The sequence below is a fragment of the Delphinus delphis genome, chromosome 19, assembly GCF_949987515.2.
Source record: "Delphinus delphis chromosome 19, mDelDel1.2, whole genome shotgun sequence".
In the NCBI taxonomy this organism is placed as follows: Eukaryota; Metazoa; Chordata; class Mammalia; order Artiodactyla; family Delphinidae; genus Delphinus; species Delphinus delphis.
This window is the reverse complement of record NC_082701.1, coordinates 9,329,416-9,612,406: the sequence shown is the minus strand read 5'-3', so window position 1 is coordinate 9,612,406 and position 282,991 is coordinate 9,329,416. Positions and strand designations below refer to the sequence as shown.

General features: G+C 49.3%; 9 protein-coding genes across 14 annotated transcripts in view; 2 read left to right on the top strand and 7 right to left on the bottom strand.

Moving 5' to 3' along the window:
• TMEM235 (transmembrane protein 235) overlaps positions 1-3,804 on the bottom strand; it is an 8,234-nt gene extending 4,430 nt beyond the window's left edge. Inside the window, 5 exon segments of the mRNA XM_059997904.1 lie at positions 1,370-1,399; positions 1,402-1,467; positions 1,470-1,594; positions 1,801-1,943; positions 3,748-3,804. Of these exon segments, the coding sequence (XP_059853887.1) occupies positions 1,370-1,399; positions 1,402-1,467; positions 1,470-1,594; positions 1,801-1,943; positions 3,748-3,804 (421 nt within the window).
• A 2,091-nt stretch (positions 3,805-5,895) lies between these two features.
• BIRC5 (baculoviral IAP repeat containing 5) lies at positions 5,896-14,265 on the bottom strand. Its single transcript, XM_059996976.2, has 4 exons — positions 14,131-14,265; positions 13,764-13,873; positions 11,484-11,601; positions 5,896-8,412 (listed from the first exon to the last, which is right to left on the bottom strand). Exons 1-4 carry the CDS (start codon positions 14,239-14,241, stop codon positions 8,323-8,325), a joined length of 429 nt encoding a protein of 142 aa, XP_059852959.1. The 5' UTR covers positions 14,242-14,265; the 3' UTR covers positions 5,896-8,322.
• Positions 14,266-14,399: 134 nt separating this feature from the next.
• Positions 14,400-38,440, bottom strand: AFMID (arylformamidase). 5 transcript variants are annotated; one of them, XM_059996970.2, is made up of 11 exons: positions 38,364-38,440; positions 36,407-36,497; positions 25,488-25,592; positions 25,358-25,406; positions 24,181-24,266; positions 24,013-24,085; positions 23,732-23,829; positions 23,402-23,480; positions 23,152-23,293; positions 22,838-22,942; positions 14,400-14,522 (listed from the first exon to the last, which is right to left on the bottom strand). In XM_059996970.2, the coding sequence occupies exons 1-11, from the start codon at positions 38,430-38,432 to the stop codon at positions 14,400-14,402; spliced, it is 1,020 nt and encodes a 339-aa protein (XP_059852953.1). In that variant the 5' UTR covers positions 38,433-38,440. The 5 variants fall into 5 exon arrangements, with proteins under 5 accessions (XP_059852953.1, XP_059852956.1, XP_059852955.1 ...); XM_059996972.2 differs by lacking the exon at positions 14,400-14,522 and adding an exon at positions 16,452-17,199; XM_059996971.2 differs by lacking the exon at positions 14,400-14,522 and adding an exon at positions 17,883-18,504.
• A 342-nt stretch (positions 38,441-38,782) lies between these two features.
• Positions 38,783-48,950, top strand: TK1 (thymidine kinase 1). The gene is made up of 7 exons (XM_059998176.1): positions 38,783-38,903; positions 38,992-39,023; positions 40,072-40,182; positions 42,357-42,450; positions 47,434-47,523; positions 47,818-47,937; positions 48,027-48,950. The coding sequence occupies exons 1-7, from the start codon at positions 38,838-38,840 to the stop codon at positions 48,225-48,227; spliced, it is 714 nt and encodes a 237-aa protein (XP_059854159.1). The 5' UTR covers positions 38,783-38,837; the 3' UTR covers positions 48,228-48,950.
• Positions 48,951-50,005: 1,055 nt separating this feature from the next.
• On the bottom strand, positions 50,006-53,939 carry SYNGR2 (synaptogyrin 2). Of its 2 annotated transcripts, XM_059996696.1 has the most exons (4): positions 53,771-53,926; positions 51,704-51,941; positions 51,176-51,315; positions 50,006-51,086 (listed from the first exon to the last, which is right to left on the bottom strand). In XM_059996696.1, exons 1-4 carry the CDS (start codon positions 53,867-53,869, stop codon positions 50,889-50,891), a joined length of 675 nt encoding a protein of 224 aa, XP_059852679.1. In that variant the 5' UTR covers positions 53,870-53,926; the 3' UTR covers positions 50,006-50,888. The 2 variants fall into 2 exon arrangements, with proteins under 2 accessions (XP_059852679.1, XP_059852680.1); XM_059996697.2 differs by lacking the exon at positions 51,176-51,315 and having other exon boundaries at positions 53,771-53,939.
• Positions 53,940-56,726: 2,787 nt separating this feature from the next.
• Positions 56,727-64,280, bottom strand: C19H17orf99 (chromosome 19 C17orf99 homolog). Its single transcript, XM_059996717.1, has 7 exons — positions 64,257-64,280; positions 63,570-63,677; positions 63,183-63,320; positions 62,797-62,826; positions 57,499-57,768; positions 57,246-57,342; positions 56,727-57,001 (listed from the first exon to the last, which is right to left on the bottom strand). Exons 1-7 carry the CDS (start codon positions 64,264-64,266, stop codon positions 56,995-56,997), a joined length of 660 nt encoding a protein of 219 aa, XP_059852700.1. The 5' UTR covers positions 64,267-64,280; the 3' UTR covers positions 56,727-56,994.
• Positions 64,281-66,824: 2,544 nt separating this feature from the next.
• Positions 66,825-75,339, bottom strand: TMC8 (transmembrane channel like 8). The gene is made up of 16 exons (XM_059996716.1): positions 75,304-75,339; positions 74,513-74,666; positions 74,173-74,321; positions 73,677-73,826; positions 73,303-73,385; positions 72,636-72,772; positions 72,222-72,369; positions 71,684-71,854; positions 71,244-71,383; positions 69,645-69,768; positions 69,204-69,301; positions 68,838-69,021; positions 68,552-68,682; positions 68,304-68,462; positions 67,801-67,879; positions 66,825-67,313 (listed from the first exon to the last, which is right to left on the bottom strand). The coding sequence occupies exons 2-16, from the start codon at positions 74,662-74,664 to the stop codon at positions 67,056-67,058; spliced, it is 2,163 nt and encodes a 720-aa protein (XP_059852699.1). The 5' UTR covers positions 74,665-74,666; positions 75,304-75,339; the 3' UTR covers positions 66,825-67,055.
• A 2,646-nt stretch (positions 75,340-77,985) lies between these two features.
• On the top strand, positions 77,986-92,706 carry TMC6 (transmembrane channel like 6). The gene is made up of 21 exons (XM_059997845.1): positions 77,986-78,103; positions 79,378-79,511; positions 79,666-79,808; positions 79,981-80,076; positions 80,397-80,555; positions 81,859-81,964; positions 82,109-82,202; positions 82,442-82,699; positions 82,990-83,180; positions 84,032-84,176; positions 84,843-84,998; positions 85,424-85,578; positions 85,685-85,766; positions 85,996-86,093; positions 87,190-87,285; positions 87,453-87,528; positions 88,216-88,349; positions 88,491-88,667; positions 88,760-88,838; positions 91,130-91,197; positions 92,433-92,706. The coding sequence occupies exons 2-21, from the start codon at positions 79,453-79,455 to the stop codon at positions 92,497-92,499; spliced, it is 2,439 nt and encodes an 812-aa protein (XP_059853828.1). The 5' UTR covers positions 77,986-78,103; positions 79,378-79,452; the 3' UTR covers positions 92,500-92,706.
• Positions 92,707-99,257: 6,551 nt separating this feature from the next.
• On the bottom strand, positions 99,258-226,674 carry TNRC6C (trinucleotide repeat containing adaptor 6C). The gene is made up of 23 exons (XM_059996999.1): positions 226,065-226,674; positions 180,364-180,463; positions 179,597-179,618; positions 155,632-155,958; positions 140,528-143,131; positions 133,578-133,793; positions 131,559-131,725; positions 128,529-128,609; positions 127,192-127,249; positions 125,148-125,290; positions 123,389-123,538; positions 121,882-122,028; positions 119,773-119,892; positions 117,322-117,405; positions 116,910-117,141; positions 113,542-113,709; positions 112,004-112,195; positions 111,383-111,526; positions 107,534-107,650; positions 105,522-105,716; positions 104,692-104,762; positions 104,038-104,177; positions 99,258-99,799 (listed from the first exon to the last, which is right to left on the bottom strand). Exons 2-23 carry the CDS (start codon positions 180,424-180,426, stop codon positions 99,439-99,441), a joined length of 5,802 nt encoding a protein of 1,933 aa, XP_059852982.1. The 5' UTR covers positions 180,427-180,463; positions 226,065-226,674; the 3' UTR covers positions 99,258-99,438.
• Positions 226,675-282,991: the final 56,317 nt, after the last annotated feature.

Genomic DNA, 282,991 nt, shown 5'->3' with positions numbered 1-282,991 from the left:
CCCGACCAGAGCCGAGGGCCCCGAGAGGTGGCCACAGGGCCCCATCAGGTTCTCTCCTGCCACTTGGAGTTGAGGCCCCAAACGGGTTTGGACGGCTCAAGACCTTTTGTTTATTTAATGTACAAATAAGACCTACGTGGATGCCTGTCGAAAAGTTTCAAACACTGCAGAGAGGCTGCCCTCAGGCCTCCCTTGGGCCGGCTCACACGTGGAAGCCAGGCTTTGCCTGCACAAGAAAGGGGCTCTCCGACTCTCGCACACACGGGCACACACGGGCACACGTGCGTGCACACACATGCAAGTCGGGAGAGCCTTGGAGCCTTGGGCTGCCTGTGGGGTGGCTGAATAAACTGCACTGTCCTTCCTCCCCGGCAGCTCCGAGGAGGCACTGTGTCACACACACGCACAAACGGACCTTGCTCACATACACGTGCACACTCGTTTACTCATGCTCACGCACATCCCTGCCACCCTGTGCACGTCCTGTGCAGTGGAAGGCCCCCAGGCTGGCCCCAGCTTGGCGAGGCCCGCAGCTGGGGTGCGTGTGGAAGCCCGCTGCCTCTCCCCACCCCTCGCCGAAGCAAGCCCTCCCCGCCCCTGCCCGGGTCTGAAGCCACGCGGTGCTCTGGTTTTCCGCCTATGTGTCAGGCCATTGGGGGTATGGGAACAGGGGCCCTGCGCCACAGCCCTGGCTGTGCCTCACAGGGACCGGTGCTAATGGGGTGACCAGACCGAGCCCTGGACGGTAATAAAGAAACAACTCCCAGTCACTGGGATGAGGAACCCTGGCCTTGCCAGGGCCCCAGCTCCCCACACTGGGCCTCCCTCCTGCACACTGGCTCCCAGCTCAACCCCAGGGCCCCTGCAGACAAGTGACAAGAACAGCAGCTGAGCACCCCTGGGTGCTGGGCCTGCCCGTGTCTCCCCTCCCTAATTCCTCCCACCCCGAGCCCTGCATCCAGAGAGGCATCATTCTCTCCCCATCTGACAGATCAGAGCTTGGAGGTTGAGGGACAAGGTCCCAGATCACCCAGCAGTGTCCTGTCATCACTTCTAACGCAAGACAGGCCCCCAAGGGCGAGGCCAGGGGACCGCCAAGGGCTCCTGCTCTGGAAGGCTCTTGGGTCCTTATGGCGCCACCCAGTGCCCCCCTTTTCATTTCCCACCCTTGGCTAGGCCCTGAGCCAGAGTCCCTTCCTCCTCCGGCCAGACTGTCACCAAGACGGTTGGGGGAAAGGGGTGCCCGAGAGACCCCCTTGTGGGCAGACAGGCAGGGGATGAGGCAGCCTCTCAGAGCTGCTCTGGGAGGAGGGGGTGTGGCCCCTGGGTCTCAGGGGAAGGGGTCACACGGGGGAGGGGCAGCCGGTACCTTCGCAGATGCGCCAGAGCCGCGAGTGGGAGGGTGGCCGCTGTGGTTGCCTGCGTCCGCCACCTGCAGGAGGTACCGGTCGCTGGCCACGGCGGCACCAGCAGTGCAAAGCTGAGCAGTGCACCCAGCTGGGCCTTGCGGGTCGAGGGTGCAGGGACCGGAGCGGAGCCGGGTATGGGGGAGAAGAGGGAGCCAGAGGGTGAGGGGGAGCACAGGAAGCTGGCACTTAGGGGGTGGAGAGAGCCGCAAGTGGGGGGAGAGGGCGTTCTGGAACCTGGGGGAGTAGGGCCAGGGAGAAGGGCTGGGGGGCACTTGGTGAGCAGGGCCGGGGAGGGGGCGCGGGGAGCGGGGAGTGGGGAGCCGAGCGGCAGGCGGGCACTCCCGGGGCTCTTCTGGGTGCAGTGCCCCTCCAGTTCGTCGGGAACTCCCACCTGTTGGTGATCGAGTGATAGCCCGCCCAGCTCGCCCCTGAGCTGTGTTCAAATGCCAGCATCCCCAGCGAGCTGGCTGCGGGTCCCTGGGCAAATTTCTTAATTTCTCTGACCCTCCGGTTCTTCAGCGCCAGATGGCCAGGCTGAGGAGGGAGGGTGGGGCCTGAAATGGCCCGCGCGGGGGCTCAGCACGCAGCCCGCCACCACCCCGCGCACACACTGGGGCACTCGGCTGCTGGTTGCCCCTGCGTCCTGGTCTTCATCAGTCCCCAGGACCAAGCACCACAGGGATCTGGTGAACTGGGTGGGCTGGTGAGGGGCTACAGAAGGAAGGAGTCTTGCTTCCTTTTAGCTCCAATTACAAATGCCGAGTGAGGCAAGGCCAGCCTCTGCCTGTCGGTCACTCACGCACAAACATAAACGAAGCTTCTCCTAGGACAGGTGTCAGGTGCTAGTGGGGTGGCAGGCAGAGGGGCCCCCACCAGAAGCAGGCCTGTGACATGTGTGGGACGGACAGGCTGGGGCCGTCACAGTGAGGCTCTCTGGGGTTCAATCTTGGGAGACGGGAGGGCCTCCTCTCCAGGTCCCTGGACTGTGCGTTGCTGTCCCCCTCCCCTGATGCAGGGCAGAGACGGGGGTCAGAGGCCTCACTGAGGGTGAAACTTCTCAGACGAGCAGCTTCTCGACTTAGGGTCATCCCAGGGCTCTCATTTCCAAGTGCTTGGTTTTCTCAGCCCCCTTTTCTCTACCAGGCTCTTCTAGGTTTGAGGAATATAATCAGGAAGTGAAAGCGGTGCTAGCAAACTTACTGAAACCATACTTCCATTCAGACAGAGAGGCATGGAACAGTGTAGTATCATGCAGGCCACGCGTCGTCCTCACGCCACACCCAGAGGCACGCGGCGGGGTTGGGGTGGGAGTGACCCTAGCTGTGGCGGTCTCAGTACCCTCTTTCCTGACAGCCCTCCCCTAGCCCCTGCTCCGGAAGCTGGGTGCCAGCCAGGGGCCCTCCTCTCTCAGGGGGTAGTGGGCCTGGAACGTGAAAGAATCCAGGAGGCAGACAGAGAAAAGCAGGTGCTCAGGGAGTAGCAGCCATCTACAAAGGCAGGGCGGCAGGTGGTGTTGGGAGTGGGGAGGAGGGGAGAGTGGGGTGGAGCTGGAAAAGCAGGTAATGACCCTAACACACACCTCACAATATGACAGAGATGGACACTGCTTCTGTGTGTGTTTAAGCTACGATCGTGACTGTGTTCAGGGAGAACTAGAGGAACCCTGTGGCTGCACGCTCCACACGCTTCCTCCCAGTGCCCCTGCCTCTCCGCCTGAGCTTGTTTGAAAGGGTCTCCTTTGCACCCCATAAAACTTAAACAGAGCAGGATTCAGCTGTCAGGGCCAGCGACAAGTGCTGTTTGAGGCCACTGTGCCTCCAGAGCCCCACGTCTCTGTAGAGGAACAGACATGTATCCTGCTCATGCTGCAGTGTAGATGGCCAGGTGAGCAGTCTACTCCCTACTGCTTTAAAGCCCTGGTGCAGGGTTTTAAACCCTAGATGTGTAAGTCAGAGCCACTGACTGCATTGTCCCCAGACAGTGGGTACTGGTCCTTGAGAGGCCACTTGGATGAATTCCGCCAATCTACTTCTCTTGAGATGGATCCAAATTATACCGTAGCCCAGTGAAAAGGTACCGCTTAGAATGACCCATTATTTCTCATTATTCATCCTCCTTTCATCAATTTGCAATCCAGAACTTGTGAGCACCAAGCCTGTCACCAGGCTGTCGGGACCTCTTCAAAGTCAGCATCAGACCACTACCACCAAAATCAGGGGCAGGCGTCATCTTTGATAGAAGAAATCCCAATTACATGTGACAAAACAGGGCTGCAGCCAAGCCTCTTTCCTTTAAACTTACACTGAACTAACTCACAGAAGCTGAAAGAACAGGATGCCTGAGTCCAGTGACAGGCTTCCTGCTCCAGGCCGACGACGCCATAAATGGCCTCCATCGCAGGACTGGGAAACAGCTGAAACCACTGGCGAAATTACTGTGAGAGCAGCTCAGCACCAGCTATACTACAACTAATCTCACCACATTTGGCAAACATCCTCCAACAGAAAATGAACTTTCCTAAATCACCCTTCCCAACAGGTCAGCTCCTTCACTCAGGGTGCATTATGAAGCGAATTCATCCTGGTAGACTCTTCTGGTCAAAACCAACCCTTCTAAAGGGTTCTCAAATGATTGGGGTCACAGGTGGGAAGCACTGATGTGCAGGGCGGCAGCCGCATGGCTGGTCGCACTCATCCCCCAGGACTCACAGGCCTATGAAGGGCTCATCGTGGCCGCCTTGACAGGCTTTGCTAAGAGGGAAACGGGAGCAAGCCACCCCTCCCCCTCATCACAGAATGCACCTGCTGTCCCCAGAATGGACCCTCCCGTCCCCTCTGCCCGGCACATCTTTCCCTTCCTCATCCATCTGGCAGCCTCCTCCTCGTTCCTGATAGGCAGGATGCTCTGAGAGTTCCTTGTCATCTTGGTGCTCCCACGGACACACTCATATGGCTACTAGGTGGCCTGTACCCTCCCACCATTCAGAGAACAAGGAACACGTGAGCTCACTGCAGGAGGCTTCAAGCCCTGGACATAGCACCTGGCGAACAACAGGTGCTCAAGTGTCTGAGCGAACAGATGGACAAACGTCACCACCTTGGAGATCAGGTGGAAAACTGCCACAGAAACCTAGGCCCCAGTTTGGTCCCAGCCAGCTGAAATCCGGCTCAAATGCTGTAGCTGGGCCAGTGGAGAGAAAACCTACAGCTCAGTTGGCTCTTTGCTTCAAGAGCTGGATTCACCCAGGGCGAGACAGGAACTCCCCGGCGATGGTAAGCCTGGCTCAGAGCTCGCTGGGCTGTAGACCAGCGAGGAGAGGAGGCTGAGACCTCCTCTCAGCTTAGGGCTTAGATGCTGGAAGCGACTCCAGACGCTGTACTGTAGTTATGACAGGAGAGGTTGGGCGAAGAGTACACAGAAATCCTGTTCTAGCTTTACGACTTCCTGTGAACCTTAGTTCAAAATAAAAAGTTAAAACTTGTACAGCGAGGATCCATGGAAGCTCAGCAGGCAGGTGTCAGTTTACATGAGGGCCTTTGTGACAAAGCTGTCTGAAAAACGGAATGGGGACGGTTTACAGCACTAGCCCCCTGGGGTCAGGCTGTTGCCAAAAGCCATCCCCCGCTGCACCCCCTCAAGGCTGGGCACTGTCATTAGACAGTGAGGGCCCAGCTTTGGGGATAGACAGCCTGGATTCAAATTCCAACCTGAATGCTTACAGTTGTATGATCTTGGACAAGCTATTTCACCTCTTTACGAATCTCCATTTCTGCATTTAAAAAATGCGGGTAAGATCACATTAGACTTTACTGGCAATTGTTATTTCTTTTTAAGTGAGTACAACCTGCAAAGAATGGTCAGCATCCCAAGGGAGTGCCAACCTGCAGGCAATGGCTGGCTGGCTGGCTGGCGCTCCATCTTTCCCAGCGCTGAGAATGGAAGATCCCCATTCCCCAGGCTGTCCGCAGGCTCTGACCATGTCACACCTGACACCATTAACCACCAGTTACAACCCTTCCAGACTCCCTCCGACCTGGAGAACCTGAGAGGCAGACACATATTCGAGAGAAGGTTGAGGCTGTTGCCCTTAGCAAGGGTCTTAGACTTCATTAATAGATGTCTAGGAAACTTCCCAACGCTGGCGGCCATTAAGGTCCAGCAATAAATATGGTTTTTAGAACAAAAGTTTCTAGAAGAGGAAACGTGTAAGATGGTCTGAGGGGTCGGCCCCAGCTTTGCCTTGCTCCACAGCACAGCCCGACAAAGCCGAGAACTGCAGCAATACCCACTGTGCAAAGGAAACTGAGCGCAAAAACATTTTCTCCGCTTCTCTACAAAGCCAGTTTGGAAGGACCAGTTATTAAAGTGAAGTATCCATTTACAGATTGGCACAAATATCAAAAATAAGCAGCTGAGATGAATATAAAGGCGGGAGTGCTTTTTTCCCCATAACAAAAACCTCTGCAATATTCTCCAAACTTGGAGGGAAAAATTCATTTTACTCTCTGAGATGTGGCAGAAATACCTAAGTTTGAGGTGCATTTTTCATAGCCGGTTTATACACGGAATGAGTCCAGATGACACAAACAAATGGTTCTGGGTTCAAGTGGCTCTTGCAGAGGAGCCCAAGGCTGGCTCTGTCTCTCTGCGAGGACTCATCCCTCCCCTGCAACCGCTGGGGCGGGAAGGATCAGTTGGCAGGCTAAGAAGGGACCACCACCAAAAGCCAACAATATTTTAAAAGCCCAGTAGGGTCTGCAGTGTTTGAAATGAAATAGTTTTTATTCTTGGCAACTACCAAGATGACCCCCAGAGGTTTCCAGTAGGACAGTGACAATCCACCCTGCAGCTTAACTCTGTGAAGGAGGATGAAATCAAATCTATCATCTTAACATCAGGCCTCAGCCCTGCGTGAGCCGGCCTCGGGGAGGAGAGCAGGGTACCCGTGCGGAGGTGGTGATGTGGAGAATGTGGCACAGATGTGGAGCAATGGAGACACAGCCATTCAGGGCTGACAGATCGCCTGCAGCAGCCCACCAAGTCTCCACAGCTCTGAGCCAAGTCATTTAGAAGGGATTCAGGCCACTGTACTGTTCCGGGGAGCAGCAGCCAGTGTGCGCCCTCCACCTCACCAGGGCGGCTAACTGTGCAGCAATTTCGTAAATGACAGTTGCTGCTAGATATTTCCTGCTGCTTTACTTTGTCTCCAAATCCATCTAAAATTCACATTGGTGCCCCCAGTGACTAAGAAAGGCTTTGTGCTTACTTTTAATTGTAGTTTGTCCTGTTCTGTGAAATAATAATTCAAACAAACAAACAAAAGAAAACAACATTGCAGAATGTTGTGCAGAGGGGCCGAGGGCTTTGTCTCAATTCCTCTCCTCCTCAAATGAAAACCATGTTGCTACAATAAAAAAAGCCAGCTGAGGCAACAAGGTTCTAGGATCCCCACATCACTGGTGAGGAAACTGCAGCTCCAATTCAACAGGCGCCAGTCCCAAGCCCACAAGGCAAGCACACCGTTAGAGGGCACAGTCAGGGCCCGGAGTGGGTGTCCCACATGCCTTTTTTACAACTGCTCCAACTCTCTGCTCAGTCCGTGCTGGTGCTGAAACTCAAATATCACTGAATTTGTGATCTTGCAAGACTGCAAACAACATAAACGACTCATCTATGTTTTTAAGAAGTTTCCCCCAAAGAGGTTTTCCAATCCACTTTTTAAATTAATTTATTCCTTTAGGAAGATTCACATTAGAAAGACAGTGGAATTACCAGCTGCCTAAGCCACATCATTAATGGGAAGCAGCTATTCGAAGAGTATTAGAAATATTAAGAACAGGAACTCCTTCCTTGGATTTTTCGTCCCACCCCTGCCTGCTGTGTCCATGGATGACAGCTGGTCCAGAGCAAAACTTCCCAGGAAGAAGCCCCTCTGTGTGCCCTGCTAACTAAAGAGGAAGAAGCAGTGAGCCAGGCTTCTGGAAAGTTCCTTGTCTGGCACAAAGGACAACCTTCTCCTCGTCCACTATAGAGAAATGTTGCAAACTTTCCATGTGCCACTGGAGGTGAAGAAGTATCTTCAGCTGACCTCAAAAGCAAGAGGGCAGCTCTACTCTCAAGACATCAGTCCTTCTGCATCCCCTCCACCCCCCAGCCGCTCACGCTACAGTCATGGAAAGGGCTCTTACACAGATCAAGTCCAGAGGCAGAGTCTAGGGTCTAATCCCATAGCTCCCCCTTGTAAACCTGCAAATCACAAGATGGGATGGCGAGGAACACCTCACACACAGGGCACCTTCAGAGGCGTGGCAGGGATGGGTTTGTACAATCCACCTGGGAGGAAGGGAGCTACTGAGACACCACAGACCTGATGCGGTAAAAAGGTATAGTCACAGGACCTGCAGCCGTCAACGTGAGATAATACAGAGCACCTGGAACATGAGAAGTGCACACAATAAATGGAGATTATTACGCAAATGAAATTTAAAATGGCATTCTTAATCCTGTTTGTCCAGTCACAATGGACCAATGATCACATTCACACATCGCATCTCAGCTGGACAGCCAGTCGTCAGTGTGAAGCCCAGACAGGTCACTGTAAAAGGGCTCTACCCACGTGGACAAACTTCTCCCCTCACCCTAAGTCCAGGAATCAATAAAGCAAAAACTACCAAAGAGAAAAAAGAGAATCCGTCACTGTACTTAGCACCAGCTGTACAACAGAAATAGCCCCTGGCACCGCCTTCAAGGAAAAACCCAAAAATACAGGTAAATATTCTAATTTCAAAGTGTTGATGTTCTCCTTTCCTAAGGCACAGTTAAGAGGCCCCAGAGGAAAGCTGGTAATGCTGAGGGCTGTGCCTTGGAAAGGATGTGTCTGTGTCCCTGTGGGACAGTGACGGTGGGGATGGCGTCACTCCGAGGCAGCTAGCTGCTCAATGGCACAGCGGACTTTCTTTGCAGTTTCTTCAAATTCTTTCTGTTTATTGTTGGTTTCCTTTGCCTGGAAATAAAGAATAGACACATGAAACTGAAGCTCTAGGCATGCTCGAATAGAGATGCCCAGCTATATGGGGTAAATGTCCTCATTCACCTCATCTGCCTCTCTCTCTCTCTCTCTCTTTTTTATCGGCCATGCCGCTCAGCTTGTGGGATCTCAGTTCTCCGATCAGGGATCAAACCGAGGCCCCAACAGTGAAAGCGCCGAGTCCTGACCACTGAACCGCTGGGGAATTCCCCTCAACTAGCTCTAATTTGAGCTGTCCCACAATAATTATAACAGAAAACACTGATGGACCGCTTTGCTTGTACCAAGCACCATTCTACCTGCTCCACACACCCTAACTCACTCACTGCTCCATGTCCCCATGAGGTAGGTGCCACCTTTATCCCCATTACACAGATGAGGACACCGAGGGGCACAGCAGCAGCCAGCTCAGGGGTACCAGCTAGTCTGTGGCAGAGCCCTGCTCTTCCCCACTACCCTACATTGCTTCTGAAGCTCCCACAGAAAGTCCGGAGCCCTCTTCTTGTTCACTTAAACAGACGCCGTCAAGCATCAGCGTGCTCCTCAAACAGAGAAACCTTCCACCTGCAGCAGCTCTCTAAATCTGGCTTCCGACCTTTCATTCTGCTAAGTGCTCTCTCCAGGAGGACAAATTGACAATCACATCAACAAATCCAGAAACCTCCTCCCTAATTTTCACTCTCCTGATTTCTCTGCCACATTAAAAAACAAACAATAGATTTTTATTGGGTTAAATGTTTTCTAATAAGAAAAACAACAGAGGTAACTTCTTTTCAAAAGGAGGTGGCAGCGATGCAGGAGCAGGAGCAGAGAGCACGTGGTGCACTCCAGGGTCAGACCCTGAGCCCCGGCTCTACCTCAGCCGCACACGTGCCCAGCGTCAGGCCCAGGTGGCTGCCTGACCAGTGGTCCTGTCAAACTGACCAGCAGCATCTCAATTAAATGCAGGGTCTCAGAAATTCACAGCATCACGACAAACAACACTTGTTCCTCGTTTTCAGTATTTGTAAACTGCAACGCATAATTATCTCACCTGGATAAACGTTTGCCTTACAGCTGTGTGCTGCAATCCCATAACTGACTTAATAAATGGTTTAAAAGTTCAGCTCCCAACTTATTTCCACCCCACGGTACAGTCGAGGTCCGCACGCCATCCCACCTCCAGGAGCGATGTACCCTAGAGGGGCCATCCAGGAGCTCTAGCAGGAAGCAGACAGGCCTCTGGTTATGCCCATTCCCTGCACTCTGACCCCAAACCTTACTGTCCACATCCATTCACATGCAAATGTGCCTAGGGACACAAGGGGACCTGAATTTTTATATCAGTGATAAATTATTTGCAACAAACCTCAAAATTGGGTGTCACTCTAGAGCAGCCCTGTCCAACAGAATTTTTTGCAATGATGAAAATGTTCAATTGTCTGCACCGTCCAGTAGTCACTGGCCACATGTCGCTAATGAGCAGATAAAATGCTGCTAGTGCCACTGAAGGACTGAATTCTAAATTTTCTTTGATCTCCTTTTCTTTCTTTTTTCCGGCTGCGCCGCATGGCTTGCAGGATCTTAGTTCCCCGACCCGGGATCGAACCTGTGCCCTCGGCAGTGAAAGCACGGAGTCCTAACCACTGGACTGTCAGGGAATTTCCCCCAAATATATACATTTTAAAATGATCTGGGGGACTTCTCACAGCTTTCTCACAACTGTTCCTGAAGTACACAAAGCTCGTCTTTTACCTAGAACAGGAGTGGCAAACTACGCCCTGTGGGACACATCCATCCAGCCCATGGCCCGTTCTTAACCCAATGGCTAAGAATGCTTTTTACATTTTTAAACACTTGTGGAAAAAAACAAAGAAAGAATAATCTCTAACAGAAACTCTGTGGCCCAGGAAGGCTACACACTTACCATCTGCGGCACTTCACAGAAAGTGAGCTGACCCCTAATCTCGAAGGCCCTCCCTAGCCCCCTTCCCAATTCCAGCACTGCAGTTCCCAAGACCTCCATCGAATACACCGCTTTACTGACCACTGATTTCTTCTCACTTCCTGAAAAAATTTTCAATTTTGTCCTTAGCATTTAAAAGGTACCATATTACACAGAATTATTTCTATTGATCTCTAAAAAGGAATACGATTTTCAAGCTGAAAAGGACCTGAGAAACCACAGAAGTCTATCCTCCATTTTACAGCAAGGAAACTACGACCAAGACTGGCCTAAACTCACAAAGTCTGTGAGTGGCAGAGACAACCGGTACATCTGGACTCCCTGCCCAGGGCTTTGCTAAAAATAGATTAAATACCTGAATAGTTACTCTCTGTAGAGCTGCCAGATTTAGCACATAAAGATAGAGCCTGCTCAGTTAAATTTGAACATCATATAAACGAGTAATTTTTTAGTAAACAGCCATACAAAATGTGAGATATACTAAAAAAATTACTCCTTGTGTACCTGAAATTCAGACTTAACTGGGAGTCCTGGTTTTCTCTGGCAACCTTAATTCTCTACAGCCCGGGCTGCTTGGGAGCTGCCTCTTTGTGGACTCACTGTTTCACTCTTCCAATAACCCAGTGCAAGAGCCTAAGTTCGCCTGCAGAAATCCCTTCAAGGCCCAGTAGGACTGGTGCTTCTTTCTCCCAACACACATAATGCCCCTTTCCCAATATGCTGTCTACTCTGTGTCCCCAAACCCTCTGTTTCCACCACTGCTAACACATGAACACACCCCGTATAAATGACCTACCATCTCAGTTGTCACTAAAGGCAGAAATGCCAGCCTAGCCATCACATGTCCCACCACCAGAGGTAACCGCACACTGAGGACACCTCTACTCAGGGGATCCGTTTTTCTCTCTGCACAACCCCAAGGCCACACTCCAGGACAGATGCGTTTCTACCCTTTTATATCCACACGCACACACATCAGAGGGGCTCAGAAAGTGCTTACTGAGGAAAGGCGTCTATGCGGTGCTTGTGGCGGGCTAGGGAGTTTAGCACTAAAGATGCCGAACAGGATTTGTGCTTGCTTCTTATTCCCAGTAATACATACAATTTTGTTCTTGGCTCTTTCTTTATCCAGTTTTAAAAATTCGCTGAGGGTTAATTCTTCAAACTGCTTCTTGACAGAAAGGAAAGCACAACCAGATGAATGCTTTTTATGTTCTTCTCTAGAAAAAGCAACACATGAGCACGTCAACAGAGAAAATTCAGGTAAAGGGAGAAAGGCAACAGTTTGTTACCACCAGCCCCCTCCCCACCTCACAGACACACACTGCTCTGCTTCAGGAGCAGAGTGTGAAGTCTGAAGTGGACAGAACCAGGGGCAGGACCCACATTCCCACACAACTTGTCTCAGCACCTTCTTGCTCTGTGGACTCCCCCCAGCCCCACCCATATCCTGTGGCTGATGTAGTCTACCTGGAGTCCTTTAGCAATTAGTAGGAAAAGTGTTAGAGTATAAATCCAAAGGTATCACATGTCAAAGCCCTTAAAATCCTCCAGGAACCATTTGCAGTTGTCTCATTTCACTCGAATTATTACATAATCTGTTGGTTTGGAAAAAGGGCACCACTGACCCAGTTTCTCCAGTGAATTCCTCTGCTTCATACCATCATTCTGTGCATTCGGAATTATCCCTGCTAGCGGATAGCACTATAACGAGAACAGTCTGGGGAGTTCCCTGGTGCTCCAGTGGTTAGGACTCCACACTTTCACTGCTGAGGGCCCAGGTTCAACCCCTGGTTGGGGAACTAAGATCCCGCAAGCCGCGCGGCATGGCAAAAAAAAACCAAAACAAAAACCAGAACAGGCTGGAAGGAACACTCAGCCACGCAAATTCCAAAAGGACAGCCAATAGTAACTATAATCTGAAAATATTATAGCACTTGGAAATTCACTCCCAAGAATACAACCAGTATTTCCCCAGTGATACCTGGTATGATCACCATATCATCCCAGTCAATACTGGGTCATGAGAGCAAACACATTAGGGAAAACAGCAACACTCTTCTTGCCAAGAAGAGAAACAACTCCAGTGATTCTCTACGGGGGAAAAAAAGTTCAAGCCGTGGAAGCAATTGATTCTGACAGGAGAAAAAACGGTGCGGGGAAAATGTGGCATTACATTACGGGAATATTGTTGTCTGTATGAATATATGCACACAATAAAAAAAAAACTAGATGCCCTAAAGAACGAAATCTAAACCAAAACTGAGTGTACTATTTTAAGGGGTGGTTTTTGTGCTGTATGAATTATAGTTCAATAAAGCTTCAGGGATTCCCTGGTGGCGCAGTGGTTAAGAATCCGCCTGCCAGTGCAGAGGACATGGATTTGAGCCCTGGTCCCGGAAGATCCCACATACCGCGGAACAACTAAGCCCGTGTCGCACAACTACTGAGCCTGCGTGCTAGAGCCCGTGAGCCACAACTACTGAGGCCCACGTGCCACAACTACTGAGGCCCACGTGCCACAACTACTGAGCCCGCATGCCACAACTACTGAGCCCGTGTGCCACAACTACAGAAGCCCGTGCGCCTAAAGCCCGTGCTCTGCAACAAGAGAAGCCACCGCAATGAGAAGCCCTCACCGCAACAGAGTAGCCACCGCTTGACGAAACTAGAGAAAGCCCGCGTGCAGCAACGAAGACCCAACGCAGCCAAAAACAAATAAATTTATTTAAAAAAAAGCTTCAGATTTAAAACCTCTGAAACAAGAAAGGCACCTGGACATCCCTAGGTCACAACAGGATCTGCTCCAGTATTCTGTCTACCCGGAAAAGTATCAAGCACCTACAAGAATGAGCCTTTCTTCAACACTCCACCCAGGAGGACATTCGGCCAAATCAGATTTGATTAGGTTGAAAGCATCACCAAGGTGCCAGCAGAGACTCATCCTTTACAGCAGCTATTTAGGGCACAAACGAGGCTGGAAAGCCGCAGGTCCTTCAATAATACTTCGAAATTCAGATGTTTTGGGGGGAGCCCAACTCAAAACAAACGGTCCTATGGACATATATACGGTACCAAACGTAAGGTAGATAGCTAGTGGGAAGCAGCCGCATAGCACAGGGAGATCAGCTCGGTGCTTTGTGACCGCCTGGAGGGGTGGGATAGGGAGGGTGGGAGGAAGGGAGACGCAAGAGGGAAGAGATATGGGAACATATGTATATGTATAACTGATTCACTTTGTTATAAAGCAGAAACTAACACACCATTGTAAAGCAATTATACTCCAATAAAGATGTAAGAAAACAAAACAAAAAAACCCCAAACGGTCCTGAAGTAACTGGGGAACCCCGGAAGCCCAGCGAGGCTGGCCTGAGGGACTTACATAGGGTCGTCATCTGGCTCCCAGCCTTCCAACTCCTTGAAGCAGAAGAAACACTGAGCCAAGTCGGGCTCGTTCTCAGTTGGACAGTGGATGAAGCCGGCCGCGGCCATCTGCAAAGCAGAGCTCGGCTCAGGCCCCAGAGTGGAGGGGTTCCCCCGAGATCCGGGAGGCCACAGAGGGGCTAGAGCCCGCAGAAGCGGTCGCCCCAGGGGCCCGGGAACCCACAGAGGGACCAGAGCGCGCGGGAGGGGTCGCCCCGGGGGCCCACAGAGGGGCCGGGGCCCGCGGGAGGGGTCGTCTCAAGGCCTGGGGCGGGGCTCTGGGGGCGGGGCGGGCCTGGGGGCTCCGGGAGGCCGCGCGGACTCACTCGCTCCGGGGTGCAGGCGCAGCCCTCCAAGAAGGGCCAGTTCTTAAATGTGGAGACACGATGGTCCTTGAGGTAGAGCTGCCAGGCCGGGGGCAACGACGGGGTATCCATCCCGCCGCCGCCGAGCGGTGCCGCGATTCAAATCCGGCGGTTGTCGGCCGCCGCGGGGCATGTCGGGAACGCGCCGCCCGCGGCCTTCTGGGAAATGGGAAGCTGGGCGGCGCGGGGTACGCTGGGAGTTGTAGTCCTCCCGCCACATGTCTCTGCTTCTACTCACCAGGCACCGACCCAACCACGCCCAGCGTACTCCCATCCCAGCTACTTGCAAACAGTGGTAGGAAGAGGAGTGGAGAATGGGCCGAAGTCCCCGTGATAGTTTCTTGGAGTGGCACCTGCCGAGCACAAATGGATTAAGCCCTTTAAGCGTGCAAACTGTTATTGTTTTTGTGGGTACCCCACTCCTGGAACCTCCTAGTGCCAGCTTCCTCAGCCAGCCCTTGTGCCGTCCGGGTTGGAACATGTGCTGAGGCAAGTCTTTGCACTGAAGCTTCCTGGAAGGCCAGAAATTGACCCTTGGAGCTTTGTTCTTCCTTTTCCACCAGAATTCCTCAGGAGTTAGATATCCCTTCTAAGTCCCTGCCCCAAACAGACGTGCGGGTGGGGGTCAACAGAGGTGAAGAAATGTGTGGAAACAATGCCCACTGCCCTCCAGCCAGGAGACCTGGGTGTCCTATCAGGGAGGTGGGACTGTTATGTGACTCCAGGAAGTGAACAGCCTAGGACAATCCGCCTGGATAATAGAAATGAGAGCCCAGGGAGCAGGCACCTGCCTGTAGGCACAGCCAGACTGGGTTCAGAGCAGGCCTGTGTAGCTGGTGCCTAGCCTCATGCAGACGCCCCAGCCTTCCAGCTCTATGAACCTGACTTTAAGTGGTTTTTATAGAGGTTTCACAGGCTTGGTTGATCAAATCATTGGCCTTTGGTGATTAATTGAATCACCAGCTCCTCTCCACTCTCTGAAGATTGGGAGGGTGGGGCTGAAAGCTCCAAGCTTCTAATGAAGGCTTGGTCTTTATGGCCACCAGCCCCAGCCAGAAGCATCTAGGGGTTGCTCATTAGAACAAAAGATGCTCCTATCACTCTGGAGATTCCAAAGGTTTTTTAGGAGCTGTGTGCCAGGAATCGGGGACAAAGACCAAAAATATATTTATCACAAAGGCAAATTTGCATTTTTATGTGAACTTTCTGGATTTTCAAGTAGTTGGCAACAAATCCTGATGGATACTGTGATGATCAGACAAAACTGTTTTGAGATCATAAAACATCAATGCTAGATATTACCTTATGGCCATCTAGTTTCACCAAAACTTTTGTGAACACATTTTTCCTCTACTGTAAGAGTGACACATCAATGCTGTAAAAGCAAAAATCATGCAATGGGAAGGAAGTCTTCCTCTCCCCAAAGACCTCTAGCAGAAAGAAACTTTTCAGCAGTTTCTATGTATACTTCCAGGTGTGTGTGTGTGTGTGTGTGTGTGTGTGTGTGTGTGTGTTCATACAACAGTTGGCATCCTGTCTTTTCAGGTAACAGCACATCTCAGCTTTATCGGCACCTAGAGATCTCAACATGTTTTATAAAATCTGCATGGTGTTTATTGGATGGTCTACCCTAATTCCAATTAACAAATTTCCCATTGGGTATCTCCAATTTTTTTTTTTTGCTATTATGAATTGTACTACAGCAAACAGACACACAAACATGTGCAACTATGCCTGTAGCATAAACATCTGCAAGCAGGATTGCTGGGAAAGTGTGTGTGTGTCTTTCAACATTTTTTAATATTGCCAACCTGTCCTCACAATCATCAGACCAGGACACGGTTTGCTCCGCCATCTTGTCTGGGTGGATGTTGACCCTGCCTTTTTCATCCTAGGATATTTTAATCAGAGTTCTATCAATACTGATAGCATCTGTATAAAAATATATATCTTCCAGGGAACTCCCTCGCAGTTAAGTGGTTAGGACTCTGTGCTTTCACTGCCGAGGGCACAGGTTCAATCCCTGGTGACGTGGCCAATAAATAAATAAAACTATATATCTTCTGGATCAAACACCATCAAGTCAACGTATTTCTGTGATTCATTTTCTATTTGGCACCAACATATTCCAACTTTTACCATTTAAATTTTTATTTTACTGAAAACTTCAGCTGCTTAGGTCTTTTCCATAAGGTTTTTTTTTCCCAATTATCTGTTTTTGTCTGCGTTGGGTCTTTGTTTTTTTGTTTGTTTTTTTTTTTGCGGTACGTGGGCCTCTCACTGTTGTGGCCTCTCCTGTTGTGGAGCACAGGCTCCAGATGCGCAGGCTCAGCGGCCATGGCTCACGGGCCCAGCCGCTCCGCGGCATGTGGGATCTTCCCGGACCGGGGCATGAACCCGTGTCCCCTGCATCGGCAGGCGGACTCTCAACCAGTCATCTTATCCAGTCATCTGTTTTTGGACACTTAGGTTGCTTCCATATCTTGGAAATTGTAAATAATGCTGTTGTGAACATTGGGGTGCATGTATCTTTTCGAATTAATGTTTTCATTTGCTTCAGGTATATATCCAGGAGTGGAATTGCTGGGTCATATGGTAGTTCTATTTTCAGTTTTTTGAGGAACCTCCATACTGTTTTCCACAGTCGCTGTACCAATTCACATTTCCACCAACAGTGTAGGAGGATTCCCTTTTCTCCACAGCCTTGCCAACATTTGTTTGTGGTCTTCTTGATGATGGCCATCCTGACAGGTGTGAGGTGGTACCTCGCTGTGGTTTTGATTTGCATTTCCCTGATGATTAGTGATGTTGAGCATCTTTTCATGTGCCTGTTGGCCCTCTGTATATCTTCTTTGGAAAAATGTCTATTCAGTCCTGTGTATTTTTTAATAGGCTTGTTTGTCTTTATGATGTTGAGTTGTATGAGCTGTTTATATATTTTGGATATTAACCCCTTACCCATCGTATCATTTACAAATATTTTCTCCCATTCAGTAGGTCGTCTTTTCATTTTGTTGATGGTTTTCTTTGCTGTGCAAAAGTTTTAAATGTAATTAGGTCCCATTAGGGTTTTTTTGCCTCATTACATTCTTATCCTAAAAGATCCAAATAATTCAGATGAAGCCAAAACACCCCCTCCTCGTGTTCCCGACGCCACTTCCCTCCCCAGAGGGGAGCAGAGGTGTTAGGTGTGCAGCCTCCCCAAACTTTTTCTCTGCATACACACACTCGCGTGCACACACAGAAACATGTCATTTTGTGAGTATTAGGTAATGCTGTTGAGATGGTACTGTATTGTATCGTTGAGCATCTTGCTCTTTGTCAGGTAATAGTATGTCTTGGAGATGTCCCCCGTTATAAACACAGACCTCGGACTTCCCTGGTGGCGCAGCGGTTGAGAGTCCGCCTGCCGATGCAGGGGACGCGGGTTCGTGCCCCGGTCCAGGAAGATCCCACATGCCGCGGAGCGGCTGGGCCCGTGAGCCATGGCCGCTGAGCCTGCGCATCTGGAGCCTGTGCTGCGCAACGGGAGAGGCCATAACAGTGAGAGGCCCGCGTACCGCAAAAGAAACAAAAAACACACCAAAAAACCCACAGACCTCTTTCTAATGATGGTCGGCTGCTCAGATGTACTTACTCCCTACTGATGAATATTCAGGCTATTACCTATTTTCGCTATCATCAATCATTCTTGAACTGCTAGCTATTCAGAGTGGGCGAGGGAGGGGTGTGGTGGATGGTGGGTGGACCCAGCTGGCTCCTTGGGAACTGAATGCACACACACCCCTGTGTGTGGGGGGGAGTGGCAGAGGAAGTGTGTTCTACCTGTGGATGTCACTGTCCCGTCAGTCAAGGTGTTAACCCCAAGGATAAAATCCCAGGGCTTTCCGGGACGAATCCAGACGTCAGGTGGAGCCCAGGACAGAGTAGACAAAGGAGTGAAACAAAAACACAGAACAAAAACTGGTTTGGGGAGCTCTTACTCTTCATTTTGGTTGGGAGTTGTCACTTTTGTTTCACCCTCTCAGCAGACTGTGGGCCAGACTCTGGGTATCACACATGGCGTGGACCTGGGCCAGACCTTCCCTGGAACCCGCTCGATCCAGGCCAGGGGCAGGCCATGGAGATTTGTACTCGTGTTCAGAGCAGTGAGGGGAATGGACCCTGGCCGGGGTGGGTGGACAAACAGAGGCGCTGCTGGGCACAGGGAAAACTGAGGCCGGCAAGAATGGGGAGCAGTCGGGCTCTTGGGAGAAGTTTCACAAGTCGGGGTGCATGCTGGCGGCGGGGCTTCAGGTGTCATCAGGACTCCTGGAAGATTGTTTTCAAAATAATCTGCAGCAGGAGGGAAAAATACAAAAGCTCCAGAGTTGGAGAGGCTCTTGTGAGGATCTCTTGGGAGGAATTTGATTAAAGAAACAGGCTACGTTTTCGATCACAGAAACGTAATTTAAATGAGTCCTTTCCCACCTCTCATTTGAAATGTCACCCACTCATTGCCCGTTTTTGTACGACCCATGAGCTAAGAATGGCTTTACATTTTTAAACAGTTGGAAAAAAAATCAAAAAAAGAATACTTTTGTGACATGTAAAAATTCCACAAAATCCAAATTTCTGCATCCATAAGCACAGTTTCATTGGAGCAAAGCCATATTTATTCACCTGGGAATTGTTTCTGGCGGCTTTTGAGCAACAGTGGCAGAGTTGGGGAGTTCTGTCACAGACCATATGGCCCTCCAAATCTAAAATATTTATTAGGTTTCTTTAAGAGATGTCATTTATTGGGGGCTTGTTTTTCCCCAGTTAAAAAAAAAGTAATACATGTTCATGGTAGAAAATGTGGAAATTGATTTTTTAAATCCATTGTAACACCACCGGTAAACGTTTTTTGCGGATGCATATATATGCCTCTAAGGGCCTAGCTATCTATGTATCATAAAACTAGGAAGATACTAGGCCAGTTAATTTTTGTGTTTTTGCTCTTACCTCTGAAGCAATTTGACATGTCCTAACTAATTTTCACAAACTTCACTCTGTTACCTGATTATATCATAATTTAACCTCATTAGACATTTAGGTTATTTCCAAGTTTAGAACATTAATAAAGCTACAGAGACTATGTTTCTGTGTTTCTCTGATTATGCTGAAGACAGATTCCAAGCAGCAGAATTACTGGGTGAGTGGGTTTGGGTCCATATTGCCAGGCTGTACTCCCGAAACATCAGGCCAACGTGTGCTCCACAGGATGGGGGAGGCCCGCTTCACTGTGTCTTCACCAGCATTAGGCACTATTATAACTAGAATATTTCCCGTGAGAGGTGGGAAAGGACTCATTTCCAGTTACATTTCTTTCTTTCTTTTTTTTTTTTAAAGATTTTTTGGATGTGGACCACTTTTAAAGTCTTTATTGAATCTGTTACAATATTGCTTCTGTTTTATGTTTTGGTTTTTTGGCTGTGAGACATGTGGGATCTTAGCTCCCCGACCAGGAATTGAACCTGCACCCCCTACATTGGAAGGCGAAGTCTTAACCACTGGACCACCAGGGAAGTCCCATTTCAGTTACATTTCTATGATCACTAATGCAGCTTACTTTTCCCCCATGTTTACTGGCCATTTATATTTCTTTTTGAATTATCACTTATTTTTTGTCCATTTTTTCTATTTATTTCTGTTCTTAAAGAGAAATAAGACCTGCTCTTATTAAGTGGTACAAACTATTGATACTATGTATAAAATAAATAAGCTACAAGGTTATATTGTACAGCACAGGGAATATAGCCAATATTTTATAATAACTTTAAATGGAGTATAGGCTATATAAAAATATTAAATCACTATGTTACACACCTGAAACTAATATAATATTGTAAATCAACTAAATTTCAATTTAAAAAAAGAACTGTTCTTATTGATTTGAAAGTGCTCTTTGTGTGGTAAGGATATTAACTATGTGAATTAAAACTGAACGCTATAAAAGCCTAATGGAGGGACTTCATTGGTGGCACAGTGGTGAAGAATCCACCTGCCAATGCGGGGACACGCCTTCAAGCCCCACATGCCACGGAGCAACTAAGCCCGTACACCACAACTACTGAGCCTGCGTTCTAGAGCCTGTGAGACACAACTAATGAGCCTGCATGCCACAACTACTGAAGCCAGCGTGCTACAACTACTGACCAGCGCGCTTAGAGCCCATGCTCCACAACAAGAGAAGCTGCTGCAATTAGAAGCCCGTGCACTGCAACGAAGACCCAATGCAGCCAAAAGTAAATAAATAAATATAAAAAATAATTTTAAAAAACGTCCTATTGAGGTGGCAGCTAATTGGGAGTGGGGGGGAGGGGGAATTGGAGGAAGGTGGTAAAAGGTACAAACTTCCAGTTGTAAGATAAATAAGCACCAGGGATGCAATGTACAACATGATAAATTTAATTAACACTGCTCTATGTTACATATGAAAGTTGTTAAGAGTAAATCCTAAGAGTTCTCATCACAAGGGAAAAATATTTTTTTCTTTTTCTTTTCTTTTGTATCTGTGAGATGATGGATGTTCACTAAACCTATTGTGGTTCATTTCATGACGTTTGTAAGTCAGATCATTGTGCTGCACACCTTAAACTTATACAGTGCTGGATGTCAATTATATCTCAATAAAAGTGGAGGAAAAAGAAATATTAAAAAAAAAAAAAGTAAAGTTAATCAGGTACCCACTTTCCCAGGAAAAAAAAGTAGTGACTGTATATTTTCCGGGTCCATTGCAAATATTTTCCCCAATCTAGCCTTTGACTTTTTTAAAATATTTTTTTCAGTTGAAGTATAGTCAGGACTTCCCTGGTGGTCCAGTGGTTAAGACTCCATGCTCCCAATGCAGGGGGCCCAGGTTTGATCCCTGGTCAGGAAACTAGATCCCACGTGCCACAACTAAGAGCATGCATGCTGCAAGTAAGACCTGGTGCAGTCAATAAATAAGTAAAATTTTTTTAAATAAATAAATAAATTGAAATATAGTTGATTTACAATGTTTCAAGTATACAGTAAAGTGATTAAGTTATATATATATAATATATATATTCTTTTTCAAATTCTTTTCCAATATAGGTTATTACAAGATATTGAATATAGTTCCCTATGCTATACAGTAGGTCTTTGTTGGTCTTCTATTTCATTTATAATAGTGTGTATAGGTTAAACCCAAATTCCTAATTTATGCCCCCCGCTTCCCCTTTGGTAACCATAAGTTTGTTTTCTATGTCTGTGAGTCTATTTCTGTTTTGTAAATAAGTTCATTTGTATCATTTTTTCCTTTAATTTGTTTTTTTAATATAGTTTTTGGCTGCATTGGGTCTTCATTGCTGTGCACAGGCTTCCTCTAGTTGCAGCGAGCGGGGGCTACTCTTTGTTGTGGTGCGCGGGCTTCTCATTGTGGTGGCTTCTCTTGTTTTGGATCATGGGCTCTAGGTGCGCGAGCTTCAGTAGCTGTGGCACAGGGGCTCAGTAGTGTGGCACACGGGCTTAGTTGCTCTGCATGGGCTTAGCTGCTCCGCAACATGTGGGATCTTCCTGGACTAGGGATCAAACTCCTGTCCCCTTCATTGGCAGGCAGATTCTTAACCACTGCACCACCAGGGAAGTCCCTGTATCATTTGTTAAGATTCCCCATAATAAGTGATATCATGAGATATTTGTCTTTCTCTGTCTGATTTACTTCAGTTAGTATGATAATCTCTAGATCCATCCATGTTGCTGCAAATGGCATTATTTCATTCTTTTTTATGGCTGACTAATATATATACCACATCTTTATCCATTCATCTGTTTATGGACATTTAGGTTGCTTCTTGGCTATTATAAATAGTGCTGTTATGAACACTGGGGTGCATATATCTTTTTGAATTATAGTTTTCTCCAGGTATATGCCCAGAAGTAGGATTGCTGGATCATATGGAAACTCTATTTTTAGTTTTTTAAGGAACCTCCATGCTGTTCTACATAGTGGCTGTATCAATTTACATTCGCACCAACAGTGTAGGAAGGTTCCTTTTCATCCTTAGACTTTTTTTGTGTGTGTGTGGTACGCGGGCCTCTCGCTGTTGTGGCCTCTCCCGTTGTGGAGCACAGGCTCCGGACACGCAGGCTCAGCGGCCATGGCTCATGGGCGCAGCCGCTCCGCGGCATGTGGGATGTTCCCGGACCGGGGCACGAACCCCTGTCCCCTGCATCGGCAGGCGGACTCTCAACCACTGCGCCACCAGGGAAGCCCCATCCTTAGACGTTTAAAAGGATTCTCCACATTAAAATTGTAATGAACATTGATGTGGCCAACTCCAGCCCTCCTTTCCCAACGGAGTTGGTGTTGCTTTTTTGCTTACACACAAACAGGCTAATACTTTCTTGTACCTGCCTGTCCCCATCCACACCACAGCCCCATGCAGATCCCACCTGTGTGCCCAGGACCAGCCTCTGCAGATCACCTGGGGCTGTTTCAGAGGGAGGTGAAGTACAGGAAGCAAGCGTGGCACTCAATCCCTATCGTCAAGTCCCCCAACCTCCTGGATGCCAAAGAGCCAGCGAGGTGACTCCCCACGCCCCCTGCCTGGCCACCTCGCCTTATGTGTAGGGGCTACAGCAGGACGCATTCTGTCCACGGTGAAGGGATGCACCCTACCTGGGTGAGCATGTAGTCCTTCTGGGTTAGGTTCCAAAGGATTTCAAAGTGATCCACATCATGGAGCTCTTCAAAGGAGACTTTCCACCCTCCTCGGCGCAGAGTCTGAGTAGGAGAAACGAGGGAAGAGGAAGCATGAGGCTGCGGGGGGCTGGGGGGAGAGGGGCTCTCGCAGCTGCCTGGCACATACCGGGTGCTAAGTATTTATTGAAGAAATGACTGGTATCGTGGGGTCCGTTTGGGTGAAATAAACAGGAAGATAATAAGACTGCATGACCCTCAACCTCGAGCCAAAAGCGGGGTGCTGGGGGTACCTGATAAAGTTCCCTGGACTGTCGGTGGAATTCGGGGCTGTCGTGTTGGCCCACAGTCACCAGGATGCGGCAGGCTGGATCCACAGGCTGTGTCGGGGCTGTCTTCAGGTGCCACTGTGGGCTGTTCCTCTGAGCATCCTCCCTGGTGCAGGGAGTAAGTGTGGTCAGGACAGACAGCAGCCTTTGCTGCACCCCTGGCCCTCCTCGCAGGCTGCCGGCCAGCTGGGGGACGAGCGGACAAGTGACTCACAGGGTTGTGAGGAGAGAGGCGTTCTCAGAGGTGTGCATGACAGGCTCCAGGTCATAGATCCCACTCACCAGGAAGAAGCCTGTGAAGGTAAGGAACAGTCACAGAGCCAGGCTGCAGGTGGGGCAAGATGGGGCCAGCCCGCCTCCAGGGCCAGTGGGGCAAGGTCAGGGTAGGGGGCAGAGAAGCAGCAAAGCAGGCCCTGCTCCCCAGGCTCAAAGTCCCGAGGTCAAGCTACTCACAGCTGTTGAAATTTCAAGCAGCTGTTACAGACCCTCAGGCCCATCAGGGGAGGGTGAATGCTGCCCAGCCAGGCTCAGTCCCCGTGGAAACCTTTGAGGTTGGGCGTGACTCCATGCTTGGTCCAGTTGGCCAGGAGCATCATGGCGGCGAGGTGAGCCCCAGCTGAGTGTCCGCACAGGTAAATTCCCCTTGGGTGGGTCAGAGCAGAGAGCTGGGTTTGCATCCAGTATAACCAAAGCAACAGGCCAGTATCAAGGAGTCCCAATTTGCCTTTTGCTCCAAAGCCAGAGGGGGCAGTTGGGCTGCATCCAAGATTAGTCCACTGTCCTCCCACTCAGTCTGACAAAAGGAAAATCTACAGCGATACCCACTGGTTGCCTGGATACTGTTTCTGGACAAACACGATGCTCTGGGTCACCTGGGCTACCATCTGGTCCAGGGTGCCTGTGCAGAGGGTAGGCGCTATGTCAGGCTCCGCCGGGGGCCCTCTCCCCTCCAAAGCCCACCAGCCCTTGCACCTGCAAGACTACCCTCATTACCTTTGGGGGCAACGTCATAGGCCGCTATCACCACAGCCACTCCCTGTGCTGTCAGTGGGCCGACCATGAAGGCTGACGAGTCTTTACTGCAGAAGGAGACAAAGACGTGACAACTGGAGGCCGCTTGGCCACTAGGCTGCTTCTGTGTCCTGTCCACCCAGGGCACTGTCGCTCTCTGACCTGGTGCAGTAAGGGAAGAAGGGAGGCTTTGTCCTTGCGACATCACATGCTAGCTATGGGACCCTAGAGACTATATTTAACCTCTGAGCCTAATTTCCTTCTCTGTAAAATAGGAACAATTATGTTTTTTCTCTTAGGGGGCTGTTTTTGAGAATTGAAGGAGGTGAGACATGTAGAGAGCTTCACAAAGCAAAGGGTAAAACTGCAATAAATGTAGCATTGAGATGATATGCTTGAAGAGCAGTAGGTCCTATAACAGGCAACGCCTTAGTAAGATCCTAGGGAACAACAGTGTCCCTGAAGATCCCAAATTCCCCTGTGCTTATCTTAGGATGCCCCGTGGTCCCAGTTTGCCTGGGACTCTCTCTTTTTTTACCACTGAAAACCCCAGGTCCTGGGAAACCACTCACTTCTGAGCAAACAGGGATGGTGAGTCACTGTGGTTTTCCATTTGATTAGAGTAGACTGAACAGGCTTTTCACCGGGTATAGTGGATCCAATAGTGTCCCCCCAAAAAACATGTCCAAATCCTAAACCCCCATACCTGCAAATGTGACCTTATTTGGAATAGGGGCTATGCAGATATAATTCAGAATCTTGAGACGGCATCATCCCAGATTCAGGATGGGCCTTAAATCAAATGCCTGGTGACATTGTAAAAGAAAGGAGAGGGAGGATTGAAATACAGACACACGAAGACCCTGTGAAGATGAAAGTTGAGGTTGAAGTGATGCGGTCACAAGGCGAGAAAGACCCGGACACCCCAGAAGCTGCAAGACGTAAGAACGGGTCCTCCCCAGAGCCTTCAGAGGGAGCGTGGCCCTGCCCACACCTTGAAGAATTTCAGATTTCTGGCCTCCAGAACTGTGAGGTAAGACATTTCTGTTGTCGGAGCCCCCAAGTTTGTGGTAAGTTGTTGCAGCAGCCCTAGGAAATGAAGAGTCCAGGCAAAGATGAATCTCCCTTTTTCTCCATTCATCCAAATCCCCCGACTCACCTTCCGCTCTGCCAGTATCCTCCATGAAAAAACACGAGGAACGGCAAGGCTGTAGGACAAGACAAAGGGCGTGTGGGCCAAGGCAGAGCTCCCAGCTGAGATCCATGGGGGACCACTAGCCCCCGCTTACCTTCAGACACTGCCTCAGGAAAGTAGATGTCCAGTTTCTCCCCTTCGCCGTCTCCATAGGGGACATCGAGCAGGTTCCTCCCGGTGGCCTGGGCCCTCTTGGTAGCTGTCTCCAGAAATGGACAAGTCGCTGTCAGCACAACCTCAGGCAGAACCTTTTTGCCGAAAGCCCCTTTGGGTTGGCCAGTTAGCTCCAGCTATCAGTGCTTCCCCAAGTCCTCATGGTAATCGGGGCTGGGGGTCTGAAGCATCCCACAGGTGCATAGTTACAAAGAAATCAGACTGGCCCATCCAAGTGGGGGCCAGAACTATCTGTGACGTCTGTCTCTGGTGAGCTGGCAGTTCTGATGGGCACCATTTCGACCACTACTTTATTACATGCTTATTATGTGTGTTACACTTGGCTATGTGCTCTGGGAAGTATAAACTTTTCCAAGTATTTGGAAAAATAACCTTCTAGGAACTAAGATATAAAATCACTTGAAATAAATAGATAATAAAGCAATATGAATATATAATTGAGCACCATGATGGGAGAGGTCAGAGGCGTGTGAAAATTGGCTAGGACTGGGGTCAGGAGAAAGGAGGAAGTACATTTACGTAATTTACCGTAAGTAAATTAAATACCAAAGGCAAAGGCCTGGAGGTGGGATGGGACTCCGTATGTTCATGTTGCAGTAAACAATGTCCCCTCAAGGCCCCACTTCAATCACTGAAACCCAGGAAGCTCAGCTCCCTCCACCACTGGGTGCCAGAGAGTGTAAACTGGTAAGTTCTTCCTGGGGGGCAACTTGGAAATATGTATCAAAGCCCAAGAAGATCATATTCCTTGATGCATAAGTCCTTATCCATACATTTATTATAAGGAAATAATCAGAAGTATTCTTAAGGACTTGTTTTAAAGATGCCCACACTAATGCTATTCATGACAGCAAAACATTGGACACAGCCCCAGTGATCTACAATAGAAAACAGGTAAAATACATTATGGTATATCCCCTTTCTCTCCTTTATTTAAAATTTTTTATTTTATTTTTTAAAATTTATTTATTTATTTTTGGCTGCATTGGGTCATCATTGCTGCGCGTGGGCTTTCTCTAGTTGTGGCGAGTGGGGGCTACTCTTTGTGGCCATGCGTGGGCTTCTCATTACAGTGGCTTCTCTTGTTGCGGAGCACGGGCTCCAGGCGCGCAGGCTTCAGTAGTTGTGGCTCGCAGGCTCAGTGGTTGTGGCTCACGGGCTCTAGAGCACAGGCTCAGTAGTTGTGGTGCATGGGCTTAGTTGCTCCGAGGCATGTGGGATCCTCCTGGAGCAGGGCTCGAACCCATGTCCCCTGCATTAGCAGGTGGATTCTCAACCACTGCGCCACCAGGGAAGCCCCACTCCTTTATTTTTTATCCCAGCATTCATTAATCCTTCATATATTTTTTACTTTTTTATTCTCTGTCTGTCACCCTAACTAGAACATGAGCTCTGAGAAGACAAGGGCTTTGCTTTGCCCACCTCTGTACACCCAGGACCTGGTACATCATAACCACTTAAAAGAAAATTGTGTAGGGAATTCCCTGGTGGTCCAGTGGTTAGAACTCGCACTTTCACTGCCGAGGGCCTGCGTTCAATCCCTGGTCAGGGAACTAAGATCCCACAAGCCGTGTGGTGCAGCCAAAAAAAAAAAAGAAAACTGTGCTGCTCTGTGGTGACCTAAATGGGAAGGAAATCCAAAAAAGAGGGGATACGTGTATATGTATAGCTGATTCATTTTGCTGTACGGCAGAAACTAACACAACATTGTAAAGCAACTATACTCCAATAAAAATTAATTTTTAAAAAGAAAAGTGTGTAAAAAAAAGAAAGAAAAAGAAAATTATGTAATGAATAAATATTTCAGTAAGTCGTGTTGGGTCTATTGAATATCTGAAGGAAGAAAAAAAGTTTCTTGATCCCTACCTCACACCACACCAAACCAATTCCAGATGGACCACAGCTTTAAATGTGAAAGCAAAAACAATAAAGCTTTTAGAAAAGGAAATAGGAAATCCTAATGACCTTGGACTAGGCAAAGATTACACAAACAGGACCCAAAATGCATTAATCAAAAAGGAAACACTGGACGGAGAGTATTTTGCCATGTAAAGAGCGAAAGCAGGTTACGCAAATACCATACAGCACGAACACTGCAATCTTTCTGATACTGAAGATTGGTGGCAAGAGACCTTCAACTTGGGATCCCTGTCCCTGGAAGCCTCCAGATCTCCAACCTTGGTGGCCACGGTCCCCCCGCCCACCAGCCCCTTCCCAAAAATACTCACCAGGGCTCCCTTGGGTTGGGTGATTCTGCAATTCCAGAAAGGGCAAACTAGGTAGATGAAGATAGTTTGCATAGATCGTGTTTATGCAAGTGTGAATAAACTGTTAAAATGGGCCGCCTTCATTTCTGCTGGACTCTGCTCAAGGCCAAGAGAAATAAAAATGATGGCAGGTGCCAAGTTTCCCACCTGCCTAAAGCAGGGACCAGGCTGCCTCTGCAGGACAGGTGAGGCGGCTGAAAAACCGATTTTGCCATCACCAACACCCCACCCTCGAGTGAGGGAACAAGGCCAGGGGGAGGCTTCTTAGGAAAGGGATGAGGCTGGCTGTGTTCTGTGGGTTCCCACTCCCTCTCCCATGGAGGGGTGGAAGGGGGCTTCCCATCTCCTAAAGCTTCAAGCGACCAACTGCGCAGAGCCTGATGTGTGACTTCTACAAGGATCAGACCCAAACAGGCTTCACCTGCCCCCAGGTGCCACGCTGGGTGCAGACCACACTGCAGGACACACTTAACTGAATCAATCCATTATAAATAGGTACGTTTTACTTGATTAGAACCATGCGATTCTGTTAAGCAGATCAAATGCATTGCATTTGCGATTATAATTTGAAGTGCTTTTTTCAGAATTCCATCACATCTTGTAAGTTGCGTTGAAAAGTTGACGGGAATTTAATCTGTGAAAGTTATGAGCTATCTGAGCATTAACTTAAAAAAATAAATGAAATGCCATTCATTTTTCTTTTGAAGAAATAATATATTTATATGGTTAAAAAATATACAACAGGCATTTGCATGAAATATCCCTGCCAAGGTGACTGTTATTATTAATACGAATATGGACTCTCTCTCCCTTTAATCCAAAGGGCAGCGTATGAAATACATTTCTGCCCTGCCTGTTTCAATTCATCTTTCTTGGAGAGCTTTCCCAATCAGTACATAGACAGCTTCCTCGTTCTTTTCTTTTTTTCATAAAGTTAACTTGCTATTCCATCTTATGGCTGCACCTTAATTTATTTAACCAGTAGTGACACTTTTTTTTTTTTTTTTTTTTTGCAGTACGCGGGCCTCTCGCTGTTGTGGCCTCTCCCGTTGCGGAGCACAGGCTCCGGACGCACAGGCTCAGCGGCCATGACTCACGGGCCCAGCCGCTCCGTGGCATGTGGGATCTTCCTGGACCGGGGCACGAACCCACGTCCCCTGCATCGGCAGGCGGACTCTCAACCACTGCGCCACCAGGGAAGCCCAGTAGTGACACTTTTTAGGGCAAGCAAACCACATCTGATCATCAGTAAATTCTCCTGGCTCCCTCTCTGCTTATCCTGAATCCTGAGTCTTCTCCCCACCCCTACTGAGACCACCCTGGAACCCCTTCACTACTCCCTTGGAAGCAGGGACAGTCCCTCTCCACTCCCTTGCTTTCACCAGGGCGCCATCCAGCCACACGTGTGCGCCGGGTATAACTAGCATCACATCCTGTTGATCTGAGGCGCAAATTCACTCGGAGCCTCCCGTCTTAGTTGCTGAGGCTGCCTTAACGAAATGCCATACAGTGGGGGGGCTTCGACGACAGACATTTTTTTCGCCCAGTTCTGGACACTGGAAGGCAGGGTCAAGGTGCCAGGTGGGGTGATGTCTGGTGAGGGCCCTCCCCAGGGGTGGCAGATGACCTTCTCGCTGTGCGTTCCCGTGGCCTCTTTGTGCTTGGGAGGAGCTCTCCCTCTCTAGGGGGAGGAACCCTCTGTGTCTCTTCTAATAATCCTACTGGATCAGGACCCCATCCTTACGACCTCATTTAACCTTCATTACTTCCTTAGAGGCCCCATCTCTAAACACAGCTACAGTAGGGGTTAGGGCTTCTACACGTGAATTTTGGGGAGACACAAAATTCGGTCCATAACAGCCCCCACACTCCCCCCAAAGGCCCTGGAGCTCCCCTGCTCGCCTTCTCTGAGGGGTTTGCCAACCACCCTCCCACCAGCACTGTGTGAAGGTGTTTGTTCCCGACAAGCTCGTCAACACAGCAGGCTCAGCAAAGGGGAGCAACTTAATTAACGCAAGGGTTCTGGAAGTGTACGTGGACCAACAAGATTTATGCTGTGCCAAAACTAAGAAAAAGATGATGCAATTTATGCCCTAAGCTGAAGAGCAATTAAAACCAAGCAGCTATCGATATTCGTTATCATGCATAAAAAAGTCTTCCTCCAGTATTAAAAAACCCAACCGACCCTGAGCCAGAGAAATTGCCTCTCTCCAGGAGGTGGTATGACGGTGATGGCGGGCAGCTGGCTGCAAGGACAGAGAATGGGGGGACCCACTGCCTCCTCCAGAGCGTGAATCCTGCCAGCCCTCCAGGCGCTGCACTTACAGGCAGCACAGGAGGGCTTCAACAAGACACCCCAGCATAAACCCTATTACAAACTTCCTCTTTTGAAAAAGCAAAACTTCGGTTTCTATTAATCACAGTCCAAAGTGTCACAGCTCTTACAGAGAGAAACTCCAGGTCCCTGGACCCAACTGAGCATCGTGTTGGAGCAATTAGGGGGAGCAGGGGCCTAGAGACTAATGCAGGCGTGGGGCGGGGAGACCCATCAGACAGTCACGGAGAGCTGAAGACCAAGGGTTCATCACGTCTGGGGCAGCAATTTAAGAGGAGGCTGGGGCCCATCAGCCTCCATCTAGTTTCAGAACTATTCTCCCCCAGTCTTTTAATTCATTTAGCAAACAAATACTTATATAAGCAGCAACCTTGTGCCCATTTTGGAATATCGTAGTGACAAAATAATAAAAAAAATCCAAATCACATGTGCCTTACCCCTTAGTGAGGGGGACAAGCAGTTACAGAAAGATGTCAGGTGGTAACATGTGCTACAAAAATGAGCCAGAATCTGAAAAGGCTACATAGTGTATGATTCCAACTATAGGACATTCTGGAAAAGGTGAAACCACGGAAACAGTGAAAAGATCAGTGGCTTCTAGGGAGTGGGCGGGGAGGGGGGAGAGGGATGAGTATGTAGAATACGGGATTTTTAGAGCAGTGAACACACATTGGGAGCCATTGTCTGCCAGAACCAGTGGACAAGCTGGAGAAGTTGGGGGAGGTCAGTGGGGTGGGGTTCTGGGGCTCAGTCACAGTGAGTTCGTAGCCAAATCTGTGATAACCAAAGTCAGAGAAAAACCAAGTTTCCCAGGAGGAGGGAGTGGAAACCAGCAGAGCGGCACAGGCTGAAGAAGTGGAGAGGGGGGTGGTCAGGAGAGAAGACAAAGGCCCCCCCTTCTTCCCAGCACCTAGCACAGTGCCCCCGGGGCATGAGGACTTGCAGATGGACAGAGAGAAGTGGTAGTGCTGCAAAAGATTAAAAATAATTTATTGAGGTGAAACTCACATAACAAAATTAGCTACTTTAGGGACTTCCCTGGTAGCGCAGTGGTTAAGAATCTCCCTGCCAATGCAGGGGACACAGGTTCGATCCCTGGTCCGGGAAGATCCCACATGCCATGGAGCAACTAAGCCCGTGAGCCACAACTACTGAGCTTGTGCTCTAGAGCCCGCGAGCCACAACTACTGAGCCTGCGTGCCACAACTGCTGAAGCCCGCGCTCCGCAACAAGAGAAGCCACCGCAATGAGAAGCCCGTGCACCGCCACGAGGAGTAGCTCCCCCACTCGCTGCAACTAGAGAAAGCCCGCATGCAGCAACAAAGACCCGACGCAGCCAAAAATAAATAAATAAACCAATTTTTAAAAAATTAACCATTTTAAAGTGAACAATTCAGTGGCACTTAGCACATTCACAATGTCATGCAACCATCACCTCTATCTAGTTCCAAAACATTTTCATCACCCCAGAAGAACACCCCCTACCCGTTAAGCAGTGTCTCCCCAAACCCCCCTTACCCCAGACACTGTAACCACTAACTGCTTTCTGTTCCTACGGATTTCCCTATTCTGGACATTTCACCTAAATGTGACCTTTTGTTCCTGGCTTCCTTCACTGAGCATTGTGTTTTCAGGGTCCATCCATGTTCTAGTAGGTATCAGTACCTCATTACTTTTTAGGGCCAAAAACTATTCCATTGTATGGGCATATCACATTTTGTATATCCATTCATCTGTGGATGAACATTTGGGCTGCTTCCACCTTTTGGCAACCGTGAGTAATGCTATGAACATGTGTGTACAAGTACTTGTTTGAGAACTTATTTTCAATTCTTTTGGGTTAGAAAGATTGTTTTTTTTTTCCGTCGGTACGCGGGCCTCTCACTGTTGTGGCCTCTCCCGTTGCGGAGCACAGGCTCCGGACGCGCAGGCTCAGCGGCCATAGCTCACGGGCCCAGCCGCTCCACGGCATGTGGGATCTTCCCGGACTGGGGCACGAACCTGTGTCCCCTGCATCGGCAGGCGGACTCTCAACCACTGCGCCACCAGGGAAGCCCTGGGTTAGAAAGAATTTTTAAAATTGAAGTGTAGTTGACTTACAATATTATATTAGTTTCAGGTGTACAACTCAGTGAGTCAACGTTTTATAGATTACTCTCCATTTAAAGTTATTACAAAACAATGGCTATATTTCCCTGTGCTATACAATATATCCTGTTGTTTCTCCATTTTATACATAGTATCTCTTCTAGAAATAATTTTTAAGGCTGTTTATGCTATTACAAACAAGATTGCACATTATAAGTACAGAACACTTTCTCCTAGGAGAAAAAAAGACTGTAAGAAATGATCTCACAGTGTTAACAATGGGTGACAATTATTGACGGTTTTATTTTCTAAAATCCTTTTCAATCAGCAAATGCTCCTTTTGTAATCAGAAAACAATTGTTGCCTAAAAATAGCCAACCTCAGAGAGTGCAGAGCAGGGCTATTATAAGGCGGTCTGTGGACAATGGGTGTCCCACACGGCTTGCTACTGGTCCATGATGAACTAAGTAAAAAGGTGGAGGTAAACATTTGGAATACATGCAGTTTGGTAGAATGGCTGTGTCTATCGAACTTAACAAGAAATTAGGGCTTTCAAACAAAAACTTGTACATGAATGTTCACAACAGCACTTTTCACAATCGCCAAAAGGTGGAAACAGCCCAAATGTCCATCAGCGGACGAATGGATAAACAAAACGTGGTCCATCCATACAATGGAAAATTATTCATCCATAAAAAGGAAGGAAGCACTGACTTGCTACAACGTGGTTGGACCTTGGAAACATTATGCGAAGGGAAAGCCACCAGACACAAAAGACCACATCTTGTAGGATTCCATTTATACGAAACGTCCAGAATAGGAAAATCCACAGAGACAGAAAGCAGTCAGTGGCTGCCAGGGGGCTGCTTAACGGGTAGGGGCTTTCCTTCTGGGGTGATGAAAATGTGTTGGAACCAGGTAGAGGAGATGGTTGTACAACATCGTTAAGGTACTAAATGATGCTGAATTGTACACTTTACAGTGGTTAAAGTGGTACATTTTATGTGTATTTTATCACAGTAAAACAAAATTGGGGCCTGTATTTTGCGTGCCTTTGTTTTCTTCCTTTGGTTTTTCTGATGGAGAGGAAAAAGCACAATCTCAGCCTTGAAAGGCAGGAGGGGTCCTCAGAGAGGCTCTCAGTCGCAGGGGCTGTCAATCACGAGGCCCCACCCACCTCACTGGTGATTGGTGCTCCTTGGGCGAGGCGTGGTTTGGGGGAATGGGAGTTTGGAACTGTGCCCCAAGCCGGGTTATACATATACCTCCTTTAGTTTCTCGTACAATGTGTTTTTACTGAGTCTTGTTAATCAAATTTAATAGCTACTGGTAGAGGAAACAGTTCTTCAAACCTTCCTCTGCCGGTGCTCACCCAGCTGTCCCCAGGTGCCCAGCCTGAGAGAGGCCAGGCCTTGGTGGAGGATAAAAATAACCTACTCATTGGAAGAGGGCAGTCCCCACTGCAAGTTCCAGGTCGACGCTGTTAGAATGAATATAGATCAAAAGAAAAACAATTTCATTCTCCGTAGTGCAAAAAAGGAAAAGAGAGTTTACCTTCCTCCCTTTTCTTAGAGCATTTATTTTTAGGAGACTTCATCAAATATCCTTTCTCGACCCCTTTGGGAATGTGTGTAAATATTTTATCTATCTATCTATCTATCGCTGCGCGGCTTGTGGGATCTTAGTTCGCATACCGGGGACTGAACCCCGGCCCTCCGCGTGGAGTCCTAACCACTGGACTGCCAGGGAATTCCCCATATGTAAATATTTTTTAAAGCTAAAAGAGTCTCTTGCCAGTTTTACAACCTAGGAATGTTCTTCTCAAAGACCTGGGAGCTCTCCCTTTGAAATATAATTATCGAGCAAGATACCCCATGGGAGAGAAGGACCCTAACTTCTGCAGGCACCTGGCTCCAAGTTGCAAAACCACCTCTTGCCTTAAGGATATGGGAATTTCTCGTCTTCCTCTGGATAAAGGCAATTTGCAAACACAGATGGCCACCCTTATGGAATTAGGATGGACTAGGGCAGTAGATAGTGCCCTCAGGTCCTCTTGCTTGAACACAGGTATGCTGATTTTGAGAACAGGTATGCCCTAGGGATATAAGCCTGGCTGTATAAAAGGGTGAGGTTTCTTTCTGGTTTTGCAATCTCCTTACTCAATTAAAAATCATGTTTTCTTTCTCTTCTACCTCTGTGGAGAGGTTTTCTGGGTTGGCGGGGGATTCCACTGTTCATTTTTTCCGCTTTACATTCCTTCACCATCTCCTGGGAGTTTGACTCCAAGGAGGCAATCTGCAAGTCCAGAGGTCTGGGGAACTCCACCAAGAGAGGCAGCTGGTGGGCACTCACCAACGCCACCTGCCTGTCATCACCCCTTGTCAGCCTGCTCCCCTCTTACCTGGAAGCTCAGCTCTGGGAAGTGGTGGCTGTCCCTAGCCACGTGAGCTTGGGTGAGTTGTTTAACCTCATCATGCAGGACTAGGATGGGGTGAGTGAGACACCTCAGGCACAGCATGGGGCAGGGCACCAAAGACTCAGTAACGAGGATCGCTATGGGCTGAAGGCCTGTGTCTCCCAAAAATTCATACGCTATTTTGATGGTGACTTTGGGAGGTAATTAGGTTTAGTTGAGGTCATGAGGGTGGAGCCCTTGTGATGAGATTAGTGGCCTTATAAGAAGAGGAAGAGCAAGTGTTTCTTTCTCTCTCTTTCTGCCATGTGAGGATGCAGGGGCAAGGGGTCTATCTGCAAGCCAGGAAGAGTACCCTCACCAAGGAACCAAATCATTTGGCACCTTTTTTTTTTTTTTTTTCAGTTGGCACGTTGATCTTGGACTTCTCAGCCTCCAGAACTGGGAGAAAGAGATTCCTATTGTTTAAACCACCCAGCCTATGGCATTTTGTTATGGCAGCCTGAGCTGACCAATACAAAGATAACATTTAAGTGCAATATTTTTAAAAATCAGAATTAATGCCAAAAAGTCCACGATGAAAGAAATATCAACATTTCCAATAGAGACAGCCTCCAACCCTGCGCATGCATGGCTCCGCCCACTCGTCTGGCCCTGATGCCCCCCTGTTGTCGCACTCACCTTCTTCACCAATGAAATAGGGCAGATGCACCTGCGGCACCTCTGGGCCAGCTGGAGCATCGAAAATAGGAAGGGAGGTAGGATGTGAATGTAAAGCTGTCCATAGGGCTTCTCAGGAGGGATTGCTAAAGACAGTCTCTGAGGGCAACAGCCTCAGAGTCTCTTCTAAGCCCTTGCTTCTTATGAGAGACTCCCTTTCTCTACAGGGTCAGCTCTTTTCTCCCTCAAGACAATTACAATAGACAAACAGGTTTTCTACCAGCTCATGTAGGTTTCTCTGCACACTCAAATATATATTGAGTATATAGAGACATATTTGGTGCAGAGCTAGGCACAGTAGGGGACTCTGAAGAGCCCAGGACACAGCTCCACCCCCTATCAGGACAGGGAGGGCGCTGAAATGTGCTGGAACCAACCCCCACTAGCCTGTCCCTCCAGCTGGCTTATCTCAGTGTAGAGAACCACCAACCCTGGGAGCTCCAGTCAGCCTGCTGACACAAAGCTCATTTGCCAACATCCAGTTTTCCGACCTGGAGGAGAGGCTGGCTGCTCCCTCACCCACACATCCCCCATGGAGCCCACCTGCCCAACCCACTCAAAAGGTGGCAGCACAACACTCTAGAGACCCAGGGCTGGGATGGGAATTAACCTTGAGACTTCACTAGCTTACAGATTCCCAAGCCCTGATTTCTCTAAAGAAAAAAAAAAAAGACCTCTTTGCTTTTTGTAGATAGCAACAACATCCCGCATTCAGCAGCCACATTCCTTTTCTCACTCCACTTCCCTGGGCCACTGTGGCCTTAGGGCCTGGGCATAGTTGGCAGGTTGGCTGAGCAGGAGGGGAGGTGGGGCATGGTCACTGCCCCTGCCCTGCCTCCAGCAGTCCTGCAGCGAAGGCTCCGGGGCGCCTGGCCCCGAGCAGATGAGGTGCCTGGACTTTGGGAACTGTCCCGAGAGGCTGGGGCTGGGAGGCCCCTCCTCCCCGCCCTGGCATCCTGAAACACTGCCACATGCTAAAGTCCACCTGAAGCGGCCACAGAGAGAGCCCCCGGTACCTTCGTTTCCTATCTGTGAGTAGGTCCTCAAGGCCTCCTCTGCTCCCAGTCGGACGACCCATCTGCTGGGGGAGTACTGATTCTCCAGCTCCTACGGGACAAAGACACGAAGTTCCATAAGACCTTTGACCTCCACGCAGACTGTGCTCCCGCCCCTCCGCGTGCCTGGAGAAGCCCCTTCCCTGATATCTCAGGCTCTCATTAGATGCCCTTAGCTTCCTTCAAGCCCCCCGGTCTCCAGCCTGGCAAGCCACTCCCCACTCTCCCCCCACTAACTAATTAGGCGTTTCAGATACAGCATTGCAGATGCTGCCAGATCCACGGTCTAGAGCAATGGCCATGCCTTTTACCAGCAGGACAGCTTTACAGGGAAATGAGGTCCCATAGATCTGTCCCAGTCAATGCCATCATGGGTACCACTTCCACAGCGGCTAAGGCCACAGGAAGCCAGGGAGCTGGGGTGGCCACTGCAGAGAAAGTGAGGTAGAGCTGATATTCCCTGAAAAGGTATGATTCTGACTGCAGGTGGACACAGCACAATCGGTGAAACAGAGGTGAAGAGGAAGGAATCAAAGGTCAGTTTGGAAATGTTGACCAGCCAGATTGCTGAAACACAGAGGTGAGGCTGGGAAGCGGGGGCTGGGGGGTGGAGGGTCTTGAATGTCAAGCTAAGATGTTCAGACTTAACACAGAAAGTAATAAGGAACCAGGTTTTGGAGAAAGGGCTCAGAGGCAAAACAACAACAACAAAAAAACAGGTGAAGGCTGGACTGGAGAATTTGAAGACAGGTGGCCTCATGGAAAGGTCTTGGGCTCTGGAATCAGATGGGCTGAGTGCCATCCAAGCTCCATCACTTGCAGGCTCTTTTACCCTGGGCAACTTACTGACAGTCAGTTCCCTCATCTGTATAATGGGCAAAACAATAGTACTTTACTTCATTCACATGACTTATAGCTTTCAGCCTTGTGAGGCTGTATACCTTGTGAGGCTGAAAGCTATAAGGCATGTAAATGAAGTCAAGCTAGCCACTCAAATGTGGGTTTCCCCCTCTTCCCATTGAACGGGGTTCTTGGCCAGGGGTCTTTGGATCTGTACAATCTATGCCCGTCGGATGTTTGCAGTCATACCTCGCACACTCTGTGATTGCTATCATCATCATCTTTTATTATTGCTATTATTTATAATAATGAAAATGCAATGGGTTTCTGAAAGTGCTGATATTATAGGGGGGTGTGTGTGTGTGTGTCTATGTGTGAGACAGAGAGAGACAGAGACAGAGAGAGACCGAAAAAGAGAGGTTAGAATTTCTTGGGGGCAGTATCTGTAACTGTCACCACATTCTTAGAGGCGTCCGTGACCAGAGAAAGAACCACTACCTGAAATGTAGGAAAACTAGTTAGGAAATTATAACAGAATGATAAGCATAACAAATGCTTTGCATATGTGGTTTCTAACCCCCATAACCTTCCCTCAGTAAATACCAGCCCTCCGGTATTTACTCCTTCAGGTCTGACACATCCTCCAAACATTGCACAACCTCAGATTAAGGTCCAGAACTTCGGCCCCAACCTCATCCCGGTTTATGGGTATTGACATAGCCAGGGCTGGACTTCCCTGGCGGTCCAGTGGTTAGGAATCCGCGCTTCCACTGCAGGGGCACGGGTTCAATCCATGATCAGGGGACTAAGATCCTGCATGCCGCACAGTGAGGCCAAAAAAAAGTAGAAAAACATAGCCAGGGCTTCCATTTCCTCTACCCTTAAAATCAGGCTAGCAAAAGCCTACCTGTGGCGAGAAGTAAAATATCAATAAATCACAGTGCTAAAGCTTTCAGGAGCTGGCACACAGTAGGCTATCAACGGCGCCCACAGGAGTGGTTCTAAACTTTCCTCTCAACCCCCATCTCACCTCTGAAACACACTCCTCAGCCCTAGCCTCTCCCAGTGATCCGCCTACCTCTTTAGACATCCTCTTCCAGGGAGCCCCGCCCTCAGGACCTCCGTCCAAGTCGTCCATCCCGTCCATCCCGCTGTGTACGAGCCGACAGGCGGCCGGGCCGCCTTTTTATGCCAGGGGGGCGGGGCTCTGGTCAGGCCCCGTCCCTGGGAGCCGCGCCCACCGCCCTGGTGAGCTGAGCCTGGTGCGCGCGTTCCCGGTCCCTCCCACGAGGGGGCGGGCTGAGGCCAAATCTCCCGCCGGTCCCACAGCCGCACGCTGATTGGCTCCGGGCCGGCGGCGCCGGCTCCCGATTGGCCCGCGCGCCGGGGATAAAGAAGCAAGGCGCGGGAACCGACGAGAGCCTGCAGGGCGGCGGCGGCGGCGGCGGCGGCGGCGGCGGCGGCGGCGGCGGCGGCGGCGGCGGCGGCGGCGGCGGCGGCGGCGGCGGCGGCGGCGGCCGGGCCCTCGATTTGTGATCTCCCTGAAGGCACCATGAGCTGCATCAACTTGCCCACCGTGCTGCCCGGCTCCCCCAGCAAGACCCGGGGGCAGATCCAGGTGCGGGCCGCGGGGCGGGGTCGGAGTCGTGATCGAGGCCCGGGTGTCCGTGCGCACCGGGGCCCAGCGACCTCTCCTTCTCTCCTAGGTGATTCTCGGACCCATGTTCTCAGGAAAAAGGTAATGGCCTCGCGGGACAGGGGTAGGCCGGGATCTCTTCCTCTACTTCCCTGCTTCTCCTCCAACCCCCAGGACCCCGTCCTCCTCCCATGACGCCCCACGACCCCGAGCCTGCCGCCCCTCTCAGAGCCCTGCTTCTAGAGCAGCCCCCACTGCCCGACCCCGCGTTCGCGCCCAGGATGCCTCTCCTCCGTGGGATCCTACCGGAGGAGAAGCTCCTCCCCTTCCCGTCCGGGTCGGGACCTCTTCCCCTTGGGGTCATTCAACCACCGCTCCTTCCGGGAGCTGGTCACAGCTGCTCACCGTTTAGCCCCTCACTAAAGCCCTCTCTGAAGGGTGCATCTACGGTGGCCAGGCTCTGTGCGCCGTGCAGTATCTGTGGCTTCCTTGCAGTGTATGATTGTTTCCTTAGATGGCCCAGGAGCGTAGTTACTCTCCACACTGAAGAGTCAAGCGCTGGTGCCTTTGCTTCCCTGAAGTGATAGAACCAATCCCAGTGAGCCCCCAGTAACTCCCCTGGCCCCCCTTCCTATATGGCGCTGGGGAATCACTCCAGCTCAAATCCCTTGCCCACGACGGTGAGGCTCAGGGTGGGCTCAGGGTGGGCTCAGGGTGGGCTCTTGGACTCAGAGACAAAGCACTTCCCTTGTTGCACCAAAAGGTTCTGTGAAGTTAGTTCAGGCTATGTGAAGAACTGTGGGGTGAGATTACTTTGGAATGGAATCTGAACCCCTCTCCTGTGCATGTGGTCTTTGCTTTGCCCCCAACAAAATCACTCCTCCAGCCCTTCCCCGAATCACCTGAGGGCCCTTCTTTGCCACCCTCCCCATAGAGAATGACTATCAGCCCAGGCATGCTCCTCCCTCCTGGGTCGAGACTGAACTCTCTGTGTGGGCCTTTTCTGTCCTCACTGGTCCACGCCCTGCCCTGCAGCCTTCCCATCCATTGGTGGGGCTCAGGCTGTATACCCCTAGAAGGCGGTAAGGAGCCCGACTTGTGCTGATGGGGTCTTCCTCGCCCACACTTATGCATGGGCCTTACCTTGCAGTACTGAGCTGATGAGACGGGTCCGTCGCTTCCAGATTGCCCAGTACAAGTGCCTGGTGATCAAATATGCCAAGGATACGCGTTACAGCAGCAACTTCTCCACGCATGACCGGTCAGTCCCTGCCCCTTCTGTCCTGTCCCCACACCTTTTGTGAGAAGGCCAGTGACTGTCAGAACTCTTTAGAGAAGATGGTTAATAATGCTGATGCCAGGCAGTGAACCATTCAAATCTGCAAACTTTCCAGGTTGCTTGGCAAGGTACCCTAGAACTTGGCCTTTCTTGGGGCTCTAGCCCAGTGGTTCCTAGTGGGACGTGATTCTGCCCGCCAGCGTCTATTTGCAATGTCTGGAGACGTTTTTTAGTTTTCACAACAGGAAGAGGTAAGGGCATGATGGCAACTAGTGGGTAAAGGGCAGGGATGCCACTACATCCTACAATGCACAGACAGCCCCATAACAAAGAATGATCCAGCCCCAAATGTCAGTAATGTCTGGCCAAGGTTGAGAAACCCTGCTCTTGACCTATGTGGAGGTTGCAGACTGGTTTTGCTGGCCTGCAGGCTGAATTTTATTTAAGTTTTTAGTTGGCTTGTCCTTGCTGACTCCCTGTCTCGTGACCTTTGTGCATCCCCCTTTTATGTTTATCTGCCTGTGTCCTGTGGACATTTCAGCCTGCAGCCTGAGGTTGGGAGGTTAAATTTAATACCACTCCTGCCGTTCCGTACAGCATTTAGGGCCTGATGGTTTGGAGGCTGAGACACTTTTCTCGTCTTCCAGATTCATCCACCTGAGCCCCCAGCATCAAGGCTGTGCTGTGTGTGGCTTCAGGGTGGGAGTGCGGGGGGCTCTGAAGCTGGGCAGGTGGGTGAGGCGGAGAGGGCCCAGGACTTGGAGTTAAGTTAAACGTTGAGTGACGTTTCCTGGACATGTTGCCTGATGCAGGTCATTTACGTCTCCACGTTTGCTTTCTCATCCCTAAAACATAGGTGTCCGCTGCTCAGGACGTGAGAAGTGTCAGGGGAGGACAGTGAAAGCAGTGGAGAAGATTAGAAGTGCAGCTTCTGGGTCTGTCAGATGGGGGTGGAATCCAGGCTCTGCCCCAGTGTCACAAATCCTCTCTAATCTGGGCTGTAGAGGCCCAGACGAGCTGCAGCAGAGGCCTAGCGCTTGGCAGGGGTGACGGTGCTCCAGAGACGCTGCTCTTGCTGAAGCTGGAACCGGCTTGCGTTGCCTGCAGGATCAAAGCAAGATCATCACTAAGTAGTTGTAAAGTTTTACATAAATATATAGCTGCAAAACTGCAGAGCCGTCAGGAAACTCCTAGCTCCTTGGAAGGGTAGTTCAGAGGAGCAGGCAAAAATGGAAACAGAAGAAAATAACATTGCAGAAAAACAGAAACTAGAAGACAAAGAACAGCATTCCTCTTCCAAAAGGCCTGGCTGTGGGGCAGGGTGGGGTCCACCGCGTCATTGAATGCACTGGAACACTCCCACACATGGCCTTTCACTTTCAGACTCTGCTGGGTAGGAACCTCCCCTCAGGACACACGAGGCAGCGGTATGAATGCGGATCTGAATCCTGACTCTGCCCGTTAATAGCTCTATGATCTCTGAGAAATCCTTTAATCAACCAGAGGAGTCAAAGGGAGGGAATCCTAGGTCACTGCACTGCTGGTCGGTGTTCGTGGCTTATCTCTGCTGGTGCGCCTAGTCTTAGATTCTGGCGCTAATGGTCTGCCCGGGGCCATGGTAGGATTTTCATGGGCCCCTTCCTCTATAAAGAAAAAAATAAAAATATATATAATTTATGACTGCATTGATATAAAGACAAAGATAATCCAGACTGAGTTACATTTATTCTGATTTTTAGAAGAAATTAAAATGTTTCATTCGTCCCCAAAGCATCATGGGCCCCAGGCACTGTACCTGATGAAGTAACCCTGTCTGCACCCCACCCCACCACACACACACACACACACACACACACACACACAGCAGAGAAGAGCTTTGCATCTGGGTTGAGCTTTACATTGGGCATTGCTAATTTCCAGTCCAAAGCGTGAAGTGAAATAGCTCTTGTTGAATAACTGGTTTTCCAAACAAAGGCCTTTACTCTTCTCCCCAGATGCCTTCCCACAGGTGCTAATTTCTCAAAGCTCTGGGCAGACATCTCAGCCTGCTCTGCAGGTAGGGGTTGCTCATGAGACCATTTCCCTGGCCCCTCATTCTGGTTCCTGGTCTCCTCTGGCTCCCTTCTCTTGCTCACACTCTGGCTTTCTGTCCCCAGGAACACCATGGAGGCCCTGCCAGCCTGCGTGCTCCGGGATGTGGCCCAGGAGGCCCTGGGCGTGGCTGTTATAGGCATCGACGAAGGGCAGTTTGTAAGTTGACTTGTCCTGATAGCACTCTCCCTGTGAACTCAACTGTCCCCCTTTTTCCTCTGCTGATTTGGAGGTTATTGGTTCAATTTCTGATATTTTTATAAGGTAAACATTGTTAACTTGCTTTAACTAGTGTCTGAATACCCTTTGAATTCCCTTTACTGCTTTCTGTGTTACTGTTATATAGAATTTATTGTACCTTAAAAAAAAAAAATTTACAGGACTTCCCTGGTAGCACAGTGGTTAAGAATCCTCCTGCCAATTCAGGGGGCACGGGTTCAAGCCCTGGTCCAGGAAGATCCCACATGCCATGGAGCAACTAAGCCCACGAGCCACAACTACTGAAGCCCGTGCGCCTAGAGCCCGTGCTCCGCAACAAGAGAAGCCACCACAATGAGAAGCCCACGCACCGCAACGAAGAGTAGCCCCTGCTCGCCGCAACTAGAGAAAGCCCGCGCGCAGCAACGAAGACCCAACGCAGCCAAACATAAATAAATAAATAAATTTTTTTTAAAAAAAGAAGCAACATTGAGCTAAACAGAACCAAACCCTCCCTATACACCAGTGCTGAGAAATCAAATTTTTTGTTTACTGTAAAAATAATTTTTTAATATATATAGTTTATTTATTTACTTATTTATGTTTGGCTGCATTGGGTCTTCGTTGCTGCGCGCGGGCTTTCTCTAGTTGCGGCGAGCAGGGGCTACTCTTCGTTGCGGTGCGTGGGCTTCTCATTGTGGTGGCTTCTCTTGTTGCGGAGCACGGGCTCTAGGCGCACGGGCTTCAGTAGTTGTGGCTCGTGGGCTCAGTAGCTGTGGCTCGCGGGCTCTAGAGCGCAGGCTCAGCAGTTGTGGCACACGGGCTTTGTGGAATCTTCCCGGACCAGGGCTCGAACCCGTGTCCCCTGCACTGGCAGGTGGATTCTTAATCACTGCACCACCAGGGAAGTCCGCTTCTTTTTTTTGATTTATTTTTTGGCGGTGTTAGGTCTTCGTTGTTGCGCAGGCTTTCTCTGGTTGCGGAGAGCAGGGGCTACCCTTCATTGTGGTGTGTGGGCTTCTCAATGCGGTGTCTTCTCTTGTTGTGGCTCGCGGGCTCTAGAGCACAGGCTCAGTAGTTGTGGAGCATGGGCTTAGCTGCTCTGCAGCATGAGGGATCTTCCCGGACCAGGGATCGGACCCGTGTCCCCTGCATTGGCAGGCGGATTCTTAACCACTGCGCCACCAGGGAAGTCCCTGCCCCACAGTTCTGTTCCCTGTTTCTATGGCTACTTCCTCCCTGGCCAGCAAGTCAAACTCGAGTTCCCATAACTAGTGTTTATTAAACCTACTGCAGAAACATCACCAATCTTCTGTTCTGCCCTCACCCCTGTGGGTCTTGCTCTGCAAGAAGTTCTGGGGCCCAGAGGTGGCTGCCTCAGTTGCCTCTCAACATGGGACCTGACAAAAGGACTGCCTCTCCCTCCCTTCATCCTTCCCTTGGAGAGTGGTACATCTGAAGACCCCACGCTATAAGCTGAGGGTGCAGTGGTAGGTGGGCAGCTGGATCCTGGGCATGCCAGCCGCACAGTGTCACTCCAAGTGTTGGTCTTACCTCTGTTTCTTTTTAATTTTTTTTTTTTGTCTGTGCTGGGTCTTAGTTGCAGCACACAGGGTCTTCGTTGCAGCGTGCGGGATCTTTAGTTGCAGCATGTGGGATCCAGTTCCCTGACCAGGGATTGAACCCGGGCCCTCAGCAGTGAGAGCGCGGAGACCACTGGGACCACCAGGGAATTCCCTAGGAGGGGTCTGGTTTTGTCTTGACCATCACAGTCACAGAATGGCCTTGCCGGAAGTTCGTATTTATAGATCGGGCTTATATCACGTGTTGTGACCATTTTTTCCTCATCAGCAAATACCTATCCTTATGAACATCCCATGTCTTCCACGAGCTGGCCCCTTGGGTGTGGCACTTACAGGCTGTGACGGACGTGTGTGCGGACATCCTGGCTATCGTCCGGTGTATTGGGGTTTATCTACTAAGTAGAATCACTGGTCAAGGGACCGATCTCATTCATTCAGTAAGTGTTTTCTGAGCTTGTGCTGTGTGGCAGCGATGTTCTAGGTGTTGGGGATACAGCCAGGGTCTCACCCTTGCACTTACATTCTAGTTGGGGGAGAGAAATATGTAAAAGGTGGTGGCAACCGGGGAAGAAAGGCACTGTGAGGGGGTAGAGCTAAGGTGGGGATGATGCTTTATGAGGACGGTCAGAAAGGGGCCAAAAGGAAAGTGGGGTGAAGGTTCCCAGTCAGGAGTGTGCTTTTGGGCATGTCTCAGGAGCAGCCAGGAGGCCAGGGGCTTTGGCCAGGTCAGCGGGAAAGACTTTGGCGGTAACCCTGGGAGAGCCTGGAAGCCGCCCAGGGCGTCTCCTCTGCTGGAGGAGCAAGGACAGCATGGGGGGTGGGGGGAGAGTCATCTGGGTGTTTGCGGAAATCCCCGGCGGTGGAGGGCAGGGTGTTGGCGGCTGCATACACACATCCTGTTCCAACTGCCCTTCTCTTTTGTTGCTCCGGTGGCTGACATCATTTTCCCTGTGTTTCTACTTTTGTAAATTGCCTCCTTCTCTTGGTTGATCTTTCCTCTACAGGACATGATGTAATCGGTGCCAGTTTGTCACATGCTGTAAATATTTCTTCCCTGTTTATTTGCCTCTGGATTTGGTCTGTGCATCTCATTTAGTCTCTACCATTCATGGTGGAACGGTTGAATGTTTCAGTGTAACGTCCTTCGTTCCTGTCCTCTGTGGCCTTTGCGCCTTCAACACCAGCCTGGCTGCCGGGAAGCCGGGCCTCCACCGGGGCAGGGCTGGGGTGCTTCCCTCGTGCATCATAAGGGCGCCACCTCTCGGCAAGATAAGGACGAGGGTGAAACTACTTCTTGGCTTCCTGATCTCCCCTTTCGGTCCTCTCCCCTCATCAAACCTTGTTCAGGAAGTGGCTCACGGCAGGTCAGCCCAGGTGCTGGATCTGCAGGTGAACCAAATGGGTAGACTTGTCACCATCAAGAAACCCCCCGTTACTTTTCTACCTGGATCCCGTGTGGCAATCATTTTTGTCTACCAAGAAAACCCTACGTTTACTAGGTCCTCTGAAGTTCCGCTTTGAATGTAACCTGTATTAGAGTCTATGGCTGCTGTGACACGTACCACAGACTGGGCGGTTTAAACCACAGACATTTACTTCCCACAGCTCTGGAGGCTGGGAGCCCAAGGCCAAGGTGTGGGCAGGGTGGGTTCCCCCTGAGGCCGTGAGGAAGAATCTGTTCCAGTCCTGTCCCCTTGGCGTGCCGGTGGCCATCTGCTCCCTGTGTCTGTCCCTCTCTGTGTCCAAATTTCCCCTTTTTACAAGGACACCAGTCATACTGGAGTGTGACCCTGCTGACCTACTTTATGACTGGATACCTCTGCAAAGATCCTCTCTCCAAATAAGGTTCTGAGGTATTGGGGGTGAGGGTTTCTACGTATGGATTTGGGGGGTGGGAAGGGACACAATTCAACCCATAACATAACCTAAAAAATTTAATGGCAATAAGAACAAACGTCAGTAATGTGGTTGGTTACCAGTGGGCATTCTGGGATGTTGCAGACAGCTCTGACCTTACCTTTGATCATTCAGGAACCCCAGCTGGAGGCCTAGGGTTCAGTGTTTGGGTGGGGGCGGGGTGGCATGTGAACAGGGGACAAAGTTTAAGTGGAAGAATTGAAGTCTCTGATGGTGGGCATCGCTGCAGCGGGCAAGGTGGAGGACCCTGAGAGGTCCCCAAACCCGGGTGTGGAAGGACCCACATCTGATGAGGCCTTGACAGGGAGAGTGAGACGCAGGGGGTGCTCATCCCAGGGCAGTTTTGCCCCCAGCCCCTACCCGGGGGATATCTGGCAATGTCTGGAAACCATTTTGTTTGTGACAATGGGGGTAGGGTGGAGGGCACTGGCTGACAGCTCCTTGCAGGCTGGGGGCTGCATTTCTGTGACCTGTGATGAGTCCTTTAGAGAAGAAGAGGGGCCTCACCTGGAGCCAGGCTGGAGCCTCTGGGTGGGAGATGCTGTTTCCGTAGCTCAGGCTTGGCAGCCCTGCAGAGGCCGTCAGATCTGGCTTTGGTGACTCCCGCTGGAACTGATCCAGGTTTTCTAACCCCTCTCCTGGACCTCGTCTTGCTGAGCCCTCAGGTCTTGGTAATTTTGCACCTACATGAACGGCTTGGAGAGAGACCCTTTGCCCAAACACAAGAACTCCCCACTTCACCCAACCCAAAGACCAATCTAGACAGATGATTGACCAGTGAAAGTTCACCAAAGAATTTAAGTAGCAGCCTTGCCCTGGGCCACTTGAAATTTGATTTCCCAAGTAAGTGACCTTTCTGCAGGCCCTGTATTTAGAAGGGTGTGCCGTGCCATCCTGCTCTAAGTGGCCAGTGGAACCCTCACCCCTTCTCAAGGCGTCACACGGGCATATTATGTTTTTAAAGAAAGGCAAGCACACAGAGCCTGCCTCTCGGCCATATAGCATATGTCATAAATTATTCGAGGCTCCTGAATCCCTAAACACCACCAAGGGCCTTCCTTGCCTTTTCTTGGGCTCAGAAACGTGAAGTCATTGCCAAGGTCACAGCTAATGGGTCCAACCAAGACCACGGTTCAAGCCCAAGGCAGCCTCTGGCCTGGGCTTTTGACCACTGCGGTAGCAGACTGCCTCTCCTGGTGACTGTTCCGGGTGCTTGGCCTGGAGTGGGGCCCGGGTCTGCCATGGAAAGCTGGCAGGATGGTGGAGCGACTGGGGCTGCTGCAGATGTGCAGGCAGCGTGCCGGGTGTGGGGGGCTGGGGCCACCCTATTCTCGCGCTCCACGCCGATCCAGGTGGCCAGAGCTGTTGGGTCCAGCCACGTGTTCGTGGTTCCTGGAAGCTGCTGCCCAGGGCAGAAGCTCACTCCTCCTCTCACCCTTTCCAGTTCCCCGACATCGTGGAGTTCAGCGAGACCATGGCCAATGCCGGGAAGACCGTCATTGTGGCTGCACTGGATGGGACCTTCCAGAGGAAGGTAAGGCGTCTGGTCCAGGTCTCGGGATGGGACCCAGGAGGGAGGAAGGGGCCGGGGCTGTGCACAGCTCACCGCGCCCTGGATGACCAGACTGCCAGAGCCCAGGCGCTCAGGCGAGCCAGACCCAGCTCCCTGGTTTGCCCCAGACTAGGCCGCCTGCTGCAGGGGCTGGTGCTCTGGGGGAAAGCAAGGTCAGGGCCTAGTTTCCTGGCTTCAGGGCTGTGAATCAGAGGGTTTCAAGGAAAAGCCCACCCGGTGAGGTAAGTGCACACCAGTCTTTCCATGGGAATACAGGCTTTCGGGACCATCCTGAACCTGGTGCCCCTGGCCGAGAGTGTGGTGAAGCTGACGGCGGTGTGCATGGAGTGCTTCCGAGAGGCCGCCTACACCAAGAGGCTGGGCGTGGAGAAAGAGGTGGCGCCTCCTGCCTTCTCCAAGGGGTGGAGGGGAGGGGGTGGTGCTGTGTCCCCGCTCAGTCCCGGCGCTTCCTGTCCCATGGCCAGGTCGAGGTGATAGGAGGTGCAGACAAGTACCACTCCGTGTGCCGCCTCTGCTACTTCAAGAAGGCCTCGGGTCAGCCTGTCGGGCTGGACAGCAAAGAGAATAAAGAGAACTGCCCAGTGCTGGGAAAGCCCGGGGAGGCCATGGGAGCCAGGAAGCTATTCGCTCCTCATCAGATCCTGCAGTGCAGCCCGGCCAACTGAGGCACAGGCCCCACACCCAGGACGGGCACTGACCAGCCACCTGCTCCCGTGCCTGCTGCTGCCCCCTGGCGGACGCCTGCCCCCTGCGTGCTGCCCGGCCTTCTTGGAGGAGGAAGCGGGGGTGGGGGGGTGAAGTTTCACCAGCGCCCCTTCCCCGGCCAAGGGCCACGGGCCGGTGGTCTGCACATCACACTTCCCTCCTTGCCTGCCCGCCGGCTTCCCTCAGTTCCCTTCCCAGACTACTCACAATCCACCCCAGGCCGGCGCGGGGCCACTGCTGACGTGAGTCCCTCCCTCTCCAAGCGGTGAGGCCGGAGGCGCGAGCTCCTGTGGCATCGGCGCTCCTGGCTTCTTCCCCTTTTGTGGCTTTTGCTGTTGAGTTTCTGTTCTCACTGGGAAGTCGGAGCACCAGCACCTCTGGCTCAGCACCGAGCCTCCTCTAGTGCAAAGACTTTAGTCCCCCTGCCTGGGACGGGCTCCTGGCCCTTCTGAGGATGGCTGGACTTGTTCTCTCTTACTTCCCTTTCGGCCAAAAGCCCTTCCTGCTCTGGCGATCATTTTCTCCAGAATTACAGCTTCTTCCATGTGGGTGACACCCTGCTGGGGCTCAGATCCCAGGGGCTTGTCTTTTAAAGCAGGGGCTGTGATTTTTCTGTTGTAGTGTGTGATATTAATAACTAATATTAAAATTTACTGGTTGATGAAAGCGTATTTCTCTTTAACTGTCTGGGATTCCCCAGGTCTCACTGGAGACAGCTGTGACCTGATTTAGGTATGGGGATTTCTTTTCAAATCATTTTCTAGTACTACTGATCTCTTAGCCACAACGCTTTTTAACTGAGAAATGATCGTGAAGTGTGTCCTGAGAGGAATGTTTGCCTGCTCTTCTGTCGGGGCAGGTTTCAGGTCAAGATGGGTGGATGAAGGAGCCTGAGGCCCAGGTTGGAAAGATGAAGCTTTGGTCTGTGCTGCCAGATGGGGCTGTGAGGTCAGGTTTTGTTTGTGAAACAGACACTTGACAGTTCAGGAGCCAAGAAGACCAGCTCTGCTGTGCCTCAGAAAAGACGCTGTGGGCAGCTTACGCGGAGGCAAGAGTGCGCCAGGTCAGGTGTGGGTGGGGTGAGCCTGGGCTGTAGGTGTGCCCCATGCAGATGGGGGTCCGGGTTCCCCACCCTCGCCCCAGCTTCTCCCTCCCCTTTGCTCGCGGTTGGTCCCAGGTTACAAAGGTGCAGTACAGTGATGAGAACGTAATTCCCAAACCCTATTAGTTTTTACTCAGGATTTTGAAACTCTTGGGGCCCACTTTTGACAGCTCCCTGTCTGGGCTCAAAAGGGGAAGCCCCGAGTTGCCCTGGGGGCCCTGGCCTCCTGCCTGAGCCGGGCTTGTTCCCTGGGGCGGGCTGGGCGGTCAGGCCGGCCCCCTGTGTGTCCGGAACAGGCTGCAGAGGTGCTGAGCCCTGTCTACGGGAAGCAGAGGGCCCCTGCCCCTCCAGGGGCACACCAGGACCCTGGCAGAGCGGCCCAGAAAAGCCATGTTGTTTACAGGCTGAGCACAGTTACTATTTTAAGATGCTGATGGGAGGGCAGCGTGAGCAATGAGACCCTGGGTCGGTGGCGGGGTGGGGGTGGCGGGGAGCTGCTAGGCACGCTGGAGGGCCAGACTGCCACAACTCTGTTCAAATACAGGTTCCATAAGACCTCGGCAAGAGGGTGTACCTCAGGGTGGAATTTCTCTTTCTCCTACCCCTAGACAGAGGCCCTACCCATGACAATGGAGATTATGAATGAGAAAAACATTTATTCCATCTCCAAAGTTAGTCAACAGAATCCAAGGGTGCTGTGCATCTCCCCCGAGGCTCTGCAACACATTCAGAGCAGCCTGGGGGCTGTGGGTGTGCTCCACGCCTCCCAACTAACGGTGCTGGGGTATTTACATAAAGCTGGGTGCTGTCGTCAGGCAAAGCCCCTTCCTGCGGCCAAAGGGTGGGAGCAGAGACAGGGCTGCCCGCCCGAGCCCGCTGGTGGGGGGCGGCACCAGCCCTGCGCCTAGGCTGTCAGGAAGGTGACCCAGAGGCACTGGCACAGAGCCCAGATCCAAGCGAGCAGACACTTCAGCAGTGAGCACGGGCTGCCGCTCGCAGAGCAGGCAGGGGGCAGGGGGCTGGGGGCAGAACGAACCTGAGTGAGGAGGAAAGGAGCCCCAGCCCAGTGCCAGCAGCAGAGCAGGGGGAAGGCCCCACAGCCTCATCTTTGGCAGAGACCCCCAGATGGCGGTGGCCACCGAGGCCTGCACGTGGCCCGGCTCCTTCAGGCTGGGGAGAAGCTAAGGCACTTGTCAAACCAGCACATCGGGCCCTTGGAGCTACTTCAGGTGGGGTTGGGGGTCATTAAAAGCAATGACAAAACCCATCCAAACAAAAACCCTTCCCTAAAAAATGCCCTTGAGGAGTGGTAGGTGAAGCCCCCTGGGGCACAGGCCGAGGCTCTGAGGCCAGAGCCAGGACGAGGAGGCAGGGGCTCTCTCTCCAGGCCGTGCGTCAGGCGCCAGGTGGATCGAGCGGGGCCGGCAGCTCTGGGAGACCAGCCTCGGGGGAGGAGTCCGGGAAGAGGGGAGGCTCCCCAGGCGCCCTCCCTCCTCCCCTTACCATCCCCGGCCGCAGCTCAGTACACGGGGGGCGGCTGGTAGCCCTCTGTGGTCTCGGCGTTCTGGGTGAAGGGCGGCTGTTGGTAGCTGTCCACAGGCGCGCCTGGGTAGGAGGCGTAGGCCGTGCTGGGGTCCAGAGTGGGGTCCACATAGTTCTGGATGAAGTCGTCCACTCCGGCCTTGTAGCGCTGGTAGGCCAAGGAGGCCAGCACGCCCTGCAGAGAGCCCCGAGGTTTGGGTTCCTCAGCCCTCCACCACCCTTCACCAAAGACACCAGGGCCCTGGCCCGTCCTGGTCCACTTACCCAGGAGAAGACAGAAAAGAAGCTGAAGGCGATGGCCGCCCGGGCCGAGTCGGCTCCCACCAGCACGTATTCCGGCTTGGTGGCTGCCCACTGATTGGCAAGGAAGCAGAAGCTGACGAACCACATGAAGGTCCAGAGAGCTGGGGAGAAGGCCAGGAGGGCAGGGTCAGCTCCACGGAGCCGGCAGGAGGGCAGGGTCAGCTCCACGGAGCCGGCAGGAGGGCAGGGTCAGCTCCACGGAGCAGGCAGGAGGGAGAAGCCTCCGGGGGTGCAAAGGGCACTGATGCAGAAGCCAGGGTGGGGACAAGATGCTATCCTGGGAGTCCTTGCTCCAAGTCCCACTCAGCTGCAGAGGGTTTCAGCAGATGGTGAGAAATCCTTCCGTGCCAGCCTGTCTGCTGGGAGGTCTGGGAACCTGGGGCTACTCCCACCCCTCCCAAGCCCTGCGGTCACAGCACCCTAGAGCTCTTGGGACCACTGCCGCTCCTGTTCACCCCAAGATCAAATGGAGGTGCAGCCGGCAGATACCTGAGAAGAGCAGGTCGCTGATGACCAGGTACTTGCGGTCAGTGGCGTTGCTGATCTGGGGGAAATAGACGTCGATCACGAAGAAGAAGGCCGAGGCCAGGAAGGCCAGCACCCCGATGGCGCTGCCGAAGCGGCACGCGTCTTCGTTGCGGTTGAACACGCAGTACTGCTGTCTGGACTCGTGGGTGTTGCTGTAGCCCTCACCGAAGATGCATGAGAACACGATCAAGGCGAAGACCTGAGGGGGAGGCAGGGGAAGGGCTGAGTGACTGCTACCCTGTGACAAACCCCCCAGGTGGCACACAGAGCGGGGCCTCCTCTGCTCCTGCTGTCCCCCATGCTCCAGGTTGGTGTCCCAGCCCCTCCTGAACTTGGGGAGCGAGCCCCTCCCTCTCCCTTCTCCTGGGCTACCTCCAGACACCAGTCACAAGTCACGAGGGGCATGGCCGGGGATTCCTGGACTGGGGATGGTGGGGAGTGAAGGGGATCTCCTGGGAGGGGACTGCCCGCCCAGCTGTCTGCCTGGAGGATGGGTACTGGTGGTTAGGTACTTGAAGATTAAGGGCAATCGCCCAAACTAAAGCACTCCCACTTTCAGTGAGTTTTAAACAGGATGGGTCACAAAGTCATAAAAACCCAAGCTTGGAGTCTCACCCCCATCACCTGTCTGAGTCACCTCTACAGCACCCAGCCTCTGCCTAAACACCCAGTGATGGAGGGCTCCTCCCACCTCAGGAAAGCCATGCCTCTGAGCCGAAATAGCGTCCCCAGACCCCCACCTCCTGGAGCCCCCTCCACCTCTTCCCTGCTGGGCTCCCCAGTTTGGCCAGCTTCTTTCCTACAAGGAATTCTGGGCTCTTTGGCATCCTGGCCCCTGCCCTCCCAGGGAACCCCAGCTGGCCTCCCGCTCACAGTGGGTCCCACCCACACAGAGCACCTCACGCTGGTCTGCCCAGCAGGCCTGTGGACACAGCTCTGCACGCAGACCCCTGGATGTACTGGGGTGGGGGTCGAGGGGGTGTACCAGCCAGAACGCTGGGAGGGGCTCCAGGCCCTTGCGAAAAGCCTCACGTCACCCGTCTCCGCCCCAAACTGAAAGGCCACCGCTCACCCCTGCCTTATGTCAGCAGACCCGGGACAGTCTGGAGGCCTGGCTCTCTCTGGGACCGGCCCAGGCCTCTCCCCAGCCTGCCCTGCCTGCCTGCACAAGGCCCTCTCAATAGGCTCTGGAGCTGGCAGTCACAGGCCCCACCCCCAGCTGGAGATGAAGCCGGAACTCTGGATGCTGGGAGCAGTGTGCCAGCCTGACTCCTGGCACTGCCATCCCGAAACGTGGGCATCTGCTCCTGGAGTCAGACCCCACAGTCAGGCAGAGCGGGGGTGAGAGTGTCACCAGGGCAACGCGTAGGGCTCCAGTCCAGGCAGGGGCAGGTGTGGTGTGGGCGCCGCATGCCCAGCCCTCTGCCTGCGGGCTGGCTAACAGCTTGTTCAGCTTTGGGCTCCGGTTGTCCGAGAGCATGGGACCTCCCACCAACGCCCCACCCCGGTAACCTGGTACTGGAGCGCTCAGCCAGCTCACATGGAGGGGAACATCCTGGGGTCACCTGATCTTGGATGGGGAAGCAGACCCATGGGCTGCTCTTGAGAGACTCTATATCAGGGCGCCAGGCTGCCCCCCAACCCCACGCACCCCACGTGGCTTCGGAAAGCCCCTTCCTGATGAATTCCCCCAGGGTGGGAGTCGCGGCGTGCCGGCCACCTGTCCTGGAGCCGCCTCAAACTCCTCCCACTGCCAGCAGGGCGACGGGCCTGCTCCCCGCGGTGCCGCCCGGCCATTCCGCGCCCGGGCTGGGAGGTGGGGGGTGGCGGGACCCGGGTTCGGGGGGCGGCGGGGCTCGGGGGGTGAGGGGCTGGAGGGTCCCGGGCCCCGCTCGCCCGCCCCACGCGCGCCGCTCCCACCCCCGGGCCTCGGCCGCCACCACCTGTCGCGCTCTCAGGCTCCCAGCGGCCCCACTCCCCCGGCCTGGCGACGAAGTCGGTTCCCCGAGGCCCCGCACCCCGGCTCACCAAGCACACGGCGCGCACCACCACCTGCGGCTGCGTCAGGAAGCGCCTCAGGTCGAAGGAGCCGCCCGCCTTGGCCGCGCCGTAGGCCCCGCTCTCCATGTCGCCGTCGCAGCCGCCGCCGACGCCGCCGCCGCCGCAGCCGCGGACTGCTGAGGAGCCAGCCCGCCGCCCCGCCCCCTGCCCGGCTCCTCCCAAGGGGCGTGGCCAGCACCGCCCCAGGGACCGAGGGCAAAGTCCGCCCAAGACGAGCGGCGGTGCAGGAGCGGCAGGGTTATCCCGACATCCCGGCCTGCGCTTCCAGCGACCGACATCCGTCCAGCGGCAGCGGACTCGTTGTCCAGCCCACCTCTCGGCCGGAGTCTCGTCCCTCTGCTCTACTGGTCCGCAGGGCGACTGGAAAGGGCCAGAGAGTCCCCAGGAAGAGAGGGTCGCAAGGAGGGCCCGCCCGCCTGCTCCATCCACTCTTTGCCCCTGCACTCCCGCCTCCGCCTCCAGGAAGTCCCGCCAGACGCCGTCTGGGCCCCATCTGCCCAAGACCCAGGCTCCTACGCACCTCGTCTCTTCTCCCCCATTCTACTTAAACCCCAGGCCACAGCCTGGACCCCTCCCTGCATGGCCTGTCACTCTTTTCTCCTCTCTGGAGCTAAGCCTGGGATGTGGTCGAGACCACCGCCCCTCCCAGTTTTTCCCGAGCCGGGCCCGGCCCCAGGGCCATGTAGGGCCGTGCGTAGTGCCGACTTCCAGGCTCCAAGATGGTGTGCAGACAGAAACGAAGTTCCCAGGGTGGCCGGCAGGGGGCAGAGTTTAATACAATTCTTTCCGGAAATGGTTCAGAGCGTCCAAACTGGGATGGCTCTAGGTGTGTGTGGGTGGGGAGGGGGGCTGGTTCTCCAGGGGCCTCAGGCTGACTCGGCAGGGAGGAATTCCAGACATCATAGTTGCAGGTAAAGATTAATGAGGGGGTGCTGGCCAGGTGGGGCCCAGAGTCCTCCAGGTGAATGGGACGGTGACAGGTGAGCAGTGGAGCCAGAGGACTGGGCCACCAGGAGATGGGGTGCCACTCCAGGGAAGAGGGGAGCAGGGGTGGGGGAGGAAGCAGTGGCCCTGGGTGGGCTGGTGCCTCTGGGCCTTCACATCTACCCCACCGTCTCCCCAGACCTGGATGGACGGTGACGAGCTGCTGAGCGGTGAGGAGAGGGGCCCTCACAGAGCCCCGTCCTCCTATGGACCTCTCCTTCCCCCTACAGCTCCCCCCATCCTAAATCCCTCAAACTAGCACCATGAGTATTTGATGAAGAACACCAGCGCTCCAAGAATCCAGGCTGGTGGGGCTTTTCTTCATTCTTTTCTTCATTTCATTTCTTCAAATGGTGGGTCCTTCTATAGGGGACAAGGACCAGGGCTCTCCTGGGGACTCTGCCCAGCCTGCATCTTCTGGTCACGACCTTGATGACAAAGGAGTTGAGACTCCAGGTTAAGCCAGCATACCTCCCAGCCACCCCCTCCCAAGGCCTCCAGGAATTTTATTGGTGGCAAGTGCATCAGTGCCCTGGGCAGGAGGAGGGGCGTGAGGCTTAGTCACACCACGAAATAAGGTGGGGGCACTGAATCACCTGGAGGCCAAGTACTGGCCCCTGGTCTGTATACCCCCTGTTATAGAAGGGGAAACTGAGGCTCAGAGAGCTGACATGGCTCGCCCATGAGCCTAGCCCCTGGGACAGACTTGGGAGGGAGGGGCGCAGAGGTAAGACAAGGAGAGTGCCAAGGACTCCTGGACAAAGCCCACCAAAGAGGCTGGCCAGGTGTTAGTGAATTGGTCGACCAAACCCACACTGGGGTCCTAGCTCGGGCTGAGACCCCCTGTCTCAGCCAGGGAGGTTTGATTTGCTCAGTCAATAACAAAACGGATGCTGAGACTGGAAGAGCACCAGCTTTCTTCAATGGCCAAAGAATGGAGAAGCGGGAACCTAGTTTGCAAATCAACTCAACCCAATTCAGTTGGAGACACCAAATAAATAGGAGGGTTGGAGTAAAAGGGAGGGGTTTGGAATGAGTGGGAGGAATATTCATGAGTTATCCAAGAACAGGGGTGTGGTTTGGACCTGGAACTGATGCAACTCTCCTTTTCAGTTCTCATAGGGGCTTTTCTGGTTGTCATCATGGTGATCGCCAGCTGTCCTGGCGCTGGTGGGTGTGTCATTTAGCTAACGTATAGAGCGTGTAGTAAGGCTCTAGATCTATTGGAAGTCGAATCCTCCGCCATCTTGAGCCTAGTTGGTTCTAACTGGTTCTTGTTTTTTTTCTGTTTGCTGCTTCCTCCTGAAACTTAGATAAGAGTAATTGGTTTCTCTTCGAGGGAGGGACAGGGGTGTGATTCTAGGGAGACAGCTTTGGTACCAGAGGGGCGGGGAGGATGACCAGGAGACAGAAGTGTCTTAGGAACGAGGGGAGGTGAGAAGTTCGGAGGCAGAGGTGACCACTGCCAAAGGCCAGGCAGGTGGGGCGCACAGAGGCCTGCGGTGCCCAGGGTTGGACAGCACAAAGGCCCTGGTCACTTTACAAGTCAGTGAAGTAATAGCCTTCGAGAGGGGACCCCAGGAGGTCCGGCCCCTGCCTCCGGTCACCAGCTGGAAAGACTGACGGGGTTTCCATGGAGGGTAGAAGCCCCTGGCCCACCCTGGTGCCCCGGAGGCTCCATCCTCCTCAGACCAATAGGGAGTATTGGAGAGAGCCCCACCCAGAGGCAGTGGACTCCACGACAAGGCGGCTAGAGCATGGTCAGGGTCAGATAAAGCCGCCAACGTGCTCCATGGGCACTTGGCACACAGTAGGCCCTAAGTAAACTTTTGCAAGTCATGCATAAGCCATACGGCCCTTTCGTTGCCCTGGTGGTGTTACCGAACGCAAGTTCATGTGCCCAACACACCGTGAGGCCAAACAGAACAAAATGTTGGAGTTTGGAGCACAGAAAGTTTTACTGCGGGGCCACGCAAGGGGAACGGGGCAGGGGCGCTCTGCCCCCCCAAATTCCGAACTCCTTGAGGGCTTTCAGCAAAGCACTTTTATCGGCCAGGTGAGGGAGGGGAGCCGCAGGGTATGTGATCAATTCTCTGATTGGTTGGTGTCACAGAGGTTAACATTATCGATCCTTAGGCACCAGAAGGCCCCTGGGCTACGAACCCATGATCCTCAAGTAGTTAATTTCTTCCATTGGGTCGTGGGTTTTAGCATCTGAAAAATTCAGGAAAAATTCAGAAAAAATGAGATACTGTTATCTGGGTACTTCAGAGAGGAGCTACAGCAGAAGATATGGAGGAGGGGTCTGTCCTGGGAAAGCCCCATAGGGTCCTGCTTGGTTCCAATGGCAGCCCTGCCCTACCAAACCACCACCGGCTCTGCCAAGCCAGGGCCCCCGTTGGTCCACATAGGCCATCAGCAGTTCACTCCTCCCCCACATCCAGCACCCATTTCCTACCTGATCTGCTTGGTCCAGCTCAGTTTCCAAGAAAAGACGGCTATGATGGAGATGAGGCAGGCAGCCAGCGCGAAGGTGGGTCCCTGGGGCAGCTCTCCTGTGAAGGAGGCGGGGGACAGCTGGGCTGGACTTCCGTTAGGCCAGGCCCGGGTAGGCATGGCTGCGTCAGGGCACCCGTCCCTGCTCTTGGCACCTCCCACTGACCTACTCAGAAGCGCCAGCTGCCCCTCTGGAAACCAAGGGGCCCTCTCACCTGGGGGCACCAGTGTGAAGGGAGTGTGCTGGACGCTGATGTTGTTTTCAGCCTGGCACCGGAACCAGTCCGACGTCTGGTTCAGCGGGAAGGAGAAGTTGGCTGGCTGCCCAGCGTTCCGAGTCTGCTGCACGTGGATGTGCCCGTTCCTCCTGACCAGTCTGTAGGTGATGGGTGGGCTGCCCGAGGATGCCTGGCAGAACACCTCTACCCTGAGGCCTGACCCCCTGTCCAACAGGGTGAAGTCAGCTTGCAGCTGGGACACCGGCTCTGGCAGGGTGGGAGAGGGTGGGAGCACAGGTGTGGCTGGGAGACTTTAATGCCCTCCCCCTAGCCAGTTCCCTCAGTACACATGCCTGATGAGCCTAGTGGCCTAACTGACTGATTGCTCCTCCAGGCAGCCTTCTGGATTGCTCCCTCCGCCTCGCGTCTGAGCTTCTACCCTACTTGCAGTGTATACCATACAATTTCATCCATGTATTTGGTTTTATTTTCATGTGGTATATTCTGGGTTGCCAGACTGAGCAGCTAAAAATACAGGACACCCAGTTAATTTTGAATTCAGATTAACAATGAATAAAATTTAGGCAGTCTCTTAAAGATGAGACAGTCCAAAGAGGAAGAAGGAAACCAACGTTTAACAAGCACCTTAAGAAAATGCTCGTCTGGCAATTCCTCAAAAAGTTAAAGAATTACCACACAACCCAGCAATTCCACTCCTAGCTATATACCAAAAGAATTGAAAACAGGGACGCTAACAGATACTTGTACACACATGTTCACAGCAGCACTATTCACAACAGCCAAAAGGTGGAAACAGCCCAGATGTCCATCAATGGATGACGGATAAACAAAATGTGGTCCATCCACATGACGGAAGAGTATTCATCCATGAAAAGGAATGAAGCACTGACACCTGCTACAACATGGATGAACCTTAAAAACATTATGCTGCGGCTTCCCTGCTGGCGCAGCGGTTGAGAATCTGCCTGCTAATGCAGGGGACACGGGTTCAAGCCCTGGTCTGGGAAGATCCCACATGCCGCGGAGCGGCTGGGCCCGTGAGCCATGGCCGCTGAGCCTGAGCGTCTGGAGCCTGTGCTCCGCAACAAGAGAGGCCGCGATAGTGAGAGGCCCGCGCACCGCGATGAAGAATGGCCCCCACTTGCCACAACTAGAGAAAGCCCTAACGCAGAAACAAAGACCCAACACAGCCAAATAAATAAATAAATTTAAAAAACCAAAAAAACACATTATGCTGAATGAAATACATCAGACACGAAAGGCCACATATTGTATGATTCTATTCATGTGAAATACCCAGAATTTTTTTTTTTTTTTTTTTTTTTTTGCGGTACGCGGGCCTCTCACTGTTGTGGCCTCTCCCGCCGCGGAGCACAGGACCCGGACGCGCAGGCTCAGCGGCCATGGCCCACGGGCTCAGCCGCTCCGCAGCACGTGGGATCCTCCCAGACCGGGGCACGAACCCGCGTCCCCTGCATCGGCAGGCGGACTCTCTGCACCACCAGGGAAGCCCTCATACTATTTTTTTTTCAAACACTCCTTCATGCAAAATCTTTGAAGTTAAGTAAAGCTCTATCTAGAGTTTAATCTACTCTCCAGGGCACCAGTTTGCAAACTGCTACCAACAATTTCGTCAACGTGACTCTGGGGCCCAACAGTCAACGGCTCTTGGGGCCAGAATCTTCCCCCCCCCACACCCCCGGGGAAATGTGGGTTCAGGCTTCAGGGTGATGACACTGTTGCTCCCTTCACTGTGGGGAAATGACCTTGACTTAACAAAAATGGAAAGAAAGTGCTGGCCCACCTTCATTTCCATTACGATGGCCATTAATAGAAGCCTGATTTACATAAGTTCACAGACAGAAGCCACTTTCGGTTTTAGTGCCCTACAGGGTAGAGCACTCACTTTTTATTCTAACAAGACCTGTGTGGGTCTTTCCTTTTGATTATTTAGTTTATGCATCTAGCCCACCCATAACGAGGGGTCTATCATTTAATTACAAATTCATCATCTGTGTCTGAACATTTGAAGATAGGATGGCACACTCAGAATTTGATCAAGCGACAAGGACACCCCGGGGACCGGAAGCTGAGCCAGCCAGGGCTGGGGTGATCGAATGGCTGTGCAGAGCCTCCCGCTGTCACTAAAGAAAGAGCGAGCAGCTTAGGGCTGTGCCCAGGCCGGGCAGTGGATTGCCGTCCAGCTGGGCTTGGAGGCCCTTCAGGATCGCCCCTACCTCTCCCTAGCTTGTTTCTGTGATAACCCAGAAGCTTGGAGATTGGAGTCGCAACCCTGGAGGCCCAATTCATTAGACCTGAGCTCAGGCCCAGGGATCTGATGAGGGTTGAACAAGCAGCCCATCTGTTGAGAGTTGAATTGTGTCCTCCAAAAAGGAAGATGTATTCAAGCCTTAACCCCAGGTACTTGTGAATGGGACCTTATTTGGAAATGGGGTCCGTACAGATGGACTTCAGTAACCCTTGCTGGATTAGGGTGGGCCCTAAAGAGAAGAGACAAAGACACACACACACACACAGGCCATGTAAAGACAGAGGCAGGGTTTGGAGTGATGCTGTCACAAGCCAGGCAACGCCGAGGACTACCACAGCCCGCAGGTGAGCCTTCAGATGAAGCCTCCAGAACCAGGAGAGAATCGATTTCTGTGTGGCACTTCGCTAGAGCAGCCCCAGGAAACTAGCACAGCCCCCTCACAAGTGAAGCGGGTTTCAGGATTGGGGGGAGGGGACAGTTATCAAGACTCCTTTGTACACACTCGCACTCTGAATCTGTCCTTCAACCAGCCGCGCCCCAGCCCCCCACCCCGAACATTGTCTTCTTTCATGGCAGCCCCACGGGAGACCCCAGGCCTCATCTTCCTGCCCCACCTTTTCTAGGGCTCTGAAAGTCCCCCTTTATGTCCCACCTCCCCCTGCGCCCTCTGGAAGGCTGGTAGGCTCAGTTGCACCAAATCCCGGAACCCTCAAGCTCTCCTCTCACATCTCACCTTCTACGCCTAATGGAAACCAGCCTCCCCTCCCCCACACAGTGCCTGCGCCAGTGGTATCTCAGGTGGCGGGGGGTCCTCACAGCCTTCCCAACACTGGCCTGGGATGGCGAGGGCGGGCATCCTCTTGCTATTCCTGGACCACTCTCCCTCCTCCCTCCCTAAACAGCAGCCTTGAACCTCATGTCTTCGGACACTGCACCCTGCCCCTCTGGGTTACAGTTACCTGGAAATGCCCACCATCCCTTGAAGATTCTTGTGCCTGGTTCCTGCTACACTCAATACTGCACTTGCCATGATTCTTGGGGATTTCAAAATACACAGAAACGTTCCAAAATCTTGGCTCTTAACACCCAATATCTCAGGCCCAACCTCTTGTTCCCATTAGTAGTAATCAGTTGTAAGGCTGCCCTTGACTTCGCCAGTTCCCAGCTGCTCAGACCCAAACCCCCCGAGTCATCTTCCACAGCTCTGTCTTTCCCATCCCATCCCATCCATCAGCAAAGGCCTTCAGAATATACCTTGACCACCTTGCCAGGCCTCCTGGCTATCACCCAATCTCTCCTCTGGATCCCGGGAACAGTCTAAAGGCTCTCTGGGATTCTAGCCTTCATCCCCACCCCATCTCTTCTCAACACAGCAGCCAAAATGACCCCAGGAAGAGTAAATCAGGTCAACCCTTCTGCTGTAAACCCTCCCATTGCTATGCCCACAGGGCCCCCCCGACTCAACACTGCCCCCCTACCTCATCCAACACTCCCCTGCCCCTGCTTCCTGTGCTCTGGCCACGCAGGCCCTTGTCCAGGCACATCCTGCTCTACCACCTCCTTCGTGTCCTTGCTGGCGTGTCCCCTTCTCAGTGATGACTTCCCAGTAGATGGTGCCCTCCCTCCCCACCCCCAACCCATGTTCCCTTCCCCTCTTCCCCGCTTGCTGTTCTCTGGGACCTATCACGTTCTAGCACGCTGTAGAATGTGCTTATTTTTATTATCATCTGTCCCTCCGGCCCCACTAGAATGTAAGCTACGTGAGGGTAGGGATCTCTGTTTTGTTTCTGCACCCACCATCCTGGGGCCTCAAGCAGCACCTGGTACCAAACAGATGCTCAACCAGTAATTACTGAATGATTGGATAAATGAATGAATGAATGAATGAATGATTTGTCAGTCGGCTCCTTAGCAGTTTAGTTAGCAGGACTTGCTGGGCAAGAGTCTGAGCAGAAGTCAGGGGCTGGAGGGGGGTGGACCGGCCCTGCCCAGGTACTTCCCGGAGACCCAGAGGCCAGGGCCCTGCACAGTTCTCCTTTTAGCGGAAACACCATGATGTGTTTTTTTTTTTTTTTTTTTGATGTGTTTGTTTTTAAAGCAAATAAGGAAATGATAGTTCAGCCCATGCGGCACTCAAGTGAGGTCCACCCTTAAGTGGAATAGGAGCGGCTGCAGCTGCAGCCCTGAGACCAGGGAAGTTACAGGTCCAGATGAGACCAGAGGAAGGGCAGCCGCCCTCGCAGAGATGTGGAGAGGAGGAGGTGACTGACCACCTTGACTTTAAGGGTCACAGGGCTGGAAATGGGGGCAGGGGAGAGGGCAGGAGAAGGAAGGGGAGTGGAAAGACAGAGGCGGCCAAAGCTGAGGGGAGGAGGGACGGCTACCGGGAGCCTCCCCTCTCACTGGCTCTTACACCAGGCGGCTGGTGGAGAGAGGGGCCCTGACACCTTCCTGTTGCCTCTGAGAGTCAGGCAGTTTCCCCTTTGCTGGACCTCAGGGAGGGGGGAGTTGGGGGAGCCCAGACTTCCTCATTCTCTCACTCACCCTCCTCCTGGGCCAAGGCACCCCACCAGAATGCCCCCAGCCTGCCCTGGGGTCACACCCACCCCAGGGGCTTCTGCTACAGATCAGGCACTCAGAGTGATTGGGGTACACCTGCCCGGGACACGCCCTCTGCCCGCCTCCGCTGGTAATACCTGCCCCCCCACCACACACAGCCCAAGGGGAAGCCAAGCACTTTCCTTGCCCCACGTCACTGTCCCCACCGTCTGTCTGTTGTCCCGCCCACTCCCACCTCCTGCAGAGCTTTCTCTTCTCCAACCCTCCAGGGCCCTGCATGGGTTGAGGCTGGGGTCCAGAACCTTCCAGTGGTCTAGCAGCAGACGCCACTCACCCGCAACACCCTTCCCCCGGCCGGCCAAAGCCTCTACCGTGGGTGGGGCCTCTGACTCCAGGGTCCCCATCTGGGGGTACTCCGCCCTCCAGCATGCGGGGAAACTCACCTTTCTCCTGCTTTGCGGAGCTGCTGGTGGCTGTAAGAGAGGGGAGGGCAGTTAGGAGAGCCCAGGGTGGAGGGGAGGCCAGAGCCCACTCAGAAAGCCTCATCCTCAGCCCAGAAGGAGGCCCAGGACTCCACAAGCACCGTCACTCACAGAAGCTCTTTGGAGCCCGGAGCGTTTCGTATCATCAGCCCATTCTGCAGATGAGTAGAGTGGACCCAGAGTGGTGAAGCAATAACTGGCTGGTCTGAGACTCAAGCCTAAACCTTCCCCTCTCTGTCCTGTGCTTGCAGAGGTGTCTCCTGTGCTCCCTAGACCCCTGGACCCTGAGTCTGCCACCTCAAGGCCCTGGCAGCGGCCCCCTCCCACCACGTCCCTGGGCAGCTCACCTAGCGCAGCCAAGCAGAGCAGCCGCAGGACGCTCATGGCTCTGCCGCGCGGGGCCCTCAGCCAGGAGGGCAAGCGCTTCCTCGAGCGAGGCCACCTCCACTCCAGAGCCTCTGGGTGCTCCCTGGGTGGGTGCGTGCCTGCAGCGGGGAGATAACCGGGATGCCACAGCGCCCCAGGGCTGGGCCCGGGACGGCGACTCTCCCCACACCCCCAGGGAGTTAGGAGAGGCCAGGAGCCAAACCAGGGTTCACAGTCGCCGCCACTGCCGAGCTGTAGGACCCCAGGGTAGAAGACGTCCGTGTCCTCACCCTGGAGTCCTCACCGGGACCCCCCCACCCCAAGGTGGAGGCACTGGTAGCCAGCAAGGGGGAATTAAGCTTGCTAACCCGCTGATTTTGAGACGAGAGGATTATCCCAGATTATCGAGGTGGGCCCGATGTAATCATGAGGGTCCTTCTGAAGAACTGGTGGGTTGGACCCCTCAGGGCTGGGGGCTCAGGGCAGAGAGAAGAGAGGGAGCAGGTAAGGTGGGACTAGGACCCATCCAATCCCACAGAGACTTTTTTTTAAAAAAATGAATGAAGTGACTTTATTGAAACACTCCCTGTTTCTACACTGACACAGCTGCATATGTGTTTTTCTCCTGCTATCACAGAACATGGAGCTTTGATTTGTACACAGGTGCCTTCCTCAGGGAGGATGTCCCGCCCCCAGGGAACAATTTGCTTCCTGTGCGGGCTCTTCTCTCCTACAGAGCCTCACAGGTCAGTGGCACTCACATCCCCAGCACAGCCCGGGAACCGGCACCTGACCCAAGGCAGGCCAGTTACAGCCCTGCCCTGGGGCCCCTAGGCCCGGCTCAGGGGCACCCACTGAGGCCTGGGCGTGTTGGGAAGCTGGTCTGGTGGGATGACCCTGCCCAAGCCTGGGCACAGTGTCCTGGAGCTCCCCTGAGGACTGGCTTTGTCACCTCGGTGGTCCCTTCTCCTCAGTGGGCAAGAATCAGCATCTGTCCCTTGCCACCCAGAGTCCTGACTCGTACTCCTGGGGATGTGCTCTGGGGACCCACCTACCTCTCTGCATTTGGGCAAAAGCTAATCTTCTCTTAGTTTTCCTAGCGAAATTCCCTTCCAGAAAGTCTGTTCTCACTCTGCCGGGAGGGGTGCGTGGAAGGAACTGACGACTGAAGGCAGGCAGAAGGGTCCCCTCAGCTGTGGGCAATCTGTTGCCTGAAGTCCCAGAAGCTCGAGGTTTTTCCTCTACGTTGTGCTCAGGGCTTCTGATTCGAGCTGAGGCAGCTCATGAGAAGCCTCCCCCTTTTATCGGTGTGTCTGGGGAGCCAGAGTCAGAGCAGAGAACGGTGGGTGGACTCGAGGGACAATTCCCCCAGGCCTTGGTGGGACCGGGGGCATCTCTACTGCCTCACCCCGACTACCCCTCTCCAGCCATCACCTGTGTGCCCCACCAAATGACGGCTGTTTCTCTGAGCTGTTCTGCGCCTCTTCTCCACAGGCTGCAGGTGTGACAGCACCGAGTAGGTTGCCCCAGGTGAGCCCAGGTCACCTAGATGGAGCGGAGTCAGGGTGTCCTCAAAGCTCTCCTGTCATCCACTAGGACTGACATTTCGTGATTCCTGCCCACCGAGGGCCAGTTTCCTCTATGATAAATGGCCTTACCAGCACCTCCTTGCGTCACTTTCCTGGGAGGGTCCCCTGGGTGGGAATCTGTGCTGGGCTGCCTTGGCCAGAGTAGCTGGGAGCCCTCTCAGGGCTGGGTGGGGAGAGTCCGGGACCCCCTCCCCCACCCCAAGGTGGAGGCACTGGGGCTCCTGCACCTGGAGAGACCCTGGCTTCACTTACTGCAATAACCCCACGGGCCTCTCCCTGCCCACGTGTGTCTTCTTTGCTGCTGGTAGACGCTCAACGTTACCGGACCCCCGGGCTCTCCAAGCCCAGCCATAGGTGTGCTGGTTCCGCCTTCACTCTGGTTGTCCTCGTGGGGCCCAGAGCCCAGTCTAGAGGACTCAGAGTCCCAGTTTCCACAGCTCAGGCCCGCCCGGCCCGTCTCTACACCGTGGCTCAGGCCGTTCCTCTGCCTTCACCTCCGGTCGAGTCCTCCGTCCCCCAAGGCCCTGCTAGTCGCCCACTCCACGAAACCCTCCTGCTGACTGCGATGGCTCCCCCCTGAGCCCCAGGTTGCCTCGCTGGGCCGGCACGGTCACAGGGCCATCAGGGCCCCTTCCCATCTGTCCCACTTTGCTCCGTTAGGCCAATGACCATGTTGTAATAGGGCCTCAACTGCTCTCCTAGGAAGGACACTATATAAGTAACTGCTCATTCAGTCCTCACAGCCACACAGAGGAGGGTGGTGTCATCCCCAGGCTTTGGTCAAGCAAACTGAGGCCGCGAGTTTGAGTTCCTCAAGGTCCTGAAGCTCGTCCCCCTCACATCCGGTGATGCACTTGGCGGGTTCTCTGAAGGCACGTGAAGGTGATGAGAAGGACCTGGATGCCTCAGTGCTGCAGGTTCTCCCGCTTCGCACCCAACAGCCTCACCCCCGGGGGCTCATTAAACCACATCGCTGGGCTCCACCCTTAGAGGAGGTGCGGTGGGGCCCGAGAACTGGCTTTTCTAACAAGTTCCCAGGTGATGTTGGTGCTGCTGGTCCGGGACCACACATTGACCCTAAGCTGCTAATTAACAACGTGTGTCGCCTTCCTTGGGGCCAGACTGGTTGCCCTCCCCAAGCTGAGCACGTAGCTCCCTGTGTCTCCCGCAGTCTCACCACCAGCCCCAAAACAGGGCCCGGCACTTGTTGACAGGCGGATGGGTCATGGGATGCTGGGTGAGTGAGAGAGAGGGACAGCGACAGGAGGAGCTGAACCAGCCAAGACTGCAACGACCACGTGAAGCCCCTGGACTGAGGGCGCCGGGCCAGAGCTGCCCAGATGCCGTGTCCAGGCTGGGAATCCAGCCAGGCGCTGGCCTCCTGCTGCTGGAAATAGAGCCTCGTCAAGCACGTCCTGGGGTTTCTCCTGACCTTCCCTCCTGACGGCTCTTTAGGCCAGCAATCCTCAACCCTGGCTGCCGGTGAGAGTCACCTGGGAGCTTTAGAAAGTCCAGATGTCTGGCTGCTGGCTGCACCTGGACCAATTGCATCAGAGTCGCTGGCACAGGGCCAGCATCTGACGGGGCTTCTCAGGAGTTCTCCGAGGCTGAGAACCACAGATTGAGAACCTCTGCAGCCTCGGCACCCGAGGCTTGGGAATCTTGGACGCAGCCCTGCCTTCCCGGGCAGCGGGCTCCGCTACCTCCCGGGGCCCACACTCGGAGTGTCTCCTGATGCAGGTCAGATCTGAGCTCTGCACCTTGCTGACTCATAACGTCTGTGGGTCTCAGTGGTCTCACATGTGAAGGAGGAATTACAGGATGTTGTGTAGGGTGCCTGCAGTCAGAGCTCAGTAAGCCCCCACTGTTTGCTCTCACTGCGGCCAGGCCTTCCCCTTCCCGCAGGTGCAGGTCTCTGGACTTTTATAATGGTACTGCCCAGGGTAAACAGTTCCTGAGCACTGCCAATGGATGTGTATTTATAAACTGCATTCATGGGTTACTATACTAACATATTATGCATATTACAAAACATTCAACAAAAATAGAAACTTTTAAGGATTGAGATAAAAATATAAATACAAGTTCCCATATTTTCTTCTTGATGCCCCTAGGTATATGCACCCCACCTTAGGGCACCCTGCTGGAGGGCCCACTGAGAGAGGCGGTGGTCACCTGGGGTCACGAGCATGGGGCGAGGGAGCAGGAAGTGGGGAGCTGCACACGGGGCCCTGGGGAAGCTCCGGGCGGTGGTGGGGGTCGGTGCTACAGCTCCGAACCGCTGGGGAAGCGGCAGCTACGGGCGGGGACCCGGACACCGCGCAACCCGTTAGAATCCTCAAGGGAGGGTTCCGGCCTGGAGGCCCTGGGTCCCGGGGAGCCCGGGCACGGGAATCCGGGGCAGAAGGATCTCGGGCGCGAACCTCGGGAGTGAGGGGACGCAGGCCCCAGAGAGTCGCCGGAGCCCGGCTCCGACATCAGCCGCGACAGGTCATCCACCAGGTGCCACTTCTCCTGCACTTGCTGGGGCGGAAGAGGGGAGCGAGCGGCCGGTTTACGAGCGGCGCCTCCTCTCACCAGCTGCCGCGGGAGAAGCGGCCACCTCGCAGTAGCAGCCCCGAGGCCCCGCCCCACCAGAGTTTCCCCTCCCCGCCCCCGCTACGGCCCCGCCCCACCAATCTCCCGCCCTATCCCTAGACCCGCCCCGCCGGGCCAGAGACCACGCCCCTCCCGATCCCGCCCCAGCCCAAGGCCGCGCCCCATCAGGTCCCGCCCCAGCCTGGCCAGAGACCACGCCCCCACCAGTTTCACCTCCTACTTCAGCCCAAGCCCACACTCCCGTTAAACCGGGTCCCCAAGCCTAAAGCCACATTCCTGTTGACTGGTTCCCGGCCGGAGGCACCGGTTCCCTCCCTCCACCTTCCCCACTTCTATCCGCGGCCTGAGGCCACAATCCCGACAGGGTCTTGCCCGGAGTCCGTGACCCCTCCCCAGTCCGGCGGACACTCACCCACACCAGTTGCTTCCGGAGCCCCCGGATGGCCCTCGCGCTGGCCTGGGACTGGGAGACGCACACGGTCAGGACAAGGCTTTGGATAGACAGGGATGCTAGGTCAGTCAGCCCCCCTACTTCCTCCTTCCCCACCCCAGTCTCTTAAAAACCACCTCCCGGGGTCTTCTCTCTTCCAGGTTCCTAGACACCGCTTTCTCTCTCCTCTCCTTCCTCCCACTGGTCGCTCAGCCCCTCTCCTCTAAATGTAGTAAGAATAACAAGCGCGGCAGGCTCACAGCGTGTCTGCACCAGGCGACGTGCTTCCCCAGTGGTCACTTAAAGTGCCCGCTTTACAGGTGAGGGCCTTCAGGGGCTGCCCAGGGGCACAGGGCAACCCCCAGGCCACCTGCCCTTAGGCCCCTGGCTCCCTGCGACCTTGGGCTCTCCTTGTCTGGCCCCCAGATCCCATGAGACTGGCTGGGGGTGCCCCCTCCCTCGGCCCCTGCTGCCCTGAAAGGCACCTGAGCAGGATGAGGAGGGGGAAGCTGAAGGCGTGGGAGCCCAGGTAGTGGAGGATGCGCTGGCTAGGGGGTGGGAGCCGGAGGGCCACCAGCTCTGGGACCACCTGCCAGGGGGCTGAGTAGTTGGTGAAGAGGCCACAGTCCCAGGAGGAGCGGATGCTGGGGAGAGACCGCCAGAGGAGGGCCGGTGTCAGTGCTCGGGTGACGAGCTGCCGGCCCGGCAGCCTCAGCCCGTCTGCTCCCCTCACCTGCTGACCACATAGCCCAGGGGCACAGCGGCCAGGAGCAGGCCCAGGATGAGCACCAGCTGGAAGAAGAAGATGGAGCTGGAGGCGCGGAACGGCCGAGGGGACGCCCTGGAGTTCCTCAGCAGGGTGTACTAAGGAGCGAGCAAGGACACAGGGGCCTCAGCGCAGTGTGCAGATGGGAGGTGCCCGGCGGGGCAGCAGCAGGAGGTGAGGGCTGCTCTGCTGCTGGCGCTCGGGGTGCCCACACAGGTGCGGCCCTGCTCCCTCCCAGCCTCCGAGCCCTCACCTTCTTGATGTAGAAGGTGAGGAAGACGAAGATGCTGTTAAGCAGGGGCAGCAGGGGGCAGTAGAAGAGGCCCATCCAGGTGACTGTCTGGCCCTCCACGATGTCCAGCACGTTCTTGGGCAGCAGGAACTCCTCCCGGTCCAGCCAGGCCCAGAACCGGCCCGAGAACCGCTCCACCAGCAGCCTGGGGGAGGGGAGTGCCCAGGTACCCACCACCCAGAAGTGTGTGGACCTCGTTGGTCCTGGCTGTGGACCATAACACACTCACACGGTAACAGGCATGTAGAACTGCTCACCCCTGGCTGTGGCCACTGGCCACCCCCAGACACGCCCACTCCACCCCCGTAGTGTCCCCACGTGGCTCACCTCCTAGGCAGGCTGACAAGGAAGGTGAAGGCCACCGTGAGGAGGAAGTTGAAGATGCTGAGTTTGTACAGCTCCTCCCCCACCGAGTTCTCCCAGCACTGGTCAGAGGGGGCATCTGTCACTACCCTCGGTCCCCAACCGCCCCTCACCCACCCGTTGGGGGACTCTGTGGTCTAGGAGCCTTGCCTGGAGTCTGATATGATTGCTAAGTTAAAACCCGGGCCTGGGATAAGATTTGAGCAGACAAAGCCCACAGTCTGGGCTGCCTCTCTGCAGAGCGCAGAATGTGATGTGAATGGCGCCCCCTGGAGGTGACTTCTGGGTGGGCAACTCTGCCCACAGCCTCTCACAAAGGTGAGACCCTGAGAAGGACGAGGAGATCAAAGAGGTGGGGCTTTGCAGAGGACAGGAGGGACAGGCCCTGATGGAGTCACCGGCCACCTGGTAGTCACATGCGTTGTAGCCGTAGGACTCACAGCTGGTCTTGTTTCTGCCAAAGCACAGCAAAGTCTGGCCCAGCGAGAAGGAGAACATTCCCAGGCTGGCCAGCTTCAGCACCACACACCTGGGGGTTAGGGGAGGGGGCGGGGACTGTGTCAGGGGAGGAGCCCAGGTACATGGCACATCTACTCGGGACACAGGTGTGGCTGACATCTGCATAAGCTCAAGTCTCTCCCGGGCCCAGCCCCCTCGAAACCCAGAGCCCAGCCTCCTTCCAAACTGCTCCATGCGTGGCAATATTTCCCAAAGTGCGTTCCCTAGAATCTTGGTCTCCAGATGATTCACAGGAGAATGGTTCTGTTTACATCAGTTTGGGAAACACGGCACAGTCCAGCCACCCTCCCCCCACACCCAGCTTGGAGATTCACAGGCACATACGTGCTTTTATATCATTAATGCAGGTGAGATCTCTCTTCTAAGGCCTATTAATGCCCTAGTCCGTTTACACTGTCCATATATCACAAACACGTGCATGCACACTCCTGAATAATATGTAACTGGATCACACAGGTAGGGTGGCCTAACCCCAAACGATTGCCTGCACGTTATATCAAAGTGTGGACTTGCTTTCTTTCTTTTTTTTTTACTTTTTATCCATACTCCGCAGTACGTGGGATCTTACTGCCCCGACCAGGGATCGAACCCGCGCCCTCTGCATTGGAAGCACGGAGTCTTAACCACCGGACCGCCAGGGAAATCCCATGAAGTGTGGACTTTCAAGGCTGATGCACAGCCGGAGCCTGGCTGGGAACAGTGGTTCTTGTGTTGAGGAAGGCAGGGGTGGTGGGGGCTTATTTTCATCTTCCATCCTTTTGAGCATTTTGAATTTTTTTTTTTACCATGTGCACGTGCTATTACCCATTCCAAGAATAAAATTTCAAAGCAAACACAATCTACCTCGGAATGGGTAGATACGCAGAATGGGCTCCGGACAGCTTCTGTGCCAGGGAAGCCCGAGGAAAAGCAGACCGTGCCAAGTGAGGGGTGGGTGGCAGACGGAAAGAGAACCTGGGCTGGAGCTGTTGTGTGTGTGGGGTCCTGTGGGTGGGTGGGTCCAAGGCAGGACCCGAGTCCTGGGAGAGGAGACAGAGCAGAGCCTGGGGGCGGAGGACGGCTTGAGTTTGAACCTGCACCCGGCAGGCATGGGGAGCCTCCCTTGGCCAAGGCGCTTGACCCTTTCAAACCTCAGTGTCCTCACCTATCCAGTGGCAGTGAGGATGGTCCTAACTTCACAGGTCACGTGAGGGTGTCAAAGTGAGGGGTGTAAACCCTCGGGGCACATGGGAGGGAGCTGTGTTCCTAGGTGGGTGACTGTGGCACCCAACGTGTCCTGGCAAAAACAGTCACTGGCTTGCTTTGGATGGTGGGGACTGGAGAACCTTAGACCGGGGCCCCCCAGACTGTGTGTGGGAGCAGCTGCCTGCCTTCCTTTGCACGGGACCCCTGATGCCAGGTGATAACCAAGACAGGCGGCAGGACACAGCCCTTCCATGCCCTCCACACTCCGTCCCACCTGTCACCCCCCCAGGTGTCACTCACCAGATAAGGGTGAGGTTGACCTCAGTGTTGGGAGGGTAGTTTTCCAGCTGGACCAGGAAAACAAACAGCAGGGGACCCAGAAAGTTGACCAGGGCGATGACCCCAGGGGGCAGGTACTGGAGCAGCAGAAACAGGGACTCCTGTGGGGAGAAGTGGATAAGGGGGTGCCGTGGGCTGGAGGGCCCCCAGCGGCTCCCCTATCCCCTACGGCCCCCTTCAAGTGTAACTCTGGTGCAGGCCCGGAATCTGGAAGCCCACGGATTATTCCCAGTGGCAGCAGGGGGTATCCACAGGTAGAGCCTGTCTGACTTGGTTATGACTTTGGGCAAATTGCTTTAACCTCTGTGAGCCTCGGTTTCCTCTTCTGCAAAGTGGGACCATCCCGTCTCCTCCCCCAGGTCTGGCCAGGATTAAATAAATGCATGTCAGTCGCCTGGCACCTCCTTGTTGTCCTGCGAGTACTTGGTGGCCCAGAAGATAGCACTGATGGCCCCAACCACCAGGAGCCCGATGAGGATGTTGACCCGCAGGTAGGTGAGCAGGTGGCAGGCCCTTTGAGCCCGGGTCTGATGCTGCACCATCAGCAAGTGACGCCCCTCCTCCAGCTCCACCTGTCACGGGGGCAGGGGCAGGGGCACAGGTGGGTTAGGGCTGGCCCAGGTGGAAGCGGAGGGGGCTGGCAAACAGCCCCAGGTCGGTGTGCGTGGGGAGAAAGGCTGCCAGGCTCTAGGCAAGGTTGGGGTGACGCTGAGGCGGGGACAGACGGGCTGGTTTTGTCCAGAGCATCCCCAGAGTACCGTGCAGGTGAGCGCTCACACCCAGACACGGCACAGCCCCCGCCTCCAGCTGGAAAACCGTGTGTGCACACACACACACACAGACACACTCCCACACTCAAGCCACACACTCATACAGTCTCACGTGCTCTCACACTCATTCACTCTCACAACTCACACTCACGCACATCCTCACACACACCTTGAACTCGTTGCTGATCTCATGCTTCTTGATGGTAGCTGCCTCCTGCCCCTGGATGCAGAAGTCCCAGGAAGAGAAGACCTTGGCGCTGAGAGGTGACCTGTAGTCCTGGCCCAGGAACATCTTCTGTGGCAGCCCCTTCACCATCCTGGAGGGGGCAGAGGCCAGGGCTCAGCCTCGGCTCGGCTCTGATCTGGGGTGGGAAGTCCCAGGCAGCCCTAAGTGCAGCCTTTGGACTCGGCCTGGGTGGGGGGGGTGGGGACACAGGAGCGGTGGCCCCGCTCCTGAGGTCTGCAGCTGGGGATGGAACCTCCATTGGCAGGGACTCCCTGCCAGCTTGGGGGTACCACGCCAAGCAGGGGTGATCAGGGAAGACCCCCTGGAAAGGGGTGGAGGCAGGGGCTCTGCTCTCACCGCCGTAGAATCCCACAGAAGCAGAGGAGCAGGCAGGCCAGTGGGCTCAGTAGGTAGGCCAGGCGGATGCTGTATACTGAGCTGCTCTCAGGTCCCGCTCGGTACGCACCGTAAAAGAGATAGGTGTTGTTGAAGGCCTAGGGATGTCAGACAATGACAAGTGAGCCAGGCTGTGTGCTAAGTGTTTTCTTGCTGTTAACACATTAGCCCTCACAGTGACCCCATCAGGTAGAGAATAAGAGTATCCCCATTTCACAGAGGCTCAGAAGGGTTGGGCAACTTGCCTAAGGACACACAGCTTGGAAGAAGAGCCAGGACTGGAACACGGGAGCCTGCACGGTAACCACCCAGTGGCTTCCAGGGATGAGGGTAGGGTGGTGCTTATCCCAGAATCCTGGACACTTTTTCCCTTCTTGTCCTTCAAACCCCGACCCCAGCTGGGCTCTGAGGGCCGTGGGCACATGTCCATGGGCCTGGGCTGTGCACAGTGGCCTCAGCCTCTCTCTGACCCCACTGCTGACCCAGCCAGCCTGTCTGTGGAGGACCGTCTCCCTAGAAGCCAACGTGCCCTTGGAGGGGTGAGGGTCCTCTTAGACTGGGGTTCCCTGAGGCTAGATCACCAGGTTCCCCAGCCTCCCTGGTCCACAGCCAGTACAGACCCACTCACCCTGCCGGTTAAAACATTCCAAAGTAGATTGTTGAACTTGGGAACACCAGTCTGGGGTTGGTGGCCACCAGGACACTGGAGGGCTGTCGAGGAGGGAGAGGGGTCCAATAGGGAAGGGTCCCCAAGGCATAGGTGAGGCTCTGCCCCTCTCACTCCATAGCCTCCCATCTCAGGAGGCCTGAGCAGGGTCATGAGGGCATGTCAGGAGGCCTGTTATGCAAAAGGCGAGATCGAGTAGAGCCTCACGGCTGGACCCAAGCAGGACGATGCCCCGGGTTTGGACACAGAGGGTTGGGGCTGTCCCAGTGGACCAGGCCCCACAGGGTTCAGGTGGGCTCGGGGGGCACTGTTCCCTCCGTGGGCCAGGCACTCACTGAAGTTCAGAGCAGGTCCTCTGTCAGGGGGGCGGAGCCAGGTCAGGGGCAGCAGGACGAAGCTGGTGGTCAGAAGTAGGGTCAGCAGGTTAAGCAGCAGCAGGAAGCGAAGAAAGGTGAAGTAGGACTGGATTCCGGTGCCAAAGAGGCCTGCGGGGAACAGCAGGTGGGTCCGGAGGCGCCGAGCCGTGGGCCCAGCTGATAATCTGAGGGTTGTGGGGGGTGGGTGAGCAGCCTCACAGGGACCTCAGTGTAACAGCCAGTCCTGGAGGCTGGCCTAGCAGTACCTCTAACAGCCACCAGGGGTGCCATCATCCACCAAGGTTTGAAGGGTGGCTCTGGGGGCAGAGGGGGATGTGTGAGGAAGGCGGGGTGGGTTGGTGGGGGTGGAGGGGTACAATGGCCAGGGGGATAATGCCCTCCTCTGGTTTCCAAACTAGACATTGAGACTCCAGAGAGGGGAGGCAGGAGGTGGGGATTGGGGTTCGGGTCCTACCCCCGATCTCGTAGAGAGCCCCCTCCCAGAGCCCACAGCCCCGGGCCAGCGGCCGTGCTGCCTCCCCCAGGCGCCGTCCTGCAGTCTGCTGCCTGTGACGCCACTGCTGCCAGCACGAGGTCTTCACCCCCTCGGGCTCCCGCAGCTGCCTGGGATGGGGTGGTGACGAGAGGGGTCCCTGAGTCACCCAGCATGCCCACCTGGCCAGGTAGAGCAGCACCCTGGGCCAGGGAGTCTTCCCACTGCTGGTGATTTCCACCCCGCCAACCAACAGGTGCATCCTCTCCCCACCCCCACTGCTCCTCCTCCGCTGTGTTCGGCAAGGTGTTCGGGCACCCACCGGATGAAGCGCTTGTCCACCATGGCGTAGGGCAGCAGCCGCACAGGTTCCTGGGAGGAGCACAGCCGCTCCATCTCCTGCTCCCACAGCTCCTCGCCGGCCGGCTCAGGTTCTGGCTCCCCTGAGGCCTGCACCGACCACTGCCTCAGCATCTCTGTGATGGGGTTGAAGTTGGGGTTGTAACGCTCCCCCTCCTGGGAGGGGATGCTGTTGGAGGAGATCTGGCTCAGTCTCCAGCCACATCTCAAAGCAACGTATGGCCTCAGTTTCCCCATCTGTCAGACGGGGAGAAAGGTCCAAAGGGCTCGGAAAGATGGGACGTCACAAACAAAGCCAAGGCCAGGTGTGGCCACAGTTAAGTGCGGTGGAGCCCAAGGCCCGCTCTGCCCCACCGCAACCGGTTACCAGTGGCCGCAGCCCTTCCCCATCGCCCCCTGGCAAGGGACAATTCCACGTGCCGATTCTCCCATTGGGAAGACCTCTCTGCCGCAAACCCCAGCAGTTCCCTGGATTCAGCATACTGCAACACCTCGAATCTGGACGTGTTGGGACCTCCTCTGTCTTCTACCTGGTGGTCCAGATCCCGGGACTGGGTCCACCCCGGCCCCCCATGGAACCCAAATGGGGAAGCGTGGCTACAGCCCCGGCCGTGGGAAAGGAAGGAAGGGACCCCTCTGCCCCTCAGCAGCGGCTCTCACCCCTTCCCCGCCAGCTGCCAGCAGCTCCTCGGCCTCAGTTCTCTCTTCCACCCCCTCACGATCCCCCCTCCCCTCACGCTGCACCCAGCTCACCTGGGGACAAGGGACCTAGAGACCGTCCTCCGACTGGCTCCCGCCACTCCCGGCGGGGCTGCGAGAGAGCCGAGGGGAGGGGTCACATGACAGGAACCCCAGCACCCCTAGCCGTCGCCTCCCCGCACTCCTCTCTCCCCCGCCTCCGGCACTTCCTCCGCGCTCCACTGAGGCCCGCACTTCCTGAGGGGGCGCGGAGCGCCAGCAGGCAGGTGAGAGGCGCTGCGCGTGCGCGCTGGGCGGGGGTCGGGCCCTTCCCCTCCCCACGGGGGACCCGCGGCTTCTGGGCCGAAGGTCTGACCCTGCGGGGCTGCGGTCGGCTGGGCGCAGGCCCCGCCCCTTATCCGCCGGTAGCCCCGGCTCCGCTCGGCTCAGAGGGTGCGATAGTGCAATAACTTAGGGGGTGGGTCCGACCACTCAGGGCTGCTCGATTTTCAGAGGCCCTAGGCGTTATTTCTCAACTTCCCGCCTCAATCTTTGGCACTTAAGCCGAAGCGGCCCAGCGCCTGGCCTATAGGAAGCGCTCAGGAACTCGCTGCACTCATGCCCCGCCCCGGCGAGTTATCTCGGCCCTTTCTCTCTCTTGGGACCCCCTGGGAGGCCCCGCGGTCCTGTCCTTCCTCCTTCTCCCTCTCCGCCTCCTTGAGGGCCCCCCCTCATCCCTAAAGAGCTCCAGTGTTTTTTCTGCCTCCCTGCCTGCTTCCGCTCCTGGTTTTCCAGACTCCCCCGCCCCCCCCCCCCCGCCCCGCGCCCCATGCCAGGCCCCAGGCTGGGTGCTGGTGCTGGGCACACAGTGAGCATAGAGATAGAGACGGAGCGGGAGAGGGGGGACGGACTAGTAAATGTACATGTCACTAGGAAGTGGCACATGCTCCAACAGGGTTCAATCCCGGAAGACTCCTCAGAGGAGGTGACTTTCAAGTTGTGCCTGGGATCATGCAAGTAAAACGTGACTGGAGCATGGGTGTGCAGGGCAGGGAGTAGTGTTGGGGGAGAGGCGGGGGCTGGGCAGAGCTAGTTCTCTAGGCTGAGGTGCCTGTACCAAGATCCATCCTGAGGCAATGACTATTTGGGCATCCTGGCTTGGCTCACCTGTCCTCCCCTCCAGGAGGGCCCTCCCCTTCCTTTCTGCCTTCCAGCTCACTTTTACCCTGCCCGCCTCTCAAGTCTTCTCCCAACCAGAAATGGCTCCCACCACTGTCCAAATCCCACCCTTTTCTCAAACCCAAGGGTGACTCTCCTCTGGCCTGCCGGGCTTTTTCGAGGTCAGGTTTCTAGGTAGAGCTCCCAGGTGGACAAGACTTACACCCTGGCCGATGACACCCTGGAGGCTGACTGACCTCTCGGCCCGTTTCCTCATCTGTGAGCTAGGGTCATCAGTGCCCCCCTCCCTGGCTTGTGGGGAATAACGGAGCAAACAGCAATGGGGACAAGCCCCCAAGTGTGCCTCCCCTCTTCCCCACCTAGCACACAGGAAGAGTGCCAGAACTCTGCTGGAGAAACCACGCCCACATCGGGAGGTCGGAGATAACCCCGGGTTCTACCAGCCAGTTTGGGGCTAGTTGTCGCAGGAGGCTGTGCTGGAGGAAGGGGTTACACAACGTAATCCTGCAACGCCCGCCGTATCCGTGTGGCTTTGCCGCATGGTGTTATTTTGATAATCGCCCTGGGAAGTGGGAGGGTCTGGAATCATTGTCTCCATTTGAAACTTGGGGAAACTGAGTCCCACAGAAATTGGCTTCAACCGGAGATTGGAACACTTCCAGACACTCGCCGCCTTCATCTTGGTCAGACCTCAGGGTGGGGTGAGAGGAGGGGTCGGAAGCTGGTGGGGAGAGGGCACAGTCGCCGAGGGCTCGACGGGGAGGGGAAGCAGGAGGAGCGGGGCGCGCCCCCCCAGCCGGGTCACGTGACTTGTCCGAGCCCCGTCGCCACGTGGGCCGGGCTGGGCGGAGCAGCACCCTGGCCCCGCCAGGCCTGATAAGCTCACAGGTCGCCCCAGGGCCCTTGGCCACTCCCTCCCTCTGACCTCACGACCCCTCCCGCAGCTGGTGGAGCCCAGACACAGTTTCCGGCGGCCCTCGCGGGGGACAGGTGAGCCGCGCGCCGGGCCCCTCCTCCCCAGCGCCTCCTAGGCCAGTGCCGGGATGCGGATGCCGGGTCGTGGGTGGGGGCCGCAGCTCCGGGGCTTGGGGACCTCGCCCTCGTCCTCCTAGCCCCATCCAATTCCCCTGCGGCCACCAGCTCCACCCCCTCCGAATTCCTTTGGGCCTCTGGGGCCACTGGGCACTGAGTTGACTCCTCGGGTTCTCTTGGATCTCCCTGAGTTCACTACCAGAGTTGACTCTCTCAGGGGTGTCCGGGCGGGGGACGTGAAGATCTCAGCTCACCCCAACAGTCAGGTGGCGGGCGTCAGGGGAGAGGGCGGTGGTGTGTGTCTCTCGGGATGGGAAAGGGTGGGGAGGCTGGGTTTGCAGGTGGGTACCACTGGTGAAAAGTGGGCGTGTGGGAGACTGGCAGATGAGGGGTCCAGGGTCTCTCGGAGTTCCTGCCTTCCCTCGGCTCAGAGGCTGGGCCGCGGCGCTGACTGGGCAGTAGCTGCTCCCAGAGGACTGGCTTCCGGCTGGGGTGGGGTTTCTGGAAACGCGCCCCACCCTGCCCCTCCCTACCTGGCTCACGGCTCAGGAATGGTGCACCCTGGGAGCTCCTGCCCGACTTGTCCCTGCCTGGGCGAGGGTGCCAGGGTGCTGGGTACCAGCCGGACAGAAGTCTTGGGCAGTGCCCAGATGCCAGTGCCCAGGTGAGCCCCCATCCCCCAGGCAGCTTCTGAGCGCCTTCCATCTCCCTGCTTCTCCCTCCTGGAGAAGGGGTGTGTGGGAGAGGCCTGTAGATCTGAACCTGGGAAGGAATTCCAGCTCTAGGGACTGGATTGGGGGGCACACCCTCAGCCCCAGCTACTTACCATTTCAAGCGGAGTTAAGAGTCCACCTCTGACCTCTCTCTGCTGGTTTCTCCACCCTGTGCTCCTGTGAGAGAGAAGGGGAGGGGGCTTGGACTCTGTGCGGCCTGGGCTCAGAGACTGAACACCCCTAAGTGAGGGCACTGTCTGGGTACAGCCCTAGCGGAACCTGCTCTGTCTGGACTCCCTGGCCTCGCCCGAGGAAGCCCCTTGAGCTGAGCCAGCTTTCCTCTGTGCTGAGTTCTCTGGGGGTGAGGGTAGCGAGGAGGGGTGGACAGGGCAGACCGAGGGCTGGGCCCCGTTTTGCTGGGGCAGAGCCTGCAGGACTCAGGGGGTGGTTGGGAGCCTGCTGCCCTTGCCCCACTCCCACGGGCTGAAGAGCCTGGACAAGGCCGCCCTGGTTCAGTTGTCTTGGGTGATGGCAGAGCCCGGACAAAGGCTGCCTGTTCAACGCCCAGCACCCCTCCCCCAGCCAGCTGCCCTGGCCTGCGGGAGGTGATGGAATATACGGGAGTCTCCCAGGAGGGCTGTCAACATTGACGCGCCCAGGCTGGCGTGGAGTGACTCCTGTGGGGGGGATGCAGGGTGGGCCGCAGCCGAGGAGGCCATCCTGTCTGCCGTTCTGTCAGGCGCTGGTGGGGGTGAGGGCCCAGGCTGCTAGCTGTCTGTGGGATTTCCGGCCGGGAGGAAGTGCTGTGTGGTCACGGGCGGGCACAGGGAAGGTCTCAACTGCTCTGACCTTTCCCACCCAGAGGGCGGCATCTCTGGGTCAGAACCCTGGGAATGGAGAACCTATCTACAGGCACCCCACCCGCTCCCCATCTCTCAGGGATGGCGTCACTGAGGAAGCCGGTGGGGAGCTGCCCAGACTCCCCTCACTTCCTTCCTCCTTCCCTCCGGAATGAGCTCCCCCTCAATCCGTTCTGGCCTGAGGATTATTTGGGGCCCCTCACTTGGCCACTCGTTTGGTGTTTGTGTGTGGATGGGGGCAGGATGGGGGCTCAGGCAGCCTGGGCTGGGAGTGGCACCCCCCCCATGGTCCCCAGGGAGCGGGCAGTGGAGCTGGGTGCCAGGCTAACTTTGCTGTAACGCTTTCTGTCTCATCACGTGGGCAGCGGGAAGCTCCTGAGGCTGTGTCCAGGCTCTGAACTACCCTAGGTCGGCAGACTGGCTGTGGGTGGGCCGCAGATATGTCCCGGTCGCTGGCTTTTGTCCTCAATGTCCCTGAGACCCCACAGGACCCAGAGGAGTAAGTGCTCTGAGGTGGGGCTGGGGGGCTGGGATGTATCACCCCCAGGGAGAGGTGGTCTGGACCTCAGCCCTTCAGAGGGGGTAGGCTGCTGGGGCGAGGACTGGGTCAGCCGCAGCCTGAACTCCTGCCCCTTCCCCCATTCTCACCACAGCAGCCAGGAGCCCAGCCCCTATGATGAGAGCGAAGTGCACGACTCTTTCCACCAGCTCATCCAGGAGCAGAGCCGCTGGGTGGCCGAGGAGGGGCTGGAGCTGCAGCAGAGGGTGCTGGGGGCTGGAGCCCTGGGGGCCTCAGGTGAGCCCGCCTGCCCTGGCCCAGGCCGGGTGCTGGGATGTGTGGGCCGGACACGGAGCCTCTCAACCTCTCAGGAAGCCCCTCCTAGCAGCCTGGGGCAGCGGGTGGGCAGGGGATATCTCCGGCCAGTGGTGTCTGTAGAACCTCTGGACGAGTCTTTTTTGCTGGGCAGGCAGTGACCGCCAGGCCTTGCTGGGGCCCGAGGGCGCCCCTGTCTACAGCACGGCCACACTCCGCATCTTGGCCAGCATGCCCAGTCGCACCATTGGTGAGTGGGACCCTCTGCCTTTGGACCCTGGGCTGGGCTGCGGTTTCCGGCGGGGATCTGTGTACCTCAGAGCCAGGCCTCTTCGGCTCTTACCCCACCCCGTCTGCTGCTTGGAGGCCCAGCCCAGTCCCATGCAGCCTCGCCGCGGTCTAAAAACGACTCCGGAGTCGTCACGGGGATAAAAATATGCTCTTGGGAACCCGGTGGTGCTTGAGGTCTCTCGTGAAAGAACTTTCATGGGTCCTGGGAAGGAGTGGGGGGGCAGCCCCTGCTTCTACATAAGAGGGGCGCGTCCCCCCCCTGACCAGCGGCCTCCACAGGCCGGAGCCGCGGCGCCATCATCTCCCAGTACTACAGCCGTACAGTGAGGCTGCGCCGCAGGGCCGGCTGGCCTCAGCTCAGAGATGTGGGCCGCTCAGCCCGGCCCAGCCTCCGCCTGTACGACCTGGAGCTGGACCCCGTGGTCCTGGAGGAGGAGGGTGAGTGAGGGAGGGCCGGAGCCTCGGTGGGGAGGAGGTCAGCAGGCTGGGTCGGGGGACTGGGGTGCAGTGGGCTGTCTGAAGGCCCCCAGCGGTGAGGTCTCTTTGCAGGGGTATGGGAGTGTCTCGGTGTTCTGGCCACTGGCGTAGAGAAGTGCGGGCCTTTCCAGCTGCACAGTGTTTGGCTCATGCAGGCACGCGCTCCACAGCGTCTGTTGAGCATTTGTAGTGTCGCAGACGCTGGTGTTGGCTTTGGGATGTGATGGTGGTAAGCAGACCCAGTCAGCTCTCATGCAGCTTATTGTCTGCCTTGTGAAACAGACAGGAACCAAATAAATGGATAAGTGGATGGTTGAAGCTCAGATAAGGGCAGCTGAGGAAAGGCATGCCGCAGGAGAGTGTCACGGAACCTGTCTAGCCTGGAGCGACCCAGGAAGGCTTCCTGGAGGAAGTGACACTAGAGTCAATGGGGCATGGGCAAAGGCCCTGAGGTGGGAGCCTGCCGGCTTGCCTGAGTATCTCGGAGGCCTGTGTGGCGGGGCTGGGGAACAAGGGAGAGTGGTCATAGGAGGGAGCAGGGCCCAGCTCACAGGTTGGTCTTCAGCCAGGTGATCTCTGGCATCAGTGCCCAGGGGCTTGGGTACTTCCTGGGGCCCTGCCTGTGTTTCCTCTCCCTGTTTACCCAAGGCCTGCAGCTGGTGGGTGACGGAGCAGTGCAGGGTGGTGTGGGCTCTGAGGTCAGGATGGACATTCCAGTTTCATTGTGTAAACCATGCCAGGTGTCTGCTTTCTGGTCATTTTTTATGTGTAAAGTGGGGTTAAAATAGCACCCCCTTTCCAGGGTGGTTGTGAAGATGAAAGGAACGAGGACATAGGGGAGGGGCAGATCTCCAGGTCCTGCCCTCCCCTTCTCACCCCACCAGGCCTTGGCATAGTGGGATGTGGTGGGGGGACAGTGGGGACTGCTGAGTGGGGGGTGGACGGGGCTCAGGGGCATTGGGGGGTCAAAGCAAGATGCGAGTGGGGACCCAAGAGGAGAGTTTGGTTCAAGGCAGAGGGGCCACTGGGCTGGGCCTCGGAAGATGCTGGGAGCTTGATCGTGTCCTGGGCTCCAGGGGGTGGAGGTGAGAGAGTGATGGCCAGTGGGGGTGTGGGACAGGTGGGCAGCACAGTGTCCTAGCAGAGAGGAGCCATCGGGCCCGGCAGGGCGGCAGAGGCCTGTGTTGCCGGGGAACAGCCACAGTTGTGGGAGGGAGGGAAGGATGCTGCGGGGAACCTGCAGGGCTCCCTCCTGCTCCTACAGAGAAACGGGGCCTCCTGGTGAAGGAGCTTCAGGGCCTGACGGTGGCCCAGCGGGACCACATGCTCCGGGGGATGCCGCTGAGCCTGGCCGAGAAACGCTGCCTGCGGTCAGTGCCCCTCGGCCTCGTGCGGACCCCAGCCCCACTTCCTCGGCTGGGCGTGGTGGTTGGTGAGAAGGGCCCTGAGCCTGCGGTGGGCGGGTGGTCCCTGGGAGGGAGTGGACCAAGCCCTGACGCTGCCTCTGCCCCCAGAGAGGAGAGCCGGCCCCCGAGGGGCAAGCGGAGGGTCCGGGGGCGCCATGGGCTCCTCTCCTGCTGCAGCCGGCTGCGCGACAGCTGTATCCTGGTAGGCGCCTCTGGGCGGCTGGGGGCGGGGGCGCTGAGGGGGGGCCATGTGTTCTCCCTCCGCGTGCTGCTCGTGGGGTCCTCTAGCCTTCAGCCTGGCTCTGGGCGTGATCGACCCCCCCCTCCCCTAGCGGCTGCCCCTCCACTGCCCCTGCGCTCTAGGCCTGGCCCGGGGTCTGGTTGGGGGCCGGCTCCCCTCTCCAGCCTCGCCTGAGGGCTGTCCTGCTGCTGGCCCCACAGGCGTCGCACAACCTGGGGCTCGCGCTGCTCTCGGGGCTGCAGGCCCTGATGCCCTGGCACTACGCCCTGAAGCGGATCGGGGGCCAGTTCGGCTCCAGCGTTCTCTCCTACTTCCTCTTCCTCAAGACCCTGCTGGCCTTCAACACGCTGCTGCTGCTGCCACTGCTGGCCTTTATCGTGGCTGTGCAGGCCGCCTTCCCGCCTGCGCCCTCGGGCTCCACGCCCGCCTTCAGGGGCCTGGAGCTTCTCACAGGCGGGGTGAGGCTTGGTGGGGGCGGGCAGGCGCCCCCTTGTCACGGCTTCCTCCAGGGATCCCCACCCCACCCCTTGCTGCGACTCCGGGAGGGGGGTGCCCTGGCAGCTCCAGGGTGGCCGCGGCCCTTTGCCCACCTCCGTGTTCTCCTCACTGCCCCTGCCCTGGCCCTTCCCCTTCCGCCTTTCCCCTCGCCCTGCCCCCTGGGTGCCCTCCATCTGCCTTCCAAGCCTGAGGGTGGGTCAGGTGCAGGGAGGGGGAGAGTCCCTGATGTGGCCGGGCGTCCTCTCTACAGGGCTGCTTCACCCACACCGTCATGTACTACGGCTACTATAGTAACGTGACGCTGAACCAGCCATGTGCCTCCCCACTGGATGGCGGCCAGTGCACGCCTGCGGCGGGCGGCCTGCCCTACAACATGCCCCTGGCCTACCTCTTCACCGTGGGGGTAGCTTTCTTTATCACCTGCATCACTCTGGTGTACAGGTAATAGCCCTCCACTCTATGACCCTGGCTCTGAGCGCCATTGATCCACCCATACATCCATCTGTCCATCCATCCATCCATCCAGCTACCCATCCATTCATCCGTCCAGCTACCTATCCATCCACCATCACTTCCTCATCCATTCATCCGTCCATCATCACTCCATCCATCCATCCATCCATGGATCCTGCCTTCCTTCCATTCATCCATCTACACTTTCATCCACGCACCCATCCACTCCACAAACATTTGCTGTGCTCTGCTCAGGACAGGAAGGTAAGTGAGTTTGGTGCATGTCCTTGAGAAGCTTGCTGTCTACAGGAGAAGACGGGCCAATGAAGAGGCTGGGAAACTCCTGGTGTTATGTTGCTCCGGTGTTTTGGAGCATAGGAGAGGAAGTCAGACCAGCTCCCCAGGGCGGTGGCACTCATCCCAGAGAGGGAGGTTAAATAAGGGTGGGCTGGAGAAAGGCCGGGGAAGGTGTTTTGGTTATCGGGAGAGGCAGTGCAAAGGCCCTGAGGTGAGCCAGCACCCTCTGCAGCCACGTCTGGGTGGGAGGCAGCCAGCCATGTTGGTGGGGAGTGGAGCCTGACCCCTCTTCTAGCCACCTGTGGCTGGCGGGCACCCTGTTGGTCAGGGCTGATCTAAGAGTGGCCGGCGGTCCACACCAGGAGGCTGAGAGCTCTGGGCTAGAGGTGGGGCAGGGAGAGTGGCTGGAGGCCCATCCAGCGCCGGGAGGGCCCCCCTGAGTGGGTGGTAGGTCTTGGCTGCAGGGAGCATCCCATCTGTCTTCTCCCAGCCTCTGCGCCTTCCGCCCCATCTCACCCTCTGCCTGCCTCTGCTTCTCCCAGCATGTCCCGCTCTTTTGGGGAGAGCTACCGGGTAGGCAGCACTTCGGGGGTCCATGCCGTCACTGTTTTCTGTTCCTGGGACTACAAAGTGACTCAGAAATGGGCCAGCCGCCTCCAGCACGACAATATCCGAACCCAGCTGAAGGTGAGCTGCCCAGGGGCCCTGGGGCCGCTGTCCCCCACCCCGTATCCAGGGAACACCAGTCAGGGCCTGCTCCAGTGGGAGAGGGTTAGGGCTGCTCTTGGGCCCTCTCCCCGGAGTCCCCGTGTCCTCCAGCCCCCGCGGGCAGAGGCCTGCGGGGCGCCAGCTGGCACGTGTCCCAGTCCCCGGAATAGCCCTGGGGTACACGAAAGGACACTGCCCAAGGCCTCAGGGCTCGAGGGTGGCTGGCTGGGCCTCGCGGAAGGTTCTCTGCCTGTCTGGGGTTTCCCGCTGCGGGATTCGGGTCAGGGCAGCTCACGGCTTTGACCTGGCTGATGGGCCCCCAGGGAGTGCCCTGGGGCTCCGGGTCAGCGAGGGTACGGCTTTCCACAGGCAGGACAGCTCAGGAGGCAGGGCTGGGGAGGGTGCGTGGGAGCGGCTGGGGCAGGCCTCAGCCTGCGGCCCCGTCCTGCGGTCTCCTGGTGCCTGGAGGGGCCCCAGAGCAGGGGGAGCGACGGGCCGTGGCCCCAGGGGTGGGCGGGAGGCGACCCCCGGTGCTCCCCGAGCCTCCCTGTGTGTCTGCTCCACGTGTCTCCTGGGGTGTGGCGCGTGTGTCTGCGTGTCTCCGTGGGTCTGTGCCACGGGTGACAGGCCCGCTGCCGCCCCCAGGAGCTTCTGGCCGAGGGGCAGCTGTGGCAGCGCCCCCGGAGGGCGTGCGAACGGCTGCAACAGGGGGCCGTGCTGGGGCTCGTTTGGCTGCTGTGTTTGGGGACCACGCTGGTGTGCGCCCTGGCCGTCTACACCTTCTCAGAGCTCGTGATCCAGGTGCGGGGAGGGCATGGGGGGGTCCCCGCGGAGGCTCCGGCCGTGGGGTCAAATGCCTGCTTCGTTAGACTGGGCCCCCTGGGGCCCCGCCGCCTCCGCCCGGGCCCTCCCTGGAGGCCACTTCCCTCACGAGCCTTGTTCTCATTCTTGTTCTGTTTCAACACTCTCCCTATTTTTCTGTCCTTTTGTTTTCTCATCTTCTTTTGGTTTCTCTTTTCTTCCGCCACACCTGTGTTCCATCCTCCGTCCTCCCCCTCCCACGCCCCTTCCTGTGCGGTTTGAACACTGGGCCTAGGGTGGAGGGTGGCGTGCCTGCCACTTCCACCCCCTCCTTCCACCCCGGGAACCCCTCCTCCGTCTCGGGCCCATCAGTGGACCTGCCTCTGTCCTTGGGGCGCTGACCTCTGGCCCTCCCACTGCCATAGCAGAGCCGCGTGTCTGCTGAGCGGGACTGGGCGCTGCTGGCCTTGCCCCTGGTGGTCTGCCTTCTCAACTTGGGGGCCCCCTACCTGTTCCGCGTCCTGGCCGTCCTGGAGCGGCACGACTCCCCGGTGCTAGAGGTGTACGTGGCCATCTGCAGGTGCGTGGTCGGATGGGACCGCCAGGTGGGGCTTTCTGGGGCGGGACCTCTGTCTCCCAGGCACCCCTCCCTCAGCCCGTGCACGCCCTCCCCCCTCTTTGCACAGGAACCTCATCCTGAAGGTGGTCATCCTGGGGATTCTTTGCTACCACTGGCTGGGCCGCAGGGTGGGCACCCTGAAGGACCAGGTGAGGGCGGGCTGGGCGGTGCTGGCAGAGGCGTGGGGCTCTCCGGCCCCTCAAGAGGGTCTGCCCTGGTCCCAGGCTGGGGGTGGACGTGGTGGCCCCTCACAGCAGCCAGCCCTCACCTCATCTTACCTGGCCCGGTCTACAAGCGTATTGGAGGCCCCGAGGTGGGCATGGGGAGCGGAGGTGGGGGGCACCAGGGCACTGGGGGCTGAGGCCGCGTCCGTTTCAGTGCTGGGAGGACTTTGTGGGCCAGGAGCTGTACCGGCTCATGGTGATGGACTTCATCTTCACGCTGCTGGACACGCTTCTGGGGGAGCTGGTGTGGAGGTGAGGCCCCAGGGGCAGGTCCCTGCGCTCACCTCCTGGGCACCTGGGCTCCCCCTGTGGAAGGGCTCCTGGCATCCTCACCTGTGTGGTGGAGGTGAGGGTCACTCAGGCGGTTCTCAGGCCTCTGAAAATCAGGACCTGACCCCAGATTGGGGCCATAAATCTCTACCCGTGACGGCTCTTCTGTAAAATATCGATAAACTGAGAAAAACATTTAGGAGACAGGATGTAACCTATTTTGAGGTTGGAAAGGAAAACAGGTTTCAAAATGATGCATATGGTATAATCTGTCTCATACAAAGGAAAAAGGGGTGGGGAGGAAGAACAGAAAGTAGAGGAACGTTTTCAGATGTCCTGGCTATGAGTGCTAGCATTGTAGGTGTCGTTTCCTTCTTTTTGTGTTTTCTTTGAGAACATATGAATTTAATAATAATAAGATTTTAAAAAAGCCGTAAAACAGGGACTTCCCTGGTGGCGCAGTGGTTAAGAATCCGCCTGCCAATGCAGGGGACATGGGATCGAGCCCTGGTCCAGGAAGATCCCACATGCCGCGGAGCAACTAAGCCCGTGCATCACAACTACTGAACCCGTGCTCTAGAGCCCACGAGCCACAACTACTGAGCCTGTGCTCTAGAGCCCACGAGCCACAACTACTGAGTCCACGTGCCAGAACTACTGAGCCTGTGCTCTAGAGCCCGTGCTCTGCAACAAGAGAAGCCACCGCAATGAGAAGCCTGTGCACTGCAATGAAGAGTAGCCCCTGCTCGCCACAACTAGAGAAAAGTCCGCGTGCAGCAACGAAGACACAACGCAGCCAAAAAAAAAAAAAAAAAAAAAAGGCAGTAAAACATTTGATGCTGACGTGCACATTTATACCTGGGTGTATCCATACATGCTTAGAAAAAGGACGGAGATGAAGCTGGCTGCAGTGTGGACCCTTCAGGGTGGGACCCCAGGCCGCCGTCTCCCCTCTGCATCACTGGGCACCCTGGTGGGGCGGGCAGGGTCTTCAGCTTGGCGTGCGGGTCGGGGTGGGGACGAGGGTCTGTCTTGGGGATTGGCCCTCCTGCGTGACCCCAGTGGTTCCTCTGCCCAGGCTCATCTCTGAGAAGAGGTCTCAGAGGAAGGGGAAGCCCGAGTTCGACATTGCGGGGAATGTTCTGGAGCTGATTTACGGGCAGACCCTGACCTGGTGAGCATCTCCCACTTGTGTCCCAGTGCCTGGCCCTTGGGGAGGCTGACTGCTTCCCCCTGGGCCACAGCAAGACGCAGCCCTGGGGATCTGGAGGGACCTGACCCTCACTTCCCCGGGGACCCAGCCTCTGGGATGCAGCCCTCTCCTCTCCTCGCTCTCCTCAGGCTGGGGGTCCTCTTCTCCCCGCTCCTCCCCGCCATGCAGATCATCAAGCTGCTGTTCCTCTTCTACGTCAAGAAGGTAGAGGTGCCGCTGGGTCCCTGGGAGGGCGGCGGGGCCTGGGGAGATCGTGCAGCCAGGGTGGCCGCTGGGCCGGCAGATGCGGAGCCCTGAGCCAAGTGGTGTGGGGCTGGCAGCCCAGGGCCACCCTCTGGGGTCAGTCCCACGGGCCACAGCTGACCCCCGTCCCGCCCCTGCATCACTGCCTTTGTCAGGGTCCGTGGTCACTGCCAGGTGCCCGTGCGCACGGGCCAGGGCTTAGGGCCGGGGGGCTGGGAGTGCTCAGGGCCAGGTCCTTCTCCCTGGTCCTGTGCTTCCTCCTCTGTACAACGTGATGCTGCTCTGGGGGTGCTGCCGGAGATGACGTTTATAAAGCGTCGGGCACGGTGGAGACCTTCAGTCAGTGGAGGTGGCTTTTAGTATCAACCCTTTCACATGCAGGTGACCTGGCCAGCCTGCCCCCCGTGAGCCTCAGTCTCCCCTCCGTAGACCGGGAGGTAGCCCCGCTGGCCCTTTCCAGCCTGTGGGCTGAGATTCTGAGTGTCCGCTTCTCTGCGGGGCTGTCCTGGGGGATCGGCTCGGGCTCCCCCTGCAAGCAGAACACCCCCAGCCCACTGCCGGCCTTGCCCCCTTCCCTCTTGGAGGCCCCACCAGGCCTGGGGGAGGGTGGGTGGCAGGGTGGTGGCAGAGCGCAACCTTTGTCCCCAGACCAGCCTGATGGCCAACTGCCAGGCGCCCCGCAGGCCCTGGAAGGCCTCCCATATGAGCACCGTCTTCATCTCGCTGCTCTGCTTCCCCTCCTTTCTGGGCGCTGCCGTCTTCCTCTGCTACGCCATCTGGCAGTGAGTGGGCCCTCGGCCTCTGGGGGCGCGGGATGGGGAGCTGCCCCCTGGGGCCGCTGTGGCTGGTGGCCGCGGTTTGGGTGGTGTGGAGGTGGCCTTTGTCCGGGCTGAGGGGTCAAGCCGCCCGCCCTCTTCCCCCAGGGTGAAGCCCTCGAGCATCTGCGGCCCCTTCCGGACCCTGGACACCATGTATGAGGCAGGCAAGGTGTGGGTGCGCCAGCTGGAGGAGGCGGGCCCCGGGGTCTCCTGGCTGCCCTGGATCCACCGGTACCTGGTGGAAAGTGCCTTCCCCGTCTACTTGGCGTCGGCTCTGCTGCTGTGAGTGCGGGGCAGGCCCGGGTGGGGGCCCTGGTCTCCCTCCCCCGGGGCTCCTGCGCGGGGGGCCCAGCCTGAGCGGCCATCTCCCGCAGGGCCGTGATCTACCTCAACATCCAGGTGGTGAAGGGCCAGCGGAAAGTCATCTGCCTCCTCAAGGAGCAGCTAAGCAACGTGAGTGCCCCTTGGGCTCCCACCTCGGGGGTGCCTGCTGGCTCACACCCGCGGCCCCTCCACACACCCCACGCCCCCCCGCCCCGCATCCCCACTAGAGGCTGCCCAGCCTTGCCCGCAGGCTGTCCCTCCCTCCTTGCGCAGTTACTGGGCCTCCCATCACCTTGAAAACAAGTCACTGCCCCGCAGGTCAGAGTCACTTGGGCTGGCATTTCCCCAGACAGGAATGGCCTTTCACCTGGTCCTGTCCTCCCGGGGTCTGGGCTGGCTGCTCAGCGGCACCTGTCAGTGACAGCAGGTCTCCCCTGAACACTTGGTGGGCCCTGACCTCATCCCCAGGGCCCCAACCTTGCCCCCAGGGCCCTGACATCACTCTCCCCACTGCTGTTTCTTCTTTTTTCCTTTTCCTTCCCAGTTTCTCACTTGTGTACTTAATGCTTGAGCCCACCTTGGGGCCAGCTGGTGCCTGTGTCCCCTAGGTGGTCACCTCAGGGCTGGTGGCCACCAGCCACTCTCCGTTAGAAATGACTTGGGGGTCAGCTGCTGGGTGTCAGCCGAGGCAGGACAGGGCTGGGGTGCAGCTCGCCTGTGACTCTGCTGCTAGCTAATTGGTGCAAGGACTCTGGGTCAGGTCTTCTTGGGTGGAAGGATGCCCTGGGGACAGCTCCCACTTTTTATAGGTTTATAAGTAAGGCAGTACAAGGTAACCCCTCTCCTCCCCTTTCACAAACCGAGGGCAGGGCTCAGGCTGGGCATTTTGGCTGAGGTACAGCTATTGGAAGTGGGCTTTTCCCAACCGGCTCCTGCCCTACCTTGTAGAGTTTTGGGGCCTGCGGTGTCCCGTGGTGGTGGGACGCACAGCAGCGTCGGGAGGGGAATCCCAGCTCCGCCCGCCGTTCCTCTAGGAGCTGAAGGACGGTTCCCCAGGCAGCCCTTGCTGCAGGTTGTGTCCTCCCAAGGCCGAGGCTGGCCCTGGTTCTGAGTCTTTGGGGCCACACTTCTGATCTCAGCCTGCGCTTGGAACATCTTTTCCCTGGCCTGGGCTTGTGGCTTACTCAGGTGCACAGCCCTCTGTACCCACCAACTCGATGGAGAGAAAACAGGGAGGTCTCTTAAGGAGGTCCCACCTCGTAGTGTCTCAGTGCCTTCGTGGGTGAGCCAGGGTCCCCAGCGCCCAGAACGCATCCTGACCAAATTGCTGTTTTCCCTTTGTGAAGACTCCCTGCGAGGAATCCAGTCTGACCCCGGGGTTCGATGGGCCCTGAAATCCGCCTGATGTTTACTGGGTCCCAGACTTAAAGCTTTATGTGCGTTTTCACAGTCACTTGTCGAAAGAGCCCTGGGTTGGCCAATACCTGCCCCAAAGACGTCTTTGTCCTAATCCCAGAAGCTGTGAATATGCCACGGTTACGTGGCATTGGGGTTGTGGGATTAGGTTCGCAGATGGAATTACAGTTGCTAATCAGCTGACCTGGAGGTGGGAGATTATCCTGGATTATTCGGGTGGGCATGATGTAATCGTAAGGTCCTTAAGAAAGGAAGTGGGTGAGTCATTGTCAGAGAAAGAGGTGTGAGAAAGACTGGACTGGCCATTGCTGGCTCTGAAGGAGGCCATGAGCCCAGGGATGTGGGCAGACTCAGAAGCTGGAACAGGCAAGGATAGATTCTCCCCAGAGGCTCCAGAAGGAACCAGCCCTGCTGACTCTTTGATTTTAGCCCACTGAGACCCATTTTGGACTTCTGACCTCCAGAACTGATGTTGCATTTGTGTTGTTTTAAACCACTAAGTTTCCATAATTGATTAGGTCAACAATAGAAAACTAATAAAAGCCCCATGACACAGACATTTGTATCCCTCTTTTACAGATGGTGACCGAGGTCAGAGGGGAGGTAATTTGCCCAAGACAGACTAAGTGTCAGGGCCGGTTGTACATTGAGTCAGGCTGGGTAGGCAGCCCTCACTGTGCAACTGATCACATTTCCCTTTTCACCTTGGCCACTAGGAAGCTTAGATGCGTGTGTGTGTGTGTGTGTGTGTGTGTGTGTGTGTGTGTGTGTGTGTGTGTGTGTGCGCGCGCGCGCGCGCGCGCGCGCAGCGCGCGCGCGCCCACTACTTGGCTCTTGGTATTTCCTTGTCCTTGTTTGGTGCCTCTGTCCCCCTTCTTTAAACTTTTTGTGCTTGTGATGTCAGACACTCTTTGTGAGCTACCCCAAGTGCAGTCTGGAACAGGGCACTTCTGGACGGACACGCGATGGATGTTTTCTCAGCCTTTGTGTTCTGGCATTTCTAGGAGGGGGAAGACAAAATCTTCTTAATCAACAAGCTTCAGCGTATCTATGAGAGGAAGGAGAGGAGCAGGTGAGGGGCCCTGGAGGGGAGTGTGTGGGGGAGAAGGAACAGGTGCTGCACCAGGAGGCCTCTTCCCGCCGGCGGTGGGGAGGGAAGTGGCTGCCGGCGGCCCGGGGTGGCCTGCAGCCCCTTGGGACTCCCCTACCCTCTTTCCCCACCTTTCCTCCTCAGGTGTGTGGGGTATTTGGGGGAGGAAGAAAACTTAAGTTTGCTGAGAAAGGAAAAAAAAGAAATGAAGGAACTGTGTGCAGGGGGCAAGGTGGAGCTGGGGGTCTCTCATGCCCTTTCCCTCCTCTCTGCCACCCCCGTCTTTCTTTTTTTAAATATTTATTTATTTTATTTATTTTTTGGCTGTGTCGGGTCTTAGTTGCGGCACGCGGGATCTTCGTTGAGGCATGTGGGCTCTTTTGTTGTGGAGCGTGGGTTCCAGAGTGCGTGGGCTCTGTAGTTGTGGCACGCGGGCTCTAGTTGAGGCACGCGAGCTCAGTAGTTGTGGCGCGTGGGCTTAGTTGCCGCACGGCACGTGGGATCTTAGTTCCCCATCCAGGGATCGAACCCGCATCCCCTGCACTGGAAGGCGGATTCTTTACCACTGGACCACCAGGGAAGTCCCTCTGCCACCCGCGTCCTGATGGGTCGGGGGTCAGCCTGGCTGGCCTTCTCAGACCCCTGCCCCCATTCTCCCCGTGAGGTGAACACCCCCCCTGCCCCCCGCCCCCACCCCACCGAGTGCTGCTGCCTCAGCCCCGGCTGCCCTGGCGCAGGGCTGGGGCTGCTCCTGTGGCCGCACATCTCACCCTTCAACTGTTACCTGCGGCTGAGCCCAGGGAAGGGGAGATGAACTCAGACATCGTCCTGCTGCCTGGACACACAGGCCACCCACGGGAATGCACACACACCCCTCCTCGACCCCTGCCCGGCCAGGTGGGCCAGCTGAGGTCTGCAGGTCGAGGCCCCTGGGGCTCCCCCGCCCCGACCCCAGGCAGCAGGAGCCCCCAGAATGAGCCATCTAACAAGATCCCCTGCCCACCCCACTCCCTCCCTTGCCGAGGCCTACCGGTGGTGAGTCTCGGCCTCGTCCGGCTCCTTCCACTTCTGTCCAGAGCCTTTCAGCCCTGGGAGGCCTGGAAACAGCTCCTGAGGAAGGCTGCCGGGGATCCTGTGGCCTCGGCTGGCCAGAGGGATGACCGTGGGGCTTCTCAGCCTCCCGAGCGAGGCCCCTTGCCGACTCCGCTTTCTGGCAGGGTTGGTAGAACCGAGGAGGCCGTGATGCCCCCGGCCGTATTCACAGACGACTGGGATGCCCAGTAGGACAGCGCTGGGCCTGGCAGCCCGGGAACCCTGTCACCCTGTCACCCTCGGTTCCCATGGACCTGCAGGCACAGATGCCGCCTGGAGATGGCCCGCTGGGACACGGGGAAGGTGACGGGAGTCTGCAGCCCGTCTGAGGCTGGAGCACCCCCGGTGGACCCTGCCCAGGACTCTATTTATCCTGATTAAACACATTTTGCGAAGTGGGCTTGTCTCGTGGGAGTCCATGCTTATGTTCAGGCCTGCCCAGGTGCCCAGGGCTGTAGGTACAGCCCGTGGACGACCTCCAGGCCGAGGTCATGGGAACTTCGGCCTCGTGCGTGTGCCGCCCCTTCAGTTTCTCCCTCTGGTTCTTCAAGGCTGCTCTCCTTGTCAGGCCAGGGCCCTGCGGCCTACCAGATGCCCGAGGGGCCTCCCCTGGTGCCGGGCTCCCCATGAAGCAGACTCTGTGCGGCTTCAGTGTTGAGCGCAGGGCGCCCTCTTCTGGCCCCGCCCCCGATGGCAGGGATGGACCACGCTGCAGCTTCAGTCGCTGCCCTGCCAGCCTGTGCTGTGCGGGGACAAGAACGGGGGTGTGTGGAGGGTGACGAAGTGATGCTCTAGTGGTTCCTGGGGTGGGGGTGGAGGGAAAATATAGGGCGGGACCGGGGTGGGTCATTTGCTAGTAAGCCGTGGGGAGAGGAGCCTGCAGGCCGAAGGGCAGCCAGCGCCCAGGCCTGTGGCAGGAGCGGGGTCTGGCTGCCGTGACTGGTGGGGGGTGACCCCGGGTCCTGCCCGGCTGTGCTTGAGGAGCCTGTGGGATGCCGTGGACCAGAGGGTGCGGGGAGGAGGGGACGGAGCTGTCACAGCCCCAGCGCCCGCTGTCCACAGGAGCTGGGGCAGCGGCCGCCGTGGGAAAGGATGGGAGAGCGGCGATGGGCCCACGTTCCTCATCCCAGCGGGGAACCTGGGAGAGCAAACCTGGCCTGGGGGGGCCAGGCCAGCCCCGCAGTGAAGATGCCACTGCCATTAGCAGTGCTCCCAGCTGTGCCCACGCTAACCCCGAATGGTCCCTCTTCTGAGGATGGTCCCACGCAGGGTGCTCCTGCATTTGGCAGACGTCCAGGGGCAGACTGTCACCTGACTTTCTCGGGCACCCGACAGATCAGGCAGGATTCCTGGGCCTGTTGTGGCTGGTCCCAGCCAGGAGGTGCTTAAGGACCTCTACGAGTAGCTGGCCTGGGCTGTGTCTCCGGGCATGAGTGCCGCTGGGTGAGGTCGGGTGAGGACACTCGCCTGGGCTCTAGGGGCCAGCACCCCCGCAGATGTCTGCCTCTGTGTGAAGAGGATGCACTTTTGGATGGATGGACATAAACCGACCACATCCAGTCTGAGTTGGCACTGCCACCAGCTATGACTGGGCCCACTTCGCCTGCCTTGCAACAACTATGAGGTCAGTCAGGACGAGCTGCTGACGACAAATAGGTGAAAGGCCGGCGGGTATTTCTGCAGAAGCCACGTGTGATGGTCATTTGGTGGCCCCGGCTGTCGACTCAAGCGCCACCTGAGGAGTTGCTGTGAAGGCATCTTGTAGGTGCTCGGCACCCAGTCAGCTGGCTTTAAGGGTTTTATCCCCAGTGACGTGTGTGGGCCTCATCCAATCAGTCGGAAGTCCTCAAGAGCAAGGCTGAGGTTTTCCGGAGAAGAAATTCTGCCCAGGGCTGCGGCACCACCCTGCCTGGCCCTGTACAAATTCCAGGCTCGCCAGCCCTGCTACTGCTGCAGCCAGGTCTCCTTACAGGCACACCTGTCGCCCATCGAAGCTGTTTCTGATACACACGTGGCCTCAAGGTCCTCCAGCTGGAATATTCCGTGGTGGATCCTGTGTGGGGCTCACCCAGCGAGCGATGGCTGTGGAGTCAGATGGGCCTGGATTTGACCCTCATCAGCTCATGGCCTCGGGCACATTCTGTAACCTCTCCCAGTCTCAGTCCTCACCTCGTGGGGCTGTTGAAACAACAGACAGTTCTACACAGTGCTTAGCACCCTGCCTGGCACATAGCAGTTTTGCTAAAAAAAAAAAAAAAAAAAAAAAGCAAAAAGCTAGCTATGACTGCCAAATGAGACGCACTGAACTCTTGGAAATGGCTATTCCAGTGGGTAGGCGGCCGACAGTCTCAGCCTGACAGGCTCCCTCTGACACCGCCTCTGCCCTGGCTGCTCAGTGGAACCAACTGGGGAGATGTAAAAACTCTTGAGATGTGCCCTGGCACTGGGATTTATAAAACTTTCTGGATAATTCTAACACGCAGCCAGGGTGGAGAACCAGCGAAATGTCACTTAAGCCTGAGACTTCTGCGCACTTAGGGAGCATTTGGAAATGTGCTTCTGGTTTTCACGATGACTGGGGATCCAGGCTCCGGGGCCAGGCCTGCCACACGGTCTGCCATTCAGGGGACGGTCCCACACAAGCTAAGCTGTGAAAACTGATGTGTAAAGCTAGTAAGTTAACTACATGTTTCCACCACGACTCTTACATGGTTTCTCCGTGATCCACCCCATATGTTCTATTCCTGCAAAGAATCTTCTCGAAATGCCTTCCTGAGTGAACGCGTGCTCAGCAGCTCAGCTCCTCGGATCTTGTCGTTTATGCGGTTAGAATCAGTGCTGGCCAAGATGGCTCTCTCCTGGCCTCTCCTCTCCATTCAACAGTCCCTTCTCACATCAAGCTTCTACCCACTGAGCACCCTGCCTTCTTTCTTTGCCTTCTCCCACGGTATCGCCACAATGATTTTTTTAAAAAGTGCAGCTCTGAGCCTTGATTTTTCTCTTGATCCCAGACACCGAGCCTCCTTTTCACCTGTGGGTACCAGGAGCCACCTCCACTCCAGGCCATGAGGCCGTCGGTTGGCTTACCCTGTGTTCCCCACCTGTTCCCTACTTCCCCTGGGCCTGGGAGGAAAGTGCCACCTCCTCCATGAAGCCCGCCTCAACCTGGAGGCACTGGGCTTGTTCTCCTAGGAGCAGGCATGGGGCCGGCTCGCTCCCTGTAGCGATGCTGGACTCACGGGCACTGAACGAACACTTGCAGAAGGGCTGCTCACAGCTCCGGCAGGGTCGGTGCCTCCAGGTGCGTACAAGGGTAGGGTGTCAAGTACATTCCACTGTCCACATTCTGAGTTCCATGAGTTTCGTTCTAGCCTTTCGCTTCTCCTCCGGATGACGGCTCTTCTGCGCTTTCCTCCTCCGCTTTCTAAAGAGGCCAGTCAGAGCCGGGAGCTCGCCGTCTCGCCTGCGGGGGCCAACCCGGGTCCTATCTTCTCGATAAAACGTGGCCGAGGCACCTAAGAGTGGAGAGAAAAAGACACTCACTCTGCTGGTCTCTGAGCGGGGGTCACAAAGGACACTCTGGCTGGTTTTCAAGAGGCTGTCTTTACAATCCTGACGTGACAGGAGCACTGGTGCTGAACTTACTTAAGGTCATGGCAGGCGACCCAGGGGTGGACCTGAGAGCCAGACCCGAGTGTTCTGACTGCCGCCTGAACCCCGTGGGGAGAAGGCTGCTGCTGCTTTGCCCAGTGCCGTCACTTCAACTGTGCTTGTACAAGACGCTCTGTAAAGTTAGCTAAGGCTACTTTACCGAAACGAATGTCTAGGAAAAACAAAAGACCTTTTTTTTTAAAAAAAATTTTTTTATTTATTTATTTTTGTCTGCGTTGGGTCTTTTTTGCTGCACGCAGGCTTTCTCTAGTTGCAGTGAGCGGGGGCTACTCTTCGTTGTGGTGAGCGGGCTTCTCATTGTTGTGGCTTCTCTTGTACGGGCTCTAGGTGCGCGGGCTTCAGTAGTTGTGGCGCACGGGCTTAGTTGCTCCGTGGCATGTGGGACCTTCCCGGACCAAGGCTCGAACCCGTGTCCCCTGCACTGGCGGGAGGATTCTTAACCACCGTGTCACCATGGAAGCCCCAAAAGACCTTCACTACTCTCCTCTCTCCGAATATTTCTTATGCCCAAACTGGGTCATGGGTGAGAGCGAGCAATGGTCCTCGGCTGGGGCCACGTCCCACGGCTGCCCCAGATGACACCGGTTCCCACACGGAGCCGGTGGGTCCAGGCTCTACTGCACCTCTCGAAGACTAGTAATAAGATTTCAGTGTGGACTGCAAAACCACAAAACAAATGATAAGATCACAAGTCAAGCAACCAAAACTTGGAGGGTATCTGATTATACACGTGAACTCTGAGGACGGCATAAGACGACACAGGGAATTTCTTACACACAGTAGGACAACTCTCTCTCCCAACACATACAAAGTGAATTTGGATGACATCCGCCTCTGAAAAATAAAAAACACATTTATTTGAACAGCCAAGAAAAAAAATTGCAATTTATTAAGATTCAACAAAGCGTTGTACTTTTGAAAGCAACTTTCGGTGCATTTTCTTCAACAATCACATTCTATGAGGAAAAACATTAAAAGCCACAAACTTGTCTTTTAATCTCAGAGTTACAGACATCTTTAATTCAAAATAAAAGGTCCAAAGAAAAAAACCAAACCCACCCCAACAAAAAACAAAAACAGAGAGAATCTTTACTTCCATCCTCAATTTAAAAATATCAGTTTTCTACAACTCGATGCTAAATGCAGCATGGGAAGCTGTATGTCTGGGTGCACACGGGCACGCGCGCACGTATATTTGGTGTACATAACGCAGGGACGTGTACATCAAATATACAGAACGCATGTAATGGCAATGAGATGCACTTACTCTGAGGAAGGTCTGTTTAGCTAAATACACTACTGAACTTGAGAAAAAAGTCTTGAACCAGTTTGTGCATAGTTCATGATCCTCTATAAAACCAGCTTTTGTTGATCTGCAATTTTGCAGGAACTTTTTTTTTCTTTTCTTTTTTTTTGTTTTTTTTTTTGTTTGTTTTGTTTTGATAAAACCATTAAAAAGCTAATTAAAAAAAATGTAATGCACAAGTTTCCTGATCAAGCAGGCAGGGAGCACATGTTCATATATTTTTTTAAACATACTCAAGGGTATGTTACTCCATTGTCTTTCTTTCTTGCAAAACAATCAAAACATTGATCATTTTTAAAACATAAAGCAATTTTTAATATATAAAGCACTCTTCGAACATCTATTTCCTTTGAGTCCATTATTTGGTACATACGTAACTGCTACACGTTAGAGATTAGGTATCTTTCTTCTTTGTGTTTTTTTTTTCCTCTTTTTTCTTTTTTTTCTTTATTTTTTGTTTGTTTTTTAATAACATCTTCAGTGCTAGGAGTTGGGTTACAAAATACATGAAATGGTGTGGAGCTGCCCCTCGGGAACCCTGGCTTTCCTGAGAGCGCATCCGCGTGTGCAAGACAGTGACCACAACTCGTCACCTGGACGAAGGGGACAGTCGACAGAGTCCACGACGGTGGCCGGAGGGGAAAACAACACTGTTCAATCCCAGAGCTCTGAAGTAGCGGATCTGCATTCTGAAAATAGGTTTCTTTACGACGGAAGTCTTTTTTTTTTTTCTTTTCTTTTTTTAAATTCCTTTTTAAAATTTTTTTATTTTAAAGTCTGAAGGAGAAAAAAAGGTCTGTAAACAGGTGGGAGCCCGCGCCTCGGGCTCCTCCGAAAGCAGTCACAACCCACGTCCAAGTGCTTGTCTCCGTTCCTCCCGCGGAACCATCCACCTCTACAAGTATCTATGGCCACAGTTCAACGAGAGTTGTTTTCTCTTTAACTTTATATTCCAAATGGAAAAATGGTGCAATACTCTGGTAATAATTTTCTTGCATTAGTCCACGATAAAAAGCTGCTAAAGGTAGGTATACATATTATTTCTCCAGAGATATACACTGTAATTTTTAAACGCAATAACAGAGTCCTTGAGTAAACATTTACACATGAATTGTCACCGGCCCTGTCCTATGAATTCTCTTTAATGTATAGGATTAGCTAAAGGAAGGGCAGGGACACTCAGTGCAAAGTTAGAAGCTAATAATAACAAACGTTTGACCAATGCGCCAAAAAAAAAAAAAAGCACATACTGAATAAAAGGGAAAACCCACAGTTAAATCCCTCACACACTTAACACACACAGAAAGTGCGCACGCACACGCACGCACACACACACGTGCCTCTGTTTCAACACACACACACACATAGGCTGTGAACTTAGAAATTTTTCCTAGAGCCTGTTTCTGCGTACTGATGCCAACCTGGAAGTGTAGAATTAGACTTAGAAAGTGTTCACATTTCATTATTGGCCTGCTGGATTCAAGTATTTGCATGTTTGATATGTCTATTTTTTTTAACTTTTAAAAAATATTTTTTGGGATTAAAAAAAATGACATGAAAAAGTAATGAAACAAGGGTAATGTGCATAGGCGGCTCCGTGGGAACAGAGAACAGATCGCAGACCGCTCCTTCCGCTCGGCTCGCTGGTCTGGGCCGCCAGGACCGTGTCCCAGTGATGGACGCCAGCTCCCCCTGATTACGGGGTCCGCCTCTGGTAATGTGCATAATCGTCACAGGCTCGTTTTAAATAGGCTTTCTCGTCTCCCTCCCTCCCCTCCCCACCCCCTTGATAAAATAACCCTTTCCAGCCCACAATCTGAAAAGTGCCCTTCATGATAGAACTATTCTAAGCAGCTTTTATACTTAAAAAATCAAAATGACAACACACCATACAAACATAAGACGACACAAAATAAAAAGCTGTGAGAAGCATCCTGTCATTACACATGACACTGACCCAGCGCAGCCCGCACTGTCTTGGGAACAGTTCGCAAGGACTGCGGCCAAGGTTCGTCTTCAGTACTGGACAGAGGTACTTGAAAGGGCTGCCGGGCTGCTCGGGTCAAGCGGGGTCCTCAGCGACGCCCGGACTGGAAAGGGTCAGCGTTTCTTCCTAGTGCTGATGACTGCGGTGCCCACGCAGCCTCTCCGGGCTAGATGGACTCCCCACTGAGAAGGTCGCCAGGAAGCAGAGTGTTCAGCGGGGTGGGGCTTCCGATGACCCTGCCATCGTCGCTACTGGGGGGGCCCCACAGGCTGCTGGAGTACTGGGGGACCCCGCCCCACAGCAGGTCGCTGCTCCCTTTGCCTGCCAGGCACGGGGCGTTCCAGTGGCCAGTGTCGCTGCGCACCAGGCCGTGGGAGCTGCCCGAGGCGCCCAGCCGCGTCTGGCTGGTCCCAGCACTGGGCTGCCAGCTGGAGGTGGGCGGCAGTGCTTGGCCTTGGGCTAAGAAACGGTTCACTTCTTCTTCGCCAGCAAACTCGGCCAAGATGGTAGTGTTTCCCAGAACACACCTAAAAGAGCAGGACAGCAACGAAAATAAGAGCTGGTTTTTTGAAAAGATACACAGAATTGACAAACCTTTAGCTAGACTAACCAAGAAAAAAAGAAGACACAAATAAAATCAGAAATGAAAGGGAGACATTACAACTGATAACACAGAAATACACAGGATGTGCCAACAAACTGGATAATCTAGAAGAAATGTTCAAATTTCTAGAAACATACGATTTACCAAAATTGAATCATCAATAGAAAATCTGAATGGACCAATAATGAGAAAGGAGGTTGAATCAATAATCAGCTGATTACTCCCAATACAGAAAAGCCCAGGACCACAGATGGTTTCAATGATGAATTCTATCAAACACTTAAAGGGGAATTAACATCAAATCTTCTCAAACTTTTCCAAAAAACTCAAGAGGAGGGAACACTCCCAAACTCATTTTATAAGGCCAATATTATCCTGACACTAAAGCCAGATAAGGACACTACAAACAAACAAACAAACAAAACAAAAAACAAGAAACAAAACCCCAAAAAACACACACAAAAAAAACAAACAAAAAACCCACAGACCAATATAAATGAATATAGATGTAAAAATTCTCAAAAAAGTAAAGATTCTCAACAAAGTACACGCCGGTTAAGTGGGACTTATCTCTGGGATTCAGGCAGGGGTGATGGTTCAACATATGTAAACCAATAAATGGGATACACCACATTAACAGAATGGAAGATCAAAATCATGTGATCATCTTAACGGGAGTAGAAATAGCATTTGACAAAATACCATGTCCTTTCAAAAAAAAAAAAACAAAAAAAACCCACCATGTCCTTTCATGATGAAGACTCCTCAACAAATAGGGTACAGAAAGAACAGGCCTCAACATAATAAAAACCATACATATACACAAAGCTAACATCATTTTCAATGGTAAGAGGTTGAAAGCTTTTCTTCTAAGGTCAGGAGCGAGACAAGGGTGCTCACTCTCACCTCTTTTATTTGATATAGTATTGGAAGTCTTAGCCAGAGCAATCAGGCAAGATAAAGAAACAAAAAGTATCCAAGCTGGAAGGGAAGAAGTAAAATTTATTTGCAGATGACATCATCTTACATAGAGATAACCCTAAAGACTCCATCAAACATCTGTTGGAAGTAATCAAAGAATTCGGTAAAATTGCAGAATATAAAATCAACACCCAGAGAGCAGTTGCATTTCTTTCTATACACTAACAATGAAATATCTGAAAAAGAAATAAAGAAAAAATCCAATTCACAATAGCATCAAAAACAATAAAATACTTAGGAATAAATTGAACCAAGGAAGTGAAAGATCTACACCACGGAAACTACCAGACTTTGATGAAAGAAATTGAAGAAGATACAAAAGGAAAGCCATCCTGTATTCATGGATTGAAAGAATTAAAAATACTTTAAAAATATCCATACAACCTAAAGCCATCTATAGATTCAATGCAATCCCTATCATATTCCAATGGCATTCTTCATAGAAATGTATAAACAATCCTAAAATGTGTATGGAACCACAAAAGACCCCAAATAGCCAAAGCAATCCTGAGAAAGAACAAAGCTGGACGCATCAAACTTCCTGATTTCAAACAACACTACACAGCTACAGCAATCAAAACAGTATGGTACTGGCATAAAAACAGATACATAGACCAATGGAACAGAATAGAGAGTCCAGAAATAGATCCCCACATATACAGTCAACTAATATTTGACAAGGGCACCAAGGATACTCAATGGGGAAAGGACAGTCCCTTCGATAAATGGTGCTGGGAAAACTGGACGACCACATGCAAAAAAATGAAACTGGACCCCTACCGTACATCACTCACAAAAATTAACTTGAAATGGACTAAAGACTAAACATAAGACCTGAAACCATAAAACTCCTAGAAGCAAACATAGGGAAAAAACTCCTTGACACTGGTCTTTGCAACAAAATTTTGGATATGACAGCAAAAGCACAAGGAACAAAAGAAAAAAATCAACAAGTGGGACTACATCAAACTAAAAAGCTTCTGCACAGCAAAGGAAACCATCAACAAAACGAAAACACAACCTATAAAATGGGAAAAGTATTTGCAAACCATCTATCTGATATAGAGAATATCCTGTAACTCAAATATATAGAGAACTCATATAACTCAATAACAAAAAAACCCCAAACAATCTGACTAAAAAATGGGCAAAGGAACTGAATAGACATCTTCCCAAAGAAGACACAGAAATGGCCAACAGACACATGGAAAGATGCTCAGCATCACTAATTATCAGGGAAATGCAAGTCAAAACCACAATGAGGCATCACCTCACACTAGTTAGACCGGCTATCATTAAGAAGACAAGAAATAACAAGTGTTGGTGAGGATCTGGAGAAAAGGAAATCCTCCTACACTGTTGGTGGGAACGTAAATTGGTTAGCCACTGTGGAAAAAGTATACAGGTTCCTCAAAAAATTCAGACTAGAACAACCATACGATCCAGCAAGCCCACTTCTGCGTATATATCCAAAGGAAATGAAAATAGGCTACTGAAGAGATAGATATCTGAACTCCCATGTTTACTGCAGCATTACTTAAATAGTCAAGATATGGAAACAACCTAATTGTCAACAAATCAGTGGCTAAAGAAGATGTTTACACACACACACACACACACACACACACACACACACACACAGATACAAACAGACACACTGGAATATTATTCAGCCATGAGAAAGAAGGAAATCCTGCAACAACATGGATTAATCCTGAGGGCCTTATGCTAAGTGAGATAAGTCAAAGATAAATACTGCATGATATCAATCATATACGGAATCTAAAAAAGCCAAACTTGTCGAAACATTCGGGAGTAGAATGGTGGTTACCGGGGGCTGTGGGTGGGAAATGGGGAGAGGTTGGTCTCAGGGTACAAATTTCCAGTTAGAAGATGAGTGAGTTCTGGGGAGCTCATGTACAGCGCGGTGACTACAGTTAGCAATTCTGTATCCTTTACTTCAAAGTTGCTGAGACAGTAGATCTTAAACGTTCTCACCACAAAAAGGAAATAATAATCATGTGCCCTGATGTGGGTGTTAGCTCCCACGGTGGTAACCACATTGCAATATATAAATGTGTCAAATCAACACTACACTCTAAACTGATACGCTGTTGTATGTCAGTTACATCTCAGAACAAAAACTCAAAACAAACAAACAAAAAAAGCAGAACAGGGGTCATGTGAGCAGAGCAGCTGTGTGTCTTCCTGTGTTCGCCTCGTTGGCGTTCCCCCCTTTTTTTTTGCAATGGGAAAAGGGCAGCTGGAGGCTTCATGTCACAGGCCACCCAGAAATGGTCCTGCAGTTTACGTTTTAGTATAGCTATTTCCAAGGCCAGATTATGACCTTTTTTTCTCACCTTAGACTTCTAGCAGCTATGTTGTGTTGGTGTAGAGAGCACATTCTTGAGGAAGTGCATGAATGGACCATTAAACTTGGGCATCATTTAGGGTCAGTGCAATTTTATACCCTGGGCTAAAAATAGGAATGATTAACTTCTAGGGTCCACACTCCAAGTGATGTCGCTGAGTAGGTCTACTCACACATCTTATCAAAAGCATCCTTTAATCAGGGGAGAGGAGTTGGCTGCAGGGACCACTACGAGGCCCAGCAGTGGGTCTGAATGTGTCGTATGCCTGGAGACATCTTCTATGGACAGAGCATCTTCTATCACTGGGCTCTACATGTGCTCTCTTGGGGGACCATTTCCCTACTGGGTGCGGGGGAGGCCGAGCCACGGCACTTCAGCAGCAGAAGAAACCGACACGTCACAAGACACCTATTACGGGGTGAATTGTGTCCCCCCCAAATTCATATGTTGAAGCCCTAAGCCCCAAGACTGCACTGTGCCTGTATTTGGAAAGAGGTCTTTAAAGAGGGAATTAAGGTAATATGAGGTCAGGGGGGTGGCCCTAATTCACTTAGACTGGTGTCCTTAGAAGGAGAGGAAGTCAGGACGCAGACACACTCAGGCTGAGAGACTTGAGGACACAGGACTGGGCAGCTGAGTGCAAGCCGAGGAGAGAGGCCCCGGGGGCAGCCGACCCTGTCCACACCACATCGGACTTCCCGCCCGCCCGCGGTGCTCTGTGGCTGCGGCCCCAGGACCCACCCACAACGCCCAGCCCCCGCACCACCGGGCTGCAGCCAGGGCTGCGCAGGGCAGGGGAGGGACATACATGTGCAGGGACTTCTGGGCCTTGGCGGCTTCCTCCTTGGAGCTGTACCGGACCACGGCGTTGCCTTGGGTTAGGTTCAGGTGGAATGTGATGAGAGGCCCGTGCTGCAAGCACAGCGTCCGCAGGGTGGAGCCATCGATCTGATTAAGGAAGCAGAGGGGCGGGAACACGCGTCCTGGGGATTCTTCACTATACACGTTTATGAAATCCAGGTGCACGGTACCTTGGGAAGATGTCTGTCCTTGAAAGGGCTTACTATATGATTATGATATTAACCTTTTGCACCTTGTAACTTACTGTGTAATTTAAAATCTTGGACATTTCAGTTATAGTTTCTGAGTTGGGCTAACAGAAGAAGGAGAAAACCCTGCTTTGGTTCCGACCCCCTCTCTCCAGAGCACATCACACAGAGCCTCGCGGCCCCCGACCCTGGGAAAAGTGAGCGCAGGCCAAATGGTTCTGGAGCGGGTGCAGGTGAGCAATTCTGTTTATAAGGGGACACTCTTTCAGCCTCGGAAGAGTGAAAGGTGAACAATTCACCAGCAACATGGTTAAATGACCCATGCTGCCGGCGCTGCCTCTGGGCCATGAGTGAGGCCTCGGGTCACCGACAAGGCCCTCAGGCCTGGCGATGCCCCCACCGGGTGCCTGTACCTGGGGCGTGAGGTTGCGGAGAACGAGCCAGCTGCTTGTCCTTCCTGAGGTGTCAGTACTCCAGGCAGAACCTGTGCCCAGGGAAGAACCCGGTCAACAAGGCTGCGGTGAGTCAGACAGCTCTTCCCGATGCCCTCCCGTCTCACCACACGGACGCAGCACGGGCCGAACCTGTGCTCCAAGCCTTTCCCAACCCCCGGAAACCAACCCAGAGTCACAGTCCCTGCAGACCCCTGGGAGGCGGGTGTGGTGGCAGAGACTTGAGAACTGCCTGGAAGTTCTGGTCTCCTCCTCTGCCCCCCTCCCCCACAGCTTTATAATCAATGCTCTAAAATCCCACTTGCTAACAAAAATGAAGCAGACTTGCAGGGCTGGCTTCACTCTCGGCTTCTTAAATGCCCTGTGCACCCGGCTCGTCCCCGCAGTTCAGCAGGGGGCCGGGAGAAGCCTCCAGAACTGCAACTTAGGATGGGGTGGTGCGCTCACACTGGGAAGCGAGACCCTCGTGCTCGTTGATCGGGCCTCTCCAAGGGCCCAGTGCGGCCCCTCAGTGGGTGCCGAGACCGCCCGCCGGGACCTCCTGGCTCCGAACAAAGCTGTGTGTGCGAGCACCCAGGGCTGATGCTGAAACACAGGCAGCAGAGCCTGGGCCCAGATAATCCCCGAGGGTCTAGGGCGACTTGGCCCCTCCTAAGCCCTCCCAGGGTCCAGGAGTCCTTACAAAGGAGCTGCAGGACAAAATGATAGGCATCTTCCCTAAAGGACAAGCGGAGCAGGCACGGACACCCCCGTCCCAGCCACCCCGTTTGGACACGAGAACGGACGCGTACCCGAGGAGTAGGAGCTGGTCCAGCCGAGGGGACTGGCTCCCCAGGTGGAGGAAGGCTTGGGATTGGTTAACCCTGGAGGTGGCCTTGTGGGTGCAGTAGTGTTTCTGGGCACCTTCCACAGTTCATGAGACAGAGAGGCTTGTGTGTGAGAGGCAGGGCCAGAGGACCACGTCGATTTAATGTCTGACAGTTTACCTGGAAAGGCAGAGAAGTGGAGCATAGGCATTCCTGAGACAGAGAAGGAAAGTCACGGCAGCGCCTAGGGAATCACACCAGGCGCTCTGGCTCCAGAGGACTGCGTGACCGGAATGTAGCACCAAGTCAAGCTCCCACACGAGGACCACAGGCATCCTCTCTCTTGAATTTCTGCCCAGAGACACAGTCTGCTGGTGTCCGGTATAGATCTTGCCAGTATTTCTGATACTTAATTTGCTAAATGTGCCAGACACGCGCTTGCCACCCAGAAAAACTGCATTTTTGTAGTTCAGTGTTAAAGCTAAACTTAACAAATTCTGCTGGGACACATCTTATCTCATAACAAACTACTCAAGGTCAAGAGCTTTTGACGCCATTTCTTTAGGTGTCAGTCCCCTGTCAAAGCAACGCCCCCTCTGACATAACCCGCCTGAGCTCACGCTGACCAGCGTCATCTTTGCGGCTTTGAGACTCGCTCCCCATGCCTATAGAAACGGGTGTGGCCCAGGGCTGAGCAGTCTGGCATCTTGGCACCTTGGCCGGGGGAAGCCTGCTTTAAGGCTCTTGGGGAGAAAAACCAAAACCAGTAATGACCACCAGCTCCAGCCCCTCCTGTGCCCGGGGCACCTGCCACGCCTGCTTCAGCAGCCCAGCGCTGCGAGGACAGCAGGCAGAGTGGTCACTGTCACCATGCTCCTTGGGCAGCAGGGCAGCACCCAGGCCGGCACAAGCCCCGTGTGGAGCGCCTCTGCCACCCTGGCGGCCAGGGTCCACTGCAGCTTCACAACAACAAATGCTAATCTGAGCAAAGGCGTCACTGATCAGAAAAAACAAAACGCCATAAAAAACTGCCTGAGATATGGGAAGACGGTTTTGTTTGCCCATCTCTTTAGCCAAATGATTGGGAAGCACTAAAGGCCTAATGCATCCCCTTTGTAAACATCAGAGGGAATAAACATTAGAAGGAATAGACATAATCCAGCAGCTCTTTTTCTCTCTTTAAATAAGACGCTAAAGTACATCAAAACGACTTTCTCCCCTAGGCACTGGTATAAAAGGAATTCCTACAGCATTCTTACATGGATTTAAACAAAGGCTGGTGGAATGCAGAAACATATTTGAAGAAATGTATAAACAATAAACCCTCTTTACTTAAGTTCCACCTCTTTTTATAAACCTGTACTGTACACATTCTGTTTGTGTGTGTGTCCATTATCTCTATCCTTGTCTTAAAACTTCCAGATAACAATTCCTTTGAAGTTACTATGACAAACAATTCTCAATTCTCCTCTCAGCCTAAAAGAAATTTCTAACTTGAAAGACTCGTAAGGTCTACACTGAGAGAGGAACAACCCAGGCCCTGCACTGATCCCAGAGACGGCAGTGAAGCACGGGGCTGCTGTGGCCTCCTAGCCCCTGGTGGCCAATGCAAGTTAACAGCAGGTCCCCAGAGGTGGCCGCCTTCACGTCTTTAAGCCTCCTATACCCCTGGTCTCATGGCTACGGCGGGAAGGGAGGAGAGGGGAAAGCAGCTGTGTCGCGTCCTGCCCTGGGGAGTTCACATAATCCCCGGATCTTCGTGACAGCCCACGGAGGAGGTGTCACCATTCCCACTCCACGGGGGTGGGGGGTGGGTGGGAGCAGTGGTGCCCGAGGCCCCACGGCTGCTCAGCAAAGCTCAGGCCCGCTCTCCATCACACCACATGGCCTCCCAGCTCAGGGAGGAGCAGACAGACCACCAGGAAAAGCCAGGCCATCCGTTTTGTTTGCGGAAAGAGAGAAAAGGCTACCTGCAAGTCGAGAGGCCAGGTGCGTACCTGCAATACTAGGAGCGGGCACAAGGCTGCTGAGAGAGCGACTGTAGCCGGAGGCAGCGAGCGGCCAGGCACTCGAGGAAGGCAGTGTGGCACTCTGAGATGACGGTGGGGAGGACCCTGCAGAACCAAACGCGGCACTAAGAAAGGTGAGCACGGGCCTGCGGGGTGAGCCGCTCAGCTTGGGCCTGAGAGTCCTAACAGCCAAGAACCAATGTCCTCCTAGGCTGCCGTTTGAGCAAATGGTGGAAAATGAGAGCGTGACGCGGCCAAGACCATGGGGAGGAGAGGAAGACACGGGCACACCGCCGCCTCTGGGGGCCCGGGGCCCTGGGAGAGGCCGGGGCGGGGTGCGGGAAACCAGGCAGCAGGAGGGAAGAGAACGACCACCGAGTGTTTACAACAACACGTCCAAGTTCGGAAGGATCCCACGGTTTCCCCTTCCAAGTAAGATAAAAATAAAAACACGGGGCCAGCTCCACCTTTTCACACCTCCAGCAAGATCCATAGAGCTGTAAACAAAACTCCAAGCTTTCTGTTACAGATTTTGCCATAAAAAGACCAGCGCTTTTCCTAACTCGAAAGGTCTCACGTATCCCATCTCCCCCATTCGTATTCTCTTTTGAATACGGGAATAATGAGGAGAAATGTGTGCTAGTAACTGTGTCACTGTGAGCTATCGTGTCCCCAGAACTGCGGTTCCCTCTGTTAAGGACCCTGTTCCTGCTCCTGGGAGGGGGGCTGACGGGGTGTGGCCCCCGGAGCACCCCTGCTGGTGCTGTTTCCATGTCACCCCATCCGTTTTCTGAGGAAAGCAGGAAGCCAGGGAAGAGGGAGGATGAAGCCGTGGTGACTTGTGGGTTACAGCAGGATGGATCAGAGCTCTTCTGACTTGGCAAGTTACTCGGCCAGAGTGTGGAAGCTGGCCGGGGGAGGGGACAGGCGCACACAACAGTCTGGCTGTCAGGTTTACTACCGTGAACGGAATCTCACAAGACACGGGCCCCTGACGCAGGGCCCCAGCCGGGATGGCACTGAACAACGTCGGGAGTACCCTTCACTGGGACTACCAGGCGTGTGGCACCTCCCAGACTTGTGCGGTCTACAACCTGCACAGCTGTTTACAGCTGCTCTGCTGTAACTGACCTCCTTAGAATATGGCATGAGAGCGGATGAACATTAAAATTTATTTGTAATCTGCAGGTCTTCAATTTTGAAAGATGTCAGCTTTACTGACAACCTAATCGTAGTTCCTGAACCCTCTGCTTCCATCTACCAACAAAATGCAATCAACCCAAGATCCCAAATTATAGACTATTTAACCCTACGTGGCATTTCTTTTATAATTAACAGTAGGATACTTAGATTTTAACAGTGTTCTAGTTTTGACATTTTTAGTTTAATAGTGGAAACTGTCCCATAAAATTCTGGTTAATTTTCCTTTTCATATCAATTTGTCAGGAGATGGCACAGCTGCATTTTACCATTCTGGTTGCTATTCACCTCATAAAGGTTAAAACTATAAATAACATCCAAACAAATACTGGGCTAATTTAAATTTTTAATATCAAATCAGAACTTAACACCAATGACAATAAATAAAAACAAAAATGCAAATAAAAACCCAACACCTAGTATACTCAGTAAAAAAAAAAATTCCATTATGAAAGTACGTAAAATAAATAAGCCAACAACAAGAGGCCAGTGGCATTTCTCACTCTTTTCCTTCTAGGGCACATTTTCTCCATTTTTTTTCTCTGTATTTTATTTATTTGTTTATTTGTTTATTTTATTTTTGGCTGCGTTGGGTCTTCGTTGCTGCACGCAGGCTTTCTCTAGCTGTGGCGAGCAGGGGCTACTCTTCATTGTGGTGCGTGGGCTTCTCATTGCGGTGGTTTCTCTCGTTGCGGAGCACGGGCTCCAGGCGCGTGGGCTTCAGTAGTTGCGGCGCGTGGGCTCAGTAGTTGTGGCTTGCGGGCTCTAGAGCGCAGGCTCAGCAGTTGTGGTGCACGGGCTTAGCTGCTCCGCGGCATGTGGGATCTTCCCGGACCAGGGCTCGAACCCGTGTCCCCTGCATTGGCAGGCGGATTCCTAACCACTGTGCCACCAGGGAAGTCCCTTCTCTGTATTTCAGATCAAGCTGGTCACTCAAAAATACGACAGGCTTTTGTGGCTGGGCCCTGAGCAAGGTCAGCCCCTGGGGCGCCTGAAGGCCCTCGAGTGTTGGGTGCGGCACGTGGGCCCTGGAGAGGGGCGGTCAGCGAGGTCTGGCCTTTGCAGTTTACTTCTGGCCCTGCGGCTGTGGTGCCTTTTGTAAATAAGTTCTACATAAAGATCCGTTCATCCCGCCCCTTCTCTCAGATAAACAAACCAGGAGGTGGGGGAGCCAGGGCTTTCCGGGGCGAGGCCTGGTCACGGGGTGGAGGAGGCGCTGTCCCAGGGCTCCAGCCCCAGGAGGTCACACAGGGCCATGTGAGGCTGCAGGGAGCTCTCTCTGTCCTACAGCTGAGGTCCCGTTTCAGCCAACATCTCTGAGGCTGAGCTTCCCTCTGCCCTGACGTTCGTCTCATCTGCTCAGCTCTGCCCTCACAACTCCCCTGCCCCTCCAGGACGCCTGTGTCGCATCACGGCACACGCATGCGAAGGCGGAGGTGGCCCACAAGGCCCCAGGTGCCAGGGACCACGGGCTGACCATCAGGCACCAGTTGGGAAGCTCTGCTCTGTGCCGAGCAGCCTCGACTCTTTCCAAGGTCTTCTACTGCCCTGATCGGCATGGCTCACCCACCCTCCACAACCTCGAACACGCTGACCCACCCGGCTGCCCGGCTCAACCCTGCGGCCACACGCAGGGTGCCGAGGGGCGACGGCCAAGTCTCACCTCTGGCTGTGCCACCCCCCGGTCCCCACCACCTCAAACAGGCTCCACGTCCCACAGCCTCTCGTCCCCCGTGCCACTCATCCGTCCCTGACCTTGGGGTGGCCTGCAATGTCCCTGCTCTGAGATGCAGCCGCCTCGCGACACGAGGAATGCACGGCACTAAATGGGAAGGTGATCTGTGTTTATGGCGCCTTTCTACCCGAACCACAGGCACGCAGAATCCTGTCACTTGAAAGAACCACTGATAAGAACGGCCTCTCCCCCACAGGCCATATTTAGGTAGGAAACCTAAATTAATGTTTTGGGAAATATGCGAGTGGCCTTATTAGTGCTGAGCCTCTCTGGTAAGCTGGCTATTCTCTCCCATTATTAGAATTACGAGGATAAAACTCCATCAGCAACGGCACTTACAGAGCGTCTTCATTTGCAGGCCTTAAGGAAAGGCAAGTTACTGCCCTTCTCGACACTGCATTTGAAATCTCTGTTTATGTTCTGTAACCTTGCAGCTCAGCTCATCACTTGCTCTGACTGGATCCCGAAGTCTGAAGAGGGTGTGCCAGACCTTACAGCATCGGGAGCTTGTGCCAGGAAGCAAGTCCTGGGGAAAGATCTGAGGCTTTTTACCAGACTCTTTGAGGAAAGGAAAAATTGGCTGACATGGATGAGTAAAGGGTCAGTTCACTTCTAGCTCAAAGAATTTCAAGTGGAAACCTTTTTCTTAAAAAGCATGATGGTTAATATTGTTATTTTATAAGACAATGTTTATAAAAAACGATGTGTTAATAAATCCAGCAGAGACACTGAACCCAAATCGATTTCCATTTCCCCGTAAGCACTACGTTGCATCACACGGCAAGAGAAGGCTCCCAGCGGACGGGCCTTGCACGCCCCAGCCTCACCACCCACACCCTCCCGCTGCCCTGGAGCGCCTGCACGGAGACCACTGCATGGACACGGGCGGGGCGCCCCCTCACCTCCACTCTTGAGGAGGTAGCGGTTGACATCCTGTATGGTGGTATTGATGGTAGGCCCGGTGGGGACACTTCCAGGAGTGACGTCGGGGTCATTCTCGGGATCTATATTCTGAAGTCCTTTCCAGGGAACTCCAGGATGGAACTCTGGAAAATTCCAAACAAATGAAAATCAACACATGAGTATTAGAGCACCTTCATGTTGCTTCATGATAGCTTATGGAAATGTTTATAATCTGCTAATTAAGTTAAGAGGCACACTTTAGACTTCCTTTAGTAAATCATCAATCCTTTGGAACAAACTAAGTATTATAGCCACCACGCTGGACACTAAGATGGTGTCCAGACGGGAGGATACAGCCCAGACATACTCTGACCGGACGGGACACAGCGCCCCTTCCCCTCTCTCCTTCCACTGAACCGAGGGCTGCAGAAAACCCTGTGATGCCAACCACACCCACAATTTATCTGATGAATGGATTTCCAATGAAAAAGCCAAAGCTATGGGGTTAAGGCTTCCAGGATTCTCAGCTTGGACCCTGGCTTCTACTGGGCCTAGTCGTTCCCATAGGCTTGGCGTGTTCTGATCGGCTGCCACAGGGAAGCGTGCACACTCTTTCTTACCTGGGGGCCAGTTGATGCTGGAGCCATTTGAGATTTTATCACTGTCAGATTTGGCACGTGACCAGCTATGGGGAACAGCTACAGGAGGACTGGCTGGTGACTCACTGCTCTGGATTAAATCGTACCGGCCATAGGAGTCGTCGATGGAGGACTTAGCTGGAGGCCCAATGCTCAGACCTCCAGGGATAGCACCTGGGGGGACGACAGGGAACAAAGAGCCGAGTGAACAGGGGACCCCGAGTCCCTGTGCTGGGCGCCGGGCCTTGCCCTTTGCACAGGTGCACGAACTGTCAGACTCGGTTTGGCCAGCACCTTCTGGGGGAAGTGACTATTTCCGTTAGCCCAAACTTGGCCTTGAAAGACAAACTCTTTAAGAACTGTTTCAGTTGTTTAAGTTGGAATTCTTGATAAATGCATACCCACACCACGGTGAAGCCCTCTGGGGACAGCCTGTGAGTCCCTGTGGTCAGCTCCTGTCCTTGTTGCTGCCTGTGTCCCTTCCCCAGTCTGCTGCCCTCACTATGGAAGGACAAACAGGCATGTGGACTCGGAGGCCTTAACCCCACCCACCCTGGGCGACTGAGCTCTCTCCTGCCAAGGGAAGTGCCCAAATAGCACGTGACGATTTTCTTCTAGAATTAACCATTAGGAAAAATTTTCTTTTTAGAATGCCTTATATCAAGAGAGAATTATACACCCTATTAATTTCCTTTGCTGTTTATGCTACGAGGAATTTAAGAGCTAAATTTAATGCAAGTGAGATCACCTCCTACGGTTACTAGCTTTTTTTTTTCCCCCCCGGCCGTGCCTCGCAGCTTGCGGGATCTTAGTTCCCCGGCCAGGGATTGAACCCTGGCCCCAGCAGTGAAAGCGCCAAATCCTAACCACCGGACCACCAGGGAATTTCCTGGTTGTTAGCATCTGCTGTTTCTCTTTTCTAGGCATTAGATTTTCTATTGTGTTTTATCATTTTATGGAAAAAATTTTCTCTTAGACAAAGTTTTGGTTGAAGATACAGATACATGAGTGTGCGGCCATGACCTGTACTCTTCGTTGCTCTGGGGCATTTTCAATTACTTCTTGGTTTGTAGCTAAGGTGTGAACGTTGAGGCTTGGAGAGGTTTGATCATTGACTACCTGGGATCTGACACACTCTGTAATGAAGTGGAATATATACGTTTAACTTACTGAGGTAACACTGGTTTCTGACATCTAAGTTTCACGGGTGTGACACTGCATTTCGACTTTTGTCTACACCACAGGGTGCTCACCACCAAGAGCTTAGTTTATACCCGTCTCCACGCAGTTGACCCCCTTTCGCCGTTTCGCTCTCCATCCACCCCTTCCCCTCTGGTTACCACTACTCTAGTTCCCTGTATCCCTGTCTGTTGTGGTTTGGTTTGTTCTCTTGGAATATTTTCTATGCAGCTTTCAGCACTGAACTCTTAGAAGGGAAATGCAGTACGAGTAACGAAACGAGCATAACCAGCGAGTAGGAAAGAAGTGACCAGACTCCAGGCACCTTGGCTCAGACGTACCATGCTTGCTGGGGTTCTGGTCGAGTGGAGAAGCAGCACCGGGTAAGTTATCCATGGGGTTGGGATGTGTCCACTGAGGGAGGCGTGACTGGGACTGCGATGGGTCCTTCACTGATAAACCACCAGTCATGTCCATGCTGCTGACATTCATGTTTGGGTTCAGTCCAGCTAAAAACAAAAACGCTATCAGGATACGTCTGCTCTTCCTCTAAACGTTTACTTTCTAAAGCTCTCCTAGAGAATCAAACTAAGTCTTAATTCACAGCCAAATATTTTAAATGTAACTTTTAATGCTGGAGGAAAAAAAACCCCTTTTTGCCTTTTTAGTAACACACATCTGTAGGAATCTTATTCCTAAATTAGGGGGACGATGGTAACAAATAGTCTTTGATTAAGTAAGACCAATGATTCTCTTCATTTTACTCGCTTTGGTGCCAAACGTGGTCCTGAAGCTTCTCAGTCAGAGCCCACAGAAAAACAGAACAAGTCCAAACAATTAGGAAAGTCTTTTCTGATCTCAGGGCACCTTGTGCAAACTCACCAGATCCAAACCAGTCTCTCAGAGACGTAAACGGTACCCTAAGGTCCCACCGACAGAACAAGCTGGTGGGGAGACCCCAAATCTGCCTTTAGTGAACTCACTTTACAAAAGGCTGCTCTTAAGGAGTTTATGAATTAAACATCAAACTCCCTTAAAGGACTTGAACTATTTCAAAGTGTGGGTGCTGCCGTCTGCCCTGGCTGGAATGTGAGCTGATCCTGGGTTTATTTCTTACAGCTAAAAGCAGGCATGCACTGGGGCACGTGACAAGCGCCCTCACTGTGCCGGGTTAGTGGAGAGAGATGAGGGGGACGATAGCAAAAAGGCTGAAGTAAAGAGTCGCTGATGGGACACCCGTCATGAGCTGAGCAGGCTGCTTGGCCGGACAGAATGACCAGTGCAGGTGTGACCCAGTGTTTCCAGGCCATTTCTAACCTGCGGTTCCCACACCACATGTCCTGGTACAGAGCAAAGGTACTGAACATTTTTGTTCTTAACTTTAAATCAAGAGCTTCAAACTCAAATGCCCGTATGGGCCAAGCAGGCAACACAAATGAAGGTGATGCGGGCCTGGTGGGGACAGCGCCCGCCCTGCTACAGGTGCTACCCATGCAACCAGTGAATGGAACACAGGCCCAAGGCAGCCATTTTCAAGAGAAGCCAGAAGCCACTTTTGGTTGAAAATTTCCAATTTTTAAATGTTGGCAATCTCACACACACACACTGTGCAGACCTAACCGAACGCCCATGGGAGTCCGACACCACTGGGGGCTACCTTCACCTCCACCCACACAGACCCAGTCAGGTGAGGGCACAACCGTTAGGACGGGCTTCAGACTGGCCTCCAGAGCACCCCAAGCCCCATGGCCGGGCCCCACCCTCCCCGTCTCGTTTCTTTCTGTTCCTCCCTCCACTGGCAGCCAGCCTGGCCGGCCCTCGCCGACACCGACGGCCTCTTCTTCCATGCGAGGCTGGCTCTGCTCCACTGAACTCTACTCGTTTGAGGTCCACGCTTAAACCCTGCTCTGATTCTTCTTTCACCGCGCAGGGTGACCAGGCACTCTCCCTTCCCTAAGCTCTGCAGTAACCACGTTGCACTGCCTATGAAGGCTGGTTTTCGTTTTTATACGCCTGGTCTTCCTGGGAAGACGACAAGCTCGGGAGTCAAGACAGCATCCGGAGAAGAGGCTGCACAGGAAGGAAGGCGGACGGGACTTAGAGCTGCTGAGGAAAAGGGGTGAGAACCAGCCAGAGAGGCAATTTTACAAACTAACTTGCTTAAACTTTATTAGCTATCTATTTTAACACATTTATTTTTAAACTTTAATGTGATTATAAAATATTATCCGAAGTATTTTTCATCAATTTTGAAGATTCAAGGCACTAATCTTTTCACTTGTAAGAAAAAGCGTTTAAGGGTAAAGATTTGTGTACTACATCCTCTAAATATAGGTTAAGAGGACAGATGGATACTAGGACACTAGGAAGCTGCAGCTAAACATTTCAGGACAATAGATGGAACTGAATTTTCTTCTAAAACAACTATTGTTAAAAAAGAAGTATTTACATAAGTAGCCAACATTCTACCAAGTGCTTGCTATTACAAAGTACTTTGCCTGTTAGTTCACCAAATCTTTAGAAGAACCCTATGAGGTAAGTATTCCCACTTTACAGATGGGGAAATTGAGGCAAAGAGCTGCCAGGCAGCTTAGTCGTGGGGGCAGTGTGGTGGCCTGATTCCTAAGGCAGGTCTTAACTACTAGACTATTCTGCTTCTTCAGCACAGAGGAAAGTAACGGATGGGACAATCATGAAGGGACAGAAGAACCGTAGTTTAGCATTTGTCAGTTTTGTATTAAAGACACACCACACTGGTTACATGTCAAGGAGACAGTGCTCATGTGATCAGAACATAGCTCTCAGAGGTGTTGGTAGTATTCCACAGAAAGGGACATCATTAGCCGAGATTCGCTGTCACTCACCTGGCCTTTGACCCTCTGGATATGTATTTCTCAGGTAACTAATTCCCTTTGCCCTGTAGCTTCAGACTCTAACAGTCAGCCTGACAAGCCTGAGGCGCTTTCACCCACTTCTGGATCCTTAGAGCAAATTACAGCTGACCCTCGAACAACGCAGGGGTCACAAATCCGGGTATGACTTTACAGCCGGTCCTCTGTGCCTGCAAACTCAACCAACCGCAGGTCACGCAGCGCCGTTATTTACGGGAAAAAACCCATGGGTAAGTGGACCACGCTGTTTCAGCCCGTGTTGTTCATGGGTCAACAGTATTCCCCGTACGATCACTTTCCTGACACAGCCCTTCTGACGGTCTTCAACGTCGTAACCTGTGTCCCTCCTGGTGACCTCGAGGGCGGCACCACATCTGCCACTGGCCTGCGGGTTTCAAGTGCTGGGCGGGCGCCCTACCGGTTGGGGGTGAGGGTGTGCGTGTTGGTCTGGGTGAGTACACAGTCGTGCTCTGCACTACAGGACTTGTGCGGGCAACCATGGCTTTTTAAGAAGTGCCTGGTTCACGGAAATCTGCATACCCTTCCTGTTCCCAGCAGTTCAGGCTGGAGAGAGCCAGGGACGGAACAAAGCGCCGATTCAACAGTGGAGAGGAGATCATTCTGGTGCTACTTTCAAAGATTTTATACTGAAAGCACTTATGGGCGCAGCAAAATTCTTGCTCCGCGAAGACAGCTAGGGTCCCTCCCTTACGAAGGAGACCTGAGACAGCCTCGCTCCGGTTTTGCCTGGAACTGCATTTCTGCCCAGCTATTTCCGCCCCGCCAGGCGCACGCGGTCGGCGTCGACCCGGACTCACCGAGAGGGTAGGGAGCGAAGGTGCTGGGTGAAGACTGCTGCTCTTTGGTCTGCAGGTCGGGGAGGCCGGGGGCCTGGGGGTGGGGGGGGAAGCTGTCCAGGGCCGATTTGCCTGCAGAGGGGTGCAGAGACAGGGGCGGCGGGGGCGGGGGCGGCTTCACGAGCAGGGCCTGGGCCAGCTGGCGCTGGTGCTGCTGGATCTGCTGCTGCAGGTTAGTGATTGTGCGCGCAACCTGCGGGCGGGGACGCGCGGTCAGCGGGTCGGGAGGGCCGCCGGGGCCGCCCTCCTCCCCAGCCCAGGTGACGCCGAGGCTTTCAAAACGGGAGGCTGAGCGAGAGAGAAGCCAGTGACAAGTAACAGGCCAGGGGAGGTGACAGCTAGCGACCCGCTGAGCCACCCGGGGGGCGCCTACTTGCTGCTCCTGTTGTCTCATGGGTCCGGAAACGTTCCGCTGGGCCTGTAGCATCTGCTGCTGGATCTGTAAACGTTGGTACGCCTGTGGACACAGACACAAAGAGAAGCGTCCCACGCCTGTGGACACAGACGCAAAGAGAAGCGTCCCACGCCTGTGGACACAGACGCAAAGAGAAGCGTCCCACGCCTGTGGACACAGACACAAAGAGAAGGTCCCACGCCTGTGGACACAGACGCAAAGAGAAGCGTCCCACGCCTGTGGACACAGACACAAAGAGAAGGTCCTACGCCTGTGGACACAGACACAAAGAGAAGCGTCCTACGCCTGTGGACACAGACACAAAGAGAAGCGTCCAGTGGATTATAAGAAAGCCTCAACAAAGGCTTCCACTTCTGTACATTAGTGTAAAAAAAAAAGGCACAGATTCTCGGTTCCCTTACCATCCTGTGGTTTAAGCATAGCGTGAGGCATGAAGCTTTTTCAAAAGGAGACATGTCTTTCCAAAACCTTTCTCGTGCACAGACTTTACAAAGTAACTCAGTCAGTACCCCTGTTTAGTGCTGGTAATGAGGTTTGTCAGCAAATATTTTTCAGTTAATGAAGAGATCAAAATTCTTCTGCTCAATTCATACAAACTAAAAATAAAAAAGAAATGAGGGGAAAATAAAAATTTTTTTCCCCTTATAAAGATGCAAGTTGTCCAGAATGGCTCAGACCATGTGGCAGGACAGCAGTGATCGGCGGCCACAGAACAATACACGTTAAAGGGCTTGTAGCTACCAGGAGCCACGTGTGGCCTTGGTCCACAGGGAGCCTGAGGTCCAGACGTGGCCACTTCTGCCACACAGACCCCGTCCACGAAGCCAGCGAGAATGATCGTCAGATTCTTCCCACCATGAGGCAGAAGGCCGGATCATTTGTTTCGAAAGTTGGCTGAATACTGTAAATTTTTTCTTTACAACATGGATTTTTTTGGGACGTTTTGGGCAAGAGGATTTATTGAAATAGAATCCAAGTAGAAGTAGAGATTATACTACTAGAAATGCCTCATTAATCTGTAAATTAGAGAGGAATAAAATACTTCACTTAAGTGAATCCTTACAGGCTCTAAAACTTAACCTTAGGATGTACTGAAATATCATTTTACCAAGTTTTCTGGAAAAAAATGTTAAAACAGTGTACATTGTTTTTAAAACAGAGCAGAGTAAACATAATCCAACATTTTCTTGGTATCTTTTACACTACAGAGGTCAATAAAAATTATGTATAAATAAAGGATTCCAGAACATCAGTACGACTGATAACGAGTTCTGTCTCCCGTCAGAATCCAGCCGTCCTCTGTGTTATCAAGGAGTGGAAAGCTGTTTTCCTCTGCAGTGACAGCTCTAAATAGCACGCTTCTCAGCTGCTCCCCGCTGAGGCCGGCGGTCCCTTCCTGGCGCTGGCGGTAGCACACCGCGCAGGGGCCTTGCAGCAGGACTGTGAGGCAGCTTGGCTCCCTTTTCCGAGTGAGGTCCAGTCCCGGTCTGGATCCCGTGCCCAGGGCCCTGGGTACTTAACTGCACTGCGGCTTGTCCTAGGTCACCCCCACCCCACCTGGCCACTACCTGGATCCAGACACCCAGACGGTCAGACGTGTGTCTAACAAACGCTGAAGGGTCAGGACTGAGAGCCCAGGGCTCCCCCGTAAGGAAAGGCTGACAGCATGGTTTTGTCTATTGGAGGCTTTTCTCCCTTCATGACTCCTGGTCATTTTCTAGGAGATGAAGCTGTTGGGCAAGACTTCTAAATAAATCAGGCGTCAACGTATTAAAGAAGGAAATAATATACCGGGCCCTTCAGGGAATACAAATTCAGGATGCACCTAGGGATACAATGCCATGGCATTTCATGGTAAAAACAGTAAGACTGTTGAAAACTAAAAATTCAACATATGTTAAACTGTAACACTTGCGAGAATTATTAGGCTACATCAGCCTTCCTCAAGAGGGATTCTGAGAAAATCAAGTCCTAATCTCTAAGGCATCTCATCTCCTGTATGTAACGAAGTAACTTCTGTCTTTTGTTTCTAGAATGCTATCTGTGTAGACCAACCTTGGAAGAATTTAGAGAACAATCATGAAATGATTTGTTGGGTTCTGTGGTTCAGATGAGAAAGGCTGGCTGAGAGCTAACAGACACCCTAACTGTCAGATCTGGAAGACTGTGATCACGAAAGGGCCACAGAATCCACAAAGCTTAGTGGACACACCCTTAAGGGAAGAACTTCCTAATTCCTTTAACAGTTTACAAACTTCGTGAACGTCTCAATGACATTCCCTGACGTGAAGAAAAGCGTTACGGCGACTGCTTTTCTTCAGTCGGCATGCATGTTGCTGGCACATCCCCGAGCTCACGGGGAGAAGGCTCTTCCTCTGTCCTAGAACCCGAGCAGATCTACCCACTCACCAGCTGCAGCTGATAGAGCTGGTTCAACATCGTCATATGCTGAGGATTAATTGGCGAGGTTAATAGTGCAGGGTTGAGACCAATGTTTTTTGCTGCAAACTGCAAAAGCTGTGCTTGAACCTGTTAACAAAAAATGCACCATTAGACATGGATTCTCTATTCAAACATTTACTTGTCCGGGCAGTTTTCTGAGATTCAAAACTGAGTAAATGACAGTTATATTTGTCTCAGTGAACTTCAAAAGCCATTAAAAAATTTACAGACATTTTAACATTAGTAGTTTACATGCTTTTGTGGATAATATGAAAGGAAGAAAGGAAGGAAGGGAGGGAGGGAGGTAAAGGCAGATGGCAAGAAAGAGATTTCTTCCTCCAAATATTTTAGTTACGAATTAACTTTCTAGGGCTCTGGGTTACTCCCATCGGTAACTGGTTTCACGTTCTGTCGAAATGAAGCTAAGTGGGCATCGTTTAAGGTGGGAGACAGCGAAGGCGTGGTCTCTGGGAGGAAGTTCGAGCCTCCTCAAAGGAGGCCAGTGTCTGCGTCTCACACAGGCGCCCTGGACTAGTCCCCGCAGGAGCTCAGCAGATGGCACCGCGGCCATCTGACCGGGGGGCCTTGTTCCAGGGCAGGCAGGGACCCCTTCTCAAGTTGACACGTTCGGGAAGTGGTCTCCCCCTGCTCGTGGGACCAGCCATTCCTCTCGGGGGGCCCGGCTGCCCAGCCTCCCATGTGGCACGTGCCCTGGTGTGGCCGGCCAGCCCTGACCGCAATGGTCAGCCTGCCTCCCTGCCCAACTGGCATTCACTGCTCTGAACCCTTCAGGGGCTTGGCACTGGCCAGCTCAGTGTTTTCCACGGCGTGCGCTGTACGTTTATCACAGCATTTACACAAGATGGTTTTAGGTAGAGCACAGAAGAGTATCTTTTACAGTCGTCTAACGTGTATTAGAAAAATGTTGCTTTTTCTCTTTACGACAGATATGTTCAGTTTTAAGAATAAATTTATCTAAATTAAGAAGGCAAGTCAACTTAAAGAAAACACATTATGTAACAGTCGTGGGAGGCACACAGATGAGTGACGTTCGGGACACGCTGGCTTGCTGTGTGTGGAAGGCTGCTCTGTCTCCAGGACCTGTCTCTGCTCCTGTGCCTTAGCTGGGGTGGCCATGTCACTAGGCTTGGGCAGTGGGACATGAGTGGAAGTGGTATGTCTCTCGCTTTCCCTCTGTCATTGGGCAACGGCCGAGGCAGAGCTGCTACTTTCTGCTCTGTTGCTTGGGGGCGAGTTACTTGTCTGTCTCGTCCGAGCATCTGTATTTCAGGGTGTCTTTGCTGTAGCAGCTTACAGTGTACCCTGTTTAATGCATTTTACTGTAGCAGCTTACAGTGTATCCTGTTTAATGCATTTCACTATTATTTCACCCAGATTTCAGCCATCTCAACTCAGTGCACAGATCTCTGGTCAAACAACTGTGGAGGAATAATTACTTCCAGCGAATTCTATGATTTACCATTTTAATCTATTACTGAATATTCTTTTAAGCGGTAAGGACTGTAACACTGTAATTAAAAACTCAGTCCAAAGTCAAAAATTATGGAAATGTTCTAAAAGTAAACAATATTAATATGAGAAAAAGCTGACATTATGCTTTAGAGCTATGCAAAACAATATCCTTTTCCTTGATTCTATTTGCTCTTTTGTTTTAAAACGATCTAATACTAAACTTAACTCAAAAGTCTGTGATATGGACACTATTATATATTGTCACATTTAGTTTGTCACTAAAGCATTACTCAGTCCTTCACTGCTTCTAAGAATTTTCTTTTATGTCCCAAGCAATTTCACTTGCCACTTTCCTCTCTCACCAATCTAGAAGAATTCAATGGGTTCATCCGAGTAATCTTCTCAAGACCAGGACGGAAGTCCCATCCCTGGCATGTGTCACCCGGCAACAGCACTCTGCCGGGAGGAGGCCCAGCCCTGGCCTGTGGGGCGGGGGCCCTGGGGGAGCAGCTCCGGAAATGCCTCCCAGGGCAGGAGGGTGGGATGGACAGGTTAACACTGCGGGCTGACTGGCTCTCAGTGTAGCGCGGACGCGGGTCTGACCTGAGGGGATAGAAACTGAGGCACTTGAGCACGGAGACTGGGCTGGGAGGAGCTCAGGGGCTGCACGGGCGGCTGTGGCGGCTGCTGCATGGTCCTCGCTGGGGCTGCTCCGCTGCTGCCAAACATGCCCAGGTTGCCACTCGGTGTCTGCAGGGAGGCGGAGGGCGCGTTACACAGTCGCCCGGGAGCCAGCGGGGGGCAAGGCTGCACCTGCTTCCTGCCGCTCTCAACGTGTACCAAAGGGAATGTTTAAGAAGTGCTGTCTAAACTGGGTACAGATGACAGGAGATCTGCCCGCAGAGCCTGCCTATGTCTTTAAATCACAGAAGCCGCCCACAGAGCCAGTTTTAGGTGCCCCCCAACAAGGCCGTCGTCTTCCAGGAAGCTATAATTACACAGAGCCAGGCACAGGGGCAGCAGGCACGGCTGTGTGGGCACCGTCTGTGCTGGGGTAAAGGGCATCATGTGTGGGGACCACTAACCTGGGAGAACAGGACATTTTCCAAAAGGAAATATAATTATGATTTCAACAAATCTGAAATTGAATACGTGAACAAGTCCAGGCAGTTAACTTTGTGTTAAATATAATAACTATATATTTGAGTGCTTCTTTCTACTCTCCTGACTGGGCATCTGATCCCCGGGGCCCGCCGGCCAGGCTGCTGACTTCCCGACCGCCGAAGAGCTGAAACTGGCACCGCAGCCCGGTGGGCAACAAGAGATGGCCAGGATCACGTGGATGGGGCACCACTGAGAACTGCCGCCGGCCACCCCAAATCTCACAGCATCGCTGGAAGAGAAGGCTCAGAGCTGTGTGATGTGAGCCTCCCCCAGGAGAAAATCAAGAAGAGCAGTTCTGTGGACGGGAAGAGCGTGACGCGCTTCCGTATCATTTCATTCCAGGGGAGAGAAGTGACACGAAGCGGCCGTCGATCAAAACCCCAGGTCCCTCCATTCAGGGACGTCTGAGGGTGACTTTCACCTCCCCCAAGAGTGTCAAAGGCAGGGAACAGTGCCAACATCACTCTCTGAAAACCACTGAGAACCTGCAAGAGATGTCACCTCTGTTCTGGGAAAAAGGGGAGAGTATGGTGTTTTCCTGCAGATCAATGCATTTAAGGTGTCGACTGTCAGGAGAGACAGGACGGCACTGCCTGGACCTGTGAACGCATCGGGCAGGTGAAGACGGCTCTGCGGTCCATGTCATTTAAAGTACTAGCAGTACGTTAGTACCAAGGGTGTTTTAGTTACATGTAAGAATAAATATAATTTTGAAGCATTTCCTATAACATGGTTAAATTTCAAGAACTGGATTCAATTCAGTTGAATTGAATCCAAGCAGTACATCACTTGGAAGGAAATCCTTATAATATTTCAGCTTCCTTTACATATTCAGTTATATTTTCAAATGCAGGCATTAATTAAAAATAAGAAGGTTTGCGTGTCAAACACATTTTCTGAAAGGCAAGTGAGAGAGACCATGGTGGCCATCTACCAACAGCCTTACCTGTCTAGAAGAATTCAAGTTTTGCATGCCCAGCCCTGAGGCAATCCCGCCCAGGGCCTGATTAGGGAGTGCACTGTTGGAAAGGGGGAGCTTCAGGCTTGGTGAAGGCAAAAATGGTGAAGTCGTGGGCTCTTCCACGAGGCCGCCATCCTGATTGGGGAAAGAAAGCGTGAGCTGTGTGCGGTGCCCGTCCGCACACAAAGCACAAGTTTCCCGGGACACAGAAAGGGATGCGGATGAACAAAGAATTAAAAGATCAAAAATGTGTGGACAGGAAAATGGAGAAATGGTCAAAAGGAAGAGGGGAAAAAGAAAAAAGAGAAACAGGATTAAGATGCTGTTTTCATTTTAACAATTATTTTACAAACACATATCAGCTTATAATATTCTCATCACTACTGACCCTGCCTACGGGTAGGAATCAGAAGAGAGACAAACACTGTAAAAAGTCTTACTTGGAAAACACTTTACAACCATTTTCAAATAAACAGGCTCCTTTTGAGAAGTTATTAGCAAGGTTCTAGGTATACATTAGGTTGAAATCTGCTGACATTCAAATGTTTTTGACCTACAAACAGCGATTTCATATGGTTTAACCTAATAATAAGGTAAATTATAAAACAGACAAAAATCTTGTTATTATTATTTTTTTACATTTATTGGGTGCCAGGTCCTTTGTAAATTTATCTCATCTAACTTCACAACAAACCTGCAGTATTTATTGATAGACTGATTGATTGCCATGCCATGTGACGTACAGGATCTTAGTTCCCTGACCAGGGAGCAAACTTGTGCCCCCTGCAGTGGAAGTGCAGAGTTTTAACCACTGGACCACTAGGGAAGTCCCCAAACCTGCAATATTATTTCACATTTTAAAGATACGGAAATAAGTCAGGGTCCCACAGTTAGCAAATAAAAATACAGGGTGTGGAGTTAAACTGGAATTTCAGATAAACTACTAATAATATCTGAGAATAAACATGCTCCAAAAATGATTCATTGTTGTCTGAAATTCCGATTTCTCTGGGCACAGTGGTGCCGGGTAAGGCGAGGACTCCACTGTGTGGAGTGCTGGCAGAGGACACTGCTAATCTGAGAACAGACGAACTCTCAGCTCTTCTCCTATGAGCTTGCTTTTAGTCTGTTTGTTTGCTTTAAACTTGTCCTTTCTTGCTTCCATTTTTTTTTCAAGGATGAACATTCTGATTGAGTTTAACGGGATGCTGTGTCCCCCCTCTGAGGTCACACCAATCTGGAGAGGGAGCATGACGATACTAAGGGGAATGAACTGGCGACTACACTTGTTGAAACATCTAAGGGGATTTTCCCACAGACCCCTGCGTGTTCTCTGAAGTAGAACATCCAAGCAAGGGCCATGAGACATGGGTGCCCATGCCTAACCACTTCTAGACCCTTTTTCCTGAGATTAGACATGTAATACATCATTTCCAGTGGGAAGAACTGTGCATATAAAGTAAGACCGTAAAACAGAAATTTGATGGACCCTCGTCTATTGGACAAATTGAAGCAGCCAAGCTCACCCGCTAACATGAAAATCAGTTTTCAATTTCAGTATTTTTATTCCTAGTCCCATCATATGAAATATAACACAACCTCTTTTGAGTTAAACATTCATATATATTAAAAAAATGGGTAAAAGTCACTTAAATATTATAGCCCAATAACTTTTTAATCCAACACAGTGAAAACGAAAAACACCTCTTGTTAAAAACAAACAAAAAGCCACCTAAACTCATACCTTGTCCAGGAAGGTGGGGCGGTCCGCGGAAGACTCTTTGGAGATCGGTGGGCGGCAGCCAAGGGGCTTGGTGACCATCCCATTGTAGTCGGTCACTCCCAGTCCACGCTTGTCCACGTCCACCTTCTTTTCCAGCAGAGCGCCTGGGGCAAAGCAGACAGAAGCAGCGCTTGAAACGAGACGCCTCAGAGGTCAGCTGCGAGTTCTGAGCACGGACGGGCACCAGCCTACCCCTCAGGGAAGGAGTTAAGACGCTCACCCCCAGAAAACAGGGGCCTCGGGTTGGCTCTGGACCCTGCTCCTCGTCCCTCGCAGCCACGCCGGCCACCTCTGCCACTGTGCGGATAGGCCCTTCCTCTCCCCCGGGACTTGTCGCCTCTTTTTCCAAAGAGGGCCCTTCCCTGGCTGCCCCGCCTCGTGGCCATCGATTTCCACCTGCTGAGTCCCTACTGGCTGTAAGGACCTGTCCGAATGTCCGGGATACAATACAACGCAAACCAGACAGAGTCTGTCCTTGTGCTCTTCCGATTCAGAGACTGGTGTTTGTTCCACTCCCTCTGACTCTGCGCCGCCTCACGGCTCTGAGGAGGCGGGACTAACTCCCTCCAGCTCACACCGATTCCCTGTGTCCCGGCAGCTTATACCACCCATTTGGCATTTGCATGTGATTATAAAGTTGATCCTCATTATTTGTGAATTCCGAGCTTGTGAATCCACCTACTTGCCTACATATACTTGTAGTCCCCAAATCAATAGTATGGCGCTTTTTGGTCATTTGTGGACACGTGGGGCGGTGAAGAATTTGAGCCCCCGACACACACATTCCCAGATCAGGCTCTCACAAAGCGACAGGTGTCCTTTTGTGGTGTACTTAGGGCTATCTCTGTGCTTTTTGTTGGTCATCGCAGTGGTCCCCATGGTCCCCAAGCCAATGTGCTGTCTAGTGTCCTAAGCGCAAGAAGGCTGCATGGTGCCTGCTTTGTTTAGCAGCTGCTGCAGCAGCGCTGCCCAGGCGGCTGAGTTCAGCTGATGAGCAGGGCAGTGCAGCCGGAACAGGGACAGAATGTCACCATCGTGTATAAGGCTGTGTGGGGGGAGCGAAAGTAATGTCTACAGTGTGAGATGAAGCTTCAGAAAAGATGGAAAGTGGCTAAATTTGTGGATTCACAAGATGATAACTTATTTAAAAAAAGCATAGCTCACGGCATTGGTGTGAGTCAAAAAGGGAACAAAATCTATGGTCACATTATCCAGGGTCAGGAGGATGTTCAACCCTTCGTAGCTAATGCTTTATTATAAAGAAATGTGGCACATAATTATTTGTGAGAAATACATATTAAATACGGTGTCTTTAAACAGAAACACACATAAAACGAGGTTACGTGTTGACTGGTTGACAAAAATGCTGTGGCCAGAGGCTCAGATGACCTCAACCCTGCATGTTCCCGAGGAGCAAGGGTTTAGTACTTCCTGATTCAGTGTCTGCAGGGACTTTATAGGACATAAGTACCACGAATGATGAGAATCAGCTGTATTTTACATGTAAACATTTAACGTAATTGATATTATTTTTAAAGCAATTCCAGAACTAGGGTTGCTTGTTCCTTGACAGTAACTCTCGTCTCTCAGCCAGCAGGCGATGCTCCCGTGGGGCCCTGAGCAAGCCCTGCCGGGCGCGGCACAAGAACAGCTCACTCAGCACCCAGTGAGGTGGGCACGTGGTCCCAGTGCCTTTCTCCAAGAGGGTCACTATCTCCCCACTCAAAATAGATGGAGATAGAAAAAATTCATCTATTTGTTGCAAAAATAATAATAATAAAAAAACCCAAAACAGAAAAAGCAAACGTAGTTCAATGTGGTGTTTGGCCATTTGTTCCCAGTGCCCACCAGTCCTGAGGGACCGGCCCCGTGGCAGGTGCACATCCTGTGGGTGGCCTTGTCTCCCCAGTGTGTATTCAACCATTAACCCATGACTCTGAACACCAAAACTCACAAATTGGTACCTTTAAAAAAAAGTGTGCTTTACGTGTGTCATCTTACTTACTCATGGCCTGGTCAAGATTCATATTATTACTCTTCAAGGCCTCTTCAGCTGGCTCTCTCTGTGGAGGGAAACAGAGTTTTCACTAGGACTGCGTGTTAACAAAAGGAAAAGCTTTGTAAAGAGCTCTATCACTATTAACTCAGGGAAGTGATTGATATTAACCTAGTATTGTTAGATTTTGGAACTAGAAATACTTTTCTTCCATGTGGTTAGAGAGAAATGTCTTAAAAATAAAAAATACTTGTAATAAGAAAATGTACTGAATTGATTTTTAGAGGGAAGAACTTGTATTTAACACTTTAAACCCCAAATGTCCAGTGCCAGGAGGGTCTTATTTCTGACTCTGTGGTTTAGCAGGGTGAAACCTCTCCCAGGGCAGCTGCAGGAAGTCACAGTAAGAGTCAGATTCTAGGCTCTGCTGTAAACTGCTTTTCACCAAAAGATGTAAAGACAACATAACACAAAACACGTAGGCCCGTTCTGACAATTCTCTCTCTGGTTGAAACAGACTAGTCTCGGTGGAGGCCAAAACCGAGCTGGGCGTGGTGTTGAAGCACTGCAGGCCAGTGTGGGCCTATCACCTCACCCGTGGGGAGGCTGGGCCCCCGGCCACGCCCGCACAGGGTCAGGGGCCTGCACCCCACGTGAAGTATGTGGTCCCCTGCTCCAGTCTGGGGCCACTCTAGACCCATCCTTTAGGGACATCTGCAGCAATCAAAAGGTAAACACTCATTTGAATAAAGATTTGGAAAGAAGACATTTGAAGGGGCTATGTGGCAGACACAGGAGGCACTGCTCATGGTCTGAACTCCTGCCACTGGCTCTTAGGGACTGAAGAGACCGGGAGGCATTTTCAGGAGAAGACCCTAAGATTTCCAACTCTCCCTACACACGACATGAAACTCAGGAAGCAAATAGGTCTGGTTAGGATTCTTCATCTGGACACGAGGGTTTAGCACTTTATACCAAGTTTTCTCTTGAGATCTTGGTCAACGTACTGCATAAACGAATGAAAACTCACTTTTAATTATAAATGAAAAGAAAATATAAAACTGTATAAACCAATGAAAATTAAAAATCACACATCATTTTTTATTCTAAGAAAAGGTTCTCACACCTTTCTTGATAGAAATGATGTGGATCTTTGCTGTAGTTCAAAGCAATGATCCCTAAGCAGACGCGCCCAGGTGAAAGGGGAATTTACGAGTTAGGATTTGCCAACAATCTCATCCCCCAAGTCTTCCTTCCGTGTTACACATGACAAAGGTGGGCAGGACACAACAGGGCCATGCAGGGCAGGACACATGGCGGGAGGAGTAAAGTAAGACGCCAGTCACCGGGAAGCCCATGTCTGTGAGTTGTTTGATCAGCCGGGTCATGATCCAGGCCTCGTCCTGCTTGCCAGATGTTTTCACGCCCTAGAACCAAGTGTGGGAAGGAGAAAGTCCATGAGCCACGCTTTAATGCACTTCTTCCAGAAGTGGGAGATGCCTAAAATTCACGTTGATTTACATGTCACAGTGTCTCTCTGCTACCGCTGAGCAATGCTGTGCTCCACATCGCCCCGACAGTATTCGGCGGCTCGTGCTATGAAATGCTTCAGGGTGCTTCTGAGGTTGGCACATGTGTGCAATTTATGGACTTAAAAAAGCAAGATAATTATTTCTTTTCTCCAGAGAATGAATTTAGTTCATCACAAATATGTACCGCTTCCATTATCAAATAATCATAATAAGTGCTCCCTTGAACATGACCCTATAATAACCATGTAAAATTTACTGAAAATTACATGGCTTTTGCCCTTTTATAAGCTTTATTCTAAAAGATGACAAAATACAGGGTGTTCATTCCAACAGAAAAGACAAGATGAAAGGGATCAAAAAAACCTATTAATTTTGTTAATTATTCATCGTTTATGGCCTGTAGGGTGGAGAAAAAAAATAAGTAGGGAAATGGCGGTGAGGGAGAGGATGAAGACAAAAGGAGGGAGTCCAGTAGAAAGGAAAGGGCAGCGAGACGGAGAGGGGGCAGCAGGCACCGCGGAAGGGCTGAGCGTCAAGATGTGACCCCTCAAGAATCTCCTGCTCTTCTGCGACGAGGGGGATGTAACAATGCGTCACTACCATACACAGTATTCCTCACAGTGCTTTCAAACCTGAGCCTGCCACAATCACAGGACAGCGCATGCGGGGTGACTGCAAACTAACAGGCTCACTTTCCTCAAGGAAGCGGCTTCTCTAGAGGTGATTTTAATCATTACTCTGTGGCCAGAGCCAGGTTTGCCAAGAATATACGATATTTTAACTTATCAATTTGGTGTTTCTGGTCCCATCATTAACAGGATTATTTGCCAGCCCGATTGTGAAAAGATTTAATTTGGAGTCTGCAATCATTTCTACTCTTTATGAGCAAAAAGCCGTGGTTTTAGTTTCTGGGTTCTGCTTACTGCTAACTGAATGGTTTTCAAATTGAAAAATTTTTGAACAGATAATACATTCACATGATTCAAAAGCAGAAAAAAGGGGCAAATGGAAGCATCTTCTTCCCGCCCCATGACCCGTCCGCTGAGTTCTTCTCTCCTTACTCATCCTTCCAGAGAATTTTAAATTCAACAGAGGCCGTTACGAGTACGTGTGTGCCTCACACTCACACACCCATCTTCTCTTCTCTTCCCCGTGCCCCCCAAAAGCGGGGTTGTGCTATACATATACTCTGTATCTTGCCTTTCACTTAGCAATATATTTCGTTGATCTTTTCATATCAGTGTTTAGTTTCTTTAAAAAAACTTTAGTTTTTCATAATACGGATGTAGCATAATTTAACTAGTTACCCCATCAATGTGCACTTAAGTTACTATTTTTTTGCTGTCCCTTGACAAGTAGAAGGTCTGTGTCAAAGTGCTGACGCATCTGTAATTTTGACAGATGACGCCACGCTGCCCTCCATTTGGGTTACACTAGTTTGCACTTCCACCAGCAACGTACGAGAGTGCTGGCTTTCCTACAGCTTTGCGAAGACAGCGTATTTTGGATTTCTGCTGGGCTGAGAGATGAAAAATGGCATTTCTTCATGTTGTTTAAATTGAATTCTCTTTCTGCAAGTCAGGTTGAATATCCTTTCGCACGTTTAACAGTGACTTGTGTTCCTTTTCCACGGATCGCCTGCTTACATTCTTCGCTATTTGTCTACTGGATTACCGGTGGGTTTTGTTTTTTAAAAAAAACCAGTTTCTAGGATCTTTCTCTATTTATCAGGAAGGTCAGTCTTCTCTATGACTTACAAACATTTTTTTCCAGTTTGTTATTTGTCTTTTGACTTTGATGATGAAATTTTCTATCAGGTATAGTTTTTATGTTTACTGAAGTTATAAGCCTTTCATTCCATGGCTTTTAGATTTTGGTCATAGTTAGAAAGGCCTCTTCCTCGCCAAGATAGTTTTTAAAATTCTTTTACATTTTTCTCTTTCATATTTGAATTTGCGATCTACTTGGAAGCTGTCTTGGTGCGCATCTGTGCTGTGGACCTCACTTGATTTCTTCTGGAGGCTGTGCATCTGGGTGCAGAGAACTGAGTCCCTGGGGAGTGCTCACACTTCCTGCTCCCAGGACCCTATTACCTCTCTTAAAAACCGAGGATCCTGGGCTTCCCTGGTGGCGCAGTGGTTGAGAGTCCGCCTGCCGAGGCAGGGGACACGGGTTCGTGCCCCGGTCCGGGAAGATCCCACATGCCGCGAAGCGGCTGGGCCCGTGAGCCATGGCTGCTGAGCCTGCGCGTCCGGAGCCTGTGCTCCGCAACGGGAGAGGCCACAACAGTGAGAGGCCCGCGTACCGCAAAAACAAAAACAAAAACAAAAACAAAAATAACCCGAGGATCCTAAAGAAGTTTTGTTTATATGGGTTGTATTTATTGATATTTACTGTATTAGAAATTAAAACTGATAAATTAAAAAAACTGTATTAATTTGTTTAAAGATAACCATAACAAAGCCATTATATGTTAATATAACAATGTTTTTTAATGGAAAATAATTATATTTTCTAAAACAAAAATTTTTAGTGAGAAGAGTGGCATTGTCGTACCTGACTGAACATCTCTCTACTGTCCGGCTTCACAGAAGCAGCTGGATTCACCCATCTGTCCTTGCCTTCGCTCTGCTGTGACAGCAATGGCATGTAGTCTCTGGAAAACCCCATTCTACGCTCGGCAGAGACCCGCCGAGAGGGCCTCAGGACCACCAGGGTCCTGAGAGCACTTTGAGAACCTCAGATCTCTCTGTCACTGTTACCTGGAGATACCACCTTGAAACTGAATGTTTTTAAGTACCACCACTGATTTTTAGAGTTTAGTTCCTTTAGTGTCGCACGCACCTTTTGGAGTCCTTTTTTGGGGGCGTTCCCCCAGGAACTGCAGGAGGAGGTGCTTTCTTGGGAAGCGGCGTTGTTCCACATGCCCCCATCCTCGTCTTCCCACTGACCGGCACCGAGGTTCGCATCGTCCCCGCCGCTGCCCCAGCCTTCTTGCATAGATTTTGAAGCTAGAAAGAGAGGGAACACGAACGTATCAGATTCACCATTCCCAAAGCAGACAATGGTGCCCTATAACATCATTTAGGGGGAGGCAGGACAAAAGGGGTGTACATAACCTACCTTTTACTACTTTGTTTCCCTTAGACCTAAGAATTTAATTTTCCCTACTAGAAATGTAATATACATGTATATATGTACCTATTTTTTTCTTCAAACTTCAGCTATTTGTAGGCTGTGCTGTTCCAAACTCCTTTAACCAACTAGAAGTCATTTCAAGGCATGGACATTCTAACAGTAAATCCTGGAGGCTACTGAAGGAGGCAATCTCTGCGTGATATGGAATGGCTGGTAAAATGCAGAGTCCTGCAAAACGTCACTATCCTCCCTGTCATGTGGTATGTCACGTGGACCAGTGCTCCCCCAACGCGACCACACCCGAGTTGCCAGGGGATCAGGAGAAATGCGGCAGGTCTGTGGTTGGCCCAACAGTCTGCGCTTTTGACAAGCTCCCAGGAGATGCTCCCAGAATGACAGGATGGAGACAGCTGAGGCTATAGGCAGAGGGAGTTTTACAAGTTGAATACTGAGTTTTGATTTCAGGATATTATCTTTCTCCTTTCTTAAAATACAAAGCAATTCTTGGTATAAAAGTTACCCCAGGGCTTCCCTGGTGGCGCAGTGGTTGAGAGTCTGCCTGCCGATGCAGGGGACATGGGTTTGTGCCCCGGTCTGGGAAAATCCCACATGCCGCGGAGCGGCCATACCGCAAAAAAAAGTTACCCCGAATTTTCACTTCCTGGGGAATCTGAAGAAGGACAAAGGTCAGGTGACAGTACTGTTACTAGAGTCCGTAAGACGATGAAGACATGAGGCTTACAAGGTGGACAGGCATATAATTAGGCCTCCAAGGACAAATTATTAAAAACAAATATACTATCTCAGTGCCTGAATTTAAATACCCAGGAGCTCCCCATCCTTTAGATGTATAACAAGAAGTAATATAAATGAAATAAATAATCCAGCAGAATGGTTGGTATACGGAGCGTACTATCCAGTGTTAACAACGTAACAAAATACTAAAACAATAAAGTTTCATTTTAAGATCTGAGACATTTAATGATGTCCAAAAAAACCACAAGAAACCTGAGCTTCTGCAGCCATGTGAACAATTAATTTTAATATCAGACTTAAATCAGCAAACATATTCATGCTCTTGTCGTAAGTATCACACTGCAAAACAGCCACACGTTACAGGATGCCACTTGGTAAACATGATCTGCTCATTTGTAAGGATGTACATTTTATACGTATACTTATTATACTTTCAGATAATGGGAGGAAAACACAGCATAGTTTTTCTCTTTAAGAAAAGAAAAAGAGAGAGAAGAAGCATAAACGCGAGAATCTAAAGCAGAATTTTGTTTACTTGAAAGCAAAGCAAGTGTCAGACTGCTGTTAAGTAATGTATGTTTCAAAACCTAATCTCAAAAAGCAAAATGGCCTGGCTTATCCGCCTTGCTCAGTGAAATAGCAAGTTTAAGTAGTTTGAACGGCAGGTAGCAGAACACTGCTGAAGAAGCGTGGAGGCCACTAACCAGCAAGCAGCTATGCTTTACTGCTCTGATCCTTGTATTTATTTTTTTGTAAAAAGGAGAACATGGACTTCTGTTAAAAGCTCCCTTGTGTTCTTGTATCAGACAGGGCAAATATTTCTTCATAGTTTTAGTTTAACGTTAGACTTAAAAATGAGGAAAGCGTCCTAAAACACTAATTCTTAAAATTCAATGAGAAGCATCCCTCTAAACAGACTACCCGGGTCCATCTCGAACCGGCCAACCCAGGGCAGGAAGCACGGCTCACCTGGTTTGCACAGGGTTGGGGCGGCAGCGGGGGCGCCGGCTCTTCCAAACGTCACCGCCGGCTCGGTGGGCTGGTCCCCCCATCCGCTGCCGCTGCTGGGCGGCTTGCCCCATGCTGCTGTGCCGTTATCAACCAGGGTAGAAGGGGAGGATGGCTCTCCCCAAGAGTTTTCAGCCTTTGAATGAACATTAGGCATTTCTCCCCAGCCTGACGAAACTGAAAAGGGCACCAGGGGAGAGAGAAAACAATAAAAATGAAACAGAGAGAGAAAGTAAAAATGGTAATTTCAAGTTCAAAATAATTTTGAGATAATCTATCTTTAGGATGGCTTTTAGTAGAAAGCGAAAAGGAGACAATATTGAATCTAATCAGATTTGTTCAGTTTTTTTTTAAGCTGCATTTTTCTCACTCCTGACCCCTACCCACTTAAAAGTCCATTATATTAAAAACTATTCAATTCACAGTATTTGCAACATGATAGAGTTTAAAAGAATAGTTTAAAAACTAAAGTTTAAGAAGTAGCTCTTTTACTTCTGGTATTATACATAACAACCTAAAAGAAATTTCATGTTACATTAATCTCTTATAAAAAAATTTACAAGTGGCAAATATACACTGAAATTTATTTTTGCTTATCTTTTGACCAACCATCAAGGACATATATCTGGGCAAAGAAATGAGAAGATGGCAGATTAGACATGTACAAATAAAGTAATAATAGAGAACCCAGACAATTCTCAGGTACCAGCAGTGGGCTGAGAAAGAGCTGAGGCATTCATCTTTAAAGACGGGAACAGAGTGGAGGAATTATGGATAAGCGTGGTTCCAACAAACACACTGATTGCAAGTATTTTTTGCAAGAATTTTTCAGAATTCTTCTTTCATTCCTCCACCCAGTCCTGTTGCCATAGCGCCCTGATCTGGGACTGGGATGCAATGAAACTAGATGAGGGTCCCTAATGAATCCAGAAGGCTATGGCATCACTATCTACAGGCACAGAAGCGGCCACGAGACCAGGCAACAGTAAGGATCTCCCCACCTTCTTTATACTTTAGTAAGAAAAACATTTTATGTTATATATGCAAACTTCACTTTTTCCGAATCAATCCAAATTCTGATCTTTTTGCTTTTGCCCATAAGCTCACTTGACACTACTGATAGTCACAATGACAGGTCATATCACTTGTAGTCTTCATACAGATAGAGCTTCTCGGAGACAGAACTGTGAATGTTTTAAATACTAACTGAAGAATAGAAAGCATAAAATACAAGTAGCCAACCACAAATTTTAAGTTATTTGGTTAAAATATGGATAGTACCATCTCCATTATGAAATTTATTAATTTTCTGACCAGAAACAGCATGTGATCAGCTCCCATGATGCTTTACTCTAATAAAATGCAATAATATTGATTCACAATAAAAGTACATGCAACCTATGAATCATTTCAAACTACAAGCTCTATGCTGAGCAATATATTATGTAAACTATTACCAATATCAGGGAAGTTAGCCCTAATTGCTGTTGTCGGCAATTGCTAACTGTAATGTTACCTATAATTACACATAAAACAATAATGCATTTTGGGAGAAGGAGTTTTACAAATCGAAGGGACAAAATTAAATTAGGAAAATTAACACAGATGACAAAAATTATGGAAGTTTGGGGAAGATAAAATAATACAGGTGTTGCTAAAGGCCAATCAGCTATAAAAATATTGATTTACTGTTGGTAATTAAATAACAAACTCACCTAAAATCTGTCTGTCACCCTTATACTGCCATCTCTTTGAAATACAGTACTACAAATTATTTAATTAAGTCAAAACTAAGAATAAGTGTTAAAACCCTGGTAATTATAGTTAAAGAGGTTTTAATTCCTGAGAAAGCAGCAGGAATGTCTACAGAGTATTTTTATATGGAAGGCAAAGGGTCTGCAAGCGGCAGGTTCTAAAACCTTAGAAATAAATGGAAGAAAAGCAAGAAAACAACATTTCCAGTTTACGTTGCTCTCTGGCAAGAAAATAATTTACCTACAAGGCCAAACTAACATACACATCAGAATGAGTGCACCACCTGACAACCGAGAGCCTCTGGAAGAGATGCTAAAAACCCAGGCACACCAGAACGTTTTGATGCAAAGCAAATATTTTCGGTAGCTAGGAGATAATTTTAAATACATACTACTAAAATAAATACGCTCTCCACTTTTAATGTTTATTGCTCAAGTGAATTTGGTATCCCTGTTGTTAATAATTTTATAGAAGTTCTTTTAAAGTTGGGCTTAATGAGGCTGAACAAATTTCTATCTTGCATCAAAACATTGATATTAAAGTTTTAAAAGATGGTCCATGGGATACAGGAGTCATTACCCTCCCAACCTCCCCCTTTTTTTTTTGGCCACACCGCATGCGGGATCTTAGTTCCCTGACCAGGGATCGAACCCATGCCCCCTGCAGTGGAAGCACAGTCTTTAACCAGAGAAGTCCCAATTATCTCCCTTCTTCAACTGAACAAACACAGTGCTGGGAATAAAATAACAACAGCAATGAGATGCTACCAGAATATGTAGTTTTCAGTCCATTTTAAATATACAGTAAGTCCCCTACATACGAACGAGTTACGTTCCGAGAGTGCGTTTGTAAGTCCAATTTGTTCGTAAGTTCAACAAAGTTAGCCTAGGTACCCAATTAACACAATCAGCTATATAGTACTCTACTGTAATAGGTTTATAATACTTTTCACACAAATAATACATAAAAAACACGGAAAAAGAAAACATTTTTAATCTTACAGTTCAGTACCTTGAAAAGTACAGTAGTACCAGTACAACAGCTGGCATACAGTACAAGGGGCTGGCATCGAGTGAACAGGCAAGAAGCGTTACTGACTGGAGGAGGGAGAGGAGGTGGGAGATGGTAGAGCTGAAGGATCGTCAGCAACAGGAGACAGAGGGCAAGCTGCACTTTCACTCACTCATCCTGGGCTTGAAATAAAGATACTGTACCACTGTACTCTATACAGCACTGTACAGTACAGTACACAAAAGCACAACCACTTGTAGAGGATGCGTGCACGTGACAATGTACGCCAGACATGTTGTTACCGAACCCAGGTCCGGCTGCTTGCCACTCAAAAGCCAATAAAGAGGCCAGGTTGGTGCAAATGAAAGTTTGCTTTATTTTGGATGCTGGCGACAAGCGGGGAGGGTGGGGAGGGCGGACGCCTGTCCAAAGGCCGACTCCCCCCTCCCCCGACAATCAGGGGGCAACAGCTTTTAGAGACAGAGGGAGGGGGCTACATGTAGAAACAATACAGTCAGCCTGACAGGCATCTTGAAATTGGTCATCAGTGGTCTGACCAGAGTCATCTGGATTGCTTTAGGTACAGTTAATCTTCAGTTCCAGGGTCTGTTCGTTTCCATTTCCTTGAGGCCAGTTCTTGGAATTGTGGCAGCTTATGTCATGGCTACAGCCTGCTCATCATGTAGATAACTTCTGCCACCTGGTGTGGGTTTCACTATCTATAAGACAGCTCACAGGATACGGCTCAGAATACTATCTACAGCCACTGGGGAGGAAATAAAGGTCCTTGACTATGTTTACTGACTAAACTATTATTATCTGGTCTCCTCTGTTTTCCTTTGTTTCTGCATTTTCTCACTTCTCTGATTAAACTAATTCTTTGGCCGAAGTTTTTGCACAGACAAAAGGCAGGCTGAGGACATGGTGGGAGGGGGCAAGGACCCTAGGGTCCTGTTCCGTTTCAATGTGAACTAACTAATGTGATTGGACGTGTGAACGCACATTCACATCTTTGAAAGTTCGCAACTTGAAGGTTGGTATGTAGGGGACTTACTGTACATTCTTTATCTTTCTATCAGAACGGAGAAAGGTGTGCCCAAGGTGCAGGCCCAGAAGTGCCCAAGTGCTGCAGGCCCAGAAGACTGGCGTGAAAATGAGCACAGAGCAGATAAGAGCCCAGGAAACAGAACCTAGAGAAAGAGAATCTTCACCCGACTCAAAGATTCTCATCCTAAGCACTACAGATAGTTAAGCTGGGAGGTGGCATTCATTCGTTATTCTGTGAAATAAGAAATCAACGCTAGCTTGTTCCACGGATGCTACTTAGAGAGTTCTACAAGTGTGACAGGCACTCCTTTTGGGGAAGAAAGGTTCAGTTAAAAAGTGACCAATTACAATTAAGTGAAGGAAAAATAAAGAACTGAAAATTTAATTGATTAGGCATTTGAGCGCTTGCTATGTGCTTGGTATTTTTAGGTACTAACTTAAGTATTAATGAGATGGGAGTTTGTTCATAATGATGGCACGTAAGCCTAATGTAAATTTATTACAATGCTTGGATGGCTACTGGCTACTGGCAATTTTTCTTATTTACTGCAGCAACAATTAATTTTTCACATTTGAAATCAAGATAGGTACTTAGAGTGAAGCTTTATGTGGAAGAGTTTGCTCAGTCAGATGCAAAGCATCCCATAATTTTTAGAACGCCCTGTTTCTCGGGCATTTATTTGACACTTCTGTTCCAAAAACAGGGGAGTCTATCTGAGGGTTACAGATAAGGGTCCTTTTTAAAGCTGACCACGTGGTCTCAAGTTGCACAACAGCCTCTTAGGAAGAGCTGCCTTTGCCCGTCTTACTGGGTCATCACAGAGGGTAGGTATCAGAAACAGAAAAATAGGTTTTTATTTTAGTGCATTAATACCGATTTTAAATGGGCTAACTCTTTCTTACTGATATGCTGTGTAGCGGGGCAAATGGCATCTTTGTCTCATTTTTCTATTCATTTTGAACTGAAGGTACCTAAAGTGAAAACCTTCACGTGTATCCGCAGGACCTGCACTGACAGGCATCTTCTCCTACTTCTTGAGCAGGACTTCTGATTCCCTGGTCCTCCTTCACGTCCAGCCCGACTTACCAAGTCCCTCAACACACATGAAAGTATAAACAGCCTAACCAAACTGAAACCCAAGAAAAATCTCATACCCACACAAAGCATTGATTGCTCACAGCTCATTCCTCTTTCAGTAACTACTGCGTGGTGCTTAAAATAGAATTCCTCTGGCTGGAGGGGTCGGTGAGATCGATTTCTGAGGTTATGGTGTGAAAATAGTCACGCTCTAACAGCATCTTGCTGATTCACTCCATCTGCAGGTGACTCTACTTTTGAGTATCATTTTTATACCAAAGGATGATGAAAGAGCAACTGAGCTTCTAGGACAGGGCGGCTTGCAGGCAGGACAATGTCCTCCAGCTTCTGCTCTAAGGAGACTTAGAGAAACCGCACATGTGTTTTATCTACCTAGCGAGAGGATTCCCAAATCCAATTTCTTCCAAGTTTTAGTTCATCGAATGGGTGATACGCTTCTTCCATGATTAACTCACACAATCTCTGCCTTTGGTTATGTTTGTGCCAGAAAACTAAACGATAAAGCAAATATAATATCATTAGAATAAGAATACAATGCAAAGGCAAGTCTGCTTCTGGCTGGGGCCTCCTCCAACCTCATGAGACAGCTACAGGGATTACCACCGGCACAGCTGAACGCCTGGCCAAGGGTGATGAGACCCATTTCCGAGGAGCTGAGGAGAATAGGTAGATAGGTACGTAGAATACGGATTACAAAATGTTCTGGAATAGGAGCGACATTAGCAGTATTCTTCTGGTTTTCTGATTGACATGTGGCACTATGTTTCACTTCCATCCACCGTGGGAGGACACAGCCCTAGGCAAGATATCATGACCCCACCATGTCACTGGTTTCACTCAGATCAAGCCTCTAATGGCCTTCATATTTGACTCTAAATTAACTGGGTAGTTATCGCTCTAACCCCTCACCCCCCCGCCTCCCAATCCCTCTCAAATTATCTGTACGTCTTAATGAAACCTGACAAAGTTCAGGGGTGAAAGAAACCGTCTCTGGAGATTCTCCCTTAATCTCATTGCTAGATTCAGAGTTTACTGTGAAGATGTTATTCATCAAATGTTTTATTAATTAATATTCAATGTTCTCCTGTGTCTGCACATAGATTTTTAAGTGTCCCAGAGTGTTTATTTCTAAGTGCACGAGATAATCGGGCTGTACTTCAGGAGCTGCTTTCACTTCCTTAGAAACGTAAGTAAGGGCTACGCTTGCAGGTCTGGCTCAGACTTACCCCAGGCCTCCGGGCAGAGCTGAGGCGGCGGCTCTGCTCCAAGCCAGCTGACACCACTTCACACCCTCCACCGCCAGTGAGACCCCGAGTCTGAGAAGGACTGGGAAGGGCAGCTTACCATCTCTGATCAAAAGGCAGGCATGGGGTATTTCTCTAGATTATTACTGTACTGTGTTCCAGCTCCAGAATGGGTTTGAACCTCCAGACCAATGACACTAGCAATCTCTCAGGTTGGTATCCCCCAGTCCCCAAGCTCCCGGGTAATTCTAACGAAAGTCCTCTGGTGTTGAGAACCAGTGGTTTATCTCATAAGGAAGTGAAGACTTGGGACTTCCCTGGCAGTCCAATGGTTAACACTCTGAGCTTCCACTGCAGGGGGCACACATTCGATCCCTGGTCGGGGAACTAAGATCCCACATGCCGTGCAGCGAGGCCAAAAAAAAACCACAAAAAACAAAAAAGACTTTGTAATAAGTAAACACAAACTAACATAATGGTCCTCAATCTTTCCTAAGAGGACGTATTTCTTCTTTCCTCTCCTTTCTTTTGAAGGTGCTTAATGTTTTTTTTTTTCTTGAATCAAAAGCTATCAGAGAATCCTACTTAACTTTCTTCTCTTTGGGTGACATTCAATACGATATTGTAAGGTGAAGGGCACTAAAATCAGTTTAATGTTATTTGCTACAAAAACACTAGTCGAGTATGTGTGCAAATGTAATGAGAATAAACATTTTTTTCTTTGCCTCTAAAGGAACACACAGCCCCCCACGTACCTGGACCGAGCAGTGGCGATCGGTTCAGCTGGGCGCTGGCCTGGTGCGTCGGGGGCGCCTCGGCCACGTTTGCGTTGGTGCTCGCGGTGGTGGTGCTGGTGCTGGTGGTGGTGCTGACCGAGGCACTGCTCTGGATGCCCGGGTTGTTTCTGTCCCACATGTTTACAGTTTTATTGTTGTAGTTGCTCGGGTCGCCCCAAGCTGAGGTACCGTCATCAATTTCCATTTTGCGTCGAATAGATGGCGGGGAAGGTTCCTCCCAGCCCGTGGCCTCACTGCTGTCCTTCTGTTTGACAGGGACCGGCCCCCCAATCCACCCTGTTCCTGTCTGTTTAACGGAAGTGGCTCCTCCCCAGTTACTCGCGCTGCTGTCTTGGGGTTTGCTCGCCCAGTTCTGTTGCGGGCCAGGCTTTAAAGACTCTCCCCAGCTTGTCCCTGGATTCACCTTTGCATTTGTGCCATTGCCCCAGCCACTGGTCCCAGACCTTGGAGCCTCGTTCCAGCCAGACCCTGATCGATTACCGTCAGCATCCCATCCAGAGCCGTTTTTTTTCCCATCCCCCAAGTGTCCGAGGACAGAAGACGAGTCTGCCCAGTCTCCCCCTCCTGCGCTCCAGGCGGGATTCGCTTTGTGTCCGTCTCCCCAGTTCTGAGCTCTGGGTTTTTGAGGCTCACCCCAGGTGGGCGACTTGTCCTCCTGATTTACGGTCCCACTCCAAGCGTGGCCACTCTTGGCCGCAGCAGCATTACTAACAGCAGTAGAGCTTATCGTGTCCCCCCAAACCCCGGGGCCATTTGGCGCTTTGCTGCTGCTGTCTCCCCAACCTGTGTTTGCTGGCGCAGCAGCAGGTGGTGAGCTGACCCACCCCGTTACTGAAGAGGTATTTGTACTGTTCATGATGGACCCATCGTTCTTCCCCCCTGAGTTTGAAAGCTGAGTAGCTGCGCAACCCCAGGCCTCTGTCCCATTGTCATTCTTTCTCTCAGACCTTGGGGATTCTTCAAATTCCCAGGCAGTGTTTTGCTTTACTGGAGTCTGTCCCCAACCAGTATTAGACAGAACTCTTGGGTCAAGATCGTTCCTTGGCAATTGGATGTGCCCTTGGTCTAGAATCCCTTTGTCTCGCCTGCGGCCTTCTGTTCCTTCCCTCCCAGCGCTTCCTTCGTTGTGGCTGCCAGAACCGTCGCTGCTTCCTTCACTTGCTGTCGTTCCAGAAGATGCAGCTTTGGCCCAAGAGTTCGTGTGTTCGCTGCCAGGCTGCGTGGCAGGATTCTGGCTGCCGACACTAGGACTCTCCCACCCTGTTGATCCTTTCCCATTGATGTCGCTACTGGAATGCTGGTTTGGGGGCTTTCCCCAGTCCCCGTTCACCCCGTTAGAGGGGCTTCGGCTGGGGTGGCCCCAAGCTCCCGAATGGAGGTTACCGACGCCATGGTTGCCACTGCCCCGCCCCCAGGCGAGGATGCCAGGACCGGCAGGAGGTCCCGAATCCCATGCGTTCCCTCCGTTTCCCTCCTTGTGCACAGCACTGCTGGAGCCATTCTGCTTAGCACTTGATGCTGAGTTCACAGTGTCGCCATTCCCCTGATTGAACCCAGAATTGCTATTTCCTGTGGCAGGGTTACCTGGGGACAGTCCCCACACAGAACTGCTGATTCCTTCGCTGCCACCCCCACTGACTTGAGAAACTGATGATCCGTTAGCACCAGGAAGGCCTTGCAAGTGGGGCGGGATGATGGCCCCCATACCAACAGCCATGCCCCAGTTTGGCAGTCCGTTTGTCTGCACTGCATTGATAGGGTTTGGTGAAGAGTTCAGGGGGTTAGTGTTATTTGGTCCATCAGTGTTAAGGTTCTGAGGTTGTACGCTGAAAGACACATTCTGAGAAGTGGACGTTTGTGGTTCTGTGCTCTCTTGCGGCAGCAAGTTTCCCCAAGCACCTAAAGTGCCCGCTGGGTTCCCATTCTGGTTGCCCATGTTTTGACCTATGGCACTGACTGGACTGCAAATACTGGAAGGGTTGCCTGTCGCCACAGTTCCTTCATGTCCAAGTACAGGCCAGGCAGCTGGGTTGGCATTGGGATTAAGGTTAAGATTAATGCCAGCATTGGAGTTGGAAGCACCCCAGCAATTCTGACTTCTCCCATCTCCGATCATGTTGTCCATCTTTCCATCCCCACCACTGAGGGAGCAGTGAGCCAGGCCGGAGCTGGAGCCCGTGGCTACGCCCCACACTCTGGCTGCATTTCCATTACCGTTTGCTCCCCCCGCCCCAAGGGCACTCTGATTAGAAGGGCTTTGGACGAGTGCGCCGTTGGTGCCATTGTTGCCGCTCGTCTTCTTGGTGTGTCCCGTGAAGCTGCCCTGGGCACTCCCTGTAGCCATGCTACTGTTCTCTGAGCCACAGCTGGAGGTACAGTCAGTGTCTGTCGTACATTCTGAGGCAGATTCAGCCTCTGTTCCCGTGATGGAAGGCCACGCCTCCTTATCGGTCCTGTCTATTATCACTTTATCCCAGCTGCCGTTGGCTTCGCTCCTGTAAGTGGGCTGCTGTCCCCAGTGGGAACTTTCATAATGCTCTGCCAGCCCGCTGTGGCCGATTTCTGCAAAAGATGAAACAGGTTCAAAGTTAGATTCTCCTCCCACTTATCGGTGAATCAACTGTTAAAACTAGTCTTTGGGGGAAGCTCTTTATTTCGAGTTTTCAATTCTGAATGACAAATACTAAAAAATGACTTCAAGAAAAAAGTTATTTGTCTTCTAAGTAGCTCCCATTCAAAAAAGAGTTAATGCTTCTAAAATTACTTTAATTCTTACCACTACACCATAGTATTGAGAAGATTCACAATGCACATTAGCACAGGAGCATCTGGGAAAGCGTTTGTAGTAAAGAAAGTGGCTTAACTGGAAGCAGTTTGGAATCTATGCGACTATGCAACACCTGTGAACACTCAGCTTCTGGGAAACGCTGGCTACAACGCTGAAGCTCGCCTGGATGCTGGGTGCAATGTGCAGTTCTTTTCAAGACTTCTAATGAGTCACAGTATTAGATAGAAGTTACACAGCCCATTTGGTAGAAAAGAATTGTAAATCTCCCGCAGAATCATATAACAGAACCAATATTTGGGGGGTGGGGGATGGAGGGAGAGAGAGAGAAGTGGTTTTAGAAAATGATCTCTCATGTTATCAAGGGTACAAGAGTTAGAACGATTTGATTACATTTATACTACTTTATCTGTTATTACCAGTGATTATGGTTTATCCTGGTTTCCTGTGCATTAATAAAAAATATTCTCAGCGCTATATCTGGTATCTTCTCGGATCTCTATGGATTCCTTCTACAGTTGCTTTCTACTTCCTTAATTTAGTCTTTTCTTTGGAGATCCCCAGAATAACTTTATACGATATCTTCTATAGTATTTATATCTTTTCACTCTTATGATCCTTTTAAAGAAGCTAGCATTTGGTATCTGTTATTTACCTCCTTTAATTTCCTAATTTTTGGGGTATTTCTAACATTGCAATCAAACTTATATTCCAACGAATTTTCCAATAGACTTTATTCGAAGTATGCATCACTCAAGACCTCACACAGTTTAGAAATCGTTGACAGTTTCTTTAAATAGTATGATATACAGATAATTGCAATTAAATATTTCTTCTCTTTTAGAACACTTTCATTATTATGTTCTCTGCAAATTAATTTCAACAAGAAATATCTTACTCATGGACAGTAAAACTGGGTTCCCCCCCGCAATCTCTTTTATAGTTTGATGGAGCTAAAAGAGGAAGTATTCAAAGAATTATCACCATCACTAGAAAGAACATACCAAAACTAACTTCAACCTTAAAAAAAAAAACCCAAACAAATGACTTTTGTTGCCTGATTTAAAAGGAATGTAATGAATTTATCAGCTCCACGCTCTAACCAACTGAGCTAACTGGCCGCGACTAAAAGGAATGTAATGAATTTAGAATGATGGTCTAGGTGATTCTAAAGTAGGCAGGTAGGGACTTCCCTGGCAGTCCAGTGATTAAGGTTCCATGTTCCCAGTGCCAGGGGCACGGGTTCAATCCCTGGTAGGGGAACTAAGATCCCATGTGCTGCATGGCGTGGTCAAAAAAAAAAAATCAACTGTGTCGCTTGTAAGAGGTTTTTATTCTTCTTTTAAAAAAATGTTTGGCAGCATTGGGTCTTCGTTGCTGCGCACAGGCTTTCTCTAGTTGCGGCGAGTGTGGGCTTCTCACTGCGGTGGCTTCTCTTGCTGCAGAGCACGGGCTCTAGGCGCGTGGGCTTCAGTAGTTGTGGCGCACGGGCTTAGTTGCTCCGAGGCATGTGGGATCTTCCCAGACCAGGGCTCGAACCTATGTCCCCTGCATTGGTAGGCAGATTCTTAACCACTGCGCAACCTGGGAAATCCGAGGCTTTTGTTCTTAAGAAAATAAAGAAGTAAATATTAAAAAAAAAAAGTAGGCAGGTAATTCCAGGTGAAAACTACAAAGGGAAAATGAAGATAGGCAACAGAAAACTTTAAGTATCTAAATTACCATAAAACAATGAAGTTCTTTATTGCCAAATATTGATATTAGGGGTTGGCTCTGCTACCCTGGTTTATGACAATTTCCTCTGTTGGTTTTGCCTATACTATAAAAACTAGCTTATGTAATAACCAATTTAAAGAGATCAACGAGGGCTTCCCTGGTGGCCCTCAAAATAAAGAGATCAATGAGCCACTCATCATTTAACACTGAAAATAAGACCAAGTTAAAAAACAGAGATTATCCCTAAATGCTCATTGACAGATGAAGGGATAAAGGTGTGGTACATATATACAATGGAATATTACTCAGCCATAAAAAGGAATGAAATTGGGTCACTTGTAGAGACATGGATGGACCTAGAGACTGTCATATAGAGTGAAGTCAGAAAGAGAAAAACAAATATCATATATTAATGCATATATGTGGAATCTAGAAAAATGGTACAGATGAACCAGTTTCCAAGGCAGAAATACAGACACAGACGTAGAGAACAAACGTATGGACATCAAGTGGGGAAAGGTGGGGTGGGATGCATTGGGAGAGTGGGACTGACATATATACACTAATATGTATAAAACAGATAACTAATGAGAACCTGCTGTACAGCACAGGGAACTCCACTTCGCTGTACAGTAGAAACTAACACAACATTGTAAAACAACTATACCCCAATTAAAAACAAACAAACAAAAACCAAAGATTATCACTTTTTGTCAGCAAACCTACCACAGTTCACTCTCCCTCGGTCTTGCCTCTGCAGGGACAAGGTTTACCCAAAGGCGGGCCACCTACCTCTTGACTTGGAGAGCACTCACTGCAACCTGCACCCAGCAGTAGCAGGTTACCAGCCTGGCCTAGCAAGGTTTTACATCCATAATGCTTGCTACATATTAGGCAACCAATAAATGTCTGTTGGACAAACAAAAGAATCAATGTATAGAACCAAATATGAGTTTTAGCTAAAGCCACCAATTAGCTGAACAATCTTAAGTCATTTCTCAACTCTACAAAGATGATGATGAACTACCTACCTAAGCCCTAAAGTTCTCAGCTCTAAAATTTATAATCTAGAGTTTATATATACTACATTAAGAATCACACAAAAAAATACCTAGCAACATATTTGACACTGTCAATCTCAACTACAATATTGGAGAGAAGATTTTTTTTCTGGTAAAATATACAAAATATAATTTTCCATTTTAACCATTTTTGAGTATATAATTCAGCAGTGTTCAGTACACTCATTTTGTGAAACCATCACCACTATCCCTCATCCGAAGATGAAACACTATACCAGCAATACACCAGGGTTCCAATTGCTCCACATCCTTGCCAACACTTGTTATATTCTGATTTTTGAATAACAGCCAGCCTAATGGGTGTGAAGTGGTATCTCATTGTGGTTTTGATCTGCTTCTCCTTAATGATTAGTGATGTTGAGTATCTTTTCACATGTAAAGCATTTTTATAATCAAACTGATTTATTTCGTTTAAAATGAACAATCCAAGAACTACATTGTTTGCATATAAAAAAACCATAAAACCCAATGAGTTTTCAATAAATAATGTAAAACAATTCCAAAATATGCCATCCTCCTACTCAGATGGTTTTGTTTTGGAATTTTCTACAAATATTTATAATCAAAACATAAAACTGTAAATAGTAAATATTATTTAATTTCTGACATTATGAGATGATAAAATGTAGGAGCAATGTTGTTGCTTGTGAGAAAAATAAATCTAGATCATTACATTTTGAGCTATAGAACATCCTACATTTTACAAGATAAAATAATTTATAAACTTCTCTATGAGACAGAGAGAGGGTAAGGCAAGTAATGAATTTAATACAGTAACTAGGGAATTCCCCGGCGGTCCAGTGGTTAGGACTCCACACTCTCAATGCCGAGGGCCCGGGTTCAATCCCTGTTTGGGAAACTAAGATCCCACAAGCTGTGCAGTGCAGCCAAAAAAGAAAAAAAAAAATACAGTAACTAAACCTGAAAAGGGGAGATGGAAAACAAGGAGGAGAAAAATTACATGAAAAACACTGAATCAACATGCTGATAAATACCTGAATTCTCTACTTTCACGGATAGTCCTCTGCCCTTAGAGCTTTACAAGAGCAACAAAGGGCCAAGGACCAAAGGCTAACGTTGGAATTAAGGAGATAATCCTGTGAGAAAAAGGATTTTTTTCATTCACGTAAGTTTTAAAAATCCCAAATTTCATGAAAAATATTAGTCATTAGGTTAAAAAAAAAAACACATCCATAAAGGTGTATCAAGGGTATGTAGCGTCGCCGTGCAGCCTGGGCTCTTTCTAACAAGTGTGTCTGTCTGCTGAAGGGATGGCCCCCACAGTGATCAAGTTCCACCGCTCAGTCCTTCCCTGGGGTGGAGAGGAAGAGCTCAAGGGCAGCAGAGCCAGCTCGGCACCAACGAGGCAGTGCTGGCAGGAGCCCCAGCACCCGAGCCGACAGAGGGCAGGATGAAGTCTCGCCTGTGCGTTTACACACTGGAGTCTCTAGGACACTTTCACTTACTACGACTGGATTCTCCTATGAGAATCTAGGAGAATTTCTAACTGTCTCCCCCAGACCCATTCCTGCTTCTCTCCAGTCTCTTCTCAGTAATGCACCAAACAGTCTTTCCAAACGCACCTCCAGCAGATCATGAATGCCTACTCACACACTTCAGAAGGTTCTTAACATCAAACCCACGAGGTATCGTCTCACACTGGTCAGAATGGCCATCACTGAAAAGTCTACAAATAATAAATGCTGGAGAGAAGAAAACCCTCACACACTGTTGGTGGGAATGTAAATTGGCGCAGCCACTATGGAGAACAGTACGGATGTTCCTTAGAAAACTAAAAACAGAGTTACCATATGATCCAGCAATACCACTCCTGAGCATATACCCAGACAAAACTATAACTGGAAAAGATACACGCACCCCTATGTTCATGGCAGCACTATTAGAATAGCCAAGACATGGAAGCAACCTAAATGCCCACTGACAGAGAAAGAAGATATCATGTGATATCACTTGTATGTGGAATCTAAAAAAGTTATACAAATGAACTTATTTACAAAACAGAAACAGACTCACAGACATAGAAAACAAACTTAAGGTGACCAAAGGGGACGGGGGGAGGGATAAATTAGGAGTTTGGGATTAACAGATACACACTACTATATATAAAATAGATAAACAACAGGGACCTACTGTAGAGCACAGGGAACTATATTAAACTATAATAGGGAACACTGGAGTAAGGGCAGTTCTGGGAAGGAGAGAAGAAAGGGAGATGACGGACTGAGATCCAGACATATTGAGTCTGGGGCGGTTGCAAGACCTCCGAGCGGATCCGCCCTCAGTCCTGGGAGAAGCAAGTCAGAAGCTCAGATGTTAATGTGCAGTTCATCAGCAGTCTCTCCGTGTGGACTCACGCATCCTTGCAGGTGCTTCATCCAGCTCCTTAAAAGACCATTAGCACCACTCTTCTCCCCTCTTCACTCCCCTCCATCACCTGCTTCAGTAGCTGGATCAAGTGGGGGCTCCCTCCAACAAGCACTGCGGAATCTACGTGTTGTCATCCGCTCAACAGGACACTCTTCTCAAAGGCGAGAACGTGTCTGCAAGTGGTGCATGCCAGGAGACCAGTGCTCCTAACTCAAAGGGGAGCTAAGTGTTCTGGAACTCGGTACACATGGTGGGAAAGGAGACGAGAGAGAGAAGGCTAGAGGAGAGGAGATAAAAGAGGGAAGGAGGTGAAAGCATGAGATGAAATGTCCCCCTGGGAATTCCCTGGCAATCCAGTGGTTAGGACTCGGTGCTTTCACTGCTGTGGCCCTGTGTTTAATCCCTGGTCAGGGAGCTAAGATCACTCAAGCTGTGTGGTGTGGCAAAAAAAAAAAAAAGAAGGAAGGAAGGAAGAAAAAAAGAAATGTCCCCCAAACACCAAGGGAGTTTTACTGAACGGGTACTTACACCTGTGTTTTGGCACAGACGGTATAAAGGACAGGGGATCACTGCTACTAAAGGAACCTAAAGGAGAAGCTCAATTCTCACCAGTGCACGGAACAGCTCAAGTCCATTTCCAGGTGAGGACTTCTGTCCTAAGCTTGCAAAGACGGCCACCCTTATATGAGGAACTATTTGGAGGGGCTTAAAGTGAGGCTAACAAGTTAATTTGCTATATACATTTATATGTGTTATTACCATGTAAGCCACTAAAAATATTTTTCTACTTAAAATGTTTTTAGTTGTAATGGAAACAGGGGATAAGGAAACAAAATGAAAGAGACAAATATTACAATGTCTTTCACTGTAATTAAACTTCAGGAACACCAAAATGATATATGGATTTTTCCAAGATAATACCACATTTGGGGGTGTTTATAGGGTCAAAATGAACATTAAATACATTAAAAACCAAAAAGTTAAGGCTAAATGGTAAAAATTCCTCTATGCCGTGGTTCTACAATTTGATTTTCGGCCTTGCTCCTTAGTGTTCCCAGTTCTGGTACATTAAAGAAAGCTCTTAGCCCCAGGATCTTTCTTTACAGGGTCCTCTCTTCCTACAGTTTGGGGCCCCGTACAGAGCCTGTTCCTGTGTGACTCTAGTCACAGTGTCCTCCGATGACAGTTCCCTGAGACACTCACATTCTGCTGAACAAGCATGTTCAACAGCCCTACCGATGAGCTCACAAACACTGCACAGATGAACAAGACCTAGTCTCCCCTCAAAGAACTTTCTGTGCCGAGACGAGCATGAAGCACAAAGGTGCCAGTCTTTGCTCTAGTTTTTTATTTTCCTTCTTTCACTTTATCTTGTTTTCTCATGTTTTTCCTTCTCAAAAAGTTTTAAAATGGGAATCAACTGTGACCTATGTACTTTAATACATATATAAAAAAATAGTTTGGGGACTTCCCTGGCAGTCCAGTGGTTAAGACTTGGAACTCTCAATGCAGAGGGTGCTGGTTTGATCCCTGGTTGGGGAACTACGATACCACATCCTGCGCAGGCAAAAAAAAAAAAAAAAGTTTGAATACATAAATGCATTTAAAAGCTGGAAAGGACTTGAAAACTAGAAAGCAGAAAGTTATGATTTTAATGCAATATTTTTGATTTTCAAATATAGACTTAAGTTGATTTGAAAATACCACTCACCGTCTTCTTAGTGCGGTGGTAAAAACCAGACAACAGAAAACAAAGAGCAGAACCTACTTCCCCAAAACACAAAGGAGTTAAACCTAAAGCCACTTTGGAAAAATTAGGCTTTCCCCACTCCCACCATCCTTTCACCACTCAGACTCCTTTAAAGTCTTCTGTGGGTATCTGAGGAGCACAGTTTGACTAGTTCTGTTCTGGGGAGCCCCTGAAGTCTCTCCTCTCTTGCCGCTCATCGTCATCATCACCAACACCACCATCACATCAATAGCATTATCACTCCCACCGTCACCACCACCACCGTCATCACCAGTAGCACCAGCAATACCCCACCACCGCCACCACATATTCTGACACTAGAATTTATCCCCAAAATGAAAACGTGTTACATTTTTAAGGCTATTACTCTCTTTATGTTTAAAGCACACCATTCTTCTTGGGAGAATTTATGACTTCAAAAATATTTGAATAACATGCCTTTCATAAACCAAAGTCTCTTGACTGTGCTATCAATTCACAAACCCATCTTCTAGTTATAGTCTAAAAGACTCTATGAACGAAATTTGTGAAATGACTGACTTGTGGGAACAGGCATTTTGAAATGAATGAAAGCTCTAAAATAAACCAAGACTGAATTCTCTTGTAAGTTATTCTCAACTCTCCAGGATAAGCCCACAGGAACTGTTAAAGGCTAAACTCCATGCATCTGTTACGCAGCAAGTTTGAGAGAGTTTATAAATAAGTCTTCCTATCCCTAAGACACCACATATTTCATAGCACTTTCAAGTTCTACGTATTTCCACACACATTAAATGAACTGAACCTTACAAATTACATCTGTTTTACAGATGGGGAAACAGAGGCTCAGAGGCCAGATTTGGAAAAGGTGGTATAACCAATAACCAGTAAGGACTGAACAGAAATGCCTATCTTCAGGATAAAATTCCAGTGCTCCTTCCATTACAACATTCTATCACCAAATGTTAAATTCACTTTTTTCCTGCTGTTTGAATGGTTTACACGTTCTAAAAATAGGTGTCTCTATAAAAATGTAAGTAACATAAACAGTCTTAGGTGATTAAAAAGGATCACACGATAGCATGGTTTAAAGAAAAAAGCTTTCTTCTTTTTTTAAATTCCAAAATGTTACCATGTAAAGATAAAATTTTCCAGAAAAAGTGTTTAACGAAGAGCTTCCTGAAGCTACAGTGAGCGAGCTTTTAATTAGGCGTCACATTAATCAGGTAGGGAAGCGCGGGCAAGATTTGCGCAGAAGTGCGCGGGGCGCTTAATTATTGCTAACACTGACAAACAGTACGTAGTCCATTCTTTCTCACCGCAGTCCTTTTAACCGAAATGACAGAATAATAAATCATAAAGTCATTCCAAATGCCTTCCATAGTTGAAAACACATGAGTGCTACGCTTACTGATAACACACAGTCCTCGGTTTCAAGGGGCGGGATCAACGAAACCATCGTTTTCAGCTTTGGAGAACCGAAGCCACCTCCCTCTCCACTGCCTTGAGTGTGCGTAAAAATCTTGTGGAGAAAGTGCTCTGAGTTCAGAATTCCGTCACTGGACAGACTCCGAGACATCTCCTTCGTCAATTTCTATCAACGGAAGGAATTATGAAATGCAGAACCAAGTGAAAGGTTTACTGCAAACAATAATTAAAGTGTCCAAAAGCAAACGCTTATTGCCTTGTTTTTCTTCAAAACGGCAGGAAACGAGGCTGCTTCCTCCGCGGTCAGACCCTGTGAGAGGCACTGCCGAGCGGGGCGGCCGCGGGGGCGGCGGCGCGGGGCCCGGAGCAGCTCCGCGCGCAGCGGCGGGGGCGCCATCTTACGCGTCGTCTGCGCGCCCCTCGCGCCCCGTCCGAGGCCCTGGAGAAGCAGCTGCTGTCTGCTCCGTGTCGGCTCTGTTTCTGCGGCTCTGCGGGCCGCGGGGGCGAAAGTACCTGCGGAGAGGGGCCGCCCACCCCCTGGAGACGCTACCTTGCGCGCCGAACGCCCGGGCGCCCGCATCTAGGGCAGCGCGGGTTCCCAGCTCCACCCTGTCGCCGCGCGCCCCGGGCCGCCGGCTGTCGTCACCGGGAGGCTCCGTGCTGGCTGCGCCCCGCGACCTGCAGGCGCCCGCGGGGCAGGAGCTGGCGTTGCCCTTCCCTTCCCGGGAGGGAGCCGATCACCCCCTCCAGCGGGAGGGGCGGGGGGAGGCATCCGCGGAGAGGACTTGAAAGCTCTGATTATCTAATTGCAGCTGACACTAAACCGATCTTCCTGCCTCTTAAAATTCGTTCAATTGTCACAGCCATTTTCACTACAGGACCCAGTTACAGCAGCACCAGAGCCACTTTTCCTCTGTTTTTTGAAAGTCTGCCAAAAGAGCAAGGGCGCGTTGCCCATTGGCTGCATGCAAATAAACCGCTGCTCCTTCCTACTCCTTTGTGTTCCGTTCCTTCCTCTTTCCCGCTTTTCCTGAACACACACTAAACGTTCGGCATACCAACACTAGCTATAATTTTCTAAATGAGCCCCATATGTAAATTGGCACGTGTCCAACTTCTTTCCTGCTTCTATCTACAAAAGATCTAAGTAGCAAACACTACCGCGTATTAATCAAAGCCTCAGTTTACGAATGTGCAAAGTAGCCACCAAAACAATACATTGTTCTGCCTTAAGCGCAGCGAGAAAGAGTTTTTTCTTTTTTAAAAAAGATAAAAGCTCTCAAGTGTTTCAAGCTGGAGTTATACTGCAGGTTGGCAAAAACATAGTCTGAATAGAAAATAACATTTTTCTGGAAGCTTAATAGGGTGAATCACTACACATATACGACTATATACACTTATCAGTTAAAATTTTTGCCAGTTGGCTAAGTGACAAGGTCACACAGGGGTCGTGGGTCTGGAAAACGAATCGGACCTGTCTCTTGACCACACTGCCACACTGCCTCCATGCCCGGGGACGCCCACCTAGGTCCCTGTGCTGATTCCACTAGGACATGGGATGGCGTCCCAGCAATGCTTTGCATTGACAAAATCAAGCGAGCTCTTTGGAAGCGGGTTTGAGTTGGAGATTCCAGGGAAAGGACCTTAGAAGTCTCATTTTAGGTGAGAAATGGAAGTACTGGCTGTGGCATAACCAGTGCCGGCTGCCAGGACTTCCCCTTCAGTTCAGTTCCTTTCACTTTGCTCAACTAGTCACACAGAGGTTCGGACACTGTCCTTTTAGGATACAATACAGGTTACACAGTATACAGTGCGTGTGAGGCTGCATGTTGCGGATGAATGGAGCATCCTACAGCTTCAAGAGGAGCTTGAGGACAGAAATACTCAAGGGGCTTCACGGAGGGTGGGTGACTGTGATTTGCAGACAGAAAGGGGCAGGGCGATCAGGTGTGTGCATGTGCTGGGAAAGGCAACACTGAGTGTGGCCTATTTGTGAAGCCAGACGGAAACAATCCCAATCAGAACGGAAAGCAGGACCCGGGGACAGAAGGAAACGTGCTGGCTGGACAAGGCTGGGAAGGGCACTGAGCCAGGCAGAGAGACGGAGACTGCATTAGGAACTAGGAAACCAGGACAGGTTTCCGAAGGGACCTCTGAAGCTGCGATACCAGAGACTGCTGGCGAAGAGATGCAATTGGTGTAAAACAAAGACTTTTGCTTGGGAGCCAAAAAAAATCAATCATTTCTTATTTTATTAATATAAATATATAGATTGATTCCATTTCTCAAGATGTTTTTATGTATAAAATGATGATTTAGTCTTCAATGTATATATTTTAAAAAGTACAAACAACTAGGAATAACTTTCTGGAGAAGGGTATTATAATTACAGAGCCAGATACTTTCTTAAAGAATATTACTTTCATATAAAATTTTACTGAATCAGTTTCTTGATTACTTTCTCCTTATCTAAGAAGATACCAGTAACATCTTGCACCTCTCGCATTTGGTGAGAACACTGATGCAAGACTGCCAACTAATCTTATAACAATGAGATAAGCCCAGAAAAAAGCAGGGCTGTTACACTTCTTTTTCAGTTTTTCAGTTTTTTAAGCGTCTTAAATCAACACCCCAAGCTATACAGGTCTGACTATACAATCTTTGTCTCTGTTAAGATTGGTCGGAGAACCATATTTCAGTGTGGAAAGTAACCATACGTTTGACTATAAACTGGTTGCAGTTAAGCAGATGGGATTATATTCAGTGAATATATTTGATCATTTCTTTCCTTCCTAGCTTTTTGCTGAAAATCACTGACCTACATCGCCTCTACCAGGAATTTAGCAGATGAAAGTAAAGACTATTTGAAGAGACATGGCAAAGCTGTCTAAAAATATTTGTTCCAAATAAAACCACAAAGTCATGGTTTTGAGAAATTCTGCTATAAATACTTCTATGTCATGCTGGAATTATTCCCCATATAAAAAGGCAGCACATGAAGGAAAACAAATATTAATATGAATTGTGACATGTTTCTTTTAAATTCTAATCTAATACAAGAAGCCTCCTTGACTCTCTAATTACAGACCTGAATTTCACTACTATCAGCAAATACGCTTTCGATGCCAGAACCATTGCCAATTGTTAGTTAAATTACTTGAAACGTAAAGATTTAAGAAAATCAGAGATTCATGGCAGTCAAACACATGTACTTTGCTCTTCCAAAAATTTCCCTGAAACTCCAGCAAAGAAATTGTTAAAAGTGTAAATCCATGAGGTCAAGAAGATGGGAACAGGAGAGAGAGGAGATGAGAGATGCTGACATTCTGGAAGCTGGAAAGCAAATGAGCAAGTTGCGAGCTCTCCTGGGAGCCCAGAGAAAGTTATCGTTGAACTGCAGGCAAGGACACAACAAGCAGCAGGCGGCGTAGAGCCCCAGACACCGCAGGGGCCGAGCACGGGGAGACAGCAGGCAGGGTTGCCTCAGGATGCTTGAATAAGTTACTTAGAAACACCGCTCCCCATAAAATGCTATTACCTCCCTGCACAGAAAGTATGTGTGCAGTCATGAGATATCCTAGTAACCTGAGGGAAAAGGGTTTTATTTTGAAGTGTTCACTGCAGGGTTCTAAAGCATCTGCCTTGGCAGATTTATATGTACTGACATAGACCTTTAGTTTCTGGTGAGCAACAAACTAGCTGAAGTAGCTAATGCCATCTGAAAGTGTATGAGGAACAATATATTCCCCTAGTAGGGGGAACTAGAAGTAAACCTTAAGATCTAATTGAAATGAATCGAGCTATCATCTAGCTAGCTTTACTAAGTGTACAGTAAACACGGATCAAAACATGTCCATTTCTATTTCTGGGCAGCAATTTCAAAGTAGCAAACCAGTTCTCAGATAGAAAGAACGCCGGGTTCTGTGCGGTTTACCTGGCTGGGGCTTGCTGGGGTGCAGCTGTGCTCCGGCTCCAGGCAGCGGGGGAGGGCTCAGCCCTGCAGGCCCAGCACCCTGGGTGGGGCTCACGCTGGTCAGAGACCCCGTGGGCAGTGGCTGACCTCTCTTTAACAGCTGCTTCTGTTCTTGCTGGCGGAAGCGTGGAGGCACCTCGCGAGGCAGGTAACGGGATGCAGCTGGCTGCTGGCCACCGGCAGACGCACGTTTGCCATTGCTGCTGCTGGAGAGAGTGCTGGTGGAAGTACTGGTACTGGTCCCGGCAGGTTGGAGCTGGCTTGAACAGGTCTTAGTAGGTTCTGGCACTAGAAGGAACAAAAGGAAAAGACCCCAACACTTTAGTTATCACCTCCTTCAACCCAAACCAAAGAAAACAAAACCAAAAACTGAGGAAGAAATGACAGTGGAGAGCTTTGGAATCGAACTCCACGAAAGCCCAGAGTTCCAGGCTTGAGACCCAGTTGTCCTATAAATGAACCTCGATCCTGAGCTGTAGCTCTTGGCCAGTTTCCTCATCTATAAGACAGGTGATCACGCTGGGTTAGAGCAGCAGCTCTTCAGCTTGAGCTGGAGTCAGGTTAAAGGCCTGATTCCTAGGACCCGCCCGGGGAATTCACGTGGTTGGAAGGGAGGGGAGACTACAAATCTGCATTTCTAATAAGTTCCCAGGTGAGGGTGATGCCCTGGGTCCTGGGCCCACACTTCGAGAATCACTGCTCTCAGTCTGTTTCTCAAATTTAAGGGATCATTAGATGTCCATGAATTTATATATATATTTGTTTTAATTCTGAAGACAATCTAAAAAAAAAATATATATATATATGCGCATTCTGGGTTACCTGAATAATTAAGGCATTTGTGGTGATGGTATATCGATAGCACCACTACACTCCTCCCAGATTTATTGGAAAAGAATGCCCGTAGGCTAATTTGCAAATGATGCATTAAGTGAAAGCCAAAACGCTATCAGAGTGTGCTGCATCAACAAAGGTTCCACAGCAATGTAAACAGGAAAAAGGAGCAGGAGAGTTGAGTGACAGCCCTGCTAGTGAGCATGCCAAATGCAAAAGGTGATCTGAGTGGTGGCCCTGAGCGAGGAACGGAGCACAGGCCTGTCAAGTGCCAAAGAATCTGAGCCTCAAGTTCATTTCCATCTTGAATTTGAAACATTAATATCCAGAATATTATGTTACCCTGTTATTTGAAAAAAAATTTTTTCGGCTTAATTTATAAATGTCTTTGATTTCAGAATTGAGTAAAAGCTATGTGCAAAACGAGTTATACCTAGTTCTCTGTATATCTTGTTTGTATAAGCAGCATTATAAAAACCTTTCCAGTCGACGCTGCTTGCCTTTTATTATCCCTTGCGATCAGCCCGCATTTCTCACCTCCCGTAATGGGTTCTGCTGTCCACCCCGCAACCCCATTGTACACAGTCAGTATCCGCGAAGCCTCTGCCCACTGTTTTTCTGTCACCCTGCCTGGCAAACCCTCAATTCTGGATGAAGCCACTGTCACTGTCCACTCTCTCCACCCTGGACTCGGACTGCTATGTCTCTCAAGAAAACAGAGCCGTGCAGTTTGGCATCACTATGAACTCCTGGGCCCTAACCTCAGGACACGCTCAGTGCTTCCTGACCAGCCTATGATTTCCTGGGTCTGCCTGGTTCCACTGCTGTCAATGACTCATTCAAAGACCTTCCACTCTCCAGTGATAATGCCTTTATCTCCCATCCCCAGAAGATAAACTGGACCTTATTCTTCAAAGAAATAAAGACCAGCAGGCAAAAACCAGGTTTCTGCTCCTACAATACACATCACACTGTTCTCTGTCCCACACTTCTGTTATTCCTATCCAAGGCTAGTATTATATTTACCAATTCCAAGACTCACGTTTCTTCACATATGAAAATCACTTGCATCGGCATGTGTCTTACCATCGACGGCACATCCCTTCCTCAGTGGCACATGAAATACTGGGGCATCTCACTGCCTATGGTGTCAGAGAGGCACCACAAGACGGCTCCCTCCACGGCTCTGGATCCCGTCTCAGGGACTTTGTGTGTCCTGGATCTTCAACTCATGACATTCTCCAGAGCAGATATAAAGGCTCAAAGTTGAAGACTGGGTCTTCGATTAATTCTTTGTTTTACAAATATTTATATTTTTTCTTCCAGGGCTTAGTAGATGGACATTGCTGAGTGTAAAAGAGAAGAGAAATCCGGCCACCGAGTTCGTGTGTGGAGTGGAGGAGAGCACATTTCCAACCAGTAACCAGGCCAGGATGTGGCCACCCTGCAACCAGGCCCTCCTGGTCAGCACTTAGACATGCGCACACCTCTGCTCTCTCTAGACAGCGGCTCTCCGGCTCTTCTCGACCCACACCCCCCTCCCGACTGGCCTCCTTCTCCTCTCCTCCATCACACTTCTGGTCCAGCTTCCTCACCTGCTGTGTGCCTCTCAGCCAGGTCCTCTCACCCTCCTCTTCCTCCTTGTGGCTGAAACCCTATGCCCCCCTGAGCTTCCTCTGCTTGCCCTCTCAGTCGTCTGTATTGGCGGTGACTGCTGTGGCTGTCCTGAGCCTCTCTTCCTGGGCCTCCACGACACCGGAAGTCCTTTCTTGGATTTCCTCTGACCTCTCCAGCCACTCTTTTCTGCTCCCCAATGACAGGCTGCTTCTTCTGCCTCTTTAAGGTTCTGCTGCAGACACTAATCCTGGGTCATCTAATCTACGCACAACGCTTCATTTATCAACCCTGTGGTCCTGGTCTGAGACCTGGATGGCTATTAGATATCTACATCGAAGTCTTACGGGCACCTCAAAGTCAACGTGTCCCAAACACTCATCGGCTTTCTCGACTCATTCTTCTTCTGAGTCTTCCCGTTGTTCTTCCGGCAAATGGCTCCAAGTCAGAAACCCAGGTTCCATCCTTGATTACTCCCCCTATCTCCCCAAACCTATATCCAACCAACCACGAAATGCTGACATTTCTAGCTCCCAAATGTCTCCCCTAAGTAGCCCTCAAACTACTCCCTCAATTTCCATTCCTTTTGCCATGACCAGAGCCTGTTTCTAATCCGTCATCCACTGCGGCCGGCATGATCCTTCTGAGATGCAGATCGCCTCCCTGGTTTAGAAGGCTCTGGGGATTCCTACGGCCCTTAGGATAAAGTCCAAGGTCCTAGCAGTTAGCTGTCCTAATGCCCAATTTTCCAGCCCCCTCCAACTTCACGATGCTGAACTTCCTGCTTCTGGGCCATTGTGCCCCCTCTTCTGTCTAACCACCATGTATCATGAGTCCTAAAACAACATATTTCCGCATTTCAACATCTCTCAAACTGAGATGCATCTTATAATTGATGTTGTATGTATCAGTTTAAAAGGCAATGCTTTTTTTCTAAGTGGTGCATAAAATAATGCATAAAACAATTGATCATATCTCAGATTCAATAAAACATGGTAATTCCTAGTCATTCTTTAAATATCAAATTAAATGTCACTTCCCCTCAGAACCTTCCCTGACTCTCCTAGGCCAGTTTGGGTGTTTCCCAATGCATTCAGCATTGTATATTGCTTAGGTGAACATCCATTACATCTTTTTTTTTTTTTTTTAAAGAAAGTGATAAAACCTATTATAGGTTGATTTTTAACACTTCCTTTTTTTTTTTAAATTTTTGGCCGCGTCGTGCAGCACGTGGGATCCTAGTTCCCTGACCAGGGATCTAACCCACACTCCCTGCAGTGGAAGCACAGTGTCTTAACCACTGGACTGCCAGGGAAGTCCCTATAGGTTGATTTTTAAATGTACAGGGGCCTTCAAATATATTTTTTCCTGATATTGGCCTTTAGCTAATTAAAGTAGCAGAAGTTTCTAAGTATTTACCTAAATGAGTGGAAAACTTATGTCCACACACAAAAACCTCTACATGAATGTTCACAGCAGTTTTATTCATAATTGCCCAAAACTGGAAGCAACCAAGATGTCCTTCTATACGTGAGTGGCTAAACAGACCGTGGTACATCCATACAATGGAATGTTAGTGTTAAAAAGAAATGAGTTATCAATCCATAAAAAGAAATGGAGGGACATTAAATGCATTTTATTAGGTAAAAGAAGCCAGTTTGGACAGGCTACATGCTCTATGACTCCTATAATATAACATTCTGGAAAAGGCAGAACTACGGAGACCATAAGGCACTCAGTGGTTGAGAGGGGCTCGGGGGAGAGGGAGGGAGGGAGGGAGGGATAAGCAGGCAGAGTGCAGGAGCCTTTCAGGGTGGTGACACTGTGATACTGTGAGATCGGATACACAACATGAGGCATTTGCCAAAACCCATCAACTGTACAACACAAACAGTGAAGGCACAGGTAAACTCTGGACTTCAGTTAATAATAATGTATCAATACGGGTTCATCCACTGTAACAAATGCACCACACCAAGGCCAGATACTACTAACAGGAGACACTGAGGGTGGGCTGGGGGTGGAGAGATGGAATATATTGGAACTCTTTATTTTCTGCCCAGTCTTTCTGTAAACCTAAAACTGCTCTAAAAAAATAAAGTCTATTAACTAAAAAGACAAAAAACGAAAAGCAGAGAAGCAAATTTGATGTCTCTTTCACTTTCCATTAGGACTTTGCGAACGAAATTGAGAGCAGAGTAGAGGTACACTTGTCTGGGAAACTTAGAACCACTAAATTTATTTAAAAACATGTCATCAGCGCATCAATTCACTTAACTGCACATTTTAATGTATCTGGCCCAAAGGTTTTATTCTAGACCTTGCAGTTGCTTCTTAGGAAGCTCAGTCTGAATGCAACTGGTTCTTTCCTTTTACTACAAAATTCAAAAGAAGCAGAAGAAGAAAAGGAGGAAGAGGAGTAGAGGGAGGAAGGAAGCAAGAGAACCACTAGAGAGCCCTACCTGCCCTTGTTACAAAACCTGTTTCCTTTTGTAGTAACCAACATCGGCTGGCCAGCTACTACCAGGCAAGGCGCTTCCACCCATCATCCTGCCTGTTCAAAGGCTGGAAACGAAGAAAACCTACCTGAACTCAAAACCTGGAGGAAACAACTGGCAAGGACTCAGAAGCAAAGAACCCACACTGAGCCTAAGAAATCACCCCGTCTTACCCTCATCCACACAGACTCCCTCGGCCCAAGTCTGCTAACCAAGATGACAGTTGCTGTCAGGACTGGTCTTCCATGACACTGCTGTTATCTTTTGAAAAGTATCAAAGGACAAATTCAGGGCTATTTTTCTTCAAAACCTTTACAGGAAAAGGAATTCATGATACAGAAATGAAGAAATAAATGAATGTTACCAGTTACTAGTTTATTTATTTATTTATTTATTGCGATACGCGGGCCTCTCACTCTCCCGTTGCGGAGCACAGGCTCCGGACGCGCAGGCTCAGCGGCCATGGCTCACGGGCCCAGCCGCTCCGCGGCACGTGGGATGTTCCCGGACCAGGGCACGAACCCGTGTCCCCTGCATCGGCAGGCGGACTCTCAACCACTGCGCCACCAGGGAAGCCCCAGTTACTAGTTTTGAATCTAAACAACCAGTTCTAAGTTATTTGACATGAAATACTCAATTTTCCTTGTGTTATCTGCCTGATGCATTATGTGTAGTCCTTTTTATATCTAAGATAGCCCCCTTTTTAAAAAAAATTTTTTAATGCAGCAGGTTATCTATTTAAAATAGTTATCTATTTTATACATATTAGTGTATATATGTTAATTCCAATCTCCCAATTCATCCCACCACCACCAGCCCCCCACCCCGCTTTTCCCCCTTGGTTTCCATACGTTTGTTTTCTACATCTGTGTCTCTATAAGACAGCCTCATTCTGAGAGTGAAAGTACTCTAGGCCAGTCTTCCCTTTCCGCGTGAATAACTGCTGATTAAGGCAGGAGCCAGCAGGTGAACTAAATGTTTCTTACATTTTTAAAAGGCAGGGAAAAAAACAATGAACAATATGTCACAGAGACCATATATATATGGCCTACGAAGTCTAAAATACTTACTATCTGGCCCTTCACAGGAAAAGTATGACCAGCTCCTGCTGTAGGGACTAGAAACTTCTTGTGCTATTATATTAAGCATCAGACGTACAAATTTCTTAGGGGAAAAATCCAAGTAATGTATATGCCAAAGTCTTGCGTGAGCGTTGTTTTAATAAATAAATAAGTATAACTAACTAATTAGTTTCATGTCTCCTCTCCAATTGTGAGGCTCACCCTCTTTATGATTACTGAATGAAGGGTAATATGATGCTATTACTCAAGAAAACAAAGGGAACACTTTAAGTTGAAGAGATTTGATCGCTCTCTTAGAAACCCAGGTGCTCTTAATACAGCCTAGCACTGAGCTGCGAGAACAGAATGCACTCTGTTACCCTGTCAACACAGACTGGATGAGCTGCTCACCTCTTCTTCCTATTTGCTCTGCTGGCCCTCTGACCAGAAGCAAGAAGCAGACTTCGAATCTTTGGCCTCATTCCTCTGCCCTGGACTCTGCGGAGAGGCCATCCAGGTTCACGATTAGGACCATCAACTCTAGGCTGACACCCGAATACTGTCTGTTCTATATTGCCCCAGCTCTAGTTCAGCCTTGACCTTCAGTTGTGTACTGGACGGTGATGCTTGGAAGCTGTCACCCTTCAAACTGAAAGTACCCAAAGGCCAAACAGGATTTCCTGGGCTGAGCCCAGGATGGTGCTGACTGTTGTAGGAAGGCACTGAAGCATAAGGTGTTTCTCACCTAAGTGAACCAACAATCAACAGGGGAAATAAAAGTTACAAGACACAGAAGCATGTGGTATAGACTGGAAGTTGGTCACTTAGCGGAAAGATAACCATGTACTGCCCAACATGGTAGCCACTAACCACATATGGCTACCGAGCACTTGATGTCTGAACTGAGATGTGCTCTAAGTACATACACGCTGCATTTCAGAAAGTCAGTACACAAAAATCTCATTAATTTTTATATTGATGTATTGAAGTGATAAAATTTTGAATATATTGAATTAAAAATATTAAAAGTAATCTCACCTGTTTCTTTTTAGTTTTAAAATGTTGCTCCTGGAATATGTGAAGTTCCTTATGTGGCTCACATTTGTGGCCTGAATTCTATTTCTACTGAATAGCGCTGGTCTAGAAACAGCACTGTCTTCTTGAAGGAGTTAAAGTTTGAGTTGGCTTCTCAGAAATGTGTTAAATTTAAATAACTGTCTGTTTTCATAAAGGACCATCAGTCGTGGTAGATCACAAGCCTTTTCGGGTGAGAGATTTTCCCTTACCATTCTGTACCAGCTGAAGTACTAGCGCCTTATCTCACAAACAGAAAAATGTCACTAGATATTTGCAAAGTAGCTAGCGAGACCAAGGGCCCAGAGTACAGAGCAAGCACGGTATTCCCAATTTACCCACACACTCACCCTCATGGTTGTATTTCTAGCTGCCTGAGATACTAGTGTCGTGGCTGGTGGTCTGGGGGGGGGGGGTCACCCTGGATGCTGAGGAAAAGGAAGAGAAGCGTCACTCAGCAGAGGGACGGGGGAGAGGGAACAAGAATTCTGACCCTGCCAAACTGCACCTCTGGCCTCTTTTCCATGAGATAGTGATAAACCTTCTTTAAGGTAGTATTTTGCAGATCTCTGAAACTAGCAGGCAACTAACAATCTCAACTGAGACACAGAGACTCTTAAAATCTGAATCTATTCTTAAAATACAGATAAATCAAATGGTCAGTTTTGACTCTCCACACTCTCTTCTCAATCTATCGCTGCCCAAAGAACTAGGCTAGGGTATCAAAGCAATTCTGACATTCCTCTTCTCAAACAGACCGGGATCTAAGGTGATACCTCAATGACAAAGTCTCAGAAGCCAGTCGACCTGACACATCACTATTTTCACAGTAGAACAAAGTAAGGCAATGGGAATTTTAGCTTGATTCATATGGATCGCCAACAAATGATCTGTTTTATTTAGAAGAAATTAGAATAGCATCCAGTGAATAACTACACAGCTAATAAAGAACTTCCAGCAAGCTGGACACTGGTTCTTTAATAAACCTTTACTTTTTTTATTTTAAATGAGAGCGACACCTGCTGGCGAAAAGGTAAGATATTAAATCCTTATGTAAGAAAGCAAGTCCTTTCAACAATTTTCTTTCCAAGAAACAATTTTCCGCTTTCAGTTAAAAATTTCAGGGGACATTGTCACATCAGGGTCCAAATAGTTTATAAATTCCTACCATTGCTTTTCCAAAACAACAGGCCACAGTATAGGCAGGAAGTTTAGACTGTCCCTTCAGGTGTCTGGGTGACTTCAGGAAGGATCTCCTTTCAAACTTTTGTACGACACCTTGCCATCTCTAGGAGACCAAGACAGAAGGCTCTGCCCTTGCTGACCCAGCCTCCTTACCTTTTATTCTACTCTGGACGACCCCGTTCTCTCTTCTGCTTCTCTAGCCATTTTACATGGCCCAAGCCCCAAAACTGCCATCTGGACGCCCCCCACCCCCCAGCCCCCCTTGGCCTTCCTTCCACTATGCTATCCACACCTCTGTACCATCCCAGCCTTCAGTTGCTTTCCAGACTGCCTGAAACTGCAGGCTCAGGAAGCGACGAGTTCTGTACCCACTTCTGCTATTCCAAGCCCCTACTGCTAACGCTCCTCGTATAATCTAACGTGGTCGGCCCAAAGTCCCTTATAGCAACTGTTCCAAACTCTCCCTACCTCTTCCAAATCCTGATACCCATCCCCTTCTCTCAATCTCTGGCTGGGACTCTAGGTTCCTGAGATCGATGCTACACAAGTAGTCATCAGAAGGTGCTAAGTGCTGTGAAAAACGAGGAAAGCTGGGCAGGGTAACTAAGGGCTCAAGCTGACTTTTCTCATGTTATCTGCCTATCATTTTCACACCCCACATGTGTCAGTATCCTCATTTATCCTCTCTTTATTTACTTATTTAGGAAATACATAATCAGTGCCTATTTTGTGCCAGGCACTGGGTGTGTTGAGGAAAATAAATAGATACGGCTCCCATCCTTGTAGTTTATAGTCTAGTAAGAGATACTATCTTAAAAATGATTCCACAAATATACAATTACAAGTTGCCACAAGCACGATAAAAGCGATAGGATAAAAGAACCCAGCTTAGGTTAGGGACTCAGAGAAAGCTCCTCTGAGGAAGTGACAGCTAAGCTGGGCCTGGAAAACTGTTGGCTGGGTGGAGCGTGTCTGCGAACTCACGCCCACCAGCTGGGACAGGGCATGGGAGGGTCTTGAAATGGGAAAGGGCTTCCGTGCTTTCAAGGTCTGAAACAAGGCTGGTGTGGCTGGAGCTTAGTGCCCAAGGGAAGAGCTGCTGGACACAAGGCTGGAGAGGCAGGCGGGGACTTTGTAAAGATTCTGGGTCCCATCACTTGGCCGACAGCTGGAAGAGCACTCGGGGCAGCCTGTGGAGGGAGGCCCCGTGGTGTTCCTGTCCCGGCTGCAGCACACTGACGAGTCTGGAGCCTCCAGTTTTGGGCAGAAGTTCTCTGGGGACGGGTTCCTCTGATTACAAACTCACAGAGTCCAGGATGTTGTGACCACTGGCTGTTTAAACTCAACAAGCAGGTGACCTTGATCAAGAGCCTGTCTGTCCAGGCTCCAGAGCCAGGGGGTCCTGCCCGACAGCACCTTCCCGGCAGCCATGGCCCAGAGCAGCAGCACCCTCGTTGTCTTGTTCTATAAACTCGGGCGGTTTGGTTCCTGCTATGAGGTACCTTGTGCTGCTTATCAGAAACTGAACAGAGCAGGGGAGGGTGGGGTGCCCAGTGTGTTGAGGTGTTTCCATCTTATTACCCAAGTCATACTACAAGACATTCTTTGTAAAAAAAAAACTTTATTTGGAAATATTTAAGATGTACAAAAAGGCATAAAGACCAAATAGTCAACAAACTCCATGGACCCAATCTCCAGCTTAAGAAAGAAAATGTCCCCAATTCCACCAAAGGCTCTTCTCTCCCCCTCCCTGGCTTCATACTCCACCTCCCCCCAGGAGACTGTGGCCATGCGCACTTTGGGGTTTATCATTCCCACGTGCTTCTTCTCTTCAGATGCGGTGTAGTGGCTATGGGCATAGACTCATCTATTTAAATCTCAGCTCTGCCACTTACTGGCTGGTGACCCTGGGTAAGTCACTTAACTCTCTGTCCCTCAGTGGTGCCACTTGTAAAAATGTAGGTAAGTGGAGGATGAAGTGAGGGTAACAGTACCTCACTGAGAGGGTTCTTTGAGGAGCGAACATTAATATATGTAAAGAGCCGTTTAGAATAGTGTCGGGCACATACTGAGTGCATGGTAAGTGTTTATATTATGTTACAGAAAAAATGCAATGACACTTGTTGAAGATGGTAAAGCAGAGTTGATACAGGACCATCACAACGGGACCACTGTAATGGGATTTTACAGTGTGGGAGAGAGACTGGGCTCAGCTCGGAATATAGCATGGGCACGTGGGAACTGAGAGTTAAGGAGCAGGGGGTGAGGGTGTCAGTGGATGGAAAATACTAAGCGGAAACATCAGGGGTGAGGGGGTGTTCTAGCTAAACCAACCTAACAGGATTCTTGCTGCAGGCAGGCGGGGTGGGGGTGGTCGTCAGACATCACCTGGGCGACGGTGGAGGAGGAGGAAGGAAACTGGTTAAAGCGACCCAGTGGGGCTCTTGCTAAAACTAGATTTTTACAGGGAGGTGCAGAGATGGGCCTAAGAGAAGGTCCAGGAGCCTGAGAAAGGTTTGGTCAAACAAAGAATCTTTGTCAGTCTTAATAATCCTCTTCCTCTCAGGAGCAATGGGAGGTATTTTAGGCTGATTAAAAACAAAAACCATGGGCTTCCCTGGTGGTGCAGTGGTTGAGAGTCCACCTGCCGATGTAGGGGACACGGGTTCGTGCCCCGGTCTGGGAAGATCCCACGTGCCACGAAGCGGCTGGGTCTGTGAGCCATGGCCGCTGAGCCTGCGCGTCCGGAGCCTGTGCTCCGCAACGGGAGAGGCCACAACAGTGAGAGGACCGCGTACCGCAAAAAAACAAAAACAAAAACAAAACCCAACTTACATTAAATGAATTGCAGATGATGAAGTAAACAAGGGAAGAAGAGAGGCAACACTCAAAGAGGTTAGGGCAGGCGACAACTTGGGACAGACAATGACCGTTGTACTCAGGATCATCAGAGCACTAGATCTCCAGTCTGGCCCTAGACCTCTTCCGTTAATTTGGGTCTCTCATTTCCACTGTTTGAAAAGTGTGAAGCACTATACAAATGTTATTAATGGACAGCCATCCCAGCTTTTTAAAAGCCTTACAGAGCAGCAATCAAAGGTGCCTGCTCAGCGACAGGCACACCAGCGGCAGGCCCCACAGGGGTCGGTTCACAGCTGCAAGGAGGCATGTGCGCGAGGGATCCAGCAGTGACTAGGCGCTCTGTCCGTTGCGCCAGCTCCAAGCGTAAGCACGGCCCTGGAGATGGTGGAAGTCTCTGCATGGGGTCCCGGTTCCTATCACTGTCTTGGTCGTGGGGAGAGGCAACACTGGTGGCAGCTTCCTGACAGCTGGGCTGCGGCAGTGACACCGTGCTCCTGAAGCCAGCAGTACCGGCGGGGCCTCCTGACTCTTCCCCAGGGAGCAGCTCTTCTGGAGGACCCTTTGGGGAGTCATATCTGCCTCCCAGCCTAGGGCACGCCCCCCCCCCCCGATTTTATAAGCACCCAATTCCCTGTACTTAAACTCATTTCTGCTTAAAATAGCTAGAGTAGTTTCTATACTTTTCAATTCAGCTCTGGTTAAGAGCACAGATTTTTTTTTAGCAAGTAGGACATTTAAATCTTTCATTCACCTAGACGGTATCACAGTATATGGTATGAGCTAGATATTCAACTAATGACATTTACTGTAACGGGACTTACCTACGTACACCTGGATTAGACTCTCAGAGGCTACCTCCATTAGCCTGAAGTATGCTGACAAGCAGGCATGCAATGGGTTATAGAAGTATATTTTAAAAGTAAGTTTTTATAGGTAAATGTTAACCTAAAGGGACGTTTTAACCTACACATTTCAATACGTCTTATTTCTGAAATTTGGATGCTTCTACAATTGGTGTATAAATTTAACATACTTTCCTCATTCACCCTCCAACTCCATCAATAAGACATTATTAAATCAATGGTATGCCCTATAATTGATGCTATCTTAGAACTTAAGAAACAGATGTTTCTATATGATAAGGCATAGAATTTCTCTTATGCATAAGACACCACACAATGACAAAAAAGGAAAAATATTTTAAAATCATGCATTAATTCTAGCCATTTCAGAATATATACTCCAAGATTCAGAGTTTCTTAAAAATTTAAATTTACTGAAATGTATATGTTAACTGTTTGCAAAATGTGACTATGAAAGAGAACTATTCTCCTGTGCTGAAATAATCAGTGATTCCGAGGAATATTTTCATTATTACAATTACTTCTGCAACCTCTACAGCAACAAACATTTTAGCGAAATGTTCCCTTAGAACAACAGAGATTCAAGGAGAAGACAGCTATGAGCACTGGTCCATCTGCTGTTTATCGCAGTCCCGGTGGGGTACAAAGCGGTGGCCTTCTGTTTGTTCTGTTGATGGCTTCTGGCTGATCTGTCACCATAGCAACTTTTAGAGTCCAACTCAAATGAGCACAAATTCATTAGCTACTAACTACATTAACTTCGTGTCTGCTGCTAATGAGAAATGCTGTTCAGAGTTTTCTATTCTAATGGATTATAGTTACCTCTCTGAAAGGTATTAAATTAAACGCTACTCTTAATGTATCAGACTGGATAATATGTTACAGTAAAATTATTTTAATAAAGGCTACTAACAATAAGAATCATTTCATTAAAAGGTTACCTTAGGGACTTCCCTGGTGGCGCAGTGGTTAAGAATCTGCCTACCAATGCAGGGGACACAGGTTTGAGCCCTGGTCCGGGAGATCCCACATGCCACAGAGCAACTAAGCCCATGTGCCACAACTACTGAGCCTGTGCTCTAGAGCCCGAGAGTCACAGCTACTGAAGCCCATGTGCTTAGAGACCGTGTTCCGCAACAAGAGAAGCCACTACAATGAGAAGCCCGCGCACCGCAACGAAGAGTAGTCCCCACTCACCGCAACCAGAGAAAGCCTGCGCACAGCAACGAAGACCCAACGCAGCCAATAAATAAATAAATAAATTGGGGGGGAAAAAAAGGTTACCTTGTTTTCGTCCTTGGATTCTTCTACTCTAAAAAAATGTATTACTTGTCACACCGGCAAATGTTTCTAGGTTCTTTTAAACGTCGGCTAGCTGATTTAGAAAATAAAAATTGAAAATTTTGATAACAGCATATGTTAAAGCCAAGTAGCCAATACAGCATTAACATATATTGGCTTATCTATAACCTTGTCAATACGGACCATCAACTGAAATACTCCCCAAAGAGGTGACACACCGGACAGACGTGAAGGGTAAAGAAAGTCCAGTGAGTGTACAGCTTCTATGTCTGACCTCTTCTCTCTACACACAGAATCATCCGGAGCTGAATAAGCTCTGGAAGCAAAGAGCAAATCCGAAATCTCATGAAACAGAGGTTTTAAGTGGGATTATGTCTCACCAGTGTTCCAGTGTTCTCCCAGGACATGTATATTGCCTTGTGCAGGAGGGCTGTGTGCGTGTGTCTTAATAAACTAATAAATTGTGGAAATGAACTTATTTACAAAACAAAAACAGATACACATAGACAACAAACTTACGGTTACCAAAGGGGAAAGGGGGTGGGGGAGGGATAAATTAGGAGTTTGGGATTAGCAGATACAAACCACTATATACTGGGCTGGTCAAAAAAGTTGTTTGGGTTTTTCTGTACCGTCTTATGGAAAAACCCAAACGTAAAATAGATAAACAACAAGGTCCTACTGTATAGCATAGGGAACTATATTCAATATCTTGTAGTAACCTACAGTGGAAAATAATCTGAAAAAGAAAAAAAAATATGTATAACTGAATCATTCTGCTGTACACCTGAAACACTGTAAATCAACTACACTTCAATAAAATAAATAAATCACGGAATAGCAATAATCCTGAGATGTTTTTCCTCCCACAAAGTGCAGAATCCTACATCCTGCCAGAAGAGGGAGCCCAAGTTTCTCCAACATTTAGTCAGAGAAGGCGGCGGATGGGGAGGGAAACTGCCCATATTGCTAATTTATTTTGAAAAGCCTCCTTACTGTTCTTAGGAAAAGGAATGTTCCACCTCTATCACGCCCTGGTCTCCATCTACCACTTTCTCCTCATCTCACACCACTCTCTCCCCCTTGCTGATGGCTCCTAGGCCCTGACGGCTTTTTGTTTGTTTAGGGTCCAGCCAGCCAGCCAGCCTTTGCAAGCGCTGCTCACTCCATACGCGGGAGCCCTTCGCCCTCTCTCTACTCTCCCGGGCCTAGGTTCTCGTCATCCTTCAGGTCTCATTTGAAGCAGCACTCAGTTGCCTTCCCTAATCCCAGCCTAGTCCAGGCTCCTGTGTTCTGTGCTCTCATTAATCAATGCTCCTCTCCTTCACGGCAGTTGGTAACGATACCTATAGCATTGTGACTGATGTTTATGTCTGTTCCCCATAAGACTCTAAGTTCCAGGAGAGTGGGAAATATATCTGTTTTTTTAATAAATTTATTTTTTTATTTTATTTTATTTATTTTTGGCTGTGTTGGGTCTTTGTTGCTGCATGCGGGCTTTCTCTAGTTGCGGCAAGCAGGGGCTACTACTCTTCGTTGAGGTGTGCAGGTTTCTCATTGTGGTGGCTTCTCTTGTTGCAGAGCACGGGCTTTAGGCGCGCGGGCTTCGGTAGTTGTGGTTCGCGGGCTCCAGAGCACAGGCTCAGTAGTTGTGGTGCACAGGCTTAGCTGCTCCGCAGCACGTGGGATCTTCCTGGACCAGGGCTCGAACCCGTGTCCCCTGCATCGGCAGGAGGATTCTTAACCACTGTGCCACCAGCGAAGCCCCTGTATTTATTTTTTAAATCTTTTTCTCCCCACAGTGAACAGCAAGCGCAAGGCCAATAGTAGGTGTTTAATAAATATCTGCTGGATCAGATGGTTAGCGCCCGGTTGGCCTCTGGGCTCTGCCCACTCTGTCAACATGAGCCGTCCTCCCTACCCCCACCCATCAGCTTAGCATCTGCAGGCTGAACTGGGCAGCGGTCTCACTGCACCCGCTGCCTCCAGCTCTCTCTCCAACTGTTTAATCCACCTTCAATCTGGTGCTTTCGGTGATCTTTCTAAAACATAAATCTCATGATGTCACTCCCCCACTCAGAACTCTCCAATGACTCTCCTTTTTCATAGGGTAGGCTCACACCTGATGGATGGGTTTGGGATGACTGGCGTAAGGCATCCCTCCTTGTCCTTGTCTCCACAGCTAAGTTAGGGGCCAATGGGAAGAGCAGCCCAGCTCCAGCATGCATTTATCTCACTCTCAATCAGTACTGTCCTTTCCCCCAGTTTTGTCACTTATTTTTAAAAACAGGTTATCTTTTCTCATAGAAATATAAATATAGGATGAAAAGATGATCAAATGAATGTAACTTCAATCCTTTCAGGTAGAAGATGTGGGATAAATAAATCACAACACCCAGAACATTTTATTGCATTCACTTGCTTATATATCCATTTGCTAATACAGCCAACTCTTCCCATTACTATATCTCTTTGAGAACAGAGAACTTACCTCTGCTGTCTGATAGGTATTTATAACCTATTTACTAAATTAATTAGTGAACTAACTTGACAACTCTAGGTGATAAAATGTGACTAATATTTAGCTAATTTATTAATGCAATCTTTAGTATGTTAAAGCTAGATGAAATGTGATCACAATGGAAAGTGCATATCTTCTGATATAACTATCATACAAATAACTGCAGGCACAGAAAGAAAGGGAAATGACTGAGGCATGCAGAAAACTAAGCTGAAGTGATGAGACTTTCCGGCCGAGTCTAGGGGCCAATTTAATATTAGAAACCAATCTGGAGTCAGAAAGCAAATAACTCAGGAAGCAGTGGCAAAATATTTGAATACACATCCACCAAAGAAGATACGCAGATGGCAAAAAAGCACATAAAAGTAATGTTCAGCATCATTAGCCGTTAGGGAAATGCAAATCAAAACCACAAGGAGATTCCACATCTATTAGAAAGGCTAAAATTATGAAGACTGACTTTCCAAGTGTTGATGAGGATGCAAAGAACTGTGAAATGGGACAATCACTGTGGAAAAGTTCTGCAGTTTCTTGAAAACTTAAACGTCCATCTATCATAAGATCTTGCCATTCTACTCCCACAGATTCACCAAAGAACAATGAAAGTGTATGTATATATATCCATGTAGAGATTCGTACATGAATGCTCACAGGCACTTTATTCATCATTGCTAAAAGCTCAAAACAACTCAAATGTCCATGAACAGACGAATGGATAAACATGTTGTGAAAAATCCAAACAATAGAATACTACTCAGAATGGTCTCCTGATACACGCAACAACAGGGATGACTCTCCCAAGTGTTATTAGGCTGAGTGAAAGCAGCCAGGGTGCACACTGTATGATTCCGTTTATGTAGTAGTCTAGAAAAGCTTCTGTAGTGACAGAAAGGAGATCAGTGTTTGCCCAGAGACTGGCGAGGGGACGGAGGGGTAGGAGAGTTGGGTTGGGAAGGGGCACAGGGTACTTTCAGGGGTGATGGATGCTGTCTTGATTTCAGGGATGGCTTCACAGGTGTGCCCATGCCAACATTTATTAAACTGTTCTCTTTAAATACATGCAGTTTATTGTATGTCAACTATAACCCAGTAAAGCGCTTACAAAAAAAAACAAAAAGAAGAAAGCAATCTGGGCAAACAAATGATTTCTCAGAAAGCAGATTGCCAGCTTCCTTTAGAGCTATAAACTATAATTTTATGCCTGGAGATCATGATTATGTTTAACACCTCAGTGAAGTTATGCTAAATAGAGATGTGGACTTCACCTGAGACCTATCCAGAAGATGCAGTTAAAGGGGCTTATAACAGACAACAGATAAATTATCACTGGGTTTACTTCCTTTCCTCTAAATTTGATCAAGAAAGAATATATATATATATATATATATATATATATATATATATATATATATATTTCCTTAGGTTTTTTTTCCAATAAATTTTTATCCTTTTAAATTGTCTACATATTTAGGGGAAAAATACCACATCTTAATATACTATCTTTTGTTCCCATGGAAAAAATATTCATGCATTTATTATATCTTCCTTCCCTAGGGATTTAATAGTAAAATTAAATAATTCCTTTAAACAGAGAGCAATGGGGTTAAAGAATGACATAGATAATATTTAAAATCCTGTAAGATACCATCCCATAACGTTCCCTCATATAACAAATCTCTTAGGAATTTCTTCCAGTCTTATTTGAAAATATCCTAAGTTACTTCTTAAAAGGAACTCACACAGTACTGGTGATACATAAACAATATCTACGTCTCCAGTCCCTTCACATGATAGCGGAAAAAATATATAACTGACAACCAGAAGATGAGGGTTCTAGTTCTAGTTCTGCTATTACCTAGCTGTCAAAACTTGTACAAATCATTTAACCTCTTTGAATCTCATTTCCCATCTAACAGGAATTGGATAATCTCTAAGGATCCTTCAAGCTCTAAGATTTTATTAATCTTGTAGACAGGCAAATAAAATGCCATATTTTGTAGAAAATATTGTGCTAAGTACGCTGACTAGATTTTTAGATGCTGCTTTTAAGAGTAACTCATATACTCGAAATAACATGTGCTTTGGTTATGCGGATGTGAACGTGAATACATGTAAATTCAAGGAAGCTGGCCAATTTTATGACACAGTATAACTCAGGAAAACACAGACCTGCTGCTTTATAAATACTAACTGCTGATTATTGTGTTGAGACCCCTGAAGGACTGAGCAACAGAAATCAACTGCCTCAACTAAAGAAAAGTGCGACCTAATTGGTGAGGTGCAGAAATCTGGGTTCGTTTCTGTTTGTTTTTATCTATATCTGACTATGAAATTGGGAAGGCATGCTTTAAACATCAATTCTCACTTTTTTCACTCATGTTGAGGGAAAGCTTTATAAATATATGTTTAGGGAATTCCCTGGTGGTCCAGTGGTTAAGACTCCATGCTTTCACCTGCCAAGGGTGCAGGTTCAATCCCTGATCAGGGAACTAAGATCCCACAAGCTGCACAGCATGGCCAAAAAAAAAAAAAAAAAAAAAAAAAAAAAAATATATATATATATATATATATATATATATATATTAGAATGAGCCTTAATAGCAGTACAGCACAGTGACCCTCTCCAAGCCCTTATCACTCAACATAAGGCTACTGAAAGAATATGCTTTCAATTGACTTACATTAATAAAAGCATATAAAAGTTTGCTTAAAATTAACAATTAGAAACTGAATGCATGCCAGTCAGAATGGCCATCATCAAAAAATCTAGAAACAATAAATGCTGGAGAGGGTGTGGAGAAAAGGGAACACTCTTGCCCTGCTGGTGGGAATGTGAATTGGTAGAGCCACTATGGAGAACAGTATGGAGGTTCCTTAAAAAACTAAAAATAGAACTACCATATGACCCAGCAATCCCACTACTGGGCATATACCCTGAGAAAACCATAATTCAAAATGAGTCATGTACCAAAATGTTCATTGCAGCTCTATTTACAATAGCCAGGAGATGGAAACAACCTAAGTGTCCATCATCGGATGAATGGATAAAGAAGATGTGGCACATATATACAATGGAATATTACTCAGCCATAAAAAGAAACGAAATTGAGCTATTTGTAATGAGGTGGATGGACCTAGAGTCTGTCATACAGAGTGAAGTAAGTCAGAAAGAGAAAGACAAATACCGTATGCTAATACATATATATGGAATTTAAGGGAAAAAAATGTCATTTAGAACCTAGGGGTAAGACAGGAATAAAGACACAGACCTACTAGAGAATGGACTTGAGGATATGGGAAGAGGGAAAGGTAAGCTGTGACAAAGTGAGAGAGTGGCATGGACATATATACACTACCAAATGTAAAACAGATAGCTAATGGGAAGCAGCCGCATAGCACAGGGAGATCAGCTCGGTGCTTTGTGACCACCTAGAGGGGTGGGATAGGGAGGGTGGGAGGGAGGGAGACGCAAGAGGGAAGAAATATGGGAACATATGTTTATGTATAACTGATTCACTTTGTTATAAAGCAGAAACTAACACACCATTGTAAAGCAATTATACTCCAATAAAGATGTAAAACAAAACAAAACAAAAAACTGAACGCATGGAGAAGCTGAATACCTGATTGCAAAACTTATAGTCCTTTCAAGCAAGATTAGGAAACTAATTAAAACGTACAAATTTTTAAAAGTATATGACTCGAAACCATGAATCATGAATCATATGAAGTTTGAGCCATGTTGGGTCATCAAAATATTCACTTTTATACATGATATAATTAACTTTGAGCTTCTGGTATGAAAAATTATCTTTCTATTTTATGAATTTGAGAAAATCTGGCTAAAACCACTAAATTAAATCCACTTCACCTTTAGGAATATTATAGTTAATCCTAAAAAACCCCTTTAAATCCATGAAAAAACCCAGAAGACAATACGGAAAATTTAGGCTCATAAGGTCATCACATCACATGTAAAGCTATTATTTTCTCTGCCCAAATTAAGGGCAATGCCTCAAAGAATGAACAGAGATTACTGATTACCGAAGCAAAACCCATTATAGTGTCCAACACTTAGACACTGGCTACTCCACAGCAGGGATACAATACACAAGTTAATGGTGTTTCGAAACAGGATTATATCTGATTCCTCTTCCCCCTAACTATGAGAACATCTAGGGTGTCACTAAGGCATTGTGTTCAGCTGGCTCTTTCACTGGTCACCAATGCAAAGACAATGTTTAGAAGAATTTACTAAGGACTGTTTTGTTTCTGAATAGGCTTATACAGAGGTTTTCAAGTTGCTTAGTGCAGCTCCTTGAGAGGCAAGGGATGGGGAAGTGTTTAATTAGGGGAAGCAGCAGAGAGTCCATATAAAATGCATATTTATGTATTCATAAAGAGATGCTTTCAAGGATGGTCAACAAAATGTTAACTGCTAAATATCTCAAGATGGAGGGATTTCACTGAACTTTAACTTCTTTTTAGACAATGAGAATATTATTACTTACATTTTTCATCACAGGAGGAAAAATAAGGAAAGGATGATTGAAACAACCCCACCCAAGACTACAAAGCACTGAAGGAAAAGAGTTCCAGTCACAGAAACACGCTCAGATTCCTACAGTGCAGGATACTCAGGGGTACAGAAGGAGGAGGAAACTGGTGAAAGGTGAGGGTGAATCCACTATTTGCATAAAAGTCTCCAGCGCTTAACTAAGCAGAGAAAATGCAGCTCCCCCCTGACATCAGTGCAGAAATGCTGGGATGCTGGGCACAAATGCTGGCAGCACAGTGTTTCAAACAAACCAACTCGCTTGCCTGAATCTTAAAACAAAAAGAAAATGACCTTAACAAAGAAATCGCAAGGCAGGATTTGAAAAAAGAGGTACTAAATTTAATTTTACTTGTAATTCTGTAAAGCAGAATTTCTAGCACCTGGTTTTCAGATTGCAGTAGGGGAGGAGGAGCATGCTATATATTAGATTAAGCTAATGAAAAAATTTCCAGTGAGATTCAGTTCTTCATTTGTCTCTTAAATGAAGATTCATAGTTCAAGTTCAATGGTTATAGCCAGATATAAAAAACTTTTTAAGCATAATTAATGCTATATGAAGACTCGTCTATCAAGAATGGATTAGGCTAGTTATTCTCTAGGAGAAAGCAGAAAGGTATAATATATGTATGTGTATAACATAAAGAGTTCCCTGAAAATGTTTAAAATAAACCAAAATTTAAAGAAGTTAAGTTTCAGTTATTGAGAAAATTAAGTCAAATATAATGCTAACTAGTGGAGGCACTGCTTTCCTAATACCACTATTTACACCATGTGTAATACTGCAGAGCAAGGAAGTTACTAATTGATATGGTCTAGTTATCTAATTATCGAAATAAAATCAATTCAAACTTCTATGTTGATTCAGTGTATTATATAACCTTAGTTATAACTGTAGCCTCTCTCTTAAGAGTATTCAACTCCTAGACTCACTCAAATTGCTAAACTCCTTCCTACATTCTAACAACTCAGGGCCCTGAGACTTCTGGGTGCTGCCTTGTGGTGAGAGCAGGGTTCTCCGGCTTCTTGTGGTTCTGAAGTGGGTCATCACATCTGGCCAGGAAGTCAGAGACCTGGCTCGGGAATCAGAGGCAGGACTGACCCAGCTCTGCTACTCACTAGCTCTGTGACCTTATCTAAGTTACCATACCTCTCTGAGCATCCCTTTCCCGATACAGGATTGTTTTGAAGCATGGTAGGTACTGAGATACAGTAAATGCTTGATGAATGTCTGTCGTGTGCCCTTCCTGGATGCCGTAAGTTCAGGAAGATTCTGGGCACATCAGCCCTGCTGTTCACTAGCTATACAGTCTTGGGGGCACTGGGCAAACTCTCAGAGCTTCAGTTTACTCGTGTGGACACTGCAGACAGTGGCAACAACTGGAACTAATACATGTACAGGGTCTGTCTGAAAGCAGCTGCTGATGAGGGTGCCGGTCTCAGGCCTCCTGACTGCACACACAAAGCAAGGAGCTGGGCGTGTGAGAGAGAGCAAGGCAAACTTGGCCCTGCCCTTCTGGCTACACACAATAGAGTAGGGGAAAGACTCGAAAATGACAGAAGGTTAGAAAAGCGGACCTATTGCTCCGTGTGAGCACTCATACTATTCCTACAATGTATCTCAACGTTCAGTCAGGCCCAGCTTGTGTTATTTAACACACATGTCCAGTTGGAAATTCAGAACCACCACCTTGCAGGCAGCTAATTTTGACTGTAACCAGTAATAATGGACAGTCTGAGAAAAATTTAGACCTTGGTGCTGCTAATATTTATTAATGAATTACCTAGCAGCACTGTTAGATTACTGATAATTCAAAAAGCATTTTTTTATTGTTTAGAAGGACGTTAACAATCATCATTGTGTTCTGAGGCTAGTTATGGTTAGTACAGTTACTGACAAATTGTATCCAAAGGAGCAGTATTTTAGAGAAGATGAAAGGAAAAGATAAAAACCCAGTAGGGTTTGGAGTCAGCAATGAAAATACTCATCAGAACAGTAATAGAAAATAATAACTCTGTGTGAGGTGGCAGGACAATGTAATTCATGATCGCTATACAATCATAAGCAATTTGTTACTATTTCAAGAGAAAATAATTATTATGACAGTGACAACAGAACACTGCTGGTACTGAATCAGGTTGTAAAAACTTCTCAAAATGTTAAAAAAAAAAGGAAATAGATGATTCAGAGCAATAATTCATTTAATAATTTAAATGACAATTTTAAGAAACCATTATTTCGCATTCATGATCATAATTTCAAAACAACCATGTACCAGGGCCCTTCTGACAAGAGTTTTGTAAATTCACACTACCACTGAGAATGTAAGAGAGAAAAACGTCCTTTTTGAAAACTATGCTGTCTTTAAATATTCTTTTACATGAAATCCATCTCTTAGCGTGGCTCTGCTGCGGAAGCTCTGCAGCCGCCTGCCCTGGGGTCAGATGCCCGGGCTCCCTCGAGGCCTGTCCTTACACTAACTCGAGGCCAAGAGCAAGCCACGTAAGTCACACTATCGGCCTCAGTTTCTTCACTGTCAATTAACACCTGCCCTGCTCAATCATGAAGTTCAAATGAGATGACATAAACTCCACTTTGAAAACTATAAATGTCAAACAAAAGTGGAGCCCTTCGCCGTGTCGCTGCCTGGGACACAAGCCTCTGCAGAGCGTGTGTCTGTCTACATTTACATGTGACAGTCCAAAAGGAATAAAACCTACAATTAATCACAGGCAACCTCTCGTGAGCACCAGCTCTGTGCCAGGCACCAAGCCTTGCCCATGTGGATCTCATATAGTCGTAAGATAGCTCTGTGAGGTGGGAACCATTCACCCCTTACCCTTCCCATTGTAAATATGAGATACCCAAGGCTTAAAGATGTGAAGCGCCTTGCCCCAAATTAAACAGAGCTGGTCTATGCGAGTCCTGAGTGTGTGCTTCCCAGCACTGGACAGGCCCTGAACAAATCAAGTATGAAGTGCGGAGGCTCCGAGCGTGGCTTCCCTTCTGCTTGTCCTCCGGCACATCACACAGAGATGCCCAAGTTCCTGTGAGAACCACATATGTTCCCATCCACACCCATTAAGACAACCATACGCCAATTCTGGACTTGGAAAATAAAAAAGAAACCTTTCACACATTATTAAGCAAAAAGGGAAGAACATAGAAAGAATATACCTCTTTTTATTATAAATAGTCGGCAAAGAGAAATTGGAAGCTTTAAAAAAATTCAATGTCCTTTGGTTGTTCTTACTCAAATTGGACCAACTTTATCAGCTTAATCCTTGACTGGTGGAAATCAAACCAAAGGAAAATTATAAAGCATTGTTTAGAAAGGTAATGTAACGTTCTTTAGGCATTTTAGATTAAGCATATGCCAATTAAATGCAGATGTAAAACCAGTGATAAATGAGGAATTTCACAGGGAATAGTAAACAGCAGATTCAAAGGCACGGTGAGATTCTTTGTTTTTAACCACCAATTTAAAAAAAAAAGTCATCATCGTAAACTTTGGTACTGTCATAAAACGTATCCCCCCAAAATAAAGTAAACTTACCTTTGGTTTTTTGATCAGCAGCCTGAAAAAAAAAATCAGAAACTCTTTAGGAATAATGTGTAGGATGTACACATCCATATGAAAGTTTATAAGCAAACTTTAATATTGGAAACTTTAAAAACAAGTTTTTGCCCAGTTACCTTATTAAAATTTACTACTGGGAAAAATGTATAATTGTCTACATTCTATTAATTATGTGCCAATATTGATCTAAAGGCAAAAAAAATCTATGTGGAAGCTCACTTAAACTCTATATTTTAATACAAACTAAAACGGATACAGTTTTAACTATAAGATGCATTAAACCAGGCAAGAACAATACAAATGGCATAACTTGGTACCTTAAATGCCCTAAAATTCAAGCATGGCCGTAAGATATACAGTAGGACTTTAGATTTTAATATTTACTAGTACAAGCTGTAAAAGAACACTTGCCAAAGCTGCAAAAATTATTTCTAGCTTTTCAAACAAAATCAGTTAAATGGCCCTTAGACATGGCTGCCCCGGACAGTTCAGTTTAAGTAAAATAGCACGGACATTCTTTACTACCAATGACTAAAATCAAAGTCCTTCAAAATACAGCTCTAGTATTTCTGAGTCCTTAAAAAAGACATTCTGTGGCTGTCACCTTTTATCTATATCACTAGCACTCTAGATTGAGCATAGTGAATTTTAAAAGTAATAACCGAACCTCTGTAATGCAATGGCTATAACGCGGTGAGACACGAGTGATGACAGAAACAATGAACTAGGAACTCTAGCCAAACCTTTTTCTGAGCACCTTCCTTCTTTTTCTTTTCTTCCTGCTTTTTCTTTTTCTTTTCTTCCATCAAACGTTCCTCTTTTTGTGTTTCTTGTTCTTTCTCCCTATTAAAAATAAAATGGTATTAGTATAATGTCCATTTTAAAATGAAAAAACATTAGCTGCAGAAAGTTTTAAGTCACACAGTTTCACACGTGGTATAAAGAAGGATATTTTTGAGAAGCAGTGTTAGAAATGGACCTTCACCCGTCCCCCCATCAGCTCCACTTCTCTGTTAAGTACTAGAGCACATGGCCCTGACTTCTTTGGCAGTGTTCATTCACTGGCCCACATCTGTTGAACACCACCAACCTTTTATCAGGCAGTGTACCAGGAATTAAGGGTACAAGATGGAGAAAGACATAGTCCCTAGAATCCAGCCCCAGACCAGTATTTCTAGAAGTGCTGTCTCAGGGACCACCATCGTCAGAATCTACCTATTAAAAGTGTAGATTCCTGGATCCCACACTAGCCCAACCAAATCAGAGCCTTTGGAGGTGATTCTTATGCACACCTTTTATGTTGGCTGGACAAAACAATTGTTTTTTAAACAAAGATCCCTACACAGCATGGTGAGCTACTATAAGGGTACACTGGAACATAGCATAGAACAACACTTGGAAGAGTGAGGTAGCCTATGAGCTACGGCTTAAATGTGGCAAAAGTGTTTGGCTGGCATGGGGTGCTGTGTCAGTTATCCATTTGCTGCCTGTCAGCTCCAGATTCACCCTCCGGCACACGCTTTGCCAATAATGGACCCGTCCCCTCAAGCACCTCTCCTTCCCTGTGAGCGCAATGCAGAGGTTTCCCAGTGAGGTGCGCTGGAGGGGCCTGCAGCAGCAAGGGGCCGTCCCACTGCCTCTGGAACCTGCAGGGTGGGGTCAGCATGTGGCTATGAGGACACCTGGTGAGGACCCCAGCCACGGACCAAGAAAGGGCAGTCTCTTAGCAACCTTGCAGCTCTGGCGTGATCTAGTGTCACCTTCCAGTGACCCTGTCAACACAGACATTGTGCACTGCGGGCCTCCTGTTACTTGCCCCACTCCCACACCAGTCTCTGTGGCCTTCTCCCAATGATGTGGCCGCGGCCCTCCTGACGGGGATGCCACGTGCTCCGTGCCCGTGGCACTGCCACTGCCACGTTGTCTTCACACCTGCACGCCTGGCCATCAACTGCAGCTCGCCACCAGGAGGGCTGCCACCAGGGCTCCCACCTCCTGTGTGCCCCTGTGGCGGGCTACCGGCTTTCCCGGGCTGGAGGAGTGCTTCCTTCCTGCTGCCAGCAACTGCCCACTGGCTGACCTGGGCGAAGCTGGGAGCCACTCTGCCATCCAGCGGGCTGCACCTACAGCTTCTTCAGTGAGTGGGAGCTCCAGCCTTGGGGAGGGGCCCCCTCCAATTGGCCCTTCCTCAGGTTCTCTCCCTCAGCCCTAGCTAGCTCTACAGTTGTTCTCTTACCACAGTTTAATTACTCTTTACAATAAATGTTCCCTGTTTATATCACCATGTAGTTTCTGCGTCCTCACTGGGCCAGACTGACACAAGTGGGAAGGAGGGTTTAATAGACTAAAGCAGAAGGAGCAACGTGCACAAAGGCCTAAGCAAACCTCACTGTCCACACACCACTGCTGTTTAACTTATTAATTTTGGAGTTTGTTTTTAACCTGTAAATGTGTTTACAACTACTACATGCATAGGGAGTCTCAACCTAGTGTCAGTTTGTACGTTATTTGAATACCATCATAATAAAAATAACTTAAATCAACAAGGTGCTGGTGATGGGGGGGCACTCAGAGCTTATTCTTCCTTTAAAACAGTGGTTCTTGGCTGCTCATAAGAATCACCTGGGAAGTTTTAAAAACTCGCAATGCCAAGGCTGTATCCCTTTTCAGTGAAATCAGGGAATTGAACTCAGACATCAGCAGTTTTAAAAGCTTCCAGATGACTCCAATGTCCGACCAAGGCTGAGAAACAACTTTTAAAAGGAAGTCAGTACATTTCCCAAGCTTGGAAACCAGCTATTATTCATTGCCTTAGATGATACCTTCCAGGAATATTTTCATGTTAAAGGATGCAGAGACACTAAGAAATCTGTGTTTAAATATTCTTACAAGGTATAGGCAAGCCCTGTGAGTGATGGGTTGTTGCTGTAATCACCATGCTACTGCCACACATCTAGGGAAAAAGTGAACAAATGTTCACTAGGAATGTAGTGTCTGTCCACCGCTACTGTTATACTTTCTTAATCTACAGCATAATGAAAGCCTTAAGTTATCTTCAGATATTAAACTTAATAAAGAAGGCAAGTAGAGCTACATTTAAAAAAAGGCATTCTATAGGAGATGGAATAAAAAGGATCTTTGCTTGATTGGATTACTCTGAAAGTTAAATTAATTAGAACCAGCTATTCCCCCAGGAGTACAGTTAAGGTTTTACTGTACTGGTAAAATAAAGTGCTGTAAATAAACAGCTCACGTAGCCCTGAGATATCTTACACTTCTCCTGCCTGAGCTCATGTTCCTATGACAAAGCACAATTCAAATGTATGAACTTTAATAAAGTTTTTATCTAATATCCCCCTAACTAGCACTAATTTCTTCTACCTCTACAATTCTTGCAATTTTTCATTAATAACTTAAAAAAATCAACACTGAATCTCTTTTTTTTTTTTTTTTTTGCGGTATGCGGGCCTCTCACTGTTGTGGTCTCTCCCGTTCCGGAGCACAGGCTCTGGACGCGCAGGCTCCGCGGCATGTGGGATCTTCCCGGACCGGGGCACGAACCCGTGTCCCCTGCATCAGCAGGCGGACTCTCAACCACTGCGCCACCAGGGAAGTCCTGAATCTCATTTTTATTTGTAAAGTAATACATGCTCATGAGAAAACATAAACAGTGCAAAAGATACGTTAACAAAAAGACAGATTCTTCCTTCTCCAGTGTCCGCAGGCTCTCTCCTTGGAGGTAAGGAGTTTTTTAAAGAACATTCTCTATGTGAATATACGGTTGTGTATCTTTAAAAATGCTTGGATTCCTATTTCTTATCAATTTGAGATAGTAACAATTTAATTTCTATAATGATGGATACGGATTTGGTTCTTCAGACCCCTATCTTCCACCCCATCACTGCTTTGAGTTCAAACGATGAACGGCATTTGCTTTAAAAACAGTATGTTAATGTTCGCTGCAGAGCTAGGTAGGGTACTGTGAGGACATTTAACTTCTTGTGTAGCTGCTTTTTTTCTAGAGTTCTTAACTGTTCTTCTTGTCCTTTTGCAATATCCTCCTTACAAAAATTGTTTTTGTTTTTTACACAACCACCCTCCTCCAGTTTAAAAACATGAGCCCTCTCCTCAACTGCATTTCCCAAACTCCTTTCCAGAGCCTCAGTCCAGCTCACTCAGTCGGGAGCACTCTGCTAGAGTTTTCTAATACCCTCTAGTTATTTTAATAAAAAGAAAATTTTGGGGCTTCCCTGGTGGCGCAGTGGTTGAGAGTCCGCCTGCCGATGCAGGGGACATGGGTTCGTGCCCCGGTCTGGGAAGATCCCACATGCCGCGGAGCGGCTGGGCCCGTAAGCCATGGCCGCTAAGCCTGCGCGTCCGGAGCCTGTGCTCCGCTGCAACGGGAGAGGCCACAACACTGAGAGGCCCGCGTACAGCAAAAAAAAAAAAAAAAAAATTTAATTGTGGTAAAATATACATAAAATTTGCCATCTTAACCATTTTTATGCGTACAGTTCAGTAATGTTAGTCACATGGTTGTACTACCAATCTCCAGAACTCTTTTCATCTTGCAAATGTGAAACTCTGTGCCCAAGAAACAACTCCCCACTACACGCCCCCTCTCCCCAGGCCATGGCAACCACCATTCTATTTTCTGTTTCTATTAATCTGACTAACCCTAAGTACCACATTGTGGTTTTGATTTGCAGTTCCCTAATGGCAGTGATATCAAGCATCTTTTCATATGCTTCTTGGACATTTGTGTATCTTTTGGGGGCCTACTCTTTTATCATAGTTTACATATTCCTTATTTTTAACTCTGTATCACTGTGTCATTTCTATCAATCCAGATTGATACAGTGGGAAAGGAGGAACTAACAGACTAAGCAGAAGGAACAGTGTGTGCAAACTCCTCATCATTGCCCATCCATGAATGCTGACCTAAACTTACTAATTCGGTCATCTTGTGACTTCCCTTGTTTTCCTCCTTGAATGATGCCCTCAAGTTATGCTGGAACTGGCTACCTTTTTGTTTCACTGATGGCTTGGCTGAGCATAAATTCTAGGTTGAAAATCAAGTTTGAAGGCACAGTGCCCCTGTATTCTAGCATCCATACCTACTCAAGAGAAGTCTGATGTCATTTTGCTTTTTTAGTCCTTTCGAGGTGCTTTCCCCCCCTCCAAAGCTTCTTTTCACCCCTGGGATTCTGAAATTTCATGATGATGTGCACCTTGGTATCTTTCTCCCCCATTATTTGTGCTTAGTATTTGGCTGATGCTTTCAATATAGAGACATTTCTTTCAGTTCTCTATTTTATTGAAAACATCTTCTGTTTTCTAAACAACACATATTAAGTTTCTTGGAGGGATCATCATAATTTATCTTGATGTTTTCTACTCTTTTTTGTTATTGTTCTCAGTTTTCTGAGTGCTTAACTGAACTTGGTGTTCCAGTCCTTCTACTGAGCTTCTTATTCCATGATATTAAAATTTTATATAACTTTCTTATTCTCCAGTTGCTCTTTTCCCACAATACTGGGTTCTTGTTTTATGGACGCAAATCATTTTTATGCTAGCAGAAGATATCAATTAGGGTTTTTCTGAAGTTCTGCTAAATTTTCTGCATTGTTTCCTTTCTGAACAGTTCTTCCCTTAGACTCCCTTTGATGTGAGAGACTTTTCTCAATTGTCTGGTCATCTTTGGTTTGACCGTTCAGGGTCAAAAAAAACAAAACAAAAAACCAATTATTTTTGTGTGCATGGGCTGGACTTGTTTCCTCATTGGCTTTGCTTTAGGGAGACAGGTTGGGGAGCTGGCTATTTTGCTAAAGTAGCCTCAAAGATGAAAACATGCAGCCTTTCCCCTGATTACCAGGGTGCTTTATTCAAAGTATTAGCTACTAGACCTTAACCACCTAGAACTGCTGAAATTTTCGATGTCATTATTCTGAATTATGACCATAACCTCCTCTCCTTACTATTTCCACTGTACCCATTCATTATCTTTACCAAAAACTCCTATTCCTTGTCTTCCATTTTCTTCTAAGCTATTTTCATCAGTTCCTTTACTAGAGAGCCTAAACCTTAAGATCGTCTCATATGTTCACTAATTCAGTCACTCAGGAACTATACAACTAGCATATGTTATTTACTGTGGTAGGCACCAGGGACAAAAAGAGCGATTGATTCATTTAACAAATATTATAGCAGAGATTACAGCAGTGACAAGGCAGAGTTCATACGCTTTTAAGGATATTCATATAAATAATGCATCAAATAAATGATCACTATTACAGCAGTGACATGTACAAAATGCAACGAGAACATAAAAGTCTGCTGGGTGATGCCCTCCTGCTTATGTTATCTTTCTATCATAGTTAAGGGGACCTTATGTCCTGCTTTAATGAACATTGTGTGCTTCCTTCTGTACTCTGGGCTGTAAGAACCTTGGTGGCAGGACTGTCTTCTGTCTCTGTGGCACCAAGAAAAGCCTGTCATCATTCGGGACATTTCTAGTACCAACTTCTGGTCCATAATCTCAGGTGAAATTTATACTGGAAAAAAATCTTCTATATTTTCTTTTCAAGGGAAACTTTATTTTCTGAAATGACCAAGTAATATTTAATAAATTTCTATCTACCTTTTGAGGCTAGTAAGAAGATTATAAACTGTATTTTTTTTCCTATGTGGAGAAGTTGTGAGATTTACAAGTCAAGCTGTAAGGGAAATAAAGAAGAGGGATAGCCAGGTTGGGAGAATTTCACTTTTAAATTTTAATTTCAACTTAAAAAATTAAATTTAAATACATATGACTTTATATACATGTGTACATATAATCTTATATATTTTTTCCCAATATAACCTTTGCTTTTGTTTCTCATTTGCTTGGCATCCCTTACTCATTCTTTCTTCTCCCTCCACATCCATCTCAAAGGTTCACTTCTCCACCTCTCTTCCAGATGACCCATGTAGCCACCTAGTTCATACCCTTCTGTGCCTCTCTCCATGCTCATGTAATTATATGGAAACATACATACCTATATACGTTTACAAAGGATTTTATTTGATTATTGTTCTGTAACACAGGGATCATGTTATGTAAACTTTTTTGCATCTTGCTTTTCTCATTCAATATGTGTCTCTCTCTCCTCATCCCCTCTCCCAACTGACAGATCTAATCCATATCCATTATTTCTAATGGCTACATAATATACCATGGTGTGAAGGTTACCATATTCTATTCAGTTATTCCTCTATTCATACACGTTCACTTCATTTCCAGTTTATCACCATTACAAGTAACTCCAGCTTTAGTCTATCTAGCTTCTGCTAAAGAGAACAACATTGCTTTGATTAGTGATATAGCTAATGCTTCAGTAATAGTGAAAACTAGGTAAGGAGAAATCTCATTCGGGGATCAACTTCAGGACCCAGAGCAAGTCTGAAGGGGCAAAGTGGACACAAATTACCTCTACTCTGTGTGGCAAGGCACATACTGTCATGGGTCCCTAGTATACTGAATTCTACTGGAAAGAAAATATTTTTAATAATCTGGATTTTCCAGATGCATACTTCCTTTACTCTCAAATAGTTTAGCAATCGCTGGATTAGGAGGCTTTGGGTGGAGAAAGAGCCACACTCGTATTTTGGAGGCAGCCAGAAGAAGGAAGGGTCGGGAGGTAGGAGACTGCCCTTAAGTGGAGCCTCTATGGGTATCAATCATCTCAGTATTCCTAGCTAACTACACCTTTTCCCAGGGAAACATGATTTGACAGCTGTAGCCACCCTACGCCGAAGTATTCTAGGTGGGAAGTCTTCCAAATTTCCAGTCTTTTATTAGTTGATTACTCCCTTTTTGCAAATGAACGGGATTCAAAAAAGAGGGTGGGCTTGTTTTTGCCTGTGAGGTTTAGTCACCAGCAACTGTAACCTAGTTTCACCTACAGGACACATCACAGCTTATGCTCTGAAGTTAGACTCCAATGTCATGTCATTAAAATATTCACTAATTCAGTGTGTGTGTGTGTGTGTGTGTGTGTGTGTGTGTGTGTGTGCGCGTGTGCGCGCGCGCGCGCGTGTGTGTGTGTGTTATATGCCGTTATATACAGTTTGGCTAATTCAATTAGAATTTCCTGGCAGGGTTTACGTTAGGAAGAGCTGGTTAAGTGTTATCAGACAAAATTAAAAAGGGAAGGGGAAGGAAGAGGTATCCTGTGCAGTCGTCAAATAAATATTTAAGATTCTTTTCAACATGTGTTTGAATACACGATACAGCCTTGTGGGCAGTACAGAAAGGATAAGACATAAAATAGTCTTAGCCCTTGAGGGGAATAGAATCTAATAGGAGAGTGACAGTAAAGCTTGAATTATCCTTAATACTTGATAGACTATGGAAATAAACAGAATAATGTAGTAGACAGCTTATGCTTGAGATTCAGAGTCACAGAACTAGGTTCGAAAGTAAAGGTCACTAGCATAGGAGGTCCAGAACCTGTAGGCTCAAGTATGGGCTGGACTGGGTAGAAGAACTGGACTGTCATGCAGTCATTCAGCGTGACACCAGGACGTGGGGTGGAAAAGGGTACCACAGCTCTGACAAACAGGAGCAGAGGGTGGAAGGGAGAGTTTTTATTTGAGGATTAAAGGAAAACACAGTTAGAGAGAATCTAAGGTCTCCTGATGTTCACAGCTTTGTGTAATGCCCTCCCCGTGAGTGTGGGAGGGACCCGGGACTTGCTTCTCACCGCTAGACTATGGCAAAGGTGACGGAATGCTGCTGCCTTGACTACATTTAGAAGACTCCATCTGTTTAGCAGACTTGCTTTAGTCTCCCTTTCAGGTGTTGGCTTTGAAGAAACAGCTGCCATGAGTCCTACTGCTGCAAGGAAATGAATTCTCCCAACAGCCTGAGTGAGCTTGGAAGCCCACCTTTCCCCAGTCAACTCCCCCCACACACGCGCCCCGCCCATGAAAACCCAGACCTGGCCTTGACTGCAGCCTGCAGTGGGTCCAGCTAACTAACCCATGCCTAGCCCCCTGACCCACAGAAACCGTGAAATAATGAATATGTATTGCTTTAAGTTTGTGGTAATTTGTCATGAAGCATAGGAAACTAATACAGGTCGTGATTTAAGACTTCCAGGGCAAGCCAAGATGGAGTAGGCCCGCCACAGCCTCTCTGCCACTGATTACCACAAAAGACTGGATGAGGCACAATATAAATTCAAAAATACAAACTATGAAAAGTAAACAAAAGCAGGTGGACTAGGCAGAGGAGTCAAAACTTGGGGAGGTGACTGTATGGGGGCGAGTTTCTCACCTACCCTCCTCTTGAAGCTGGTTTGTTGTAATTTTAACAGAAGGTTGGCCCCAGTCACAGAGCTGTGCTGTGCTGTGGTGGCCCAGGCAGCTGAAACCGAGAGAAGCCCCCCTTTCTGAACAGAGAATTAGGAAACTGAGCTCTTGTGAGCTAGACAGTGTGGGGGACCCAGAGAGCAACTGGCTGGAGGAGACCCCCAAAGTCTGTGCATAAACTTCCACAGTTCTGGGTTCACCTTCGAGTCATGCGTGTGTGGGACAGACCCAAAACAGCGAAGCAGTTGCTTTGAAAACTGAACTACAACTTCAACTACTCTCCCCTCTTCTCCCCCAAGTCTTGGACTAACCCCTGAGTGGCACACGGGTGGGCCAGGCCCAAAGCAGCATAGCAGGGTGAAAGCTACGGAAACTGAATGACATTTGAACCACTGCCCACAGAAGACGAGACAGACTTTGTGGTCTGAACCTAACTGGGTTGATTGCCTGCTAAAACAAAAACAAAATAACAGCAACAGAATCAAATGCTCTAGAGGAGTTTAATAGGACTCAAAGTCTATACAACACATTCAGAATGTCCAGGATAAAATCCAAAATTACTCTTCATACGAAGAACCAGGAATATGTGGGCAAACTGTCAGGACAAAGTACAAGGGCTACCAACTCCCAGATGACCCAGGTGTTGGAATTATCAGACAAAGACTTTAAAGCAGTTATTGTAACTATGCTCCAGGAGGCAAATAAAGGTAAATGCCCTTGAAACAAATGGGAATATAGGTGTTCACAGCAGATAAACAGAAACTGTAAAAACAGAAGTGGAAATTTTATTCATTCATTCACTTATTTTTTACTTTTTGTCTGTGCTACGCAGCTTGCAGGATCCTAGTTCCTTGACCAGGGATCAAACCCCCATCCTTGGCAGTGAAAGCGCAGAGTCCTAACCACTTGCCCGCCAGGGAATTCCCTCAAGTGGAAATTTTAGAACTGAAAAATAAAATATCTGAATTAAAAACTTCACTAGATGAGTGCAATGAAAGAATGAATGAGGGAAAAGTTTGTGAACTTAATTCAAGCAAAAGAAATGATCTGAAGAACAGACAGAAAAAAGATTGAGAAACATGAAGAGTCTCAGGGACCATGGGACAATACCAAAAGGTCCAACATTCATGTCATTAGGGTTCCAGGAGTAGAGGAGAAAGAGATTGGTGAAGAAAAATAAATCTGCAAAAATAATGGTGGAAAACTCCCCAAAGTTGGTGATATAAATAAATTTACAGATTCAAAAAGCTCTGTGAACTCCTAATAGGATAAACTCGAAGAAAACCCCACTCAGACATATCATATATTAAGTACAAGCAGCCAGATTCAAAAGGATACGTGCTGTATAGTTCCATTTATATGACAATCTGGAAAAAGAGAACAATTATAGGAACATAAAACAGACCTGTGATTGCCTGGGCCTGGGGAGGGAGGAAGATATTACTACAAAGGGGCAGAGCAAGGGAACTTTTTTGGAGGATGACAGAACTATCCTGAATCTTGATTATGATGGTGGTTATATACACCTATAAACATTACATATATATATACTGTATGCATTTGTTGAAACTTAGATAACTGTACACTAGAGAGTGAATTGTACTGTACGTAAACTTTTAAAAAAGTGAATAAAAACAACAAAAATCAAAAACAAAAGCAAAAAATGATTTGTAAATGGTCACCGGGCGAGGCAGGGTGGGGGGGAAGGTGGTGGTTCTGGGGAATGTTGAATCCCTCCCTCATGCATCTTCTTCCCCCTCCATTCCTGGCCTAATGAGAGATGGGGTTTCAATTAAATGGAGGGGGGGACATGGAGTGAGTTGCGAGGGTACAGAGTTAAAGATAAAGATCTTCATTTACCACAGGACCAGTGTACCGTAAGACACAGAGGGAAGATGTGGAGGAAAGGACGAGACACTGACTGGGAATGCTGACTGCAGGCACCTTTATTTTAGAAGGATGGAGAAGCATCACAGAGATCTGAAGAGAGGCATGGCAACAGCAGCTGGCCTCGAGGTATTCCAAAAGAACTCTGACATTACTTTCATTTTAGTGCTAATACAGACTTACTACTGTGGCTAAAACACCAAACCAGAACAAAAGCCAGCAGCACCCTTAGTAGGGAGCAGTCTGACTGACCAGACTTCTTAGCAGTTCCTCTCATCGGATAAACACACACTATGGTGCTTGCTGTCTAACCACTGACATATACCCACTTCCCTGTCCCACTAATGCTTCTCTACATCTTATTATCTTCTTCCATTGGCTTTTTGTCACAGAACAAATGATGTCCCTCATTTGGTAGGCTTTTCTCTGAACGATAAAGTTGATTACCTCCGTCTGTTATTTTTGCCGCTCAGCTTCCTTTACTCCTCCCTTTGGAACCTGTGCCCCAATTTCCCCCAGAGTACCAGTCCTTCTCTCACGCTAATGTTAAGGACAGTGGCTCCAGAGATGTGTCTGGCCAATCAAAAAGCACTGCATTTCCTGGGCCATGGTGATTAGATTCAGGATGACTCTGCATGTGAACATCACAGGAAGGACGCTGAACGGAAACTCAAGGCCTTAATCACAGAGGGCCTGGAAATGAAGCTGACGCCAAGGAAAAGAAGCAAAGAAATGGCGTGAGAATTAAGTCTTGGTAATGTATGTCCTTTGAGCCCAGGAACAAGTTGTTCCTGTGGCCTGGTACCTCAGTGCCTTGCCCTTGCCTGGTCCTACTAGGCCAGTCAAGATCCTCCTTGGAATGTGAATCCTGAACTGAGTGGCAACAGCTGGAACAGATCCATCGCAGCGACTGCAGCCTCCAGATCTGTCCATTAGCACTTGCTACCTAGATTTTGCAGGCTGAGGAGCCCGGCTTCTCAGTTTTTCCTTCAATGATGTCAGCCACCTCATATCATTCCAAAGTCCCTCTTCCCCTCCCCCCTTAATTTGTACAGAGTCACCTTCTGTTGCTTGTAACCAAAGAATCCTGATAAATACAGTTTCTCAACAATCTATTTATTTAATTTAGACTTAGTAAAGTATGTGCTGACTGGATCTAGCACTATTTAATTATGATGTCTCAAAACTAATCATGTTCAGTAAACATTTTTAACCACTATAAAAACTGCTTTAGAATTACTACATCACATGTCAGTTACAAGCATAGAAGTTATAAGTACTGTTTTCTTTTTTTTTTGGCCGAGCCACACAGCATACAGGATCTTAGTTCCCCAACCAGGGATTGAACCTGTGCCTTCCACAGTAGAAGCGTGGAGTCTTAACTGCTGGACCATCAGGGAAGTCCCTAAGTACCATTTTGTGAAAACCTTTTCTTTATTTCATTTCTGAGTTTAAAGTAGCCTCAAATTAAGTCAGAAAATGCCACTATACTTTTTTTTGTTGCTCCATTTCCATCGTCAATTTACATAATGATAACTTGAATATGTGTACTTTAAATATGCTTAAAATAACAGAAGCAAATCTCCAACCAATCTCTCAGATACAGTAGTCCTGGCTGGCACATCCTGGTATGTAAGCCACAGAGTGGTTATTAATAATGATCAGGATTTCACTGTTTGCTAGAAAATTTTAAAATAGGTACGGTACTGGGTAACCAATGACAAGCATGCTTTACCCAAAAGTGTCTACTTCCAACTACTAAGGAATGTGGAGGTGGGGAACTGTGCTATTGACTTACTGCCGCTCAGCTCCACGCTCAGCTTTTTGCCCACTCTGTGAAAACTGGGACCTTTAAACATTTTCCTTTGCCAGCTGGCACGATGTTAACCTTTTTCAACAGAGGGTGCTAGAGAGACACAGCAGGAAAAGAGTTTTGCTCTTGGCTGACTCCTAAAGGCCCCTCCCTCCCCCACCCTGAGAACTTCCCAGCGGTCCCCCCACCCTCCACCCTCCCACGCTCAGTGACTTTTCTGCCATCCCTTGTGCCCTATCCAGAGGTCTGGACCTCAGCCAGGGGGGCTCTCACTGGGCACCCCATCTCAGCCCTGCGGGCAGTGGCTACTCCTTACACTGCTATGCCTGCAAAATTTAAAGTTTTCTCTACTGACTGGCAAATCCCTCATTACTCCAATCCCGTTAGAGTTGGCAATTCTTTATATTAAACTTTCCCTGTTCACGTTATCGTTTGGTTTCTCTCTCCTGACAGAAGAATCCTTAAATTAGAGCCTATTTCAATCCTGTCAACAAACCGGAGACTTTTTAATATTGCCACACTAATGAATAAGTAAAATTCACAGATGTGCCTAAATAGCGAATAAATGACATCAAATATAAAACAAGTTAAATTTAATTAATAGCACATAGACCTGAAGTATGCAACCTGATAGGTGTGGAAAAAGACTCGATTTGCCTGGATTTGCCTAATATCACTTGCCCAGTATTTTTTGTTTGACTCAATAATATATCTATGCTCTAAAACTTGTGATACATCTGGGCGAATTTAGAGAAGGTTCTCCTTCATGATTATGAAGAAGAAAGAACAAAGTTCTGGCACCATATAACCGCAGGCCAGTCACTAAAATGATGAAACAGACACCTGGGGCAGTTATCAGTGAGAGAGCTGGACTGCAGATCATTTCCAGGGTAACTTTCTATTTAAAAATGTTGCAATTCTGGGACTTCCCTGGTGGCGCAATGGTTAAGAATCGGCCTGCCAATGCAGGGAACACGGGTTAGAGCCCTGGTCTGGGAAGATCTCACATGCCGCGGGGCAACTAAGCCCGTGTGCCACAACTACTGAGCCTGCGCTCTACAGCCTGCGAGCCACAACTACTGAGCCTGCTTGCCACAACTACTGAAGCCCGCACGCCTAGAGCCCGTGCTCTGCAACGAGAAGCCACCACAATGAGAAGCCCAAGCACCGCAAGGAAGAGTAGCTCCAGCTCGCCGCAACTAGAGAAAGCCCGCGCACAGCAGCAAAGACCCAGTGCAGCCAAAAATAAATAAATAAAATTTAAAAACAAAAACAAACTCTTTAAAAAAAGAAAAGAAAAAAAAAGTTAAAATTCTGTGAACTAAAAGGACTGTTAACTGTGGACTCAATTTCCGGAGCCATTAAACTAACCTGTGCTCAAAGCTGGATTCTAATTTGGGAGAGCAGGCAAGTGCACAAGACCTGGGCAGAAATAGCTTTGTGACAATCTGCACAATGGAAAAGTCAAATATAAAAGGAGATGATACCACCACCATCCACCCAGTCCCCTGATCCAGAAACATCTGTGAAGCCAGGGTTTATATGAAAGGATGGTAGGAAAGAAGGTTTCAAGGGTCTGTGCTGGAGTCATGAGGCGATAAAGGCGTCAGATGCCTGTCTGAACAGTTTCTACAAAGAAACCTAAGGCAGGAGAGAAATCATATGACCAATTTTATTTGTGCAGAAAAAACACAGGTACTGAAAGGGATTGTTAGTATCTCACATTAAAAATGCGAAATACGAAGACTCATTTCAGAAACGATCAGGAAGCAAACCTGCCTGAGAAATACCAGTTATTGAAAGAACTGAATTTTCTGTTTTGTTTTCTAAACATACACCAGGTTCATAGGACCAAAAACAAAGAAACAAAACAACAAAGTCTAGACAGAGATCCTACGGGAACCTAATTAAGAAAAAAAGTGTTCTATAATTTGCCATGCTGCTCTTATATAATCAGGTCTAGTCCTTAGTCATTCATTCAACAAACACAAAGCAGTGAACTGTCCACTGGACCCTGACTTGTTCAGTTCTATACTTTGAATCGTAAGAAGTATTTACTAGTCACAGATTGTTGTGTCAGTACCTTAATTACTGTTTTAAGTCAACAACTCTAATACTCAAAGTATGTAACTTGTATGACCTGGATGTCCAATACTATGTTCACATACCAATTTAAAAGAGCAAATGTTTCCTATTACTCTCACAAAGTCAACTCTCTGCTAGTTCCCACCATTTTGGCTTTCTGATTTCTTAAAAAAAAAAAAATTCAGAGTTCACCTCCTTAAAGGACTCTAATGGAACCACATCTGGTAACGGATTAGTATAAGTGCTCAGAGCTAACCCACAATCTGCCTTATAGTGAAGCAATGAGCAACTTACTAAATTATGCTACTATTAATGATTCAATTCCTCACTCTGTCCTTTATGGCTTATTAAAACCATGAGAACATACACCAGTTCTACAAAGGAAGAAAAAGTTTCCCTAGCACTCAGGTCCAGAAATAAGTTTTCCAGGGGATACCTCTCCCAGGTGACATAGAGTCAGGCTCTGGACAGCTTCTTTCAGGCCCTAGAGCATGCACATAGCCAAAAACATGATGGGAAAACTCAGGGAACTGTCAAAAACTCAGCAATTCTCTGGGGAGCCAAGGTACATGGTCCAGGTATGAAGGTTTCTGATGGTTTTGCTGAATCCAAAGATAAAACCTAGAAAATCGAACAATCCTCCACAGATACCAAGTTCAACTGAAAATAATAGTTTGAGGTTGTAGTCTTTGAAAAAACTAATGATAGCAATAGCTATCATTTAGTAAACACTGGGCTTGCAAGGCCTCTTCAATAGACGACCCCAATGACTCCTAAAAACAACTTTGTTAAAATGGACATCACCTGCATCTTAAAAGAGGTGACTGAAGCTCAGAGGATCTCGGTGAGTCGCCCACTGTGACACAGACAGGAAGTGACTGACTCTCAAGCACATGCTCCTTCATCATGCACAACGCACCCCTAAAGAGCACATACGCTTCGTCGTACGTAGTCCAAGAGCAAGAGCCAAGTGCTTCAGATTTAAGACAAGCTGATAGTAAAGCTGACCCCACTTTTTGGAAATTGAAGAGTCCAATTAAGACAATCTCTTAGATGATACATTAGTTACAGTACAGGCAGAGCCACTGTAACTAAGAGACCCCAAAATGCAATGTCCTCAAGACGTTTCTCCCCCAAGTCCGGAGGCTGGCCAGGTACCTTTGCTCCAGGAAATCATCTAGGGACCCAGTTCTTTTCATTCACTAGGGGAGGGAAAAGAAGAATTGCAGAGCAAATCATTTTCTTTTTGGTTCATGCCCTGCAAGTTCATACATTATTTCTGCTCATATCTGATTAACCAGAACTTTATTCATATGCCCATATCTAGATACAAGTACGGCTGGGGAAATCTAGGTGTGCTCATCTAAAACTTCTTCCAAAAGGAAGGAGAAAATGCATTCCTGGGGGAAAATAAACAGTTTCCAGAACTGATGGAGCGCTTCCCCATCTCTATGTGGAGATAAAAAGTAGGTAATTTTTCCAAAACAAAACAGATATACATACACAGATACAGATTTGAGTTTGTGTGTTACTTGAACAAATGATACATAAATCAAGTCCCCAACATTCAACTCTATAGAATATGAGCAAAATGATTTTGGGCAGAAACTTCTTCAAGGGATCAAGATGTCACCAGTTACTTGCTGTGGCAACAGAAAAATCCTAGTAATGCTTCTACAGAATGATTGAGCATCACAAGGTTGCCAGTAAATCTTCCAGAATGAATTTGTTATAAAAATACCAAATTTTATCTAATCTAAGATGCTTTCAAATATAAGATGCACCATTATTTCTTATGCACTAAGAAAGAAAAATGCTGCCAATTACACCATGAAATACCATTATTGTCTATAAGATGCATGCCAATTTCAGAGATGTTAAAAGTGGGAAAAATGTGTTTCTTAGAACAAATGAAATACAGTATGCCCCTGAAATAACAAATCAAAGTGATCTACCTTATGAAATTACTGGACAAAAACCAATTAAATTTTAGAAAATAAATTGTTGCTACTAGGCCATTCTTTATGATGATAATATAAATAAATATATGGAGGTCAAACATACACTTCATGAATTTTTAAAAAAACAACTCAATTCTATGGGAAAGTCAGACAGCTACTTTCATAACACATGAATTACAATTTGCTAAGAAGCACAGGGCGGGGGCTTCCCTGGTGGCGCAGTGGTTAAGAATCTGCCTGCCAATGCAGGGGACACGGGTTCGAGCCCTGGTCTGGGAAGATCCCACATGCCGCGGAGCAACTAAGCCCGTGCGCCACAACTACTGAGCCTGTGCTCTAGAGCCCGCACACCTAGAGCCAGTGCTCCGCAACAAAAGAAGCCACCACAATGAAGCCTGTGCACTGCAACGAAGAGCAGCCCCTGCTCGCTGCAACTAGAGAAAGCCCGCACACAGCAATGAAGACCCAACACAGCCAAAAATAAATAAAATAAATTAATTTAAAAATATATATATATAAAATAAGCACAGGGCATTGTGAGAGCACGAGGGAGGAGGTAGTCAGGAGAGCATGGGAGGTTTCCTGTGGAGGTGAGCTAAGCTCTGAAGGATAACTAGCTGAACTGGCAGGGGAACAGCATGGATAAAAGCTCTATGGTGGAAAAGAAATACGGCACGTTTTGAGAACAGCAAGATGACTAGTGAGCCTAAAGCATGGGGACAATGAAGAAATGGCTAAAGCAAGTCTGGTGGGATAAACTGAGTTTTTGGTCTTATCCTCAGAGCAGTGAGAAGTTACTGAAGAATATTCAGCAAGAAAATAACAATCATATTTGTCTTTTTACGAGGTCATTCTAGCTACTACATGGAGAATGGAATATATGTGGATAAGAGTGGACAGGTGGAAACCAATGAGTAGGCTCTGCTGTCAGTCTAAGAGTTTAGAATTGGTAGTTTAGATTTGGGGAGCAGCAGAGGATTTGGGGATGGAAAGCAGGGTTTGAAAATTATTTAGGAGATAAAATGAATAGAACGTGGTGATTAATTGCATATGGGCATAAGGGAGAGGGGGGCATCGAGAACAGCCCCTGGGTTTCTCACCAGTGTGACTAAGTGTACGGCATCGTTCAAGATAAACACTGGAGAAGAACACCCTGAATTTGAGATGCTTGAGCATTAAACTGGGAAGGGAGCTGGCAGCTTGATATATAATTCTGGATTCAGAGGAAAGATTTGGGCTGGAGAGAAGTCTACGGAGCTGTCAATGCAGAGATAAATCAAAGCCATGGCCACAGCTGAAATCAGGTAGGGATGGGGTTAGAAAAGAGGGCCGGGGACAAAGACTTAAGGAACATCAGCATTCAGAGGTCAGACTCAGGAGGATGAGACTGTCATTCAAACACCCACCCATTATTTATGCATCAATTCTTTATTAGTAACTGGCTACAATATGCCAGACTCTGTTTTAGGTATAAGGATATCCAGTGAACAAGATGCATTAGCTTCCTATTATTAAGGAGCTTACAGTTTAGTGAGCAACCAAATAAAAAACACAAGAAAATAAGATAATTTCAGTTTGTGATAGTGCTATGAAGAAAATAAAATTGGCATCACAACTCAAATTCCATGATGGCATGACATCAGTGATGAGATTTCCAAAATGATGAGTAATTACTGAGAACGTTCCAGACAAAGTATAATCTTCCCTCAACTTACATGAGAGCTGCTTTCCTGGGAAATTCAGTATATATCACAACAGCACACACACACAGACTGTATATACATGTAAAATAGGTTCTGTGTGAGAATAAACAAAATGTTCACCCACCTAAATATCCAGAGGGCTATCCAAAAGCCACCAAGGATGTGGTACCAGGCTTCACTGTATGGGGCTGGTCCAGGTACTACAGAACATCTAGGATCCTTGGCTCCTAACCCACTAAATGCCACTGTGCCTGAGCCCAATCGTGCCATAGCTCTAAACACATCTCCGTATTCCCAAATGCCCCCCAAGGGAGTTGGCACCTCCCCTGCTGAGAACCGCTGCTTTAAGGCAACGAAGTACACCCTGCTAAATGACACAAATTCCAAGAAATGGAGAGGCACTGAGGTATCCATACTAATGAATTCTAGTTGCAGACATTTCCATGAAGTGGCAATCAATCACTCTTTTTCATTCGATATATACAGTTGACCCCTGAACAACATGGGTTTGAATTGCGCAGGTCCACTTATATGTGGATTTTTTTCGACAAATACATACTACAGTACTACACGATCTGAGGCTGGTTGAATCCAAGGTTGTGGAACCACCTATATAGAGGGCCGAATGTAAAGTTACATGCAGATTTTCGGTTGTGCAGTGGACTGGCACCCCTAACCCCCACATTGTTCAGGGGTCAACTGTACTTACTATGTGCCAGACAATGTTCTGGTCCCTGCCTTCACAGAGCTTACATTTTAGAGTTTCTTGTCTTTTCTGGATATATGCCCAGGAGTGTGACTGCTGGATCATATGGTAACTTATTTATTTATTTATTTTTGGCTGCACTGGGTCTTCGTTGCTGCACACAGCCTTTTCTCTAGTTGCGGCGAGCAGGGGCTACTCTTTGTTGCGGTGTGCGGGCTTCTCGTTGTGGTGGTTTCTCTTGTTGCGGAGCATGGACTCTAGGTGTGCAGGCTTCAGTAGGTGCAGCATGTGGGCTCTAGACCACATGGGCTTTAGTAGTTGTGGCATGTGGGCTCAGTAGTTGCAGCTTGTGGGCTCTACAGCGCAGGCTCAGTAGTTGTGGTGCACGGGCTTACTTGCTCCGTGGCACATGGGCTCTTCCCGGACCAAGGATCGAACCCGTGTCCCCTGTATCAGTTGGCAGATTCTTAACCACCGTGCCACCAGGGAAGTCCGAGCTTACATTTTAGAAAACTGGAATAAACACACAACTACTTGAAATAAAGACGATCCAGAATGTGGTTCTTTTTTTTTTTTTTTTTTTTTTTTTTTTTTTTTTTGCGGTACGCGGGCCTCTCACTGTTGTGGCCTCTCCCGTTGCGGAGCACAGGCTCCGGACGCGCAGGCTCAGCGGCCATGGCTCACGGGCCCAGCCGCTCCGCGGCATGTGGGATCTTCCCAAACCGGGGCACGAACCCGTGTCCCCTGCATCGGCAGGCGGACTCTCAACCACTGTGCCACCAGGGAAGCCCCCAGAATGTGGTTCTTATACTTAAAATCTATACACCCTGGCATCTCTCAGGTAAAAGTACAAAGAGTTTCCTTGAAAATTAATGTTATTTTCTCCATTAACTGTTTGTAGTCATTTGTAGGCACATGTACCATAATAGAGATTTAAACATTCAGCACCCAACAAATGACATCCAACACTGAAAAAGCAATTGTGTACTTTCAAATCGCACTGAAAAAGTTTTTACAGTCTGAAAGACAGTAGCACCTACTGGAAAAGATGCTAATTATAACCAAACCCTTTTGGACTCTAAATACGCTCAGACATAAAAGAAAAGAGGGGGGGAGCTGTGCATTTTTAACCAGGGAATCATTAAAGTACAGAAGTGATCTCCATGGAGAACAGATTCACAGATGGGCAGATGCAGAGAAGAAATTCTGATGTTGGGAAGAAGATGCGATAAAGAGTAAAGAGCTGGTAAATACTGCTAATTAGCACAGTACCACTGGTACACGGTTGACCACAGTGTTAATTTACACTCTCAATAACGCTCAGTTCAGTTCATGGAATTTTCTAAACTTGAAAAAGAAAGATTATGATTGAAATAATTCTATATATAAAATTTTATACTTTTTTTTAATTTATAACAAGGTATTCTCACACTAAGCAAGCTTCACAAATACAATTTTTAATGACAGATAACATAATATTTTCATTGTGTAGACAGACCATAATCTTCTTAACAATTCTCCTGTTATTTACTTAGGTGTTTCCTTTTTATACTGCTTTCATCACTAACCCTCATTTGTGTAGTTTGTTCTGTATTTGTGATTATTCGATTTTGTTCTGTATTTGTGATTGCTGTCTTAAGAGAGGTTTCCAGAAGCAGACTTACTAAAACAAAAGTGTATAATTAAGAGTTTCAATACTTATAGCCAAACTGTTATCCAAAAGCATTTTAATAATCTGTACTTTTTTATTAGCTGAGTATAAGAGTGCTTAATTCAAAATATCCTCACAAGCACTGAGTATTATAATTTTTAATCTCTGCTAATCAGATAGAAAAAGTATCTCACTGGCATTAATTTACAATTCTTTGATTTTTTTTTTTTTTTTTTTTTTTTTTTGCGGTACGCGGGCCTCTCCCGTTGCGGAGCACAGGCTCCAGACGTGCAGGCTCCGCGGCATGTGGGATTTTCCTGGACCGGGGCACGAACCTGTGTCCCCTGCATCGGCAGGCGGACTCTCAACCACTGTGCCACCAGGGAAGCCCTCTTTGACTATTAATTCCCCATATATTGTTAACCTGCATGAATTTTGTTTTCTGTGAATCAACCATTTATATTTTCTGGTCTATCCCTTGGGTTCTTAATTGGTTTTTTCTTTATCAATTTGTAAGAATTTATATATGTTAAATGGATTAAACTTTTATCCTGTTGCTGTAAACATTTTCCCCATTTTTAGTTTGTCTTTTAATTATTTTTAATTTTTAGTTATTATTTTTTTATTGGCGTACAGTTGTTTTACTGTGTTGTTAGTTTCTGCTGTACAGCAAAGTGAATCAGTTATACATATATGCACTCTTTTATATATCTACTCTTTATATCCAATCAGTTATATGTATACATATATCTTCCCATTTAGGTCACCACAGATCACTGAGTAGAGTTCACTGTGCTATACAGTAGGTTCTCATTAGTTATCTATTTTATACATAGTAATGTATATATGTCAATCCCAATCTCCCAATTTGTCCCATCTCCCCTCCCCCCTTGGTAACCATAAGTTTGTTCTCTAGAAGTGACTCTACAGAGTCACATATGTGACTCTATTTCTGCTTTGCAAATAAGTTCATCTGTACCATTTTTCTAGATTTCACATATAAGTGATATTATGCAATGTTTGCTTTTCTCTTTCTGACTTACTTCACTCCGTATGACAGTCTCTAGGTCTATCCACGTTTCTGAAAATGGCAGTATTTCATTCCTTTTTATGGTTGAGTAATATTCCATTGTATATATGTACCACACCTTCTTTATCCATTCCTCTGTTGATGGACATTTAAGTTGCTTCCATGTCCTGGCTATTGAACATCAGGGTGCACGCATCCTTTTGAATTATGGTTTTCTCCGGATATATGCCTAGCAGTGAGATTGCTGGATCATATGGTAGCTCTATTTTCAGTTTTTTAAGGAATCTCCATAGTGTTCTCCATAGTGGCTGTACCAATTTACATTCCCAGCAACATTGCAGGAGGGCTCCCTTTTCTCCAGCATTTATTGTTTGTAGATTTTTTGATGATGGCCCTTCTGACGGGTGTGAGGTGATACCTCATTGTAGTTTTGATTTGCATTTCTCTAATAAGTAGTGATGTTCAGCATCTTTTCATGTGTCTGTTGGCCATATGTATGTCTTCTTCAGTGAAATGTCTATTTAGGTCTTTCCGCCCATTTTTTTATTGGTTTGTATGGGTTTCCTTTGATATTGAGCTGCATGTCATCTCTTAATTATCTTAGAAGTTTTAAGTTTTAAGTTTTAAGTTTTAAGAAGTTAGAAGTTTTAAATTCCCATAAAATCCCACAAGAAACTTTCACGAGATTTTTAGTGCAGAAACATTCCTCAAATTGTTTTTATTTTCTAGATTTCTTAATTGCTTTATACAGATGATGCTTTATTTAATGTTTCTTTAGGTGTAGGGTAGACACTAGGATTTATCTTGCCTCCTTTTAGATCAACTGAGTGCCTAGATGTCATTTAGTGCCCAGGACTGAATGATCCTTCCTCTCCCAACTCATCTGTGACTCTGACTCTTCATATATCAAAACCACATATAACAGATGGGCCTGAAGACCATTCTGCTCCATTAATCACTGTGTGCTTCTGCCAGGACCACACTATTTTAATTATTCCGGTTTCATAAAATCTTGGTTATCTGCTACCACTAGTTTCCCTCATTATTCTGTTTTAAAAATTTACTTAACTATGCTTTTATCCTTCCAGATGAAATTTACAACCATTTTGTCATGTTCGAAAAGAAAAACATGTAGTTTTTTTTTAAATAGAATTGCTTTAAACCTACAAATTAATTGAACCAAAAGCTCTGTAGGATTTAATTTTCCTAATTGAGGAAATCTCTCAATGTATTTCTTTCTCTTTCAGTGAAACTGTCATTTTCTTTATATCTATTTCCTATACATGTTAAGCCCATTTCTAGGTATTTTATGATACTTTAATGTTATTATGTTAGGATCAAATAGTCTATGTATTGCCTAAATGGTTACTGATGGTAGACTATTGATTTATCTATACTGCATCAAATAACTTTACAGCAGACCACCTTGGGTTTTCTGGATATACAATCTGTAAACAACCATCTTCTTTTCATCTTTTTATTTCTCATTTCTATTTCATATTGTGGTAGGCAGAATTCTAAGACACTCTCCCCATACTTAGCTGCTGGTTTATACATACTTTCTCCCAGTTATTCAATCAAACACTAATCTAGGCACTGTTGTAAAGGAACTTTGCAGATGTAATTAAAGTCCCAAATCAACTGACCTTAAGATAGGAAGATTATCTAAGGGGGCCCAACCTAATCACATGAACCCTCTGAATCCAGGTTTAGAGGTCAGAGACAGAAGCCAGAAGTTCAGAGTATGAGAAGGATTCAACACACAGTTGCTGGTTTGAAGATGGAGGATACATGGCTAGGAACATGGTGGCCTTGAGAGCAACCCCCACTGACAGCCAGCAAGGAAACAAGGACCTTAGTCCTACAACCACAAGGAACTGAATTCTGCCAACAACGAGCCTGGAAGCAGATTTTCCCCCAGAGCCTCCAGAGGAGAGCTCAGCTTGGCCGACACCTTGAGTTCAGCCCTGTGAGACCCTAAGCAGAGACCTCAGTCATGCCATGCCAGACTTTTGGCCCACAGAACTCTAAACTAACATTGGTTGTTCTTTTAAACAGCTAGGTTTGTGGTAATTTGCTATGCGGCAATAGAAAACTAACACACCTTATTAACTGGCAGGGACTTAGAAAGCAATGTTAGAGAAGATTAAATACTAATGTCAGTAAGTCTTAGCAGTCAGAGAACAGCTGGCATCAGAAACCACACCAATAATTTGAACAGGGTAGATTTAATAGATCTGTTAACTAGTAAAAGTTGGCTAACTTTTAAGAGGGGCAAAAAAGGTCTCTAAGTGATCCAGAAGCAGCAAATGCAGACAGCAGAAATTTACTACCTCTAGGCTGAGGGTGTACAAATAAGGCGCTAAGAATTTAGAAGAGGATCCCTCCCTGTGGACTGGAGGCAATGTGGCTGCCATAGGACACACAGCTGGTGAGTAGCAAAAAGACCTAACAGAGGGCCCAAGTCAGAGATGGTCCATACAAGGGCCCTCCTAGGTGGCAAATAATCTTCCCCAAGGGTATTATGGGTGGACCAAAGCTGCTCCTTAAGTGCCACTGAGGTGAGAACCACCAGGACTCCCAGATGCTAATCTGCTGACTGCTGCACCAAAAAAGTACATTAGAACCAGGAAGGGAAGCCCCCTTTGTCCCTCTCTTCCTCCTTCCATTGTCTCTCCAGTGCCCCAAATGGGTGGCAGCCTCATAGTCCAACTCAATGAAACTATTCTGTGAACTCTTGTAGAAGCATTCCCCACTTGGAAAGTAAGAACTTCAAACCCCAGCAGAGCTCAAAAGTTTCTAGAATGAAAAGCAGAAATTCTGCAAGTGGGTTATTTGGTATAAAAATTAGTGAGAGAGAGCTTTTAGGGTTTTAGCATTGAGTACAGTAGGGAAAGCTGGTCTGAGAGTTTATACCACATTAAACAAATACCCCGCTCTTCCTAATTTGTGTCTAACAGAAGAAATAGTGATAATGAATTTATCTATTTCTCCTTTTGATTCTGTTGATTTGTGCTTTATGTATTTTGAAGCTATCTTATTATGTGCATACAAATTTCCTAGTGGATTAACTCATTTTGCATTACAAAATTTCCTTTTTTTATTTCTAGGGATGTGTATTGCCTTGAAGTCTATTTTGTCTGATATCACTTAAATTGACCATTTTACTACTTGTTTTACACTTTATTTCTCTCCTTTCTTGTCTTCTTTTGGACCAGTATTTTTTTATTATTCCATTTCCCCTCTCTTTCTCCATTAGCTTTTTTTTTTTTTTGGTAAGCGGGCCTCTCACTGTTGTGGCCTCTCCCGTTGCGGAGCACAGGCTCTGGACGCACAGGCTCAGCAGCCATAGTGATTCTTAAATCTATGGCTTGATAGCATTCATCAGTTTTGGAAGATTCTCAGCCATTTTTTAAATTTCTTTCTTTTTTGACCGTGTCAGGTCTTAGTTGCAGCATGCGAGATCCTCATTGAGGCATACGGGATCTTTTGTTACAGCGTGAGGGCTCTTCGTTGTGGTGCGTGGGCTTCTCTCTAGCTGTGGCACGTGGACTCCAGGGCACGTGGGCTCTGTAGTTGTGGCATGCGGGCTCTCTCATCGAGGTGCATGAGCTCAGTAGTTGTGGCACACGGGCTTAGATGCCCCATGGCATGTGGGATCTTAATTCCCCGACAAGAGATCAAACCCACGTCCCCTGCATTGGAAGGCAGATTCTTTACCACTGGACCACCAGGGAAGTCCTGATTCTCAGCCATTTAAATATTACTTTTGACCTTCTTTCTCCTCTCCTCTGAGACTCCAAATATAAGTATTTTAGACAGCAAAGTGTCCCATTTGTCTATGTATTTTTTCTTTTCCTTTTTTATCCTTTTGTCTCTGTGCTTTAGCACGGATATTTTCTTCTAATCTGTCTTCCAGTTCATGAATGCTCTTTTCAGCTGTGATTAATCTGTTATGGAACCCTTCTGTTATTGTACTTTTCAATTTAGAATTTCCATTTAATTTTTTTAATAGTTTCCAGTTTTCTGCTGAAACTCTTATGTCATTAAATTTTCTGAGCATATTAATTGATGTTATCTTAAAGTCCAAGTCTGATAACCCTAATACCTGGATCTTCTGTGGGTGTCCTTATTGTCTGTCTTTTCTCTTGATATTCAGTCTTTTTTTTTTTTGAAAGTTTAATGATTTATTTTCAATCCATGATCAACAAGGACCTACTGTATAGCACAAGGAACTGTGCTCAATATTCTTTTTTTTTTCATTTTTATTGGAGTACAATTGCTTTGCAATGGTGTGTTAGTTACTGCTTTACAACAAAGTGAATCAGTTATACATAAACATATGTTCTCATATCTCTTCCCTCTTGTGTCTCCCTCCCTCCCACCCTCCGTATCCCACCCCTCTAGGTGGTCACAAAGCACTGAGCTGATCTCCCTGTGCTATACGGCTGCTTCCCACTAGCTAGCTATTTTATGTTTGATAGAGTATATATGTCCATGCCACTCTCTCACTTTGTCACAGCTTACCCTTCCCTCTTCCCATATCCTCAAGTCCATTCTCTAGTAGGTCTATGTCTTTATTCCTGTCTTACCCCTAGGTTCTTCATGACATTTTTTTCCCTTAAATTCCATATATATGTATTAGCATACGGTATTTGTCTTTCTCTTTCTGACTTACTTCACTCTGTATGACAGACTCTAGGTCCATCCACCTCATTACAAATAGCTCAATTTCGTTTCTTTTTATGGCTGAGTAATATTCCATTGTATATATGTGCCACATCTTCTATATCCATTCATCTGATGATGGACACTTAGGTTGTTTCCATCTCCTGGCTATTGTAAATAGAGCTGCAATGAACATTTTGGTACCTGACTCATTTTGAATTATGGTTTTCTCAGGGTACATGTCCAGTAGTGGGATTGCTGGGTCATATGGTAGTTCTATTTGTAGTTTTTTAAGGAACCTCCATACTGTTCTCCATAGTGGCTGTATCAATTCACATTCCCACCAGCAGTGCATGAGTGTTTCCTTTTCTCCACACCCTCTCCAGCATTTATTGTTTCTAGATTTTTTGATGATGGCCATTCTGACTGGTGTGAGATGATATCTCATTGTAGTTTTGATTTGCATTTCTCTAATGATTAATGATGTTGAGCATTCTTTCATGTGTTTGTTGGCAGTCTGTATATCTTCTTTGGAGAAATGTCTATTTAGGTCTTCTGCCCATTTTTGGATTGGGTTGTTTGTTTTTTTGTTATTGAGCTGCATGAGCTGCTTGTAAATTTTAGAGATTAATCCTTTGTCAGTTGCTTCATTTGCAAATATTTTCTCCCATTCTGAGGGTTGTCTTTTGGTCTTGTTTATGGTCTTTGAAGTTTCATTAGGTCCCATTTGTTTATATGTGTTTTTATTTCCATTTCTCTAGGAGGTGGGTCACAAAGGACCTTGCTGTGATTTATGATATTCAGTCTTTTTACATGCCTAGTTTTGGACTGAATGTTAGTCACTGCATGGAAAAACTGTGGCGATATCTGAGACTGGATGATATTATCTCCCTCTAGAGAACATTTATTTACTTTTGCTTCTGACAGGCACTTCAGAGTAGAGGTGAAATCACTTTAATCTATTTTAACCAATTCAAAAGTAAGTTTCAGTTTCTGCAAGGGTTGGATTTCAGGATGATCTTTATGTTCATCATTACTCCTAGGATAAAACTTTTGTTTGGGGGTGGGGGAAAGCAATTAGGGAGGCCCAGCCAAAAGCCTGGGATGTTTACCAGGGTCCTTTCCCCACTGTCATCCCTGACATCTCTCTTGTGGCCCCCCCCCATTCCGCCAAGACAACACTCTACTTAGCTTCTCAGCCTCAGTTTTCAGTTCAGCTCTTCAGTTACAGCTTTTGAGTTGGCAAATGTCTCTGAGGGGTCATGTGGCAGCAAATGTTTATTCTGCCTCTTACCTCCCTTCTTTTGGGAGATCTTGGCCCCTCAAAATCCTCAATGCTGGGACTTCCCTGGTGAGGCAGTGGTTAAGAATCCACCTGCCAATGCAGCGGGCATCGGTTTGAGACCTGGTCTGGGAAGATCCCACATGCCGCGGAGCAACTAAGCCCGTGCATCACAACTACTGAGCCTGCGCACCTAGAGCCCGTGCTCCACAACAAGAGAAGCCACTGCAATGAGAAGCCCACACACTGCAACGAAAAGTAGCCCCCAATCGCCACAACCAGAGAAAGCCCGCGTGCAGCAACGAAGACCCAACGCAGCTATAAATAAATAAATAAATAAATAAATAAATAAATAAATAAATCCTCAATACCCTGGTAGCTTCCAATGCCTTCAAAGAGTTGCTTTTTATATTCCACCTAACTTTTTTAGTTCTTGGCAGCAGGGGTGGTCTGATACAGCTAGTCTGCCTTAGCCAGAAGCAGGAGTCTAAGGGATATTGAATTTTACTCAGTGACTTTCCAGGTAGCAGTTAAGATAATCTTATGCTACTGCATGTCTCTAATGCTCTTTAGAAAGAGATTTTAAAGAAATAATGCTAACACTGATGAATTATACTTTCTGTAAATTACTTAAGATTCTCAGATTATATTTATGTTAATAGAAATCTAAAGATAGCTTTGTTGATGTCGTTTTCATGTTTTTGATATAATTACGCTAGCTTCACAAAGGAAAGTCAATAGCTTTCCCTTTTTAAAATTCTGAGACAATTTAAATAGTAAATATTAAAAAGTATAAAAGAATTTATGTTATTTTTATTTTTTATTTTTTGGCTGCACTGTGTGGCTTGCAGGATCTTAGTTCCCCAACCAGGGATTGAACCTGGGCCCTGGCAAGCACCGAGTCCTAATCACTGGACCACCAGGGAATTCCCATGAAATAATTTTATTAACATTATCGAAAAGAAGAAACTTTCTGGAGAGAAATTCTTTTATAATTAAAATTTCTTCTTCATTCCATTTAGGTTTTCTGGAGTCTCAAAGCGTTCTGTGACTACTTAAAAGGTTAAGATCCTGTCCTACCACAAGGTTAAGGCTCAATAAATGTTTCCTTTTGACCTAAGAAGCTGTCTTTTTGTTTCGCACCAGGGCATAAATAACTACTATTCTTGAATCAGGAAGTTGCTTTTCATTACCCAAAGCTTTAAAAGTACTGGAGATTACAGATCTAAGAAAGATATTAGTGGAACTGAAAAGGCGATATTATTGCTCACTCTACTCTCCTCCTCTCCTTTCTCTCTTTAACATATGTGACTGAGTGACTGTATATTTCTTAGGTATCTGATCGTACTGAACAAAGTTTTACCACATTATGATAATTAAATGCCACAGACGATCGATTTAATAAGCACTTCTGGAACCCTGAATGGGGTTTCTCTGTGTGAAATACAGTAAATTAAACGGACAATATAATCATCACAAGAACAAATCCTAACAGTCTACAAAGAATACAAATTCAATCTCTATTCCATGCCTTTTGTTCAAGCAATAATTTTATAGGCCATCTGTGGATCTTTTCTGGATAAAACAACCCCCTCCCACACCTTACAAATCATACTAAAGTGATTACTATGGTCATGTCTATGATAGGGTTAAAACAATACCTCTCTCTAGACTTGAATCACTCCTTTGAAATTACAGTAATATACACACAAATAGATGATAGCACAAATGTGTGGTAGGAAGGAACAGACTTGGCAGGGCTGAATACAGGGAAGATAACGTGTACCTACAATGTATCAAATTTATGCACTATCTCACTTAATTTGTATAGTAACCCTGTAGTGGGCGTTATTATCCACTTCTTCCAGATGAGCAAAGGCTCAGAGAAATTAAGTCACTGAGCTGATAAGTGGCATTCCCAGAAATCTATCCCAGAATTTATACTCCCAAGACCATGCTTATACCAGTGGTCCTCAAATGCTGGTTGTCAGTTAATGAGAATGAACTGCACATATTTAAAGTATACCATTCAGTAAATTTTGATATATGTACACAGCTGTGAAACCAACCCCACTATCAAGTAACTCCAGATAACGCCACAAAATTAGAAAAATAAGGATGAGGAACATTTTTCACAAAGTTACATTCACTTAATTTATAGGACTCTCCTCTAAGATGGTGTCCTTTCTACTTCTTTGCATGGGAACGTCTTTTGTTTTATAAAATAATGATAAGAGCAGATGATGGTGGTTTTCACTCAAATGTCGGGACCACCGGGACTTCCCTGGTGGTCCAGTGGTTAAGAATCTACCTTCCAATGCAGCAGACGTGGGTTCGATCCCTGGTCAGGGAACTAAGATCCCACATGCCGCAGGGTAACTAAGCCCGCATGCCGCAACTACTGAGCCCATGTGCTGCAACTACAGAGCCCATGTGCTCTGGAGCCCACCCGCCACAACTAGAGAGAAGCCCACGCGCTGCAACAAAAGATCCCGCGTGCCGCAACTAAGACCCAATGCAGTCATAAATAAACAAGTAAATATTAAATGAAACAATTAAAAAAAAAAGACGGCAACCATATGTCAGCTCCCACTTCTGCTGTTAAAACTTTACTTGTGTGTGAAGTCCCCAAATCTCTTAACCACAATGCTTTTCTATATTTTCAAAAGAATAGATTTTAGCCCCAAAAGGAAAGGTTTGATTAAATAATATTTAAGAGATAATTACCTTCCTATAAGAATGACAAATATTTCAAAAACTGCTATGTGTAGCTTACCTTTATGGGCAAAATTATAAGGAAGGCATCCCCATTCCCTCTACCATCGTTTTCCAGTGGTCATGTGGTTTTTAAATTTTGCTTCTCATCCCCCTCCAGTGCACTGTCCCACTACTCCTACCAACATACTTCAAAACTTAACCTCAACAGATATGCTCATTGCCTTGATTGTGGGGATGGTTTCAAAGGTATATAAAAATTTATTGAATGGTATACTTTAAATATGTGCAGTTTAGTATATGTGGGGAAAAATACCTTAATAAAGATGCCCCCAAAATAATCTCACTAGGGGTATTAAGGTATTTGAATCTTTTGATATGTACTACCATTTTCACTGCCTACAGGTGTTTGTACCCATTTTCACTGCCACATTTTCACTAGCACCATATGAGTGGAAGATTCTTTTCTCATTCTCCTTAGGATTATATTTGAGCGTTGCCAACTGAATATGTCAAAAAATTTTTCTGGTTTCTCTAATTTGCTTTTCTTTGACTACTGGCAAGATAAATTTTTTAAATGTTTGATTACTAGTCTCTTTTATAAATTATCTTTTTCTTTGCTCATTTACCTATGTCAAAAGACATAAAGCTAGTGGGGTTTTTTTGGCAAGACCTGGGTTTGAACCCAGGACTGTCTGATCTTACGCAAGTCACACCATCTCTTTGGATCGCAGTTTTCTCCTCTATAAACCCCAAAGATCTGCAAATTTTAAATAGCTTAAATTAGTTAAGACTCATTCTTGGAAATGCAGCAGATATACAAGATATAATGCTGGTCGCTAATCCATTAACACCTTGACTATATAGAACATTAAATAGCAATGGTAATATACCCCCAAAATAAAACCAAAAAAACCCACAAAACACACAAAGAACAATTCTCATATTTTTAATAAAAAATAAGATGAAAATGTCTGATAATTAGTATACATATTTTAACATGCATCAAAGCCTTAAGATAGCATTTTTCCTTCTTAAAAAAAAAAGATGCAGAGTAAATTTAGAGCTATACAGCCATAACCATAATCCAGTTTTCAAACAATTTCATTATCCACCAAAGATCCTTCATGCCAATCCCCATTCTCACCTTTAGCCCCACACGACCACTAAGACACTTTTGGATCCCACAGATTTGCCCTTTTTGGAAATATCACGTAAATGAAATCTGGTTGCTTTCAATTGGTACAATGTTTTTGAGATTCATCCACACTGTAACATGTATCCCAACTTCATTCTTCGTATTGCTGACTAATATTCCATTGTATGGATATCCATAAGGATATCCACATTTCATTTACCCATTTACCAGTTGATGGTAGTTTGGATTACTTTCACTTATTGGCTATTATGAATAACTTCCATGTTCACGCTTTCGTGTGAAGATATGTTTTTATCTGTATTGGGTAGATAGGTAGGAAAGGAGCTACTGGGTCATAGGCTAAATTTATGTTTAACTTTTTAAGAAATTGCCAAACTGTTTTCCAAAGCTGCTGCACCAAGCAATTCCCACCAGCAATGGATGAGGTTCCCCGTTTCTTCAAGTCCTTGTTATTGCCTGTCCTTTTGATTGTAGCCATTCTAGTAGATATGAAGTGGATATGGTTTTAATTTTCATTTCCTGAAATCTAATGATGTTGAGCATCTTATGTGCTCATTAGCTATTTGTATACCTTTTTCAGTGAATGTCTACTGAAATCCTTTGTCCATTTTTAACTGGGTATTTTGTCTTATTATTGGGTTACAAGAGTTGTTCTTTATATAATCTGAAACAAGCCCTTTATCAGCTGTATGATTTGCAAATATTTTCTTCCAGTCTGTGGACTGTCTCTTCATGTTCTTAATGGTATCTTTTGAAGCATAATATTTTTAATTTTGATGAAGTCCACTTTATAAACTTTTTTCTTTTTGGATCATGCTTTGGGTGTTTTATCTATGAACTCTTTGTCTAACCAAAAGTCTTGAAGATTTTCTCCTGCACTAACAATTTTATAGTTTCAGCTTTTACATTTAAGTCTATGATCCACTCTGAGTTCATTTTTGCATATGGTGTGAAGTCTAAATCACCTTTTTTTTGTTTTTTGCATATGGACAGCCAACTGTCCTAGAACATTTATTCAAACGACTATCCTTTCTCCACTGAACTGCCTTGGCACCTTTGTCAAAAAATTCACCATAAAGATAAAGGTTTATTTCTGAACACTCAATTCTGCTCCATTTGTCTATATGTCTGTCCATGTGCCAGTACCACACTGTCTTAATTGCTTTAGCTTTATAGTATATTCTTTTTGTTTGCTTATTTGTTTTGGCCACACCACACCGCACATGGGATCTTAGTTTCCAGACCAGGGATCGAACCCGCGCCCCCTGCAGTGGAAGCGCCAAGTCTTAACCACTGGACCGCCAAGGAAGTCCCCCTATAGTATATTCTTAAATTGGAAATTTTAAGACCTTCCTTTGTTTTTTGCCAAAATGATTTTGGCTATTCTAAGTCTTTTGCATTCTCATGTAAACTTTAGAAGCAGCTTGTCAATTGCTGCAAAAAAGAAGCCTTCTGTGATTTTGATGGGAACTGCATTCAATTTATAGATCAATTTAGGGAGAACTGCTATATTAACATCACTGTGTCTTCCCATCCACGAACACAGACTGTTTCTCCAGTTATTTGGATCTTCTTTAATTTCTCTCAGCCATGTTTTGCAGTTTTCAGTGTCCAAGTCTTTCACTTCTTTTGTTAAATTTATTCTCAAGTATTTAATTCTTTTTGATGCCATAGTGAAATTGTTCTCTTAATTTCATTTTCAAATTGTTTGCTAGTATACAGAAGTACAAATGATTTTCATATACTGATCTTGTATTCTGTGACCTTGCTGAACTTGTTTACTAGTTCTAGTAGCGCTGTGTGTGTGTGTGTGTGTGTGTGTGTGTGTGTCTGTGTAAGAACTCCTTAGGGTTTTCTACATACAGAATCATGCCAAAGTTTTACTTCTTCCTTTCCAATAAATGCTTTTTTTTTTTTTTTAACCTGACTGCTCAGGCTAGAATCTCCAGTACAATGCTGAATAGAAGTGAGGAGAATGGACATTCTTGTCTTGTTCCCAATTTTAGGGAGAAGGCATTTAGTTGCTCACCCTCAAATATGAGTTAACTCCTTGTGTTTTGTATGTTTTTCCTATACACCCTTTATCAAGTTGAAGAAGTTCTCTTTACCTAATTTGCTGAGAGGTTTTTTGTTTTTTTAAATCATACATGGGAGCTGAATTTTGTCAGATGCTCTTTCAGCATCTATTGCAATGACCATGTGGTTTTGTCTTTGATTTTATCAATATGGTGTATGACATTAAGTGATTTTAGGATGTTAACCCAAACTTGCAGTCCTAGGATAAATCCCATTTGGTCATAATCCTTTTTATATGTTTCTGGACTTGGCTTCCTAATATTAGACTGAAGATTTTTGTGTTTACATTGATGAGAGATATTGGGCTGTAGTTTAATTTTTTTATGATGTCTTTGGCTTTGTTATCATGGCAGTACTGGCCTCAGAATCAGCTGGGAAGTGTTTCTTCCTCCTGTATTTTCTGGAAATGTTTGTGAAGGCTTTGTATTAGTTCTTTTTATGTCTGACAGAATCTATCAGTGAAGCCAAGACGACCTGGGCTCTTCTTTGTGCCAAATTGTTAATTGCTAATTCAGTTTCTTTACTTGTTGGATGTCCATTCAGACTTTTCATTCTTCTTGAGTCAGTTTTGGTAATTTGTCTGTTTCTAGAATTTTGTCCATTTCATCTATGGTGTCTAACTTGTCTGCACAAAGTTATTCAGAGTATCTACTTAATTTCTGTAAGATCAGTTCTCAAGTCCCCTCTTCATTCTTGATTTTGGTACTTTGTATCTTCTCTCTTTTTCTTGGTCAATCTAGCTACAGGTTTCTCAATTTAGTTGATATTTTCCATTAACCAGGTTTTGGTTTTACTGACCTTTTCTACTGTTTTCTATTTCTATTTCATTGACTTCACTCTAATCTTTATTTCCTTCTTTTTGCTCGCTATGGGGTTTAGTTTGTTCTTCAGTTCCTGGAATCATAAGGTAGAAACTTAAATTATTGCTTTGAGATCTTTCTCTTTTTCTAATACAGACATTTAAAGCTATAAATTTCCCTCTTAGTACAGCTTAGCTGCATCACATGAATTTTGATATGTTGTGTTTTCTTTTTTAAATTCAGTTCAAAGTATTTTCTGACTTTCCCTTGTGATCTCTTCTTTGACCCATGGACTACTTGGAAATCACCTGTTTAATGTCCTATGTACTGTACATGGAAAGAAAGAGGGGCCCAAGGAGGACTCCAAAGTTTGAGCCTGGAGCAACTAGAAGGATGTAAGTGCTCTCGAGGAGGACAGGGAGGAGTACAGGCAGAGTGGATGCGGGGGCAAGAGCAGGAGTCAGGTCCTGACCCTGTGGGGTGGAAATGCTCACTAAACAGTCATGTGGAGATGTGGAGAAGGCAACTAGCTATGCAAATACTGAGTCTTGGGAGCAGCCCAGGCTGGCAAAACAAAACATAGGAGTCTTCAGGGTATGTATGGTATTTAAAGTCACAGGACTGAATAAGGTCACCAAAGGCATAAGTGTAAACAGAAAAGAGAAAGTTTACACAGTGAACTTAGAGACGGTTTCAGGAAAGAGACTGGTGTTCTGTTAGGTATGTTAGGGCATTTAGAATTTGATCTGGCAAGGACAGAAGCCAATTCAAGCATTCTACAAAGCCATGGGTGCGAAACAAATGTCATCACATGATAACGTCAAACCTGTGACTAATGGTGGCATTAATGATAACAAGATAATGATATCAAGAGACCCAGGTCTCCAGATAAATAGACATTTTACAATATAGACTTATTAATGCCAGGCTTACTGCATATGTATTTACTAAAATTATAATATCCTTAAATTATCCATGTTACTAAAACAAGATCCTTACCCCCACACACCTGTGTTTTTCTTTACCCATATGCCTCTCTACCATTCTCAGTCATTCAATATGTATCTCTTCTGAAAACTGTGACATGAAAGTAAACAAGCAAAACCATTATCCCTCCAACCAGAGAGCCAAAGGAAGAAATAACAGAGAATATGCTTATTCCAAAGCAGGTATCTTAATCTCTTCACCTTGTTAGGGTTTACAACACTCCATTCCTTCAAACTCTCTGTGTTGAAGAACTGGAAGAAAGACACAATACAGAAGAAAAATGGGTCAAGTGAGGAAATTGCTTTCCAACTGAAATGTGAGATTGAACAGGAAGTAGTAGGAAGTAGTTGAATTAGACAGAAGACAGACAGTTATCATACACTGCTCATATATATCAAAGGCACCTTACTTCTAGCTTATCCCATTAATAACTAAAGCATCCTGGTGTCAAGGTGACACAGATTTTCATTAAAATGCCTTACTTTTTATAATTTGAATCAAAACTAGAATCCCTTTAAGCAGGCTTAAAATTTTCAGTAATGTTAAATTTCAAACAATGTTTTAAGAAAAACCTGCTGCTGTGGCAGAAAAAAAAAGTAATCCATAAGATTTCAGGAGATCTATGTTTGTCTCACAGACATGCTCCTGCCTCAGCTGCATTCTGGATGCCAGACTTTGAAATCAGGGAGAAAAAAGAATTCACTATCAGGTTTTTCCAAGAGAAATAACATTTCTTATAAACACATCAAAGTTATTTTTCTTTCAATGTACTTTTAGAGCCCCAAATGATACTACTGATATTGGGGCTATCTATGAACCCGTTAGACACAGGTAATTTATGTTAACATTTGGTAAATTTTTAAAATTAAAAGAAGCCAAATGCCACACATCAAATTTGGGGCCCCAAGCCATGCTGCGCAGCATGCGGGATCTTAGTTCCCCAACCAGGGATGGAACCCGTGGCCCCTGCAGTGGAAGTGAGGAATCCTAACCACTGGACTGCCAGGGAAGTCCTGATCTCTTAGATCTTTAATGGTAATAAAAATCACTCTGTCCATCTGAATGAGGGGGAACAACTGAACAGCCAGGAGCACAGTCCCAGCAATCAGGGAGCCCTGACCTCTCTGAGGTGTCCTGGTTTCCACATCTATTGATGAGAATAAAGTAGGTAATGTATTAAGTGCCCTGTACTTGGCACACAACAAGCACTCAAAAAAATACAGCTATTATGAAGTTTGGAATCCTTTCTCCAGTTGTGGTTTTATATCCTCAGAGCAAATAGGCTTAGCAAAACAACAATACATCAAAATGAAAGAAAGCACACTGTTCATCCTATTGCCTCAAGATAAGCCTTTACTCCCATCTCTGAAGTGCAAAGTTTCAGGAGAGAAAAAAAAAAAATGAAAAGAGCAAATGAAAAAAGCTGAGGGGGAGGGTTACAGGAAAGACAAATAAAAGGCAAGAAAAACTTCTGAGTAATCCTAAAGGCTGAATTCTGAAATCAATGTCCACTAATTTGAGATTTAGTTGGAAGACCACAAGCTAAAGAGAAAACCCCATTTTCTTAGGCCATGGGATCTACATAATCAAAATTCTGCCATCAAAGGCTAAATAGGGGGCTTCCCTGGTGGCGCAGCGGTTGAGAGTCCACCTGCCGATGCAGGGGACGCGGGTTCGTGCCCCGATCCGGGAAGATCCCACATGCCGCCGAGCGGCTGGGCCCGTGAGCCATGGCCGCTGAGCCTGCGCGTCCGGAGCCTGTGCTCCGCAGCGGGAGAGGCCACAACAGTGAGAGGCCCGCGTACCACAAAAAAAAAAAAAAAAGGCTAAATAGGCATATGTGTAAACTAATTAACCACATTTAATAACTGTGCTAAAAGAGTACTTAAATTATAGTTAACATAAATTGATTTTAACAAAAAGAATTTTGACAAAATCCTTTAAAAATTCGATCTGACTTCCAGAGTCCCCCTAGAGGAGTATAGAAAAATACATTTAATATATGCTAACCAGACATTGTGGATTGGCCAGAATGATCCTATTAGTTATAACACTCATTTTTCCAATGGCTAGTATCTAATGATAGTCACCTGATCTGTGAAAGGCAAACCAGGAATTATACCTAAAGTTCAAATGTCCTTAAGAAATGTCACATATTACTTCTTTACAATTTGGTTGGTGGAACTTACTGGCAATGCCCAGAGACCTGAAAAGAGAACTGCCCATTCCTACAGGTACCCACAGAAAACACGGTGCAAAGCATTCCACCGAGGACTGTTAAGATGGACTTATCGCATAACTCTACTCACACCTGCAGGTGCATCCCGTGCTCCCATGATGGGCTGACTAGTTGAAAATATGGTGGGTCACTATCCTAAAAAGACTAAAAAAAAAAAAGAAAAAAAAAAGGCAGAGGAAAAGTAGTCATTATCAATCTCTTCCCTTCCCCCTATGATCATCTGTGGAAGCAACATCTCTGAAGAAACAAATGACTCAAAATTGAAATTTTTTAATCTTAGTATCCACAAAATACTGTAGATATTACAAAGACAAAAACATTATTATCCCTGCTATCAAGGAACTCAAAACCTAATAGAGAAATGATGATGATAATTAAGGCTTTTTTGCAAAGCACTAATCTGTAAGTGGCTATGCTGGGGTTTAGAGTCCAAAATGAACAGGGAGAATAAATAGTGCTCATCAATTAAATGCAAAACCATAATACATACAAAGGTACAACAGTGGCTAAAGTTCTTATTCATCACCTGAATGTGGCAAATAAATAATATTTTTGTCTGTTTTAAAGCTTCCCCACCCCGTTCTAGAGGAGTAAAAAAGAAAAAAGTCTATTTTGTTGCTTTAATTTTTTTCTTTGTTAATAAAGAACATATTATCACTTCTAATAAATTCACCTAACTTAAAAAGTTCTAGTAACTTCAACACAGCCACCATGAACACTGGTATACTACTTACATTATAATCTGATCTCATATTTTCTGGAAATACTTAAGATTTGTTTTCTCCCTTTCTTTTGTCAATATTCCATATCCATAAAGTTTACAATATTATCTGGGACTGTTATATAAAGTCTGAGTTAAGATTTTTTTTTTTTTTACAGGGATGGTACTAAGAAAATTCAATTTCGTTGCGAGTACTCACCATAATTAACAGCAGAACCCTATTATTACATGGCTCATTACATACTGGGATTTATGCTTGTGAGTCAAATCCCCACCCCAGAACCTCAAACAATAAACTCTTCTAAAACTGCTATATTATGTGCCATCTTTCCCCGAACAGCGTTTTAAAAGGACTCATTTATGTATTTAATCAAACAGTTTAACATTAGCTTCTTTATTTACTTAATTTAAAGCCTCTCTGGAACATCCCAGAAAGAGCAGCGAGCACAGTGTGTCTGACCTCTTAGAATTCTTTCTTTCCAACAGCCCACACCAATCATTTGGTATTATTTTGTCCTGCTGATTTTTCCTAACACCGTTTCAGTGTGCCCCTACCATTATGCTTGTCCAAGCTCGCATCGCCTGACAGACAACCACAACAGCCATGGTTTTCATGCTTCCAATCTCCCCTCCAACCATCCACTGTGTATCAGCTCCATGCAAGTTTCTAATCTACCACTTGGTTCAATATCATGCCCATCAACAACCATCAAAAGTTCCTAACCAGCCAAAGAATGGAGATTCTACCCATATAACCCCTTCTAAACCTCACTGCCAACATGAAAACTCCACGTACAGCTAGGTCTCGGTGTTCACTTATTCAATAAAAATACTGAGTTCCAGCTGCTATGGTTAGGTACTTGCCAAAATGTTCCCCAAACATGGCTTGCCCATTCGTCTCCTTGTAGAATATTCCTTCCATCCAGCTAAATGCTATCTATCAATCTTCCAGGGCCCATTTCAAGTGAAGTTCTGCCTGACCACTGTGACCCATGGGTCCCCTCCCTCTTTCGAATGACTGGGCACTCTCTTTTCACATTCCCAAGTCTGTTCCACTGAACTACACTACAAGGTAGTACCAAAGGGAAAACAGTGTTTGATGGTCACATAAGTCTGGGAAAGGCTGACTGGGCTAACGAAGGTAAACGTTTCTTCTGCTGCTGGACTTCTCTAAGCATCCCACGTGCTAACATGCAGCTTCAAGAGGGGAGATGCGGAACACAGCTGTATAATTATATGCCAACGTGGATTGCTGTGAACTTAAGGAAGCTTCACGACATTTAATTGGCATCTCAGTTTTTTGCTTTGTTTGTTTTTACTTGTTTGGTGCCTGTCTCCCTCACTAAGGACACCTCGTGGAGGGCAGGGAGAGGTCAGTCTTCACTGTGGCCGCTGAACACAGAGGTATTAAATTTTTGTAGAGTAAAGGAAGGAACGACATGACCAGGCTTGGGCTTTAGAAAGTGGCTCCGACTCTGGCATCAGAGGACCTAGACATGTTATTAAGGCTCTAACTTCGGGCAAACTATTCAACTTCCATCAGCCTCAGCTTCCCAATCTAGAAAATGAACACAATATACTACCTACCTTACAAGCTGCTGCTGAGGAATGGAAAACATACATAAAGTGCATCAGTGGGACACAGACCAGAGGAAAAGAGACTATAATCTAAGCTATTAATCCATGTGTGAGGGCTCTGAAGTAGACTGAGTGTAAATTCTGGCTTCACTTCCTACAAGCTGTAGGATCTTTTATTTCCTTCCCTGTCCTCCCTTTCCTCCTTCGTAAAATAGAACTAAAGCACCCATTTTCTGGGAGTGTTGTGAGGATTAAGTAAGATAAACACTCACATCCTTGGCACACTATCACACAGTAGATGCTCAAATGTTAGCTGTACCTATTTGAAGATTATTTTTAAACTGAGATCTGGCGACCTGAGAGGATGCTTCCTAACTCCCCAACATGCACACACAATTCTCCACTGTCCTCAGTGACTCAAATGTACTTGCTTCCACACAGCCAACATCTGCTGCCCTCACCTACCCCCAAAGCCTCATTTAAAACATCAGCCTCCTGAAGAATAAAGCCTGTTGCTGTAAATTCCCTTCCTACAGTTTCCCCTCCCCCTGTGCATTTCACATAGAGTGTGAGAAAACATGCAATCAAAGGAGTAATTCTACCCCACCCCCCCAATTCCTGACGTTAACGTCTTTTCACAGTCCCAATGGTTGGGAAGGTGATAAGTTTTGCCTCTGCTGCCATTTCCCAGCTTCAGACCTTAACTTTAATTCCTGGTTGCTATCTTAAGTTATTCGTTTATTAAAAGAAAAATTAAAAACAAATTATCTTTGGTAATAAAAAATAAACAATGCCTTTGCCAGACTCAACCCAAGCAACTGATTTTAGTTGTGAGAAATCTTATCCTTAATAAGCTAGACTATACACATAAAATGAATCTGGCAAAACACATACGCCCAATAACCACCTCGGCACTAACCACGTTTGGCACTAGCCAGCCTGTGTGTTAGTAAAAGACTCAGTCACAGACAGGGGTTATCCCGCTGCTGAGAATAATTTGACTTGATATTGTGATATTGTAGGTTTGCACTTCAGGCCTTCAGAGGAAGGGCATTACGAAATAGAACAGTGTAATGATTTCTAAAACATTCTAAAGAAGGAAAACAGAGTAGGACTTTAGATTGAAGAAAAAAAGCTGTTCAGGTGTTTGTATTCTAGAGGATTTATACAAGTAGATGGGTGTTATACAAGTAGATGGTGTTCACAGAAAATGCTGTAACCTTATAACAAAGATGAGCTGACATGTCTGGATTTATACAAGTAGATGGGTGGATTTATACAAGTAGATGGGTGTTTATACATCTATACATCTATTTATACAAGTAGATGGGTGTTCACAGAAAATGCTGTAACCTTATAACAAAGATGAGCTGACATGTCTGCACACTCTTCCATTTTCATATTTCTGTACAAAAATTTTTTTTAAATTTTGTGTCAAAAAACGTTTATGAAAAAAAAGGTTTATGAGGAAGTAGAGTGGGATCTAAGCCACATGGTACCTATCTAGCCCATAGGCTCTCCTCTCTGGAGGACAGACTCCACAGGACTCTCTCCTCTGGGCCCTGTACACAAGGCCCAGTGGCCAGGTGATGTGTCTTCAGGCAGGTCATTACCCAACAGGATAGAAGTATTGCAACAAAGAGGCAAACAAGGAGAGGGAGACCCTGAGACAGACAACCTGCTGCTCCTCATTTCCCACAGCAAATGTTGAAATCCATTGGCCTAGAAGAGACATATTTCAGAAGCTGTATTCTTGCCTACCCTTAACCATTACTACATCTTAGAAAACCAATGTCCCAATGCGGAGCTGGAACTCAGAGAGCCACACAGAATATTAAGAGTTCAAAATAGCAGTGAACGCTGCTTTCCCAAGCCCATTCCTTCTGTTGTGGTTTGCAGCCATGGAGGGCTCAGGAGGGTGCGAACAACTATCTGTGCTACAGCAGGGATGTTTTATGGCTGGATGCCCAGATTGTCTAGCTCTGCACACAGCTCTATAGTCTTTGAGGGCTACAGAGGAAGAATGCATTCTTAACAAACAGCTCTCCATCCCTGCAATAGCTTCTTCATTCTCTGAAAGCATGTGTGGCCAAGAAAAGAATTCATTTTTAGTAAAACTCCAAAAATAGCACAAAGGGTATGAATTTTCACCATGTTTTTAACACGCAAATCCTTGTCACATTCCAGTTGGAAAACTGAAAAATAACTATTTTACTTTTCATTAAATAAGTTACAGTTCAAATACATAATTTGCACAAGAGAAAAGTTACAGGATTATTTTAATCAAGTTATTCAAACAAGTTCACTGGGCAAGGAGTACACATTTTTTGGTTTCAATGTCAAACATACATTCTCTACGTAAGCTTTTATAGTTATTTCTGACAACAAGGAATCTTTATATTTTTAAGTAATTATATTCCTGAAGAGTTGTGTATAAGCTGAATGTTTATGATTGAAAACATCTTAAAGCTTATGTATATTATTTTGCAAAGTAAAGAACGTTCTCCTCATGAATGCACAATTATTTAAAAGCTAATTTGATCTACTCAATACTCTGTAATGACCTATATGGGAAAAGAATCTAAGAGTGGAGATACATATATAGATATATAGATAGATAAATAGATAGATAGATATACACACACACATACACACACATATATATACCTATATATAACTGATTCACTTTGCTCTGCAGCAGAAACTAACACAACATTGTACATCAAGTATACTCCAATAAAAATTTTAAAAATAATAAAAGCTAATTTGTAAAAATGTAGATAGTCATGATCAGACTGGCTTAAAGAAAGAAAATCTGTAAAATGTCCTTAAAAAAAAAAAAAAAGGCCACTTCATACTCTGCTCCCTCTACTTACATCTAAGGCATCTTCAAACAAAATTATTAAGATGTTAACTGTCTTAATTAAGCAAATAAAATCTAGTCACCTTTACCGTGAAGCCAGTTATCATACAAAATAGACCACGACACTAATACTCTTTGAAAAGATTTCCTTATAGCTCACCTAATAAATAAATAAATAAATAAATAAATTTAAAAAAACATCAGAAGAGCGTCTGAAATTAAGCTGGAATAAAAGGTAAAAACCCACCTGATTGTCTCAAAATCAGGAGTAAGAAGTCAAAACAGTTTTAATCACAGAAAAAGAAAAGCAAAACAAACAGACAAAAACAGAGTTACCTGGTTCCTGCCCACTTACAGCTCTGCCTCCTCAGGGCTCCACCTTCTGCTCCCTCAGCCTACCCAGGTTCCAAGGCTTTCTATAAATCTGTCCCTTGTCATATTCCCTTGCTACCTCTCCATTTCTCATGCTTTCCACACAGGCTTCAGTTGCTCTGGCGAAGTAATCTTTGCTTGCTCCATCCCCAAATCTTAACTAACTCATATGCTATTCAGATATGTGGAATAGCCTCAGACTTCACATCCAATCCATTTTCTTTCTTACAAAATCTTCTTAGATATCACCTTCACACAATAAACCCTGACTGAGAGGTCCATATCATGGAAAACATAAGCATGCAATCTCATGGATCTAATTCCTACTGGGGAAGGCCAAAAATACCCCCCATAAAATAGTCTTTAAGATGGCTCTCAGCCTTAAAATGTTAAGTTGTTAAAGAAGTTATACGATGTCAAAGACATTCTATATGCTCAAATCAAATAACAGAGAAACAGACTTTCACTAGTACTCTCTCTTTTTTTAAGTGTAAAATTAGCATCACTTTCTTGAGTCAAGCAATAGTAAGTTTACATTCAGGACCTTATCACCCCCACTTGGAGTTTGGGAAGTAATGCAAACAACCCATTCTCAGCCAGTACTGAAGGAATTTTATCTTCCATTTCTTTCCAACTGAAAGCTCTCTTCAGTAAGGAAAAAGGCTGCCGCCTTTCCAGCCCTGACCTCCTCCTCCTCCAGCTTGGTTTTGGAAGTGAGCCAGATGACAGCATTTGCAAAAGCACAAATTTATCTCCGTAAAGCCGGCTGTTTAACAAAAAGGTGGTGGTGGTGAGAAATACTGTAATTTAAAGTTTCCTATATTCCCTCCATGGTTTAGTTATAGTTAATCATTGAGAGTCAAATGAAACAATTTGCTCCACCTTCCCTCAGAATCAGCACTCTAAGGCAACTACTTGTTCCAAAATTCCTGAGCCAACTAAGTATAAACATAAACCTGTTACAAAATAATCTTTGTCAAAGTGTTAAAACATACGCCACTTGAAAAAGAACAACAATAAACACTGTGAGGAGGAAAACCTAAAATCAACTTTGACGTGTACCCCAGGTTACTACTAAAATATTTAAATGCCAGAATCCAAAACGAAGTAGTTAGGATTAAGTCTCATGACAGCCTCAGTGTCAACTTTATTTAATTTCATACCTTAATAGTAAATCAGAGGTACCAAACAGTAAGGTCTCTGATTTGGACAAGAATATGAAAGACTCAGAACAAAGTAACAACTATTCAGACGTTTATCATCTGTGAACACCAATAATAAAATTAATTCGGATAATACAACTGGGTTAGTCATTTTGAAAACCTCATTTTGCATCATTTCCCCCAACAAAGCATCCTAGGAGTGCCACACAGAAAGGTGTTCAAAGACCTTCACCACCTTCCATGGTCCTGGAATAATGTAAATTTTTTCAAGGTGCCCTCTGCCAACCAAGTTCATCTGGCCTGGGGCTAAGTTTTATCCTTTATTCATTCATGTAGTATTGAAGGAAGTCTGGAATCTATGCGTAGAATTGTCGCACCCCCTACACATTTCAAACTGGCCACCACTGTCTTCGAAGATCACTCAAGCCACATTTCCAGTGCCTCAACTCATCCCCATACTCAATTCTAAATGTAGGAAATAACTTGCGTAAAATAAGCCTCCTGCGGGGTCAAATTACGTTCAGAGACGTAGCAGCCTCTACACAGTGATCATCAAACTGACCACCTACACCGCAGCACATCCACGTGAACACCGGATACAGGAGAAAACCCGAACCTCAGCAACACAATGGATTAAACCAGCCAGACGCCTCCAACTTGCAACTCCTTAAAGACGCTTAAGTTGGACATCTACAGAGCACCATTTTGAGTTCAGAATCTGCAGTTCATGCCTAGGCATAACCGAGCAGACCACTCAAATGGAGGTTCAATCTGACAGAGGCAAAGGTTCGAGACAGTCGCACTCATTTTGCACAGAATCCCTGAGGCTGTCGAGCAGAGTCTTACACCGCAAGAGGTGCAGCCAGGATCTGCGGCTCCTCCTCCCCCGCCCCGCGACGTGGAGGCAACAATCCTGCATCTTCCGTGAGATTCCCAAAGCTGCGTGTAACCTGCAAGCGAAAGGTTCTCCACCGAGTTAACGCGCAGGGAACCCCTGTATCTGTATCTGCACATTTAACAGGCACGAATCTATTAATTAACCTCATCCACCAGGCAAAGGTGCAGACGAGGCGTCGCTCGAGCGGGGGTGGCCCCAAGGCGCTCGGGTTCCGCGCTCCGAGAGCGGGGCAACTGCGGGTCGGCTCCCGTCCCCCGTGCGCATCGCCCTGCAGCCTGCAGCGCGGCGAGCAGCCCACCTGATTCCAGACCCGTGGGAGGCCGAGGGGCTCCTCCACGCTCGCCTAGGCACGCCCGCGCCTGCTCTCCCCCAAACAACGGCGCGGGAGGCCCCACACCGAAAACGCTTGGGTTCATGCATGCCATCAGAAATGCAAAACCCGCGGGTGACTGCTCAGGGGAGCCAATTCCACCAACCGCATCGTTTCCAGACACCACACACGCAACCGCCGTGTGGCCGCGCCGACCGTGCCGATCGCGCAGGGCACCGCGAGCCTCTCTCCCCGCGCGCGCCCGCACCCGGCCCCGCGCAGCCGGCAGCTCCTCCCGCCGCCCTGCGCCGCTCACCCTTCCCGCCGGGACCCGCGACCCCTCGCGCTCCGGGTCCGGCCGAACAAAGGCGACGCCAACGGCTCCGCCGACTGCGGCGGCTCGGAGGCCCAGCCCGCGCTCACCTGGGATCCGTCCCCGGCGGCGGCGGCGGCGGCTCCTCGGCGGGGCTCCGGCGGCGCGGGCCTGGCGGCGGCGGCGGCAAAAACGACTCGAGCAGCCGCCCCGGGGCCTGCGGGGCGCTCGGGCGGCGGGGGCCCGCTCAGCGCCGGCGCCGCGGGCTCAGGTCCCGGCGCGAGCGGCGGCGCGGGCGGGTGGGCGGCGACGCGTCCCAGCGGGTCCAGGTCCGGCCCCGGCGACGCCGCGACGCGCCCTCCTCCTCGCACCAGCAGGCGGGACAGCAGCTCCGGCGCGGCCCGGGATCCGAGGCGGCGGCGGCTGCGCTCGGCGCTCTGCTTTCGGCCGGCTCCGCTCCCTCCGCCTCCGGCTCGGGCGGGCCCGCGGCGGCGGCGGCAGGAGCGCGGCAGGCGCAGGGACGGCCCTGTCAGGGGCGGTGGGGGCGGCCGGGGCGGCGCTCAGGGCTGCGGGGCGGCAGGGCCGACGGCGGCGGCTGCGGCTCCCGGGGCCGTCGCGCTGAGGTGCGGAGCTGCCACCGCGGCCATCTTGTTGCTCTAACTGACAAGAACCCCCCTCCCCCCGCTCCAGCCAGACGGGGCGCTCGCGCCCCCTTCCCCGCCCCGCCTTGGCCTCCAACAGGAAGTCGTCCTGGCCCCTGGCACGTGACTCCACCGTATCTGCATACCGGAGAGCCAACTGGCCAATCGGCACTCTAAACCCGAGCTCCGCCCCCGCGCGCCCCTCCCCGGCCCATTGGCTACTTCCAGCTAAGCCACGCCCCCACCCCCCCCTTAATACCCGCCAGCACTGTAGTTCCCCAGACCGCGCGGGGAGCGCGCCAGGGTGCTGGCGGGTACGCGCGAGTCCCGAGGGATCGCGCTCTGCTTGGGGTGCGTGGAAACTCGCGCGGCGTCATTCCTTTTCTTAGGTTGCTGCGAGTCTGCATTAGCGCGGCTCAACCGCGGGGCGAGGACCCGGCTCTGTGCGCCCGCTCGGTTTCCCCAGCCGGCCGGCCCCCTGCGGCTCCCGAGCCAGGGTTTTGCGCTGTATTTTCACCCGTTGGCGCTGGCCTTCTATGCGGCGGAACCCGGAGACGGCCCGGGCGCGCGTCCCGCCCGTGCCGTGCACACGCCCTGCACCTCCCCACCGTGCACACACACGTACACGCGCCGGCCGGGGCCAGGGAGCATCCTGCTCGCCGCCCGCCTCCCAGCCTGCCCCTGCGCGCCCTCTGCGAACCAAACAAGCCTCGCTGCGAAACAGCCCCCGGGAGGCATCCCTGTCCCCGGAGCGCGAGCATCCCGCCCCCACCGCGCAAACAGCTGTTGGGCCGAACCCGGGCGCTCCGGCTCCCACCGTCCACGGTTCCTTCCCGGTGCTCTGCACCCGGTAGTGGTCCTCCATCCCGCCGCTCCTCTTCCATGTACACTAGTCATTAATCGTGGATAAGGTCAGGAGCGATGTGCAATTTAAAAGTCCCTTTTTAACTTTCGGTTCAAGTCACGAGAAGATATTGAAACCAAGATTTCTCTTCATTTTCGTGAAGCGTGGTGGAAGCAGGCCAGCTTTCCCCTTTGTGCGGTGGAGGCTCAGCGGTGCTACTTGAAAGTTGCTCGTGTTGGAGACCATTCCCTATCTACGTGTCCCCGTCTTGAAGAGCAGATGACACGTTACTTTCGCAGTGCAATTTTGTTACCGCGAGTGTCTTGCTTTGAAACGTCTGTGGATGAAAGAGACACAACAAATTCCCCTTTCTCGATTCCCTTCGGGGTCCCATGAGCTCGGCGCCCTCCTTTCTTCTTACTGCCATATTTTAAGCTCTCCGGTAGTCAGAGTCACAAACCACGCTCTAAAATCATCTTCAAATGTCTGTCTGTGCTGGGTATTTCGCCTCCCGAAAACCCTCATCACTTAGAAAGCTTTGAAGTCAGCCGGAGCTGACATAGAGGCTTCTGCCTTTTCCACTCAGCGTTTTACTTAACATTAATTTGGTTCTTGACTTCGGAGAAACCTGCATCCTTTGTATTTCTCAAAGATAAAGGTATCATCACATGCTCCAGGAGGGAGCTCAAAATAATAACATCAAAATATTCAGCGTCCACTAAGTAGACTGCTAAATCAATGAGAAATCCAGATACCTGGGTGGACCCATCATTGCAATAAGCAGAACTTCGCTTTTTGGAAAACCGAACCAAAATTACACGATTTAATATTGGTCCTTGATGTTGAATTTGTGACTGTAACCTCTCAACTTTTCTCCATCTTGTTCTTTTTACTGTCCCCCTCCCTCAGCTTAAACCAGGCAAAGTAATTGTCCTCTCCTATTATCTTACACTGTAAACACCTGGAGAAAAGGCAGCACTTATATTGACCATAGTTTCTGAACCAAAAATTAGACTCATGGTTTGGCATGTGGGCCTGTAGCAACAGAAAGAATACTTGAAATTAGGGCTGATCCAGAAACATTGAGGTATGTGATGGCCATGAGTGTGGAGACTGCAGTGTCTCCACAGGTCAAGGGACTTCCCTGGTGGTCCAGTGGCTAAGGCTCTGCACTCCCAATGCAGGGAGACTAGGTTCAATCCCTGGTCAGGGAACTAGATCCCACATGCTGCAGATAAGAGTTTGCATGCTGCAACAAAGACCCGGTGCAGACAAATATGTTTTATAAATTTCTAAAAAAAAAAAAAAAATGTCAAGTAGTTAAGGACAGATGGAGAAGACCTGGCTGGACACATCTGGGAGAATGTAGGAGGCAAGCCTGGGATAAGTGTGTTGAAGGTTTGGAGGTGAATTTTGGTTTCATTCAAGGAAGAATCATGAGAGTTATCCATAGAAACTCTAGCTTGAAATGTAATAAGATGCCACATCTCTTTTAAGCAGAAAGACAGGCTGATCACATCCTCATCTCCATAGATATTGCAGAATAAATGACTGCATTGGGCACAAAGGTTGAATTAGCTCAGTGGTTCCCAAAGTGTGCTTTTTGGACCAGCAGCAGTATCAGCATCACCTGGGAGCTTGTTAGAAATGCAACTTCTTGGACCCCACTGCCAGATCTGCTGAATCAGAAACTCGGGGGTGGGGGTAGATATCTGCAGCTTAATAAGCCCTCCAGGTGATTCTTTTTTTTTTTTTTAGCCTTTTTTGAATTTGTTACAATATTGCTTCTGTTTTATGTTTTGGATTTTTGGCCACAAAGCATGTGGGATCTTAGCTCTCTAACCAGGGATTGAACCCGCACCCCCTGCACTGGAAGGCAAAGTCTTACCCACTGGATCGCCAGGAAAGTCCCCCTCCAGGTGATTCTGATGCACGCTAAAATTGGAGAATAAAAAATAATAAAGGGCACATTTCCTTAGGGTCCTATTTGTGTGCGATACTTGCCTGCCCTCCACTCCCAGCTACTTCCAACCACACAGGGCTGCTTTGCTTCCTCCTGAAGCCCCTGCTTACATCCTCCTACCTATGTTGACTTTGCAAGTAGAATTTGCATCCTAACAGTGGACTCTAAAAGGAAAAAGCTTCAAGACTCAACAAATGATTGCTTTTCAATGAAAATGTAATGGAGAAGGGCTGCTAATCACCAAGCAGATAGCTACCGACTTGGCCTTAAAAAAAATGTGATGAATGGTGGTCCAGTGGTTAAGACTCTGTGCTTCCAATGCAGGGGGAGCGGATTCAGTCCCTGGTAAGGGAACTAAGATGCCACGCGGTGTGGCCAGAAAAAGAAAAAAATATGATGAACTTAAAAGGCCTCTCAGGCAGGCAGCGAGGCATGGGGTGTTGATTCTCGAACTCTGTTCATAAGAATCACCACGGTGGCTTGTTTGAAATACAGATTCATGTGGGTCTAAGGTGAGGCCTGTGAGGCTGCGTATTTAACCCCCCCCCCCCACAAGTGGTTCTGGTGCAGTCGTCCTCCCACTGCACTGAGGAAAATACTGGAGTAGAGGCCAGAATGTTAAGATATGAGCAAGGCTGAATCTCAGCACCACTGCTCACTGGCTGTTTGACCTTAGGCAGTTTTCTGGGCCTGACCCTTCTCCTTTGTACGAGTTAGAGATTCTCACTGAACAATTATTGAACCTGTGTTATGTGCCAGGCAATGGACTAGGTGCTGGGGATTTAAAGTTGAAAGGCATGGTTGGCTTAGGATTACAATACATCCATGGTGCTGAAGGGGGCAGGAGGGGAGACCCAGGTCATTCTGGAGTGCTCAGAAAGACCTCCCAGAAGGCCCTCTGATCTCAGTCTTGAAGGATGCAAGGGGAGCCATGGTTAGAATGCTGCAATGACCAGGAGCTGATGGAAGGGTATTGAAGACAGAGGGAACAGCCAGTGGAACAGAAATAGAAGAGAGCAGCATAGCACTTTCAGGGGGCTGCAGAGTGTCAGTAGGGTTGGAACACCGAATGTGTAAGGAGAAGTGGGAGTGGTGAGCAGGGGCCAGGTTATAAGGAGCATATCATGTCACATGAAGGACATTTGGACTTTATATCCTGAAGGCCATGGAGGGCCCTTAAATGATTCTAAACCTTATACTTGGCTGTCCTAGAGATCTCTCTGGGAACATCGTGGATGACAGGGAGAAGAAGGCTAAGACAGGGAAGGTAAGGCAGGGGGTGATGGCACAGGGTAGGATGCCCACAAAGTCATGCAGCCAGGAAATGAGAAACTGTGGAAGGAACTAGAGTGACACTAGAAGTCAAACAGAAAGGATCCCTTTGAAAGATAATTTTAACTCCAGTGGACTCTGGGGGCGGGGGTTGGGGTCAGTATATACATATAGTGAGTAAGGAAAATGGTAAAGGGCGATGCCCAGTTTTCTTGCTCAGTGAGAGTTGGGAGGATGGTGAGAGAGGGGCTACAGGAAGAGGAGGAGGTTGAGCTAGAGGCCTTAGGTGGGACTTTGGGAAACAAGGGGTGGGTCTGCTTGGGTCCGTTTGCAGTTGGAGGCACCGGGGGACAGCTAGTGGCATGGTCAGATCTGCAAGTGAGGAGAGATGTCTGGGCTGGAGAGATCTTTCTGGGGTGGTCTGCATAGGGGTGGATGTTGAAGGCAGGGCATAGATGATTAGCTGGGGGTGTTGGTTAGGAGGGAAGATGTGAAGGCTGAGTACTGAGACTGAGGGACACCAAGGAGGAGGAGAAAGCCCTAAAGGAGTCTGAGAAGGGATCGTCCGAGATTCGGAATCCTCGGTGGTGACCCCATGGAACTGGAGAGGCTGGAAGGGGAAGGAGTTTGAGGAAGGACTCGGTGGTCGATGGTGTGACTGCAAGGCCCACATGGTAAGGACAGGAAGGTGTCCACCAAACTGGGCAACGGTGAGGCCATTTAGTCCTCAGCAGGGGCGGTGGGGGAGCCGGGGGCAGCAGGCTGCAGAGTGAGCTGGAAGGGTGAGCACGTAGTTGAAGTGTGATCCCCCAAAAGGATTTGCTGGAGTCCTAACACCCAGTGCCTCAGCATGTGAGGAACAGGGTCTTTGCAGATAGAGTCAAGTTAAGGTGAGGTCTTTGGGGTGAGCCCTAATGCAATATGGCTGGTGTCCCTGTAGAAAGGGGAAATTTGGACACAGACATGCACACAGGGAGAACACCATGTGAAGATGAAGCCAGAGATAGGGGTGATGTGTCTACAAGCCAAGGAAAGCCAAAGATGCCAGGAGAGAGGCGTGGAACAGATTCTCCCCACAGCCTCAGAAGGAACTGGCCCCGCCAACACCTTATTCTTGGACTTCTGGCCTCCAGGGCTGTGAGACAGTAAATTTCCGTTTAAGCCACCTGGTACGTGGTACTTTGTTACACAGAGTAGTTTGGCAGCCAAGGGAAAGGGGGGAATATGACTAGAGAGGAATTTGAGGCTAAGAAATAGTTTTTTTGATTGGTTTGTTTGGTTTTACTCCTTTAAAGAGGGAGACGTGAGCAGGATAATATGCTGAGAGGAAATGGTCAGTAAAGGGGACACAGCAAAGAGCAAGATGTTTGTCTGTTTGTTTGAAAGGGGTTGAGTAAGGAGTAGATGCAGGGGTGAGGGGATGGGGATGGGGGTGGGGAGGGGGTCACTTGTCTTACTGAGACCAGAGGGAGACAGGGGAGATAGCTGCAGAGGCGTGTGTATGTGTGCGCACACACGCATGTGTGAAATGGGGAGCATGGTTTGCAAAAAACGGAGGGAATTACCACCTTTTTCTTTTTTTTTAAGAAGTTGAAGTGGCCTAAGATTCCTCCTGGGTCTGAAATTCTGTTTCTAAATCTTTTGGAACTCAATAGGTATTTGAATACAAATTATTGTTTTATTCTATATTAATAGTATGACATTTTTTTTTTTCTTTTTTTTTTTTTTGTGGTACGCGGGCCTCTCACTGCTGTGGCCTCTCCCGTTGCGGAGCACAGGCTCCGGACGCGCAGGCCCAGCGGCCACGGCTCACGGGCCCAGCCGCTCCGCGGCACGTGGGATCCTCCCGGACCGGGGCACGAACCCATGTCCCCTGCATCGGCAGGCGGACTCCCAACCACTGCGCCACCAGGGAAGCCCCGATAGTATGACATTTTAATTTGTTGTCTGTGGTGTATTAAACCTAATGGGGGACTTTGCTGGCCGTCCAGTGGTTAGGGCTCTGAGCTTCTCCTGCAAGGGGCACGGGTCCGATCCCTGGTCAGGGAGCTAAGATCCCAGAAGCCACACAGTGCAGCCAAAAATAAATAAATAAACAAACAAATAAACCTAATAGGAAAATATACTCCTGTATCTTTGTTATGGAAACAAATTTCAAACCCCAGACTCCTCAGGCTCACATATTGAAACCACATATTAGATGTAGCCCTTGAGACTTCAGGGTTTGTTAGTTCCAGCAGCTACCGCTACCCTAACCCATATTAGAAAACCTTTGTAAAGTCTTTCAATAGGGATTTCAGGAGAAAAGTACTCTTGGGAAGATGAATATGCCATTGATCAGTAAGGTGATGAAGTAAGAGGGAGAGAATCACTGAAGGACAAGAAATTAGCTCAGAAGCTGTTGCAGGGATTGTCACATGACATAATGTGAAGAGTCATGGCCTCCTCATTCCTGCCTCTGCTTCATGGTGAGATTCATAGAAAAGACAAAAATACATAGTGATAACCCTTTCTTCTTTGCTTATTGCATGCCAGGCATTACAATATGCACTTGATACACATTACCTCACTTAATGTTTAAAAATTTTTATCTTGCTACATTGTAAGCATTAAAAACAATTTAAAAACTCTAATCCATGTATATAGTTTTAGAAGGCAATTATAGGGACTTCCCTGGTGGTCCAGTGGTTAAGACTCTGTGCTTCCAACGCAGAGGGCACGGGTTCGATCCCTGGTCGGGGAACTAAATGCCCACATGCCACAGGGCACGGCCAAAAGAAGAAAAAAAAAGGAAAAAAGGCAGTCACATACTCCTGGACTTAAAACAGACTCCCAATCGCATGGCCATCCTTCTTCCCTCTCAATTTCTACCCTCAGAAGCAAACATTTGCAAGTCCTTTAGCTGTTTCTTCTGCTGTTAACCTTCATTGTTCTTAAATAGTTTGCTTATACACTTCCTTCTTGATTTCTCTACTTTAACATTGTGACTTCCTGCTTTAGAAGATGAGGATTTGGTTCTTCTACACCAATTCCAGCATCCTACACATTTCTCCTCCTTCAGACGGGTAAGATTTCAACAGCAGAATGGGAGGTGAGTTTTCTAGACAGGCAAAACAAACAGCAATAGTTTGAGTAGTACACAGGTTATCTTAGAGGGTTAGAAGGAAACAAAGCTAGAAAGGTAGGTTGAAACCAGACCATGGAGAGCCGCCAGGCTAGGGAATTTGAACTTGACATGTGTGTGTTCAGGAGCCATTGAAAGTTTGAGGCAGGGAACGTGAGCAAAGCTATACAAGGGGCTGGTTATCTAGGCAGGACCGTTGTAGGATGGCTCAGAGTGGGAACCATGACAGTCCAAGCAATCGGTCATTTATTCATTCATTCATCTACTCATGTGCTCTATGGGCCCTGGTTAATGCTCGTCTCCCCCGCTAGACGGCACTTTCCACGATAGCAGATAGTGCTTGCTCTTTTTTTTTTTTTTGCGGTACGCGGGCCTTGCACTGTTGTGGCCTCTTCCGTTGCGGAGCACAGGCTCCGGACGCGCAGGCTCAGCGGCCATGGCTCCCGGGCCCAGCCGCTCCGCGGCATGTGGGATCGTCCCGGACTGGGGCACGATCCCGTGTCCCCTGCATCGGCAGGCGGACTCTCAACCACTGCGCCACCAGGGAAGCCCAGTGCTTGCTCTTTTGCTCACTGCTCTGTCCCAGCGCTAACACAGTGCGTGGCTCACTGCAGGTGTTTAATGAGTGTTTGTGGAAGGAAGGAAAGACAACCGTTGATAATGGAGAGGTAAGTAGGGTGGTGGCCATGAGGAAAGAGTTGGAGGCAATTCGGAGAGAGCCATGAACTTGGCCACTAATTGGGAAGCAGGAGACTGGGGTTGGGCGGGGGGAGTCAAAGTGACTCATGATGAGCTGGGCGATGGGTAGAATGGTGCTGCCAGGAGCAGGAATAGTAGGGTCCCAGGAGGGTGGGTTAACGTTCAGATGGTAATTCATCTTTAATAATATTTGAGTAAACATATCACCAACCACATTCAGTCTGTTATAAAGTCAACCCAAGGGAGTCTCAACCCCATTTCAAGCAAGCTGTTGCCTGACTTCATCTCAGTGGCATGGTGGTAAGCTTGGACGTCTGCTCTGCTCTGACAGTGGAGCTGGCTTCCCACTGGCTTCCTCTTGGCCACTTATTAAGTATCCACCCATTTCTACAACCCATGTCAACTGGTTCCCGGCTGTATCCCCAGTGTGTGACAGATGAAGAGCGCTCAATAAATATCTGTCGTATGAATGAATGGTTTTCTGTACCAGGCGTTACTGGTTTCCCCCTTGCCTGTGGGTGGCAGGGAATGCGTCATCCAGAGATGACACTAAGGACAGAGTCGGTGAGTATCAGGAAAACAAGGGAGGGAGCGGCATTCTAGGCTCAGAGTTCCATGTGTGTAAAGGTGGGGAAGCCAGTTTGGGGTACAGAATCCGATTCCCCTTGGCGTCCAGGTAATGGAAACCATTCTGACCTCAGACACTCAGCTGCAGTTCTTGTTAAAATAAACAGGATAAATAATTAGAGGAGTGAGGCCAGGGAGAAAGTCTCGAGCTGTTGTAGCTGCCCAAACCACAGGTTTCAATCAGTTGATGCAGTGGGAATGAGGGCAGGTTTACCTGGAGCCCGTCACCGTGTGTGCCCATCTCCTGGGCCGTGAGCGTGCTCCCCGCCTCCTGGGGACCGGTCCTGCTCTTAGACCAGGAAGCTCGGGGACGTGCCCTGTGTTGACTCTCAAAGTCACCTCTGGAACGCAGCCTTTGTGTTGGAAACCATGACTCTGAGAATTATCACTGAAATCTGTCTCATCTACAGCTAGGCTTCAAGGGTCAGGGACCCTTGCAGATGAACAGAATTGGGACTCCAGCGTCTGCAGAGTCTACTTTCTTGCAGAAAGACTGTGTCAGGTACTGCAAACCGGCTTCTTGCAGGGGTGCCACCCATGGTGAACCCCACAAACCAAAGTGTGTAGATTCTGGGGGGGGGTGTAGAGCCAGAAGTGGGGGGAAACCCCAAACTGGTGAAATTCAGAGGTTGCCAAACCTCTAAATTCGGCGTCTGATATGATCTGGAGTCAGCCAAGAGGTCCTGGGTATTCATCTTATGTAGCCTGGGCAGGGTTCCCAGCTGCCAGTTTTCAGACCACGGGTTTAATGTGATCCTGGAACAACGGAGAAGCTAGATAATGAAGTTCCCACCCTATTTTCTCATCATAGCGACTGGCTGTTTGTTTATTTTTATTCTTCCCAACTATAAAATAATAAGGCTCTTTATGAAAAAATGTAGAAAATATGGAAAGAAGAAAAATACCACATTGTCTCAATCCTCAAAGAAGCCTATGCGAACATTTGAAAGTGTTTCCTTCCAGACTCATATCTTAGCATAATTTAAAAAACCAGAGACATGTTCATGCTCTACGAATTGTTTTGGAATTACTCTCTGGGGAAAAGAGAAACATGTTTAGTCTAGGAGTAAAAAACTTTTTCACATTATAATTTTTTCATGTTATTACAGTAAAATCTATAAAAACCATCTTAATGGCATTCATACTGTTTTATCAAATGAATTTGCTATAATTTACATAACGAATCTCCTGCTAGATACAAAAGGGTCTTAGATCTAAGTCCTCATCTCTAATTGGACCCGAGGGCTCTTAATACCATTTAGTGGTACTGCCACCAATGATGATGTAGAGATGCATTTGTAGGGGTCAGCACTGTTTTGCTACAAATGTTTTAGAAAAAGCACCTCCATTGCTTTCTTCCACCTGTTTAAAGATGGAAATTTACCCCTGAAGAACAGATTTTAGTAGCGGCTGCATTTATCGGGGAAAATCTTATTTCCGTGAGTCTGCCTTCGGCAGCCTCAGTTTACCTGCTGCCTCTTCACAATCCAACTTCCTTCCCCAGCTCTGCGTGGAGGAGCTGCTGCTTGACCTCAGGAACAGCGGCTGCCCCAGGGGAAGACAGGCCTTGGAAAGCCCACTGGATGCTGTGGTTGGCAGTGGAGTGATGCCCCAGGGACCTGTATGAAGCCCTGCACCCCGGCGATCCCGCTGCACTGCCAGCTTGGCCGAACAGGAGGAAACGACTCCCCAGAACCCCATCAATGACTAGCCCAGGCTCCTCCATCCCGAGACCCGTGTCAAAAGATTCAACACACTTCCCTCAGCTGCCCGGGCACAGCCGGGCCTTTGTGTGTTGGGGTCACTCATGGCTCCTAATTGGCAGTGTAAACAATGGGCCTCTGTGTTTGTTCCCAGAAGACAGCAGCGTTCTGGGGCAATGACACGCGTTTCAATGTGCAAAAAGGAAAAAAAAAAAAAAAAAAGGGAGCAGAGCCTGACATTCCAGCAAAAATTTCTTTGGAGGATCCTGTACTTTTCACTAAAAAACCTTGTTCTACATCGTCCAGATGGCTGCAGCAGCAAGCTCTTTGGGGCCTGCTGGGTAGGGGAAGCCAAACATGCAGTGATGGGCAGCTGGCAAGGTTATACTGGACATGATGGAAGGGCCTTACCTGCCACAGTGCCTGCCACAGAGTTCCTCCACCCTGGGTCCAACTCAAGCCAAATACGGTAGCCGTCAGAGAGAGAGTGAGCCTCTTCCCCACAATCGGCCCAGAGGACTTGTGAGATGTGGTAGGTGTGTTTTTCATCCCACGGAGTCCTTGAAAGAGGAAATAGAAGGCACTTGTGGCCAGGCCATTGGCACAGGTAGTGGCAGCTCCTACAGCTGTTTGTAGTAGAAACTTTGAGGCGGGAGTCTTCAGATGCAACCCCGGGCTCAGCAGCCTCCACCTCGCCCCGCCCGCCCCGCCCCCCCTTTGCATCCTGACTCTGGCAGCTGGCGAGGTTGGGAGCAGGGAGGATGGTAGAGCCCGCAGCTGTGCCTCGTGTGCTGCCGTATTAGTTAGGGTTCTGCAGAGAAAGAGAACCGGGGGGAGAAAGGGAGAGAGGGGGAGAGAGAGAGAGAGAGAGAGAGAGAGAGAGAGAGAGGGAGAGAGAGAGAGAGAGGGAGGGAGGGAGGGAGGGAGGGAGGGAGGGAGGGAGAGAGAGGGCGCACGCGCTTTATTTTAAGGAATTTGTAACCGAGCAGGACCCCATGGGGCCTTCGAAAACAGAACTACCCCCCCCCCAGGTCCTCTACCTGCCTTTTGTCTGGAGTAAACTTTAGTCAAAGAATAAATTTAATCAGAGAAGTGAGAAAATGCAGAGAGAAAGGAAAACAGTCAAGTAAGACAAAATAATAATAGTTTAGCCATTAAACAAAGTCAAGGCCCTTTAGTTCCTCCTCAAGGGCTATAGGTAGTACTGGTAGCCATGTCCTTTGAGCTGTTTTGCAGTTACTGAAACCTCTCCCAGGTGGAAGAAGTTAACTGTGTGCTGCACACAAGCATGGAGACCCCAGACCCGTCGGAACCAGAAAGTTGATGATGTTGACTCCCGATTACCTCTCCACCAACCAATCGGAAGAATGTCCACGAACTATCACGCACCCCACAACCCCTCTCCCTCACCCTCACCCTGTCTTTAAAAACCTTTACTTGGGGGCTTCCCTGGTGGTGCAGTGGTTAAGGCTCTGCCTGCCAACGCAGGGGACACGGGTTTGAGCCCTGGTCCAGGAAGATCCCACATGCCGCGGAGCAGCTAAGCCCGTGCGCCACAACTACTGAGCCTGCGTGCCTAGATCCTGTGCTCCGCAACGAGAGAAGCCACCGCAATGAGAAGCCCGCGCACCACAACGAAGAGTAGCCCCCGCTCGCCTCAAGTAGAGAAAGCCTGCGTGCAGCAACAAAGACCCAATGCAGCCAAAAATAAATAAATAAATAAATTTATTTAAGAAAACCCCAAAACCTTTCCCTGGAGGCCTTTGGGGGAGTTTGGGTCTTTTAAGCCCTAGCTGCCCTGGACTCCTTGCCCGGCACCTACACTAAACGCTGCCTTTTCCTTCACTACAACCCGGTGTCGGTAGGTTGGCTTTACTGTGCACGGGTAGGCAGACCCAAGTTTGGCGTGGTAACAAACTGGCTCAGGTGACTGGAGCGGGGGGACACTGGCAAGTTTGAAATCTGCGGCAGGCCAGCAGGCTGGAGAGCCAGGGGAGGGACGATGTTGCCATCTCCAGTCCGAGAGCAGTCTGGAGGCAGAATTTCTTCTCCCTCATGGGAGCCTAAGTCTTTTTTCTCTTAAGTCCTTCAACTGATTGGATGAGGGTAATCTGCTTTACTCAAAGTCTACTGGTATAAATGTTAATCACGTCTAAAAAATCTGAAAAATACCTTCACAGCATCTAGACTGGCGTTTGACCAAACCATGGGGTATTTTAGTCTAACCAAGCCAAGTTGCCATGTAAAATTAACCATCCCTGGTGCCCGAGGTGGTAGGTGGGCACTCAGTATTTGCATGGACCACCAACTAGGATTGCCCTCACCTTGGCCTCACCCTTGCTCTCCTCCCTGGCACCTACCCCCAACTGACATCCTGTACGTTTTACATAGTTATTTGCTGTGGCTTGTCCTGGATTTGTGTCTGTTTTGTCCTCAGTGCCCAGAGGAGTGTCTGACACAGAGTAGGCCCTCAATAAATCTTTGCAGAAGGAATGAATTTGAAGGGTAGTCGATGCCCACCAGCAGAGCGTTAAGCCAGGGGTGAGGTCCTTGTATGTGCAGGGCCCCGCTGGCTTACGTCACTTCAACAGTACTTTGCTCAAGATGTTCATCGTTGGATTGTAGATTTTTCCTCCCTCGTGGAGGTTGTGAGATCCTGGAGGGCTGGGGCTGTTCCAGGTAATCTTGAGTTCCCAGTGCTTGGCACAGTGCCTGGCACAGACCAGTGGGCTCAATAAAATGCTAAATGATTGAATGGATCCATCGACACCTTCATTATTAATTCTTCACAACCCTTTGTATCCTGACAGTCTCCAACTTGCCATTTCAACTTTTGCTTCTCATCCCTTCCCACAAGGAATAAATGTAATTTGACTCTCGGAGCTATTCTGGTGATGCTGTGGGCACCCGGTTGCTTTATAGTTGGGCCTGTGGCCCATTTCTTCCAGTTGTGCTCACCCTCCTGCATCCCAGGGGTGGACAGACTTCACGGAGTCTCTCCGTAGCCTCCTTAATCAAGTGGAGGGACCTCTTGTGATTCTGAGGGCTTTATAGACACCTACCCACCATTCATGGACTTTCATAGCAATACAGATCCATTAGACAATCATTCAGAGAGAGATTAAAATAATGAAAGTAAGAATAGTGAAGATACTGTCCTGTTGGAACTCCATTAATCATTTGTGGCTTAAATAAGAAAGAGTTATCATCCCAGCCCATTAAAGAAAGTTGTCAATTAGGCACCATGTTAGAACTTGGAAAATTGTTCCCTGAAGAGAATTTTAGGAGGGCAGCCATGTCCCTGTGATGAATTTATCACCAGAGAGCCCAGTATGGTTCCCTGGATGAGGCTGGGAGTATTTGAAATACCAAGCAAAACGTACTCTCCTCAACACAGTTCTAAGGAGAATCTGGAGAAGGTAAACTGAGGGAGAGTCTTACAAAATCTAGGATCCCCAGCATGGTTTCCTGAGGTCAGATGATCACCCACTTTTTTTTTTTTTTTTTTGCAGTACGCAGGCCTCTCACCGCTGTGGCCTCTCCCACCATGGAGCACAGGCTCCGGACGTGCAGGTCCAGCGGCCATGGCCCACGGGCCCAGCTGCTCTGCGGCATGTGGGATCTTCCCGGACCAGGGCACGAACCCGTGTCCCCTGCATCAGCAGGCAGACTCCCAACCACTGCGCTACCAGGGAAGCCCGATCACCCACTTTTAAAAGAATGACCTCTTATGCCCAATTTGAAATTTCAAAATGCTTCAGGTTGTATTTTTATAATAGCATGTATTTTAAAAACAACCCATTATAAAATGATTAAATAGATCAATATACCTCATCTCAGTTATCATTTATGCAAAAGCTGTAGGTTGAGTGAGAAAAGTGAAGTGTTAAGTGAAAAAAGTAAGACATCAAATATATAGATAATATGATCACAGCTACATAAAAAAGTCTGCATACAGGAAAAAAACTGAAAGGAAAAGCACTCCGAAATGCTAAAAATTGTTGTCTTTGGATGATGAGATTATTATTATTTTAAATTAATTAATTTTATTAATTTTATTTTTGGCCGCATTGGGTCTTCATTGCTGTGCGCAGGCTTTCTCTAGTTGCAGCGAGCGGGGGCTACTCTTCATTCCAGCGCGCGGGCTTCTCATTGCGGTGGCTTCTCTTGCTGTGGAGCATGGGCTCTAGGTGCAAGGGCTTCAGTAGTTGTGGCTTGTGGGCTCAGTAGTCGTGGCTTGCGGGCTCTAGAGCGCAGGCTCAGTAGTTGTGGTGCAAGGGCTTAGTTGCTCCACGGCATGTGGGATCTTCCCGGACCAGGGCTCGAACCCGTGTCCCCTGCATTGGCCGGTGGATTCTTAACCACTGCGCCACCAGGGAAGCCCCGGATGATGAGATTATTGATGACTTGTTTTCTTTTGATAATTTCTTATATTCTCAAAATGTTCTATTTTGGGCAAGTACGGATCAGTGCGGTCCCTGCTAGCAGCAGTAGGCATTGCTGGTTTTGTGGTTAAGCTCCGCTTTCCCTGTAGTGATAATAGTCACCCCAGTTTTAATTTAAGGACCTATCCCTTACTTTTAATGACTCACAATGAGTAGTTATTATTATTATATAGTTCCAGTGAACTCACGGATTCTAATCACATATCTCATCCTCCCAGTCGTTGGACTGGTAGCGAGATGGATCTCTGATCAAGTAAAGCCCAACAAGCCCAACAAGGCGATTCCATTCTTTTTATTTGAACTACTGGGAAACCAGAGTCCTCCCTGCTGGATGTGAACCTGAGAGCCTATGAGGGGAGAGTCTGTCTGGGAATCAAGCCAAGGGAGTTAAGTGCAGAGATGCGCAGTGACAAGTCCTGGTAACATTGTCCGAGCTCTAGGATGAAGCACGTCTAAAGCCAGGCCTGCCTTCAGCCTTGGGGGCCAAAACATTTTCTTGTGCTTAATCCCATTGGGTTGGTTTTCTGAAATGTGCAGCCAGAGGACCGCTTTCCTATACATTCTCTTTGAAGAGCCTTCTGTCCTGCTGGGGACACAGATAGATGACTTCCGATGAGCCTGGGCTCTTGGCGGTTCCCTGGAGGAACAGATACCTGAGCTAAGTTTTCATGAATCACCTGACTTAAAGCTGGGGAGCTGTTAGCATCTCGGAGTCCCTAGAGCGCACGGTGTGAAGCAAGGAGTATCACAGGCATGGGGGCTTGACTCCACAGGGCAGGGCTTGAATCCCTGATGTGCTCCTTGGTTCCCAGACCCAGCGACTCAGAGGCCTGGATGAGAAACGCAGGCGTGCGCACAAGCCAGCAAGCTCTGAAGCCCCAAGCTCTGCATGGGGGCCTCCAGGAGCGTCACATCTCCGGGGTCCTAGAGTGGAAAAATTTATGCTCCGACAGAAGGGAATTCTGCCTGAAGGAAGGTTGCGTTTTACTGTTGTCTGGTCCTGGACTGCCAGATCAATCTTCAAGGAGGGAACATTGGGGATAGAAAACCAACCTGGCACTGAAGCGCCTGGGGAAGGAATTTTGCAGTAAATAGGGGTGGTTTTGGATTCACGAGACTATATATGCTGCATAGCCGAGTCGGGGAGGGGAGAGGAGTTTGGGGGTGAGGAACTGGAGTATATTTTTCTTTCTGTTGCTGGCAAAAATGTATTTGCAGTAGAAATGCTATTCAATGAATAAATAAGTAAATAATGAATAAACCATTAAATCCTGCTTTGGGTTTCCACCGACAGTCGGAAGGAGAAGCAAGTTCAAGTAGATCATCAAAAATGTTGGTAAGAAGCAAGGTGCCAACCGGAGAAGGAAGAAACCGCTGCTGCCCTTGACTGATGTTGCCATAGGGCATGGGGGCCGGTCTGGAAACATCCCTGGGTAAATACTGAGCGGAAAGGGACGGCTGGTTTGATGAAGACAGATCAGAAAGGAGGACTTGAGACCGAATAACCCCCAGGAAAGTCTAGGGATTACAGGCTGCGAGGCGATTTCCTAGGGGACAGTACTGAAGTGCCTCATTTCATTGAAAATTGGACCGTGTGAAACAGGGTCAAATTAAGGGACCTTTCTCAGCGGTTACCTGCGGGGCCTCTTCTCTCTAATTACCAGGATTGCACCGTTAAAAGCAGCCCATTGTTCAGCCGGGCTTCTGAAGGTGCTTGAACGCAAAGCGCCATGTGTATCTGAGATTCTCTGAAGTAGTTAATCTACCGGAGTAATGAAAATGTGGTTTATTAGGTTAATTGCTGCCGCAAACAAAACAAAACAAAAACCAAACCAAAAAAGAAAAAGAAAAGCCTCCCAAACTGCTGAGAACATACATTTTGAAAATAGATACATAAGATTGTGCAAATAAAAATATAATTGTGGCACCCCAATTTTCTTCCCCACAAATTAGTGTGGTGGTCACATTACATAGCGCCTGGACGATAAGAAACCAGAAAGGTCCCTGTGTATCTTTGAGCTGCTCTAGGAAGTTTAGGCGGCCCCGGGTGTTGCTCACCTTGTGACCTCAGTAACGCACTGGAACCGTATTTCCACACCCCCCCCCACCCCATTCCAATTCACCATGATTATAAAACGCACTGTTAGCCAACAAGTCTCTCTTGACATTGATCATAAGATGTACCTCCATTTCGAGAACACTAGAAAGTGAAAAACATGTTTATTTTCAAATGGAGAAAATGTGGTCGTAAGAGGTGTGATTCGTTTTCATTGTCTCTATTTTTGTCTGTTTCTGCCTCACTCTTTTTCTCACCATTTCTTTCCTCTCCCTCCTCCATCCTTTCTCCAAGGGTTCAGCTTGGAAATGTACACAGGGGGAGGGGTGTATAGAAAAGACTGGTCCACATTCATGAAGTGAAACGATTCTTGTTTGCCTGTTCTGCATTGCTCACCTCCTCCTGGGAAAGCAACCTCCCCGGCAGAAAGGAACAGAGCTTTGCTATCCTCTGGCCTATCTGCACCTATGGGGTGTGATTCTTGCCACTCCCACCCCACCCCAAATCCCTCCACCCGCTGGCCTTGGGTAACTGACTTCCCTTCTCTGAGTCTCCTGCTGGAATAGTGGTAATAAGATCCTGTTTCAAAGATTCTTGAGAGCAGTGAATGGGATGATGCCTTTAGAACTCCACAGAGAGCTTTGGAGAGCTTTGAACACATAGCAGCTGCTCAATAAACATTCAGCTCCTCTCCTTCCTGTGAAACTCTACATAATTTGGGAGATTTCCTTGCTGGCCAGACATGCAAATGGACTCTTTAAATTGAAATAAGCTGGGTTTCTTGGCCATCGTCTCTCAAGATCATGGAGACCCAAGTAGTGTTCTCCAAATATTGAAGAAGCTTTCCAAGTTTGGAAAACTGGGAGGAAATCATGAGAAAGGAAATGGACAGAGGTAACCTAGTGATGCAAAAAAAAAAAAAAAAAAAAAAAAAAAAAAAAAAGGCAACCAGGAGGGAAGGACAAAAGAAAGGATGATGTGACATATCAAAGCTCCCAAGCTCAGGTAAGAACACTCTTCTGGTTGTTTGTTCTGGGTTATGAGAAAGGAAGAGAAAAACCTGGGAGATTTCTGCACGCAGCGACACTGCCTGTTGCCAGAGAGCTCGCGGAAGCTTGGTTCACTGAGAATGTGAAGGTGGCCTAGAGCAGTGGTCTTCAAGTGGAGACCCACTCAGGGGTGAAATCCAGGTTGTGGGCTGTGAAAAATGCAAATAGAATAAAATAGAAAAAATAATATTAAAAATAGGAAAACTGAATAGAAGAGAACATCTTAGTGTGTGTGCCCCCTATGAGGGCGAGACCTTTGTGATGCATTCGTCTTGGTTATTTATACACTTGTCTGCATGTGCGTTTCTGGATTGGGTCACATGGTGTCATCTGTCTCTTATTGTGGGTCTTGGCCAAGAAGGTTGGAAAGCCACTGGCCTGGAGAGCCCAGGCAGAAAGGTGTTGCCCAAGAAGGAGTTTTGGAAGTGGCGGAGGGAGCGGAGAGGGCGGCTCCGCTGACCACACTAAAAGGACAAGCCTGCCCTGGAGGATGAGACTGCCTGTGGACGTTGGTCCTGGAGGTGCCTCTGGGCCTGGTTCTCGGGGGCTTGGGGTCCCAGCTGAACTCAGGGTGTAGCTCTTTACCTTGCAACCTTAAACGCCACACTGGCCATCCCAGTGCCCTGACGCGTGTTCCATGGGAAGTGTTTCTGGTTCCAACAGCACATTCTGGGAACATCTCCACCATCAGCCTCCCCTACAACTGGGGAACCTCACCCATTCCCCTCCCGGCCCCTTCCTGCTTTAAGGGCTCTGCTCAGGTGAGGGGGCTGGAGATGGAGGACAGGCAGAGCAAAGGGAAAACTTAGCTGTGCTAGTGGGACGTGGGTAGGCAGGGTGGGCATGCAAGGGGTGAGGGCTCTGGCAGCCTGCCTGGAGGTGGGCACCCAGCTGTCAGGCCCCAGAGCCCCAGCTTCATCCAGCCTCAGAGTTGTTGGCTGTGTGGTGTAGAACGGGTGGGTTCTCCTGAAAAGGGATGCGGTTGACGGTGGTTCAGCCCCGTGGGGTCAGTTCTGGGAGGGCAGTTCATGTTGGCCCAGAGATACTGGGAGACCCCTCACCCCTGCTGCTGCAGACGCGTCTGCCTGTCCTATTTGCTTGCTCCCAGGAGCCATGCAAGCTGCAGGCCCTGCTTCCTCCAGTGTTTTGGGTGCAGACCCAGGGCGTGGCAGGAAGAGGTGTTTGGCCGGGGGGGACCTTTCGAAGGCTCTCGAGGCACCTCTGCCAGCCTAGTCACAGCCTGACCCTCCCTCCTTCCCAAGCCCGGAAACGGGGAAGGCGTTTGTCCAGGTGGAAAAGAGGCCCAGCATCCCAGGGAGAAAGGGGGAGTCTGACCCCAAAGGGGGAATATCTGTCTTCCGACTTTTTCCTGGGACAGGAAGGATTTGGAGCGGCAAGTCTCCATGGATACGCCTCTGGGCTGTGGTGATCAGAGGCCAACAGCTCGGCCAGGGCCGCTGTGCATGTCCACCAGCCGTGAGGCATCCGGTGCAGGAAGTGCTGTGGCCTCTGAGGAAGCTTCCACGGCTGCATTAATGGGGCCTCATTCCCCCTCCAGTCAAGACCCGCTCGGGCCGGGCCCATCGAGTGTGTGTGTGTGTGTGTGTGACCACACACGTGCCCAGAGGAAGCCTTTGCCAGGCAAAAGCAAACAGGAAGAACATCTCTGTGTGTTATATTCTCCAATGACCTTTTAAATATATGACAAACAGTTAAAACAAAAGCCCATTTAGCTTTTATGCCTGTGATTCGTGGTATCCATTCCAGTTAATTACAGTGATTTAAAAACATCTGCATTTAATAAAGAACCTTCCTCTCCCCCTCTTCTCTGTTCACCCCCCACCCCAATCTTTCTTCAGGCCACTGGGCTAACACAGTAATTATCATCTCCACTAAGCCGGGCCACAGCATCAGATGTGCAAGAAGAGACTTCAGGAGGCCCAGAGAACAGAGTGAGGCATGGGTCCCAGAAGGAGGGACCCGGGGATGGTTCAGTCCCGGCAACAGGGAGGCAGGCGGGGGAGGAGGGACATAGGAGAGGGCGGGGCTTGAGCAGGTTACCTAGATGCAGATACAAGCCCAGATGGGAGCATGGTGCGGGCAGCATCTTACTGGAGAGGCCCTTATATTCAGGCCCTGCTTGGCTCTCCTCCAGCCATACCCAGACTCCTTGTAGGTCAGGATGCTTGAGAGAGAATGGTCCTGTCTCTGTACCTCTTTAAACTTGGAGCTGAGAATGAGCTTTGCTTGGGGAGGTGCTTTTTCCCAGGGCTAAGGGAGGCAGGATCAGAGAATGAGTTCTCAGTGGGATTCAGCTTGCCCTGCTGGGCCTCGCTGCCACCCGCTGGGACCAGGCTCAGATAAAACTCCAGGGGTCAGACCGCTTGGCTGGGGGGTGGGGGAGAGAGGAGGCAACCCCACCAGACTTCCTTTAGCGGCAGCCCACCAGCCTCAGCACATTCAAAACCCGCTAGAGGAGGGGGTGTGTCTGCCAGCCTGCGCCTCCTGGAGAGGTGGATGGAGACTCCAGAAAGCAGACTCCTTGGAGGAGAAAGAAGACCTTTCTGCAGTTCCTTGAATGCAAATTTCTATCCCACCCCACTCCCTACCCGCCGCTGCTTTCCCCACACCCTGCTTATTTTTCTTCATGGCTGCTACCAAAGCATCATGTTTATTTCCTGCAAGAGGGCAGTGACCGTGGCTGTCTGCTCACTGTCGTAGCGGCGACTAGACTGGTGCTGGCAGAGAGCGGGGGCACGTGGCCACTGCACGATGGGGGCACGCAGCAGTTGCACACCTGGCCGGCACACCAGCTCCCTCCGGGGCCTCGGCTGCACTGCGGGTTCTGCACAGGCAGGGCGTGATGCTGGGGACAGATGCGGTTGTCTTGTTTTGATTTGTTTTGACTCCCTTTGCCCCCTTTCACCTTGGTCCTCTTCCACCTCCCCATCCCAGCCTCCTACCAGCCCCTTCTGAGCCCCTTTCCTTCTGAGCTGAGGGCTTCCTGCCACATCCTTGAGCTTTTCCTGGAAGGTGACATCGAACCTCTCCCTTGAATTCACAGAAACCTGGATCTCCCTGCCTCTCTCCAGGACTGCCTGCACTTCTGTCCCACCGCATACCCACCTCCCGCTGGGAAGAGATACCCGGACGGCGCCCTCCCATGGATGCTTCCAGGCTAACAACCGCCCCAGGTCCTAGCCCTTCTTCCGCTGAAGAAGTCATTCCGCCATCACCATCATCTGCTGACCCTGCTTCCCTTCTCTTTCCGTCGTGGTGGCGCCGTGACCATCTCTGCGAGCTCACCACCCTTGTTTGACGACTATGCCAACTCGCTGACCTCCCACTGCTTTCCTCCCTGCTCCCCCCCATTCTCCACTTTGGCCACAGCACAGCGGGAACCCTGTCCCTAAGAACTGCTCCCCTCCTCCTTTGTCCTCCCTCCCTGATTCCTCAGCTGTCCCCGAGATGGCCGGCCACTCCTGGGGCTGCCCAGCTTTCGGGATAGGCTGGACCTCACTCCTGAGGCTTAAATCTCACCAGCACACACCCTTTCCTTGCCCAGCAGACAATGGCTCACCTGCCCCAAACTGTGTCCCAAACTTGAGTCAGTGGAGCCATGAAATTTCCCAGGCAGCCAAGCTCAGTTAAGGTCAACGGGCCTCACCAGCTTTAGACCTTGGGCCTGCGGCTTGGCCTCTCGAGCCTCAACGTCCTCACCTGTAACGTAGAGGCAGCGAGTGCTGCCTTGTGGCGCTGGTACAGGTAAGCGAAGACCTGCCTGCTGCCTGCAGAATGATTAGTGCGGGGGCCAGGCCAGAGGATGTGCTCAGTGAACGACTCTACCTAGACTCCTTTTACGGCACCAACTCACAGCCTTGTATCACAGGTACTGGCGCTAGGGTTGCCTTCGCCTCCAGATCACCAGGCCCCCGAAGAAAAGGGACCAGGTCTTTTGTCATCCTTGTAGCGTCAGGAACTTTTCATGGAGTACCTTGTGTGTAGTAGGTATATAATGTGTCATTGAATTGAAGTGGATCAAGTCTGGAGTTTTCCCAAATTTTGGTGGTAAGGGATCTGTGGGTCGAGTTGACCTCAGAGTGTTCTGATGGGGACCTCAAATGAGAGCTGACAAACCCACCCAGCTTCTTACCACCAGGAGTAGAAGGGCTCCACTGGAGAGGGGGCCAGGGTCATGCTGGTTATTGGCGAAGACTCGTATCCTGGAAGGGCAATGTGAAACCTCAAATCTTTCTTTTGGTGTGTGAGCTCACAGCTAATTGACAAGGGCGTGTCCTGTGTGTGAGCTGCTGAGATTTTCCATGACGTCAGCAGGACCCAACAACCTCCTGGGCTGTCCCAGAGCTTCAGGGCATTGGCTCATGAGGACTCCTGGCAAGGACTAGCCATTGACAGTGGAGAGCCCACGGATCACTGTTAAGGCTCCTGCTCTTGGCAAGTTATGACCTAATGAGAATCGGCATTGTCCAGTGCTGAGTGCAGTGGGCACTTAATAAATATTTCTTAATGAATGAATGAATGTATGAGTGAGGGAACAAGTGAATAAAAGGCCAAAGTGTGGCCATATGCTTTATTTATTTGTTTTTAAAATTTATTTATTTACTTTTGGCTGCGTTGGGTCTATGTTGCTGCGCAGGCTTTCTCTAGTTGTGGCGAGCGGGGGCTACTCTCCATTGCGGTGCGAGGACTTCTCATTGCGGTGGCTTCTCTTGTTGTGGAGCACGGGCTCACGGGCTCTAGAGCACAGGCTCAGTAGTTGTGGCGCGCGGGCTTAGCTGCTCCGCGGCATGTGGGATCTTCCCGGACCAGGGCTCGAACTCGTGTGCCCTGAATTGGTAGCCGGATTCTTAACCGCTGCGCCACCAGGGAAGTCCCTCGGGCCATATGCTTTAACCACAAAGGTTTTGGGTTCAATCCCTAACTGTGACAAGGAGCTTTAGCCCTTTCTAGGGTTTAGTCTGTGTTATGTGGTCCTCTGAGGGGCTTTCTCTGGTTGCTTATTAATTCATTCAGCAAATATTTATTGACCCCCCACCATAAGCCAGGCTCTGAGTTCTGGGAAGGGGTGGGATGCAGCAGCCCGGCTCATCACCACTGCGGGAGATCGTCTCCAGCACCGGAAGCCTGTCGGCCTGGGTGGAGCAGAATCCCTGGTAGTGACAACCCGTTTGCTTTCTTGCTTCCTAAATCACTACGCCTGACATTCGCTCCCAGATAGCATTCTGAGTCCAACGTGATGTTCTCATGCCTTTGCTCTTAAGACGAGAAGCCCCAAATAGGAAAGGGTGGGGTGACTTGGACTGGGTTTCTGGCAATTTCAAAATCTCCAGGATCGATTGATCCGTCTGCCCCTTCGTCAGCCGTTCATGAACGAGCCTGGGGGGTCCGAGCTTTACACCAGTTGTTGCTGGAACACGACCTGCTCCCACGCTTCCTCCACTTGGTGCCAGGCCTGCCAGGTGAACCCCAGATAATGCCGGGCTCTGCTGACGTCATGGAAAATCTTACCAGCTCATGCAGAGGACACACACTTGTCAATTAGGTGGAGAGCTGACTGCCAAAAGAAAGAGGTTTGCGGTTTCACATTGTCCTTCCAAGAGACAAAGCGCTCTCTGCCCTGGCGTCCGAGGAGCGTTTTTCCACGCACGGTGCTGGGCTGCCCAAGTCCAAGGCTGTGCGAGGTGCCCCCCAGCCCCTGTTGGGATGTGGGGAGGCGGAGGTGAGGGAGATGCCTCTCTTTGTTCTGGGCACCTGTGACGGTGCAGCTACCTGGGTGGGAGGGAGGGATGGGGGACGCTCTTGCGGGTTTGCTCGTTCGGGAATAGAAATGACAAATGGCTCCCGCTGGGAACCCTGCCGGCCTTCCTGCCGGATCGTTTATCTCAGCGGCGAGTGATTTGCATACTGGCGGGGTGGGAACCGCCGCTCTCAGCGCTCGTTTCCCCTGCGCACCCTTCCCCTCTCCTCCCCCGTTCCCACTCCAGCCCGACTCTGGACGGGGCTGCGTGCCCCACGGCCACCTTGAGTGGGGCCCTAAAGCCCTTGAACCCCACGGGAACAGCTGAAAATGATCATCGTGTCACCAAAAGGCTCCTGTTTCTAAGGGGTGGGGGGCTCGGGACACTGTGCCCCGCCCTTTGGATGTTCTGATAGAATGGGCCAGGAGGAGGAAAGGGGGAGGGGATGACCGATTGCCCGCCCTGGTGCCAGGTGCCCTCTGCCCCCACCCCCGGGGGCCTAGCACGTTCCCTGAGGGCAAACAGCTGAGAGAGGCAGGATCTGAATCCACATCTGCAGACTCCAGAGCTTACAGGTCACGAGGAGGCCAGCTGCACCCTGAGGGCGTCAGGGGAGAAGAGGGCGGGTGGTGGTGACCAGTGACTAGCCACCACCTGGCCTCGGAGGCTGTGAGCAGGTGGGTGGTGGCCAGAGGTGCTATAGGCGGGGTGGCTCGGTTGTTCTGAAAACCAGACCCTCTTTCCCCTTCCTGCTCCTTCTCTGCTTCCTGATGACCTCATCCTTCCACCCTACATGCTCAGAGACTTCCAGATCCCCCCACTTCGCAGGGCCAGTCGCTCCGGGGTGGCAGCTGTCTGTGGAGACAGCCACTCACCAGTTGCCGGCTTCGTGGGTGAGTTCCTGGTTGAGGGTGTCCCTCGTGGCTAAGAGCAGGGTAGGGGAGTTCCGAGGGCGGCGAAGGCTGGGAGGCCTCACTGGGAGGCCAGGCTCAGTGGGACCGGGGTGTCCCCGGGGAGAAGGTTCCCACCGGGGACCCACTTGGACTTTGTGCAGTTGTGTCTAGGCCCTTCCTGCAAATCCCTTCCCAGCTGCTGGCCTCAGGCCAGCGGGAAGCGTCCTACCTGATACTCAGTGAGGGTCTGGGGGCGTTTTGTGGAAGTCCCTTCTCCCCCAGGCCTCTGCCCACCCCGTCCCGGGGATCTCAGTACTGCACTGTGTGGCCGGGCGCTGCCTGGGAATACCCCTCAGCCCCCTGGCCCCGGGTGCGGGTCGGGGGAAACCTGGCTTTCCTTTTTCCTGGTCTGTGAGGAATCCTGCAGGTTGAGTGGGAGGCCGACAGTTCCAAGAGCGGCAAGGAGGACACACATTATCTGTAAGAAATCCGAAAACAACAATAAACCCGGCAAAAGTTGCTCTGCTTTTTGTTAATATCATGAACCCATGATTCCCAAAAAACGTCCCTGAAAAAAATTTTTGTTGATCTAAGTTCTAAACAATGGCTGTTACTGTTGGGTTTTAATAATATATATGTAAGCTTTGAATTAACACCTTTTTTTTTTATTACTTAGCCTTTGATAAACATCCCATTCTTTGTCGGAGTCAGTTTGGAAAAGCCCAGTTGTGCTGTTGGCTCCCCGCGCGGGGAGGGCCGCTCCTGTTCATTTGGGGAATAAGTTTATGGGGGTTTGGGGTCGCTGGAGATCCCTTCGGGTACAGTTTGTGGGTCCCACCCCCGTGGAATTGCGCTTTCCTGCTTTTAAACAGCAGATTAGAAATAAACAATGACAGCACAGCGACCGCAGGGATGAAGAGAACTTGACTTACTTCAACTCAGTCATTCTGTGTGACTCCACATCAGTGTTTAAAATTTAAAACAGGGAAGCAGTATGAACCGTGACAAGAAGTATTTACGTTTGGTGAGTACCGATTTTAGTTCATACGTGAAATATTTTACTGAATGTGAACAGTCTTTTTAAGATGAGCATTTATTCTTCTTTCAAAATGATTTTTTAAAATCACACATCAAGAAAAGAATAGCTGTTTACACATTTTATTACAGTTTTAGTTTCCTAGGGCTGAAGTAACACATGACCGCAAACTTAGGGGCTTACTGCCACACAAATCTATTATTTCACAGCTCTGGAGGCCAAAAGTCTGAAATGGGGTGTCCCCTGGCCAAAATCAAGGTGTTGGCAGGGTTGCGCTTCCTCCAGAGGCTCTCGGGGAGAATCCTGTACCTTTTCCAGCTTCTAGAGGCTGTCTGCTTTCCTTGGCTTGTAGCTCCTGTCTCACCTTCAGAGCACTTCGCTCTAACCTCTGCTTTTGTCCTTACGTAGCTTCCTTCTCCACTCCCAAGTCTCCCTCTGCCTCACTCCTATAAGGGCCCATGTGATGAACGTTAGGGCCCACCTGGATAATCCAGGCAAATCGCCCCATCCCCAAATCTTTAGTCTAACTATGTTTTGAAAAGTCCCTTTTGTTCTACAAGGTAACATTCATAGTTTCTAGGGATTAGGATATTTTGGAGGGGCTATTATTCAGCCTACCGTAATTACCCCACATAAATTCGTTGTATGGGGTGTGGGGTAAAAAATCACCCACTCTGGATGTGAAATGAGGCCTGGGGGCTGAGGCCTGGCACGGCCCAGAAAGCTTGTGGAGAACATGTTCTGTCTGAGGGGAGGGGAGATTGCATTTGGACGCAAGTCAGGGATGTGCGTGTGTGTGCCCCTTTATGTGTGTGGTTCACTTGCCTGATTGAGTGGTGTGTGAAGGGCGCATGTGGGGCTGTTTGTAGGGCTATAAAAGCTGGCCGGGCTCCAGGGTCCGAGCTGTTGAAGCTCGGCCCTGGTAGGACCTTCATGCACGCATTATTACCACCTGACATGCATATACAGTATAGACCCACTCTGGTTCATAAGTTATTGAGGGCCTACTATGTGCAGGCACTCTTCTGACATTCAAGATTCAACAGTGAACACACAGACAAGCCCTGCACTCATGGAGTTTATATCACACCCATATGTGTTTGTTTATTATCTGTCTCACCCATAGAATGTATGCTCCTTGAGGGCAAGAACTTCTCCTGTGAATTAGCCACTCCCCAAGTGGCAGCCCACAGTGAGCATTTATTGAATGAGTTAATGTCCCATTGGGACCATCTCTGAGAGGTAAAAATTTGGAATTACGGCTCTCCAAGTAGACATGCCCCAACAGATGACAAAAATGGATTTTCTTTTTTGCACATTATTTATCGTGGCAATGCTGTTGTTTTTCCTTTAACATTTCCTCAAAAGTCTTGGAATTCAGTGTATATCGTGGGTCCAAGTTGAATTTCTGAACAACTAAATATGGAAGGTTTAACGCTGAGCCTTCAATGGTCATTCATCGTTTTGTATTATGTACCATGAAACCCAGCCAGACTGAAAACATGGTCTTAGAAGCAGTAATTTCCCCCAAATCACTGGATCTGAAAAACCTCCACTTGGCCTTCAGACTTTGTACTGCTTTCTAATGCTCCCCTTTCCCTAAACAAGGCACGTTGCTCCAATACCCTTTGGTCCCCACTCAGCCCTGCTCTCCACTGGGACGGAGAGACAGAGGAGCAGACGGACAGACACTCAGCGTGGAAGTGAACGGGCTTCTCAGTTTTCAGGCAGATGTCAGTCTCCAAGCAAGTTCAGCCTGCTGCTTTGGATTAATTTGGGGGATCTTTCTGATTCTCTTTGGGCCCTGCAGAAAGGGATAAGGGCTTTATACTTTGCCCCAGCTTTTCCTGTTTCAATTCAGAATCTCAGAGCTGAAGCGTCACGCTCCTTTAGGAATGTACATAATCTAGGCACTCAGAGTAGGGTGCCAGCCGCCCTGGGGTGGGGTGTGAAGAAAGCGAGACCCAGATGGAACGCCCGACTTACCAAAAGGCAAGCCCAAGACAAGAGACGGATGAAAGGGAATAATGTTAACTAACATACACCCCCGAAATGGACATAAATTCAGGCTGAGATTCCATCCCCGGGTTCTGATGACATGAACCACAAGAACAAAGCTAAGGGAGATTTTTAAATGTCATCACCAGGCTCCTTTCTGGAATTACAGCTTTGTTATTTATTATGTACCATGAGGAACATATAATTCCTTATGTTCAGCGTTGCTGGAGTACTTTCAGCTCGGCCATCCTGCTGGATTCCACACCACGTCACCATGTCAGTTTGAGTCCCTGGTAGAGTTGCCAGAAGTGGAAAGAGGATTTTTTAAAAAAATAGATGTTATCTAGGATCATCCCAGACCAGGAAAAAAGTGGCAAGAAGGCTGAAGTCCAGGGAGCAGAGTGATGGCCCTAGCCTGCTAAGGACCAGGATTTGGGGAGATACGCGTTGTCCACAAGCGGCATGGTGGGAATTTGCTTGCATAACTGTGATCTAAAAAAAAAAAGCCCAAGTATGTGTGGCCAGTTGGCTGAGGCTCCAGGCTGAAGCTGTCTCCTGAGCTCAGCATCCCTGAGACTCCAGCAGTGTCCCTGGGGGAGAGGGACGAGTGTGCGGCACATTGGCAAATCTGGGCAGCCCTAGCCCGGCTGTATTTCACCTTTATGCCCACCGAGCTTCCTTCTGCTTTCGGAATGGGGAAATTCAGACATCAATCTGGGCTTTCCAAGAAGTTTCAGTTCCACGTTTTTAGCCCGAGAAGGAGGCACGCTGACAGATTCTGGCCACGTGATGACCAATGGGCTGACCGTGGCTTTCTAGCAACGCTGTAGTGTCAAGTCAGGGTCGCAGGGCTGAACGGGGTGCTTTCTGCTTTTCCCAGGCCATCCTCTCTTCTTTCAAATTCGACCTTCTAAACAAGGCATTGCCACTTGGTCATGATAAGGCAGCCCTTAGAAGGAGACCACATTAAAATTGTTATGTAGCATGCCCAAGACAACGACCATGCAAACTCAATTCTGCAAAAAAATAGTTTAATTGATTTTCTTAAAAAAAAAAATCTATTATGTTTCTGTGGGCCTGTCTATTGATTTGCAGCCCCACAGCAGTAAAGAAGAAGCTTTGTGATCAATAAAGCCAAAGTGTATCTTACCTCGAATCAGTTCTGCGGGCCCTAAGGGGATGCGACCAGCCGGCCTCCCCAGACAGTGACTGGAGTATGAACAACCTTCTCCACGACGGCCGAGATTTATTTCTATTGGCATAAACATAACAAATGAAACCCTGATGACTTTTCTTGCTCTGCAAGCCAAGAATACATCGCATTAGTCATCAGGAAACATACAAGTACACAATTTGCAAAAAGAAAAGGAAAGCAGTGCATTTTTAAAAAATCTTAGTGCATTAACTCCTCCCCCATACTTAATTAGGATAATAATTTACACCTGGCTCTTTGCTGGTTTTCTTTTCTATTCTCTGCCCCCTCCTTCCCCAATGCTGCTTCAGATTGGTTTCACAAGTGTTGGAAGGTTTTTCTGCCTCTGCGGTGAATACCAAGTACAGGTAACTGCAATCTGACAATCCTGTGTAGAACTAACATTGCTATCTTATCCTCTAAAAAATAATAATGTTGACCTAGATAAGGCACCTGCAATAACACGCGAACGGCAGCTGGGGAAGCACTGCAGACACCATCAGGAAGCATTGGCTGCGGAAAGAAGAGCTCCCTGAACTTGATAAGTAATCTTGGCTGCTGTTAATTTCAGAATTTGTCATTTGCATTTTGCCCTTAAACTGGAGGACACTGCCTGAGGCAGATTCTGAACAGATGCTGTGCAAACTCATCGTGCTGCTTTGAACGGATTTAGGAACAAGCTTTCTTCAGGCCTAGCCCTGTGCTGGCCGATTGCCACCCCCTCCAATGAAGTTGATCGGTGTGGCTGGATGGGTGAGGGTGCGGTGGTGCAAAAGGAGGTTGTCAAGGTCAGCGGGGACCAGATTTTGAAAGACTTTGCCTGAGGGCACTGGGGAGCCAGAGAGAGATTATTGAGAGGGGAGAGAGAGTGATCAGATATGTACTTCACAGCCATCTCTGGCTACAGTGCAGGGCTCCAGTTTTCAGGTCCGCTTTTTGTACACACATGAAGATGATGATGATGGTGATGGTGATGGTAGCTAACATGATGGACCAGGCTTGGCTCCAAGTTTCATTTAATCCTCACACCAACCCCAGCAGGGAGATGCTGTTATTCCCCCATTTTACAGACAAGGAAACTGAGGCACACACAGAAACATCCCACATGACAGTGACCGTCGCATGAGCCGCACTCCCTTGGTCAGGCAGGTGTGGAGTTCTTCCCTATTTTAATGCCCCCCCAGGAATGCATGCTGGATGGGAAGCACCAAGTGAGGAGCTCTTTAATAGAGGAATAATAACCTTGACTCAGTTCAAATTTGTATTCTAAAAAGAAAATCACTGGGGGAAAATGCAATTATTAGTAAATGATCTCATGTGCACATCTTCCGGCAGGTTAATATGAACCAGTGTGGAGCCCCGGGCAGCTGCGGGGAAATGGGTGGAGGATGGTATACGTGGCAGGGGAGGGACGGTACCCGCCTAGGGACCCCCAGGACCACCCTGCCCTCCTCTACTCTGCGCCACTGAGAGCCCAGAACTCATTTCTCAGAGGCTTGGGAGGTAATTCCTTAGCACAGTAGCCCCAGGCGGCCTTTAGTGCCAGAGGGTCTCTGAGCTGCACGGTGGAACCCTGGGCCCCACCCCAGGCTGTGAAGTCGAGTCTCTAGGCGAGGCCTGGGCTCCTGCAGTTTTACTGCCTCATCTGAACATCAGCCAGAGCTGAGAGGCCCTGGGCTGACCCTTTATGCGCTTACGCATCTCCCTTAGGTGTAGTGGCCGCTCTCTGAGCACCAGCTCAGAGGAGGCAGAGCTGGAGGGGCAAGGAGAGAGGCCAGGGGTAAGGGGAGGCAGGGAGCAGCCTCGAAGCAAATTCCTCTCTCCTCCCACCTCGTCTGGTTGACAAAAAGGGCCACAGGCTGGGGACCTTTGGTGGCTGTGTGTGTCTGGCACAGAGAAGGCACCGAACAGCTGTATACAGGGTAAAAATGGGTGGACAGTGAGGGGGGTGGGAGGGGGGTGGATGGGTGGGGGTGGGGGTGTGTGATGCGCTGGCCACCCAGGCTCCTCTAGTTGATGCTTTCACTGGGTGTGGTCGTGGGGGCAGAGATGGGGAGGTGGCCGAAGATGTGAGGTCTTCTGTTCGCTTTGGCCCTGGCTTCACAGGACACGCTCTTGGAAAATGAAAACCATGTCGGTGTAAAATTAGAGCTTTGACTGAAAGCCAGCCTTGAACACAATTTGTCTTCCGTTCTTTAACTGAGAAGCTGAAAGAGTCTCAGTGTCCGGAGGAGATCTATAAGACTTCTGGTTTCTTGTTCAGCTTTCCAGGTGAAATCCCATCCAAGCGTGGCTGGCTCCCAGCTCTGGAGTTCAGCTTTCTCTTCGGTGGGCTTCCTGGTCAGGACCCCCAGCATCTCCTTCCCAAGGTCTCTTCTGCGTCAGAACCCAGTGTCTCCCGCTGACTGTGAGCCCCCCACTTCCCCCCTTCCTTCCTGGCCTGGCCCCCATCCCCCACTAAGCCAACGCTATCCTCCTAAACACTGGACAGCCTCTGACCCTGGATGTGACCGGATGCGAAATGAAGAGGACTGGACAGAGGGGTGAGTTGTTCGTAGCGCTCGATTTCATAGTCACTTTAAAGACCTGCCCTCTATTCTGAGATTATATCCTTTCTACCTTTTGGTGTTAGAAGGTTCTTGGTTTTATAAAATGATGGGGATGTTGGATGGCAAATGCTTTAAAAATTGTGCTTACTCAGAGAATAAGGTGGCCATCCATGCTCATTCCCTACTTTTCTGTTTTGAAGTTTTGCCGCATGGAGCAATCCAGGTGAGGATGCCACAGGGCGGGGCTTCCCCCGCATAGGGCTGGAATTCGGGTGGAGGCACGGGAAAGAGCACTGCTGTTCCAGAACCCCAGTGACCCTTTTGAACACCTCGCTTTCCACCAGCCTAGGCATTGGGAGGACATTCATCTGACGAGCATTGATTGAGCACCTGCTGTATGAGAGACACTGGGTCCTGGGGATACCAAGACGTATGACACCATTCCTGCTCTCGGGTGGGAGGGATAAGACTAAAAGGCAAAAAGTGTCACTTGATGAGAAACAAAGTGCCTTCAGAGGACAGAACCATTGCTGGCATCACATGTCCCCCCAGCAAAGCCACAGTGTTACCTGGGTTAGTAACTGGGCCTGGAGTTCCTTTCTGTTAAATGGGACAGAAATCTACACCTCAAAGACAATACCTGGCGCTTTTCAGATCAACGTATGTGTATATGTCGGCGCCTGCCTTTTACGCGTAAACCCGTATCACGGCATTTTATGGTCATTTGTTAGTGTGTGAGCTTCACGTTGGTGGTAAAGATCGGGGAGAGTGATGTTCACAGGTGTGGAATAGGTGTGTCATTTTGAATCTTTAGGGTTAGCTGCAATCTGTGCTTTCTTCTTATGGCTGGTCCTTTCCGCATATGTGCGTGCTAGAGAGAAGGGGAGAGAGAATGGGTGGCCTGGGATAGAAAATGGTTCCTGCTGACTCACATGATCCGTTTTCTCATTGCCTGAGTTTCTAGCGAGATCAGCCAGAAGAAAAATCAGAATGAGAAAGGGTTTCCTGGTTGAAGAGGAGACCATTTTCGGGGTGTGGTATGTGATTTAAGATTTGGTGCCCTGGTCCTGAGATGGGATGAGGTGTGCTGTTTGGGTACATGCGTGGCTTCTCTGTGGTCCAGCTGTTCCAGGGGTCAGCATGCATGCTTGCCGGCTGGAAGGCCACCCTGGGACAGGGGACACGGCGGTCCTGGGAGGCCCCCTGGGTGGGAAGGGGAGCAGTCGTTGCTGGGCACTTTTGCCTCAGGGGGACACAGCACGGTATGGATGGAGCCCCCGCACCTGGAGCATGCGTCCTGTGCCGGCATCGCTGACCACACCGCGACCAGCTCTTTCTGACTCGGGGCCCGCACACACCCTCCTGCTGGGCTCCTCTCCGCACTCCTTTGCCTGGTTGGCTTCTCATCCTTTGGCTCCAGGACCCCCAAACCAGGAAGCCTGTCTTCCTTATTCTGCATCACGGTTTCCTCTCTTTCCCCTTCATGGCACTTGTCACAATTTATTCTGTCGTACTTGTTGGTTTACCTGTTTCTTTGCTGTCTCCCAGCTGGACTGTGTGCCTGTGTCTGGGAAAGGAGAAGGGCTCCGAAACTATTTGCTGGAAGATTGGTTTTATTTAACCCTTTCAGCAATCCTAGGGGTAGTGATGATTTTAGCTGCGTTTTGCAGGTAAGGGAACAGGTGTCTGGAGGGTGAGTCACCTGCCCGTGGCCACCCATGTGGGCTGTGGCAGAGCTGGCCCTTGGGTCCCTGCCTGGCCCCCAAACCATGCCTCCTCGCTGCCACCCTGGATCCTGTGCAGGCAACGTCCTGACCCCATGCACAGGCCCCTCTCCTTCTATAAGACATGAGGACACAGAACAGACAGAGAGCCCACTATTCCTCAGTGCTCTCTTCCATCAGAGCAGCGTGTCCAGACAGACTCCCAGAGTGTCGAACACACTGCAGCCAACAGCCCTTCAGCTGACCTGCCCAACTGGAAGAGGGGCAGTGGCCAGCTTATTGGGGGGACACGACTCCCACTGTCTGCAGCTTCCGGGAGTCAGCCACAGGCAGGAGGGAACCAGCTGGGTTTTCCCCTGGAGACTCCCCCGGCCACCTGCTGTCCCCTTCCTCTTATGGCAGAGTGGCCTGACCAGCTGGCCTTGCCTTGCAGCCTGGGGTCCAGTCAAGAAGTCTCCTTGGGCTTCCCTGGTGGCACAGTGGTTGAGAATCTGCCTGTCAATGCAGGGGACGCGGGTTCGAGCCCTGGTCTGGGAAGATCCCACATGCCGTGGAGCAACTAGGCCCGTGAGCCACAACTACTGAGCCTGCGCGTCTGGAGCCTGTGCTCCGCAACGGGAGAGGCCACGATAGTGAGAGCCCTGTGCACTGCGATGAAGAGTGGCCCCCGCTCGCCGCAATTAGAGAAAGCCCTTGCACAGAAACGAAGACCCAACACAGCCAAAAATAAATAAATAAAAAAAAGAAGTCTCCTTATTTTGTGCTTAACAGAGACTCAGATGGCCCTCCGGCAATGCTGGCCTGGGGGCCCGTATCCCCAAGCAGGGAGGGGACTGTCCATCTCCAGAGGTCCTTGCGTTAACACAGAGCCTCTATCACCAGGGAGCAGTGCTCCTCCCCGGGCCCTGTCGGGCTGGTTGCTGCCAGCACCCCCCAGGCAGCCATCAGGGAACCCGAGACCCCGGCCTGAGCGCAGCTTCCCAGTCACCCCTCTCCACCGCCTCTAAGCCCAGCACCATTATTCCTACGCTTGCACGGTGACCCGAGGCTGGAGAGCGTGGGCTTCGATGGGGAGGAGGTGGAGGGAAGGCATGCAAGGGGGCTCTTAAGGAGAAGTGGCTCCTGGGTTCCTGGCACCCGTGTTAAAAAGAAAAAAAAGACCGTAGGAAACCAGCGATGGAGCACCGAGGGGGAACGTTTCACTGCCCAGCCAGGACCCTGAGGCAGTACAGTATCTATTTCAACAACTTTAGGGATGAGGTTCGGGCTGGGGGTGGGGGAATTGGGTAGATCTTTTCAAGCCAAAAGACAGGAACTGTCTCCGTCCCAAGTCTCCGAGTGGCGCTGGCTGGCGAGACCCCGGTTCGGGTGTTGGCTGGGGTCTGCTGAGGATGTGGGGTCCCTTACTCGCATCACAGGGTCCGAATGTCCATTCAGGGCTGCGCCGGTGTGAGCGGCTAGTGGCCAGGCCGGGGTTTATGGCTGTACCTATTTGACTTCATTTTATCTTTTTAACTCTGCAGGGTGGACGTCATCATTCCATTTTATAGATTGGGGTTGGGGGTGGCTGCTCAGAGGGGTTAAGACACTTGTGTGGCGATGCAGAGCCAGGGTTTGGACCCTGGGCTGTTCACCTCCTGGGCTCCTGACTCTTGTGCAGGACGTTCAACCACCAAGCACATCAGCCTCCAAGTCCGCCGGGCTCGCTTCAAATTCTGACTCCTCCACCTAAGAGACCTGGGGCTTAGGGTCTCTCAGAATTCATTTCCCGCTCCGTAAAATGAGGGAATACCAGTCAACTCTCCTCCAGGTTGGAGTGAGGATTAGATGAAAAAATGTATGTAAGACCCTTGGTGAAGTGCCTGCCTTTACCCGCCCATCTGCCTGGGTTTGGGAATGAGGTTTCCATTGAAATTTGCTTTATTTTTTAAAAATAAATTTATTTATTTTTGGCTGTGTTGGGTCTTCGTTGCTGCGCGCGGGCTTTCTCTAGTTGCGGCGAGTGGGGGCTACTCTTTGTTGTGGTGCGGTGGCTTCTCTTGTTGTGGAGCACGGGCTCTAGGCGTGCAGGCTTCAGTAGTTGTGGCGCACTGGCTTAGCTGCTCCGTGGCATGTGGGATCTTCCTGGACCAGGGATCGAACCTGTGTCCCCTGCATTGGTAGGTGGATTCTTAACCACTGCAACACCAGGGAAGTCCCGAAATTTTCTTTAAATAGAGGGGAAATATCCAGACAAATGGAATCTTGGCTCACTACACATGCACACACATTCATGTCTATCTAGTCACACAATGTACATATATTCATATACACACATATTTATAGCTCTCTATGTATATTATCTATACAGACATAGATACACATATATATTCATATCTATATACATATATTTGTATATACATATATTCATATCTATCTATGTACACATATACATATATTCATATATACACACATATTTATATCTATATATACTTATATATACACACATATATTCATATCTATTTATATACACATATATTCATATATACATATATATTTATGCACACATGTACATATATTCATTTATATGCATGTATATTTATAACTATGCATATATATACATATATTCACATCTATGCACACATATACATATATTCATTTATATGCACATATATTTACACCTCTCTATACACACATATATACACATGTGTTCATATCTATCTATATACACACATATGCACATACTCCTTTTGCTTTTCTTTTCTTGGCTGGAAAGTTGGAGGTTTTTACTCCTCCCTAGGAATAATGACATCACAATGACTTTAGAAGCTAAAAGTTCTGCTAAAGGAGAAAGGTTGGTCCCTTGCTGGTGTGAGGGGCGGCCTCTCTCCTCTGGTCACGGGCCGGCAGCTGAGAGGAGCCTGCATCAGCCCTCGGCTTATCTTCCCTTTCTCCAGGTCTCTGACCTGTCAAATCAGCAAATTAACAGGAGAATGTGGAGAAAGATGAACTTGACCCGCACCTATGAGGCTTAAACATATGGTAATGCAATTAGCAGCCTTCGCAGCCTGATGAAGCCTCTCTAAAATGCTGAGAAAATACCACTAAAGAAAAATGCTTAAGAGCCTCTTCAAACTTTCCAAAATGTGAAGTGCGTCCTTCTGGAGAAAATGGCAATCTAGCCTCCTTTCTCCAAGGTTCAAGATTAATTAGGGGCTTATTTAGTGCATGAATGAGGAAACAAATGAACTCTTGGATCACAAAGCATTGAAACCAATTTTGTAATCATTTTTTTTTTTTTTTACAATTACATTCCTATCATAAAAGTCTTCATTAGACGTTGTCACGAGCATGTGTTGTGTTCGGGAAGTGTTACCACCCTGGGTTTTTGACAAGACCGCAGTCCCTTCCCATTAAAGAGGGCTCTTATAACAAAAGCCTTTTCTTTCTTTTGAACAGCAAAGGGCCGTGGCTTGGAAGGCTAGTCTAGGCTGCAGCAGGGGTGGGGGTGGGGGTGGGGGGGACATGCAACTCGCTACTAGCCCTCCTCAACCTGGGTGCACCTGCCTTTTCTGTAGGCGTGGCCCCTTCCCAAACGGGACAGACTGATGAGGTGCTGGGTGAATGTATCTGGCTCCCTGGATGGTTTGTTCATTTTTTCGGTCATTTGTGATGACAAGACAGGCCTGGGGAGAGACGTGAGTCCTGCATACCTCTTTCTCCCCCACTGGGTGAAAGAGCCATCGGGTGGGTGGCAGCCAGGGCTTGGGGTGAGACAGAGGCCGCCATTTGTTGAGAGCCTTTGTGTACCTGATGCTGTTCCAGGTGTTCAACAGCAAGGATGGTACCAGGAGTCAGTGATTCAGAGTCCGGGTCTGGGGTCAAAATGCCTTGGGCTGAATGCAGCTGACCACTTCTTAGCTGCATGATGCTGGATGAATGCTCTCAGCTCAATATATGAGTTTCTTCATATATAAAATAGAGGTAGAGATAGTATCTTCCCCTTTCTCATAGAATGAATAAATGAAATATTGTGTATAAGAGGATTTAACTGAACGCTCAGTCCGTAGAAAGTTCACAATAAAGCACAGCTTTAGTTACATCAAAAAATAATGTCATCTACATGACAAAGCTGCAAGGTACGATTTTTCTTATTTTCCAGATGAGGAAACAGAACTCCAGAGATGTTAAGGAACAAGTCCAAGGTCACACAGCGTGTCTCCTGTCCTGGGGTCCTGGGCAGATCAGACTCTTTTTTCTTTTTCTTGGCTGCGCGGCTTATGGGATCTTAGTTTCCCAACCAGGGGTTGAACCTGGGCGCTCAGCAGTGAAAGCGCGGAGCCCTAACCACTGGACCGCCAGGGAACTCCCCCCCAGACTCTCATTTATATGTTCGGTTTCTATAGAGATATTTGTGGCCTCTGGATCAACCCTCGTTCCTGTGTCTGTTAATTAGCTCTAAGAAGTACACGTAGGTCTGCTGCAGCCAACATTATCCAGAAGGGCTGGCTAATGGTCCCTGGAGATGCCAGTGCTTTCTTCGCGTAGGAGGGCACCTTTGGTGTCAGGATCTGGCTTACCTGGCCATTTTGGTGAATTATCCTGTCTTTGCCCAGGGCTATGTTATGTCCTGGCTCCTGTTCCCTGTGGACGATGACCCTCACCCTGGAGGAGCTCTATGGTTTCGAAAGTTAATGCAGCAGGCACAGGACCAACGCGGGCATTGGTGGGAAAGCAGGGGTCCTGTCTGAGAAGCACTGAGCGTGGTTTCGAGGTGCAGTCTGGGAGGTGCAGAGGTGTTTCTCCACTCGGCTCTTCTCTGGGGCAGGAAACAGCCCCAAGGCTGCTCCAAACTTGGAATCTCGGTGGAGAATTCACCCTCACTGCTGTACACCCTCAGCCACAACTCCTTGCAGCTAAAGAGAGACAGGGTGGCGTTTGCATTCCAGAGTTACTTCATGTTTAGGATAGGGCATTCCCTGAGGCTTTGGACATGCGTATCTTTGGGTGCTGCCCTGGAGCAAGAAAGGATGACCCCAGAGGAGGGCGTGGCAGCGGCCTGAGCTCCAGGAAATCTGGCCTCCTGAGGGTTGGTCAGGCCTGCGGTGGGTGGGCAAACCCCCTGCCCTCTGCAAGACCCTGCTCGTTTGTTCCGTCACCAGAGCTTGCTGTCCTCGATGGACAGGAAGGTGGAAGGAGACAGCGGCCTTCCGAGCGCCTGGAGGTCTGCAGCGACTCAGCTACCAGATGAAAACGGGAGATTCAGAGAGAGCAGGCTTGGATTTGCATCCACTTTGCATTCATTTGCATAGGACCAAGTTCTGCGGAGACCACACCTCTCACTCATCCTTCTGTGGGGGTGGGGAGGGGGGGCTCCTCCGGGTCCTCTCCTTTGGAGAAGAGGAGGGGGGCCAGCCAGAGGAGGACAGGGCCCCTGCCCAGGGCTGCAGGGGCGGGGTGCAGGATTGGCTCTCCTGAGGTCCAGCGTTCCCTGGGAAAACTGCCGGTGGGCAGGGGAGCTCTCCTTCCTTTTCTTGGGGATCATTTTCTCTCTTAAGCCAAAAGCTTGCTGTGCTAACGAATTGGCCCTTGTGGTTTAATCTCAGTTTGGGTCACTTGGCTTTCTGTGGCTGCCAGTAGCACAGTGGTCCCGAGGGCTTAGAAAGGGAAAAATGCATTGTTCTGGGTTTGAATGAAGTACAGAAATTCTGCCATTGTGATCACGTCAGGTGACCGCAGGCTCAGCTGGCCTCTCCCTGGCACTCGCCGGCCTGCAGACCCCCTTCGCCATGGCAGGCCAGGCTAAGCTCGGAGTCTGGGGTCTTCAGTGAGTCCCCTAGGACCTACCCGGGGCCTTCTGATGAAGGGGATTCATCCTAGAGGGTCTGAAGCCTTTACCCTTTCCCGGTTAGAAAGTGGAGGGATTGAGACTGAGCTTTGCGTAGGCTTTGGTGGGACTGTGCCCTCGCTGGACTCCTCACACCCTGACACCGAATTCCAGAAAGTGGAAAACAGTGATGGCAACCTCAGCTACATTTGACCTCTCCTTTGAAAATGGGCAGTAGCCGACCGGCTCATTGCAGAGGGCTTCTATGCCCAGCAGACAGGAATCCCTTCGGGGAGCTTCGCTGGTGGTCCTGTGTCAATTGTCCGACAAAAGCAAATCCCAGCGCTGCCTCTTGCTGTGTGATCCTGGGTGGGTCTCAAATCTGAGAGCCAGGGGTCAGTGGCATCTGTCCTCCGTGAAGGGTATTCTCAGGGCTGACACCTCCCTTTTCCCCTTCACCACACCCCCACCTCAGTTTAATCAGTTCGGCATTTAGGGCAAAACTCAACCCTCAGCCCTGAGGATCTAGCAGAGGTGGGTCCTGGGATCTGACCTCAGCCAGTGCCTGTCAGTTATTCTTGCTCTGCCGACGGGAGCCCAGCCTGGGGCCTCAGCCACGCCAGGAACACGGTCCTCCCTTGGAAGAATCAGGCGAGTGGCATTTGCCGCCGAGTACCACTGATGGCTTCAAAGGAATCCACAGCTCCCACCCCCCTCCGCACACTGAGAAAAAGAGAAGGGGGACGCAGTGGGGAGAGGCTGAGATCTGAGAAACGCTAAGCAATAAAGGACTTTAAAATAGATTTACTTTAATTATATACTTCGGTAATTTGCTGTAGTTTCCCATCCCATTATTAAATTACAACGGTAACTCATCTAATGGATTTGCACTGAGAAAACATTCATTTTATTTTATTATGTTTTTGTGTGATGGTCTATAATGAAGGCAACAGAGTCTGCCCTTGTACCCAGAATAGGCCGCGGTGGAGGTGTGTGGTGGGGACGAAGGTCAGAGGATCAAGTGGAAGGTCACGATGCTAATTCCTAGGGCAGCCAGGGGCTGTCAGCCACAGGAGCTGAAGGTGGGGGGCTGGCAGGGTGGGGTGATTTGGAAAGAGAGGGCCTGGGGTGGGGTCTCAGGGGTGGAAGCGGGAGGAGTGGAGGATGCTGGGGGCAGGTGAGCCACCCCTCCCCGCTGAGTGAACAAGACGGATTAAACAGGGTACCACCTCCTTCCCTCTGGGTCTGAGCAGACCAGGGGTGGGGGGGGCAGATATGGGGGGAACTGGGAGTAGGTGTGGAATGTTTCTCTTTATCCTCTGCTTGGCCGAACTGCAGAGGTGAGGAGGGAAGGACGAAGATGTGAGAGGGGGTGGCAGGAGTGGCCAAGGACGTCCAGGAACGATTTTCATTTTCTTTGGTGCGGAAGGAGCATCTCCAGAGAAATCCAACGCCACCTGGCCTCGCTCCATGACCCTCAAGTCCAATCCCAGTCTGTGCTCTGATGCGGCTGGACGGGCTGAGTTTGGCATTAATGCGTCTCCTGCTGGGGTGGCTGAGTTTGGAAGGTTCCAGGCTTGGTGGAACCATCCTTGCTTCTCTGTCTCTCTCTTCTCCACATCCTCTGAGCTGATGTCCTTGGCCACCCCTGAACCTCAGCCGTCACTCTGCCTGGGTATCAGACAAACACAGAGATTGAAATAACGTAGGTTTGTGGTCCCCACACCTTGTTGTGGCAGGGATTGGAGATAAGCCACTGGTAGTAATAATAGAACAATAATGACAAAAACATGTTTTAAGCATTTACCATTTGCTTGGCCTTTTTAAAGCACTTTATGCGTTGCGAGGCAGCTGTTGATAATCATTGCTCCTCCTTTCCATACAAGGAAACGGAGGCTTAGGTCAGTCAATAAGACAGGTAAGTTCTAAGTGCCTGATGGAGACCGTAACCTGGTCATGACCCCAAAGCTCTTGCTGTCACCTCTGGTCCTCAAAGGTTAATGTACCAAAGAGTCACTGCAACAGGCCACAGGCCTGGCTGGAGAGAGACCTTTACAGGGAGCATCTCAGGCGGTCGTGCTACCGGCGAGACGAGACGTGTTGCAGCCGTGGTGGTGGCTCCAGGGTTACCCGCGAGGCCTCTCACGGCCCCAGCTGCTCCTTTTTCTTCGTCGTCTCCTGGTCTGCCTCGGTGCACGGAAGGCGCCCTGGATCCATCTTGCTCTTCAGGTCTGGCCTCTGGTGGCCCGCCTGGCCCCGCCCCCTTGGGGATGGGGACGTGGCCCAGACTTGGGTCTGCCAGGTGGGTCCAGATGCTCGGCACCTGGTGAGGGTCCGGCTTGCAGGCCCTGCCTGCCTGCCCCTCATTGTACCCAACCTACCCAGGCCCACGGGATGTCACACCTGCACCTGCACCCGCAGCTCACCCCACCTGTCACACGAAGGGCTTTGTTCTGTCCCGCTCTGTGCTCCCCTGGACCCCTGGTCCTCTGTGGCCCCTCTGCCTTGTCCCCAGTTATTTCCCAGGCTTCTACTTGGCCTTGCTCTCAAGCTCCAAGCCACCCCTTCAGGTTCTACTAGGCTCCCCCAAACCCTCGGACTCAGGGCTGCTCCTGGAGGGACTCACGCCTGCCTCACCCCAGCCACGAGGGCAGCCTCTGAGCTGCAGTCCCAAAGCCCACCCTGTGTCCAGGTCACTTGCCATGATCTCGCCTTACGGGGTGAGTCTCTACCTGGTCCCAGCTCAGGCCTCCCCCGCTCCCCACCAGAGACTCACCACGCCCCTAGGCTGTGGGCCTGCCGTGGTCTGATGGGAGGAGGTGAGCAGGGAAAATGCATGTCACGGGAACAATGCATCCCGCAGGGACTGGTAGCTCTAATCCATTGTCACCCGTGCTTGGCATATTAGAAAACCAGAGGACCAAATGCCTCCGTGTCTATATGCACAAAGACATCCAGGCAAGTCAAAATAAGTGAACGACATACCGTGTGTCTTATTTAATGAATCCCTGGCAACCAAGCTTCTTCATAATAAACAAATGAGCAAGTGCAATTCACCAGCCACTCCAAGCAGGGTAGTACTGGTTTAGCACGGCACCAGAGGCACTGAGATGTTTACGGAAAATCGCTTGGGAGGGCGAGTGTAATTAATGGATAAACTCAAGCACCTTAAGGCAAATTAATTTGTCTCCAACCTTGAGCTTCTCAGCCAGGGATCTAGGGAGGAGAGGAAGGGGAGGAGGTGAGTTCTGCTTCTCCTGATTTCCCACCCTGAGGACTCAGGTACCTTCATCTGCTGCCCCAGGTAACTCAGTGGGCCCGTCTACGAGTTGGAACCGGATGTGTATGCATGTTTGTGGATTCCAAAAGTCTGTTATTTCAGGAGCGGCTTTGAGATCTTCTGAGCACCAGCATCTTGGTTCCCTTCCTGAAGATCTGGGACATGTCCTTGTGTATCTTCTGTGCCATCGTAGCCGTGCATGTTACTTCCACCCCTGGCAATCCCACTCTTGACATTGCAGTGCTTCTTTAAGATGTACTCTCTCCACCATACGGTAACGTCTTTCTCAGGCCGTGCCCTGGTTTAGGAACTGGGGGGACATGGAGGGCACAGCACCTCGAGCTGCTCCCTGGGAAGCCTCTGATCCCCGCTGTTCTCCATGGAGGGTGTTTTAGCAGCAGAGTGAGTCTTGATTGTGAAATTGGAATGAGTTCATGTCTCCAGTTGGTGGGGAGCTTTTATTTCTGATCTGGTTTATTGACCATTTATTTCTAAATTACAGTCCTCCCTTCACCCTCTGCTTGTATTGCACGTTTGGTTTCCTGGGAGGCGTCCTGAGCCTGTGGGATGTTCATTAGAGAATGAAAGGAGTGAAGAAGCGGGTGCGGGCAGAGGGAGAGTCTGGATGAGGCTGGCCTTCAGAGCTGTGCTGGGCTGGGCTGAGCCAGCCAGTCCTTTATACTTCATCCATAGGTCCTGGGATGTGGCCCCCAAGGGAGGGTGAGGCCCTGGGCTGGGCGCGTCTCTGCAGCTGAGGCCACCCCGAGCGTGCTGCCAGCTGGGGGCAACGTCTCCAGCATTAAAGGGGCATCTGGGTGGCATAGCCCAGTGGCCACCCCTTTGTGGCAGTGGACGGGGGCAGTTGCTTGGGGCTGGCCTCACTGGCCCTCCAGTGTGGCCTAGGAATCCCAACTTGGCCTCTGTCTTATTGCTCCTCATGTTCTAGCCACTCCATTCAAGTTCTCTTTGTCTGTGTAGAAAACTCCTACACATGCAGTGAGACCCAGATCAAATTCCCCTCTCCAGCCATCTGTGCTTCTCTCCCCTCTCAGGGCTCCACAGTGCCTCCTCCCTACCTTATCCTAGGATTCACTTTCATCCCATGGAAATGATTTCTTGCAAGCCTGCCTCCCCGCCCGCACCGACCCTGAGTGCCCTGGGGTCAGAGACCATCTCTGATTTCTCCTTGCGTCTTTGGCACCTAGTGCCGTGCCCGGAACTGGGAAGATGCTCATTGGCCTTGTTGGATGAATGATGGAGTGAGAGCAAGTGAGGCGTGGTGGGGCACCCTTTTCCAGCCTCGCAGGCCCCCCCAGCTGTCAGACCCCAGGCAGAGCCCCGCCCCAGCCCAGGGGCCTCATGTCTGCTGGCCTCTTTGGCAGGAAAGGCCCCGTCATCAGGGGCTTAGCTGCCCCCTGGGGAAGTGAGACAGATAGGCCCTGTTGCTCACACTGACATCATTCCTTGGCCTTTGTTCTCTTTGGCAAACCTCCCTGGATTCTTGGCGGCCAGAGCGTCGTCAGTTTGATGGATGGGCTAGGTTTACAAGGAGCTCTTCCTCTTTGTTTTAAACTCTCTCGCCTTTTATGACTGAGAGAGTCTGGGAGTAGAGGAGGGGGTGGTGGCTCGTCCTTGCAGGGCTGCCACCCGGCCCTTTAAAGGTTAAGGGTATTCATGTGGCACGTACAGGAGGTTGCGGGGCCTGACAAAACAGGAGAAGGATGATTAATGGCTGGGGTCCTGCAGTCTTGGGATGGGCCGCTGCTGTGGCAGCGGGGAGGGTGGCCACGGCTGCCTCCAAGGTACCACCCAGGCAGCACCCGGCTCTGGCCTTCAATTGGCTTGGGGCACAAGCTCTCCTGGACCAAGAGGAGGACTAGGGCATCTGGAGGGGAGCCTGGAGGGAGGCTGGGGAGATGCTCTCTTGGGGACGGTGGGAGTGCTGGGATTTGCACAGCGCTCTCTCTGACCCTGAGTCCTGCCTTCTCTGCTGCCCTGATAACAGTGGACGAGGGTTCTGGGACCCAGTTCCAATGCGTGTGTGGGTTCCCCCCACGCCCCAAGCAATTCTCTGACACCAACTGGATGTCCTACAATTCAACTCAATTCTGACATAACCTACCTGGAGACTTACAGGCTCAGCCCCACGAGACTGCCCTCACTTCAGAAGTCATCACAAACCCAGGTTGTCACCTGTGCTTCCGACTGACCTCACACGACTGGGCTTCCAATGACTCCTGCCTGGGGTTTGATTAGTCTGCCAGAGTGACTCGCAGAACCCAGGAAACCCTTTTATTCGCTGGTTTATTATAAAAGGATATAACTCAGGGGCAGGCGGATGGAAGAGGTGCACAGGGCTAGGTGTGGGAAAGAGGGTGGAGCTTCCGGGTCCGCTCTGAGTACCCTCGCCAAATCTCCATGTGCTCACCAACCCGGAAGCTGGTTCTTTTGGGTTTCACGGAGGCTTCATGACGTAGGCATGATTGATTAAATCATTGGCCATTCGTGATTGATTCAACCTCCAGTCCCTCTCCTCTCCTGGAGGTCAAGGGAGTAGGACTGAAAATTCCAACCCTCTAATCACAGGGTTGGCTCTGCTGGCAGCCAGCACCTCCCATCCTTAGGTGCAGTTCAAAAGTCACCGTAGACCCAGGGGCTTAAAAGAATAGACATTTTATTCTCTCGCAGTGTGGAGGCTGGAAGTCTGAAATTAAGGTTTTGGTGAAGTTGGCTCCTTCTGAGAAAATGTCTCTGGCCTCTCTCCCTGCTTCCTTGGCGGCCCCTGGCTCACAGACACATCAATCCAATCTCTGCCTCTGTCATCCCATGGCCTTCTCCCCTGTGTGTGTCTGTGTCCAAATTTCCCTTTTCTTATCCTTATAAGGATAAGAAGTCATTGAATTTAGGGCCACCCTCATCAGTATGACCTCATCTTAACTGAGGATATCTACAAAGACCCTATTCCCAAAGAAGTTTGCATTCGCAGGTACTGTGGTTTGAACTTGACCATGACCTTTTGGGGGAATGCGGTTCAACCCACAATAGTTCAACCCACACAGACACGGAACTCGTGAGCATCACATACTGTTCTTAGTGTCACTCTCTGGCCCTCTTCCCACATTTGACCCCCCTAGACCAACACTCCAGGATAAAGCCCAGTCGAATGGGTCCTGGTGACAGCAGTGTGGTACCAACAAGGATAGCCAGCCGGCGCCAGCCTTGGTGAGATGACTGATCTGGAATTTCCAACCATCCAGGGGACCATGGAACTGTCCATTTAAGCCATCCGGACTGCACAGCAACGGGACACTTCGGGGAGAGGACCCTGGACTGAATACTCAGGGCCCCTTTGTGGGAAGTGTCTGGCCACCTGCAGGCCTCTCAGTGAAGGATGGACAAATGACCTTGGAACATGGCCCCTGGGGGACATCCCGAGTTTCTCCAGGGGATTTTGCTTGAGAAAGTAGCTCATTGGGAAAGGACGGCCTGGGGCAGCCTGGGAAAGCTGGGCTTGTCCCTGGCTCTGATATAAGGCTAGGTGGATGTTTCTGGCAGAGGGGAAAGGGGTCCTCGGCCACGGTCTCCAGACCTGTTCTCTGGAGGCCCTGACCCAGAGGCCCTGCCGTGTGAGCTTGTCTATAACCCTGGAGAGAGGGCATTTGCTGTCTCATGAGGAGGGCAAAAGCTTCCGAGTTGATCCAGCCTGAGTTTGAATCTTAGCACCACCTCTTACTAGCTGAGTGCTGTGGACCACAATTCGTATGTAGAAGCCCTAACCCCTTGGGGCATCTGGGGGGTAATTAGGTTTGGATGAGGTCATGAGTCTAAATCCCTGGATCCCTCATAATGGGATTAGTGACCTTAAGAAGGGGAAGAGACACCAGAACTTGTGCACGCTTTCTCTCTGGGCCATGTGAGGACACAGCAAGTCGGCAGACGTCTGCAAACCGAGACAAGAGCTCTCACCGAGAGCTCGGTCTGCTGGTGCCTGATCTTAGACTTCCAGCCCTCAGACCTGTGAGAAATAAATGTCTTGTCTGAGCCACCCAGCCTATGGTATTTTGTTAATGCAACCTGAGCTAAGACACTGAGTAACCTTGGGCAAACTCCTTGGTCTCCCTGAGCCTCAGTTTTCTCATCTGCAAAATGGGAATAATAAGTCCCACTTCACAGGATTCACGGAGGCTGAGATGATAGCAGGGGCACACAATACCCATCTTGGCACCTGGCACAGGATGGGGCCTTGTTGACTATCAGTCCCCAACACTCCCTTCTCCTGAGCTGGGGAGCAGAGTTTAGTCTGCCCTTAAATGCTTTCCTTGGAACTACAGGCTGATTCCTACCGCCGGGGAGTTGGGGAGGGTAAGCCAGTGATCAGAGCAGGTAGGGAGGTGGGAACTGGACAGGGGGTGGACAAATGGTAGGCGATATGGTACTGGGGGGCGGCGAGGTGGTCCTACCACTGAGGCCCAGGCCCAACCCCTAGCTCAGGCAAGGCATCCACCCAAGGAAGTGTGGATGACAGCACGTGTCCCTGAACTCCCAGGCCTGTACGGGCACCTCACGTGTCCAGCATCGGTATTTGGCCTCCAGGGTGACCCGTTAGCATCTCCCTATGTCACCCAGTGGTGGGTGTGGACCCAGGCTGCACATCAAAGGCCCTGGAGCTTAGAGCTTGAGCCAGATTCTAAGGGAGACCCTGAGAAGGCAACTAGCGCCAAAGGATGCCAGCCAGCTGTGTTGGGAGCCCCCATCCCAGCTGTCCTGTGGAACCGTGAAACTGAAAAGCCATTTGTAGGGTAGATTTGCACAGTGGCTGGTTCTTCCCAATGGGCGGCCTTAGGCTCATTCTACTCGTTCCTTAGAAGAGGCTCCCCAGCAGGACTGTCCCCAGGTGTCCAGGCGCAGACAGCTTGCCCTCTCTGTTTGCTCCCTCTTCCCTATCTCACCCCACCCTGCGACTCCATCGTCCTGGGATCAACTCCCAAAGAGCCTGCTGCCTCTGCCTTCAGGGCAGCTTGAGCCAACACAGCAATGGGGGCATCTGTGTGTTTGCAGGAGGGGGCCCCATGTGGAGAGCAGGTTGTTTGGGGGAACGAGGCATGAACACGTCTGTACACGGAAGCTGGACGGCAGCCACACAGAGGGAAAGGCGGGAGACTGAAGGAGTTGGAGATATAATTGGTGGAACCAGAGGCCCGGGGGAGGCAGCACAGCTGGGGCCATGCACGGGCTGGGGAGTGAGGCGGGAACCTCAAGTCTCAGGGTGGGAAGGAGAAGAGAGGGTGTCCTGAGGAAGGAGGAAGGAAGCATGCCTGTCCCACGAGCTGGTGGTCCCTCAGCATTGGGGAGGGTGAGAGTGGGGCGAAGGCTGCCAGGTTCTCATCCCTCCTGGTGTACCGCCCAAGTTGGCAAGCAGTCTGACCCCTTTCGACCTTGTTTTCCAATCACCCTAATTGGGGGAATAGCTCCTCCCCTTTGAGACAACTGATGAGAAAGTGCTTGGAAATGAAAAGCATCGTTGGCCGTTTACGATTTTATGATGTATCTCCTGCTGCATGATGACACTGTCAAACATTAGTAATTCGGCTACTTCCAGATTTGTAATAATGATCGATGCCCCCAAGACTATTAAAATGCCATTGTAAGTGTTTACATTATCCGCTTGGGTGAGTGGAGCTTTGGAAAGGGAAAGAAGGAAGCTAGAAGACTGACAAACTTCTGAAAACAAGCAGAGCTTGCGGGAGCATCCTTCTCTCCCCGAGAGCAGAATTGGAATCCGAGTGTGTCCTGGTCTCAGGTCACTGTCCCAGGCATTTTCTCATCTGACACTCACAGCAGCCCAGAGACAGGCAGACCCAGTGCATTGACACCTTTGAAATGAGTCTCTTCAGGGGAGCAGCAGGGAGGGAGGGGGTGTGTGTGCGCGTGCGCCACTCACACAAACCGGAAGTCCAGGGATACACTGACACACAGGCTGTTGGGTTAACTCTGCCCCCATATTTCCGCTCTCTGAAAGGCCTCTGCAGAGCCAGCCCAGCTGCCCCCGGGTGCTTTTTAGAACCGGGTTAAGGAGCCATGTCCTCAGCTTCAGTCCACCTGTGAGGTGGGTCCCTCTGCCCCGCACTCCCTTCCCCTCTATCAGCGACCCTCTTCGTGGTCACTGTGCTGTCCAGCAGTGGGGACATTGGTCGTGATAACAGTTGCTCTGAGGCTTTGCCAAGGCGACCCTGCAAGGGGCACATTCTCTTCACTGTTTCCATCTAGTAGTTTGTGGCAGACTGGGTTCTCGTTTCCACTTCCTCCTTCCCTCCCTGGATAGAATCTCACACTTGCGTCTTTTGTGGGGGGGCCTTGCAGCGCTCCCCACTAGAGGGGGCAGAACTTGCCCCCTCCCTGTTGACCCCGGGTGTGGCCACACGGAGTGTTTGTGGACGTGATGTGGGCAGAGGATTTAAGTGTGGGTGCGGGACTGGGACATTCGCCGTGAGCAGAATGGGCCACCTGCAGCTGCCGGTCCCAAAGGGAGACACTGCACCCTGGAATTGCCCCTGCTGACCTGTGCCCATGAATAAGAAAAAAAAGTCAATGCTTATCATTGTAAATCATTGAGATTTGGGGAATTGTCTCTTACGCAGCATTATCGCAGCAATAGCTGATGAGTTCGTAGGCCATTCATTCACTCGACAAATATCAAGTGGTCGCCATGGGTTAAGAGTGCGGAAAGACAGGGTCGCTAGATTGTCCCTAGCCTCCATGGGCCTACTGTATAACAGAGCCCTGGCTTTCAAGCTGTGGGGAGACAAGAGAAAGTCTCTCCCCCATCGCCTGGGGGTTCTTCAGAGTTTGGGGTGGTGAGGATGGGATTGGGCACCCGAACAGGCAGGACGCACCACTGCTCACCCAGAGCTACCCCCCTTCTTACAATCTGGATTATGTATTGGGGTCCTGAGTAATCCTTTTCCCCAGCGATCCCCCTGCTCCTGTCCCTCAGGCCCCACTGGGAAGCAGGGGCGAGCAACAAAATCTTCTTCCTCTTTCTCCCTTTTTCAAACACCAGATCTGGACGACAGCTTAGGACTCATCTAGACCTACCACCTCTTCGTGTTCTCACCTTCAAAGAGACGGGCCCAGGGTCCCACGGCCACAGGGCGCAATGGCCCTCCCCCTCGTCCTGGGGATAAAGCCACACACACACGCTCCACTGCCGTGAACCCCTCTATCTGCCGTGTCAGGCGAGTCCCCCCTGGTCTGTTGGTCCTCCCAAGCCACGCACACTGACGGTAATCAGGAATCGGTGCTTTTATCACGCCAGCTTCTCTTTGCCAGTGGGCGTCTGCAAGGGTCTGCAGGAGAATTAAGATGAAAACTTCCAGGATTGTCTACTTTTCAGGAGCTCTAGGCAGACAGCAGACACAGCCTGTCAATCCCTCAAGAGCCACCAAGGTCGTTTGTGTCATTAGACTGGGCAGCGTCATGTAACGGGATGGAGATGCTGAACTCTGTAAGGATGCCTTAATCACACTTTTTCTATGTTTTGGCCACACCGTGCAGAATGCAGGATCTTAGTTCCCTGACCAGGGATCGAACCCGGGTCAGTGGCAGTGAGAGTGCCGAGTCCTAACCACTGGACCGCCAGGGAACTCCCAATCACACTTCTTCTTATGTGTTGCTTCTCACACGCCCCGTGTTACTGGCAGGTCTCAGTTGCCCAGGCATCAGTGTCCTGCTCCGTGAAGTGGGTGATCAGACACTGCTAATGCCTCACTGGGGCTCAGGTTTCCTCAGAATTCAGGGCATGATTTATTTCTATTATCTTCACCAAAAACTTGTGTCTAGTCACCTTTTCTCTAAATTTTCTCCAACTTTCTGTTCGGTGTTTTTCAGGTTAATGAAGAACACGAGAGGCTCTTAAACGTTCTTTTAAGGCATTTCTTGACACCACTGAAGTTTGTTCACAGGGGGACCCACCTGGGACAATCCCTTTGCTACCTGCCTCACTTCACTGTGTCTTGATCGCCCTGGCAGTGAGATCAGGACACCGTTCTGCGTCTGTTCTAACAGGTGGTGAGTCTGTGGGCGGTGTAGTGGGCATGAGAGGGGGGCAGCTGTGATGGGCTGGCTGGGGGGAGGGGGATTCCTGCCTTCCTGCCTGGGGTTGAAGGAGATAGTCCTGCCTTTCAGAGTGTGAAGAGATCAAGGGGAAGGGGGACTGAGGAACAGAACTGTGGGTTCCCTCTTTCTTCACCCTTACCCCCCAAAACACCCCACTGTAGAATCGTCCAGAGAACTGGGTTCTGGAATCCAGTGGCCCTGGCCTTCTGGCTCCCAGCGCCTCCCCAGCTCTCACCCCGTTTCATGGTCTCAGTGGGCCTTTGCTCCAAGAAGGGAGCCTTTATCTGCCACTTTCCTCCCTTCCTTCCATCTGTCCATTCATCCATCCATTTCTCATTTAACGAGAGGGACCACTTCTTGTCTCCTACTATTGAGAACACAGCCAAGTTTTTCCCCAGTAGTTACAAAAGCCCAGCAGCTGGGCTGAATCCACGTTTTGGGGAGGGAGGCGGGCGGGCGGCTTTTGTATCAGGGCCAGGCCTGCCTGGGATGCAGGTGCTCAGCTCCACGCCAGGATCCAGGCAGGCCGTGGACAGCTGGCTTCCTTGCTGCCAGGAGCCGGTTGCTGCATCTCAGCACATCCCTGCCCCCAGGTACCCAGCTGGCACAGGGACATTTAGCAGAAACAAGCACGATTTAAAGCAATAAGGAGATGGGGTGACCCTCCCCCCACTCCAGGGAGACCTGGAGGCTGTCAGGTGAGTGTGATGCCACCTTAAGTCCTTGGTGAGCAGAGGCCATGCCCCTAGTGGGCAAATGGCCTCTGCTCACCAAGGACTTAAAGCAAAGCTCTTTAAAATTAGTGGCCAGTTTGGCACGTACGTAAGCGACCTTGTAGACTTCCTCTTCATTTTCAAATGTCCCCCGAAATCTTTTCCTGCTACCATGGACTGGAGTGTCTCCTTCCTCCAGCCCCATCTGAGTTGGGGGGAATTGGACACAAAGGTCAAAGGACAGAGATGCTGGAAACAGCTCCCGGAAAGCTAATGCAGAGCTCAGTGACACAGCGACAGCCCTTGCCCTGCATGGTTCATCTCATCCCTCAAAACCTGTGTGTTGGGCTTCCCTGGTGGTGCAGCGGTTGAGAGTCCGCCTGCCGATGCAGGGGACACGGGTTCGTGCCCCGGTCCGGGAAGATCCCACATGCCGCGGAGCGGCTGGGCCCGTGAGCCACGGCCGCTGAGCCTGCGTGTCCGGAGCCTGTGCTCTGCAATGGGAGAGGCCGCGACAGTGGGAGGCCCGTGTACCGCAAAAAAAAAACCCAAAACCCAAAAACCTGTGTGTCTCGGGAGGTGACCGGAGATCCCACCTGAGGGAAGGAGAGTGGGGGTGGGTAGGGCCAGCTCAGGCTGGTCCGAGTCCAGAGCCAGGCGCCTGCCCTTGCTGGGTGGCTTCTGTCTGTCTACAGCTGGCCGCCACCTTTGCTCAGCCCGCTCCGTGAAGCAGGAGGGCACCAGGATGATTGTTGGCTGGTCTCCATGGCAACAGCTGATGAGCCTGCATCTGGAGATGGCAGGGCCGCCAGCCTGAGCCTTGGAGTGGGAGCTGGGCGGCGATGGCAGGGGCTGGCGGGGGAGAGGAGCTGGAGGGTTGGGGGGTGCAAGATGGGTGGCTCTCCCAGCAGCCATTCGGAAGATGCTCCGTGTCCCATCTCAGTCAGGTCACTGGTTCCGGGTGGCGTTTTGCTCTCTGTGCTGAGAAAGTTTGATCATTCCACATATATTCCATGGACATCGACATGTGTTGGGCACTGAGCACACAACTGGCTACAGGACCCAGTTTTGCTCTTAGGAGATTCTAGGTCTGGGTGGTTGGGGGGGACAAGTAGTCAGGTAATTCCAGGCCACCATGATTGATGCTATGATAGTAGAAGTTTGGGGCACGATGTAAGCCCCCAGGGGAGGCACCTAACCCAGACTTGGGGGCAGGAAAGGTAACCAGGAGAGAGGAATGTCTACTTGGCTTCCTGAAGGATGAAGGAGTCAGTCGTGAAGAATGGGGGCGAGAGAGCCATGTGGAGGGAGGAGAGGGAAGCAGGGAGAAAGGAGAGAGGGAGAGGAAGAGGGAGAGGGAGGGAGAGAGACAGGGATAGACTGGGATCTGCGAGCTTCTGAGCTGCTAGAGCCTGGAACCAGGCTGGGGAGGACAGCACAGAGAGGGAAGTGGGGCTAGTCCTGGTCCAGATTAGGAGGGAAGGGGGTGCGTTTGGTCCTCACAAGACCCTGAAGTGGGCATCCTCACCTCCACCTCTCACCTCGTAGATGAGATTGAGGTTCAAAGAGGTGCAGCTGGTAGGGGAGAGGGCGCCCAGCTCTGACTCTGGGGGTGGGTTCTATGGTGGACTCCCCCATGCCGAATCTGGGGGTCCCGGCATAGAGTTGGGTGGGGTTTGCCGCGCACAGCAGGCTGCCTGTCCGGGAGACTCACCCAAGCAGAATTTCCTGACCTTGAGGGGGATGATGCAGAGAGTGGGCTCTCAGGACCCCGACGAGAGCCCCAGAGGACAGCAGACCCCCTCCTGGGGAGCCCTCTGGGGTGAGGTCAGCTTTCTGTTCCTCTCTGGACATGTCAGCTATCTCACAGCTCGGGATGCAGAGCCCAGAGCAGGGCCGGGGCCGGACACTCTCCGGTCAGTGCTGTGGCTGGCGCCGTGAGCTCTCACCCTCCGGAGGCTCAGTTCCAGTCGCCGCTGACACGGCTGGAAACGTCATCCACCCCTGGAGCATCTGGTCTGAGGAAGAACCTCGTCTCGCCAGTCCTTTTGCTGTGTACTGTTTCTTATGTCCTGATGATCTAAAGGCAGCATTAGTGTCTGAACTAAGATGCTGCATAGAGATAAGCCAGCCAGACTAACTCCCCAAAACCTCCGTGTTTAGAGAAACGAAGGCCTGGAAGGTTCTGTGGCTGAACGCTAGAAAAACAGCTTACATCCCCCGCCTGAAGAAATGGTCAGGAAATCCCCTTGTTCCCGGGTGAGGAGAAGCAGCACTGCGAGCGGAGGCAGCGAGCGTGTACAAGCCTGGGCCCCTCAGCCGTCAGGGGGCAGGGCCTGCTGTCCTGGACCAGGCCGGGGAGGAGGTTAGGAGGGGCGGGGCTGGCTGGTGAAGGCAGGGGGACTAGTGGAGTTACGAGAGGGTGTGGGGACTGTATTTGGGATGAGAAGGCGTCGATGACCTGTGTGATCTGTCAGGCAAGTGCCTGTGTTCCTCCTGTGCGCCAGGTTCTGAGATGGGAGCCAGTGGAGAACATGGCGAGGAAGGAGAGGATGGAGAGGAAGGAGGGAACAGAGAGGTTGGAGGGGACAGAGAGGATGGAGAGGACGGAGAGGAAGGAGGGGATGGAGAGGAAGGAGGGAACAGAGAGGTTGGAGGGGACAGAGAGGATGGAGAGGACGGAGAGGAAGGAGGGGATGGAGAGGAAGGAGGGGACGGAGAGGAAGGGGGGATGGAGAGGATGGAGAGGAAGGAGGGGACGGAGAGGATGGAGGGAACAGAGAGGAAGGAGGGGACAGAGAGGATGGAGGGGAAAGAGAGATTGCTGCTCCTATGTCCTTGGCTTCCTGAGGGTCGCTGGGCAGTGCTTGCTTTCACGGTGGGTGTCTTTCTGCTCTGCTCTGCCTCCTTCCCTTTCTCCCCAGGACCCTCACACAGGCACACTCACATGTGGTCACACACGTGGGCATTTGCATGTGCACACTCGTGCACGTTTGCACACACACCTGCACACTTGAACACAGCTGCATTCGGACGCACATGTACATGAAACACACACGTGCACGCACACACATTTGCATGCATAGGTATTTGCATACAAAAACCCACCCACCCATGCGCACACACACCCATGCACACACGTACACTTGTACACACCCTTGCATCTGTCTCTGCAGTCTCCCTTCTCTCCCCGGGAGCCTCACCTGCCTCCCCTCCACTGGAAGGGTAGGGGCCTGGCCTTGTCGCCCATCTGTCTGCCTCCTGTCTGTCTGTCTCCCAGTGCAGGGGGGCCTCCTGAGGACCGGCTGCCAGCACCGCCACCCAGCGGAAGTCTCCGAGTGGCAGAGGCTGAGAGGAAACCGCACTCTCGCTCAGGGCGCGCGCAGCTCCTGTCCGCTGGGGGAGGAAGGGCAGCTGAGGCTGGGGAGTCGCCTGAGAGGCAGGGGTGAGATGGCCCAGGGGAGCGAGGGTGTGAAGCTGTTTCTCCCAGTCCCTTTTCAGTGTCAAGGATGAAGCTAGGCCACAGTGCTGCAGGGGAAGAGAGCCCCGTGTTCCCCCAGGTTGGGGCTCCCAGGCACTCTGGCCCCCACCCCATCTCCCGCTTCCCGGTCTCATCTTCTGGGTCTTTACACAGCCTGCGGTGGGCAAAGGGCCCTGAGGGAAGTCTCGCCCTGCCTCTTCCAGGGAGTGCCCTCAGCCCAGGCACGGGCCCTCGGGTACCAGCGCCCCCTAGAGTTGTGTGGTGCGGGGTGACCCCTGTCCCATACCCGCTTTGGTTCTTCGGCCCAGCTCTGCCTCAGTCACGGAGGAGGAGGCCTGGGGCTCTGGGGACAAGGCCTCCTGGGAGTTTGGGCTTCCTGGGTCTGGCTGTGGGGGGAACACCCATCCTCCATCCTCCTGTCCTGCCCCTGGGGGGTGGGAGGTACTCACCTGGCATGGAGAAGGCGGCTCATTCAGGGCCTGGCTGGGTGATTCAGAGAGAGAATGCTACTGCTGCTCCCAGTTTACGGGCAAGAAATTGGGGACATGGTCCTGATCACGCAGCTAACAAGTGGGAAGTTGGTTCGATTTGATGTGAACCCGGGCAGGCTGGTTCTTTTTTAAATAATTTACTTATTTTTATTTTTGGCTGTGTCTTCGTCGCTTCACATGGGCTTTCTCTAGTTGCAGCGAGCGGGGGCTACTCTTCTTGCGTTGTGCGGGCTTCTCATTGTGGTGGCTTCTCTTGCTGCGGAGCATGGGCTCTAGGCACATGGGCTTCAGTAGTTGTGGCACGCGGGCTCAATAGTTGTGGCACACGGGCTTAGTTGCTCCGCAGCATGTGGGATCTTCCCAGACCAGGGCTCGAACCCGTGTCCCCTGCATTGGCAGGCGGATTCTTAACCACTGCACCACCAGGGAAGCCCCGAGGCTGGTTCTTGAGTTCATGCTCTAACCACAGAGCCATCCAGCTTCTCTTGAGCCCTGAACCTCATGGCTTGCCTGTGACACACCCTCTGTCGTTTCCAGGCAAATAAGCTCTAGCAGCCTCCTCACCCTGGGGGCACTTTGGCCCAGACCTCTGCCTTGCATGGTGGGCAGCCAGCGCCCCCCGCCCCCCCAAGGGTGGGGATCTGTGGTGAGTCTTCTCCAGGCGGCTCCTTCTTAGACACGGGTCCTGGTGTTATCGTGTGGGTAAAGAAGGGTGGCAGGACGGTCATTCCAGGGAGGTGCCCAGCTGGTGTCCTGGGTGAGCCCATGGCAGGTGCCCGACTGCCTCTTCTGGAGGGCAGTGGGGCACAGGGCCAGGTGCCAGGTGGAAAGGGAGGGGCAGTGGTGGCCTGTGTCCCTGGAATTACCTGGTCCATTTGGCGCCCTGAACCTGCCCTGCTGGGACGCCATGCCTGAGTCTAGGCACCACCCCCCACCTTCCAACTGTCCCCTGACAGCAGTCTCTTGCCCTGGGTGGAGAAGGGTGATGCCTTATGGAGACTGACTCTCCAGGCCCAGCACGGCTGCAGCAGATGCCATGAGGGACCCAGCAGCAGACCTGACCCTCGTCCCGCATGGTCCTGACCTCACCTGTTGCCATGAGGCCGGACACCTACGATGACCCATCTCCTGCCCCTGTTCTCAGGAGGGGAGAAGGGAGGCCAGTCTCCCAGCCAGGGGGCAGCGAGGCAGGACCTCTGGCAGGTTAGCAAATCGCCGCACATCAGACACAGCCTCGCTGAGCCTCATTTTCTCTCCTTTTCATGCTAACTTTCCTATTAAAGAGCATTTTTAAAAAGAAGACAAGAAAGGGAGAGAGAAAAGGGTAGAAGGGAGAGGGGAATGCCTGGAAATCCTTTTCAGTTCCCACCGCCGCTCGGGGTCTGATGTGAAGAGCAGGAAATTGAGGGGCAAGATTTCAGCCTGGGGGCGAGGCCGGGATGGGAAGGAGAGGTGGTGGGCGATGGGTCTGGCTGGAAATCTGCCCACAGCCCAGTCCCACGTCCAGCCCTCGCGGGTGCCCAACAATGATTGAATGAATGAAAGAAAAAAATCAGTGGATGGAGGTTAGACTCTTC

Bases quoted from the DNA above. Each gene is read 5' to 3' on its own strand.
- BIRC5 (XM_059996976.2), bottom strand. From the start codon at position 14,241: ATGGATACCCCGTCGTTGCCCCCGGCCTGGCAGCTCTACCTCAAGGAC. The intron at 13,874-14,130 runs GTGAGTCCGCGC...TCTGCTTTGCAG, and splicing joins GCGCCTGCACCCCGGAGCGA to ATGGCCGCGGCCGGCTTCAT. The intron at 11,602-13,763 runs GTAAGTCCCTCA...TGCTTTTTCTAG, and splicing joins GAGCCAGATGACGACCCTAT to AGAAGAACATAAAAAGCATT.
- AFMID (XM_059996970.2), bottom strand. From the start codon at position 38,432: ATGGACGGGATGGACGACTTGGACGGAGGTCCTGAGGGCGGGGCTCCC. The intron at 24,267-25,357 runs GTGAGTCGGGGG...CTCCTTCTGCAG, and splicing joins GGATACTGGCAGAGCGGAAG to TAAAGACTCGTCAGCCTTCA. The intron at 23,830-24,012 runs GTGGGTATCGCT...GACCCACCCAAG, and splicing joins AAACAGTATCCAGGCAACCA to GGGAATTTACCTGTGCGGAC.
- TK1 (XM_059998176.1), top strand. From the start codon at position 38,838: ATGAGCTGCATCAACTTGCCCACCGTGCTGCCCGGCTCCCCCAGCAAG. The intron at 40,183-42,356 runs GTCAGTCCCTGC...TTCTGTCCCCAG, and splicing joins AACTTCTCCACGCATGACCG to GAACACCATGGAGGCCCTGC. The intron at 47,524-47,817 runs GTAAGGCGTCTG...ATGGGAATACAG, and splicing joins ATGGGACCTTCCAGAGGAAG to GCTTTCGGGACCATCCTGAA.
- SYNGR2 (XM_059996696.1), bottom strand. From the start codon at position 53,869: ATGGAGAGCGGGGCCTACGGCGCGGCCAAGGCGGGCGGCTCCTTCGAC. The intron at 51,316-51,703 runs GTATCTGCCGGC...CCTTCTCCCCAG, and splicing joins CAGCGACCTGCTCTTCTCAG to CTCTCTGGACCTTCATGTGG. The intron at 51,087-51,175 runs GTAAGTGGACCA...GGCTCTCTGCAG, and splicing joins TCTTTTCTGTCTTCTCCTGG to GGCGTGCTGGCCTCCTTGGC.
- C19H17orf99 (XM_059996717.1), bottom strand. The intron at 62,827-63,182 runs GTGAGCTGCCCA...CCTCTCTTACAG, and splicing joins GCTCTGCTTGGCTGCGCTAG to CCACCAGCAGCTCCGCAAAG. The intron at 57,769-62,796 runs GTGAGTTTCCCC...CCACCCTGCCAG, and splicing joins CTCCGCAAAGCAGGAGAAAG to AGCCGGTGTCCCAGCTGCAA.
- TMC8 (XM_059996716.1), bottom strand. From the start codon at position 74,664: ATGCTGAGGCAGTGGTCGGTGCAGGCCTCAGGGGAGCCAGAACCTGAG. The intron at 73,386-73,676 runs GTGAGTGCCTGG...CCTCCTCGACAG, and splicing joins AGGACCTGCTCTGAACTTCA to CCCTCCAGTGTCCTGGTGGC. The intron at 69,769-71,243 runs GTGAGTGACACC...CCTAACCCCCAG, and splicing joins GTCAACCTCACCCTTATCTG to GTGTGTGGTGCTGAAGCTGG.
- TMC6 (XM_059997845.1), top strand. From the start codon at position 79,453: ATGTCCCGGTCGCTGGCTTTTGTCCTCAATGTCCCTGAGACCCCACAG. The intron at 84,999-85,423 runs GTGCGGGGAGGG...CCACTGCCATAG, and splicing joins TCTCAGAGCTCGTGATCCAG to CAGAGCCGCGTGTCTGCTGA. The intron at 91,198-92,432 runs GTGAGGGGCCCT...GCTTTCTGGCAG, and splicing joins GAGAGGAAGGAGAGGAGCAG to GGTTGGTAGAACCGAGGAGG.
- TNRC6C (XM_059996999.1), bottom strand. From the start codon at position 180,426: ATGGAAGAAAAGAAAAAGAAAAAGCAGGAAGAAAAGAAAAAGAAGGAA. The intron at 104,763-105,521 runs GTACGCGTCCGT...CCCTGGGCACAG, and splicing joins GACCAGCTCCTACTCCTCGG to GTTCTGCCTGGAGTACTGAC. The intron at 99,800-104,037 runs GTATGTCCCTCC...CTGCTCTTTTAG, and splicing joins GCCCAGAAGTCCCTGCACAT to GTGTGTTCTGGGAAACACTA.